At 44.0% G+C, this 209159-nt stretch overlaps 2 protein-coding genes and 1 long non-coding RNA gene across 5 annotated transcripts in view; 1 reads left to right on the forward strand and 2 right to left on the reverse strand.

Moving 5' to 3' along the window:
- Positions 1-18828, reverse strand: part of oxr1 (oxidation resistance 1) — a 420907-nt gene extending 402079 nt beyond the window's left edge. The window contains exon 1 of one of the 2 annotated variants that reach the window (XM_033020271.1): positions 18710-18828. The gene's annotated coding sequence lies outside the window, so the exon portion shown is untranslated. Of the gene's footprint in view, positions 1-18616 lie in introns of both variants that reach the window. The other variant, XM_033020272.1, reaches the window with a different exon arrangement.
- A 41146-nt stretch (positions 18829-59974) lies between these two features.
- LOC116972495 lies at positions 59975-200420 on the forward strand. Of its 2 annotated transcripts, none has more exons than XM_033020276.1 (11): positions 59975-60119; positions 69289-69463; positions 78665-78736; positions 91749-91825; positions 97196-97296; positions 101110-101226; positions 117480-117554; positions 147998-148136; positions 173476-173558; positions 188046-188142; positions 200175-200420. In XM_033020276.1, the coding sequence occupies exons 1-11, from the start codon at positions 60039-60041 to the stop codon at positions 200340-200342; spliced, it is 1185 nt and encodes a 394-aa protein (XP_032876167.1). In that variant the 5' UTR covers positions 59975-60038; the 3' UTR covers positions 200343-200420. The 2 variants fall into 2 exon arrangements, with proteins under 2 accessions (XP_032876167.1, XP_032876168.1); XM_033020277.1 differs by having other exon boundaries at positions 91752-91825.
- On the reverse strand, positions 158656-174304 carry LOC116972496. Its single transcript, XR_004411818.1, has 3 exons — positions 174295-174304; positions 168273-168281; positions 158656-158738 (listed from the first exon to the last, which is right to left on the reverse strand). It is a non-coding gene; the product is annotated as an uncharacterized LOC116972496 (long non-coding RNA).
- Positions 200421-209159: the final 8739 nt, after the last annotated feature.

Consider the following 209159-nt stretch of genomic DNA (forward strand, 5'->3'; position numbering starts at 1 on the left):
AGAAAAAACGCTGCTACTTACGGCTGTGATTTTTGGCCATCTTACTCAGAGTCCCCCTCCACTGTGCAGGACAAGTGGATTTTATTAGTTATTAGTGTTTAAAAAATGTTGAGATTCTCTCTCCTGAAGGCTACGCCCCTTCCGGAGGGACTATAAAACCTGGAAGTGTTGAGTGCTTCAGTCAGTCTCTGCAAGATGGGGGAAGCGAGAGGGTCACGTCTCTCTGAGCTGTGAATAACACTGAACACATGTTTACTAAACTGTTGGTACACACAATTGCTGGGGAAACTCAGCGGGTGCAGCAGCATCTATGGAGCGAAGGAAATAGGCGACGTTTCGGGCCGAAACCCTTCTTCAGACTGATGGGGGGTGGGGAAAGAAAGAAGGAAAAGGAAACTGTTTGTGGTTTCACTGACCTTGAGTGCCCTTAATGTGGTTTGAAAGTGAAAATGTGGTTGGTTTGAAGTGAAGCACTGCAAATGGCTGTTGGTGGTCGTTGGTTTGAAGTGAAGCACTGCAAATGGATGTTCGTGGTGGTTGGTTTGAAGTGAAGCACTGCAAATAGCTGTTGCTGGTGGAAACTTGACAACTTCCTGTTTGCACTGTATATTGATTTTAGATAAAACGCTACCACTTATGGCTGTGATTTTTGGCCATCTTACTCAGTCCCCCTCCACTCATCAGGTGCAGAAGATTCTTCCCATCAATGAAAAATAAGTGTTATTAGTGTTTAAAAACTGTTGAGAATCTCTCTCCTGTCAATCACGCCATGAAGGTCACGCCCCTTCCGGTGGGAGGGGAGGGATTATAAAACCCGGAAGTGTGGGTGTGGCTCAGTCTCTGCAAGATGGGGGGGAGGGAGAAGTCACGACTGAGCTGTGAATCAACTGAACACACTCATCCATACCCCGCAACACTGCTCTCTCTCCCCATCCCCGCACACGCAACAAGGGCAGAGTCCCTCTGGTCCTCACCTTTCACCCCACCAGCCGGCAAATACAACACATAATCCTCCGCCATTTCCGCCACCTCCAACGTGACCCCACCACTCGCCACATCTTCCCATCTCCCCCCATGTCTGCCTTCCGCAAAGACCGCTCCCTCCGCAACTCCCTCGTCAATTCTTCCCTTCCCTCCCGCACCACCCCCTCCCCGGGCACTTTCCGTTGCAACCGCAAGAAATGCAACACCTGTCCCTTCACCTCCCCCCTCGACTCCATTCAAGGTCCCAAGCAGTCGTTCCAGGTGCGACAAAGGTTCACCTGTATCTCCTCCAACCTCATCTACTGCATCCGCTGCTCTAGATGTCAGCTAATTTACATCGGTGAGACCAAGCGTAGGTTGGGCGACCGTTTCGCCGAACACCTCCGCTCAGTCCGCCTTAACCTACATGACCTCCCGGTGGCTCAGCACTTCAACTCCCCCTCCCATTCCCAATCCGACCTCTCTGTCCTGGGTCTCCTCCATTGCCAGAGTGAGCAACAGCGGAAATTGGAGGAACAGCACCTCATATTCCGTCTGGGGTCCTTGCGCCCTTATGGCATCAACATTGAATTCCCCCAATTTGGCTAGCCTGTGCTGTCCCCTCCCCTTCCTTCACCCTCTAGCTGTCTCCTCCCACCCTCCCATCCGCCCGCCCTCGGGCTCCTCCTCCTCCCTTTTTCCTTCTTTCTTTCCCCACCCCCCATCAGTCTGAAGAAGGGTTTCGGCCCGAAACGTCGCCTATTTCCTTCGCTCCATAGATGCTGCTGCATCCGCTGAGTTCCTCCAGCAATTTTGTGTACCTTTGAACACACTGATTGTCTGCTGAACTATTAGTGTGGTGTTTATATGGTGTTTGGTGTGGTTTTATGGTGGTTTCACCCTGCTTGAAATGGCATGAAACTGCACTTGAATTTAGTGGCCTTTCACCCTGCTTGAAATGGAATTTCGAATAATAGCCGTGAGGCAACTGCCAGTCCACCAGCCGTGAGTGAGCTGCCAGCACATGAGGCTTGAGTGACTGAGCTGCCACCCAAGAATCCATTTGGCCCACAATGTCCATACTAGCCCAGTCCCTTCAGCCCAACACACCCATACTAGATCTCCAGAAAGCCCCCCCCCCCCCCCCCCCAGGCCATCATTGGAATTGGTGGAGAGGTGGAATATTGCGTTGGGTGACAAGCCCCCCCCAACAGGTCCCACTTAGTCTAGTAATGTATATATTCTCTGCCCAACATTAGAAGGCAAATATGCCAAATGCCTTCTACATCACCATTCAAATAAACAAATCACAAGAAGTCATGGCACAATAAGAGATGCTGCAGTAGATTTGTCCCTTGCTCCTTTAATCATTTTGTATTCACTTCACAGGGCTAGATAATTGCTTTCTGCACTTTTAATGGCTTCAAAATAGAATTGTGAGTCACCATAATGCTGCTTGCAATCTTCAATTACATGGGTCACAGAGCAGCACCTTTCAAGTATGATGCTATATTAAAACTATGACCAGACCATTAGGATCAGAGGAATCGGGACAGGACAGCAAAGAACCTACAAGAAGCATTATATTTACACACGGGGTCCATGGAAACTCTCCAGGGCAATCCTGTTAGAACATTCCCATTGAGATCATGGCAAGGCAAGGATGCTGACTATGAATCCTTACATTTTGGAGAAATCTACAGTATGATCAACTGCTTCTAGTTGCCTGCTCTTTTGGTAAAATGGATGAAGTCTCCTCTCCATGGCTACCACCATGGTGCAGGTAAACTTTGATCAGGGGCGGCATAGTGGTGCAGCGGTAGAGTTGCAATTTGAGAGGGAGAAGATGAAATTAGATATGTCCATATTTCTGTTGAGCAAGGGTGACTAAAGAGGCATGACGGGGGAGCTGGCTAAAGTTAATTGGAAAGGGACCCTAGCATGAATGACAGTGGAACAGAAATGGCAGAATTTTTTGGGATTAATCTGGAAGATGCTGGATCTTTTCATTCCAAAGAGGAAGAAAGATTCTAATCTTTATAAGGTATAAGGTATAAGGTGACCGTGGCTGAAAAGGGAAGTCAAAGACAGCATAAAACTAAAAGAAAAGGCATATAACATTGCAAAGATTAGTGGGAGGATTGGGAAACTTAAAAAAAAAACAACAAAAGATAACTAAAAAGACAATACGGGGAGAAAATATGAAATACAAAATTTAGCCAATAATATAAAAGAGGATAACATAAAGACATATAAATAGTAAGAAAGAGGCAAGAGTGGATATTGAACTGCTGAAAAATGATGCTGGAGAAGGGACAATGGGGAATAAAGAAATGGCAGAGGAATTCAATATGTTTTTGGCATCAGTCTTCATATTGGAAGACACCAAAACTTGATGGACATTCAAGAGAATTAGGGGTGTGGAGGTTGGTGGAGTGCCTATCACTCAGGAGAAGGTGCTTGGGAAGCTGAAAGGTCTGAAGGTCGATAAGTCACCTGGACCGGATGGATTGCACACCAGGGTCCTCAAAGAGGTGGCTTTAGGGATTGTAGAGGCAATAGTTGTGATCAGTGGAAAATTAAAAATATTACTCACTGTTTAAGAAGGGAGTGAGGCGGAAGAATATAGTTACATAGAAACATAGAAAATAGGTGCAGGAGTACGCCATTCGGCCCTTCGAGCCTGCACCACCATTCAATATGATCATGGCTGATCATCCAACTCAGTATCCTGTACCTGCCTTCTCTCCATACCCCCTGATCCCTTTAGCCACAAGGGACACATCTAACTCCCTCTTAAATATAGCCAATGAACTGGCCTCAACCACCTTCTGTGGCAGAGAATTCCACAGATTCACCACTCTGTGTGAAAAAAAAAATTCTCATCTCGGTCCTAAAAGATTTCCCCCTTATCCTTAAACTGTGACCCCTTGTTCTGGACTTTCCCAACATCGGGAACAATCTTCCTGCATCTAGCCTGTCCAACCCCTTAAGAATTTTGTACGTTTCTATAAGATCCCCCCTCAATCTTCTAAATTCTAGCAAGTACAAGCCGAGTCTATCCAGTCTTTCATCATATGAAAGTCCTGCCATCCCAGGAATCAGTCTGGTGAACCTTCTCTGTACAAGAATGGCAAGAATGTCTTTCCTCAGATTAGGAGACCAAAACTGTACACAATACTCCAGGTGTGGTCTCACCAACTGCAGTAGAACCTCCCTGCTCCTATACTCATCCTTTTGCTCTGAATGCTAACATACCATTCACTTTCTTACTGCCTGCTGCACCTGCATGCCTACTTTCAATGACTGGTGTACCATGACACCCAGGTCTCGTTGCATCTCCCCTTTTCCTAATCGGCCGCCATTCAGATAATACAATACGCCGGTTAGCCTGACTTCATGAGTACGTAAGATTTAGAGTCCATTATAAAGGATGATGTTTCTGAGTACTCAGAAGCACACGATAAAATAGGCCAAAGGATGCCAAAGGGTGATCTGGAATGACAAACCTGTTGGAATTCTTTGAGGACGTAAATGGCAGATAGACAAAGGAAAGTCAGTAGATGTTGTTTACCTGGATTTTCAGAAGGTCTTTGATAAGGTGCCACACGTGAGGCTGCTAAAGAAGATGAGGACCCATGGTATCAGAGGAATGATACTAGCATGAATAGCAGGTTGGCTGGATGGCAGAAGGCAGCGACTGGCAAACAAGGGGGCTTTTTGTGGTTGGCTACTAATGACTAGTGATGTTCCACAGGGGTTGGTGCTGAGGTCACTACTCTTCACGATGTATATTAATGATTTAGATGAGGGAATGAAGGCTTTGTGGCCATGTTTGCAGATGATATAAAGATAAGTGGAGGTGCAGGTAATATAGCGAAAACCGAAGCTCTGCAGAAGGACTTGTACAGGTTGGGAGAATGGAGTGAGAAGTGGTAGGTGGATTACAGCGTAGCAAAGTGTGGAGTCATGCATTTTCGTAGGTGGAATAAAGGCATAGACTATTATCTAAATGGGGAGGGAAATGGGGAGAGGTGCAAAGGGAATTGGGATCCCAAAATGTTAATTTAGGTCAAGAGTCAAGAGTGTTTTATTGTCATGTGTCCCAGATAGAACAATGAAATTCATAAGGGCCTGTCCCACTTGGGCATCATTTGCGCATCAATGCACGCTTGGCGTGCATTACGCGCGCATGGTGTGTGGTGACGTAGGCAGTGACGCACGGTGCCCCAGGATTTTGGAATTCACAACATCTTCACATGCCACCTGCGTGACGTGCAGATGACGCCCAAGTGGGACAGGCCCATTACTTGCTGCAGCACAACAGAATGTGTAAACATAGTACATTGTAAACATGATAAACAAGAGAAAAAGTTCAGTGTGTACACAAACCCACAAGTACACACATACAGTGTATATATATGGACTGGACCGGAGGATTTTTCCCATCGATGAAAAATCAGAGAGATATTAATGGATTTTTTTAAATCGCCATTTTCTCTGCTGGTGGGAGGGACTATAAAACCCGGAAGTGGTGTGCCTCACTCAGTCTCTGCAAGATGGAGGAAGCGAGAGGGTCGCGTCTCTCTGAGCAACACTGAACACATGTCTACTCTACTGTGAGTGCCCTTAATGTGGTTTGAAAATTAAAATATGGTTGCTTTGAAATGCTGCACTGCAAAAAAATGGCAGTTGTTTATCTTTAATTGGGGTTCTATATTATATCTTGCACTAAATTGATCAGCCATGATCATATTGAATGGTGGTGCTGGTTCGAAGGGCTGAATGGTCTACTCCTGCACCTACTTTCTATGTTTCTATGTAAATGTTGTACCCTTTATCCTGTATCTGTACACTGTGAACAGCTTGATTGTATTCATGCATAGTCTTTTCTTTGATTGGATAGCATGTCAACAAAAGCCTTTCATGGTACCTTACAACATGTGGCACTAATAAACTAAACTGAATAGAAGCAAGCAAAAATATTGCAAGTAGAAATGTTCTACAAAACAATTATATTTGTAATATCAATAGGCATTTCAAAAAGCAATGATTCATTAGGTCATTTTGTGCATTTTGCAAATAAATGTCAAACACTTCCACAGAATAATTCCAGCTCCTCCAACTGCAGAAACCCCTCACCAGATTGATCTGGTACTTTGATGACTGTTTGAAGAGCCCTAAGTTTACACACCCCAGGTTGAAAAGTGGGAATAATTTAATATGTTTTCTCATATAAATTTCTATGAATCTTCGCTGCGAAAAAAGAACATTTTCCATTTTCAGTCATTCGATACCAATATGTGGGATTTTAATCTCAAATAAATAGCAGGTTGAATGCAGATTAAAGCTCCATTGACTCAATGTCGCTATGGTTTAACTACTGTATCAGTATCAACTTGCGACTACTTAAAATTAATTAATAAGTAGGTCATATCTATTATGGGAAACTTGTATGTTCAGTAGTTCCTTGCTAGTATATTTACCTGGTATAAAATTTGCTTTGTTCTTAAAGGACATCACAATAACCCACTACACTATGAAATTAGCCTCAAAGGCGATTTAAAATAACTATAACCCAACAATTTTGAAAGGGAAAGATTGAAAAGCCATGCCCATGTGGAAAAGAAATAGATAAGAAACAACAGAAATCAAACATGGTTCACTAAACTGTAATGTTCTTTATTATTTCTTCTAATAAACTTATAATCAAATTTCCACTAAACACATTGGAAATCCCACGAGACTGTTCATACCATATGATGATATGATGATATGATATATATGACGATCAATATATGGTCATTTCTGTAAGAAATGTAAATTGGTCAAGTGCATGTAATTAATTGAACATAATTGGTCATAGTTATCCTTTAACAAGTTCTCAGTACAAATATATAAAATTAGAATCTCAAAGAACTAATGGCATGGATGTCATGTGGAGCAATTGAGGAACAGGGAACTATCTGCAGGCGATCAGAAGATCGGAATTCACTGCAAATAAGGTGCGTAGATCAGCTAATCATATTGATAAATTCTCACACCCCAAACATGAAGGCAAAATGCAAGGACTACAGTTCATCTTTTACATTTTTAGTAGAGAAACTAAAGAAGGTACAATGTGCACAGGACTAAAGCAGTTGCTAAAATATCATTAAAAAAAACTTTAATAGGATGCAATTTTAAATCATCCACTTGGAACATAGAATACAACACATTTGGCCAACAATGTCTCTGCCAAACAGGTCACCAGGTTAAATTGATCTCCCGCCTGCATGTGATCCATATTCATCCATTCCTTGCATATCCATGCACTTATCTAAAAGCCTTTTGGTCAAAAATGATTGGAGCAGAAATAGGCCATTGACCTATCAAGTCTACTCTACCATTGGCTGACCCATCTCTCCCTCCTAACCCCCATTCTCCTGCCTTCTCCCCATAACCCCCGACATCTGTACTAATCAAGAATCTATCTATCTCTGCCTTAAAAATATCCATTGGCCTCCACAACCTTCTGTGGCAAAGAATTCCAGATTCACTATCCTCTGATTAAAGTCTTGTCAATTATTTTTGAGTGAAACACTGGAGATGTTCTGCAATAACAATGGCTTGTAATGCCACACAAAGCTCAGCTATTTCTGCTAAACAAATGACAACGTTTTGTTAAAGCAAAAGTGGTGCATGTCAAGTCACTGATTCTGTCTGATTGCAAAGTAATGCCAGGGAGCTCCCACAATTTTGTTGTCATTATAATTTAAATTCTGAAACAATAAGTTGTTCTACGCAGTATTTTATTCCATTTCACTATTTAATCAACAGATTACACATAAACCACAAGTACGTCCATCTAACAAGTCCATCAAACTTAGTCCGAACTTCTAAAATTTTGTGGAAAATAATTTTGCTAATTGTGTTCCATGCAGTAAAGTTTCAGAACCGAATTGAACAGAATTATGTGAGGTAAGGGAAACTAGTAGAGTAGCTATGGATACTATGAGTTTCAAAGTAAAAGAAGTACTGACACTTTTGAAAAATATAAAAGTGGATAAGTCTCCAGGTCCTGACAGGATATTCCCTAGGATATTGCGGGAAGTTAGTGTAGAAATAGCCGGGGCTATGACAGAAATATTTCAAATGTCATTAGAAATGGGAATAGTCCCCGAGGATTGGCGTACTGCGCATGTTGTTCCATTGTTTAAAAAGGGTTCTAAGAGTAAACCTAGCAATTATAGGCCTGTTAGTTTGACTTCAGTGGTGGGAAAATTAATGGAAAATATACTTAGAGATAATATATATAAGCATCTGGATAAACAGGGTCTGATTAGGTTATGGTATGAGTGCAGGCAGGTGGGACTAAGGGAAAAAAGTTGTTCGGCACTGACTTGTAGGGCCGAGATGGCCTGTTTCCGTGCTGTAATTGTTATTATTATTATTGTAGAATTCCATAACTTAATATCTGCAAATTTTGACTTCTTTGGTTTTACCACTCACATAACTCAAATATTTTTACATATTTTGTTTAAATTCGGGCAGAAAAAAAGCACTTTGTGAAGTTATTAAGTTTCACGCCTTCCGAGAGAAGTGAATTTATTCTGATTATCTCTGGAGCCAGGAACATTTGGGAAAGGAGTAGTTGAACAAATATTTTTTTTTCTGTAACATTCAATAATCGAAACAGTTTGTTAACATTGATAGCCTTAGTTTACATGCCAGTTATGGTCATTATAAAGTCACAGGAGGTTTACCAGCAGGCAAGCAGGATTCAAACCTGTCAGGAATTGAATGGAGAAAATGCGGTAGAACAAACCCAACATAGGAGGGGAGTTACCACAAACAAGAAAGGTATTTTTTCCTTCCTCTCCCTTCACCCACCCAAATGAATAAATGATTGGGCAATCAAATAAAAAGTCACTTTGTCAATTTTAATGATAATTAACATTTATAATGACAGGTATATACGTGTGCGTGTGTGTGAATGAATGAATACGTTTATTGGCCAAGTATTCACATACAAGGAATTTGCCTTTGTGCTCCACCCGCAAATGACAATGACATACAGTGACAGTTATGAATGACACATAAAACATTAAACATTAATAATAACATTTTTGATTAAACATGTGAATTAAATAAAATACCAGAGCAAAAGGAGGCTACAGATTTTTGGTTATTGAGTAGAGCTACTACTCGTGGAAAAAAAGCTGTTTTTATGTCTGGCTGTGGCTATTTTTATTTTTAATCAAAATCTTTTTAATTTAATTTTCAGGACATGACAAAGTGCAAAGTTGTCCATCTGTTACCGACAGAGTGTACGAAAAGAATAAATAAAAAACAACTTATGCCAACATATAACAAGACAACAACAATAAAAGAAAAACGAGATACCAAAAATAATCCCTCCCCAGTCACTGCCAGTGAGCATATACAAATATCAGCCTGTCCCAACAATAATCCACGATAAGTGAATGGGTAGACAGTTAAGCTGTTAAACTGTGCTTGATGATCAAGCATTTACAAAGCCTAGAATGCATTTAAAAAAGGTTCCCACGCTTTCTGAAACCTTCCATCTGAATGTTGAAGTGAGTACCTGATTTGTTGAATGTTGAATGTTGAATGTTGAAGTGAGGACCTGATTTGTTGAATGTTGAATGTTGAAGTGAGTACCTGATTTGTTGAATGTTGAATGTTGAAGTGAGTACCTGATTTTCCCGAGCTTTAGGCAGGACATAATATCTGTCAGCCATTGAGTATGAGTGGGCGGGGTAGGTTCCGTCCACCTGAGCAGGATTGTTCGCCGAGCCAGAAGAGAAGCAAAAGATATAGTGCGGCGTTTATCTGCAGTTAATCTAACCTCCTCACCAGTGACCCCAAAAAGAGCGATTAGAGACTTTGGTTCCAATTTGATGTTTAACACCTGGGATAATGTATGAAAGACCTCTAGCCAGAACTTGTTAAGGCTGGGGCATGACTAATACATATGGATAAGAGAGGCTTCAGAAATTTTACATTTAACACAGAATGGACTAACCTCAGGGTAAAAAGTAGATAATTTGGCTTTTGAGATATGAGCCCTATGTACCACTTTGAATTGGATCAGACAGTGACGAGCACATGGAGAGGTGGAATTAACCAGTTTAAGAATGGAACTCCATGTATCTTCCGAGAGAGAGAAGCCCACGTCTTCCTCCCATGCTGCCTTAAGCTTGTCCACGGGGGCGCGCCTTAGATCCAACATCCTGCCATATAAAGCTGAGACAAGTCTATTCTGAGATGGGTTTAAAGAAAGAACTGTATCAACAAGGGTTGTGTCTGTTGGTATAGAAGAGCTGGGCAGTTTATATAACACATAATGTCTTGTTTGCAGGTATCGGAAAAAATCTGACTTTGGAAGATTGAATTTGTTGCTTAATTGTTCAAATGATGCTACAGTGTTACCCATTAACAGGTCCTTGAAGCGCACAATACCCTTCCTATGCCATTCTTTAAAGCCAGGGTCCTGAGTTGATGGTTTAAAAAGGTGGTTTGATGCAATAGGGCTCAGGAGAGAAAAGTTATGCAACCCAAAACATTTCCTGAATTGAACCCATATCCTCAAAGAGTGTTTAAACACTGGATTTAATTGAGGGGAGTGGAAGTGAGGAACCAAGTAGTGCAGGTATGGACATATTATCATCTGTGTGGATGGCTACCCAGTCAGGGCAATCAGGCTGGCTCTGGAAGAAAGACCAAAATGCAAGGCAGCTCAGGTTAGCAGCCCAATAATAATAGCGAAAGTTTGGGAGAGCCAGGCCACCAGCAGCCTTGGTTTATTGAAGGTGGGCCTTATTAAGACGAGGCCGCTTACCTCTCCCTTTATAGGAGGAAATAACTGAGTCAAGATGGTCAAAGAAGGACCTGGGGATAGAAACCGGTAAGGCCTGAAAAAGGTACAAATAATTTGGTAGAATGGTCATTTTGATTGAATTTATCCGGCCGACAAGTGACATTGACAAGGGTGACCACTGTGTTAGCGTCTGTTTGATCTAGTTTAAAGAATGATAAAATTCTCTTTGAAAAGATCCTTGTATTTCCTCGTAACTGAAATGCCCAAATATGAGAGCTTGTTTTTTTCAATTTTGAATGGCAAGTTGGTAAAATCCGACGGTTGTACTTCATAGTTAATGGGAAACAGTTCACTTTTTCCAAGATTTATCTGAGAACCTGAAAATTGACCCAAATTATTGAGCAGTGAAATAGCAGAATGCAGAGAGGTGCCTGGGTTTGAGACAAAGCAAAAGGTTGTCAGCATATAGTGAGACCTTATGCTGTGTACTGCCCCTCCAAATACCGGCTATATCCTCAAAGCTGCGAAAGGCCATGGCAAGTGGTTCGAAGGTCAAGTCAAAAAGCATGGGACTCAGAGGACACCCTGGCGGGTTCCACGATGCAAGTCGGATGACTTGGACAACTGGGAATTAGTCCGAACTGAGGTTGTGGGATGAGAGTATAGTAACCTGATCCATGAAATAAAGTCCATTCCAAAACCAAATTTGTCCAGAACAGCCCATAGGTAGACCCACTCAACACGATCAAATGCTTTTTCTGCATCAATAGCTACTACACACTCAGGGACATCCTCAGAAGCAGAGCAGACAATATCTAATAATCAACATATGTTTAAGGAATGTCTGCTCTTAACGAAGCCAGTTTGGTCCTCAGGTAGGAATGACATTCTCTAGTCTGCGAGCTAGAAATGTAGCTAAAATTTTAGCATCCGTGTTTAGAAGGGAGATGGGTCTGTGGGAGGCGCATTCAGTTGGATCTTTACCTTTTTTGGCGTTAAGAGTAATACAGGTTTCGGCAAAGGATGGTGGAAGAGAATCTTGTCTGTAGGATTCAGATAGAACAGAACACAACATAGAAACATAGAACATAGAAAAATAGGTGCAGGAGTAGGCCATTCGGCCCTTCGAGCCTGCACCACTATTCAATATGATCATGGCTGATCATCCAACTCAGTATCCCGTACCTGCCTTCTCTCCATACCCCCTGATCCCATTAGCCACAAGGGCCACATCTAACTCCCTCTTAAATATAGCCAATGAACTGGCCTCAACTATCTTATGTGGCAGAGAGTTCCAGAGATTCACCACTTTGCGTGAAAAATGTTTTACTCATCTCGGTCCTAAAGGATTTCCCCTCTATCCTTAAGCTGTGACCCCTTGTCCTGGACTTCCCCAACATCGGGAACAATCTTCTTGCATCTAGCCTGTCCAACCCCTTAAGAATTTTGTAAGTTTCTATAAGATCCCCCCTCAATCTCCTAAATTCTAGCGAGTACAAGCCGAGTCTATCCAGTCTTTCTTCATATGAAAGTCCTGACATCCCAGGAATCAGTCTGGTGAACCTACTCTGCGCTCCCTCTATGGCAATAATGTCCTTCCTCAGATTTGGAGACCAAAACTGTACGCAATACTTCAGGTGTGGTCTCGCCAAGACCCTGTACAACTGCAGTAGAACCTCCCTGCTCCTATACTCAAATCCTTTTGCTATGAGTGCTAACATACCATTCGCTTTCTTCACTGCCTGCTGCACCTGCATGCCTACTTTCAATGACTGGTGTACCATGACACCCAGGTCTCGTTGCATCTCCCCTTTTCCTAATCGGCCACCATTTAGATAATAGTCTACTTTCCTGTTTTTGCCACCAAAGTGGATAACCTCACATTTATCCACATTATACTGCATCTGCCATGCATTTACCCACTCACCCAGCCTATCCAAGTCACATTGCAGCCTCCTAGTATCCTCCTCACACCTAACACTGCCCCCCAGCTTCGTGTCATCCACAAACTTGGAGATGTTGCATTCAATTCCCTCGTCCAAATCATTAATATATATTGTAAATAGCTGGGGTCCCAGCACTGAGCCTTGCGGTACCCCACTAGTCACTGCCTGCCATTGTGAAAAGGACCCGTTTACTCCTACTCTTTGCTTCCTGTTTGCCAGCCAGTTCTCTATCCACATAAATACTGAACCCCCAATACCGTGTGCTTTAAGTTTGTATACTAATCTCTTATGTGGGACCTTTTATCGAAAGTCCAGATATAACACATCCACTGGTTCTCCCCTACTAGTTACATCCTCAAAAACCGTGGGGAAAGGAGTAGAGAGAACCTTTTAAAAAACTCTGCCGGGAAGCCGTCAGGGCCAGGACATTTGCCTGATTGCATTGAGGAAATGGCTGAAGCTATTTTTGCCTGTTATATAGGTTCATCCAATCTTTCCCTAAAATCTAATGAGAGTTTGGGAATATTTAGACTGCTCAGAAAATCCTGCATTACCTTATGGTCCGGTTGAGATTCTGAAGTATAAAGCTGGGAATTAAAGTCTCGGAAAGCGTCATTAATTTGCAAGTGATCCAAAGTGAACTGGCCATTAAACATGCGAATTTTAGAAATATTCTGTCTCGCTTTTTAGCACCTTTAATTTGATTTGCAAGTAATTTGTCAGTTTTATCTCCATATGTATAAAACATGGCCTTATTTTTTTAAAGTATGTGTTCAATTGAGTGAGTAGTGAGTGAGTAGTGAGCAGTGAGCGAGTAGTGAGCGAGCAGTGAGCGAGTAGCGAGCGAGTAGTGAGCGAGTAGTGAGCGAGTAGCGAGCGAGTAGCGAGCGAGTAGCGAGCGAGTAGCGAGCGAGTAGCGAGCGAGTAGCGAGCGAGTAGAGAGCGAGTAGCGAGCGAGTAGCGAGCGAGTAGCGAGCGAGTAGCGAGCGAGTAGCGAGCGAGTAGCGAGCGAGTAGTGAGTGAGTAGTGAGTGAGTTGGTCAAATTTGGTTTTGAGTTCCAATCATCTTTTATAAAGAGTTGGATTTTGAGTTTGCGCATATTGCTTGTCAATTTCTCCAATTTGATGAGCAAGATCCAAACGCTCTTTATTGGATTTCCGCTTCATTTGAGTGTAAGATATGATCTGCCCCCTAAGGTAAGCCTTATTAGTGGAAAGAAAAAAGGCTATCTCTCTTTCCATAAACTCTACAAACTTATCATCAGAGAGCAAAGTTGAATTGAATCGCCACTGCCTACTCTTTTGAGGGAGATCTGGAAGGGACAAGGCCAGAGCAATAGCGGCATGGTCAGAAATGACAATACTCTCATAGTCACAGGAATAAACCTGATCACAAGTTGGTTATCAAGAAAGAAATAGTCAATTCTAGATGGACATGTGAGAAAAATGAGTATTCCTTATCTTGTGGATGTAAAGAGCGTCACACATCGCAGAAACTGTAATAGGAGAGAAAGGCTTGGATAAAACAAGCTGATTTACTTACTGTACGGGGGTTAGTAGAGGATCGGTCTAAAAGAGGATCTAAACAACAATTGAAATCACCACCGAGTATAAGAGAGTACGTGTTCAGGTCTGGAAATAATGAAAATAACTGCTCGAAAAAACCTACATCGTCTACATTAGGGGCATACACGTTGACAAATATTGCCAGTGTAGTGTATAATTTTCCAGTCACAATTACATACCGACCAAACTTGTCCGAGATCACATTATGTGGCTCGAAGGAAATGCTCTGGCTGATAAGGATTGAAACTCCTCTGGCTTTAGCCTGAAAGGAAGAGTGGAACCCCTGCCCCACCCAACCTGACAAGAGACGGCCATTGTCTGAGCAATGGATATGAGTTGTTTAAGATGCGAAAAAACCTTTCTTCTTTTAACAGGATGGTTTAAACCTTTGACATTCCAGTTCACTAGCTTTATGTGTCTATCCATGCATAATAAAGAAAAACATTAAGTTGTAATGTAAATACAATGAACCAAATGACCGGCTGAATACAAAGCAACGGGTCAGTGCAGGTTGAAAATGACTAGTGTGTAATGATGTGTTTATATAAATTGCTAAAATGTTCCTGGCAGTGACATAACCCCCCTCCCCACCCAAGAAAGCTGCTATAGAAAGAAGCAGCAAGCTCTTCCAAACAAACATTTTACAAATCAAATCTTCCTGTCTAACGTTAAACTATTTCTCCAGTATTATGTACTAAAAAATACATTCAATGCATTTAAGCACCTCTATAGTAACATTTTGGCTTATCCAAATAGCCCCCCCAAAAAAAAAGAAAATATGGCTATGAAAACTGAATATCAACTTTGGACTAACTGAACAGTGCAAACACTGAACTGTGTCAACAGTGAACTAAATGGTTATATGTAACCGACAACTCACATGGGTTAACATGTCCTTAAAAATATGATTACATCTTGAAAGTTACTTACTGGCCCATAAAAGCTTTTTAAAGAGCCGAAGTTAGAATGCAACAGCACACAAATATAGGGCCAGGCCATTTGTGGTAACAGCACACAAAAATCCAGCTGGAAATCGTTTCTAGTTTACAGTACACATATAGTGATATTTGGCTGAAGCCATCTTATATAAGATTTTATAAAAGTATCTTAGTAAATAAGCAGCACACCCGGCTGAATAAGCACGTTCAACAATGTAAACGAACCACAGACGTTAGCCGACATGCTGCACGTTGTGCCAATAGGTAGAGCTGTACAGTGTTACCTCTCATCCAGTGGGTTCAAAGTCCCTATACAGAATCTTTAGGTGACCTAGGGAGGCTGTCGATGTATTTCTGCGCCTCCTCGGTTGAGTTTATCCACCTTGTGGTTCCATCGGACAGTGTGAGGGAGTCGAGCTGGATATAGCAGAGCAGGCTTTAGTCCCAGTTTGTAAAGTTCTGCCATGACGTCTCTGTACTCTGCCCACTAGCTCTGAACTTCAGGGCTGTAATCCTCCACAATCCGAATTGGTTTGCCGCAAAATTCGAGTTTCCCTCTCCGCTGTGCCTCTCTGATGAGGAGATTCTTCGTCTGGTACCGATGCAGGCGGAGAATGACTGGCCGCGGTCTCTGGCCGGGGGCCGGTTTAGCGTTTTGGGAGCGATGGGCTCTGTCGACTTCTGGAGAGGATGTCAGCGTCTCGCTCCCGAAAATCTCACGCAGCAAATTTGAGAATAACTCAGTGGGCCGTCCGCTTTCAGAGGATTCCGGTAGACCGAGGATACGTATGTTTTGTCGCCGACTTCGGCCCTCCAAGTTGGCCACTTTAGCCTTTAGCTTAGTATTGTCACCACTCAGAGTGGAACAAATGTTCTCAAGATCGACGACTCGCTAGTCAAGGTCCTCTGCAGAAAGTTCCAGGAACGAGACACGTTGATCGTGATCCTCCACTGTAAGCTTTATTTGGTCTAGCTTTGAGTCGAGCCGACCAAACAAAGTTCTAAAATCGGTGGCTAGTGCCTCTCGGTGTTGCTCGAGCAGCGTGGTAATGGCCTCCAAGCTAACGTCAGCGTCCTTTTTTTTGCTCGACCTTATACCCTTTGAAGCCACCCAGAGGGACGGCCACGCTTACTCTAAAAAAAATGTCAGACGAGCAAAAAAGCTGACCTCGCCCCGGTGTAAACGTTAGAGGGCGAAATGTTGCGAAACGTTTACCGGAGTTATGTAAAGTTTACCGGAGCACTCGCTTAGTGCGTCTACCCCATCTACCTCTCAAACCGGAAGTCTGGCTGTGGCAGCTTTGACAGTCCTGGGGTCGCCTTCCAGAGGGAAGTGATTCAAAGATTTTGTGGCCAGGCTGAGAGAGGTCAGAGATGATCTTACCCGCTCGCTTCCTGGCCCTTGCAGTGTACAGTTCATCAATGGAGGGAAGGTTGCAGCCAATAACCTTCTCAGCTGATTGGACGATTCGCTGCAACCTCCAGGTGTCGTGCTTGGTGGCTGAGCCAAACCAGACCATGATGGAGAAGGTGAGGACAGACTCTACGATGGCCGTATAGAATTGGACCATCATTGCCTGTGGCAGATTGTGCTTCCTCCGCTGCCGCAGGAAGCACATCCTCTGTTGTGCCTTTTTGACTGTGGAGTTGATGGTAGCACCCCATTTAAGGTCCCTGGAGATGATGGTTCCTAGGAACTTAAATTACTCCACAATGTGACTGTGGTGTTGTTGATGGTGAGTGGGTTGAGGGGAGGGGAGGGGAAGCTCTCCTTATGTCTACAATCAATTCCACTGTCTTAAGTGCATTGAGCTCCAGGTTGTTGCGATGGCAACAGGCCGCCAGCTGCGTCACTTCATGTCTGTAGCCCCATCCTGGATCAGTCCAATCAGGGTTGTGTGGTCTGAAAACTTGAGAAGCTTGACAGAGTAGTCAGTGGAGGTGCAGTCATTGGTGTAGAGAGAGTAGAGGAGAGGGGAGAGTACGCAGCCTTGCAGTGCTCCTATGCTGAGGGTTTGCGGGTCCGAGATGTGCTTTCCCAGCCTCACATGCTGCTTCCTGTCTGTCTGTCTGGCACAATGGTGTTGAATGCAGAGCTAAAATCAACAAACAAAATCTTCGCATAGGTGGTCTAGGTGCTGGAAGTGCAGCCCACTTGGCCCAATATGCAAACTGCAGAGGGTCCAGTAGGGGGTTTGTGATATTTTTCAGCATAGCCAGCACAAGCCTTTCAAGGGTCTTCATGACTACAGAGGTCAGTGCGACAGGCCTGTAGTCATTAAGACCAGTAATCCTTGTATAGTGGAGACTTTGAAGCAGGCAGGGACAGTACAGGTTTGCAGGGACTGGTTGAAAATGTCTGTGTAGACCAGTGGCAGTTGTTCACCACAGAGCTTGAGAGGGGGAAACATTGTCTGGTCCTGGACATTTCCATCTTCTGAACAGGTGGTGGTGGTGGTGGTGGTGGTGGTGGTGGTGGTGGTGGTGGTGGTGGTGGGTGGTGAGTGGGTGGTGAGTGGGTGTGTGTGTGGGTGTGTGTGTGTTATATATATATCTATACCTATAGTTAAAAATAAAGTCAAGATTGTACCAGTAAGATTTACTCAAATTTAACTGCATATCAGATTTTCATTTCATTTTTAAATGACAATTTCATCAGTTATCTTACCACTGTTTGGACTGATCATCCTTGACATATAAATTGTGATTACCTTCAAAAATTACAGGATCTATTATCTAAAGCAAATTTTGGGAGCAAACTAAATATTGTTTTTTAATTTAATAAACAGCTTCATTGCTGTTTAGTATTCTAATGGTGCTGGATTCAATCTCAAGGACAATTTCTTTAGTTGGTTCTCAATATCTTAATGGCTAAACTTGGTATAAGTTACAATGCTAACATTTTGGAAATCATTGTTTCAATTACAGTCTTCATTTATGTATCAAATAAATAAAACAATGAAATAGATCCTGTCAAGAAATTCTGCTTTGATGTTCAGAGCTAATTTTTGAATAAAGCGTACTTTATCCAATGGGTTCACATAAAATGTTGTTGAAACAAAGTAACATCATTTTCACTGCATCCAGGAGCTTTGAAATGCCGGTGGCTATGCATCTCATTCAATTATTGCTATCTAATTAAAACAGTCAATTCTAATCACTCAGAATTAGTTGTCATCGACAGCAGCTTACACACCTAACAGCGGACATACTATTGTACTGCAGCAATGCAATGGATTACCTGGAACACAATGAGTTCACCATCCATTGCACTGCACTGTTCACAATCCCAGAGCACAAATATTCCTGCCAGATCCATGTCATTGCTTTTACGCGACCTCTTAATATCATTTGCCACACAATTGTTAACAATCACTTACACATCAATAATGCATTAACCCGGTGCGTGATCCACAGTGGAAGATAGCGACTACATGTTTTCCAATCATACATCAACGTTGGCTGCCACTTACTTGTAATGCTGATGCACTCGTTACTCCACCTCGCATTTCACTAACTTGCTCAAGGCCTGGACATTCACCACTTCACCAACTGCATCGCAGCTCAGCTCTGCACCAGACATGCTCAGTGATGTGACTGTCTCATTCTGGAGTCTACCAAACGGCAAACAGTGAAGGGGGAAATTGGATTAACCCACAGCCAGGATAGGTACCTGCTTGTTGAAGCACAGGCAAAAAGCAAAAAAATAAAAAAATTGGACCTGAAGTATTATTCATAAAGCAGATGATAGAACTGATGAATATTTGATTATATGCAGCATTTTGGAATGTAAAATTGCACTGTAGCAGAAATGACAAAACAGATTGCCGAATTTAATTAAAACTGCATGAATACAAGTCTCCCTTTCTTTATATACAATTACAAATTTGCAAGTTACTGAGTAAGCAAGAGCATTATCAAGTTACCACTTCTTTCTCTGTCTTTTAGGCTTAGGTTGAAACCAAGAAGGAATGATAGCACATTTTCTGTTGTTGATGAGTGGGGAGCATTGTAAGTTCAAACTACTTAGTCAGCAAAATTAAAGCTAACTTCCATAGCCAGATATCCTCTTGGCCTTTGAATTTCAACCCTAAAATATAAATTCCATGTGGGCTAAATATAATAGCCAATGAAAATACACATGGGGATCGTGATGCTGTGACTGCACTGCAGGCACCACATCGACTTTGTATTTGTCCACTCAGTAAATCAGCTAATCATGGGCCACCACCAGAAGACCGATGATGTGCTTGACAGGCCTGAGTTAAAGAAGAAAGGAAAAATAATGCAGATGCTGGAAATCTGAAATAAAAACAAAATATTTTAAAACTAAATAGGTCATTTGGCAACTGATGAATGATCAATAGGTCATTGTTTCAGGTCCTGGACCTTTCTTCAGACCTTGTGAAAATTAAATGTAAAATTATATTTAGGGAACAGAGAGATGGGGGTAGGAGATGGGTGGAGCGAAGTGAATATTTCCGATATGGTGAGACCGTAATTGGTAGTTAAGAGGTATTTAGATTAATTTTTTAGCTTATTTGTCTGTGTAATGTGTTGCTAATGATAAAGCAATGGGACATGTTAGCAAAATATATAAGAACAAAGCTGATCAAAAATAATAATGACAAGCAGAAATAGCCAAGGTACACAAAAATGCTGGAGAAACTCAGCTGGTGCAGCAGCATTTATGGAGCGAAGGAAATAGGCAAAGTTTCGGGCCGAAACCCTTCTTCAGACTGATAGGGAGTGGCGGGGAGAAGGAAGGAAAAAGGAGGAGAAGGAGCCCGAGGGCTGAAGGATGGGAGGAGACAGCCCAAGGGCTGAGGAAGGGGAGGAGACAGCAAGGGCTAACAAAATTGGGAGAATTCAATGTTCATGCCCGCAGGATGCAGACTCCCCATATGAGGTGCAGTTCCTCCAATTTCCGGTGTTGCTCACTCTGGCCATGGAGGAGACCCAGGACAGAGAGGTCGGACGGCGATGGGAGTGGGAGTTGAAGTGCTGAGTCACCGGGAGGTCAGGTAGGTTCTTGCGGACCGAGCGGAGGTGTTCGGCGAAACGATCGCCCAACCTCCGCTTAGTCTCACCGATGTAGATCAGCTGACATCTAGAGCAGCGGATGCAGTAGATGAGGTTGGAGGAGATACAGGTGAACCTCTGTCGCACCTGGACCGACTGCTTGGGTCCTTGAATGGAGTCGAGGGGGGACGTAAAGGGACATGTGTTGCATTTCTTGCGGTTGCAACGGAAAGTGCCCGGGGAGGGAGTGGTACGGGAGGGAAGGGAAGAATTGACAGGGTAGTTGCGGAGGGAGCGGTCTTTGCGGAAGGCAGACATGGGGGGAGATGGGTAGATGTGGCGAGTGGTGGGGTCACGTTGGAGGTGGCGAAACTGACGGAGGATTACTTGTTGTATGTGATGGCTGGTGGGGTGAAATGTGAGGACTAGGGGGACTCTGCCCTTGTTGCGAGTGCGGGGATGGGGGGAGAGAGAGAGCAGTGTTGTGGGGTATGGAAGAGACCCTGGTGCGAGCCTCATCTATGGTGGACGAGGGGAATCCCCGTTCCCTGAAGAATGAGGACATTTCAGATGCCCTGGTGTGGAACGCCTCATCCTGGGAGCAGATGCGGCGTAGATGGAGGAATTGGGAGTAGGGGATGGAGTCCTTACAGGAAGCAGGGTGGGAAGAAGTGTAGTCCAGATAGCCATGGGAGTCAGTGGGTTTATAGTGGATGTCGGTCAGAAGTCTATCACCTGCGATGGAGATAGTGAGGTCAAGGAATGGCAGGGAAGTGTCAGAAATAGTCCAGGTGTATTTGAGTGCCGGATGGAAGTTGGTGGTGAAGTGGATGAAGTCAGTCAGTTGTGTGTGGGTGCAGGAGGTGGCACCAAAGCAGTCGTCGATGTAGCGGAGGTAGATGTCGGGGATGGGGCCCTGGTATGTATTGAACAAGGATTGTTTGACGTACCCGACAAAGAGGCAGGCGTAGCTGGGGCCCATGCGTGTGCCCATAGCTACGCCATGTATTTGGAGGAAATGGGAGGAGTCAAACGTGAAGTTATTGAGGGTAAGGACCAGCTCCGCTAGGCGGAGGAGAGTGTCAGTGGCTGGGTATAGGTTGCTTATCTGGTCGAGGAAGAACCGGAGGGCTTTGAGACCATCCTGGTGGGGGATGGAGGTGTAGAGTGACTGGACGTCCATGGTGAAGATGAGGGGGTGAGGGCCTAGAGAATGGAATGCGCGGAGGCGGCGGAGAGTGTCTGAGGTGTTTTGAACATAGGTAGGAAGGGATTTGACCAAGGGGGATAGGATGGAGTCAAGGTATGTGGAGATGAGTTCGGTGGGGCACGAACAGGCAGAGACAATGGGTCTACCGTGCCAGTCAGGTTTGTGGATTTTGGGGAGAAGGTAAAATCGGGCCGTGCGGGGCTGGGGAACGATGAGGTTGGAGGCTCGGTCGGGCAGGGCGTGGGAGTTGATGAAGTCGGTGATGGTGCTAGAGATGGTGGCCTGGTGCACGTCAGTGGGGTCATGGTCCAGGGGTAAGTAGGAGGAGGTGTCCGAGAGTTGGCGCGTGGCCTCAGCTTTGTAGAGATCGACGCGCCAGACTACCAGGGCACCTCCCTTGTCGGCTGGTTTGATAACCCAATCTGGGTTGTTGCGGAGTGATTCAATGGCAGTGCGTTCAGGGGGGGAGAGATTGGAGTGAGACAGGGGAGTGGAGAGGTTGAGGCGGTTGACGTCGCGACGGCAGTTTTGGATAAAGAGTTCCAAAGCCGGGAGGCCACGAGGGGTGTTCCACGAGGAGGGGGTGCGTTGGAGACAGGAAAAGGGGTCATCAATGGGGGGCGTGGGCTCCTTCCCATGGAAGTGCGCTGTGAGGCGGAGGCGAAGGTAGAAGAGCTCCAAGTCGTGGTGGGCGCGGAACTCATTGAGGTGGGGACGGAGGGGGACAAAGGTAAGACCTCTGCTGAGGACAGACTGTTCGGTGTGGGAGAGGGGGAGGTCGGGGGGGATAGTGAACACCCGGCAGGAATGGGGGTTGGGGCCGGAGGAAGGCAGGTGGGTGGACTGGGGACGAGGCGATATGTGGTGGGGGGGTGGTAGGTGGTCAGGGGGTGGGGGGGTGAGAGGGCTGTAATGAGGGTGGGGAAGAGCAGGGGTCACATGGTTAGAGGGGGATGGGGAAGAGTCAGTGGAACAGCCACTGAGGTTAACCAGGCTGGGCAGACTGGCACTAGGACCCAGTGGAGTCAACCCCAGGAGAGTGGGAGTGAGCAGTGTGGAGGCATCAGGCCCAGTGCAGGGTCCAGGTAAGGCGACGGCTGTGGGTTGTTGGAGGGAGGTGGAGTGGCGAGGGTCAACGGAGCCGATGGTGGGAGTCCAGTGGCGCGGGTCAACGGACCCGATGGTGGGAGTCCATGGGCGGTTGAGTCGGGGTCCGCGGGCGATGTGTGGGAGGTCCCGGTGGGCGGATGGTCGGTGAGCCGGCGCGGGTCGGCCAAAGCGGTGGGGCGGCGAGATGAGTCGGGCGCGTTGCGGCGGCCATGTTGGGTAGGCCGGGTGCGGCGGGGATGTTGGGTAGGCCGGGTCCGGCGGGGATGTTGGGTAGGCCGGGTCCGGCGGGGATGTTGGGTAGGCCGGGTGCGTTGCGGCGGCGATGTTGGGTAGGTCCGGTCCGGCGGCGATGTTGGGTAGGCCGGGTGCGGCGGCGATGTTGGGTAGGCCGGGTGGGGGCGGCGATGTTGGGTAGGCCGGGTGCGGCGGCCATGTTGGGTAGGCCGGTACGGCGGCCATGTTGGGTAGGCTGGGTCGGGCGGCGATGTTGGGTAGGTCCGGTCCGGCGGCGATGTTGGGTAGGCTGGGTCGGGCGGCGATGTTGGGTAGGCCGGGTACGGCGGCGATGTTGGGTAGGCCGGGTACGGCGGCGATGTTGGGTAGGCCGGGTCCGGCGGGGATGTTGGGTAGGCCGGGTCCGGCGGGGATGTTGGGTAGGCCGGGTGCGTTGCGGCGGCGATGTTGGGTAGGTCCGGTCCGGCGGCGATGTTGGGTAGGCCGGGTGCGGCGGCGATGTTGGGTAGGCCGGGTGGGGGCGGCGATGTTGGGTAGGCCGGGTGCGGCGGCCATGTTGGGTAGGCCGGTACGGCGGCGATGTTGGGTAGGCCGGGTGGGGCGGCGATGTTGGGTAGGCCTGGTAAGGCGGCCATGTTGGGTAGGCCGGGTACGGCGGCGATGTTGGGTAGGCCGGGTACGGCGGCGATGTTGGGTAGGTCCGGTCCGGCGGCGATGTCGGGTAGGCCGGGTACGGCGGCGATGTTGGGTAGGCCGTGTGCGGCGGCCATGTTGGGTAGGCCGGGTACGGCGGCCATGTTGGGTAGGCCGGGTACGGCGGCGATGTTGGGTAGGTCCGGTCCGGCGGCGATGTTGGGTAGGCCGGGTACGGCGGCGATGTTGGGTAGGCTGGGTCGGGCGGCGATGTTGGGTAGGCCGGGTACGGCGGCGATGTTAGGTAGGCCGGGTACGGCGGCGATGTTGGGTAGGCCGGGTCCGGCGGCGATGTTGGGTAGGCCGGGTCGGGCGGCGATGTTGGGTAGGCCGGGTCCGGCGGCGATGTTGGGTAGGCCGGGTCGGGCGGCGATGTTGGGTAGGCCGGGTACGGCGGCGATGTTGGGTAGGCCGGGTCGGGCGGCGATGTTGGGTAGGCCGGGTACGGCGGCGATGTTGGGTAGGCCGGGTCGGGCGGCGATGTTGGGTAGGCCAGGTACGGCGGCGATGTTGGGTAGGCCGGGTACGGCGGCGATGTTGGGTAGGCCGGGTACGGCGGCGATGTTGGGTAGGCCGGGTGCGGCGGCGATGTTGGGTAGGCCGGGTACGGCGGCGATGTTGGGTAGGCCGGGTCCGGCGGCGATGTTGGGTAGGCCGGGTGCGGCGGCGATGTTGGGTAGGCCGGGTCCGGCGGCGATGTTGGGTAGGCCGGGTGCGGCGGCGATATTAGGCGGGCCCAGTGCGACGGCGATGTTCAGTGGGCCCGGTCTGTTCTGATTTGAAGAAGGTGCAAGGTATCTGCAATTACTAATCAGAACTGACCATTTCTGCCTGTTGTTATTATTTTAGCTTAGTATTCCTTGGTGAAGAAACATCAGCCTCGATAAGATCGTTAGGTATTAAGCTTGTTACAACATACCGTCTTTAAGTTGCATTTCCTGCCTCCATCTCTAAATGATGCTGCACATTGAATGTTGTTTATACTGATGAATATTTCAAGTATTTACTTCAGCATTTTAGTAAATACTTCAGCATTCTACTGAAAACTAGCAGTATGTGCATCGCTTGAAAAACTAATATAATTTATAAATGCCCCATGCAGCTCACTGACTTAAATTTACACAAAAATGTATTTCTCTTTGTAACGAATCTCAACATTACCCATGCTTTCAAAATACACGATGGAAAAATTGCAGGGAAGTCTAGTATATTTAAATTAGTTTGGCAGAATTATGCTGTGACGATGAAGTTGGAGCATAAGATTGAACAGATAGCAACACTTTTAACATGATGGACCCGAAGCCCTTAAAGTTTATTCTATTTGAACAAACTGAGTTGAAGAGGGAAATAAATACAAGATAAGAATACAAAGATGGTATCTATGTCAAATAAATTTCCTGTATATTGTGAAGCGATCTAGAAACAGTCAGAGCAATAAATGTGATAGTGGAAGATAGGATGCGCGTGAATCATATAACCAACGCAACACAGAATTGTGAAAGGACATCAAACGTTGTGAATTTCATACAATTACACTGAAAGAAACACTCAAGAGACAGGCTCAAGTTTGTAATTACTCACATGGGCGAGGAAGTTTACTTTGAGCACCTAACCTCACCTTAGAAAAATATAAGATTTGTCAATAGACAATAGGTGCAGGAGTAGGCCATTCGGCCCTTCGAGCCAGCATCGCCATTCAATGTGATCATGGCTGATCATCCACAATCAGTATCCCGTTTTAGCCTTTCCCCCATATACCCATGACTCCGCTATCTCCGCACCAGCGATCATAGAGACACAACTTAAAATAATTGGCGAGTCAATAGAGCAATATGTAATTAATTGATTGAAAGATAGTGCGTGGACACAGGCCATTTGGCCCATCAGTTCAATGTTGGAGAGGGAAGGAAAGAAGGGGGCAGAGGGTTTTGGTTAGTTAATTGGAGAATTCAATGTTTACACCATTTGGTTGTATGATTTGGTGAAATGGTCGCTGCGTCTACCCTTGGTCTCACCGATGAAAAAGAGAACACTCTTGCTGATGTACGTAAGTTTCACCAAACACTTGCAGTTAGTCTGCCAAGGCCTATTGGATCTCCCAATTGCTAACCGGCCCCACCCCCATGGACTGTCTCCCTCGGATGGTCACGTCGCACAGACACATCTGCACTTTAGTCTGTTTTGACTGTTTTACTGTTTAATGTTCTTTTTACAAACCATGTTCTCGGGGTATTTAAATCTAAATTTTATTAGTTATTTAAGTTATGACATCGGATGGAAGCTGCATACCAAATCTCGTTGCACTTATGTGCAATGACAATAAAATATATTATTATTATTATTATTATTATTATTATTATTATTATTATTATTATTATTATTATTATTATTATTATTATTATTATTATTATTATTATTATTATTATTATTTTAACTCTTCTTCCAATTCTCATACTGACCTTTCTATCCAGGGCCTCCTCCATTGCCAGAGTGAGGCTACTTGCAAACTGGATGAACTGCACCTCATATTCCACTTGAATAGTTTACAACCCAACAATATAACATTGAATTCTCCAAATGTAGGTAACTAACCTAACCTTCTCATCCCTCTCCGCCCCTTTGTTTTCCCCTCTCCCTTCCCTGTGCCCCACCTGGACTTGCACCCTTTTCTCCCCTTTCCCTCCCCTTCCACCTACATTCCTTCCACTGGCTTCACAATTCACAACTCTTCAATACTTAGCTTTTCATTTCTGGTCTTTGTCCAACCATTTGCCTACCTAATCCCACCTCACCTGTATCCACCTATCACTTGCCAAACTTTGTCGTGCCCCCATCTCATGTTCAGCTTTCTCCTGCACCGCACCGCACCCAGCCCCCCACCCCCCACCCCCTCACCAGCACAATCAGTCTGAAGATGGGTCCTGACTCGAAAAGTCACCTATCAATGTTCACCAAAGATGTTGCCTGACCTGCTGGTCTCTGGTGGGATGTGTGAATATGAATATTAACATGTAAAGTTATAATGATGCAATTAATCAATCTACAGTAGCATATGTTGGAGTAATGATAGAAATGTTAAACAGTAATCAAGGAATGTTTAATGCAGAAATATGCTCAGACATTCAGTGATGGAATGGACAACTTTATCATAGTACTAGACTAAGTGGGACCCATTGGGTCCCATGTTCACATGGGAGGGTTGGTCCCAAAAGGCAATATTCCACCTCTCCACTAATTCCTATATTGGTGGCCAGTGGGGGGGGGGGGGGCTTCTGGAGCGCTAGTATGGGTGTTGTGGGCTGAAGGGACTGGTTTCCCGAGGGTTAGTATAGACATTGTGGGCCTAATGGATTCTTGGGGTGGCAGCTCAGTCACTCAAGCCTGTGGCGCTGGCAGCTCACTCACGGCTGGTGGGCTGGCAGTTGACAAGGCTATTCCTTGAAATTCCATTTCAAGCAGGATGCAAGGCCACCAAATTCAAATGCAGTTTCTTACCACTTCAAGCAGGGTGTAAGGCCACCAAATTCAGGTACAATTTCCTACCACTTCAAGCAGGGTGCAAGGCCACCAAACTCAAGTGCAGTTTCCAACCACTTCAAGCAGGGTGCAAGGCCACCAAACTCAAGTGCAGTTTCAAACCACTTCAAGCAGGGTGCAAGGCCACCAAACTCAAGTGCAGTTTCAAACCACTTCAAGCAGGGTGCAAGGCCACCAAATTTATGTGCAGTACATGCCACTTCAAGCAGGGTGCAAGGCCACCAAATTCAAGTGCAGTTTCCAACCATTTCAAGCAGGGTGCAAGGCCACCAAATTTATGTGCAGTTCATGCCACTTCAAGCAGGGTGCAAGGCCACCAAATTCAAGTGCAGTTTCCAACCATTTCAAGCAGGGTGCAAGGCCACCAAATTTATGTGCAGTTCATGCCACTTCAAGCAGGGTGCAAAGCCACCAAATTCAAATGCAGTTTCATACCATTTCATGCAGGGTGCAAGGCCACCACATTGAAATGCAGTTTCATACCATTTCAAGCAGGGTGAAACCACCATAAAACCACACAAAACCCCACAAAACAGCACATAAACACCACACTCACAGTTCAGTAGACATTCAGTGTGTTTGGTTGATTCACAGCTCAGACAGTCGTGACCTCTCCCTCCCCCATCTTGCAGAGACTGAGTCACACTCACACTTCCTGGTTTTATAATCCCTCCCCCCTCCCACCGGAAAGAGCGTGGCCTTCATGATCGACAGGAGAGAGATTCTCAACATTTTTAAAACACTAATAACATTTATTTTTATTGATGGGAAATTTTACGCGGTGGTTTTGAAGGAACTTTAAGCTTTGTGTGCGGTTTTGCTTGGATTATATAATGATCGCTAATTCCAGCACACGACGAAACTTCCGAAATTAAATCTGGATGCGAAGTGAACAATAAATCTAAAGTATTTTCGGTGCCACTTGTCTCATCATGCCTGGTAGGGAAAGTTACTTTTTGGGGCAGGTGATTTTCCAGAGTAAGGTCAGCTAGGGCTTCCTGGAGAGCCCCTTTTGCTTCGCTTTGTATGCCGTCAGACCAATCTACACCTGGGACATTGAAATCGCCCCCCAGTGGAGAGTGTGACGAGGCGTTAATTTTGGAGATGTTTGATCCAAGATCTAAAAGAGGCTCCGTTTTCATGTCAGGTGGTTGGTAAAAACTTCCGATCTGTAACGACTGACCCTCGAGTGTAGCTTGACACCAGATTTGCTCAGAGTCGCTGTCTAAGTCATTCTTTCAAACCAACCACCACCACCAACCATTTGCTGTGCTTTATTTCAAACCAACCACCACCACCAACCATTTGCTGTGTTTTATTTCAATCCAAACACCACCACCACCAACCATTTGCCGTGCTTTATTTCAAACCACTCACCACCACCAACCATTTGCTGTGCTTTATTTCAAACCAACTAACACCACCAACCCTTTGCTGTGCTTTATTTCAAACCAACCACATTTTCATTTTCAAACCACATTAAGGGCACTCAAGGTCAATTAAACCACACTCACAGTTTAGTAGACATGTGTTCAGTGTTATTCACCGCTCAGACTGAGAGACGTGACCCTCTCGCTCCCCCATCTTGCAGAGACTGACTGAGGCACTCAACACGTCCGGGTTTTATAGTCCCTCCGGAAGGGGCGTGGCCTTCAGGAGAGAGAATCTCAACATTTTTTAAACACTAATAACTCTTTTATTTTTCATCGATGGGGACAAATCCTCTTGTCATGTGCAGCGGAGAGGGACTCTGAGTAAGATGGCCAAAAATCACAGCCATAAGTGGCAGCATTTTTTCTAAAATCAATATACAGAACAACAGGGTCAAGATCAGACTTTTAGTAATATAGATAGATAACAAGAGGCTTGATTAAATAGTAGTTCAATGCAACATGTACCTTATCTGGTCAAAGTGACTTCAAGAGTTAAGATGAAAGGCAATCAGATGAATGGTCAAAGAAGATATTCTTGATCACTGACATCATAAAGAGATGCACCACCTGCCTTTTGACCTCTTTACTTCCCTACTATCCAGGGACCCAAACACTCGTTCCAGCTGAAGGAGCAATTCACTTGCACTTTTCCAAACTAATATACTGCACTGTGTACTTATGATGTGGTCTCCTTTGCACTGAAGTAACCAAACACAGAGTTCGTGACTTTACCTTTGATAGGTCCACAAGGGTGGACAATACCTTTGATATATCCAAAAGGGTGAGCCCGAGCTTCCAATTGCTTGTTCCTTCAATTTTTCACCCAACTCCCACTCCAAACTCTCCTTCATGGACCACCAACAAAGAGGTCATTTTATCTTTCACATAAGCGTACCACAGCCCTTGGAGCTCAACAATGAATACAATAATTTCAGAAAATCAATCTTCGTGCCAGAACTGATCATGAACTGTATGCTGCTGGTGTTGAGAAGGTCAGGGGTCAGATTTGGCATTTTTGTTTAAGGACCTTTAACATTGTTGGGTGGTAGGTGGATAGGATGTTGTTGACCTGTGACATTGCCTATTTCTCTCGGTGTGGATGTTGCCCGAGTTATTTTATTTTCTGCTTATGTTTCAGATTTCCAGCATCTGCCGTGTTTTGCTTTTCAACCCATGGCTAGTTACTTCATGTTTCTTTCTCCATGTGTAAACGTGCTGACTTTTCTCAGTAATCTTTTTAGTTCCGGTTTCCAGTAACTGCTGTGTTGTTCTCTCCACGCATCCCCTCACTCTGCAACTTAAAACATGCCTAATTTCTAAATTTCCCAGTTCAGATAAAGCCACCAAACTGAATCTTTAAGACTGTTTTTCTCTACACAGATGTTGCTTGTCTGCAAAGTATTTTCAATATTTTCTGATTTGTTATTTTAGATTTACAACAAATGCAGTTTTCTTCACTTTTCAACAACGCCAACTGCCTGGACTAGTTCAATAGTAACAATATCTACAAAATGGATTACAGATATATGTGTTTAGAATCTAAGGACTTGAAAAATGCTGTTAAAAACTACCAACAAACGAAGTCAGTCACATGCTAAAGATAATACATATCAAACTAGTTTTGCCACCTGAGTTTAGATGTGTAAACATCATAATTTAAATAATTCTCATACACATTTGCAAAGTGCTCTGTTTAGTTTTTGATGTTTGCAAAACTACTAATCAGCAGACCTGCATTTTCATCCAAAGCATTCATATATACCACGAATAATGGAGGACAGAGCACTGATCCCTGTGGAATACCAATAGTCACATGCCTCCATTTAGACTAAGACAGCTCCACTACTACCCTCTTCAATGGACAATATTTAGTATCCAATCTACCGTCACTATGGATCCCGATTGCATTAATCGTCTGGATCAGCCTATCGTGAGGGACCTTGTCGAATGCTTTATGAAAATTCATGTATATACATCCACTGCACTACCTTCATCTTTGTCATATGCTCAAAAAATGCAATCAAGTTTGTTAGACATAACCTCCCTTGCACAAAGCAATGCTGACTATCACTATTCCAGATGTGAGTGCATACTACTTTTAAGATTCTTCTCCGATAATTCCCCTACCACAGATGTAAGGCTCACCAGGTTCTACTTTCCTTGTTTATCCCTATTCCTCTTCTTAAACATAGGAGCAACATTTTCTATTTAGAGTATAGAGATACAGCGTGGAAACATGTTTTTCGACTCACTGAGCCCACACCATCCAACCATCATCTGTCCACCAGTTCTATCCTACACACTAGGGACAATTTATGTCAATTTATAGCCAGTTCATTGGCTATTAGACCAGTTCATTGGCTATATTTAAGAGGGAGTTAGATGTGGCCCTTGTGGCTAAAAGGGATCAGGGGATATGGAGAGAAGGCAGGTAGGGGATACTGAGTTGGATGATCAGCCATGATCATATTGAACGATCATATTCGGCTCGAAGGTCCGAATGGCCTACTCCTGCATCTATTTTCTATGTTTCTATTTATAGAAACCAATTAACCTACAAACCTGCATGTCTTTGGACTGTGGGAAGAAACTGGAGCAACAGCGAAACACAGTCACAGGAAGAACGTACAAACTCCGTACTGACAGCATGAACAGTTAGGACCGAACCTGGGTTTCTGGCACTGTTAGGGAAATTAAAGTCACCCACTGGAATTACCCTGTTGCTTTTTATCTTTTACATCTTTACATAATCTGTCTGCACATCTGTTCCTCTATCTCCTGCTGTCTATTGGGTGGATTCATAGTGATTGCACCTCTCTTATTTCTAAAGTGCTCTGGAACCCTGCCTGTGGCTAAAGAGGATACAAAGATGTCTGTCATCTCTTTTCTCTCTCAACAAATTGGCATAGATTGGCATTATCAGGTTCTGAGGACCAATCCACCTTAATGTTCTTTAAGAGACTCAACACCTGTTATTTCTTGATGTCAACAAGCTTTAAAAAATCAACATACCACTTCCTGACCTCAGCATCCTTTATGTTTTTCTCATGGTCTTGTCGAATACCAATGCGAATTAATTAATACCTTGCCCATTTCCTCTGGCTCCAGGCATAAATTTGTCCTTGAGTGGTCATATCTTCTCTGATGCTGCTCTCTCGTTTTTAACGTATGTGTGGAAAGCCTTCACATTCTCTTTAATCTTATTCACCAAGGACATTTCATGGCTCCTTTTAGGCCTCCTGTTACCATATTTAAGTTAATTCCTCCTTCCTTTATATTCTTCAAAGGCCATGTCTAATATCAACTTCCTGAACTTTACATATGCTTTATCTTTCTTTTTTACTAAATTTGCAATACCTTGCAACACCTTGTTTCATATAACATCTCTGAATGTCATCATCCATGCCTTTTTTCCTCACTGGAATAGGTCAGTCCTGAATTCTGACCAGCTGGTCTTTAAAAAATTCCCACATATTGGATTGGACTCAGCCAGTAACAGTTGCTCCCAATCTACTCTCCCCAGCTCCTACCTAATACTGTTGTAATAAACCTTGTCCAATTTAGCACTTTCCCTTGAGGTCCAGGCTTACTCTTGTCCATAACTTTCTGAAAACCTACACGCTGTTTCCAAAATATCCTCCCACTGGCGTACTGCGTATGTTGTTCCATTGTTTAAAAAGGGTTCTAAGAGTAAACCTAGCAATTATAGACCTGTTAGTTTGACTTCAGTGGTGGGCAAATTAATGGAAAAGATACTTAGAGATAATATATATAAGCATCTGGATAAACAGGGTCTGATTAGGAACAGTCAACATGGATTTGTGCCTGGAAGGTCATGTTTGACTAATCTTCTTGAATTTTTTGAAGAGGTTACTAGGGAAATTGACGAGGGTAAAGCAGTGGATGTTGTCTATATGGACTTTAGTAAGGCCTTTGACAAGGTTCCTCATGGAAGGTTGGTTAAGAAGGTTAAACTGTTGGGTATAAATGCAGGAATAGCAAGATGGATTCAGCAGTGGCTGAATGGGAGAAGCCAGAGGGTAATGGTGGATGGCTGTTTGTCGGGTTGGAGGCAGGTGACTAGTGGGGTGCCTCAGGGATCTGTGTTGGGTCCTTTGTTGTTTGTCATGTACATCAATGATCTGGATGAAGGGGTGGTAAATTGGATTAGTAAGTATGCAGATGATCCCAAGATAGGGGGTGTTGTGGATAATGAAGAGGACTTCCAAAGTCTACAGAGTGATTTAGGCCATTTGGAAAAATGGGCTGAAAGATGGCAGATGGAGTTTAATGCTGATAAATGTGAGGTGTTACACCTTGGCAGGACAAATCAAAATAGGACGTACATGATAAATGGTAGGGAATTGAAGAATACAGTTGAACAGAGGGATCTGGGAATAACCGTGCATAGTTCCTTGAAGGTGGAATCTCATATAGATAGGGTGGTAAAGAAAGCTTTTGGTATGCTAGCCTTTATAAATCAGAGCATTGAGTATAGAAGCTGGTATGTAATGTTAAAATTGTACAAGGCATTGGTGAGACCAAATCTGGAGTATGGTGTACAATTTTGGTCGCCCAATTATAGGAAGGATGTCAACAAAATAGAGAGAGTACAGAGGAGATTTACTAGAATGTTGCCTGGGTTTCAACAACTAAATTACAGAGATAGGTTGAATAAGTTAGGTCTTTATTCTCTGGAGCGCAGATCGTTAAGGGGGGACTTGATAGAGGTCTTTAAAATGATGAGAGGGATAGACAGAGTTGACGTGATCAAGCTTTTCCCTTTGAGAATAGGGAAGATTCAAACAAGAGGACATGACTTCAGAATTAAGGGACAGAAGTTTAGGGGTAACATGAGGGGGAACTTCTTTACTCAGAGAGTGGTAGCGGTGTGGAATGAGCTTCCAGTGGAAGTGGTGGCGGCAGGTTCGTTGGTATCATTTAAAAATAAATTGGATAGGCATATGGATGAGAAGGGAATGGAGGGTTATGGTATGAGTGCAGGCAGGTGGGACTAAGGGAAAAAAGTTGTTCGGCACGGACTTGTAGGGCCGAGATGGCCTGTTTCCGTGCTGTAATTGTTATATGGTTATATGATCACTTGGCCAGGCTAATTTCCAAATAGTGTACATGATTGTAATATGCCCATTCCCTGATTGAACTATATACATACTGTTTCAATAGATACAATCTATATTACTAAAACTCTGATCTTGATCGCTTTTGGCCCACTGTGCTGCGATTTCCGACAGAACGCGGCCACCTACGGCCGTCATTTTTGGCCACCTCGCCCAGAGCCCCCCTCTGCCTTAAAGGAGCAGAAGATTTTTCCCAACGATGACAAATCAGAGAGATATTAATGTTTTTTTTTAAATCACCATTCTCTCTGCTGCCCCTGCTGGAGGGAGAGGGAGGGACTATAAAACCAGGAAGTGGTGTGCCTCACTCAGTCTCTTCAATATGGATGAAGCCAAGGGTCACGTCTCTCTGAGCTCTGAATAACACGGAACAAATGTCTACATAACTGTGAGTCCCCTTAATGTGGTTTGAAAATGAAAATATGGTATGTTTGAAGTAAAAAGGCACTGCCTGCAAATGGTTGTTTGGGTGCTTTGGCTTGAAGTTAAAAGGCATTACTTACTGCAAATGGTGGCTTGGGTGCTTTGGCTTGAAATTGAAATGCACTACTTACTGCAAATGGTGGCTTGGGAGCTTTGGCTTGAAGTTGAAAGGCATTTCTTACTGCAAATGGTGGCTTGGGTGTGGCTTGAAATTGAAAGGCACTACTTACTGCAAATGGTGGCTTGGGTGTGGCTTGAAGTTGAAAGACACCACTTACTGCAAATGGTGGCTTGGTTGCTTTGGCTTGAAGTTGAAAGGCACTACTTACTGCAAATGGTGGCTTGGGTGCAATGGCTTGAAGTTAAAAGGCATTACTTACTGCAAATGGGGGCGTGGGTGCATTGGCTTGAAGTTGAAAGGCACTACTTATTGCAAATTGTGGCTTGAAGTTGAAAGGCACTACTTACTGCAAATTGTGGCTTGAAGTTGAAAGGCACTAATTACTGCAAATGGTGGCTTGGGTGCTTTGGCTTGCAGTAGGAAAGGCACTACTTACTGCAATTGGTGGCTTGGGTGCTTTGGCTTTAAGTTGAAAGGCACTACTTACTGCAAATTGTAGCTTGGGTGCTTTGGCATTATGTTGAAAGGCACTGCAAATGGTGGCATGAAGTTGAAAGGCACTACTTACTGCAAGTGGTGGCTTGGGAGCTTTGGTTTGAAGTTGAAAGGCACTACTTACTGCAAATGGTGGCTTGGGAGCTTTGGCTTGAAGTAGAAAAGGCACTACTTACTGCAAATGGTGGCTTGGGTGCATTGGCTTGAAGTTGAAAGGCACTATTTACTGCTAATTGTAGCATGAAGTTGAAAGGCACTATTACTGCAAATGGTGGCTTGTTGCTTTGGCTTGAAGTTGAAAGGCACTACTTACTGCAAATGGTGGCTTGGGAGCTTTGACTTGAAGTTGAAAGGCACCTCTTACTGCTAATGGTGGCTTGGGTGTGGCTTGGGTGTGACTTGAAGTTGAAAGGCACTACTTACTGCAAATGGTGGCTTGGATGCAATGGCTTGAAGTCAAAAGGCATTACTTACTGCAAATGGTGGCGTGGGTGCATTGGCTTGGTTGAAAGGCACCACTTACTGCAAATGGTGGCATGAGTTTGACAGGTACTACTTACTGCAAATGGTGGCTTGGATGCAATGGCTTGAAGTCAAAAGGCATTACTTACTGCAAATGGTGGCGTGGGTGCATTGGCTTGAAGTTGAAAGGCACCACTTACTGCAAATGGTGGCATGAAGTTGAAAGGCACTACTTACTGCAAATGGTGGCTTGGGTGCTTTGGCTTGAAGTTGAAAGGCACTACTTACTGCAAATGGTGGCATGAGGTTGACAGGCACTACTTACTGCAAATGGTGGCGGGTGCATTGGCTTGAAGTTGAAAGGCACTATTTACTGCTAATGGTAGCATGAAGTTGAAAGGCACTATTACTGCAAATGGTGGCTTGGTTGCTTTGGCTTGAATTTGAAAGCCACTACTTACTGCAAATGGTGGCTTGGGTGTGGCTTGAAGTTGAAAGGCACTACTTACTGCAAATGGTGACTTGGATGCAATGGGTTGAAGTCAAAAGGCATTACTTACTGCAAATGGTGGCGTGGGTGCATTGGCTTGAAGTTGAAAGGCACCACTTACTGCAAATGGTGGCATGAGGTTGAAAGGCACTACATACTGCAAATGGTGGCATGGGTGCTTTGGCTCGAAGTTAAAAGGCACTACTGCAAATGCACTTACTTCCTGTTTGCACTGTATATTGATTTTAGATAAACCGCTACCACTTACGGCTGTGACTTTTGGCCATCTTACTCAGTCCCCCTCCACTGAGCAGGTGCAGAGAATTCTTCCCATCAATAAAAAATAAAAGTGTTATTAGTTTTTTTTTTAAATGTTGAGAATCTCTCTCCTGTCAATCACTCCATGAAAGCCACACCTTTTCCGGTGGGGGAGGGGGGGGGGGTAGGGGTTATAAAACCCAGAAGTGTGGGTGTGGCTCAGTCTCTGCATGATGGGGGAGGGAGAGGTCACGACTCTGTCTGAGCTGTGAATCAACTGAACACACTGAATGTCTACTGAAGTGTGAGTTTGGGGTTTTGTGTGGTTTTATGGTGGTTTCACCCTGCATGAAGTGGTATGAAACTGCATTTGAATTTGGTGGCCTTGCACCCTGCTTGAAATGGAATAAAACTGCACTTGAATTTGGTGGCCTTGCACCCTGCTTGAAGTGGATTGAAACTGCACTTGAATTTGGCGGCATTGCATCCTGCTTGAAGTGGTATGAAACTGCACTGAATTTGGTGGCCTTGCATCCTGCTGAAAGTGGTATGAAACTGCACTTGAATTTGGTGGCCTTGGATCCAGCTTGAAGTGGTATGAAACTGCACTTGAATTCGGTGGCCTTGCACCCTGCTTGAAGTGGTTGGAAACTGCACTTGAATTTGGTGGCCTTGCACCCTGCTTGAAGTGGTAGATTAGATTAGATTAGATTAGATTAGATTCGTTTTATTGTCATTCAGACCTTTCGGTCTGAACGAAATTTTGTTTCCCTGCAGTCATACATATAATTTTTAAAAATGGCAAAAACACACAATCAACACAAATTTAACATCCACCACAGTGAGTTCACCAAACACCTCCTCACAGTGGTGGAAGGCAAAATCTTAAAGTCTCTGTCTCTTCCCCCTTTGTTCTCCCTCTGCGCCGAGGCGACGGTTCAAACTCCGCGGGTGGTTGCTGCCTCCGCCGCAACTCCAGGGCCGAGTCGGGTCTCCGCCGCTGCTGCTGCTGCTGCCGCCACCGCAGCTTCTGTGCCGAGCCGGGTCTCCGCTGCTGCTGCTGCCGCCGCTACACCTTCGGGGCCGAGTCAGGTCTCCGCTGCTGCCGCTGTTACTGCTACAGCCCCAGGGCCGAGCCGGGTCTCCGCTGCCGCTGCTGTTGCTGCTACAGCCCCAGGGCCGAGCCGGGTCTCCGCTGCCGCTGCTGCCGCCGCCACAGCTTCGGTGACGAGTCCGGTCTCCGCTGCCGCTGCTGCCGCCGCCACAGTTTCGGGGCCGAGTCAGGTCTCCGCTGCTGCCGCCGCCGCCGCCACAGTTTCGGGGCCGAGTCAGGTCTCCGCTGCCGCCGCTGTTGCTGCTACAGCTCCGATGTCGCCAGCTCCGCCATTAGGCCTCGGCGCAGACGGAGACGGGGAATACGACCGAAGAAAAAGTCGCATCCCCCGAAGGAAGAGACCAAAACATGTTTCTCCCACCCCACCCACACACATACACAACTTAATAAAACAAAATTAACTAAAACATGACAATGAACAAAACGAAAGAAAAAAAACAGACGGACTGCAGGTGGGCCGCAGCTGTTAAGCCAGCGCCGCCATCTTGAGCCCCAATTCCAGTAGCTTCCCAGCCAGTCTGGTAGGAAACTGCACTTGAATTTGGTGGCCTTGCATCCTGCTTGAAGTGGTAGGAAACTGCACTTAAATTTGGTAGCCTTGCACCCTGCTCAAAATGGTAAGAAATTGCACTTGAATTTGGTGGCCTTGCACCCTGCTTGAAATGGTAGGAACATGGATTTGAATTTGGTGGCCTTGCACCCTGCTTGAAAAGGAATTTCAAGGAATAGTCATGAGTCAACTGCCAGCCCACCAGCCGTGAGTGAGCTGCCAGCAGATCAGGCTTGAGGGACTGAGCTGCCACCCCAAGAACCCATACCAGCACTCCAGAAAGCCCCCCTACTGGCCACCAATATTGGAATTGGTGGAGAGGTGGAGTATTGCGTCGGGGGACCAGCCCTCCCGTGTGAACATGGGACCCAACGGGTCCCACTTAGTCTAGTAGATAATAGATGCATTCGGCCCTTCGAGCCAGCATCGCCATTCACTGTGATCATGGCTGATCATCCACACTCAGTACCCCGTTCCTGCCTTTTCCCCATATCCCCTGACTCCACTATCTTTAAGAGCTCTATCCAACTCACTCTTGAAAGCATACAGAGATTTGGCCGCCACTGCCTTCTGAGGCAGCGAATTCCACAGATTCCCAACCCTCTGTGTGAAAAAGTTTTTCCTCATCTCCATTCTAAATGTTTTACCCCTTATTAGATGTGTACAGGATGTGCTGAATGTTCAGAGATGGAAGAGGTGTTCTGAAATGCAGGTCTCCAGAGGTTCTATGAAGCGTGCACAATTTCCAAAGCAAATGGATAACGAAGTGAAATATAATAAAAAATAAACTACAGATGCTGGTTTATCAAGGATAGACACAAAATGCTGAAGTAATTCAGCAGGTCAGGCGGCATCTCTAGAGAAAATGGAATGGTGATGTTTTGGGTCAGGACCCTTCCTCAGACCAGCAGGTAAAAAAAATGTTATTTTTAGATACAGGTCTAATTGATCAGCAACTCCAGCCAAGATCCAATTTTGCCTACGTCACTTTCTACCATCACTCTGTCCCGACATTCATCGGTGGAACATCTGGATATCAAGGACATCTATGACTGACTCTTAGTATTGACTACAGATCTGCCTTCAATACCATAATCCCAACCAAACTCATCTCCAAATGCCTGGAATTCAATCTCAGCACCCCCTTTTGCAATTGGTTCCTTGATTTCCTAACCATTAGATCACAATCTGCAAGCATATGCAACAAAACAACCTCCATTTTTACAGTGATGCACTACGAGTTTGCATTCTTAGTCCCTTACTTTACTTATTATCATCTCATGACTGCGACTAAAATCTGCTCTAACTCTATTCACAGGTTTGTATTTGACACCACCACTGTGAGCCATATCTCGAACAAAGATGATGTGGAATACAGAAAGGTGATTGAGAGCTTAGCAATACTGTATCAAGCCAACAACCTCACCTTGATGTCAGCAAAAGTATGGGAATAGGAAGGGAAGTTGAAATGGTTGGCAACCGTGAGATTCCGTTGACCTTGGTGGATCAAGCAGTAGTGTTCAGCAAAATGGTCGCTGAGTCTACATTTAGTCTTGTCGATGTACAGGACCCCACATCTTGAACTCCAGATGCAGTGGATGAGATTAGAGGTGGTACATGTGAACCTCTGTCGCATCTGAAAGGACTGTCAGGGTCCCTGAATGAAGTCAAGGGAAGAGATATAAGGACAGTTGTGGCCTGTCCTGCGGTTGTCCACTGACTTCAGGTAGCGGGATGGAGTATACGCCACAGACTACATCAATGATGTTGATGTAGAGAGCTTCAAGATCCTAGATGTGAATTTGATCTGGTCCAACGACATCAACGATACAGCCAATAAAGCACACCACACCAATGCCTCATCTTCCTCAGAAGACTAGGGGAAGCTAGTGGACTGGATAGAGAATTGGCTTCATGGAGGAACCAGAGGGTAATGGTGGAAGGTTGTTTTTCGGATTGTGTTCTAGTGGTGTGCCTCAGAGATTGTTGATGAGCCCAGGTACATGGATAGGATGTCATGCAAGATGTCCCATACGCATTAGTCACATCTGCCTGTGTTTAGCCCATGTCCCTCAACCTTTCCTATCCACATACCTGTCCAAATTTAAATGTTGTTATATTACCTGCCTCAAAAGAAACAAAGAAATGCAGATGCTGGTTTACACCAAAGATAAACACAAAGTGCTGGAGTAACTCAGCACGTCAAGGATGGGTGGCGTTTAGGGTCTGGACCCTTCTTCAGACTATAAGTAGGGGATGGGGGGTAGTGGGGTTGGAGCTGGAGGCGAGAAAAAGACCAGGACCAATCAGGGCTGGCAACAAACGTGGGTTTCCCCCTTCTGTGATAGATGGGGCCCACACACGCATCTCCTCTGTGTCCCTTGCTTCTACTTCTGCTCCCCCTCAGCCTAGATGCAACAAGGACAGAGTTATCCTGGTCCTTACCTTTCACTCCACCAGCCTCTGCATCCAACACATCATCCTCTGACCTTTGTCACCTCCTACCGGATCCCACCACAAATCACATCTTTCCGTCTCCACCCCTTTCCATCTCCGTACAGATTGTTCCCGCCGCAACTCCTTGGTTCACTCATCCTTTCCCACCCAAACCACTGCGTCCCCAAGTACTTTTCCCTGCAATGGCAGGACATGCCACATCTGGCCTTGTACCTCCTCCCTTGACTCCATCCATGGACCCCAACAGGTGAGAGAGGTTCACATGTACCTCCCCTAATCTCATCCACTGCATCCGGTGTTCCTGATGTGGCTTCCTGTACATCAACGAAATCAAACTTAGACTCAGCGACCATTTTGCTGAACAATTATGCTTGGTTCACCAAGTCCAAGGAATCTCGCAGTTGCCAACCATTTCAACACCCCTCCCTATTCCCATACTCACCTTTCTGTCCTGGGCTTCCTCCATTGCCAAAGAGAGGCCACACACAAATTGAAGGAATGACGCCTCACATTTTGCTTGTGTTGTTTACAACCCAGCAGTATGAATGTTGAATTTTCAAATTTTCAGTAACTTCTAACTACACACGCCTCCCCTCTGCCTTGCCCCCTTCCATCAGCTTAGTTTAGCTTAGTTTTGAGATACAGCGGGGAAACGGGCCCTTCGGCTCACTGACCAACGATCCCTGCATATTAACCCTAGTGGCAATTTACACTAGGGACAATTTACACATACACCAAGCCAATTAACCTACATACCTGTACGTCTTTGGAGTGTGGGAGGAAACTGAAGATCCCGGAGAAAACCCACGCAATCACAATGAGAGTGTACAAACTCTGCACAGACAGCACCAGTAGTCGGGATCGAACGCGGGTCTCCGGCGCTGCAAGTGCTGTAAGGCAGCAACACCACCGCTGCACCACCATGCCGCCCTAGTCGTTTAACCAGTTTCACAGTTCACCACATTGATCACACCTTCCCGAGCCAACAATGTACCTAGCCTGATGTTATATGTGGACGGCCCTGATTGGTCCTGATCGCTTTTCGCCTCCAGCTCTTCCACCTCCCCAAACCCCCCCCCCCCCCCCCTTACTTTCAGACATAAATGTGGTCTCGACCTGATAAGTCACCCATCCTTTTCTTCAGAGATGCTGCCTGAACTGTTGAGTTACTCTGGCACTTTGGGTCCTTTTTCTGTCACTTTCGTGTCTTTTTTGATTCTCTACAATCAAAGGACTGGTTGTTCCAGCATCTTGTTGTTGAGTCTTTGTTAATGTTGTAGTATCTGTACATGGTTTTGCTGGTAACACGGTTTGATGCATAATGTGGATAAGTTGAGTAAGAGGGTGGAAACTTAGCAAATAATGTTTACTGTGAGAAAGTGCATGGTCATTCAATTTGTATGAGGAATCCAAAGGCAAACTATTATACAACGGAGAGAGATTTCAAATGAATGGAGAATAGAGGGATTTTTGTGTTCTTGTGCATGGATCACACTAAGTTAGCAGACTTTGCTTTTATTGCAAAGCGATTGGAGATTACAAATACGTAAGTGTTGTTACATTTATTAATAGACAATAGGTGCAGGAGTAGGCCATTCGGCCCTTCGACCCTTCAATGTGATCATGGCTGATCATCCCCAATCAGTACCCCGTTCCTGCCTTCTCCCCATATCCCCTGACTCCGCTATTTTTAAGAATACTATCTAGCTCTCTCTGAGAAAGCATCCAGAGAACTCGCCTCCACCGCCCTCTGAGGCAGAGAATTCCACAGACTCACCACTCTCTGTGAGAAAAAGTGTTTCCTCGTCTCCGTTCTAAATGGCTTACTCCTTATTCTTAAACTGTGGTCCCTGGTTCTGGACTCCCCCAACATCGGGAACATGTTTCCTGCCTCTAGCGTGTCCAAACCCATAACAATCTTATATGTTTCAATGAGATCCTCTCTCATCCTTCTAAACTCCAGAGTGTACAAGCCCAGCTGTTCCATTCTCTCAGCATATGACAATCCAGCCATCCCGGGAATTAACCTTGTAAACTTACGCTGTACTCCCACAATAGCAAGAATGTCCTTTTCTCAAATTAGGGGACCAAAACTGTACACAATACTCCAGGTGTGGTCTCACTAGGGCTCTGTACAACTGCAGAAGGACCTCTTTGCTCCTATATTAGATTCCTCTTGTTATAAATGCCAACATGCCATTCACTTTCTTCACTGCCTGCTGTACCTGCATGCTTACTTTCATAGATTGATGTACAGGGACCCCCAGATCCCGTTGTACTTCCCCTTTTCACAACTTGACACCATTTAGATAGTAATCTGCCTTCCTGTTTTTGCTACCAAAATGGATAACCTCACATTTATCCACATTAAACTTCATCTGCCATGCATCTGCCCACTCCCCCAACCTGTCCAAGTCACCCTGCACTCTCATAGCATCCTCCTCACAGTTCACACTGCCACCCAGCTTTGTGCCATCTGCAAATTTGCTAATGTTACTTTGAATCCCTTCATCCAAATCATTGATGTATATTGTAAATAGCTGCGGACCCAGCACCGAGCCTTGCGGTACCCCACTAGTCACTGCCTGCCATTCTGAAAGGGACCCGTTAATCCCTGCTCTTTGTTTCCTGTCTGCCAACCACTTCTCTATTCATGTCAGCACTCTTCCCGCAATATCATGTGCCCTAATTTTGCTCACTAATCTCCTATGTGGGACCTTATCAAATGCTTTCTGAAAGTCCAGGTACACTACATCTCCCTTGTCCATTTTCCTAGTTACATCTTCAAAAAATTCCAGTAGATTAGTCAAGCATGATTTCCCCTTTGTAAATCCATGCTGACTCGGACCGATCCTGTTATTGCTATCCAAATGTTCGGCTATCTCATCTTTTATAATTGACTCCAGCATCTTCCCCACCACTGATATCAGGCTAACTGGTCTATAATTCCCTATTTTCTCTCTCCCGCCTTTCTTAAAAAGTGGGATAACATTAGCTACCCTCCAATCTACAGGAACTGATCCTGCGTCTATAGAACTTTGGAAAATTATCACCAATGCATCCACGATTTCTAGAGCCACTTCCTTAAGTACGCTGGGATGCAGATCATCAGGCCCTGGGGATTTATCAGCCTTCAGTCCCATCAGTCTATCGAACACCATTTCCTGCCTAATGTGGATTTCCTTCAGTTCCTCCGTCACCCCAGATCCTCTGGCCACTACTATATCAGGAAGATTGTTTGTGTCCTCCTTAGTGAAGACAGATCCAAAGTACCTGTTCCACTCATCTGCCATTTCCTTATTCCCCACAATAAATTCACCTTCAATGGTCCAACTTTGGTCTTAACTAATTTTTTCCTCTTCACATACCTAAAGAAGCTTTTACTATCCTGCTTTTATATTCTTGGCTAGATTACCTTCGTACCTCATCTTTTCTCCCCGTATTGACTTTTTGGTTATCTTCTGTTGTTCTTAAAATATTACCCAATCCTCTTACTTCCCGCTCATCTTTGCTACGTTGTACTTCTTCGCTTTAATTTTTATACTGTCCCTGACGTCCCTTGTCAGCCATGGTCGTCCCTTTCTCCCCTTGGAATCTTTCTTCCTCCTAGGAATGAACTGATCCTGCACCTTCTGTATTATTCCCAAATACACCTGCCATTTTTGTTCCACTGTCATCCCTGCTAGTGTATCTTTCCAGTCAACTTTGGCCAGCTCCTCCCTCATGGCCCCATAGTCCCTGTTATTCAACTGCAACACTGAGACCTCCAATCTACCCTTTTCCCTCTCCAATTGTAGATTAAACCTGACCATGTTATGGTCACTGCCTACTAATGGCTCATTAACCTCGAGGTCCTTTATCAAATCCGGTTCATTACATAACACTAAATCCAGAATTGCCTTCTCCCTGGTAGGCTCCAATACAAGCTGTTCTAAGAATCCATCAGGAAGGCACTCTACAAAGTCCCTTTCTTGGGGTCCAGTACCAACCTGAATTTCCCAGTTTACCTGCATGTTGAAATCTCCCATAACAACCACAGCATTACTTTTGCTACATGCCAATTTTAACTCCTGATTCAATGTGCCAGGCTATGTCCAGGCTACTGTTTGGGGGCCTGTAGATTAGTCCCATTAGGATCTTTTTATCCTTACAATTCCTTAGTTCTATCCATACTGACTCCATATCTCATGCTTCTTGACAATGTCACCCCTTGCAAGGGACTGAATTTAATTCCTCACCAACAGGGCAACCCCACCCCCTCTGCACATCTGTCTGTCTTTTCAATAGGATGTATATCCTTGAATATTCAGTTCCCAGCCCTGGCCCTCTTGCAGCATGTCTCAGTAATTCCCACAACATCATACTTGCCATTTTCTAATTCAAGCTCATCCACTTTATTCCTTATACTTCACACATTCATATACAGCACTTTGACCTCCGAATTCACTTCCCCCCTCGCACCACTCGCAATTGGCCCTGAGCTTGTCCCTTCTCGAGCTTTCCTTCCCATTAATTCGAGAATCTTTTGTAATTTTTCCTGTAGTCACTTCCTCTTCAACTCCATCTTTATACTCCCAATTTGTCAATCCCTCCCCCCCACTATTTAGTTTAAACCTGCACGTGTAGCCCTAGCAAACCTGCCTGCCAGAATGTCAGTCCCCCTCCAGTTAAGGTGTAACCCGTCCCTTTTGTACAGGTCACCCGTACTCCAGAAGAGATCCCAGTGGTCTATAAATCTAAATCCCTGCTCCCTGCTCCAGCCCCTCAGCCACACATTCAGATCCCCTATCACCCTGTTCCTGTCCTCACTAGCATGAGGTGCTGGAAGCAATCCAGAGATAACCACCCTAAAAGTCCGGCATTTCAGTCTACTTCCCAACTCTCTGAACTCATGTTGGAGAACCTCCTTCCTCTTCCCAATGTCGTTTGTGCCTACGTGCACAACTATGCCGGCTGTTCACCTTCTTTCTCAAGGATGTTCCGAATTCGGCTCGTGACATCCTGAACCCTGGCACCAGGGAGGCAACAGACCATCCTCGCATCTCGTCTGCAGCCACAGAATCTCCTGTCCGCTCCTCGGACAATGGAGTCACCCACCACTGGGGCTCTGCCCGATGTTGGTTTCGCCGGTTGAGTCCCATCTCTAGGATTGGAGCCACCGACGTGTCCGCCACTGGGACTGGAAATATTGTCTCCCCTCCAGGTGTGGCCTGACAAACACAGGGTGTTTGTGAGGCCACACCTAGAATAAGCGAGTTCGGTATTCCGACTGTGCATGCCCAGGTCGGTAGTCACTAGCCTGCATACAACAGTCTTGGCAATGGTGGTGCTGCTCTATATGCAGGCTTGCGTTTCATCAGTAGTCGGGTCGTGGTCAGCTCTCCGTCCGCTGGGTGCTGTTGAGTTGCTGTTGGGGCGTCCCCGTCCCGTCCCTGTCCGGAGGTGTCCGTGGTGGCCCTGAGTTGGCGGGGCGGCCCTGGACTTGCAGCCGGCACTGCAGCCGCTGGCTCCAGCTCGGCTCTGCCTGTCCAGCCGGGTTGGTCCACCCCCCCCCCCCCCCTCCCCTCAGTCCGACACCGAGATCCTGCTGAAGATGGGCAGCCGCCAGCCCTGCTCGAAACCGGGCGACTCTGAGCCTCTACTGCTGGAGTCATCCTGGTCGGAGAGAGAGTCTGCGGACAGGCTCCTGCTGGCCATGGCGCAGGCCGGCACCTGCTGGAGCTGCGGGTACTGTTGGTGATGGTGGTGCTGGCAGCAGCAGCAACCTCTTCTCCCTCCCTTGCCCAGCCCTAAGTCCGGGCAAGCTTCAACTCCAGGTCGGGGCTGAAGGCAGCCTGCAGCGCAGGCCAGTCTAGCGCTGGGCTGGAGGAGGCTGAGCCCAGGCTGGGGCCCTCGCTCCTCCTCGGGGTTGTGGATGGAGTGGCAGCGGATACCGTAGGGGCAGAAGCCAGTGGTGTGCAAGGTACGGCTTGTACATGGTGTGGCGGCTGAGGCCGTGGGCGAACTCGCACTTGTTGCCGTAGCGGCCCATTGGGGAGCAGGTTCCTCCGGAGTTAGAGCTGGCTGTGGGTTCTGTTGGTCTGGGGCCTCTGGTGTTGGGGTTGGTGTTTCTCCAAGCTGGACCAGGGGGCCGGTGTCCTGTCGATCCCGATGTCTCGAGTTGGGGGGGGAGACACCGGGAAAATGGAGGGGTATGGATCACGTGCAGGCAGGTAATTAGTTTAACTTGGCATCATGTTCAGCAAGGACATTTTGGGCCAAAGGGCCTGTTTTTTTAAATCAATTCCAGCATCTGCAGTCTCGTATATCTCTCTTCATCTTCTGAAGGATGCATGCCAATGAAAATCACAGATTGGCTTAAAACCTACTGTGCACCCTCTCTCATTTCATCTTGCAAGTGCATACCCACACCCACTTAAATTTCAGCAGCATCCTTATATTTTAAAGATGCTGAAGATATTATTAAGATGCTTAAATCCCATTCCTCCATGCCTGATGGCTGGTGACCGTAGTCCTTTTCTAATAACACCAGAAGACACCGTTAATAATCTGCTCATATGTTCTTAGAATCCAGAGCATCCATTTGGTGGACACAAGTCTTAAAGCCTCTTTGCAGGAGAAAGGAGCCCAGAATGCCAGGAAAAAGAACTCATTGATGAATATGGACTCAGTTGATTGATTCCAGAATAGCCTGTGTAAAAAATCAAAGTCAGCAGCAGGGGGCTTGGATTCTCAATTTGTTCCAGAGTGAGCAACTGATTGAACCCTTGAGCTGTTCAAGCACTGTTGGCATCTCACACATATGTTATTTTATTCTGTGTCCCATATTACAATTATGATTTTTATGATTATGATTGTTCATCACTTTCTTTTCCATTTGAATCCTCATCAATTGAAGAATGTGATATAACTTGCAGTTCCTGCATCACAAGTCCTCACTCCTGTACAATGCAGCATTCTACAATCATGGTTATCTTCAAGATTTTTGCGTTTGACAAATGAACAGTTACCAACCTAGACTAGGCACCTGGAACATAACTCCAACTCGCTGAAGGATAGCTCATTGGCACCAATATAATGGCATCCATATATCCCTGTGTTTCACCGCTTCCACAGCCAACAATGGACCATTGTGGTCTCTAACTTTCCTTGGTCATTGGTGCCGGCTCTGGTTTGTTCTGAACCTTTTCATACCTCTGATTTCTCTCTCCCCGACTCTCTGTCTGAAGAAACGTCTTGACCCAAATTGTCACCTATTCCTTTTCTCCAGAGATGCTGCCTGACCTGCTGAGCTACTCCAGCGTTTTGTGTCTATGTTCATTCTCATATCTTGTTGACATATTAATTGTGTTAAATTGCTCCATATGTTCATGGTGGGATTCCTCAAGGATCTCATATCGTCTTTAGATCAGGTGGTATACTTGTCCCAGCAGCCAGTCTTAAGGCAGTAGCTGAACTAGACACATTGGAAATAGTGGACAATTGTTCTATGAAATATTTCATAACAGCTTCCATGGAATCTGGCATTACCTTGAATGAACTTTTTTTGGTGGTTTGGCTCCAGCAGCACATAGGTAGAAGAAAAACTCCTAGTTTCTGAAAAACATTGGCTGATTTTTGGGTGCTTTAATTACTATTAATATACAGTCAAAGCCACCCTACACTTGCAGAATGCTGATATCAGCTCACTGTCTTCCTTACAGCAGTTTTATACCCTTTTGTTATTTGCATGGACTGCAAACCACTCTGAGATACTTGATGTGTCCCCTGTAATATTCTTGAATGAACCAGAGACAAAACATGGAACAAGGTCTTCTATCACCTGACTCCAACTCTCTCCTTTTCCTCCAATTCCAGTGAACAGGTACAAGCCTGCTTTCGCTTCCTAGTCCACTCCACGGGCTCATCACTCCTCATTGAAATATTTAGCATGGAAAGAGGCCTTTAGGCCCAATTCATGCCAAATAAAGATTCCCCTCTCTACTATATTTACACCTGCCCAAGTTTGGCCCATATCCCTCTAAGCCATTCCTATCCATGCACAGTACTTGTCCAAATGTATTCTAAATGTTGTTATTGTATCTGGCTCAACTACCTCCTCTGACAGGTCATTCCATATACCCATCACCCTTTGTGTGGAAAAGCTGCCTCTCAGGTTCCTATTAAATCTCCCCCTCTCACCTTAAACTATGTTATCTGGTTCTTGATTCCCCTACTCTAGGTAAAAGACTCTTTGCATTCACTGTCTATTCCCCTCATTATTTTATATAGCTCTATAAATTCACCCCTCAGGCTCCCAACTTCTATAGCTCAGGTCCTCAAGTCCTGGCACCATCCTTGTAAGTATTCTTGAGCTTAATGACATCCTTCCAATAGCAGGGTGAGCAAAACTGAATATACTATTCCAAATGCGGCCTCACCTGTACGACTGTAAAGTTACATCCCAACTTCTATGCTCAAAACCCTGACTGATGAAGGCAAATCTATCAAACGTTTTTCTGACCACACTATCAACCTGTGACGCCACTTTCATGGAACTGTGTACCTGCACTCCTGCACAATAACACTTTCCAGGGCCTTGCCATTCACTATTGACTTCCCAAAATTCAACGCCTTGCACTTACCTGCATTAAACTTTATTAACCATTCCTCAGTCCTCTTGCCCAACTGATCAAGATCCTGCTGTAATTTTTGACAACCATCTTCTCCATCTACAATGCCACACACTTTAGTGTCATCTGCAAACTTACTAATCTGTATTGTACATTTTCATCTATTGCTCTCCTTTTCCAATAAATCATTAAAAATAAATCTGCCCTTAGTGCACACGCTTAGCAATGAGCACACACAAGCAAGATATGTCACATGGTCAGTCAGTCATAAATGGCTGAGTGAAGGAAATTCAGAATGCACAAGAAGTCTGAACTGGCAGTTATAGGACCAGAGAAGGTTACTTGGAAGTGGAACAAAGTGGAAATTTTAAACTATATTATTAAATGTTATTAAGGCAATTTTCATAGGATCATTCGAAATTAATAAAAGTGTTTTCCTTCAACTATACAAAAATATTTCTGTTTTATTACTGTTTACTAATATGATTAAATCATGATGAACTTGTGTATGTTTTTCTTGCATTATTGATATATTTTAATACATACTTATTGATTTACAGCCAAACATTTTAAGAATTGGAAGGAACGGTTTGAAAGCTTGAGTTACAGAGGTATTGGCAGGTACTTGTGAAGACATTCGAACTACTGACAATGCATGGCCAGCAGGGCTATGAAGGAGGAAGGAAGGAGCAGAAATTTGCAACAATTCAATGTGTTTATCTCACATTGTGGGAACACTGCTTTATTTGTGGTACATGGAGGCAAAATACTCCTGGATTCCACCAGCTGCATGGTTAACATTCCCTGTGACCCAGATTCCTCTGTTGTTTTCCTCACTTCTTGAGCTTTTCTCTGGTGTAACAGTGTGAATAATTTACCCTCTTTACCTCTCTCTATTAATCTACTACATCACATTAAGATCACTGTGGATAACAATCATCTTTATTTTCTGACATAACCTGGCTGCCAACCGTGCAAGAAATCTGAACACGACCATGCCCTCTCAATCTGTAAATCCTTTTAAATGTTTAGTGCAATCTGTGAGGTCTACTCCATTGTTGCTTCTTTCATTGTTAATGTTGATCCTCATTCACCTGTGCTCCTAAAGTCACATCAAACATGTCATGTTGTTTGGCTGAGTTTCATATAAATATTACCAAACTATCACCAAGTGGGAACATAGAAAGCAATGAATCTTTATTCAGGTAAGGCCTCCTTATGTTTAACTGCTCCAGTTGTGACTTAAAATAAATAAATTCAAGTTACTGATATATCCAGCTTCCGTGCCTCTCAATTTATGGATTGTGGAGGATTCTTGAATAAGCCAAAGGTACATACACAGTGTGCTTGACTTGCTTTGTGCATATTTTATTCTTCACCATCCCTAGCATTGTCCCTCTTATCATGGCAAGATGGCTTTCATTGCCTTGTGACAATCTTAAGTCCTTTATTTATGAAAGAACTGCAGATGCTGGAAAAATCGAAGGTAGACAGAAATGCTGGAAGAACTCAGTGGGTGAGGCAGCATCTATGGAGAGAAGGAAAAGGCGACGTTTCGGGTTGTGACCTTTCTTCTTCTCTTCTTCAGACTGAAAAAGGGTCTCTACCTGTAACAATGCCTTTTCCTTCTCTCCATAGATGCTGTATCACCCGCTGAGTTCCTCCAGCATTTTTGTCTATCTTATGTCCTCTGATTTTTTTTAGCTGAAAGTCCAACTTTTGCTAACTGATTCCCTAGAGCATTGTAGCTGAAATCTACAATGGGCAGTATTGAGGTATGGCCACCACCTTGTTGTACAATAATTCTTTCAGACTTCAATGACTAATACCACTGTCCTAACCACAGTCCATAGATTTGTGTTTCATTAACTCTTTACTTGGGATTTGAATTTATTGCCTAACATACTCCGAAAAATGCATTTACTGGAGTGCCTAATATTAAACTCTTTTCATTAAGCTGATGATAAATTAATAAAAATCTACTTCAAAGCCAATATATTATTTTGAATGTAAACAACATGTGATCTGCATTGCAGAATCTTGCATTAACCAATGATCCATGGGCTCGTGTTTGTCATTCCTGAAATTAGTTATTCTTCTGTATAATTGTTTAGAAGATTGACAATGCAGAGGCATGGAAGTGGTAATAATGCCAGTCATTGAGAGGAAACAATTACCATTATCATGTTCTATCAAAAAAATATAGACAGATAGGAAATAGAGTTTGCAACCAATCTAATCTTGGAAGCATATATGTTTGTACTCGTTAGACACCTATTTAGTTTATCACAAGGTCAGATTTATTTTGGTACTTGCAACATGTATTTTATTAAAATACTCAGAAATAGCTTGACTATCCTATCAATGGATACGTGTGCTGAATGGAAAACAAAAATCACTTGGCGTTGTGCCAGAGAAAGTCAAACTGTTTGATAGCGTTGATATCTGGTTCAGACTGGGGCAGAAATCCCGGGGGAGCCAGGGGGACACGTTCTCCCCCCCCCCCCCTTGTTTTAGGAGGTGGGGGACGATTCATCCGGATTAAAAAATCGGTGAAATCTCTGCTTTTTGCTAGACAGTGGAGGTGGGACTGCTGATTGAGGGCACCGATTGGATGAGAGAGACGTCGGTCAGCAGGCAATGGGGGCGGGACATGATAATTCAGCGCGATCATTGGAGGAGGGAGGTGTCGGTCAGAGGCGGGGGTGGGGTGGGTGGGACTGAGGATAGAGCACGGCAGCCCTGACACAGACCTGCGCCTCAACCGCAGCCAGGATCGATCCCGGTCTCCGGCGCTGCAATCGCTGCCGATCCGTCACTGGACCATCCCCGTCCTCACCCGAGTGCCCCCCTGGGGGTGGCCGGAGACATTGGGAATCAGACGGGAGCTGTTCCCCCAGGCCCACAGCCAGCGCAGAGAAGCAGCGCTAAACCCAGCTCAACTCTGCCTGTCCTGTCCGGTTAACCTCCAGCCCTGCCTGGACTTACGGGAAATATGGCCCAGTGTGAAGAAGCAGTGCTAGCTCCACAACTCCAGGCTGGTGTCCCGTCAATCCAGGCAGGGCTGTAGGTTAACCCAGCGAGACAGGCAGAGTTGAGCTGCATTTAGCGCTGGATTGAACCTCCGAAGCCTCAGGTGTGTAGGGGTGTGTGTGTGCGCACGCACTCATGCACGGGCGGCCACCAAGAAGTTGTGTGTCCCCCGGCCCCCCCATATTTTGAAAGTGATTTCCGTGCCCGGTTCAGTCTAAGGGCACAGTCTAACGGGCCTTCAAAGCATGCCGCTGAGATTCTTGATCAGAAAACCCTTCATTCCACCGAGCCTCATTGTTCAAGTTTAGTTTTTTAGTTGGAGTTGGATTTTGTATAAAGACCAGTTCCAGGTCAGTTTAGGCCCAATCATTAATGAAGATGTCAACATCTGCACCAATCAAGAACAGTACGATCTTCAAACTTACACTGATTTGCATCATGCAAGTGTCAACCAATGATTATATCCAACAAGAGAGATCTAAGCATTTAGAGTCATAAGGTCATAATTTATAGTAGCAGAACTAGGCCATTCGGCCCACCAAGTCTATTCCACCATTCAATCATGGCTAATCTATCTCTCCCTCCTTACCCCGTTCTCCTACCTTCTCCCCATAGCCCCTGACACTCGTACTAATCATAGACTCTAATGTCATAGAGTCATATAGCATGGAAACAGGACCTTTGGCCCAACTTATATCGATCAATATGACCCATCTACACTCATCAGCCTTTCTATTCCTTTCTGCACTCTTTCCAGCATAACAACATATTTCCTACAACAGGGTGATCAAAACTGAACATGATACTTTAAATGTGGCCTCACCAATATCTTGTGCAACTGTAACATGGCCTCCCAACCTCTATACTCAATACACTGACCTATGAAGGCTAATGTGCCAAAAGCCTTATTGACCACTCTATCTACTTGTGAAGGAAGGAACCGCAGATGCTGGTTTAAACCGAAGATAGACACAAAATGCTGGAGTAACTCAGCGGGACATGCAGCATTTCTGGAAAGAAAGAATAGGTGTCGTTTTGGGTCAAGACCCTTCTTCAGACTAGTCAGGGGAAAGGGAAAAGAGATATATCTATATATAGACTGATGTAGAGAGATATAGAACAAATAAATGAAAGATATGCAAAAAAGATAAAGGAAACAGGCCATTGTTAGCAGTTTGCTTGGTTGATCTAATTGTACCTGCACTAGATCCCTCTGCTCTACAACACTCCCCAGAGCCCTGCCATTCACTGTGTCGGTTCTGCCCTGGCTCGACTTCCCAAAATGCAACACTACACTTCTCTACCTTCAACTCCATTAACCATTCCTCTGGCCACCAGCCTAACCGATCAAAATCCTGCTGCAATTTTTGACCATATAACCATATAACAATTACAGCACGGAAACAGGCCATCTCGGCCCTACAAGTCCGTGCCGAACAATTATTTTCCCTTAGTCTCACCTTCCTGCACTCATACCATAACCCTCCATTCCCTTCTCATCCATATGCCTATCCAATTTATTTTTAAATGATACCATCGAACCTGCCTCCACCACTTCCACTGGAAGCTCATTCCACACCGCTACCACTCTCTGAGTAAAGAAGTTCCCCCTCATGTTACCCCTAAACTTCTGTCCCTTAATTCTGAAGTCATGTCCTCTTGTTTGAATCTTCCCTATTCTCAAAGGGAAAAGCTTGTCCACATCAACTCTGTCTATCCCTCTCATCATTTTAAAGACCTCTATCAAGTCCCCCCTTAACCTTCTGCGCTCCAGAGAATAAAGACCTAACTTATTCAACCTTTCTCTGTAACTTAGTTGTTGAAACCCAGACAACATTCTAGTAAATCTCCTCTGTACTCTCTCTATTTTGTTGACATCCTTCCTATAGTTGGGCGACCAAAATTGTACACCATACTCCAGATTTGGTCTCACCAATGCCTTGTACAGTTTTAACATTACATCCCAGCTTCTATACTCAATGCTCTGATTTATAAAGGCTAGCATACCAAAAGCTTTCTTTACCACCCTATCTATATGAGATTTCACCTTCAAGGAACTATGCACGGTTATTCCCAGATCCCTCTGTTCAACTGTATTCTTCAATTCCCTACCATTTACCATGTACGTCCTATTTTGATTTGTCCTGCCAAGGTGTAGCACCTCACATTTATCAGCATTAAACTCCATCTGCCATCTTTCAGCCCATTCTTCCAAATGGCCTAAATCACTCTGTAGACTTTGGAAATCCTCTTCATTATCCACAACACCCCCTATCTTGGTATCATCTGCATACTTACTAATCCAATTTACCACACCTTCATCCAGATCATTGATGTACATGACAAACAACAAAGGACCCAACACAGATCCCTGAGGCACCCCACTAGTCACCTGCCTCCAACCCGCAAACAGCCATCCACCATTACCCTCTGGCGTCTCCCATTCAGCCACTGTTGAATCCATCTTGCTACTCCTGCATTTATACTCAACAGTTGAACCTTCTTAACCAACCTTCCATGAGGAACTTTGTCAAAGGCCTTACAAAAGTCCATATAGACAACATCCACTGCTTTACCCTCGTCAATTTCCCTAGTAACCTCTTCAAAAAATTCAAGAAGATTAGTCAAACATGACCTTCCAGGCACAAATCCATGTTGACTGTTCCTAATCAGACCCTGTTTATCCAGATGCTTATATATATTATCTCTAAGTATCATTTCCATTAATTTGCCAACATCTTTACCATCTACAATATCATCCACATTAGTGTTATCACAGTAATTTCAGGGAAATTTGCATTCAGTATCTTTTCCAAAAACAACATCACACGTATGGGGATGGTTATTATTGACCAGCCAAATAAATAGCAGCTCACATCAAAATCTGACTATTTTGAGACAGTGTTTCATCATTGGATTCATGAAAATTGTTTCCCAACTACAATCATATTGGGAATGCAGTGGAATACGCTACCCTTGTTGTATGAATGGAAATGTCAAATCTCCAATAGCACTGATGAATCTGAAGCTATTCAGGACATCAGTCTGAAAAAGGTTCTCGTCCCGAAACGTCACCCATTCCTTCTCTCCAGAGATGCTGAGTTACTCCAGCATTTTGTGTCTATCTGCTATTCAGGACAAAGCAGCCCAATCAGAATCTTAATTTTGTTCATAACCAGTGTATACATCTAAAATATGTACATAAAAATAGGAGTAGAGTCTGTCACCAGGCCCCTCAAGTCTGTCCCCACCTTTAATGTGATCATGGTTGACCTATGTTGATATCAACGCCTCTCCTGTGCCAGTTCAACAGTCTTTCAAATATTTATCTACTTCTACCTTAAATGTAACTAATGATCTGGCCTCCATTGTCCTTGGGGACAGAGAATTGCAGAGATTAATATCTGGTTCAGTCTGAGGCCACAGTCTTACAAGTTGTCAAGGCATGTTGGTGGGATTATTGATCAGAAAATGATTCATTCCACAGGGACTCACTGTTCAAATTTAGCTTTATTAGTTTAGTCACCGAGTCCACGGGCAGAGAGAAGAAAAATGTCCATGTACCTTATTTTGAACAAGCATTCCCTTATCTTGTAGGCATGCCCTCTTGTTTGTGATTTCCCCACCGGTGAAAACATCACAGCATATTCCCTGTCATGCCCCGTTCGGATTTAAATTGAAGATAAAGGTTTCCAGCCATTTCTCATCTCTCTCTCTCCCCTTCCATCATTATTCAACCCTCTGGCTTCACAATTCACATTTCTTCTCTTCTTATATCACATCTTTTCTCTTTTCATCTCTGGGTTTTGGCCAACCATCTATATCAACCAGGCATTGTCCTGCCTCTCCTTCTCCAACATTCCTCCTCCCCCTCCCACCCTCCACCCCCACGAGAGGAGGGGAGAGGAGGGGAGAGGAGGGGAGAGGAGGGGAGAGGAGGGGAGAGGAGGGGAGAGGAGGGGAGAGGAGGGGAGAGGAGAGGAGAGGAGAGGAGAGGAGAGGAGAGGAGAGGAGAGGAGAGGAGAGGAGACGAGAGGAGAGGAGAGAAGAGAAGAGGAGAGGAGAGGAGAGGAGCAGCTCGGGTGGCTGTGAGCGGGCCGGACAGCGGAACCGGCCGCCACCTCAGCGCCTTCTGCCGGCCCCAGCTCACCTCTGGCAGCTCTCCGTCTAAAAACCTCTCTCCTCCCGCTCACTGGCCTCACTCATGTCCCGCAAATCCTTAAATTCTAACAGCGCGATTGAGGTTACTCGGCTGTGGGAATTTAAGGATTTGCAGGAAGCGGCTGACATGAGCGAGCGGCAGGTGAGAGGTGTTCACACGGAGAGCACTGCCAGAGGTGAGCGGGCCGGCAGAAGGCGCTGAGTGAAGTGGCGGCCAGTTCTGCTGTTGGGTCCCGGTGGCTGCTCGCAGCTCCCCGCAGTTGCGGCAGCGGTGAGTGAGTGAGTTACTGGCATTATCCCTGACCCCCTCCTTCTCAACGCTCCTGCCCTCCCCACATCTTTACTCCTGGCACAGACTCTCCACATGCTGTGAAAGGATCTCTCCCCCCCAATTGGTCCCTTGAACAAGTGTTGTCATTCAATAAGATGACAACTGATTCAACTTTTCCCTGTACTCTCGTTTTCCCCACCATCTCTCCACCTGCCATCACCCTTCACCCCCCACCCATTCAGTAATTAAGAATAAAGGAGTCTATGAAACCATGGGTAAATTGAATTGTTATTGTTTTTATTTTTTATTTTTATGGAGTGAACAATGCACATGCGCGGTTTAAATTTTTTTTAAAGCCGACTGTGCCTACTCACGGCACGTGCCTGGCTGAGTTACACCAGCACTTGTGTTCTCTGTTGTAATTGAGTTTGGTTTGATAGTAATTATATACAGTATTATCTGAATTGATAGGATAGCACACAAAACAAAGCTTTCACTGTACCTCAGTATCACTGATCTCAGACAACGATGAGAAGGCCTACCAGGGAGGAGGTGGCTGATCTAGCGCTCTGGTGCCAGGATAACAGCCTCCTCTTGAACATCAAAAAAACGAAGGAGCTGATCGTGGACTTTAGGAGGGCACATCATCCGAGGACGTACACACCATTGAGGATAAATGGGGATCCTGTGGATAGGGTGAGCTGTTTTAAATATCTGGGAGTCCACATCTCTGAGGATATGACATGGACATCACACGCCGCAGCACTCGTGAGTAAGGCAAGGCAGCGCCTTTACCACCTCAGGCAATTGAGGAAATTCAGAGTGTCTAACGTTCGGCCGAACGCACTATGGGAACTTCACTCGCCCCCCTGGAGGAACTATACATCAGGAGTTGCAACTCCAGAGCCAATAAAATCATGGGAGACCCCTTCCACCCATGCAACGGACTGTTCCAGCTGCTACGGTCAGGCAAACGCCTCCGTTGCCATGCTGTGAGAACGGAGAGGTTGAGAAGGAGTTTCTTCCCAGAGGCCATTCGGACTGTAAATCTCACCAGGGACTAACTTTACCGAACGTTTTTCCTTCCAATATTTAATATGTAAAAGAATATGTGTGTGTTTATGATTGTGTTTATAGTTTGGTTGTTTGTTTGTTTGTCTTTTTGCACAAAGTCCGCGAGCATTGCCACTTTTCATTTCACTGCACATCTCGTATGTGTATGTGACGAATAAACTTGACTTGACTTGACTACACATGACAATAATTAACCGAAACCTAAAGATCAGATGCTTAGTGTGCTGGTAATTTATTTATAAATTTTGTTCCACATTGCACATTCCCTTTGGGTTATGATCAACACCATGAACGGATATGATGGTCGACTCATTATTAAAGAGCAACTTAATTTGGTTCTAAAGAAGACATTTTCCAAAAGGATAATGGGTACTGTATTTTGGTACAACATGGTATTTTACATACATCTCCAATCATGAATAAACGATGAGGCTGGATATTAATATTTAAAGGTCTCCCCAATTCAAGTGGGAATGACTGAGGAGAAATCGGAATTGCCACTGAGGCATATTTCCCTGCTGTATTATCTTTTATACTAATCAATTCACTGTCTGCTTCTACACAAATCATGCAAGCCAAAATCAAACAAATTAACATGCTTGCCATTTTTATAGAGCCAATCAGATCAAAACAATTCAAATGTTAACTCATTACCTCTGTCCCAATCCCTTAATGCCTGCCTTCCGTATGTCTTTGGTAGTCGAATTACTTCTGCAGAGTTTCTCAGTAGCTACAACCAGGCTGGTGGATGGATGTTTTTTTTAAATCTTTGACCACCAGTATCCAAAGCCAAGGTGACAGTATAACAATAATAACAAGCTGAGATGGGGCAAGTGTGAAGAAAGCTGGAAGAGGGGAGGGGCAGAACAAAACCTGGCAAGTAATAGATGGATACGAGTGAGGGGCGGTAGGGGTTGATAGGCAGATGGTAAGCCACATACAAAGTTTGAGCTGGACTCCGCTGTGCTCCTTGACACTTTTAAGGCAAGTAAAGCAATGTCTCAAGCCCGTTGATATACATTCTCTTTACCTTCCATTTACAGGATTGCCCAACTGAACTATCTGACTCCTGGTGTGTTATGGTGACACAAGAAGCTGCAGATGCAGGAATCTTGAACAAAGTGTTGGAGGATCTCAGCAAGTCAGGCAGCATCTGCTGGGGGAATTGATAGATGCTATTTTAGGTCGGGATCCTTTTTCAGACTGGTGGTGTGGGGGAGGGGAGGAGAATCAGGAAAGGAGAGGAGGGGCGGGTAAAAACCTGGCAAGTGATAGGTGGATAGACAAAATGCTGGAGTAACTCTGTCAGGCAGCACCTCTGGTGAAAATGGATAGGTGACGTTTCGGGTTGGGATCTTTCTTGAGATTTTCTCCAGAAATGGTGCCTGACCCATTGAGTTACTCCAGCATTTTGTGCTTATCTCTGGTATAAACTGGCATCTTCAGTTCCTTTTTATTACATTTAAAAAATAGGCAATTTGGACTTTCGACATTGTACTGTCATAATGCAAGAACAGTCGTTAGTCACATTCTCCATTTTGTGTCTCCTCCTCTCATTTTTTTCAATAACTGAGCCAAAATTGTTAATACTGTCAACATTGAAAACACCACTGATCCTCCTTGGGGAATTACACTGCACCCATCACCCCTGTACAAAAGCAACATTTTACTGTTACTCCCTGTTTTTTTATTATTTAGTTTATTTACTCTGCTTTAGATCTTTTTATTCCATGGTCTCCCCTGCAGTGGCTTCTTATAAAATCCCTTTACGACGTCTGTACATGCTAGATCACCTGCATCCCCCCCCCCCCCCCCCCCCATCAACATTGTGTACTTCTGCAACAAAAAGCTCTCTCAATTTAATTAGTTAGCCTTTTAACATAGTGATATTGGATTTGACTAACCCAGCCGCTTTCCTGATCCTGACTACTAATTCCAGAAATGTTAACACAATTGAGTTTGTTCCCGCAATCTTTTTGAACGGGGTAGTAATAATTGCAGTGTTCCAGTTCACATTTTCTTAAGCACAGCATGATTTAACATGAGGTATTGCAAAGGTTAGAATATTTTGTGGGAAGACCTGATATCAATACTTCAGGTGCAGATACCAGTATTTCACAATGGTTATGTTCTGTAGGCCTTGTTCATAAGGTGTTGAATACAATCGGATAAATATAGATAAGTTTGTGCTTTTACTTCAAGTGTTTAGGGTAGCAATATTTGATCTTCACTCATATCGAATGGCATGAACGTGGATTGATACATACAAGCATGGGCCGATTACATTTTTTATACCAGTAAAATGGTCACAGAAATTTGTATGCACCACTATTATTTCGCAGAAATCTTTATCCAAATATCCAGATTTTTTCACACAAACGGTGGTGGGTGTACGGAACAAGCTGCCAGAGGAAGTAGATGAGGCAGGGACTATCCCAACATTTGAGAAACAGTTAGAGGTACATGGATAGGATAAATTTGGAGGGATATGGGCCAATCGCGGGCAGGTGGGATGAGTGTAGCTGGGACATGTTGGTCGGTGTGGGCAAGTTGGGCCGAAGTGCCAGTTTCCACACCGTATCACTCTTTGACCCTATCACAAGGGGAAAAGCTTTTGATTAACTGGAAGATATTTATTATTCATTTTTTTTCAATGGTCGTATCATGAATGAAATGCAGACAGTAAACGTTAAGTTAACATTGTATCTAATGATACACCGGCACAGGATTACAAGTTGGTATGTGAATGTATAATTTCCACCTCAGGTTTACAGTCCACTCAGCAAATGCTGCCGGCAGCACGTTGCAGCCGAGACGGTGGAGCTCCTAGCGTGGACGTGGTTTGGCACAGCCTCTCGTCGCTGACGCACGCAAGCGAGTGCGGAAGCGGCCGTGGACAGCGGAATGATGAGAGGAGTGTCGAAGAGGAGGCAGAATGTGCCATCGCCGCCGCCGCCAAGTCTAAAACCGAAACCCATAGAGCAGGTAATTGTGCTGGGCAGAATCTAAGCAAGGCCAGGCCCGGAAGAAGCAATGTGCGCGTCTCTGGTACTGATCTCCCCGTTGAAATATCTCGCTGTGGTGGACAAGCTCTGTTGCAGTGTAAGCAGCGTGCACCGGCGCTGAGGCAGCTGTTTTGCAAAAGTACAAGTATATTGGCGGGCACTGCATATTTCTATTGAAAACAATATTATTTCTATTGAAAACAATGTCACTTATTTCTTCGGAACTCACCAGCTGGAGTTGCTAAGTAACATTTCGGTAGTGTATGGAAACTGCCAAGAAATTGCATTAGTTCTGCCTTAATTGCGCCTGGATTTTGATCGCGTGAGATGACAACCCCCTCCATCTTCAGCTCCCAACTGTTGAAAAGCCCAAGGAGTTCATAGCTGAGCAGTGAAAAAAAAAAACACATTTCACGGGCCCAACAGAAGTTGCATTCTGCAGAATAGAAATAGTATTTCTCAACATAGCTTCGACACAACTGAGGTTTGACGATACACAGCAAATGTATATTTATGAATTTATAACATTAAATTTATACAATGAAAATTTAAATTCTTAAAGTGTCCGTCGGATTAAATGCAGGGAGGATGTTCCCCTGATGGAGGAGGCTTCGAGCAGGATCTAGTCTGGGACTGAGATGTGGAGAGGGCAGTGAGAATTTGGTGTTTTTGCTTCCGGAGGGCTGTGAAAGCTGGAGATATGGTTCATTCACGATAGTGATCAAGAGATTTCGGGACATTAAGGGAACAGTGCTGGAATACGGCAGTGAAGTGGAAGATTAATTGTGACCTTAATGAAAGGGCGGGTTTAAACGAGTCTGGCAGGGGATGAGAGCCAGAGCAATATTTTGGCTGATGGGGAAATAAAGCCTGATAAAGATGTTAATGTCAGATAGGAGATAGACTAAACTGTATTTATTTTAATGTAATACACCTCGACAAGAATAGTGAGGCAGATGAACTAATTACGTGGATGATGCAATAAAGATATTACAGTCCTAACATAAACAATGTTGGGAGAGAGGTTTGACAGGCAGCTCGAAGTTCCAGGGTATGGATGCTACAGGGTGAAATAGTTGCAGGTAAGAAATGAGGGTGAGTTGTATTTTTGATGAGGGAAGACATCACACCAGCACACACAGGATATTCTTGGTGGATTGTCTGTGAGGCTATATCCTGCCTTTTCCCATAACTATTTTAAAACTAACAGAATTATGGTCACTGGTCCCAAAGTGTTCCCCTACTATGGCTTTGGTTACCTGCCTTGTCTCATTCCTTAATAGTTGGTCCAGTGTTGCGCCCCCTCATATAGATCGCTCTATATATTGTTTAAGAAAACCTTCCTGGTTTTCACAACACAGACTTCTGAAATTTTATCCTGTCCAATCACTTTCCTAATCATCGTGAGGGAAGGTAAAATCACCTATTATTAGGACCCTATTATTCTTACACCCATCTGTGATCTCTTTACATATTTGCTCCTCTAACACCCACTGACTATTGGGGGGCCGATAATACAACCCCATCAAAGTGATCATCCCCTTCCAATTTCTAAGTTCCACCCATATAGCCTCACAGACAATCCACCAAGAATATCCTCTGTGTGTGCTGGTGTGATGTCTTCCCTCATCAAAAATACAACTCACCCTCATTTCTTACCTGCAACTATTTCACCCTGTAGCATCCATACCCTGGAACTTCGAGCTGCCTGTCAAACCTCTCTCCCAACATTGTTTATGTTAGGACTGTAATATCTTTATTGCATCATCCACGTAATTAGTTCATCTGCCTCACTATTCTTGTCGAGGTGTATTACATTAAAATAAATACAGTTTAGTCTATCTCCTATCTGACATTAACATCTTTATCAGGCTTTATTTCCCCATCAGCCAAAATATTGCTCTGGCTCTCATCCCCTGCCAGACTCGTTTAAACCCGCCCTTTCATTAAGATCACAACTAATCTTCCACTTCACTGCCGTATTCCAGCACTGTTCCCTTAATGTCCCGAAATCTCTTGATCACTATCGTGAATGAACCATATCTCCAGCTTTCACAGCCCTCCGGAAGCAAAAACACCAAATTCTCACTGCCCTCTCCACATCTCAGTCCCAGACTAGATCCTGCTCGAAGCCTCCTCCATCAGGGGAACATCCTCCCTGCATTTAATCCGACGGACACTTGATAACACTTCGGAGTCACGTGAGTGACTACGTGAAGATTTTAAAGCGTGTAACAGTTCATACTTCACTCGCTGCCGATGTCATTCAAGGGAGGAAGTATGTTATCGCAATCAACCATGAATCTGTTTGTAAAACAATAATGGTATTTATTAAACAATAACAAAAAGAAAATAATGCTCCCCCGGGCTTAAATTATATATTTGCAGATTCTAAAACTCTTTCTGCAAATAAAACAGGTTGGTAACGGCTTATCGTAGAACGTTTGGAATGTTTTCTCCATGGACCACCCCGCTGTAGTCAGGATGTGATCCAATGGCACGTCCATCCTTTTAGCCGCCGATGTGGATGCTGCCCTGGTGGAGTGAGATGAATATATGTCAGTATCTACTCCAGCAGCTCCCAGTACCTGCTTGAGCCATCTGGAGATGGGTTGGCTCGACACCCGACCATGAGGTTTCTTGTGGCTGACCCATAGGGCTTTTTCTCTCCCTCGGGAATCTCTTGTTGTGTTGATGTATACGAGTAAATGAGTCATGACACATAATTGTGGGTCAGGTGGGTATGCCCGGAAATCCATAACTAGGCCTGAAGTTCCTGGCCTGCTCTGCTTTACCAGCTCCAGAATAGTGAATGTGATATAGTCTGTTGTTATAACCATGTTGGCCAGTCGCAGTAAGTGGAGGGACTGGACCCTTTGTGCTGAGACTAGTGCGATCAGCATGACCGTTTTCAGGGTTAGCTGTTCCAGGGTGAGAGACCTGGCTGGTGACCATTCCCTTAGGTATGTCAGGACAACACTGACATCCCAGATTTGGGTGTACCTAGGTCTAGTTGGAGTTGGAGTTGAATATCCCTATCATTAGTTTGATCACCAGCGGGTGAGACCCTATGGCCTGTTGTCCTGGTGCCTGATTTAAGTAGGCTGACAGAGCACTTCTGGCGGTATTGATAGCGCTGTAGTGATGAAGGCCGGCCAGGAACTCCAGTACATTAGTTACGGTTGTAGATGAGTATGTTGTCCCAGTTTTCGAGCAGTATCTTTCCCACTTCCTTATGCTCGATAGGTATTGTTTCCTTGTGGACATACGGTGGGACGCTGTCATCGTGTTGATGGTCCTGTCAGATAATCCCAGGCCCAGCAGTGGTCTTTTCAGAATCTGCAACCCAGTAGGTTAATTCTGTCATGGCATGGACGACTTATGCCTGATACCAGGTGAGTCAATAGGTCTGGGCTACTGGGAATGGTCATTGGAGTTTCGATGACCATGTCGAGGACTACTGGGAACCATGGCTGTGTAGGCCAGTCGGGTACTATCAAAATACCTGCAGCAGAGTCAGTCCATCTGTATTTTGCGTAGTACCCGACTGATGAGGCAGAAGGGGGGAAAGGCATAAAATAAATAGTTCCCCCAGTCCAGCGTGAATGCATCTATCCCTGCTGCCTCGGGGTCTGGTTCCCAAGTGACATACAATGGTACACAAAATTGCTGGGGAAACTCAGCGGGTGCAGCAGCATCTATGGAGCGAAGGAAATAGGCGACGTTTCGGGCCGAAACCCTTCTTCAGACATACATTGGTACCTGGTGATTTAGTCTGGATGCAAAGAGATCGATATCTGGTGTGCCATATTGCTTTGTAATTTTAGCAAATGCTTTAGGATTTAACATTCATTCGGTGTTATCATTGAATTTGCGTGAGCTGGTGTCTGCCACTGTATTTAGCTTACCTGGTAGGTAAGTTGCTGATAGCCAAATATGTCTATCGACACACCATTGCCAGATTATGTTGACCAAATTGTCACATGATATCGATTTTATTCCGCCCATATGGTTAATATAGGCCACCACCGTGGTATCAATCTGTAAACGAACATGCAGGTGGTGCATATTCGTAGAATATGCTTTTAAACCATAAAACGCACCCAACATTTCCAAATAATTTATGCCCAGTGTCTAGTAAAGATGATTCTAGGTTAGTCCATCTACCACCTGTGCTGGATATGGTATTATTGCACCCCAGCCTTGAGCACTGGCATCTGTTTGTATAGTTAATGTTGGGTTATTGATGATGATAGGGCTAGAACTATGCCAAATGTTCTCTATCCACCATTGTAACTCTGATATTGCTTCAATGTGTAATTTCATGGTTCGGTCAAAGTGACCTGCATGTCGTTTTAACACCTGCACTTTTGCTCTTTGTACGTTTTGATAGTGCAGAGGTCCAAATTGTGTAGCTGGAAATGCTGCTACTATTTTGCCAATTACTCTTGCCACTTGTCGGATGGTTGGTCGTTCGCTAACCATTAAATTGTTACACGTCTGTGCCAATTCTGCTGCTTTATCTTTTGGCAACGTTACAGACATGTGGACTGAGTTAATTGTGAATCCCAGATAGTCCATAGTTGTGGATGGCGTCAACTTAGATTTATCTGGATGTAAGACAAATCCCAAGGTTTCAAACAATTGTTTGGAGCTAATACAGCTGATTTAGCCAATTCCATGGTTTTCATCAAGATATGCCATGACAATATGTCTCTGTTTTCTTAATATTGCCAAGGCTGGTTTTAATATCTTGGTAAATAGTCTTGGGGCTGATGTTAACACATTAGGCAACACTTTAAACTGCCATAGTTGCCCCATCCAGGTAAATTTCAGGTATCTGCGATGATCCTTTTGAATGGGTACTGAATAGTAGGCATCTTTTAAATCGATGCTTGCCATAAAGTATCCTTTGGAAATCAGTTGTTTGGCAGTTACAAATGTTTCCATTTTGAAATGTATATACTTAACAAAGGTATTTAGTGAGGTTAAGTCAATGATGATGCGACATCCACCATCTTTTTTGTTTTTGGTAAATATATTTGAGACAAATTCCAAAGGTTCATGTTTGGATTTCTCAAACATCCCTTTGTAAGTAACCTCACCAGTTCTGCTTGATCCTCTAGTTTTTCTTTGACTGAGAGGGTAAAGACCCTTTGGGGTGCATGCTGAACTGGTGGCATATTTTCTTGAATGAATTCTTTTTCATATCCACGAATACAGTTAAGTATATAACTATCATTTGTGATAGTCCTCCATGCCTCCATGAACAGGTGTAATCTCCCCCCTGTTAGTACAGTTCCCCCACTTTTTATATGCTGGTAGGAACCAGACCCACCTACCTCCATAGTTATGGGTGTGTTCCTTTCTTCTGTTTCCTCATCTGTCGTTGTACTGCTGGGTGGGGGTGGCGCATTTTCCATGGGGTCCGCTCTGGGCACTGGCCTAAAAAAGGCTTTCGGGGATGGTATGCAGACCCCGAGCTTTCACCAGTCTTATGAGGTTGACGCCGACTGGTGGACGCGGTGGGGTACTGCCGTCTGTGTTGTGTGGGTCTGCTCGTTCCGGGGCCTGCCCTCATGAGGCCGAATGCTTTGGACTCTACCTCTAGATCTTTTACTTGTTTGGACAAGTCCTTACCAAATAGCAGGATCTGTGGCTCTGAGGCCGGTGTTTTGCACAGTCCTGCAAATTTGGGATTGAGGGCAGGTCTTATTATCTCCTTGCGGAGGTTGTTGATTTCATAATGGGTATTACACAGCAGAGCCAGGGTGTCTTGCTGGTTGGTGGTCATGTCCACCCCATCCACGGAACGAGCATAGGATGTTATGGCTGACGTCAGCAGCTTGAGGATGCGCTGCAATTTTAGTTCCTGGTTTCAAATACTCTGCCCAACGTACCCCCAGATTTGGCTGTTAACGGCGGGTACGTTGAGCGAAATGCAGTTCTCCGGAGGCGAGTAGAGTTCTAGTGCCTCATTGACTACCTGTTCTTGTAGGGGTTTGGAGGACAGGTAGTCAATGCTGGCCGCCAGTTTTGGCTGCAACGGCCGCCCTGCTCGTGGTGTAGCCACGTAGCGATTCACCACACCCAGCAGCTCTTCCTGGTCCTGTACTCCCAACATATAACCATATAACCATATAACAATTACAGCACGGAAACAGGCCATCTTGACCCTTCTAGTCCGTGCCGAACACGTATTCTCCCCTAGTCCCATATACCTGCGCTCAGACCATAACCCTCCATTCCTTTCCCGTCCATATAACTATCCAATTTATTTTTAAATGATAAAAACAAACCTGCCTCCACCACCTTCACTGGAAGCTCATTCCACACAGCCACCACTCTCTGAGTAAAGAAGTTCCCCCTCATGTTACCCCTAAACTTCTGTCCCTTAATTCTCAAGTCATGTCCCCTTGTTTGAATCTTCCCTACTCTCAGTGGGAAAAGCTTATCCACGTCAACTCTGTCTATCCCTCTCATCATTTTAAAGACCTCTATCAAGTCCCCCCTTAACCTTCTGCGCTCCAAAGAATAAAGCCCTAACTTGTTCAACCTTTCTCTGTAACTTAGTTGCTGAAACCCAGGCAACATTCTAGTAAATCTCCTCTGTACTCTCTCTATTTTGTTGACATCCTTCCTATAATTAGGCGACCAAAATTGTACACCATACTCCAGAATTGGCCTCACCAATGCCTTGTACAATTTTAACATTACATCCCAACTTCTATACTCAATGCTCTGATTTATAAAGGCCAGCACACCAAAAGCTTTCTTTACCACCCTATCTACATCTTCGGCCAGTGACCCCTGTTCCTGACCAGCCCAGTCCTGGTCGCCAACGCTGCCCTCGGCTGAGGAGGAAGCGATGGCCAGTGCATTGTAAGGCACTGGTGCGGGAGTGCCTGAATTCCCTTGGCGAGACTGCTCCAGCTCCCGAAGCAAGTCTCGCTGGAGCATTTGCTCCATGAGCCTTTCCATGCGGCTCATGCGGCTGCCTCTGCCGCTCTCAGGCGGCGAGTCTTCCTCGTTGGAGTTATCAGAGATTACCGGCCGGTCTGATTTACTTTTTGATTTACCTCCAGTCCGCTGCTGTTGGTCAGGCTGCGCTAGCGGTACTGGGCTCAGCTTGGTATCAATGATTGTGGACCGCAGCGTGTGCGGTCCAGGTGCCGCCACTCGCCCCCCACTGATGGAATGCTCCTGTTCTGTTGGAGTCGAACGGGGGGCGGTCTTTTTTCCCTGTTTCGCTTTGCTCATTTTCCAGCTTTTCCTGATCTGGAGTGCACAAAGCAGAACAAAGTTTTGTAAATTACGACCTCAGAGTAAGTACTTACCTGACGTTCCGCCTTTTTAAGCTTGTAGCGGGAGCGCCTGTACTCCCGTTCGTCGCTGTTGCACTGCGTGAACGCTCATGTCGCGCATGCATGCTGGACGGGTTCTTCACGTAGTCACTCACGTGATTCCGAAGTAAAATGCCACCATTGAGCCTCTGATTAACTTTTGTAATCTTGTTGGCTTTAGTCCATTTGCTGGCCATAAGCAGGTTCGCTTGAGATAACACGGATGGGCACCCAGCGAGCCAACGGGCATCCACACTTCAGTAAAAATTGCGATCACTGTCGTACATAGCATTGTAAGGCACCGTGCGTTTTCAACAATGATGATGATGAATGAGATAGATTGTACACACACCTAAAAAAGAAATGAAACATTAACTAGTGTTGGGGTAATTTTCAATTACAGGCAGCAGTAAATAGGTGGTTTCAGATGAGTTGCTGATTGCTGATTTTTAACCCCCCAATAGTTATACAGCACGGAAACAGACACCTCGGACTAACTCATCCATGCTGACCATGGTGCAAATGAAACTAAGCTTGATTCATTTGCCTAGGTTTGGCACATATCCCTCTGATCTTTTCCTCTCCATGACCTGTCCAAGTGACTGTTAAATATTGTTATGGTACCTACCTTCGCTGATACCTCGTTCCATATACCCAGCACTGTGTGGAAAAAGTTGAAAATCTTTCCCCCCTCGCCTTAAACCTATGTCCTTTGGTTGTTGATTCGCTACTTTGGATAAAAGTCTCCATGCATTCACCCTATCTATTACTCTCATGATTTTGTACACCTCTACAAGATCACCCCTCAGCTTCCTGCGTTCTAAGTCCCAGCCTGCACAATCTTTCCCTATAACTTAGATCAGGGGTCGGCAACCTACGGCCCCCGGCCGAATGCAGCCTGTAACCCGAAATCATTCAGCCCGCAGGCGGATTTTTTCCCCCGTAATCATCCGGCCCGCAGAACACCCCGAGCAGTGGCCGGGCGCCCCAAGCAGCAGGGGCCGACGCCGAGTTCTAGTTGTACCGCATCCTGCGCTAAGCTGCCGGCACGTTTTAGAAAAAACTGCAGATGCTGGAAAAATCGAAGGTAGACAAAAATGCAGGAGAAACTCAGTGGGTGAGACATGCAAGGATTGCATGAGGCTGCCTCGCCGGCAGAGTTTCTCCAGCATTTTTGTCTACCATCTGTGAACACGTGATTTGATCCCTGCCATCCGGGGCGGGATGGGGGCCGGATGTGGCTGGCCATCCGCTCACAGACATGCGTCCTGGCCCCTATGCAGAACAAGGTTGTCGACCCCTGGCCTAGATCCTCGAGTCCTGGGAACAGCCTCGTTAATAGCTTCTGCCTAAACTAAAACGTAATAGTATTCCAGTATAGTCCCTGGTGGACTCTTCGGAAGTGGCGACCACAAGGTACAAGGTATAAGAATGCCATTCAGCTCCTCAAGTTTATTCTGTCTTCACGAATATCCATGAATCCATTATCACCTATTACAACTAAAGATTAAAAGAACAAATCAAAGAGTAATGTGGAAAGTTGTAGCCAAGATAGCACGATCAGTAAGTTCTGTTAAATATTTTAAGAATGAATCTCTGCATGGAAATTTCATTTCCTATTCTGCTTTGTACAAGTGTTTCACAGACAAGCACTGGAAGACTTGGTGGAGAGGAGGTAAAGCACCGTGTTTTGTATTCTGTGGTATTTTATTTTATCATTGCTTGTAGTTTCGCCTGGTGGTTTATACAGTATCAAATGTTGTTGTTTGCTAACCCTTTTGTTTTACTTATCTGTTCCTCCTTTAGAAACCCAGTACACCACAAGTTTGTTCCACAGAAACCAACACAGATTCATTTTCGCTGTGGAGAATCTGTTCTCGGCTCATCTCAATTTTAAAGTATCTTCTTCTAATCCTTGTGATTCCACCATTCCTAAATTATGCATCCCTCCAGCGTGAAGGACCACTACTTCAGCCTCAAGGTGAGATATTATGTATTCATCTACATAGAACCTCATCATATTTTAACACAGAATCAAAGTTTTTCACTGTATCTAGGTGCATGTGACAATAATAAATCAATACCATAATACAAAACAAATTGCACTGCAGTAATGAATTGTTGTCCCAGTTTACATGTTATAATCAATTGAATTTAGGCATGGTATATTGTGGCATAGGGTGGTAGCAATTTAATGCTCTGGAACACAGCATCATGCCAGAGTCGAGTCTGGGCCCTTCAGCCAAAGAAACCCCATCTAAGCTAGTCCCATTTACCCTCATTTGGCCCATAGCCCTCTAAATCTTTTCTATCTAGGTACCCGTCCGTGTCTTTTCAAAGTTGTTACTGTACCTGCCTCAACTACCTCCTCCGATTGTTCATTCCATATACCCACCATCCTCTGCGTGAAACTAGCCTTTGTGTTGCTATTAAATCTTTCCCCTCTCACCTTAAATCTATGTCCTCTTGTGCCTGAATCCCCTACTCTAAGCCTTAGCCTCCAGCACTCCAAGGAATACTCCTAACTGGCCCAACCTCTCCCTGTAGATCAAGACCTCGAGTCCTGGCAGCATCTTCGTAAATCTTCTCTGCACTCTTTCCAGCTTTGTGACATCTTTCCTTCAGCAGGACGACCATAACCAAACATAATACTCCAAAGGTAGACACAAATTGCTGGAGTAACTCAGCGGGACAGGCAGCATCTCTGGAGAGAAGGAATGGGAGCATAGAATCCTCCAACACTTTCGCCACCTCCAACGGGATCCCACTACTGGCCACATCTTCCCATCTTCACCCCTTTCTGCTTACCGCAGAGACCATTCCCTCCGCAACTCCCTGGTCAACTCGTCCTTTCCCACCCAAACCACGCCCTCCCCAGGTACTTTCCCCTGAAACCACAGGAGATGCAACACCTGTCCCTTTATCTCCCCCCTCGACCATTCAAAGACCCTGACAGTCTTTTCAGGTGAGGCAGAGGTTCACTTGCACCTCCTCCAACCTCATCAACTATAGGTCTGATTAGGAACAGTCAACATGGATTTGTGCCTGGAAGGTCATGCTTGACTAATCTTCTTGAATTTTTTGAAGAGGTTACTAGGGAAATTGATGAGGGTAAAGCAGTGGATGTTGTCTATATGGACTTTAGTAAGGCCTTTGACAAGGTTCCTCATGGAAGGTTGGTTAAGAAGGTTCAATTGTTGGGTATTAATGCAGGAGTAGCAAGATGGATTCAACAGTGGCAGAATGGGAGATGCCAGAGAGTAATGGTGGATGGCTGTTTGTCAGGTTGGAGGCCGGTGACTAGTGGGGTGCCTCGGGGATATGTGTTGGGTCCACTGTTGTTTGTCATGTACATCAATGATCTGGATGATGGTGTGGTAAATTGGATTAGGAAGTATGCAGATGATACTAAGATAGGTGGTGTTGTGGATAATGAAGTAGATTTCCAAAGTCTACAGAGCGATTTAGGCCATTTGGAAGAATGGGCTGAAAGATGGCAGATGGAGTTTAATGCTGATAAGTGTGAGGTGCTACATCTTGGCAGGACAAATCAAAATAGGACGTACATGGTAAATGGTAGCGAATTGAGGAATGCAGTTGAACAGAGGGATCTAGGAATAACTGTGCATAGTTCCCTGAAGGTGGAATCTAATGGAGATAGGGTGGTAAAGAAAGCTTTTGGTATGCTAGCCTTTAAAAATCAGAGCATTGAGTATAGAAGTTGGGATGTAATGTTAAAATTGTACAAGGCATTGGTGAGACCAATTCTGGAGTATGGTGTACAATTTTGGTCACCCAATTATAGGAAGGATGTCAACAAAATAGAGAGAGTACAGAGGAGATTTACTAGAGTGTTGCCTGGGTTTCAGCAACTAAGTTACAGAGTTGAATAAGTTAGGTCTTTATTCTTTGGAGTGCAGAAGGTTAAGGGGGGACTTGATAGAGGTATTTAAAATGATGAGAGGGATAGACAGAGTTGACATGGATAAGCTTTTCCCATTCAGAGTAGGGAAGATTCAAACGAGGACATGACTTCAGAATTAAGGGACAGAAGTTTAGGGGTAACATGAGGGGGAACTTCTTTACTCAGAGAGTGGTAGCTGTGTGGAATGAGCTTCCAGTGGAAATGGTGGAGGAAGGTTCGATTTTATCATTTAAAAATAAATTGGATAGGAAAATGGGTGGGAAAGGAATGGGGGGTTATGCTCTGAGTGCAGGTAGATGGGACTTGGGGAAAATAAGTGTTCGGCACGGACTTGTAGGGCCGAGATGGCCTGTTTCCGTGCTGTAATTGTTATATGGTTATATGGTTATTTGCAATTCTTTCCTACACATAATACTCCAAATGTGGCCTCACCAGGGACATGTAACTTGACGTCCCAACTTCAATACCCGATACTCGATTTGATGAAGGCCAATGTAACCAAAGCATTCTTTACCACCCTATCCATCGGTGATGCCACTTTCAGGGAACTGTGCAGCTTGCTCCCTCTGCTATACAACCCTATCATTCACTGTGAAGGTTCTGCCCTGATTTGACTTCCCACAATGCAACACCTCACACTTATCTGTATTGAACTCCATGAGCCATCCTTCAGTTCAAAATCATGCTGTAAAATTGATAACCATGTTCACTGTCTTTGATACCACCCAATTTAGTGTCATCTGCAAAGTTACTAATCATGGGGGGCAGTGTTAGCAGTGAGGAGGATGCTAGGAGGCTGCAAGGTGACTTGGATAGGCTGGGTGAGTGGGCAAATGCATGGCAGATGCAGTATAATGTGGATAAATGTGAGGTTATCCACTTTGGTGGCAAAAACAGGAAAGTAGACTATTATCTGAATGGTGGCCGATTAGGAAAAGGGGAGATGCAACGAGACCTGGGTGTCATGGTACACCAGTCATTGAAAGTAGACATGCAGGTGCAGCAGGCAGTGAAAAAAGTGAATGGTATGTTAGCATTCATAGCAAAAGGATTTGAGTATAGGAGCAGGGAGGTTCTACTGCAGTTGTACAGGGTCTTGGTGAGACCACACCTGGAGTATTGCGTACAGTTTTGGTCTCCAAATCTGAGGAAAGACATTCTTGCCATAGAGGAAGTACAGAGAAGGTTCACCAGACTGATTCCTGGGACGTCGGGACTTTCATATGAAGAAAGACTGGATAGACTCGGCTTGTACTCGCTAGAATTTAGAAGATTGAGGGGGGATCTTATAGAAACTTACAAAATTCTTAAGGGGTTGGACAGGCTAGATGCAGGAAGATTGTTCCCGATGTTGGGGAAGTCCAGAAAAGGGGTCACAGTTTAAGTATAAGGGGGAAATCTTATAGGACCGCGATGAGAAAAACTTTTTCACACAGAGAGTGGTGAATCTCTGGAATTCTCTACCACAGAAGGTAGTTGAGGCCAGTTAATTGGCTATATTTAAGAGGGAGTTAGATGTGGCCCTTGTGGCTAAAGGGATCAGGGGGTATGGAGAGAAGGCAGGTACGGGATACTGATCAGCCATGATCATTTTGAATGGCGGTGCAGGCTCGAAGGGCCGAATGGCCTACTCCTACACCTATTTTCTATGTTTCTATGTTACACACAAGAGAAGAGTTTTAGTAATGTATAAGATAAGATATTTAAAAGATCAAGGAATTGAAGGTAAGTGTCATCCGCAAACTTGGAGATGTTGCATTCAATTCCCTCGTCCAAATCATTAATATATATTGTAAATAGCTGGAGTCCCAGCACTGAGCCTTGCGCTACCCCACTAGTCACTGCCTGCCTTTCTGAAAAGGACCCGTTTACTCCTACTCTTTGCTTCCTGTTTGTCAGCCAGTTCTCTATCCACATCAATACTGAATCCCCAATACCGTGTGCTTTAAGTTTGTATACTAATCTCTTATGAGGGACCTTGTCGAAAGCCTTCTGAAAGTCAAAATATAACACATCCACTGGTTCTCCCCTATCCACTCTACCAGTTACATCCTCGACAAATTCTATAAGATTCGTCGGACATGATTTACCTTTCGTAAATCCAATGATTTCACCACTTTTCAAATGTGCTGCTATCCCATCTTTAATAACTGACTCTAGCAGTTTCCCCACTACTGATGTTAGACTAACTGTTCTGTAATTCCCCATTTTCCCTTTCCCTCCCTTTTTAAAAAGTGGGGTTACATTAGCTACCCTCCAATCCTCAGGAACGACTCCAGAATCTAAAGAGTTTTGAAAAATTATCACTAATGCATCCACTATTTCTGGAGCTACCTCCTTAAGTACTCTGGGATGCAGACTATCTGGCCCTGGGGATTTATCGGCCTTTAATCCATTCAATTTATCTAACACCACTTCCCGGCTCACCTGGATTTCACTCAGTTCCTCCATCTCCTTTGACCCGCGGTCCCCTGCTATTTCCGGCAGATTATTTATGTCTTTCTTAGTGAAGACGGAACCAAAGTAGTTATTCAACTGGTCCGCTATGTCCTTGTTCCCCATGATCAATTCACCTGTTTCTGACTGCAAGGGACCTACATTTGTTTTAACTAATCTCTTTCTCTTCACATATCTATAAAAACCTTTGCAGTCAGTTTTAATGTTCCCTGCCAGTTTTCTTTCATAATCTATTTTCCCTTTCCTAATTAAGCCCTTTGTCCTCCTCTGCTGGTCTCTGAATTTCTCCCAGTCTTCTGGTCGGCTGCTTTTTCTGGCTAATTTGTACGCTTCATCTTTTGCTTTGATACTATCCCTGATTTCCCTTGTTATCCACAGATGCACTACCTTCCCTGATTTATTCTTTTGCCAAACTGGGATGAACAATTGTTGTAGTTCATCCATGCACTCTTTAAATGCCTTCCATTGCATCTTGGCCAATTCACGTCTCATACCCTCAAAGTTACCTTTCTTTAAGTTCAGAACCATTGTTTCTGAATTAACCATGTCACTCTCCATCCTAATGAAGAACTCAACCATATTATGGTCACTCTTGCCCAAGGGGCCACACACAACAAGACTGTAACTAACCCTTCCTCATTACTCAATACCCAGTCTAGAATAGCCTGCTCTCTCGTTGGTTCCACTACATGTTGGTTTAGAAAACTATCCCGCATACATTCCAAGAAATCCTCTTCCTCAGCACCCCTGCCAATTTGATTCACCCAATCTATATGTAGATTGAAGTCACCCATTAAAACTGTTTTACCTTTGTTGCACGCATTTCTAATTTCCTGTTTGATGCCATCCCTAGCTTCACTACTACTGTTAGATGGCCTGTACACAACACCCACTAGCGTTTTCTGCCCCTTAGTGTTTCGCTGCTCTACCCATATCGATTCCACATCCTCCAAGCTAATGTCCTTCCTTTCCATTGCGTTAATCTCATCTCTAACTAGCAACGCTACCCCACCTCCTTTTCCTTTCTGTCTATCCCTCCTGAATATTGAATATCCCTGGATGTTCAGCTCCCAGCCTTGGTCACCCAGGAGCCATGTCTCCGTGATCCCAACTATATCATAATCATTAATAGCTATCTGCACATTCAACTCATCTACCTTATTACGAATGCTCCTTGCATTGAGACACAAAGCCTTCAGGCTTGTTTTTACAACGCTCTTACCCCATATACAATTATGTTGAAAAGTGGCCCTTTTTGATTTTTGCCCTGGATTTATCTGCCTGCCACTTTTACTTTTCACCTTGCTACCTATTGCTTTTACCCCCATTTTATACCCCTCTGTCTCTCTGCTCACACATTTAAGAACCCCACCACCTCTTATTATCTATTTATTATTGTTTTCTTCTTTCCCCACTACATGTTGGGTCTGAGTGCTTCCCTTCTCTGCCTCCTGCCTCACACACTGTCTACTAGCTTTCTCTATTTGAGTCCCTCCCCCCAACCGTGTATGTATATGTGTGTGTCATCTGGGCACAATCTGGTTATTTTCTTTCAAACGCTAGGCCACAGCCTTCCCATTTTCACACATCCTACTCACATTTTAACCCTGGAGTCGATAAACATCTTCCCATTGCATTTCCACCTATATTTCTGAACTTTTTGATCCTTGAAATTTAAAAAATAGCTCAAACTCACCCATTTTGAGAAAAAAAAATCCGACTGATGTCACAATGCACTCGCAAGGCAGGACGGGACACTCCGGGAGGGAGGGTCTCGTGGTGAACGTTGAGTGGCTCGGCCTGCGGCAGCAGCCTCCCCACCAGGCACGGGGCGGCCGGTAGCTGCCGCAGGCCGAGCCCGGCGACTGGGCCTGAGCTAGATCCGAGCCTGGAGCTGGAGTGAGGGCCGAGCCCAGGGCTTGGGATGGGGCCATGACCGGGGCCGATAAAAAAGCCGCTGGGAGAACCAAGGACGAGCCTGGGTCCAGGGTCAGAGACGTTAAAGTCGGAACCTCGCACTGGAACCCAGGCGGCGGCTGAGCTGATGGCTGGAGGCTGCCACTGGAACCAAGAACGAGCCTGGGTCTGCAGACAGGGCCAGGTGCCTAGGTCTGCAGCCCAGTTCCAGGCCCCGGTGCTGCTCTACGACTTATGTAGATCCTGGGGCAGGGAATGGGAGTGAGGGGACGAGGGTGAGGGAAATGAGGAGGAGGGAGATGGGGTGGGGAGTGGAGAATGGGGGGGGTGTGGTGAGCAGGAGAGAGATGGGGGGGTGGAGGAGGGAGATGCCCCCTCCCAGCTAACCCTCACTCCCACCCTCTCTACCCTCACTCCCACCCTCTCTAAACCCCCCCTCCCTCCTATCTAAACCCCCCCTCCCTCTCTATCCCCCTGTCCTCTCTACCCTCACTCCCTCCCTCTCTACCACCTCACAGTCCCACCCCATCTCCACCCCATTACCCACTACCCCCCCTCCCTCGGCTACCCCCCTCCCTCTCTACTACCCTCACTCCCACCCTCTCTTAAACCTCTACCACCCTCCTCTCTAATCTAACCTCACTCCCTCCCTCTCTAACCCTCACTCCCACCCTCTCTACCCTCACTCCCTCCTCTCTACCCTCACTCCCACCCTCTCTACCCTCACTCCCTCCCTCTTACCCCCCTCCCTCTCTACCCCCCTCTCTACCCCCCCCCCTCTACCCCTTCCCTCTCTCCCCTTCCCTCTTTACCCCCCTCCCTCTCTACCCCCCTGCATTGGGGGAACAGCTTGCATTGGGGGAACGGGTGAGTGGTGGAATCTTGCTTTGGGGGAGCAAACCCAACCGGTCTGCACTTGGTCTAGTCCACCTTAAATATATCAAATGGTCTGACATCCACCACCCTCAAAAGCAGTGAATTCCAGAGATACCTAACACTCTTGAGTGAAAGAAAATCCACCCGCATTATTTTAAATGGCCGGCTCCTTGTAACAATGTCCTCTTGTTCGTTTCTCTCCCATGCATGAAACCATGTCAAAATCTCCCGTCAAGCTCTCTTAGGATCTTGTATGCGTGAATAACATCATCCCCTCATTCCAATAAACTCTACGAAATATAGGCCCAAACTGCCTATCCTCTCTTGAAAGGATAACCCTCTCATCACTGAAATTATACTGATAAATCTCCTTGTGATGCCTCAGAACTTAGAACAGTGCAGTACAACAGGATCTTCGGTCCACAGTATCATGCTGAACATGATGTCAGGTTAAACTAATCACTTTGGCTTGCATGTGACCCATATCTCTTCAAAGCAACTGTATCCTATCTTGGGTAAGGACACATAAAATGTGCTCAGTAAACAAGACCTTTGCTATGCCAACTAAGATCGCCGTATAAACTTGTCCCATTTGCCTATATTTATTTGGCCCTTAACCGTCCAAATCTTCCCAATCTGTTTACCTGTCTAAATGTCTTTTAAATGCTGCTATTGCCCCACCTCTATGACCTCCTCTGGTGGCTTATTCCATATATGCACCACTCTGTCTGAAGAAATTGCCTCTCAGGTCACTTCTAAATCCTTTGCTCTCACCATAAACCTATTCCCTCTGGACCTGGACTCTTCTACCCTGTAAAAACAACTGACCTTATTTATGCCTCTCACGATTTTATGTACTCTGTAAGGTCATTCCTCAGCCTCCTATGTTCCAGTGAAAAAGTTGCAGCCTATCCAGCTTCTCTTTATAACTCAGCCCTTGAATCCTGGTAACATCTTGGTGAATCTTTTTTGCACCTGTTCTAGCTTAATGACATCCTTCCTATAGCAGGGTGACTAGAAATGCAAAATTCCAAATGTGGTTTGACAATGTGGTCTTGTACAACTAACATGATGTCCCAACTCTTGCGCTTAACACCATTACCGATGATAGGCTGCCAAACGCCGCCTTTACTGCCCTGTCCACCTGTGTCTCCATTTTCAGGGACTGTATGATCTGTGTGTGCCCCTTGGGTTCTTCCATTTACTGTGCAAGTCCTACTGTGGGTTAACTTGCCAAAATGCATCACATCACACTTTGGTCACAGTTAAATTCTATCAGCCATTCCTTGATCCTCGGTAACTTTTGTAAAATTAGATAGCCTTCCTCACTGTCCACTGTACGACCAATCTGCAAACTATTCAAGTGTTATTTAAAGTGTCATCCAAACCGTTAATACAGATATAAACAACAGTTGACCCAGATCTAATCTCAGTGGCGCATCACAGGCCTCCACCTGAATAACAGCTCTCCACTACCACCCACTGACTGCTAACAACAAGCCAATTTTGAATCCAGTTGGCTAGCTCAATCTGGGGAAACTGCGGGGAACGCAGTGAGAATGTGGAAATGATGGAACACTCGGGTGTGGATTAAATCCAGATCACTAAACTGTGAGACAATGGCACTACTAACTGCGCAGTGTGCTATTGTTTCCTCCTATTTTTTTTCCTTTTAATCCAATCTTTCCTTTCATCTCATTATTTCTCTTTCTGCACCTGATCTGACTTAGAATTCACCAATGATTATTAATACTTTGTGGTCCTTCCTTTTTGGAAACAGAACAGGAATAAAATGACCTGACTGCAGCAGAATCCAGGTCGAAATGCTTGTGTGCTTGCAGGAATTAAAAATTAGTTGAAAAAAAGAGTAATTAATTAATGCCGAATCACATGCATTAAAATTTCATGAAGAATAATATTCTTCCAACACTTTTGCGATATAAAATTAAAAAAAATGTTGAACAATATCATTGTCAAATTTTCAAGTATGATGTCATGTATCGACAGAAGGTCAGCTGATTGACATTGGACTGGGTCAAAAACTATATTTGTCCTGCATTGGGAAAGGACAACCTGTTGGTAAGTAAAACTTTGAGCTATATTTTGCTATTGTATAATTATGTATTTATTTGTCCCACTGTGTTAAGATGCTATTCTATGTTTAATGTTGCTGTGAGAGGGATTCAAGACTGGGAAACAATTGATGCTTATCTCATATTTATGGCTGCGTTTATTAGAAATTAAAATGAATCCCTGTGATTGACTGAAAGTAAAGTAAAGTAAAGTAGCCTTTATTGTCATTCAGACCTTGAACGAAATTGTGTTGCCTTGCAGTCCTACATACAGTAAAAAATGACAAAAACACACAAATTAACATCCACCACTGTGAGTTCACCAGGCACCTCCTCACCGTGATGGAAGGCAAAAGTCTTAAGTCTTTGTCTCTTCCCTTCTTATTCTCCCTCTGTGCCGAGGCGATCCAGGCTTCGGATGTTGTGACCCCGCCGGGTGATGGCAAGTAATGTCAGTCCCGCGGCTGAATCCAAGCTCCGCGAACGGGCCGGTTCAACTCCGCGGCCCGGGATGGTCGAAGCCACCGAAGCTGCCACCCTCCAGTCTAGCGGACGCAGCTGTTGTTGCGGGAGCTCCAGAGAACAGGTCACCAATCTGTGACCTGCGAGTTCCCGACGATGTCGTCCACTGTGCCCGCGGCCGAGTCCACCGGGCCTGCGGCCGATCCTCCGAGGTCGGGTCGCCGCTGCCTCTGCCCGCTCCAGGGTCGGGTCACCGCTGCCTCTGCCCGCTCCAGGGTCGGGTCGCCGCTGCCTCTGTCTCTGCCCGCTCCAGGGTCGGGTCGCTGCTGCCTCTGTCTCTGCCCGCTCCAGAGTCGGGTCGCCGCTGCCTCTGTCTCTGCCCGCTCCAGGGTCGGGTCGCTGCTGCCTCTGTCTCTGCCCGCTCCAGGGTCGGGTCGCCGCTGCCTCTGTCTCTGCCCGCTCCAGGGTCGGGTCGCTGCTGCCTCTGTCTCTGCCCGCTCCAGGGTCGGGTCGCCGCTGCCTCTGTCTCTGCCCGCTCCAGGGTCGGGTCGCTGCTGCCTCTGTCTCTGCCCGCTCCAGGGTCGGGTCACCGTTGCCTCTGCCTCTGCCCGCTCCAGGGTCGGGTCGCCGCTGCCTCTGTCTCTGCCCACTCCAGGGTCAGGTCGCCGCTGCCTCTGTCTCTGCCCGCTCCAGGGTCGGGTCGCTGCTGCCGCTGCCCGCTATAAGGTCGGGTTGCCGCTGCCCGCTCTAAGGTCGGGTCGCCGCTGCCGCTGCCCGCTCCAGGGTCGGGTCGCTGCTGCCGCTGCCCGCTATAAGGTCGGGTCGCCGCTGCCCGCTCTAAGGTCGGGTCGCCGCTGCCGCTGCCCGCTCTAGGTCGCTGCTGCTGCTGCCCGCTATAAGGTCGGGTCGCCGCTGCCTCTGCCCGCTCCAGGGTCGGGTCGCTGCTGCCGCTGCCCGTTATAAGGTCGGGTTGCCGCTGCCCGCTCCAGGGTCGAGTCGCCGCTGCCGCTGCCTCTGCCCGCTCCGAGGTCGGGTCGCCGCTGCCGCTGCCCCTGCCCCTGCCCCAGCTCCGAGGACGCCAGCTCCGCTATTAGGCCTCGGCGGAGACAGAGACGGGGATACGACAAGAAAAGTTGCATCTCCCCGAGGAAGAGACCAAAAACATGTTTCTCCGCCCCACCCACACACATACACAACCTAATAAACCAAACATTAACTAAAACAGGACAAAAGAACAACACAAAAAAGAAAAAAACAGACGGACTGCAGGCGAGCCGCTGCTGCTAAGGCAGCGCCGCCAAGGACCATATGCTAAGGGTTGTTGCTTGGGATCGAGTTAGGACCGGTGAGCAGTAAACAAGAGCGAACAAAGTGTTGTGTTGGAGTGCGATCTGTGTTGATGGCAGATGGAGATTGAGGCCTCCAATTGGGGGTAATTAAGCCATTTAGGAGACTGATGGGTGGGGCTGGTTGGTGGGTTAGGTTGAGGCCTATATAGACTGGGGGATATTGAAGGGTGCTGTCTGAACCTTGGGTATCTGGGAGAGGGAGGGGCACCAATTGGGACCCAGACCTTGCAGAATGATGGGAAATATATGATGAAGGTTTTTTTCAGCCTATTAGGTCTGTACTGGTCAAAATGTTACCCAATGTAATCCCTGCAATCAATGGTAGCACTGATATGGTTCTTTAAGAACATATTTGGGTTCTGTTCAAATGTAGTGAAGCCTTTTGACTCTACCACCATTTCATGCTGTGGATTCGGACTCCTGCCACTCCATGGGTAAGAGACAAAAAACACATCTCCCTTCAAATATTTTTATTCTATTTCACAGCTCTGACCCCCCTCTAAACGGAATTAGGTCAATTCTATCTACTGTCGCCTAGTGAGACCACACCTGGAGTATTGTGTGCAGTTTTGGTCACCTAATTTAGCAATGTTACAAAATTTTGAGATTTTAAAAATCAAGTCTGTAATTTATCCCATCAGATAAAGCATAAAAATAAGTTTAATTTGACACCTAATTCACTTTCATATCTCAAGTATTTAAAAAGTTATGGCCATTTTCATACTGGGAAATGAGCATCTTGTTCCCTATTGATTTTCTATGGACATAACAAAAAAGCTGTGATCGTGAACAGTCAAAAGCCCATAACTTTCTTAAAAATTAAGAGAACTGAATGAAATTTTCAGTTATCATAGATTGAAGCATTCTGAAACAAATATAAAATAATCTTACTTGGATGACCTGAAATTAAAGCATATAATTAGTTAGTTACCTAATTGTAGCTAATTTCAGACTTCAATTACTAGATCTAAACATCTATCCATTTCTTAATAAATGATTAACATTTTTAAATAGCCTAAATGTCCAAATAATATTCACAAATAATTCACAATAAAACATGATTTTTAAATCTCATTTACATTAATTTATAGGCCAAATGGAAGGAATTTAGTGTTTAATTGCTGTAAATAAATGCCCATTTAAATCAGCTTTCCAGTGGGTCCCTGTGGAACGCGCTGGTTTAGAACGTTCACATTGCGGTAGATTTGTGCCCCAAATGCCCAGAAAAATACTGCGGGATATAATGGGCCCAAATTGAGCTACTCGCAATATTAAACTTTGTATAAAGGGATCTTTAGAAGCCCTTTTTAATGTAAAAATATACAACCTAACTTCAGCTGTCTGCTTTATGAGACCCTGCGGTTGCTGGCGGTCGCGGGTTTAGAGATTGATTTTTAAACTACTATAACTATTATTCAAGGCCTTTAAACCTAATAATAGCTTTTGCGACGGGGTCTTCCAGCGATTTTTCGTTAATAATTAACTAGGCTGAACATTTTCGATTGGAACAGCTTAGAGAAAATCGCGTTTTAAACCCGCCCCCTCTAAACGGCGCCAAAATCGCGCACACCCGCAACGACAGATTTTCAACGACGCTTCAGGTAGGCTTTGCAACATACCTACCTAATTTGAGGAAGGACATTCTTGCTATTGAGGGAGTGCAGCGTAGGTTTACAAGGTTAATTCCCGGGATGACGGGACTGTCATATGCTGAGAGAATGGAGTGGCTGGGCTTGTATACTCTGGAGTTGAAAGGATGAAAGGGGATCTTATTGAAACATGTAAGATTATTAAGGGCTTGGTCACGCTAGAGGCAGGAAACATGTTCCCGATGTTGGGGGAGTCCAGAACCAGGGGCCACAGTTTAAGAATAAGGGGTAAGCCATTTAGAACGGAGAAGAGGAAACACTTTTTCACACAGAGAGTTGTGAGTTCTCTGGATACTTTCAAGAGAGAGCAAGATAGGGCTCTTAAAGATAGTGGAGTCAGGGAATATGGGGCGAAGGCAGGAACATGGTACTGATTGTGGATAATCAGCCATGATCACATTGAATGGTGGTGCTGGCTCGAAGGGCCGAATGGCCTACTCCTACAACTATTGTCTATTGTCTACTGTTGGTACTTCACATTCTCTTTTGCAAACTTTTGACTCTTTTCAATCCAACCTTTTTTCCGAGCCAATCCTTTTTGATCTTGGCAATGTCTTAATAAATCATTCCTCTCCATGTAATCATAGCATTGGTTTGGGATGGGTGGGGAAGGATTGGGGTACAGAATATAGAACATAGAAAATAGACTGAAAAAAGCTGGAGTAACTCAGCGGTTCAGGCAGCTTCTCTGGAGAAAAGGAATAGGTGACGTTTCGAGCCAAGACCCATCTTCAGACTGACGAATCTGAGTCTGAAGAATGGTCTCGACCCTAAATGTCACCTATTTTTCTCCAAAGATGCTGCCTGACCCGCTGAGTTACTCCAACATTTTGTCTCTCTCTTCGTTTTAAACCAGCATCTGCAGTTCCTTCCTACACATAGAAAGGTGCAGTGCAGGCCCTTCAGCCCGCTGTGTCTGTGCCAAACATGATGCTTAGATAACTAATCTTATTAGCCTGCACATGATCCATATCCCAACATTCCCTACATATCCATGCAGCAATCCTGAAATCTCAACGCAGAATGAAGTAACATTTCAATTGCAATCAAATGTCTAAGCGGAGATTTTTTCCCGTTTTAGTTCATCTGGTCTACCAGTCATTGCTATATTGTACTGAACCTTAATTTCCTAAAAAATAAATGTCATATTCAGAAAGTCGTAATAGCTATAAAAGAAATGTTGATTTAACATTGAGAATGCCCTCTGATACTGGTGCAATGAGGTCTAAGGTATGTTAATTTGCAGCATCTGTTTTAATTTGGACCTATGTCTGGTACCACTAACTAACTGTGAAGATGGTAATCTTGGCCTTGGGGACTTGAAAGTGAATTCTTTGTTTGGAGATTTGCCAGTTTTGAAATAGCAAGGGCTTTTTGTTTGCCCTTGAAAATAATTAGATATTCAGCAGTCACCATATGGTGAGATTGATTTAGAGTATATTAAATCACAGAATTGTAATGGCATAGGAGAAAGCATTTAACCCTTCAAGCCACTGTGCCCTGTGGAGAACAACTCTGTTGTTCCCATTACCCTGCTCTTTCCATATTTAGCCGTGCAAATTTATTTCCCTCCAGTGCCCATTCAATTTCCCACTCCTTTTGTCTGCTCCAGTTGACTACAGTCATTTTAAACCACGCTTACGGGCAATGAGTTTCAGATCAAAATAACTCTCAACCTTATGCATGAAATGTTTTCCTCGCATTCTCTAATGTGTGTGTGTGTACCCATCTCTTAGAACCTGTGTGTCTCACTTCTGGAAAATCTTCTAATATAAATAGCTCCTGCATTCAAGGCCATCATGTTCCTAACTTCTCAATAGATCTCCTTTCGATATTTTTGTTTCTCTTTGCTACCACCTGCCCAGTATGTTTGTACACCCTCTATATGATCCTCGCGTACTTCCTAAGGTGTACTAACTAGGAATTGGACGCATGGCACCAGTTATGATCGAACCACTGTTTCAGAAAGCTGAACATAATCACCTTGTTTTAGAATCCCAGGATCCTATATTCCTTACCTGCTGTTCTGTCAACATTTTTCTCTCAATCATTTATGGACATTTGTTCCTGCATATTTAGTTTATGTTGTCCCTTCTCTCAATAGAAATATATAACATTGCAAATCTTTGCATTTATTGTTTATTTATAACCTTTGTGCAGTCTATTACTACTCTCCTCACCAAGGTTGTATTTTCTGAAAATGTTGAACTTATGTTCTGTAATCCCATATCAAATTTAATATTAAACACCGGTGATTCTAGTACTGATTCTTGGGGAGTACCGCTGCCTACTAAACCTAGGTCTGAAAAAATACTACCTACTACAACTCTCTGTCAATTTGTTTTGATTGTAACCCCTTCAATTTTGCTAACCAATCTTTATTAAATAACATGAACATTTGTTTGGATGATTTCAATGTGGGCTTCATCAATTTTCTTATTACTCATCAAAGAATAGCGGATAGGTAGAAAATTGTGACTTCAATGAGGGAAAGAGCATTACCGGTTCTCACCTTCGGAAATGTACCTCGGCAAGTGGAGGGAGTATCAGTAGGAGAATGCTTTGGAGATAGTTACCATAACTCTCTTTAATTTAAAGTGGTTATGCAAAAAGATAGTGATGGGCCCGTAATTAAGGCCTTAAATTGTGGTAAGGCCAATTTCATTAGCATAACGGAAAACTTTGTAATGGCAGATTGGAAGCATTTACCTGCTTCTGCATTTGGTCCATATACTCTCTTCCTGCCCTTGTACAGTGAAATAAATACTTTTCACCACTACTCACAATGGAAACAGACTTTTGAACATAGTTAGGAAAGCCTACATTACCTGGACACTGAATACAGAAATAGGTAGATTGTGTTTCAACTTTATCAAACTTTGGTCAGGCCTCAGTTGGAATGTTGTGCACACTTTGGTCATCAAGGGAGAGGAATGATGAAAGTACTGGAGAAGATGCAGAGATTCAACAAGATATTGCTTGGGATGAAGTAATTCAAGTATAAGGAGAGACTGGAGAAACTAGATCTCTATGTCAAGTTCGGATATGATTGAGGTGTACAAAATTATGAAGGGCATAGATAGGGTAAACTGCAGGAAACTTTGCCTCATATCAGAGATAGATAAAGCCAGAGAACGTAGGTTTAGGATAAGAGGGAAGAGATTGAGAGGAGATATGAAGGAATCCTTTTTCGCCTGGAGAATGGTAAATATAAAAATGCACTGTCAGAGAGGGAGGTTGAAGCTGGGTTACTGACAACATTTAAGAAGTATCCAGATTAATCCTTGAATATTTAGGCATAGAGTCAACGGGAACAAGTGCTCGGTGATGGGGTTAGTAAAGAAGGGTACTCACTGCGAAGTTGATCCAAATGACTTGTTTCCATGTTTAACAATTCTATTTATACCTGTAGGTTATCAAGCCCAATCACACACTTTGTGCTTTCACAAAATGCATACTAAATGCTAAACTTGTCTCTGCCTTTCATTCGCTCTCACTTGTACTATTTCCTGCTGAGTGTTGTATCCACTCCCACTTTTTGATGTACTCTATCCCTTTTACAGCTGTTATATTAGAGAATGTCACAATTATTCAGTTCAATAAACCTACAAAACAGCCTGAGATTCACGAACAGGGTTTTAACAATTCATATTACCGCAGGAGCCATGTTAAGGAGGCCTTGATCTGAATGAGTATTTGGACTATATTTTGTGTTATACTAAAGGCACAGTAATTTTCTAAGCCAAACATTCTAGAACAATGTGCATGAAATGCTGCAAACGCGAATTAGTTTTGAATCGTATTTCAAACATTGAGGCAGCAGTGCATGTTTGAAGCAGAGTGTTAAGTAAGTATTTTCAGTGAGGTGGTTCTCCTAGAGCTAGGGTTTTGAAGGAGAGAGTGAATCAACAATTCCCAGAAAGACCTAGTGGTCCAGGTAATGCCCCCACCCACACCCCCACACTGCAGGCTATCGAACAATGCTTTCCTTTGACTACAGAGTACACAGCTGTGATTAGCTCCGTTGTATGAGTAGGGGTGGAAGAAACAAGACGGTGACAGGGAATTAAGCTATCTGGGGAAGATGGTGTTTCTTTGGCTTCAGACATGATTCCAGGATAGTGTGTTGCCTCCTATGTGTTAAGGTCAGGGATGTCACAGAACTGCAGCCAAAGGCTGGGTTGGGTGGATAAGGTAAACATCTAGTGGTGGTGGTCCATATCGTTACTATTGGCAGTCAAAAAATGATGATGGCCTGCTGCTCGATTAACGAGCTAGAGATGCCATTAAAGAGTAGGATTTAGTAGTTACCTGGAAATTACTGGTGTTACATGCCAGCCAGTATGGAAACGAGGATGGTGAAGAAGAGATGATGTTGGTGACAGGTGATGTTTCGGGTTGGATCCCTTCTTCAGACTGATTGTAGTAGGTGTTAGCAAGCTGGAAAAGATAGTGGGGTTACATGATAGGCCATGACCCGCCCACTCTTTTTCCGGCAGTAAGTTCCAGACCATTATCACCTCTGGATAAAATAAATCTTTCCTCATCTTCCCCCCCCCACCTTCTCCTAGTTACTTTAAAAAGACATGCCTGGTGTTCGATCTCTCTGCTGGGGGAATAAATCCCTCTTCCTCTATCCAATACATCTTTCATATTTTATACACAAAGATGAATTTTCACCCTCCGGCTGCCCTGCTCCAAAAATCGTACCCAATCTTTCATCATAGTTATAAATTTTGAAATTCTGGCAAGATCTTGTAAATGAAGTTTCACAAATATGTTCACATTATAGCAAAGGTTGAACTTTCCAATGTGAATGCCTACAGATGACATATTGACAGCTCAACCCTGCAGAAAGCCTGGAGTACTACTGAAGGGACAGGGTGTAAATTAAAAGGAATGTAAGCAGGAATAGATGTTATACCTGTTACATATGCGCGGAGCAAAGACGACCACGGTGTATGAAAACACGGGTTTATTCAGACACGGCAAACAGGAAGTGTCTGAACGAGATCCAGCAGGGACAAAGAGTGAGAGTGAGGGCGGATACCAAACAAGTACAGGATGCGCAGTCGACCCGCTCTGTTTAGACTCTAATATCGATGGACTGTGTGATATTCAAGCAAGCATGCGTGCACATTCACGGCTGGTGAGGGGTTGTGGAGCCAGCGTTCTCAATATGGTTCTTTATCCTTTATCGGTTTGATAAGAAAGTCGGTTAACGGCTTCATTGTATTCATGTATAGTCTTTTCTCTGACTGGATAGCACACAAACAAAAGTTTTTCTCTGTACTCGGTACACATGACAATAATAAATTAAACAAAAACACGTGTGATTAGAAATTAGAGGCTGGAAGATTGGGGGGGGGGATAGATGGGGGAGTGGGTGGGGGAGCAGGGGGGAGAGGGAAAGAATAGAGCTTTCAGCCAGTCTTCACAATGGGGGATGTGATGAATAGGGGCCTAATCTTGAATCAGCAGAAATGTAATGGTGAATCTGGTTTCAACCTTATGAATTAACTTTATGTGGGATAGTTTGATGACAGCTCAGATTGTAAGACAAATGTAGTGGGTTTTTGCAACATATTCCAAGTGTTGATTTAAATGTTTAAAGATAGATTTGGATTTTTAGAAGAGCAATACATGTCCCTGTAAGCAATTGAATTATATTTGCTGTCAATTTGGTTAAATGGCATCCACTTGAACAGTAGGGGATGAATTACAAAGACACTTTGGTGACCGTGGATTAAACATAGAACATAGATAAGTACAGCACAGGAACAGGCCCTTCAGCTCAGTGTCTGTGCCGAGCATGATGTTAGGTTAAACTAATTTTCTCTGTCTGGTCATGACCCATATCATAAGAGATAGGAATAGAATTAGGTCATTCAGCCCATCGTCTATTCGCCATTCAATAATAGCTGATCTTTCCCTCCCTCCTAACCCCATTCTCCTACCTTCTCCCCATAACCGCTGACACCCTTACTAATCAAGAATCTATCCATCTCTGCCTTAAATATATCCAAAGATAGACACACAAAGCTGAAGTAACTCAGCAGAACAGGCAGCATCTCCGGGTGACCTTTTCGGTCGAGATCGTTCTTCTGACTAGTTAGGAATCAGGGAAACGAGAGATATAGACAGTGATGTAGAGAGATAAAGAACAATGAATAAATGACAATGGACAATGACAATGGAGGAGACCTAGGACAGAAAGGTCTGTGTGAATGGGAAAGAGAATTAAAGTGTTTAGTAAACAGGAAGTCGGGTAGGTTCAGGCGGACTGAGCGAATATGTTCAGTGAAACGATCGCCCAGTCTATGTTTGATCTCGCCGTTGTATAAGATTTCACATCATCAACAGTGGATACAGCAGATGAGGTCGGAGGAGGTGCAAGTGAACCTCTGCTTAACCTGAGAGGACTGTCGGGTCCCTGGACAGAGTCAAGGGAGGAGGTATAGGGGGGACAGTTGGTGCATCTTCTGCGGTTGCAGGGGAAGGTACCTGGGGAGGGGGTGATTTGGGTGGGAAGGGATGAGTTAACCAGGGAGTTGGGAGGGAACGATCTCTACGCAAGGCGGAAAGGGGTGAAGATGGAAAGATATGACTCGTGTTGAGTTTGCCTCCACAGCCTTCTATGGCAAAGAATTCCACAGATTCACCACCCTCAGACTAAATAAATTCTTCGTCATCTTCTTCCTAAAAGAACGTCCTTTAATTCTGAGGCTATGATCTCTAGTCCTCGACTCTCCCACTAGTGGAAACATCCTCTCCACATCCGCTCTATCCAACCTTTCACTATTCTGTCTGTTTCAGTGACGTCCCATATAACCATATAACAACCATATAACAATTACAGCACAGAAACAGGCCATCTCGACCCTACAAGTCCATGCCGAACAATTATTTTCCCTTAGTCCCACCTGCCTGCACTCATTCCCTTCTCATCCATATGCCTATCCAATTTATTTTTTAAATGATACCAACGAACCTGCCTCCACCACTTCCACTGGAAGCTCATTCCACACCGCTACCACTCTCTGAGTAAAGAAGTTCCCCCTCATGTTACCCCTAAACTTCTGTCCCTTAATTCTGAAGTCATATCCTCTTTGAATCTTCCCTATTCTCAAAGGAAAAAGCTTGTCCACATCAACTCTGTCTATCCCTCTCATCATTTTAAAGACCTCTATCAAGTCCCCCCCTTAACCTTCTGCGCTCCAGAGAATAAAGACCTAACTTATTCAACCTTTCTCTGTAACTTAATTGTTGAAACCCAGGCAACATTCTAGTAAATCTCCTCTGTACTCTCTCTATTTTGTTGACATCCTTCCTATAATTGTGCGACCAAAATTGTACACCATACAATTGTCTATTGACTTTGTCTAACCATCTGCCCCTCATCGGTGTTCATGTGCCATGCTTTAACCTAACCATCCTCTCTTCCACCCACCACAACTTCTCCCAATCAGTCTGAAGAAGGGTCCCAGCATGAAACATCACATATCCATGTTCTCCGGAGACGCTGCCTGACCTGCTGAATTTAGTTTAGTTTAGTTTAGTTTAGTTAGAGACACATCGCGGAAACAGGCCCCTCAGCCCATCGAGTCCGCGCCGACGAGCAATCCCCGCACATCAACACTATCCTACGCAAACTGGGGACAATTTTTACCAAGCCAATTTGCCTACAAACCTGAACGCCTTTGTAGTGTGGGACAAAACCCAGGCAGGTCCCTATAGACAAAATTGTACACCATACTCCAGATTTGGTCTCACCAATGTCTTGTACAATTTTAACATTACATCCCAGCTTCTATACTCAATGCTCTGATTTATAAAGGCTAGCATACCAAAAGCTTTCTTTACCACCCTATCTATATGAGATTCCACCTTCAAGGAACTATGCACGGTTATTCCCAGATCCCTCTGTTCAACTGCATTCTTCAATTCCCTACCATTTACCATGTACGTCCTATTTTGATTTGTCCTGCCAAGGTGTAGCACCTCACATTTATCAACATTAAACTCCATCTGCCATCTTTCAGCCCATTCTTCCAAATGGCCTAAATCACTCTGTAGACTTTGGAAATCTTCTTCATTATCCACAACACCCCCTATCTTGGTATCATCTGCATACTTACTAATCCAATTTACCACACCTTCATCCAGATCATAGATGTACATGACAAACAACAAAGGACCCAACACAGATCCCTGAGGCACCCCACTAGTCCCCCCTCATTCTTCTAAACTCCAGCGAATATAGGCCCAGTATCGTCAAACGCTCAACATGTTAACCTACTTAGTCCTGGGATCATACTTGTAAACCTCCTCTGGACCCCCTCTAGAGTCAGCATATCCTTCCTCAGATATGGTGACCAGAATTGCTCACAATATTTCAAATTACGGCCTGATCAGCACCTCAGCATTACATCCCTGTTTTTGTTTACAAGCCTTCTCGAAATAAATGCTAGCATTACATTTGCTTTCTTTACTACTGATTCGACTTGCAGATTAACTTTTTGGGATTCCTGCACCAGCACTCCCAAGTCCCTTTGCACCTCCGATTTCTGGATTCTCTCCCCATTTAGAAAATAATAATCTACACCTTTATTCCTACTACTAAAATGCATGACTCTACACTTTACTACACTATATTCCATCTGCAATTTCTCTGCCCACTCTCCCAACCTATCCAAGTACTTCTGCAGAGTCCCTGCTGCTTTCTCTATATGGCCCCTCCAACTATTTTAATATCATCCGCAAACTCGGCCACATAGCCTTCCATCCCCCCATCCAAATCATTTATATACAATGTGAAGAGCAGCGGGCCCAGCACTGAGCCCTGCAGTCGCTGGCAGCCAACCAGAAAAAAGCACCCTTATTGCCACATTTTATCCTTCCATTCCCTGTGTTTAGATGCCTATCTAAAAACCTCTGAAATGCTATTATCGTAGCTGCTTCTACCACTACCTCTGGCAGGTGTTTCAGGCACCCACCACGCTTGGTGTAAACAGAAAACTGTCTCCGCACATCTTGTTTAAATTTTGCCCCTCTCACCTAAAAGTGTTTTTAAGAAGCAATTTCTAAGTAACAAAGTGCTTGAGGAACTCAGCTGGTCACATAGCAACAGTGGAGGGAATGAACAGACAGCATTTCGGGTCTGGACTCTTCTTCGGACTCTTACTCTCTGAAGAAGGGTCTCGATCCAAAATATTGTCTGTCTATTCTTTCCACAGTTCCTCCAGGATTTTTTCAAAAATCCAGCATCTGCAGTTTCTTGTGTCTCCAAATAAAGCCACAATTTATTTTGTTTATTTCCAACTATTCTTCTTTCTATCAATGAACATGGATAATGTAATACAGGTTTTAAAGTCCCAACATCCTGTTATTTGAACAACCTTTATTTCTGAAATGCATTGAAATCTTAAAAATAGATGTAAAAGAGATCATGTTATTTCAAGTGTATACTGTTCAGGAAAGCTCAAAACTAGATATTGGGTAAAAAAATTGTTTGAAATCCAAGCTGCTATTTAACTTAAGGTTTCTATCTATTCCCTAGTAGTATTTGATGCTCCCACTGGTATGTCTTCCGATGTGTGGCTCTCGATTCAAAAGGATGTGTCCTTGGTAACCCAGGTATGTTTGTTAGCGAGACCTTATGTGATGGTGAAGGGTTGGTGCATCATTCAGATCGCTGAGAGTGATCTGGTCATCAGTGGTTGGGAGAATGATGGAGCTAGTTGCAGTTGGCTGTTGGTGTTACAATTGATGGCTGAGCAGTGTTGGGACCCATTGGGTTGTAATGTGGGGGAGTGGTGGAAGGTGAGGCTAGAAGAAGAACCAGAATGGGATGAGAGTTTCTAAGCCAGTGAACTGGTCCAAATCCAGTTCCCAGCACCAGATATGTAGGAAGGAACTGCAGATGCTGGTTTAAACTGAAGATAGACACAAAAAGCTGTAGTTAATCAGTGGGACACAGTGGGAATCAGTGACATTTCGGGTTGGGACCCTTCTTCAGACCTTCTTCAGGCCAGCACCTAATTCCAGTTATGTCAAATCAGGTGTTGTTTCTTCATTTAATTTATTTCATACCCAGCACCTGATCCAGCAATTCCTTCTTTCACATTGGACAAATGTTTTACAAAAGTTCTCTTGAAGGACCCCATTACCCTCCAAACCACCTGCCACCCCTTTCTGTTCTGTCACTGTCCCAATAAACTCTTGCATTGATGATTTGTACAATGATTTGCATTGATGATTTGTACAAAATTGTACAAGGCATTGGTGAGGCCAATTCTGGAGTATGGTGTACAATTTTGGTCGCCTAATTATAGGAAGGATGTCAACAAAATTGAGAGAGTACAGAGGAGATTTACTAGAATGTTGCCTGGGTTTCAGCAACTAAGTTACAGAGAAAGGTTGAACAAGTTAGGTCTTTATTCTTTGGAGCGCAGAAGGTTAAGGGGGGACTTGATAGAGGTCTTTAAAATGATGAGAGGGATAGACAGAGTTTACGTGAATAAGCTTTTCCCACTGGGAGTAGGGAAGATTCAAACGAGGACATGACGAGAATTAAGGGACAGAAGTTTAGGGGTAACATGAGAGGGAACTTCTTTACTCAGAGAGTGGTAGCTGTGTGGAATGAGCTTCCAGTGGAAGTGGTGGAGGCAGGTTCGATTTTATCATTTAAAAATAAATTGGATAGCTATATGGATGGGAAAGGAATGGAGGGTTATGGTCTGAGTGCAGGTAGATGGGACTAGGGGAGAATACGTGTTCGGCACGGACTAGAAGGGCCGAGATGGCCTGTTTCTGTGCTGTAATTGTTATATGGTTATATTTGGTTTCTTGAGTTTGAATGATTAATTGACCTCCACTCAATACATCCAACTAGCTCCCCTCTTGGAAAGGTGCCGGCGGTTCATTCCATGCATTGGTTCAGGCAAGCTCTTGGCCTACCTCTGCAGCAACACTCCTTTTTTTTCCTTTTTTTTTCTTTTCTTTTTCTCAAGTCAAGTTTATTCGTCACATACACATACGAGATGTGCAGTGAAATGAAAAGTGGCAATTCTATCTCTATCTCACTCTATCTCTAAGGTGCGATCATTAATTCCATTTCATTCTCGACTACATTTGTTGCCACAACAGACTACTATTTCTTATATCAAATATTGCAAACTTCGACAACTGTTGGAGACCAACATAACTCCTGGCCCATCTTCCTGTCCTACCCTCTAACCCCATAGCTCCCCCAGTGCCATTTTGTTGAGTGTTTACATTTTTTTTTCTGACTGTCCACTCTGATCCCAAGCAATCAGTCCTCAGCAGAAGGCTGAAAGGATGGCACAGTGCCACAGATAGTTAAGCTGCTGCCTCACAACTGTACTCACCCAGATTCAATAGTAATTTTGTCCTGTCAATGTGGAGTTTTCCCTGTGACCATGTATTTTTCCTCCAGGTGCCTCCGGTTTTATCCTACAGCCCAATGTCATGAAGGTTTGTAGGTTAATTGGTTGCTGTAAATTGCCCCTAGTGTGTGTAGGAATGGAGGGGAAAGTGGTATAAAATAGAATTTGTATGAACGGGTGTTCAATGGTCAGCCTGAACACGGCATGATGTTGAATTATTTTCACTGCCTCTGCCATCGTGCCTATTTTTTTGTTCAGCAATTCACATCCCAGACAACAAACTATTTCTCCCATCCACTTGGAACTTCCATTCCACTGAAGTACTCATAACATTCTCTCATTCTTCTTATTGCATATTGCTGATGGAACATTGACATTGTTTATTTTTTATTCCACTCTCCTCACATCCCCCTAACCTACCCGACCTCCAAACTTGCAGCACTCTGCTCACTAAGAATAAAATTGAAATTGTTAGCAAATCTGCAGTCAAGGCTGGCACTATTGTTGTCTGAAGAACTGACCTCTATCTGGCAGGGCCAAACATCAGCTCTCAGACACATCCTCACTGCTCCCTCTGGACCATGACCCTAACATCGAACATCAGGCCATTGTCTCCTACACAGTCACGGATCTCATTTCTTGATGAGATATTATCTCCATAGCTTCCAACTTTGTGGTACTGCGAAGCCTGCTTGTGCCTTCTGCCCAAGACACCCAAGGCAGACCAATTTCCGGTGGGCGGCACGACCGACGTCGCAGCGGCCTCTGCAGTCCGTCCGTCTGTCTTTTTTGTTTTGTTTTTTGTTCTGTTGAGGGTATAGTTTGTAGTGGGTTTTTAACTGTGTATGTGTGAGGGGTGGGTGGGGGAAACTTTTAAATCTCTTCCCTGTACGGGGACCCGACCTTTTCCTTGTCGGGTCTCCGTCGTCGTTGGGTCCTAGCACCGTGGAGCGGCCTCCAGAACGGAACGACCTGGGGGCTCAAGTCACAGAGCCGGCGGAGCTGCGGACCTACCATCGTGGAGCTGGCCGGCTTCGGAGCGTGGACGGCTGTGGTGGCGCACTGCTGCAACCCGACTCCGGTGGATGGTGACACCAGGAGCTCGCAGTTCCCCGGTGGGAGACCGCTTTACGGAGCACCAGCAACAGCAACTTCTCCCGCCCGAATTGCGGGGTTGGAAGTGACCCGGTGCAGGGCCTTACATCGCCCGGTGCAGCTTAAACAGCCGTGGGACTTGCTAGCGCCCGCCGGGGGCTCCAACATCAAGACCCGGCGCAGGGCCTTACATCGCCCGGCGCGGCTTTAAGTGGCCGCGGGACTTGCTACCACCCGCCGGGGGCTTTGACTTTGATTTTGACATCGGGAGTAGAATGGAGAGCAGGGGAGAGACAATACTTTGCCTTCCATCACAGTGAGGAGGAGATTCGCTGTGATGGATGTTTGTGTAAATTGTGTTGGTTTGTGTCTTGGTTCTTTTCTTGTATGACTGCAGAAACCAAATTTCGTTTGAACTTCATGTGAGGTTCAAATGACAAATAAATGGTATTGTATTGTACGGTATTGTATTGTTTCAGCCTGCAGTTGCCTGACAAAACTTATTTCATTGTACTTTGTCTTCATTCTTTGTCTTCCTTGTTCATCCCTCCCCACATACATCCACAACAGTTCAGATGTGCTATGCCCCTTTCACAGTTTCCATTTCCCTGGTCATAACTGCTTCATCTTCATCAGACATATTAAAAAAAATCTATACTTCCATCTCACATGCAGAGCATCTCAGGGCTCTCTGGTTCTTTGAACAGAGGCAAATTGGTTTCCCTTCCCTAACACACACATTTGCATGGTGGTTCTTGTCCTATATTTGATGAAAGGTTGAATAAGTTAGGTCTTTATTCTCTGGAGCGCAGAAGGTTAAGGGGGGAATTGATAGAGGTCTTTAAAATGATGAGAGGGATAGACAGAGTTGATGTGGACCAGCTTTTCCCTTTGAGAATAGGCAAGATTCAAACAAGAGGACATGACTTCAGAATTAAGGGACAGAAGTTTAGGGGTAACATGAGAGGGAACTTCTTTACTCAGAGAGTGGTAGCGGTGTGGAATGAGCTTCCAGTGGAAGTGGTGGCGGCTGGTTCGTTGGTATCATTTAAAAATAAATTGGATAGGCATATGGATGAGAAGGGAATGGAGGGTTATAGTATGAGTGCAGGCAGGTGGGACTAAGGGGAAAAAGTTGTTCGGCACGGACTTGTAGGGCCGAGATGGCCTGTTTCCGTGCTGTAATTGTTATATGGTTATATGGTTATATTTAACAGCTTCTCCTGCAGCTCTGTTCACTGTCTCCAGTCCAAGGCACTGGCAAAGGGAGACTGAGACAGTAACATGGAATTGATTTCCTTCAGTGAGGAAGACTTAAAAGGGAGTGTGGATTAAAGTCAATTGTTGAATAAAATAAAAGTGGAATGGAGAATTAAAAAAAAAAAACCTGCTGCTGTGGGTTTTGTCAGGAGATTTGGAATGGACTATTTAAAAGCCACAACAGATTTACAAAATGCTACGATGAAATACTCTTTGGGCTAAGGGCCAAAGGGTGGAATGTATATTTGGTCTACATGGACACAATAGGTCCAAATGGCTGAGTCTTGTGTCTTAAATTTCTATGTTTTTGAGTCCCTCAACAATCTGTTCTCATTGCAGCATACTGGGCAAAAGGAGCTATAATTGCTTCAAGCAGAATGGGAAGAAAAAAATCAGCAATTAAAATAGGCCGATATTATTTCGTATTTTAATTGCATGTGGCCAATTGAGAACCTAGCTGCTACTATTTGCACTTTTGGTCTGTATCTAACAATAACGTTATGGTTGGTGTGCGATGCTGGCTTGAAGAGCCGAATGGCCTCCTCTTGCACCTATTTTCTATGTTAACGTATTAAACCCTGCCATCGAGCATTTGATGTCAACACTTGTGTTTGAAAGCAAAGTTGTGTCTGGGATTAATTACTATCCTGATAAATCAGACTTTGTCTACCAAGGACAATATACAGATTAATGATTGGCCAGGTGTTGCATTAACCCCAAGATTGCTGGTACGGAGGAAGCAGTTTCTTTCATTGTGGTCCCATGCAGTATTCCCCTGGAGGCTAGCCCCTAGCATGTGGTTGTGGTCTCATACAGTGTAATGCAACACTATGGTTCTTCCAACATAAATAACTACAGCTGGCCCTGGAAAGGCTTTGGAGACTGCTGATGTCTTCACTTGGGGAAAGTCTAATGAGCTGATACTTGACCAGCCATTTTGTTTGGATCTTTTAACAAAGTTGATTGAATTTAGGAAAATAGTTATTGAGGAAAGTAGTCTGCATTTTTTTTTTTTTTCACAGAATATCCATTTCAATTTGTATACATCTGGATTGTAAATGCATCTGTTCATTGTTATTATGACTCCAGTTGCAATGCTAATACTGTTATTTGCTAACTTCTGTTATTGTTACATGATAGAATACTTAATTCTTGTGCACACTGAAGAATGGCATTGTGCAGACAAAATAAAGTCAATGACATCATCCTTCGGAAATGTTATTTACTTTGTCTTTCTTTAAAGGCCTGCATATATGATAGAGCTGGATTAGGCTTCAGTAAGAAAGCATTCCAGAATGAAGAAACTAGACCGGATAAACCATGGGCACAGTCAACAACTGGAAGGTATTCTTGGTGAAATTTAGATTTTAATCTGGTAAAATTTAAATCAAAATAAAAAGTATCAGAAATTGTGATTTCTTTTTAGTATACTTTATATTTTGAGTCTTCCCTATTTTGTATCTATTTAAGTCTTATAGAAGTCATCATGACTTTATTACTCTTACTCAATGCCCCAATCAATGAAGGGAAGTATACTATTTACTTGCATTGCCACTTTCAGGAAGCTATGAACTAAGACCTGAACATCTCTTTGTACATCAATGCTGTCAAGGGTTTAGTTTGGTTTAATTTAGTTTGGAGATAGTGTGGAAACTGGCGCTTTGGCCTACTGAGTGCGCCAACCAGCGATCCCCACACATTAACAATATCCTACACACACTTGGGGACAATTAAGTACATTCCGATGAATGGGTACTGTTCCATGCAGCCAGATTGGGATTCCAGATTGTTTTCTACCGGCTACCAGAGATAACTATATTTTCTTGGGCCAGAGACGTCGTGTGACAATGGGTTAGGTATGTTTCTGATCATTGTAAGAACCAATGACATACTTCTTGCATAACAGAGGTGCCATTAACTCGAGATTAGAGGTTTAGAGAGGATCTGTGGATGTATTTTTTCATCTAGAATTTCAAGTGTTTGGATTCTGGACAGGTTCCACGAGTGGGTCATAGCAGTGGATCCTCTTACAACATTTATGGTGCCCAGACAAGCACTTGAAATGCCAAGGCATAAAATGGTAAGACCCAGTATTGATAAATTGGATAGTGTAGATGATTAATTGAAGGTCAGCATGTACATTATGGGCGGAAGGGCATGTTTCTGGGTTATATTGACTAAAAGTAGAAGTTAGAATTAATTTTTGTTGGGAGAATCTGAGACGCCATGAATGAAATTTAAAAAAAATACCAGCTCAAATGTAATCGTTTCTGATTTGTTACTGGAGTGTAGCACTACTTGACATACAAGGAAAGGCTATTACTGAGAAAATACATAGCCTAAAGGCTGGCATGTGAGGTACAGGCATCAATTTATCAGGCACTGGTACTATCATGGGATTAAAGGGAGCTGCTGTTTTGGGACAGGATCCATTCGAATCAAGCCAGAAAAGTGTCTCCATGAATACAAAATAAACAGACGATTAATCTATAAATAGAGATGAGGTGGAGAAGGGATATTGGGAGATTTTAGTTGCATAAATTAGAAAACTAAAAACCTGTTCAAAAACAAAAGCACAAAAATATCTTTATTCATAACAATATGGACAGGAAATACATTTGGTACATCTTTTTTTTACATTTGCTGTAAAATCAGATCAATACTCTTATTCTCTTACAAAGCATCAATGCCGCTCATCCTTCTTCCTTAAACAATCCACCCAGTAAGTGTTAATGAGGCTGGTAAACAGGACCCAGGTGTTTAGTGCCAACTGGCGACAGGTCCTTACACATTTTATTCCCCACAATACCTTTGTGGCAGTTTTACTGAGCTTCAGTTTGTTCCTCAGCATGTACCCCTGCATTTTTGAATGTACCAGATCGTGGTAAAAGCACAGAATAGTGAGGGGAAAAGAGAAGCAGATGGTGTCTCAATGGTCCCGACTACAGGATTTTCAATGAGCAAGGAAGCAATTATAAATGTGATGAAGGATAATATGCTGGAAAGATCATTAAGTAAAGCCATGTGGGTTGAACTGACGAAGAAAAACTTCAAAGTTTAGTTTTTCTCTCAGATAAAAGTTTTATTTACGTTTGCAGTTCTGGTTGCCACATTGTGCAAGATGTGAAAGCTTTGGAGAGGTTTGACAGAATGTTGCCTGTATTATAAAATTGTGATATTGACAGTGTTCTAGGAACGCAAACCCTCCCCATGACATGCCGGTCACCTGTAATTAATGTCTAGTATGACATTTTTTAAATTACTTTTCATTGCAACTTTTTTGCTTTTGCTCCCCTGTTTTTCTCTCAAGCTAACCTTTCTTTTCCTCACTATTTTATGTTCTATACCTGATTTGGTGATCCTTCATCCTGTTTCCTGCTGTTCTATTTTCTGTTCCTCAATTCTTAAATGTCATAATTTAAGGAAATACACCCATTTGATAAGGAGGGCCCAGATACCTTTTTACCTTGGCAGGATTATTACCAGGATGTCTTTAACCTGAAGAATGAGGTTAAATGTCTGAAATTTTGCTTCCATTTTCTGTACTCAACCAACTGAAATGCTCATTTACGAGAAGGAGCCATTCGGCCCAACACGTCCATGCAAATCAAGATGCCCTATCTAAGCTAGTTCCATTTGCCTGGCCCCCATCCTTCTAAATCTATCCTAACCATGTACCTGTCCAAATGTTTCTCAAATGTTGTATCTGTGTCAATGATTTTATACACCTCTGTATGGTCACCTCTCAGCCTCTTGCATTTCAAGAAATGAAGTCCATGTCTCCCAATCTCTCCCTTTAGCTCATCCTGGTAACAACCTCGTACATCTTCTCAGCACTCTTTCCAGTTTAGCGGCATCTTTCCTACAGCAGGGTGTCCAACACTGAACATAATACTCCAATTGTGGCCTCACCAATGTGTATAACTAACATAACATCCCAACTTCTATACTCGGAAACCGAGTATAGAACTCATACTTAGCAAGGCCAGTGTTTCAAAAGCTACCTTCATCAACCTATCTACCTCCGATTCCACTTTCACTGAACTATGTACTTGTACAACTAGCTTTTGGTGAACTCCCTGGTTCCCTCCACAACTCTCACAAACCACCCCCTCTCTGGGGACTTTCCTCTGCAACTGCTGGAGATGCAACACCAGTCCTTATACCTCCACCCTTGACTTCATCCAGGGGCCCCAACAGTTTTTTCAGGTGAGGCAGAGGTTTACTTGCACCTCCTCCAACCTCATCTCCTGTACCCGATGCTCCCGGCATGAGCTCCTCTATATCGGGGAGACCAAACGCAGACTTGACCATCATTTCTCAAAACATTTACACTCTGTCCGCCTGGGCCTATGCGATCCCCGGTTACCTAACATTTTAACTAACCTTCCCAATCCCTTACTGACCTTTCTGTCTTGATCCTCCCAACTCTCAGAGTGAGGCCACACACAAATTGGAGGAACAGCACAGCATATTTCACTTGGGCAGCCTACAAGTCAGCGGTATGAACGCTGATTTCTATAATTTCAAGTAACTCCTGCAATCCCTCCCCCATCTCTCTCTTTCCTCCCCACCCTGGACATCTTACTAGTTACACTGTTCCCATCCTTGTATCTTTCTCGTAGCACATCTTCCCCAGCCAACAATGGATCATTATGCACTCCACCTTTCCTGAGGTCATCTGTTGCTGGCACTGATTTAGTCTGGCCTTTTCTCACCTCCAGTCCTCCCCACCTCAATCTTTCAGTTTGAAGAAGGGTTCCAACCCGAAACGTCACCTATTCCTTTTCCCCAGTGTTGCTGCCTGATCCGCTGAGTCACTCCAGCATTTTGTGTCTATCTACTTGTACACCTGGATCACTCCGCTCTACAAGACTGCCCAAGGCACTGCCATTCACTGTGAAGGTCCTGACTTGGTTTGACTTGCCAAAACGCAACACCTCACACTTATCTGAATTAAACTCCATTTGCCATACCTTGCCCAGCTGATTCAAGATCCTGCTGTAATTCTTGATAACCCCCATCTTCATTGTTAAATACGATACCATCTATTTTAATGTACAATAGGCATGTCTTCAAAGACCTGCACTCCTGATAGCGAGCTTTATTGACCACTGTTAATTCTGGGGTGTATTAATTTGTATTTTTCTTTTAAAGAATGGTAGATGATCTGCACGGACTTGTCATGGAAGCTAAACTACAGAGCCCTCTTATTCTAGTAGGATCTGAGCTTGGAACACTCAATGCAAGATTTTATGCCCACATTCACAATTGGTAAGCTGAAACATTTTTGGTAGGCGAGAACAGCGGAAATTGAAGTCTTGAATTAATGCCAATTAGATATTTTTAATGAGCTGAATTAACCAATAAGTAATCTTTTCATATGAATTGCTGGTAGATAAGTATAACCAAATGTCTGGGAAATATTTTATTGTTTGCAATGAATCTACATTTCATGGGGAAAAATAAACTTCAGAACTCAATTAAGGTAGTTTTATTAGATTTAAGAAAATTAGATCAGATGGTAATAAAACTGAAGGCTGGCAGATCCTTTGGGGCCACTAATAATCAATCAATCAATCAATCAATCAATCAGTTTTATTCGTCACTTGCACATAAAGTGCAAGTGAAATGAATTTGCCAGCAACGGTACAATGATAAAGAACACACAAAAACACAATAAAAATTTAACACAAACATCCACCACAGCATTCATCACTGTGGTGGAAGGCACAACATTTGGCCAGTCCTCCTCCATTTTCCCCTGTGGTCGGGACCTCAACCCTCCGCAGCTGCCGCTGCGGGCGCCCAGATGAGTAAAAGTCAAGGTAAGTCCTGAATCGGTGCCTCCCCCACCGGAGACCGCGGCTTCAGATGGGTGTAGGCCGCAGGCCGGCGGTCGAAGATTTAAAGTTCCCGCTGCGCCGCAGCCGGAAGCACCGCAGACCGCAGGGCCAGCAGTCGAAGCTCCCCTCCAGGGGTCCCAGGCGAGGGACCCCGCTCCTGATGGTAAGTCCCCGCCGCGCCCACGGTAGAAGTAGGCCGCGGGCCGGCGGTGGGAGCTTCTTCTTCTCCCCGGTCCCCAACGAGGGATCCCAGGCTCCGGACGCCGCGCCAGCTGGAGCTCCGCAGACCGCAGCTTCAGGCTGCCGTGGGCCAGCGAAAGGAGCGCTCCCCTCCGGCGAGCCCCAGCGAGGGCTCTCCCGCTCCACGCTGAGAGTCCACTCTGCGCCCACAGCTGAAGCCCCGGGCGCGTCTCCGGGAAAGGCCGCACCGATCCTCGATGTTAGGCCACGGGGGAGGCGACATGGAAAAAGTCGCCTCTCCATGGAGGAGGCGACCAAAGCGGTTTCCCCCTTACCCCCCCCACACCACCCCCCACACAAAACACACAGAGAAACATTAAAAACATACATTAAAAACGCACACTAAAAAAATTAAAAAAGTAGAAAAAACTGACACGCTGCTAACAGGGCTGCCGGCTTGCAGCGCCACCACCTACCTAAAATGATAGAGGAGATGGAAAAGGAGAATACGTTAGCACAGAGGAAATAATTATGGGAAGTGAAGAATATAAAATATAAAATAACATTTTGCCTTCACTTTAGGAAACCAAATTAAAAACAGTAATACCTCAAACCAGCGGCAGACCTACATTTTTGGGGCCCTGAAGCTTGAACTGTTATGGGGGCCCCTTCGCAACCAGCAACAAGGTCTGGGTAACCTCTGTTATCTTCAATGGGGTTGTTCCACGACAGATCACCACACATTTTAATTTCTGTCATAAATGTTAATAGCATTTTAAATTATTTATAATTATTTTATATTAAATATATTTAGAATGATCCTTAATTTGAATGTTTTTTTGTTTACAGCTAGCCTACATGATACTTTAATAACCTTTTAATTTTTATTTTAACTATTATTTTGTATTGAAATGACACTATTATCAATATTATTATTATTTTTTAAACCCTTCTCATACAGTAAGTAGACCCAACATTTTTAACCAATGGGACATATTCAGAACAAAAGTAGGAAGTATTGGCCAAGGGTCCAGGAGGCTGACTAGGACCCCTGAAGCTCCTGCATTTTCAATACATTTAAAGTTATTCTCCTGCTTTCTGCTGGTAGTTTACATAACAGAAGCTTAGACCCTGTTCTTGAAACTGCAATGGAAATTAAATGAAAATGCAGTGAGCTGTTTGGCTTGGCCTGCCCTGTGCTTGAAACTGCAATGGAAATGAAATGAAAATGCAAAGAGCTGTTTGGCTTGGCCTACACTGTGCTTGAAACTGCAATGGCAATGGAAATGAAATGAAAATGCAATGGTACACAATAATGCTGGAGAAACTCAGCGGGTGCAGCAGCATCTATGGAGCGAAGGAGATAGGCAACGTTTCGGGCCAAAACCCTTCTTCAGACTGATAGGGGGTGGGGGGAGGCGGGGAGAAGAAAGTAAAAAGGAAGAGGAGGAGCCCGAGGGCTGAGGTAGGAAGGGGAGGAGACACCAAGGGTTAACAGAATTGTGAGAATTCAATGTTCATGCCACCAGGATGCAGACTCCCCAAGCGGAATATAAGGTGCTGTTCCTACAATTTCTGGTGTTGCTCACTCAGACTGTGGAGGAGGCCCAGGACAGAGGGGTCGTATACGGAATGGCAGGGGGAGTTGAAGTGCTGAGCAACCGGGAGGTCAGGTTGGTTAATGCGGTCCGAGCGGAGGTGTTCGACGAAACGATCGGCAAGCCTACGCTTGGTCTCACCGATATAAATCAGCTGACATCTAAAGCAGCGGATGCAATAGATGAGATTGGAGGAGGTGCAGGTGAACCTTTGTTGCAACTGGAATGACTGCTTGGGTCCTTGAATGGGGGAGGTAAAGCGACAAGTGTAGCATCTCTTGCGGTTGCAAGGCAAAGTGCCCGGGGAAGGAGTGGAGCGGGAGGGAAGGGAAGAATTGACAAGGGAGTTGCGGAGGGAGCGGTCTTTGCGGAAAGCAGACGGGGGGAGATGGGAAGATGTCACGTTGGAGGTGGCGAAACTGACGGAGGACTATTTGTTGTATGTGCCGGCTAGTGGGGTGAAAGGTGAGGACCAGGGGACTCTGCCCTTGTTGCAAGTGGGGGGATGGGGAGAGAGAGCAGTGTTACGGGGTATGGAGGAGACCCTGGTGCAAGCTCATCTATAGTAGGGGAGGGGAACCCCCATTCCCTGAATGAGGACATTTGCGATGCCCTGGTGTGGAACACCTCATCCTGGGAGCAGATGCGGCATAGATGGAGGAATTGGGAATAAGGGTTGGAGTCCTTACAGGAAGCAGGGTGGGAGGAAGAGTAGTCAAGATAGCCGTGGGAGTCAGTGGGTTTATAGTGGATGTCGGTCAGAAGTCTATCACCTGCGATGGAGATAGTGAGGTCAAGGAATGGTAGGGAAGTGTCGGAAATGGTCCAGAGTGCCGGATGGAAGTTAGTGGTGAAGCGGATTAAGTCAGTCAGTTGTGTGTGGGTGCAGGAGGTGGCACCAAAGCAATCGTCGATGTAGCGGAGGTAGAGGTTGGGGATGGGGCCATGGTACGCCTCGAACAAGGATTGTCCGACGTACCCGACAAAGAGGCAGGCATAGCTGAGGACCATAGCTACGCCTTGTATTTGGAGGAAATGGGAGGAGTCAAACGAGAAGTTATTGAGGGTAAGGACCAGCTCCGTTAGGCGGAGGAGAGTATCAGTGGACGGGTATAGGTTGCTCCTCCGGTCGAGGAAATGCAATGAGCTGTTTGGCTTGGCCTGCCCTGTGCTTGAAACTGCAATGGCAATGGTAATGAAATGAAAATGCAATGAGCTGTTTGGCTTGGCCTGCCCTGTGCTTGAAACTGCAATGGCAATGGAAGTGAAATGAAAATGCAATCAGCTGTTCGGCATGCCCTGTGCTTGACACTGCAATGGCAATGGAAGTGAAATGAAAATGCAATGAGCTGCTCGGCCTGTCCTGTGCTTGAAACTACAATGGCAATGGAAGTGAAATGAAAATGCAATGAGCCGAGAAACCAGTCCCTTTTGCCCAAAATGCCCATATTAGCCCACGAGGAGCAGTTTGGCCAAAAGGCCCGTGCCAGGCCAGGAAAAGTCCAGAAAAGCGCTTTTGACTGAGAATTCACTCTCTTTTTTTAAAAAGCCCCTTCGGCCCATCAGCTAGCTCAGGAGGAGGGGAGGGGCGCATGCGCGCTGACATTGACATCGAGGCCCAGCCCCGCCCACGGTGGCCGCAGCCCTTCCCCGCGGGAGCGGGAGAGAGAGACAATTAGTTGAGGTGGGGATTATGTGTGAGGTGGGAGGTATAGTTGAGGCGAGGTTTAGTGTGTTGAGGTTTAAGTGTGAGGTGAAGTTTAGTCAAGGCAAGAGTCGAGGTGAAAAATCAGATTCATTTACAGGAAAAGAAAAAAATCTGAATTTCGATTTAAATCGGAAAAATATCTGGACTAATGTCCCTTTAGGGCCCATCCGGGATTAGGGGCCCTGAAGCTTAAGCTTCATTAGTTTCATAGTAGATCCTCCCCTGCCAAAGGATATAATGACAGGAAAGGAATTGATTAAATTATTATCATTAAAAAGGAAGTACATAAAAAATCGGGGGGAATACAAACTAATATAATCCCCTGACCTGAGTTTTCAGATGTGGCTGCATAGATGGCCGATGCATTGGTAATAACGTTCAAAAATTCCTGAAATAGTCCAAGCAGATTAGAAAGTGCAACAGTGTTTTTCAAGTAAGGAGAGAGAAAATGGGGAATGGCAGATGTATTAATCTGATTCAGTTGTGTGAAAAATGCTGAAATCCATTAAAAAAGATATGGCAACAGAGTTACAGAAAACTACAGCATGAATAGGCAGAGACAACCAGTTTTTTTATAAATAGTTTCTGATACTAAGTGTTTTACAATGATTTAACTAGCAGGAATGATTAGAGGGAACTGGTGGAGAGTAAAAAGTGACACTTGTGCTATAACAGTATGGATAATGGAATTTTGCCCTTGCAGATTGCACAAATAATTTCTAAAAAAACTGACATATGGAATGAAGATTTGCTCTTATGAAGTTAATGTGAAAATAAAATAGTAAAATGTGCAGATTTTCAAATCTCATTTATTGATTATGCCTATACAGCTTTGATTTGTAGCGAATTGCGATAAGGACAATTTTCTAGGAATAGTATAGTATAGTATAGTATATCTTTATTGTCATTTTCCTGAGTACTCACATACCCAGAGGAAACAAAAAAACGTTGCTCTACCAGTGTCCATTCAGTGTGCAGTAAAAAGTAAATAGAAATAAAAATACATATATCATGAACAAATTAAACACTCTACTCTCTACTAAACATCAACAGGCGTTCCGATCGGCAGCGGCATGACAGTGGCTCTGCTGCAGTGTGTCCAGGTTGGTGGTTGGTGCGCGATACTTTGGCAGGGGACAAAGTCCGTTTATCAGTCTTATAGCCTGCGGGAAGAAGCTGAGGAGCATCCTGCTGGTTTTGCAACCCCTTCACAATGTGGTGATCACTGTATGGATTTTCAAGAAGCATTTGAGAAGTATCACGTAACAAGTTGTACAGCAGATGGATTTGGGTTTAAATTTTGACAGAGGTATTCTTCTTCTTGCGTATGGCGTGCACAGCCTGAAGTTGTTAGACAACTTGTTCTGTTTGATCTTCTGTTTGTGCACGCCAGCTTGATTGCATTCGTCGAAACAGGGTGGACCACATGAAGGTTGCAATCTCCCACCCCAAGGTAGAGAGATGGTTGCAAGGCTCAGAACAGGAATGATTAAATATTTATTAAAAGTTGACCAGCTGTTACGTGTGTGATGTCATCGTGATTTGTACCAGTCTCTCAGCTAGTAAAACAGTGTATAAATAACAGAGAAAAATGAGCCTTAATTTATCCAAGATTACTCTGGCGGAGTAGAAAGGTGAATGACCAGTGATTTGTGAGGAGGATGTTTGCAAAAGATTATGGATGGGTATTGAATGGCAAGAAGGGTGATGGCGCATCATGTGGGGTGTTATCTATTTAGGAAAAAACTGTTTTTTTTAGCCATGATATTATTAAACATGGGTACAAAGGTTGACACAAAATGTTGGAGTAACTCAGCAGGACAGGCAGCATCTCTGGAGAAAAGGAATGGGTGACATTTCGGATCGAGACCCTTCTTCAGACATAGGAGGTTCCTTGGTGCCTGTGCATGAGATGCAGAAAATAAAGAGCAATGAAGATGAATAGTATGTGCGAGAATCTGAGTATAACAGTGATATAGTCTTACTGCTGTTGCGCAGAACTTTGTTGCAAGAATACTTGCCTTGGAGTGAGTGTAGCATAGATTCATGTGCCTACAAATTAAGCTCCTCCTGTATTGCTAAACATGCTAAATAGGACCGACTATATACTGTGCTCCATCTCTGAAATTTAGGTCCAAGACTCCAAGCAACCAAATATTGGAAGTCAGAGGGAATACTGAATTCTTTTTGTATATAAGTTTATCACTACTGACCGAGGATGTAGGTGGAGGCTTGAATAACTCCTGGAATGAGAAGGTTTACGAAGGATCTGCAGAAACTGGAAAATCGAAGGTAGACAAAAATGCTGGAGAAATCAGCGGGTGAGGCAGCATCTATGGGGTGAAGGAAATAGGCGACGTTTCGGGTCGAGACCCTTCTTCAGACTGTCTCCTAGAATGAGAAGGTTGTCTTTGAAATGAGATTGAGGTTAGGAGGGAGCCAAAGTAAAGCCACTGTGAAGCCACGGTCGATCAGAATGACTGTTTTTATTATATTGTTAATTTTTAGGCCTACTTTTCTTTTTAAAAATGGTCATTTTAATTTGTTTTTAAAGCTCTATGTATTATCCTTTTTGTTTTTATTTTTACACTGAATGGAAACCGATTGAGCAACGTTTTTTCGTTTCCTCTGTGTATGCGAAGACTCAGTGAAATGATATTAAAGAAATACTGAATACTGAATACTGAGCCATAGATCAGCCATGATTGAATTGCAGGGTAGACTTGATGGGCCGAATGGCCTAATTCTGCCCCGATCACATGTGACCTTATGGACCAACCTGCAAGTGTTTTATTGTGATTTGGTACAAACCAGCACACAGCGAGCAGCGTTTTCAATTACCCTGATTTTACGTGGAAAAATGCAAATGTGACCAAGCAGGAATACATTGGAATAATCCAATCTAATGGTAACAAAGGCAGGTATTATGATTTTGGGATAAAATGAATTGATGCAGTGATGAAGTTAGGCATAGTTCACGTAGTTCACTCTGATTGTGTAGAGGAGTAATGCCCCTGTCCCACTTAGGAAACCTGAACGGAAACCTCTGGAGACTTTGCGCCCCTCCCAAGGTTTCCGTGCGGTTCCCTGAGGTTGCAGGTGGTTGCTGGAGGTTGCATGTAGTGCAAGCAGGTAGGGAGACTGACAAAACCCTCCGGGAACCTCTAGGAACTGCACGGAAACCTTGGGTGGGCGCAAAGTCTCCAGAGGTTTCCGTTCAGGTTTCCTAAGTGGGACAGGGGCATAACTATGTGATCAGAGCCTTATTGTGCACCTTATACAGTCAACAGGAATCTTGGGGGCAGGGCTGCAAATCTTTTATTATTGAGCTTTTATTTTTTTCTGAATGGCCTGAGGTGTTGCCTTTAGAGATTAATGGCCACACTTAAAGAACAAGGAGATACTGCATTTTTCATTCTCTGTTTCCTTTTACCTACTTAAGGACAGAAATGTACATGGTTACAGCAGATAGTTTGGTCCATTGTGTCTGTGCTATTCCTACAATCCTCTATTGTACAGTAGGGTTTGTTTTGGTCATGTACACAAAAGTGCTCTCCATAATTAGTCTTTTATCGCCAAATAGAGTGCTGACAACCACACACACCAACTGAATGATTGAGGAGAGTGTTCACAGGATGATGGTGTAGTTAATATAGTTGGAGGCTGCAGATGCGTGATCATGGCATTTTGCAGTGTTGGGATTGGTTTATAATGTCAGATAGATCAATGAAAAGGAAAATGCAGGTTTTGTGTTTGGGTGTTCACCGGCACCATATTTAAACATGAATCTTAGCATTTCATAATGCTTTCCATCTATTTTGTCATTAAGATGCATTCATATTTGGATAAATTTGATTATGCTATTCTGTCAATTAATTCAGTTAATGGGTGCAATAAATGTGAAGGGAAATAAGCATATATTTTATTTGCATCAATTTCCACCTTTGCTGGGGGAAAAAATGCGAGCATTTATACAGCGCACTCATCTATTTTGGATTTTGCAGGCCAGTCACCTGCTGATAACCCTGCCTATAACAGCAAATTCCCTCGGGGTCCTAATCATCTTAACTAAGGTTATGTGTTGTTTGAAAGTAAAACACGTTGAATTGCTGATTTCTTTAATTTAACCAAAAGGAAAATATGTTTGTTCATGTAACGTAAAAGAGGAGTGGGCAAAAATGGAGAGGTTATGGAGAAATAACAGGTTGAAAAGGAAGTGCGAGAGGTATGGAGGAAAATTAGTCTACTACGGGAAGAGAACTGCATAAAAATACACCACAGTTAAGGAGTCCAGATTAGACACCTGGACACAGTTCTTTTGGCTGACGTTCAATGTGGATTTGATTTATACAACTAAATTCCCCAGGTTTGGGGCAATTCTCCTTCCATTTCAATTGGAAGTAAGCAATTTCACTTTGGGTCTATGATTACCAGATCTGGTAGAACAAGTGGAGTAGGACTGGGTTTCAGATCCAGACTACTCGTATCTAATTCCACTGGCTGGTGATGGACATAAAATAATAAGTGTTTGTGACTTCACTGATCGCACCTGACCCCCTGAGTCATTCCAGCCATTTATGTTTTTTCCAGCAGGTGTTTTTTTTAATTTCCTTGCTCCTTTGGCTTTCAATTCTCTTCCCTTGTGCTATCTCAGTTTTTTTTTAAATCTTCATGTAGGAAGTACTCATAAGTAGTAAGTGCAATCAAGCTGTTTGATAATGTTGATCAAAGGTGGGGCAAACCATTCTGCCAAGACCAAAATTGGAGGATCCAGAGATGTGATAGTTGTCAACACTGGAGGAAAGGTATATTGGGAAGGGAAAACGCATGGAGGGATTTCAATAATGGAAACTGAGGAGTTTGTGAATTTTTTAGTAGTAGAAATGTATTGCACAGAAATGGGTTCTTCAGCACAACATTGTTTATGTCAACCCTTTTTTTGCCCATCCACACTAATCCCATTTACTTGCATTATTGTTTACGAAAGAACTGCAGGTGCTGGAAAAATGAAGGTAGACAAAAATGCTGGAGAAACTCAGCGGGTGAGGCAGCATCTATGGAGCGAAGGAATTGGTGACGTTTCTGGTCGAGACCCTTCTTCAGACTGATTTGGGGGCGGGGGCGGGAAGAAGAAAGGAAGAAGCATGGGAAGAAGCGTAGGCTGTGGGAGAGCTGGGAAGGGGAGGGAAAGGAGGGAGAAGGCAAGGATACCTGGAATTGGAGAAGCCAATGTTCATACCGCTGGGGTGTAAACTACCCAAGCAAAATATGAGGTGCTGCTCCTCAATTTGCGGTGGGTCTCACTCTGGCAATGAAGGAGGCCCAGGACAGAAAGGTTGGATTCGTCCCTTCCCACCCGAACCACCCCCTCCCCTGGTACTTTCCCTTGAAACCACAGGAAATGCCACACTTGTCGCTTTACCTCCCCCCCTCGACTCCATCCAAGGATCCAAGCAGTCTTTCCAGGTGAGGCAGAGGTTCACCTGCACCTCCTCCAACCTCATCTATTGCATCCGCTGTTCTAGTTGTTAACCGCTCTACATCAGTGAGACCAAGCGCAGGCTTGGCGATCGCTTCGCCGAACACCTCCGCACAGTTCGCAATAAACCAACCTGATCTCCCGGTGGCTCGGGCACTTCAACTCCCCTCCCATTCCTCCTCCACTCCCTTGGTATATGGGGTTCCACAGGGCTCAATTTTAGGGCCCCTGCTCTTCTCTCTATACCTACTTCCTCTGGGCTCAATTTTAAGAAGGCATGGCATCTCCTTTCACTTTTACGCAGATGATAGCCAGTTATATATGCCACTCAGGAAAGCAGACGACTATTCTCTAAAATCACTTCTGTCTTGTCTTGAGGACATTAAGTCCTGGATGGCCTTAAACTTTCTGGGACTTAATGAAAAAAAGACAGAGGTGATTTTGTTTGGCCCCAATGGCTGCCGTGAACCTCCCTTTGTTGACTTGGGTCTACTGGCATTGTCCGTAAAGCCAACAGTTTTAAACCTGGGTTTTAGGATGGACGGTGATTTTAAACTAGATAAACAAATAGGCGCGGTGGTTAAGTCCAGCTTCTTTCACCTAAGGAAGCTGGCAAAGGTGAAGCCCATCCTCGAGCGGCAGCATTTTGAAACAGTAATCCATGCCTTTATTACATCTAGGCTGGATTACTGTAACGCACTCTACCCTGGAGTCGCACGAGCTTCATTGGCTCGTCTCCAGCTGGTTCAAAATGCTGCCGCTCGCCTTTTGACCGGAACTCGAAAGAGGGAGCACATTACGCCAATTTTGGCCTCCCTTCACTGGCTCCCAGTGCACTTTCGAGTTCATTTTAAAATTCTTTTATTTGTTTTCAAATCGTTGAATGGGCTCGCCCCGCCTTACCTCTCTGAGCTGCTCCACCTATATGCTCCTGCCCGGTGCCTCAGGTCAGCTGATCAGCTGCTCCTTGAGGTACCACGGTCTAAGCGGAAGCTCAGAGGGGATAGAGCCTTTTTTGTTGCTGCTCCGGCACTTTGGAACACCTTGCCGTTGCACATCAGACAGGCCCCCTCACTGTCCATCTTCAAATCCTCCCTAAAAACTCATTTTTATTCTCTGGCTTTCGACACTGGCTGAGACATTGCTCCTGTTCTTAGTGCTTTTAATGTCTTTTAATTTTTACTGTTTTTAGTCCTTCGTTTTACGGTTTTTAATGGTTGTAATAACTTTTTGTCCATGAGTTCTCATGTACAGCACTTTGTGGCAACTGCGGTTGTTTAAAGCGCTTTATAAATAAAGTTTATTATTATTATTATATTATTCCGAATCCGATCTTTCTGTCCTGGGCCACCTCCATGGCCAGAGTAAGTCGCACTGCAAATTGGAGGAGCAGCACCTCATATTTCGCTTGAGTAGTTTACACCCCAGTGGTGTAAACATCGACCCGAAACATCACCTATTCCTTCGCTCCATAAATGCGTAGTCAATTGGCATCCGTGGTTGCAAAAGGTGCAAATCCACATTACAGGTTGAAAAAATGTTAACAGCTGAAAATCTGAAGTGTACCAAATGCTCAAAGTCTGAAAGAGATTAGCAGTTTGGGATCCTCAAAGTATTCCTATATGGATTATAAACTGCTACTTTTGTACTGTTTTGAAAATGAGATTGGAACGTGAAACATAAAACATGTTCCCGATGTTGGGGGAGTCCAGAAACAGGGGCCACAGTATAAGAATAAGGGGTAAGCCATTTAGAACGGAGAAGAGGAAACCATTTTTCTCACAGAGAGTTGTGATTCTGTGGAATTCTCTGCCCCAAAGGGGCAGAGGCCGGTTCTCTGGATACTTTCAAGAGAGAGCTAGATAGGGCTCTTAAAGATAGCGGAGTCAGGCGATATGGGGAGAAGGCTGGAACGGGGTACTGATTGTGGATGATGAGCCATGATCACATTGAATGGCGGTGCTGGCTCAAAGGGCCTACTCCTGCACCTATTGTCTAGTACTGGACAGGAAAAAGGCCCGCAATGCCAAACAAGATAAATAAATCTCATCCGTCTGGACATGATCCATACTCCTCCATTCCCTAAATATCAATGTGCCTATGTGAAAGCATCTTAAATGCCGTTATTGTACATGCCTTCACCACCCTCCTGGCAGCATGTCCTGGGAACCTATCATTCTCTGTAAAATAAACCTGCCTTGCACATCTCCTTTAAACTTTGTCCCTTCACCATAAAATATGGCCTCTAGTCTTTGACATTTCCATCCTGGGAGAAAAGGTTCTGTCTGTTTACCCTATCTATGCTTCTCATAATTTTATATATTTCCATCAGGTCTCCTCTGAACCATTCAAGAGAAAACAACCTAAGTCTAACCAACTTATCTTGCAAATATCCTGTAATTATTGCTGATTATGTATATACTCATGGAAAGGAACTTCATTTCTATCCAGTTTAATTATTCGTAGTAAAGTTGCCTTTGTCTTTAGGGCAAATGCTGTTTTTCAGGAATCATAATTACCAAATATTTATGCATCTTGTCTAATTTTAAGAAGTTCTTAAACAACATTTGGTCATAGAAACATAGAAAATAGGTGCAGGAGTAGGCCATTTGGCCCTTCGAGCCTGCACCGCCATTCAATATGATCATGGCTGATCATCCAACTCAGTATCCTGTACCTGCCTTCTCTCCATACACCATGATCCCTTTAGCCACAAGGGCTACATCTAACTCCCTCGTAAATATAGCCAATGAACTGGCCTCAACTACCTTCTGTGGCAGAGAATTCCAGCGATTCACCACTCTGTGTGAAAAATATTTTCCTCATCTCGGTCCTAAAAGATTTCCCCCTTATCCTTAAACTGTGACCCCTTGTTCTGGACTTCCCCAACATCGGGAACAATCTTCCTGCATCTAGCCTGTCCAACCCCTTAAGAATTTTGTAAGTTTCTATAATATCCCCTCAATCTTCTAAATTCTATCGAGGACGCCGAGACTATCCAGTCTTTCTTCATATGAAAGTCCTGACATCCCAGGAATCAGTCTGGTGAACCTTCTCTGTACTCCCTCTATGGCAAGAATGTCTTTCCTCAGATTAGGAGACCAAAACTGTACGCAATACTCCAGGTGTGGTCTCACCAAGACCCTGTACAACTGCAGTAGAACCTCCCTGCTCCTATGCTCAAATCCTTTTGCTATGAATGCTAACATACCATTCGCTTTCTTCACTGCCTGCTGCACCTGCATGCCTACTTTCAATGACTGGTGTGCCATGATACCCAGGTCTCGTTGCATCTCCCCTTTTCCTAATCGGCCACCATTCAGATAATAGTCTACTTTCCTGTTTTGCCACCAAAGTGGATAACCTCACATTTATCCACATTATACTGCATCTGCCATGCATTTGCCCACTCACCCAGCCTATCCAAGTCACCTTATAACCATATAACAATTACAGCACGGAAACAGGCCATCTCGACCCTTCTAGTCCGTGCCGAACATGTATTCTCCCCTAGTCCCATATACCTGCGCTCAGACCATAACCCTCCATTCCTTTCCCGTCCATATAACTATCCAATTTATTTTTAAATGATAAAAACGAACCTGCCTCCACCACCTTCACTGGAAGCTCATTCCACACAGCCACCACTCTCTGAGTAAAGAAGTTCCCCCTCATGTTACCTCTAAACTTCTGTCCCTTAATTCTCAAGTCATGTCCCCTTGTTTGAATCTTCCCTACTCTCAGTGGGAAAAGCTTATCCACGTCAACTCTGTTTATCCCTCTCATCATTTTAAAGACCTCTATCAAGTCCCCCCTTAACCTTCTGCGCTCCAAAGAATAAAGCCCTAACTTGTTCAACCTTTCTCTGTAACTTAGTTGCTGAAACCCAGGCAACATTCTAGTAAATCTCCTCTGTACTCTCTCTATTTTATTGACATCCTTCCTATAATTAGGCGACCAAAATTGTACCCCATACTCCAGAATTGGCCTCACCAATGCCTTGTACAATTTTAACATTACATCCCAACTTCTATACTCAATGCTCTGATTTATAAAGGCCAGCACACCAAAAGCCTTCTTTACCACCCTATCTACATGAGATTCCACTTTCAGGGAACTGTGCACAGTTATTCCCAGATCCCTCTGTTCACCTGAATTCTTCAATTCCCTACCATTTACCATGTACGTCCTATTTTGATTTGTCCTGCCAAGATGTAGCACCTCACACTTATCAGCATTAAACTCCATCTGCCATCTTTCAGTCCACTCTTCCAACTGGCATAAATCTCTCTGTAGACTTTGAAAATCTACTTCATTATCCACAACCCCACCTATCTTAGTATCATCTGCATACTTACTAATCCAATTTACCACACCATCATCCAGATCATTGATGTACATGACAAACAACAGTGGATCCAACACAGATCCCTGTGGCACCCCACTAGTCACTGGCGTCCAACCTGACAAACAACCATCCACCATTACTCTCTGGCATCTCCCATTCAGCCACTGTTGAATCCATCTTGCTACTCCACCATTAATACCCAACCATTGAACCTTCTTAACCAACCTTCCATGAGCAACCTTGTCAAAGGCCTTACTGAAGTCCATATATACAACATCCACTGCTTTACCCTCATCAATTTCCCGAGTAACCTCTTCAAAAAATTCAAGAAGATTAGTCAAACATGACCTTCCAGGCACAAATCCATGTTGACTGTTCCTAATCAGACCCTGTTCCTAATCAGACCCTATCCAGATGTTTATATATATTATCTCTAAGTATTCTTTCCATTAATTTGCCCACCACTGACGTCAAACTAACAGGTCTATAATTGCTAGGTTTACTCTTAGACCCCTTTTTAAACAATGGAACAACATGCGCAGTACGCCAATCCTCCAGTACTATTCCCGTTTCTAATGACATTTGAAATATTTCTGTCATAGCCCCTGCTATTTCTACACTAACTTCCCTCAATGTCCTAGGGAATATTCTGTCTGGACCTGGAGACTTATCCACTTTTATATTTCTCAAAAGTGTCAGTACTTCCTCTTCTTTGAATCTCATAGTTTCTATAGCTACTCTACTTGTTTCCCTTACCTCACATAATTCAATATCCTTCTCCTTGGTGAATACCGAAGAAAAGAAATTGTTCAATATCTCCCCCATCTCTTTTGGCTCTGCAGATAGCTGTCCACTCTGACTCTCTAATGGACCAATTTTATCCCTCGTTATCCTTTTGCTATTAATATAGCTGTAGAAACCCTTTGGATTTACTTTCACCTTACTTGCCAAAGCAACCTCATATCTTCTTTTAGCTTTTCTAATTTCTTTCTTAAGATTCTTTTTACATTCTTTATACTCCTCAAGCACCTCATTTACTCCATGCTGCCTATAATTATTGTAGATCTCCCTCTTTTTCCGAACCAAGTGTCCAATTTCCCTTGAAAACCATGGCTCTTTCCAATTTTTACTATTTCCTTTCAACCGAACAGGGACATAAAGATTCTGTACTCTTAAAATTTCACCTTTAAATGTACTCCATTTCTCTTCCACATCTTTCCCATAAAACAAAATGTCCCAATTTACTCCTTTTAAATCCTTTCGCATCTCCTCAAAGTTAGCTTTTCTCCAATCAAAAATCTCAACCCTAGGTCCGGTTCTGACCCTCTCCATAATTATATTGAAACTAATGGTATTGTGATCACTGGTCCCGAACTGTTCCCCAACGCATACCTCTGCCACCTGACCCGTCTCATTTCCTAACAGGAGGTCCAGCACCGCCCCTTCTCTAGTAGGTACTTCTATGTATTGCTGCAAAAAACTATCCTGCACACATTTTACAAACTCCAACCCATCCAGCCCATTTACAGAATGTGTTTCCCAATAACCTTGCAGCCTCCTAGCATCCTCCTCACAGCTAACACTGCCCCCAGCTTCGTGTCATCCGCAAACTTGGAGATGTTGCATTCAATTCCCTCGTCCAAATCATTAATATATATTGTAAATAGCTGGGGTCCCAGAACTGAGCCTTGCGGTACCCCACTAGTCACTGCCTGCCATTGTGAAAAGGACCCGTTTACTCCTATTCTTTGCTTCCTGTCTGCCAGCCAGTTCTCTATCCACATCAATACTGAACCCCCAATAACGTGATATTATTATAGTTGTCTGTAGAAGAATATATTCCCTATGAAAGTCCAAGCATTTATGGAAGACACCAACATTTCCTTCTCCAGAACGTAGGCAAAAGATCAGAAGAAAAACTTAGGGCATCTCTACTCATATGGATTGGCTCCTTTTTGAAGATGGTTAGCTATTGTAGCAGGAAGCAGAACCACACTCTAAAGATTGAGCACTAAATGAAATCTGCCTGCTTTCCTCTGCATTGGGAGAACAAAAGTTAATCTGCTGCTGTTTGTTTCAAGCGTTTTCTGTTTTTTAAATATCAGAATTAGTTTTTATTTTTTTTATTTACTCCTGCTTAATGTTCTGTGTGTGGTGATGTAAAGACTAATGTCATCCGTAGTCTTAAGAAAAATGAATGTTACAAATGCTATGCTCACAACAATTATCCAACAACTTCTAAATTGCCCCATATATTTTCAGTTGTGTCTGTTTGGTAGGGTTATTGCTGCGTCTTGAACTCTGCTGCAATACATTCTCAATTCGTGAGCTAACGTTAATTTTAACATTGCCTGTCTCCGTCCCACAGGGAGGTTTCTGATCTTGTTCTCATTGATCCAATCCCTGAAGAACTATTTATGGAAGATGTATGGTTGCAGTACTGGTAAGTAAATATACCAACAATTTCAATTAATGCACCCATGTGGAATTAAACACCAGCAAAACTGATGTTTATTTCTGACGTGCTTCTTTAATAAAACATGATTTAAAAAAATTTAGAGTACAGGCATAGAAAAAAAATCATGTAAGCTGTTATTTATTGACTTTCCTATGTCAGATTGTATCATAGAAACATAGAAACATAGAAAATAGGTGCAGGAGTAGGCCATTCGGCCATTCGGCCAATTCAATATGATCATGGCTGATCATGAGACGGATCAAATTAGTTAAATGGATAGTAAGGAATGTGGTAGGAAAGAAAGAATTAAATGCGATGGAATCGCTGACTTGAATATGAAAATACATTTAAAAATAAAACCAAACGGATGTGACAGGAGCAAGGAAAAATAAATTGAAAAAAATGATCAAAAATCATGCTTCTTAATTGAGGAATAAATATTTTTAGAAATTAAAAATTCTAGGAAAGTGATCTCTCCATATCTAATTGAAGGAGTTAGAGATTAAAGTGGTAGGAGTATAATATGGTTGACAAGATCAGTACACCAGCTAATGAGTAGAGTTTTTGAACTTAGCAAAGGATAATCTAAAACTTGATAAAGAGACAACTAAATACGAGTTCAAACTACCAAGAGATATGAAAACCAACTGCTGTGAGGAAAAGAGGAGTGAAAGTAATATTTCCAAAGTGGCATAAGGAGTGGAAGGTTTGCTAAATCTGTATATGTTTTCACAATGGAAGATACAAAGATTTGACAAATGTGGCCAGAAATGTTGATGGTTAAATAATGAATATACGTTGATGGAATTAAAACATCACATCAAGGACTTCTGAATTTAGAGCTCATTTCTCATAGAGATGGTTAGGATCTATTTGAGACAGTGATGTAGCAATGTTACAAAATTTTGAGATTTAAAAAATCAAGTCCATAAAAAGAAGTTTAATTTGACACCTAATTCACTTTCATATCTTCAGTATTAAAAAAGTTATGGCCATTTTCATACTCGGAAATTAGCATCTTGTTCCCTATTGCTTTTCCATTGACTTAACACAAAAGCTGTGATCGAGAACATTTAAAAGCGGATAACTTTCTTAAAATTTAAGAGAACTGAAATATATTTTCAGTTATTGTAGATTGAAGCATTCTGAAACAAATATGAAACAATCTTACTTAGATTACTTGAAATTAAAGCATATAATTAGTTAGTTACCTAATTGTAGCTAATTACAAAATTCAATTACTAGATCTAAACATCTATCCATTTCTTAAGAAAAGATTAACATTTTTAAATAGCCTAAGTGTCCAAATAACATTCACACAAGAATTCACAATATAACATGATTTTTAAATCCCATTGTCATGAATCTATAGGCCAAATGGAAGGAATTTAATGTTTAATTCCCGTATTTAATTCCCATTTAAATCATCTTGCGAGTGGGTTTTTGTGGAATGCGATCGATTGGAACGTTGTGGTTGCAGTGAATTTGAATCCCATATCGGCAGGAAAAACACTGCCGGTTCGTATGGGGCCATAATCGCATTTTCGCCAAGGAAATTTTGATTAAAGTCATCCTAAGAAGCAAGTGTATATGTAAAATAAACGACTTCACTTATGTTTTGTCCTCTACGTGAGATCCATCCCATTGTCGGCGTTGACGGCGTTAGAAGTCGCTTTTTTACTTTACTCCATCCATTAAATTGTCCCGCGATTTAAAAAAAAAACTTCCGAGAATGCAAGTCGGAACGATTTTTCAGCATCAGCTAGCCGCCCGAGAAAATATATCTCGGACAGGCAGGAGAAAACGGCATTTTAATCCGCCCTCCCCCTCAGAGGCACCAAAGTCGCGCACACGGCCAGTGGCAGAACTGCAGCGCCGCTGAAGGTAAGTATTGTAACATGGTTACAGTGATGGTGGAAACTTGTTAGCATTTTTCATGTCTTTCATTCTTTGTCCAGACACTGCTGTAGAGGAGTGCAGTGTGTAGGAAGGAACTGCAGATGAGGGTTTATATCAAAGATAGACACAAAGTGCTGGAGCGACTCAGCGGGTCAGGCAGTATCTTTGGAGAAAAAGGATGGATGACGATTTTGGTCGGTACCCTTCTTCAGACTTTCAGTATACTTCCAGTTTGGTCTTCACTGATGGGTTGTTGTTGATTGAAACCATTTTATTGTGTTTGGATATAACAGCTGTAATCTTTGCAATGGGCAAGTCAGCATTGTGACAGATTGCTGGTAATTAGGTTCAGAGACACAAAGTGATCAACAAACTCCAGTATCACATCATCAGTGTGAATTGATAGTGACAACGGTTCACATTTGTCTTCATGATTCTAATAATCAATAAAAATCCTCTACAGAGGTGAAAGAATATGTCCTTCAGCTGCCAGAGATGTTCCTCCAGAAACTGGACCAGATTCTTGTCAGAGAATTACTCCTGCTGATGATGCTGGCTTGGCTCTTGGGTGGGCAAGGGCAAAGAGCTTTCCATTAGTTCTCATGTATAAACGGTCAGCTGCAATGGATGGTCTGAGAGATGAGACAACGGCATGGGAAGAATATGCCAGAAAATGTGGGTGGCAGAACACAACCCTGCTTGACCCTCGTGTTGTCACAAATGGAACAGATCACACTGAGCAGCTTTGGCAGGCAGCCAACCATCTTTGACAATTTGTATTAGTAGCCTCTGATCACACAATTGAATGCCTTGTTCGGATTTAGTGAGGACAATGTGTACCGGTCGTCTTTGTTCACGGTACTTCTCTTGTACCTGCTGCATGGTAATGTCTTCCTGATTCCAAAGCTCTGGGAGATAAAGTATTTCAGTCACGATCTGCATGTGGCCCAGAGTATCAGAATCACACACTTAAACCTCAACAAAAAATGGAAAAGCTAAAAATACTCATCAAGGTAGATAATGTCTATGAAGAGAGAAAATCAGCTAACCTTTCAGATCAGTGAACTGAATTAGAAAAAATGACCAAAACACTGGTGTGACCACAGCTACAGTGTACAACTTTGGGCATCATGCTTCAGAAAAGGATGTTGTTTTCCAAATTCTGATGAAGGATCATTGACTTGAAATATGTATATATATTTCTCTCTCATTAGATACTGCTTAACATGAAGAGAATTTGAATATCTGTGGATATCTGATTTTATTTCAGATTTCCACCATTTGTAGTCTAGATTTTACTTTTTTAGCTCTTTTCTTTTTTGGTAGCCCGATTACCTTTTGACTATTTTATGTCATTATGGACAGGTTGTTTTTTTCCCCTGACTATCCTCAGCAGTCTACAGTGTTTTCTCTAGATTAGATGACTTATTCCACATGTAGAGCGGGCAACTAGGAGTTCCTCCTGTATTAGTTTGTTACTGCAAACTACCTGCATCTAGTTTTTCTGAGGCTCCAGCAGCATTATCTTTCTGGAGAAAGACCAAAGTAAAGTACCAATTTAGTTTGTAGAAATGAAGAAATACACCAAAGATTTATACCAAAGATAGACACAAAGTGCTGCAGTAACTCAGCAGATCAGGCAGCATCTCTGCAGAAAAAAGATAGGTGATGTTTCGGGTTGGGACCCTTCTTCAGACACCCTGGTAGGCCGATTGGTGGATAGGGAAGTTGTGATTTAAGAACGATACAAAGGGTGATGAGAGTGTTGGTAGAAATTACTAACAACCCAGCGGTATAAACGTTGATTCTTTCATTGTAAGTAACTTCTGCCAACATTCCCCTTCCCTCCCACCTTTCCCCTTGCCCCCTTTCTCCACCTGGCTCATTTAACCAGTTCCACAGTTCACCACGCTACATCCTTCTTGAGATCGCACCTTCCCTAGCCAACATTGGCCTACCAGGGCGCAATCCTATCTGAAGTCATTTGTGTTCAGCTCTGATTGGTCCTGGTGTCTTCTAGCCTCTAGCTCATCACCCCCCCCCCCCCCACCACCACACACACACCCTACTTTCAGTCTGAAGAAGGATCTTGTCCAGAAACATCATCTATCCTTTTTCTGTAGAGATACTGCAATTGGGTGCTTGAGGAGTATAAGGAATGTAAAAAGAATCTTAAGAAAGAAATTAGAAAAGCTAAAAGAAGATATGAGGTTGCAAGTAAGGTGAAAGTAAATCCAAAGGGTTTCTACAGCTATATTAATAGCAAAAGGATAACGAGATTAATTGGTCTATTGGAGAGATAGAGTGGACAGCTATCTGCAGAGCCAAAAGAGATGGGGGAGATATTGAACAATTTATTTTCTTTGGTATTCACCAAGGAGAAGGATATTGAATTATGTGAGGTAAGGGAAACTAGTAGAGTAGCTATGGATACTATGAGTTTCAAAGTAAAAGAAGTACTGACACTTTTGAAAAATATAAAAGTGGATAAGTCTCCAGGTCCTGACAGGATATTCCCTAGGACATTGAGGGAAGTTAGTGTAGAAATAGCCGGGGTTATGACAGAAGTATTTCAAATGTCATTAGAAACGGGAATAGTCCCCGAGGATTGGCGTACTGCGCATGTTGTTCCATTGTTTAAAAAGGGTTCTAAGAGTAAACCTAGCAATTATAGACCTGTTAGTTTGACTTCAGTGATGGGCAAATTAATGGAAAAGATACTTAGAGATAATATATATAAGCATCTGGATAAACAGGGTCTGATTAGGAACAGTCAATATGGATTTGTGCCTGGAAGGTCATGTTTGACTAATCTTGAATTTTTTGAAGAGGTCACTAGGGAAATTGATGAGGGTAAAGCAATGGATGTTGTCTATATGGACTTTAGTAAGGCCTTTGACAAGGTTCCTCATGGAAGGTTGGTTAAGAAGGTTCAACTGTTGGGTATAAATTACTAGAATGTTGCCTGGCTTTCAACAACTAAGTTACAGAGAAAGGTTGAATAAGTTAGGTCTTTATTCTCTGGAGCGCAGAAGGTTAAGGGGGGAATTGATAGAGGTCTTTAAAATGATGAGAGGGATAGACAGAGTTGATGTGGACCAGCTTTTCCCTTTGAGAATAGGGAAGATTCAAACAAGAGGACATGACTTCAGAATTAAGGGACAGAAGATTAGGGATAACATGAGGGGGAACTTCTTTACTCAGAGAGTGGTAGCGGTGTGGAATGAGCATCCAGTGGAAGTGGTGGAGGCAGGTTCGTTGGTATCATTTAAAAATAAATTGGATAGGCATATGGATGAGAAGGGAATGGAGGGTTATGGTATGAGTGCAGGCAGGTGGGACTAAGGGAAAAAAGTTGTTCGGCACGGACTTGTAGGGCCGAGATGGCCTGTTTCCGTGCTGTAATTATTATATGGTTTTATGGTTATAAATGCAGGAGTAGCAAGATGGATTCAACAGTGGCTGAATGGTGAGACGCCAGAGGGTAATGGTGGATGGCTGTTTGTCGGGTTGGAGGCAGGTGACTAGTGGGGTGCCTCAGGGATCTGTGTTGGGTCCTTTGTTGTTTGTCATGTACATCAATGATCTGGATGAAGGTGTGGTAAATTGGATAAGTAAGTATGCAGATGATACCAAGATAGGGTGTGTTGTGGATAATGAAGAGGATTTCCAAAGTCTACAGAGTGATTTAGGCCATTTGGAAGAATGGGCTGAAAGATGGCAGATGGAGTTTAATGCTGATAAATGTGAGGTGCTACACCTTGGCAGGACAAATCAAAATAGGACGTACATGGTAAATGGTAGGGAATTGAAGAATACAGTTGAACAGAGGGATCTGGGAATAACCGTGCATAGTTCCTTGAAGGTGGAATCTCATGTAGATAGGGTGGTAAAGAAATTTTTTGGTATGCTAGCCTTTATAAATCAGAGCATTGAGTATAGAAGCTGGGATGTAATGTTAAAATTGTACAAGGCATTGGTGAGACCAAATCTGGAGTATGGTGTACAATTTTGGTCGCCCAATTATAGGAAGGATGTCAACAAAATAGAGAGAGTACAGAGGAGATTTACTAGAATGTTGCCTGGGTTTCAACAACTAAGTTACAGAGAAAGGTTGAATAAGTTAGGTTTTTATTCTCTGGAGCGCAGAAGGTTAAGGGGGGACTTGATAGAGGTCTTTAAAATGATGAGAGGGATAGACAGAGTTGATGTGGACAAGCTTTTTCCTTTGAGAATAGGGAAGATTCAAACAAGAGGACATGACTTCAGAATTAAGGGACATAAGTTCAGGGGTAACATGAGGGGGAACTTCTTTACTCAGAGAGTGGTAGCTGTGTGGAATGAGTGGAATTAATACAATTCCATCACAGTGAAATTCCAAACACCTCCTCACTGTGATGGAAGTCTTATTTCTTCCCTGTCCTTTGTTCTTCTTCCACGGTCAGGCAGCCAAGCTGCAACGTTGAGGCGACCGGGGCTCCCAATGTTAAAGCCCCCGGTGGGCGATGGTAAGTCCCGCGACCGTTTAAGCCGCGCCGGGCGATTCAAACCCTCGATTCGGGCGGGAGAAGTTGCCATTGCAGGAGCTCCAAAAATCGGTCTCCCACCAGGGACCTGCAAGCTCCCGACTCCACTGTCCACAGGGCCCACGGCCGAAGCCCCTAAGCTCCGAAGTCGGGTCGCAGCCGCAACCGCAGCGCCGCCACAGCTCCGAAGTCAGCCGGCTCTACGGCTGGAGCCCTCAGGTCGATCTCGGTTGGAGGCCGCCAGCTCCACGATGTTAGGCCCAACGACAACGGGGACATGACAAGGGAAAAGTCGCGTCCCCTGTTCAAAGAGATTAAAACGTTTCTTCCACCCGCCTCCCACCCACCCACATATACACAGCTAAAATAAAATAAAAACCAAAAACATACTGTCTAACAAGACAAAAGAAAGAAAAAAAGACAGACGGACTGCAGATAGCCGCTGCCACAAGGCGCCGCCACTTCTGGAATGATGGTGTGGTTAACAAATTAAGCTGGTAGACACAAAGTGCTGGAGTAACTGGTCAGGCAGTATAACCATATAACAATTACAGCACGGAAACAGGCCATCTCAGCCCTACAAGTCCGTGCCGAACAATTATTTTCCCTTAGTCCCACCTTCCTGCACTCATACCATAACCCTCTATTCCCTTCTCATCCATATGCCTATCCAATTTATTTTTAAATGATACCATCGAACCTGGTGGAAACTATGAGGATCAAAGAAGAGGAAGTACTGACACTTTTGAGAAATATAAAAGTGGATAAGTCTCCAGGTCCGGACAGGATATTCCCTAGGACATTGAGGGAAGTTAGTGTAGAAATAGCAGGGGCTATGGCAGAAATATTTCAAATGTCATTAGAAACGGGAATAGTGCCGGAGGATTGGCGTACTGCGCATGTTGTTCCATTGTTTAAAAAGGGGTCTAAGAGTAAACCTAGCAATTATAGACCTGTTAGTTTGACGTCAGTGGTGGGCAAATTAATGGAAAGAATACTTAGAGATAATATATATAAGCATCTGGATAAACAGGGTCTGATTAGGAACAGTCAACATGGATTTGTGCCTGGAAGGTCATGTTTAACTAATCTTCTTGAATTTTTTGAAGATGTTACTCGGGATATTGATGAGGGTAAAGCAGTGGATGTTGTGTATATGGACTTCAGTAAGGCCTTTGACAAGGTTCCTCATGGAAGGTTGGTTAAGAAGGTTCAATGGTTGGGTATTAATGGTGGAGTAGCAAGATGGATTCAACAGTGGCTGAATGGGAGATGCCAGAGAGTAATGGTGGATGGTTGTTTGTCAGGTTGGAGGCCAGTGACGAGTGGGGTGCCACAGGGATCTGTGTTGGGTCCACTGTTGTTTGTCATGTACATCAATGATCTGGACGATGGCGTGGTAAATTGGATTAGTAAGTATGCAGATGATACTAAGATAGGTGGGGTTGCGGGTAATGAAGTAGAGTTTCAAAGTCTACAGAGAGATTTATGCCAGTTGGAAGAGTGGGCTGAAAGATGGCAGATGGAGTTTAATGCTGATAAGTGTGAGGTGCTACATATTGGCAGGACAAATCAAAATAGGACGTACATGGTAAATGGTAGGGAATTGAAGAATGTAGGTGAACAGAGGGATCTGGGAATAACTGTGCACAGTTCCCTGAAAGTGGAATCTCATGTAGATAGGGTGGTAAAGAAAGCTTTTGGTGTGCTGGCCTTTATAAATCAGAGCATTGAGTATAGAAGTTGGGATGTAATGTTAAAATTGTACAAGGCATTGGTGAGGCCAATTCTGGAGTATTGTGTACAATTTTGGTCGCCTAATTATAGGAAGGATGTCAACAAAATAGAGAGAGTACAGAGGAGATTTACTAGAATGTTGCCTGGGTTTCAGCAACTAAGTTACAGAGAAAGGTTGAACAAGTTAGGGCTTTATTCTTTGGAGCGCAGAAGGTTAAGGGGGGACTTGATAGAGGTTTTTAAAATGATGAGAGGGATAGACAGAGTTGACGTGGAAAAGCTTTTCCCACTGAGAGTAGGGAAGATTCAAACAAGGGGACATGACTTGAGAATTAAGGGACTGAAGTTTAGGGGTAACATGAGGGGGAACTTCTTTACTCAGAGAGTGGTAGCTGTGTGGAATGAGCTTCCAGTGAAGGTGGTGGAGGCAGGTTCGTTTTTATCATTTAAAAATAAATTGGATAGTTATATGGATGGGAAAGGAATGGAGGGTTATGGTCTGAGCGCAGGTATATGGGACTAGGGGAGATTATGTGTTCGGCACGGACTAGAAGGGTCGAGATGGCCTGTTTCCGTGCTGTAATTGTTATATGGTTATATGGTAATTGTGTGCTTTGGTCTTTTTTTGCTGTTATGACTGCAGGAACGTAATTTCGTTCAAACCTTGCTTGTTTGAATGACAATAAAGGGCAATTGAATTGAATTGAATTCTTCTGCGAATGGATTTCCTTTTGGGTTCCTGATCAGCTTTATTATTTTATATTGATATGCTTGAGAATATTTTTGGATGTTTTTGTTGTTTGCTGCAGAGCGATTGCTTCCACCAGCAGCTTATTACCAGAGATAATTATTTGGGCTAGGGTGAGCATGGCAGCCAAACGAAGAGTTGGGGACGCGATCTTTTTCCGTATCGTATCTCCGTCCGCACTACAGCCGAACATCGAGGAGTTGGCTGGAGACTGACTTCGGGAGCTCCAACCGAAGCCTGCAGGACTGAACATCGTGAGTTGGCGATCCCTTTGCCAGGGATCGACCTCTGAGCAACCGGGGGAGCCTGTGGACTTTAACATCACGGTGCTCGCTGTCCCTGGTTAGAGACCGACTTCGGGGGCTTCAAGCCGCTGGAGCTTCGACCGCCCCGACGCGGGAGCTATGATTAATGGCTGCGGGAGCTTCGATCGCCCCGACGGATGGTTCGACTGCCCCGACCGCGGGAGGAAATGAGGGAAGAAGATTCGACTTTAATGCCTTCCATCACAGTGAGGAATTTGGGGAATCCGCAGCGGTAGATGTTTCTTAACCTTTATTTAGTTGTGTCTTGTTGCTTTTTTAGTCTGGTAATTATGAATGTCATTGTACCTTAATTGGTACACGTGTCAATAAAGAACCTTTGAACACCTCTATAAGATCACCTCTCATCCGCCTACGCTCAAAGGAATACAGTCCTAGTCCGCTCAACCTCTCTCTACAGCTCAGGCGCTCAAGTCCTGGCAACATCCTCGTAAATCTTCTCTGCACTCTTTCCAACTTAACAAGATATTTCCTATAGCATGGTGACAAAAAAACAAACACAATATTCAACTGTGGCCTCACCTGCACCTTGTATAGCTATAACCACAACATTCCAACTTCTATAGACACAAAAAGCTAGAGTAACTCGACGGGTCAGGCAGCATCTCTGGAGAAAAGGAACAGATTAAGTTTTGGGTCGCGACCCGTCATCAGACTGAGAGTCAGGGGAAATGGAAACGAGAGGTATATAACCATATAACAATTACAGCACGGAAACAGGCCATCTCGGCCCTACAAGTCCGTGCCGAACACTTATTTTCCCCTAGTCCCATCTACCTGCACTCAAACCATAACCCTCCATTCCTTTCCCATCCATATAACTATCCAATTTATTTTTAAATGATAAAATCGAACCTGCCTCCACCACTTCCACTGGAAGCTCATTCCACACAGCTACCACTCTCCGAGTAAAGAAGATCCCCCTCATGTTACCCCTAAACTTCTGTCCCTTAATTCTGAAGTCGTGTCCTCTTGTTTGAATCCTCCCTACTCTCAATGGGAAAAGCTTATCCACGTCAACTCTGTTTATCCCTCTCATCATTTTAAAAACCTCTATCAAGTCCCCCCTTAACCTTCTGTGCTCCAAAGAATAAAGACCAAACTTGTTCAACCTTTCTCTGTAACTTAGTTGCTGAAACCCAGGCAACATTCTAGTAAATCTCCTCTGTACTCTATTTTGTTGACATCCTTCCTATAATTGGGCGACCAAAATTGTACACCATATTCCAGAATTGGTCTCACAAATGCCTTGTACAATTTTAACTTTACATCCCAACTTCTATAATCAATGCTCTGATTTATAAAGGCTTGCACACCAAAAGCTTTCTTTACCACCCTATCTACATGAGATTCCACCTTCAGGGAACTATGCACAGTTATTCCTAGTTCCCTCTGTTCAACTGCATTCCTCAATTCGCTACCATTACCATGTACGTCCTATTTTGATTTGTCCTGCCAAGATGTAGCACCTCATACTTATCAGCATTAAACTCCATCTACCATCTTTCAGCCCATTCTTCCAAATGGCCGAATGGCCTACTTCTGCACCTATTGTCTATTGTCTTTCCTACATTGTCACGGCCACTTGATTTCGTACTCTGGGATGTAGATTGTCAGGCCCTGGGCAATTGTCAGCCTTTGGCCCCACTAATTTCCCTAACTTTAGCGTTTGACTGCACTGGGCCTGTACTCGTTGGAGTTTAGAAGAATGAGGGGGGACCTCATTGAAACGTACAGAATAGTGAAAGGCTTGGATAGAGTGGATGTGGAGAGGATGTTTCTACTAGTGGGAGGGTCTAGGATTAGAGGTAATAGCTTCAGAGTTAAAGAATGTTCTTTTAGGAAAGAGATGATGAGGAATTTCTTTAGTCAGAAGGTAGTGAATCTGTGGAATTCTTTGCCACAGAAGGCAGTGGAGGCCAAGTCAGTGAATACATTGAAGGCAGAGATTCTTGATTAGTACGGGTGTCAGAGATTATGGGGAGAGGGCAGGAGAATGGGGTTAAGAGGGAGAGGTAGATCAGCCATGATTGAATGGCGGAGTAGGCTTGATGGGCTGATTGGCCTAATTCTGCTCCTATCACATGATCTTATGATAATTTATTATTAAAATTGACTTCCTTCAGTTCCTCCCTCTTTGTAGATCTTGGGTTCCTTTATCTATTTTGGAGGTGATTTGTGTCATCTGTGTGAAGGTGGATCCAAAGCCATTTCTTTATTCCCATTTATAACTTCCCACAACTTCTCAGGAGCAATATAATTGTTTTCATTAACCTTTTTTCTGTTTAAGTATAGAAAAATATCAGTATGACAATAGAGCTTGTGAAGAGGGTTGACTGTTGTGGTAAGATGGAGCTAGTTGTTTTCATTATACATGCAGAACCCATTCATGTGTTCTCAGATGACGTCTACCATGTTGATGGGAAATAGGTGGGTGCCATAATTAGATCCTTGAAGGCCTACAATTTTGGTTGAGAATGCAATTGTCTCTCTGGTTAATATTGCAGAATATTGTATGCAAACAAGAAAGCTGGACATTGTGGAGAGACATTGGAAAAAGTGACCTAGTCATTATGCTGATGGCGGTAGAAAGCTTGTAAACAGATCGTTATGTTTCCAATGGTCAGGTCAGGAAGGATGTCATTTATGATTTTAGTTAGAGCTAATTTAGTGTTGAAACTACAATCAATTAATTGGGGAAAAATCAGATATCAACCTTTATCATCTCTGCCTGATCCCTCCACCAATTAAGTGTGTTACCTTATTTATTTTATGTAAGATTGTCGCAAGAGAATTTCATAAACACAGTTGGTTTTGACAGTATGTGTTACCCACGAGTGCACATGCCAAAGTGCTGTGGGGTTAAGAGTTTTGTTAAATTTAGAATTGAAAGAATCACTAAATTGATTTTGCTGCCTAACCCATTATTGTTTCCTTTTTAATTGTAAGTGGAGTTTCATCTCCAATGTTTGCATTGTGTTTGAGGGTAACATTTTAAACCAACAGATGTCAAACATGACGAACACTCATGATTTATGTAACTCAAGCTGTAATAAAATAAATGATTCATTCTTAGGACTGAGTAAGTGATTCATCTGCTTCTCTGTATACATTCCTCTCCCTTGCAGTTCGTCCTTACTTATTTTGAATATGACTTCTGGAGGTGACCTAGATGACAGTTGACTTTATCTGGACCTGGTGACCTTACCTGATCTCAGTCTATGAAATTAAGTTGATCTCTTGATTTTCTCTACATGGAATTAGGTAAAAAAACAAGATAAATTCCTTTGGTTTATGGACACTCAATTATAGTGTATCTTTGACAATCCAAACTTAAAATATAGGAATTGCTATTGTTTCCCTAGAAACAGGCATGACTCAAATGATGCAATTCAATTAAAAAAAAATATATATAAATAATATTTTTATTAGAAGCAGTGTACAGTAGTATAAACCGTGGCATATGACAACATACATTTATTGTACGTCTTCCATTTTAATTTTGACAAAAATGAAGTAGAAAAAGAGAAAAAGAGCAAGAAAGAGAGAATGTGAAAAAGCTAGTGTAAACCCCTAAACTACCAAAGAGTGTAGTCACAGAGTGAATAAGTAAAAACTTTAAAAAATATAAAAAGACAAAAACGAAAAATTAATAAAAATTTAAAAAGACCATACCTGCTTCATTTCTCACCACACCATCACCCTGTCCGTAAATCGGTTTAATTCCAAAGTTGTGTTGCACCATACTATGCTTGTAATTAATCAATGAAAGGAGACCATATCTTTAAAAATTGCTCTGATTTTCCTGCTTTAAATGAGTCTCATATCTTCAAGATGTAGCGTCTCAGACATGCTTGTGATACACATTTTAAGAGTTGGGGTAGATGCATTTTTCCAGAATTTAAGTATACGTTTTTTTGCCATAATCGAGGAAACGTCTTTGAAATATTGATAGCTCCTGCTATTCCAAAAATAATCAATTCTGTATGGGGGTCCAGTTTTATTTTTAATAATTTTGAGAAGATTTCAAAGATTCTTTTCCAAAATTTATGGAGTTTTATGCAAGAGGCAAAGGAGTGTGTAATAGTTGCTTCTTGAGATAGACATTTGTCGCAGATAGGAGATACATTTGGAAAAATGTTGTTCAGTTTAGTTTTTGAGTAATATAGCCTGTGTAGTATTTTAAATTGGATTAGAGTATGTCTTACATTAATCGAACAATTATGTATATATAGGAGATATTTTTCCCATCTGTCTTTGGGGATTTTTAGGCTTAATTCCTGTTCCCACTCTCTTCTAATTACATCTGACGATGGAATTTCTATATTTAGAAGGATATTGTACAAGTATGATATTAAATTATTTGACTGCATTTCTATTCATACCTTCATCTAATATATCTGGCAACAGAGTTTGGTATTCGTGGGTATATGTTTTCAAATAATCTCGAATTTGAAGATATCTAAAATATTGATTACCTTTCAAATTGTATTTCGACTGTAATTTCTGGAATGATAAGCGGTTTCCCATTTCGTACAAATCTCCAACCTTTTTAATTCCTAGTCTTTCCCAATGAATAAACGTTTTATCTATAATAGATGGTTTGAACGACGGGTTATTAGCTATCGGAGAAAGAAGAGATCGATTTCTTAGTTTAAGAGTAAATTTTACTTGTCTCCAAATTCGTAAAGTGCTGTGAATAATCAGGTTTTTCGTGTATATTGTGTTCTTCAACTTTATTGGGTAGAGAAGGATCCTCTCTCTCCATTACTAACCAATCTACCTGTTGACATGAATTATCCAGCCAGTGAATTACATTTTTAATATTCGCTGCCCAATAATAGTACAAAAAATTGGGGAGCGCCAATCCACCGATTTCTTTGGGTTTACATAGATGTTGTTTATGAATTCTATGTGATTTATAATCCCAAATAAAATTTGTAATAGGGGTGTATTATAGACCGCCAAATGGGGATCGAGAATTGGAAGAGCAAATATGTAAGCAGATATTAGTAGTAAGCACAAGGTAGTGATTGTGGGATATTTCAACTTTCCACACATAGACTAGGAAACACATTCTGTAAATGGGCTGGATGGTTTCGAGTTTGTAAAATGTGTGCAGGATAGTTTTTTGCAGCAATACATAGAGGTACCTACTAGAGAAGGGGCAGTGCTGGACCTCCTGTTAGGAAATGAGACTGGACAGGTGGCGGAGGTATGCGTTGGGGAGCACTTCGGGTCCAGTGATCACAATACTATTAGTTTCAATATAATTATGGAGAGGGTCAGAACTGGACCTAGGGTTGAGATTTTTGATTGGAGAAAGGCTAACTTTGATGAGATGCGAAATGATTTAAAAGGAGTGAACTGGGACATTTTGTTTTATGTGAAGGATGTAGAAGAGAAATGGAGGACATTTAAAGGGGAAATTTTAAGAGTACAGAATCTTTATGTTCCTGTTCGGTTGAAAGGAAACAGTAAAAATTGGAAAGAGCCCTGGTTTTCAAGGGAAATTGGACATCTTGTTCGGAAAAAGAGGGAGATCTACAATAATTATAGGCAGCATGAAGTAAATGGGGTTCTTGAGGAGTATAAGGAATGTAAAAAGAATCTTAAGAAAGAAATTAGAAAAGCTAAAAGAAGATATGAGGTTGCGTTGGCAAGTAAGGTGAAAGTAAATCCAAAGGGTTTCTACAGCTATATTAATAGCAAAAGGATAACGAGGGATAAAATTGGCCCATTGGAGAGACAGAATGGACAGCTATCTGCAGAGCCAAAAGAGATGGGGGAGATATTGAACAATTTCTTTTCTTCGGTATTCACCAAGGAGAAGGATATTGAATTATGTGAGGTAAGGGAAACTAGTAGAGTAACTATGGATACTATGAGTTTCAAAGTAAAAGAAGTACTGACACTTTTGAAAAATATAAAAGTGGATAAGTCTCCAGGTCCTGACAGGATATTCCCTAGGACATTGAGGGAAGTTAGTGTAGAAATAGCCGGGGCTATGACAGAGGTATTTCAAATGTCATTAGAAACGGGAATAGTCCCCGAGGATTGGCGTACTACGCATGTTGTTCCATTGTTTAAAAAGGGTTCTAAGAGTAAACCTAGCAATTATAGACCTGTTAGTTTGACCATGTACATCAATGATCTGGATGAAGGTGTGGTAAATTGGATTAGTAAGTATGCAGATGATACCAAGATAGGGGGTGTTGTGGATAATGAAGAGGATTTCCAAAGTCTACAGAGTGATTTAGGCCATTTGGAAGAATGGGCTGAAAGATGGCAGATGGAGTTTAATGCTGATAAATGTGAGGTGCTACACCTTGGCAGGACAAATCAAAATAGGACGTACATGGTGAATGGTAGGGCATTGAAGAATACAGTTGAACAGAGGGATCTGGGAATAACCGTGCATAGTTCATTGAAGGTGGAATCTCATATAGATAGGGTGGTAAAGAAAGCTTTTGGTATGCTAGCCTTTATAAATCAGAGCATTGAGTATAGAAGCTGGGATGTAATGTTAAAATTGTACAAGGCATTGGTGAGACCAAATCTGGAGTATGGTGTACAATTTTGGTCGCCCAATTATAGGAAGGATGTCAACAAAATAGAGAGAGTACAGAGGAGATTTACTAGAATGTTGCCTGGGTTTCAAATACTAAGTAACAGAGAAAGGTTGAATAAGTTAGGTCTTTATTCTCTGGAGTGCAGAAGGTTAAGGGGGGACTTGATAGAGGTCTTTAAAATGATGAGAGGGATAGACAGATTTGACGTGGGCAAGCTTTTCCCTTTGAGAATAGGGAAGATTCAAACAAGAGAACATGACTTCAGAATTAAGGGACACAAGTTTAGGGGTAACATGAGGGGGAACATTTTTACTCAGAGTGGTAGCGGTGTGGAATGAGCTTCCAGTGGAAGTGGTGGAGGCAGGTTCGATGGTATCATTTAAAAATAAATTGGATAGGCATATGGATGAGAAGGGAATGGAGGGTTATGGTATGAGTGCAGGAAGGTGGGACTAAGGGAAAATAATTGTTCGGCACGGACTTGTAGGGCCGAGATGGCCTGTTTCCGTGCTGTAATTGTTATATGGTAATCCTGGAATCAAGTTAAAAAAAAATATTTAGGTGGATATATCAGTATTGATTGAAATAAATAGAGAATTTATGGGAGGAAAATCATTTTTATGGCATTTATTCTGCCTATTAGAGACATCGAAAGTGCTTTCCAGAATAGATTTATTGTTTAAACCGAAGAGAGACCCAAAAGGCTGGAGTAACTCAGCAGGACAAGCAGCATCTCTGGAGAGAAGGAATGGGTGACGTTTCGGGTCGAGACTGAAGAAGCATCTCGACTCGAAACGTCACCCATTCCTTCTCTTCAGAGTTGCTGCCTGTCCCTCTGCATTACTCCAGCTTTTTGTATCTACCTTGTGACTTATATTTGTGTTTCTCTATTCTGTGTATTTTAAATTATTGTGGGTTTTGCTGAGCTTTCACTTTATGTCTTGGTGTTAGTCGACTACCAGAGTGAGCCCATTGCCAGCAAGCAGCACATGCCTGTAGTTTTTACACCAGTTCGATGCACCTTATGTCCTCAGATGTGGATGGCAAGTATGCCTCAGGAACTTTACTACGATGATGAGTTAGTTGCGTAGGCTGGTGGTGTGAACGGTGGAGAGAACTATGGGGTAAAGTTCTGTTCTCTGTTTGCCATTGTTCTGCTTTTTGCAACTTCTGTCATTTCATCTCTAGTCTTTGTCCAACCATCTGCGTATCGAACAACTCTCCTCATCTGTGTCGACCTATTACCTGCCAGGCTTTGTCCCACACTTCCTCTCTTCCAGCTTTCATTCCTCCACTCCAACAATCAGTCTGAAAAAGGGCCCCGACCCGAAACGTTACCTATCCATGTTCTCCAGAGATGCTGCCTGATCCGCTGATTACTTATTTTGTAAATCAGCATCTGCATTTGCTTGTTTCTATGTTTCTATTAACACTTGTGCAATAATACTATGAAATAATGTAAAATAGAACCTTTAGTATTTTTAGCTTGTAACAAAAATAAACTTTTAGTTATTAAAAATGCCTTTATTTACAAAAATCCTGTATGGAAACATTACATTGTTACTGCGAGCCTGAAACTTTCTAGTCCCTAACACCAATTGTTTTAATAATGTAATTTGTTATAATACAAGGTTTCTTAGGACGTAACTGTTGCATTACAGCACAACTGCCTGCATTTGTTATCATATCAAGTTTTGTTTAATGAACAATATTAGAAAATAAAATGTTATTAAACTGAATTATGCAGTAGCTGGGTAAACTTCTGTACCAACCTGGCCAATCAAGTTGACCCTCTGTACCAGGGCCTTGGGCTATGAGATGTGGAAACGCTTCAGTGGCCCACAGATCTCAGGCAACATGCTGCTGAGACCCTGCTCCAGATCACCCTCACCAGCTTTGACAGAGCAGAGAGGAAAAACTGAAAGACGTTTAAAAATGAATGACTCTCCTGACAAAGGTAATTCTCTATTCCCAGCTTTACCTTTCGTCAGGGGATGTTGGGCTGTTGTATGGATTCAATCACTCATCCCATCCCACCCAAACTACCCACTCCCCAGGTACTTTCCCCAGCAACCACAGGAGATGTAACACCTGTCCCTATACTTCGTTCCTCACCTCCATCCAAGCACCCCATAAGTCCTTCCAGATATCCTTCTTTCAACATAATTGTATAAAGGGTAAGAGTTGTAAAAACAAGCCTGAAGGCTTTGTGCCCAATGCAAGGAGCATTCGTAATAAGGTGGATGGGTTGAATTTGCAGATAGTTATTAATGACTATGATATAGTTGGGATCACGGAGACATGGCTCCAGGGTGACCAAGGCTGGGAGCTGAACATCCAGAGATATTCAATATTCAGGAGGGATAGACAGAAAGGAAATGGAGGTGGGGTAGCGTTGCTGGTCAGAGAGGAATAGAAAGGAAGGACATTAGCTTGGAGGATGTGGAATCAATATGGGTAGAGCTGCGAAACACTATGGGGCAGAAAACGCTAGTGGGAGTTGTGTACAGGCCACCTAACAGTAGAAGTGGAGTTGCGGATGGCATCAAACAGGAAATTAGAAATGCGCGCAACAAAGGTAAAACAGTTATAATGGGTGACTTCAATCTACATATAGATTGGGTGAATTAAATTGGCAGGGGTGCTGAGGAAGAGGATTTCTTGGAATGTATGCGGGATAGTTTTCTAAACCAACATGTAGAGGAACCAATTAGAGAGCAGGGTATTGAGTAATGAGGAAGGGTTAGTTAGCAGTCTTGTTGTGCGTGGCCCCTTGGGCAAGAGTGACCATAATATGGTTGAGTTCTTCATTGGGATGGAGAGTGACATTGTTAATTCAGAAACAAGGGTTCTGAACTTAAAGAAAGGTAATGTGAATTGGCCAAGATAGACTGGCAATTGATTCTTAAAGGGTTGACGGCGGATATGCAATGGAAGGCATTTAAAGACCGCATGGATGAACTACAACAATTGTTCATCACAGTGGCAAAATAATAATTCAGGGAAGTTAGTGCATCCGTGGATAACAAGGGAAATCAGGGATAGTATCAAAACAAAAGATGAAGCATACAAATTAGCCAGAAAAAGCAGCCTACCAGAGGACTGGGAGAAATTCAGAGTCCAGCAGAGGAGGACAAAGGGCTTAATTAGGAAAGGGAAAATAGATTATGAAAGAAAACTGGCAGGGAACATAAAAACTGACCGCAAAAGCTTTTATAGATATATGAAGAGAAAAAGATTAGTTAAAACAAATGTAGGTCCCTTGCAGTCAGAAACAGGTGAATTGATCATGGGGAACATGGCAGAGCAATTGAATAACTACTTTGGTTCTGTCTTCACTATGCTAGGAGACTGCAAGGTGACTTGGATAGGTTGGGTGAGTGGGCAAAGGCATGGCAGATGCGGTGTAATGTGGATAAATGTGAGGCTATCCACTTTGAAGGCAAAAACAGGAAAGTAGACTATTATCTGAATGGTGGCCGATTAGGATGCAACGAAACCTGGGTGTCATGGTACACCAGTCATTGAAAGTAGGCATGCAGGTGCAGCAGGCAGTGAAGAAAGCGAATGGTATGTTAGCATTCATAGCAAAAGGATTTGAGTGTAGGAGCAGGCAGGTTCTACTGCAGTTGTACAGGGCCTTGGTGAGACCACACCTGGAGTATTGTGTACAGTTTTGGTCTCCAAATCTGAGGAAAGACATTCTTGCCATAGAGGGAGTACAGAGAAGGTTCACCAGACTGATTCCTGGGATGGCAGGACACGTGAAGAAAGACTGGATAGACTCGGCTTGTACTTGCTAGAATTTAGAAGATTCAGGGGGGATCTTATAGAAACTTACAAAATTCTTAAGGGGTTGGACAGGCTACATGCAAGAAAATTGTTCCCGATGTTGGGGAAGTCCAGAACAAGGGGTCACAGTTTAAGGATAAGGGGTAAGTCTTTTCGGACCGAGATGAGAAAAAAAAAATTCACACTGAGAGTGGTGAATCTGTGGACTTTTATGCCACAGAAAGTAGTTGAGGCCAGTTCATTTGCTATATTATAGAGGGAGTTGGATGTGGCCCTTGTGGCTAAAGAGATCAGGGGGTATGGAGAGAAGGCAGGTACAGGATACTGAGTTGGATGATCAGCCATGATCATATTGAATGGCGGTGCAGGCTCGAAGGGCCGAATGGCCTACTCCTGCACCTATTTTCTATGTTTCTATGAGACAGGTTTACATGTGCTTCATCTAACTTCATATAGTGCATCTGGTGTTCCTGATGCGGCCTCCTGTACATCGGCAACACCAAGCTCAGACTTGCCGACCTTTTCGCTGAACACTTATGCTCAGTCTGCCAAGGCTTGCAGGATACCCTGGTTGCTAATCATTTTAATTCCTCTTTCTATTCTGATACTGACTGGCCTTTCTGTTCTGGGCTATTGGCCATTGCCAAAGGGTTGCCACACAGAAACTAGAGAAACAACACGTCTTATGTATCTTACAACCCAACACAATGAGCATTTAATCCTCCAAATTTGGTTATCTACACAAACCTTCCCCTCTCCCTTATTCCCTCTATATAAACCCCTCCTTCTCCCTTCCCTACCACCCTCCCCTCCTCCCTGTGCCACACCTGGGCTCGCACTCCCCGTTAACCTACATTCCTTCTTCACAATTTTGCAACTCTGCAATGCTTTCGGCTCACACTTTCTGTTTTGTCATTTTTAACCTTTGTCCAACCATCTGCCCACCTAAAAACATGCCTTGCCTAAGTCGATCTATTACCTGCCAAGCTTTGTCCTGCCCCTCTTCTCTTTCAGGTCTCTTACCCCACCCACCCCCACAATTAGCCTCAAGATGGGAATGTCACCTATCCATATTCGATGATGATCCCTGACCTGCTTAGCTATTCCAGCACAGTGTCTTCTTTGATAATAGATGCAATTGCTTGCCAATTTGAAGTGGCAACCTTTAGAGACAATGGCGTCTCATTACTGTGGAAGGCTACATTTCTTTTCGGAGGGCAGCTTTTTTTCTGCTTGCCAATTTCCGAAGTAATTTTTAAATGGTCTCTTCTTCACCAACAAAATAGAATTATAACCAATTACGTCCACGTTTTCCCTCGTTCATTGATTGCGTTATATATATGGTTTGTAATGTGGAAAGGTGTTAGAGCAGACCTACTGTAATTTAAAAATTCGGCTAAAGCAAAATAATAAATTGTAATTCACCTTTCCCTTTTCCACCTTAGTCTGTGATTTGTAAATCCCTTTGTAATCAACAGGATCCTATGCTCTGCAGCAGGTCCTTGTGGAGTCCAGCAATTTAATTGCATTTTTGGTACTTACCTCAATTCAAATACAAGTTGATTGACAGACTTGTAATTTAGCCCAATTAATTTAAGCATCTGCTTTAACCCCTGCTGTAAAGGTAAGGGGCTGACCCATTGCGGCAACCTAATTGGCGAGTTTAGAAGAGTTTAGGAGAGTTTGAAAAAGTGTCATATTGAAGACCTCCTTCGACTATGTGGAAGACCTCCTTTGACTATGTTGAAGACTAGCTTCGGGAAAATTGGACACTGAATAGTGGAGAGTGAAGACAACCTCCTTCGACCTCCCTTTGACTAGGTTGAAGACTATCTACGACTACCTTTGACTACCTTTGATTACCTTCGACTACCCTCGATTACCTACGAATAACATGCCGACCTATCGACAAAAAATATCGATTTTTTTTCCATGGCAGCCTTTTTTTACACGTGGGCAGTGGGACAGCCCTTGTACAAGATGGAGCACTGACAAGAGTATATTAATTACAGTTGCTCATTTCAGCCTTGATGCTCTATCCCTGTCAATAATAGAATGGATTTAGTTCAGCCTGGTCAATAGAAATCCAATGGATGATAATCAATAATGAATAGAGTATGTGTCTAAAGCACGAGCTGATATCCACTCCCAATGTGGAAAAATATAGTGGTGCTTGAGGCCTCGGCTAATCAATACTGACATACCACTGCATCTACTAATCACAGCTCAACATAGGACATGACAGGGTAATGGTACCATGAACAAACTAATATTTCAGTGCTGAAATGTTGATATGCAGGCAGAAATAACATAGTGTGACTGCTGTGCATATTCTTAGCAATAATTGTGATATTTCAAAAGCTTTATCTCGGTTCCAACCTCTTTGTGTTGTACTCGTTCATTGAAGCAAACAGATCCATCTGTCTAATTTAAATAATTGGTGGAAATAATTATGTTTGCAATGTCTCATTGGAGGAGAGTGGGGGGGAGAGAGGAGGGGGGGGGAGAGGAGGGGGGGGGAGAGAGGAGGGGGGGGGAGAGAGGAGGGGGGGGAGAGAGGAGGGGGGGGGAGAGAGGAGGGGGGGGGAGAGAGGAGGGGGGGAGAGAGGAGGGGGGGGAGAGGGGGGGAGAGGGGAGGGGGGAGAGAGGGGGGGGGGAGAGGAGGGGGGGGGGGGGAGGGGGGGGGAGGGGGGGGGGGGGAGGGGGGGGGGGGGGGGGGGGGGGGAGGGAGAGAAGGAGAGAGGGATAGGCGGAGAGAGAGAGAGGTGGGGAGAGAGCGAGAGAGTGCCTTTTTATTTCAACCCAAACAACCATTTGCAGGCAGTGGTTTTTTACCTCTAACCATATTTTCATTTACAAACCAAATTAAGGGTACTCACAGTGCTGTAGACATTTGTTCAGTGTCATTCAGAGCTTAGAGTGACAGAGACTAATTGACAGAGCTCCATCTTGCAGAGATTAATTGAGGCACACCACTTCCTGGTTTTATAGTCCCTCCCCCCTGCCGCCAGCAGGGGCAGCAGAGAGAATGGGGAATTTTGTAAAAACATTAATATCTCTGTCATTATTCATCGACGGGAAAAATCCTCGGCACACACGTGGCGGAGGAGGGCTCTGAGCGAGGTGGCCAAAAATGACGCCGTAGGTGGCGGCGTTCTCTCGGAAATCGCAGCACAGAAGGCCAAAAGCGGTCAAGAACAGAGATTTAGTAATATAGATACTAGACCAAGTGCAGACCCGTTGGGTCTGTTCCCCCCACGTGCGGTTGTGGGGGGGGAGGCGGCATGCAGCGTCACACACTAACTATCCCCCCCCCCCCCCGCACTCACGCTAATTACCCCTCTTGATATTATATTAATATTATTTATTTGCTCCTTTTACCCCATAACCACCATATCTATTGACGCATAGCCCCCAACTTGCAGTCACATCTAGAGAGGGGGGGGGGGCGGCGGGAGTAGCTAGTGAGGGCAGAGAGAGAAGGGGCAGAGACAAAGAGAGAGACAGAGACACAGAGAGGGGCAAGAGGGATAGGGGGTGGAGAGGAGGAGAAGAGGGAGGGTGGGTGAGTGGGGAAAGGTGGGGGAGGAGGGGAGGAGAGAGAGAGGGTGAGAGTGAGGGGGAGAGAGAGGGGGTGCTGAGAGGGTGGTGAGGTGTGGATCAGGGAGGGTGGAGGGAAGAGGGTAGGGGGTGTGGAGGGGAGGGGGTTTAGGGGAGGGAGGGTGGGGGCGGGGCGGACACAGAGAGGGGGAGGGGGGAGGAGAGGGGGGGGGGAGGAGAGAGGGGGGAGAGGAGGAGAGAGAGGGTGTGCTGAGAGGGGGGTGAGATGAGGGGTGGGGGAGAGGTGGGAGCAGGGAGGGGGAAGGAGGGTGGATGGAACGGGGTAGGGGTGTGAGGAGGGGAGGGGGGTTTAGGGGAGGGACGGTGGGGGAGGGGAGGAGGGGAAGAAAAAGAGGGGAGAGAGGGAGAGGGGGGGGAAGAGGAGAGGGGGGGAAGAGGAGAGGGGGAAGAGGAGAGGGGGGGAGAGGAGAGGGAGGGGGGAGAGAGGAGAGGGGAGGAGAGGAGAGGGGGGAGGAGAGGAGAGGGGGGAGGAGGGGAGAGGGGGGAGGAGAGGAGAGGGGGGAGGGGAGGAGAGGGGGGAGAGGAGGAGAGGGGAGAGAGGAGGGGGAGGGGAGTGGAGGGGAGGGGGAGAGAGAGGGAGGGGGGAGAAGAAGGGAGAGGAGAGGGGGGAGAGAGGAGGGGGGGAGAGGAGAGGGGGGGAGAGGAGAGGGGGGGAAAGGAGAGGGGGGGAGAGGAGGGGGGGAGAGGAGAGGGGGGAGAGAGAGAAAGGGAGAGGGATAGGGAGAGGGATAGGGAGAGAGAGGTGGAGAGAGAGAGGAGGGGAGAGAGAGAGAGAAAGAGAGTGCCTTTTTACTTCAACCCAAGCAACCATTTGCAGGCAGTGCTTTTTTACCTCTAACCATATTTTCATTTTCAAACCAAATTAAGGGTACTCAGTGCTGTAGACATTTGTTCAGTGTCATTCAGAGCAGAGTGACAGACTAATTGACAGAGCTCTATCTTGCAGAGATTAATTGAGGCACACCACTTCCTGGTTTTATAGTCCCTCCCTCCCCCCTGCCGCCAGTGGGGGCAGCAGAGAGAATGGGAAATTTTGTAAAAACATTAATATCTCTGTCGTTATTCATCGACGGGAAAAATCCTCGGCACACATGCGGCGGAGGGGGCTCTGAGCGAGGTGGCCAAAAATGACGGCTGTAGGTGGCGGCGTTCTCTCAGAAATTGCAGCACAGGAGGCCAAAAGCGGTCAAGAACAGAGATTTAGTAATATAGATATATCTATATATATATAAGATGTTTAGCATGAAGAATTCACACAGAAATGCCCGACAACTGGATTATTTAAAAAATGGCGAAATCTGGGAGAAAAACCAATCGAGGCAATTTCCAGCTCTTGGCCAAATAAACCTTGCAACCTTACTATGTATGTAGGGGGCGCTGCACTGGCAGCGCCTGTCGGCAGCGTGTCCGTCTTTTTTCAACTTTTTTTATTTTTTTAGTATGTTTAAAAGTGTGTTTTTAATGTTTCTTTGTGTGTTATGTGTGGGGGGTGGTGAGGGGGGGTAAGGGGGAAACCGTTTTGGCCGCCTCTTCCATGGAGAGGCGACTTTTTCAGGCCGCCTCCCCCGTGGCCTAACAGCAAGGATCGGCGCCGACTTTCCCGGAGACGCGCCCGGAGCTTCAGCGGCGGGCACAGCGTGGACTCTCGGCGCGGAGCGGGTGAGACCTTGCTGGAGGGGAGCGCTCCGTTATGCTGGCCCGCGGCAGCCGGCAGCCTGAAGCAGCGGTCTGCAGAACTCCAGCTGGTGCGGCATCTACAGCCCGGGATCTCACGTTGGGGACCCGGGTGGAAGAAGCTTCCACCGCCGGCCCGCGGCCATCTTCTACCGCGGGCGTGGTATGGACTTAACATCACCCCTGGAGGGGAGCTTCGACCGCCGGCCCTGCAGACTGGTGCTTCCGGCTGCGGCACGGCAGGTACTTTAAAACTTTGACCGCCGGCCTGCGGCCTACACCAGCCTGAAGCCGCGGTCTCTGGTTGGGAAGAGCCGATCCTGGACTCACCTTGACTTTGACTTTGTCCCTTACCATCTGGACGCCCGCAGCAACGGCTGTGGAGGGTGGTGGTCCCGACCACGGGGGAAAATGGAGGAGGACTGGCCAAGCTCTGTGCCATCCACCACAGTGATGAATGCTGTGGTGGATGTTTGTGTAACATTTTTAATGTGGTTGTGTTCTTTATTATTGTACCGCTGCTGGCAACCCAAATACCACCGACCTTGGTTGTGTGGCAATAAAATTATTTCTAATTATTATTTCTATTTCCATCTTATCTCTTGTTTATAAACCTCCAGTTGAGCAATGGAGCTTGGAAGTGATTTGTGGGTCAAAAAGAACGTGCTGTTTTGCTGCACGGCATCATAAGTACAGAGTGTACAGCAATGAGGCTGTGATTGTGGTGGAAGAATGGATGTCACAGTTGGTGAATTTGCTAGTCCAGTTTAAAAAATTGTCATAACATTTTAGAAAATCTTACCATTATACGAAACAAGCCAAAAATAGTGTTTTAAGTGTGTAAATTTCATTTTCCAGGTCTTGGTCTACAGTGGATTACGGGTCTTCGAGTATTTATTCATACATTTTAAATGTGGTGACGTTTCCACCACTCTTTCAGGCAATGCATCCCAAACCCCATCTATTCTCTGGGTAAAAAAATGTTTTCTTCATCTCCCTGTAATCTTTTCACAAATATTCTAAGCCTCCTAGTTTTTAGCCACTCCACTAAAGGAATCAGGTCCTTCCAATTCACTCAACCTCGTAATTTCACACCTCAATTCAGACTGTCCTCTGTTTAACAGAAAACAACCTCAGTTTATCCAGTCTTCCCGAGTGACTGCAATCTTCCAATCCTGACGCCATCATTATAAATCTCCTCCACATCCTTTCCAATACAATTGCAATGTTCCTGATTTGGTGACGGGAATTGAATATTGAACACAGTTGTATGCAGTTTTAGCATGACTTCTTTTCTCTTACAAAAGAAATCATCTGAGTATACTTATTAATCTCTCCTTTATTCTACAGAATCTGTGGGGTGGCACACCAAGGTTTTTCTGTTTCTTCATATCTCTTAATATCTTCCTATTTATTGCATGTTTGGTGCCTTGTTACAATTTCACAACTGCCTTAACTTGCACATCATTGCATTATGTTCAGTTCCCCATCTCAGTCCAACTGACCAGACCTCTTAATTTGATCCTGTGGATTTTGATCTTGGGATCCAAGTCCATGGTTCCCTGAATGTGACACCACACATAGAGTGGAAAAGAAGGTGTATGGTATGCTTGCTTTCATCAGTCAAGGCATTAGGTATAAGTCATGTTGCATTTTTATAGAACTATGGTTTAGGTTCCATTTGGGGTATTGTAAAATTCTGGTCGCCCCTTCAAAAGAAGATTATGGAGGTGTTAGCTTTGGAGAGGGTGCAGAAGAATTTTACCAGGATGCCTTTTTGATTGGAGGGTATTATTTATAAAGTGAGATTGGACAAACATGGATTGTTTATTCGGGAACATGAGAGGTTGAGGGAAGACCTGATAGACGTGAATAAGATTGAGAGATACAGATAGTCAAAAGCTTTTCCCCGAGGGTGGAAATGTCAATGACATGGGCACAGAGGGGGAAAGTTCAAATGGGGCAAGTGTTTTTTACACAGTGTGGTGGATGTCTGGAACATACTGTCAAGGATGGTGGTGGAAGCAGATTTGATAATGGCATTAAAGAGCTGTTTAGATACTTATATGAATATTCACAGAGTGGAAGGATGTTAACTACACGCAGGCAAAAGGGATCAACTTGGCTTAATGTTTGGTACTCACATTGTGGGTCAAAAGGCATGTACCTGTGCTGCACTGTTTTATACTCAACAACCTCTCAGTCAAGGTCAACAAAACTAAGGAACTTAGACTTCAGTAAGGATAAGTTGGGAAACATTGTATCAGTTTTGTTTGTAGGTCGACAGTGGAGAGAATAAGTGAGTTTGGTATTCCGACTGCGCATGCCCAGGTCATAGGTCACTCGCTATAAACATTCTCGGCAACTGTGGTGCTGCTTTGTGTGCAGGCCTGCGTTTCATCCGTGGTCGGGCCCGGGTCTCCGGCAGGCGCTGTTGAGTTGCTGCTGGGCCGTCCCCGTCTCCCGGGTGTCCCGTCCCTGTCTGGGGTGGCCCTGGGCTGGTGGGGCAGTGGCGGTCCCAGACTTGCAGTCGGCGCGGAGGGGAGGTGCTGGTTCCAGCTCGGCTCTGCCTGTTGGCCGGCAGCCAGGGCGCAGGTCTGGAGCGGTGGCGGCCCCGGACTTGCAGCTGGCGTGAGGTGGAGGCGCTGGTTGTAAAATAAACGACTTACCTTGTGTTTTGTCCCGTACGGGAGATCCATCCCGAAGTCGCTTTTTTATTTTACTTCAGCGATTTAATTGTCCCGCGGTTTTTAAAAAGAAATTCACAGAACGGCAGTCGGAACGATTATTCAGCATTAGGTAGAAGCCCGCGGAGATATATATCGGACAGGCAGGAGAAAACGGCATTTTAACCCCGCCCCCCCCCCCCCTCAACGGCGCCAAAGTCGCACACATGGCCAGTGACAGAACTGCAGCACCGCTGAAAGTAAGTTTTGTAACATACCTACTTATTAGGAGTTTCAAAATGCTGAGACGATCTCTGAAGACTTGTCCTGGCGTAGCACATTAATGTAATCATGAAAAGAGGCGCGCCAACACTTCTACTTTCTCACAAGTTTAAAGAGTTTCAATATGTCCTCGAACAGGTGCACTGTAGAAAATATCTTGATTGGTTGGTGCGGTGGCGGCCCCGGACTTGCAGCTGGCGTGAGGTGGAGGCGCTGGTTCCAGCAGTTGTTTGGCCCAGCGGGGCAGGCGGAGTTGTGCTGGGGTTGCCGCTTCTCTGCGCTGGCTGTGGGCCTGGGGACCGCTGCTCTGGGCCGGCGTCCCGTTGGTCCGGACATCTCCAGCCGCCCCCTGGGCAGGAATGGGACACTCGGGAAGACGGGGGAACGGGTGGGGGGTCCAGTGGCGATTCGGCAGCGCTTGCGGCGCCACGGACCCGGGTTCAATTCTGGCCGCGGATGAGGCGCGGGTCTGTGTGTGTACAGCTGCTGAGAATGTCTCTCCGCCAGTCCAGTCTTCCTCCCCCATCCCCACCACACGCATCTCCCACTCGCATCTGCCCCTATCTTGCTGTTAAACCCCACTCTTCCGCTCCCTGACAACACCGTTCCTCAGATTAAATATATTTTTGCACATAAATCATGAATACAGATAAGAATTTAGAAATAGTTTATACAGCCAGCGAGTGACCTTTGACAAATCCCATAATTCCTTGCGTTTTTCAGAATACCAAACTTGCTTATTATAGCAATGTTACAACATTTTGAGATTTAAAAAATCAAGTCTGCAATTTATCCCATCAGATAAAGCATAAAAAGAAGTTTAATTTGACACCTAATTCACTTTCATATCTTCAGTATTAAAAACGATATGGCCATTTTCATACTCTGAAATTAGCATCTTGTTCCCTATTGCTTTTCCATTGACTTAACTCAAAAGCTGTGATCGAGGACAGTCAAAAGCCCATAACTTCCTTTAAAATTAAGAGAACTGAATGACATTTTCAGTTATTATAGATTGAAGCATTCTGAAACAAATATGAAACAATCTTACTTGGATGACCTGAAATTAAAGTATATAATTAGTTAGTTACCTAATTGTAGCTAATTACAAAATTCAATTACTAGATCTAAACATCTATCCATTTCTTAAGTTAAGAAAAGGTTAACATTTTTAAATAGCCTAAGTGTCCAAATAACATTCACACTCGAATTCACAATATAACATGATTTTTAAATCTCATTGTCATGAATTTATAGGCCAAATGGAAGGAATTTAGTATTTAATTCCAGTAAATGAATGGCCATTTTAATCATCTAGCGAGTGAGATTTTGTGGAACGCGATCGATTGGAACGTTGCGGTTTGCGGTGAATTTAAACCCCATATCGGCAGGAATAACACTGCCAGTTCGTATATTTACATAATCACATTTTCGTTTGATTAAAGTAATCCTAAGAAGCAAGTTTATATGTAAAATAAACGACTTACCTTGTGTTTTGTCCCGTACGGGAGATCCATCCCGAAGTCGCTTTTTTATTTTACTTCAGCGATTTAATTGTCCCGCGGTTTTTAAAAAGAAATTCACAGAACGGCAGTCGGAACGATTATTCAGCATTAGGTAGAAGCCCGCGAAGATATATATCGGACAGGCAGGAGAAAACGGCATTTTAACCCCGCCCCCCCCCCCTCAACGGCGCCAAAGTCGCACACACGGCCAGTGACAGAACTGCAGCACCGCTGAAAGTAAGTTTTGTAACATACCTACTTATTAGGAGTTTCAAAATGCTGAGACGATCTCTGAAGACTTGTCCTGGCGTAGCACATTAATGTAATCATGAAAAGAGGCGCGCCAACACTTCTACTTTCTCACAAGTTTAAAGAGTTTCAATATGTCCTCGAACAGGTGCACTGTAGAAAATATCTTGATTGGTTGCATCGTAGCCTGGCACTGCAGTTCCAACAAAGAGTAATGCTAAAGGTTGTTTAGAGAGTGCACTCAGCTCAGTCCATCACAGGCTCAGCCCTCCGTACCATGGGAAGCATCTATATGAGGTAGCTGCTTCAATACTCCACTATTTATCAGCAAGGAAAATAGCTATTATTGAACCTGATGGAGTGGAACATCAGGCTTCTGTATCTCCGTGCCCTCTTCTCGTTGTCAAGGTTGGGCTGGAGGCACAAAAGCCAAAAGTACAAAAGTCCCACTCCATTAGGTTCAGAAACAACTATTTGCCTGGAGCCACCAGGTTCTTGAACTGATCTGCACAATCGTCATTCTGCGATGGTAACTGAAAACTATGAGCCATCAATTGCACTACCATGGGCTTGTTTTCAAGTTGCACAAATTTGCACAAATTTTTTTCTTGTCCCACTGTCTTGTATAATTTGTGTGCACTGAAAGGCATGTTTCTGCACCGTATCTCTAAAGCCATATGTCTAAAGTCTGCTAAATGGAGAGAAGTTTGAGTTTCATTTAACCCATGTCATTGCTGTATTGGGAAAATAAATTGTTTTCTAGTTTTCATTGATGTTTTCACGATCTTCACTCAGAGTAAAATGCCCTTCTTATTTTGTATATCTCTTTTTCAGGTACAATGAACTGATCTTGCATCATCAGATTCGACAGTTCTCTGCTGCTATAGGTTTAAATAGAATGCTTTTAATCACAGGCCTGCTTCAACCAGCAATGACAGGGGAAAATATTTCAAAGGAGTTTGTGATGAGACAGGTAAGTTGTAGATTTTGCATGCTTCTGCGTATGCACACACACGTACACATTTATTTATTGCTCATTGTCCTGAATCCTTGAACATTATAAATTTGTTGCATAAGTATCTTTTTTTTTAATTAATAGTTTTTTATTGGAGGGGGAAAAAAAAAATCACAGTACATCTGACGTATGGCATTACATTTTCCTCCATTTTGTTTTTTATAAATAATAATAATAATAATAATATAAACAAAATAACCCTAACCCACCCTCCCTAAACACCCCTTGGCAGCTTATTTTTTCACAATCCAAATATATCACAAAATCAAATGCACTTTTTAACAATAATAAAGTAACAAAACAGAATAAAGGCGGATCCCCACTTACTGTCAAGTGCCCTCAGTCAATAGGTAGTTCCTTTAGACCCTCAAAGTATGATAAAAAGGGTTCCCATTTCAAATAAAACTTTTTCACAGACCCCCTCAATGTGAATTTAATCTTTTCTAGCCTTAAAAAACCCATAAGTATCTTAATGCAAGAATTATGTCATTTGATCTTTAAAGTTGCTGCCACAAAATGAATAATCATGACTAAAGATGATTTCTATATAAGCACGACGTGTGATGACAGCAGAAGCACAGAGTAAAATGTGAAGGTGGGGGTATAAAGGTGAATCGAGTATTCATGTTGAGAATTGATCTCATGATGAATCTTAGAGTCTTCCAATATAAATCTGGCATGTCTGTACTCTGGTAGGTTTGTGGGAACTAAGGAGTATAGTAATATCAATATAAGCTGTGCTGGGATTTTGTTTTTCTTCTATTTCTTAGGGAATAATTACTGTCTCAGGGAAAAATCTGTTCCAAAAATTGATTTTTAGTCAAATTATTATTCATGCATCGGATTCCACAGGAAGTGAATCTCATGTTACATGCAAAGCACTGACTTTATTGTAATGATTCCTTTTAATTTACCTCATAAATTGTAGCCTTATATGTAGGGCTAGTTGATCTTAAACGAGAGAACTAAAGTGAGTTTTTCTTCATAAATATATAACTAATGTGATTACTAAATTTTCCACCAACCCATTTCCCTTTAAATAATGATTTTCTCTTTCCGTTGGTGTATATAATTTTAAACGCAAATTACATTAGCTTTGAAAACGCTGCAAAATGCTGAACAAGCAACAACCAAACTAATGCAAAACAATTACAGATCTGACTGAGCTCTCATATACATTAACACAGGGTCTCGTTGCCTTTATTTCTTGAAATACAACATTTATTCTGTAATAATCCAATATTTATTATTGAGTTACTGAATATACATATTTCAAAGTAATTTCAGTACATTCACCGTTGTAAATAAAAGAGGAGTTAATTTACTGATGAAGAGAAAGTTAGCAATATATCAAAGGTAAATTTGATCAAAATGCATTATAAAAGAGATGACATCGACAAGATAAATTGAGGGGAGAAAATTTGGGAACCTAAATTGGGAAGTTAATGAAGACTGATCGAGAATGTTATGCATGAGACTTGTTTTAGTGCAAGATACACACAAAATTGATGTTGGGGCCTCATTATGCCAGTCATTGAAGTTTGTTGCATTAGTGTACAATCCCAGTGCCAGTATCACATCTCCCTGCTGTATCTGTTTACACCAATGTAAAACTGGCCGACAGAATTACAGCAGTGCCAATCAGTGTGTAACTCAACATAGCTAAGTCGCGGAGCTGGCCGAGTCCAGAGCGGGTGGAGCGGTGGTGGACGCTGCTGCGGCCCAACCTCCGGAGTTTCGGAGGCTGCAACTGCGGGTTTGGCGGACGGCGGCACCGGGAGCCTGCGGGTCCCTGGGGGGAGACCGCTTTTCAGGGCTCCCGCAACGGCGACTTCTCCCGCCCGAGTTGCGGGGTTGAAGAGCTCCTGGAGCGGGGCCTACATCACCGCCCCGCGCGGCTTGGAATGGCCGCGGGACTTTTCGAGCGCACGCCGGGGGCTCTAACATCAAGAACCCGGTGTGCGACCTTGCATCACCCGGCGTGGCTTTAATGGCCGCGGGACAATCGCCATCGCCAGCCGGGGGCTTTGACTTTGACTCTGACATGGGGGGGAGAGTGCAGTGGAGAGATAAGTTTTTTTGGCCTTCCATCACAGCAATGTGATGGATGTTTATGTAAATTATGTTGTGTCTTGGGTCTAGTTGTTTGTAATGTATGGCTGCAGAAACGACATTTCGTTTGGACCTCAAGGGGTCCAAATGACAATAAATGGTATTGTATTGTAAAAGAAGATTACAATATTCCTGGCTGAATGATCTGAAGAGGATAAGGTCCCACACTGAAGGGTTTGCATTCTAAACTTATGACGTTCCTCCTACTGAGCAATGAGAGAACCCTCTATGAACACACTATGAGGAAGGACATCATTGTTTATATCAGGCACGTGCCGTCAGGGTAGGCACTGCCTACCCTGACTAAAATTATAACATGGTAATTACTAAATATAAATAGTAAAGGCATGGGAGAATTATGCCCATCTAAGAGATCGATCTCTTAGGTAGGCATAATTCTCCGTGCCTTTCATCCGCAGCACTTGTAACCCTTGAAGGTCTGTGCAGCCCACGTGCCGTCAATTTCAAGCTCTGCTCTATAATCTTTGATTTAAAGTGGGGCTGAAGGCAGCTGAAACTCTGCCTGCAGCAGCCTACTGCGCATGCGCAGCGCTAGTTTCTTGGCGGGGTTTTCAAATATGGATTGGCATTATTTTAAGTGTATCTTAGGAAACAGGGAGAGAAGTATGGAGCTTGTGTACCAATGATGTGGTAAGTACATTTCTTGGTGATGTTTTCAAATACCGTATAGGGTGATTTCGGGGTGACCGCGAGGCACAGTTATCTTACTTTAGAGTCCAAAAGATAAAGAAAAACGAAGGTAAAGACAAGAGGGAGCTGAAGGGGCAACAACAGCCGAAGTGGTTAGCAAACATTGGCCGTGGAGATATAAAGATAGAAAATATCGGGATTTATCGCGTTTGCTCACTGCATTTCATCAAAAGTAAGGCATTATGTTTTATCTTTATTAATTTGTTATATAAAAAATTTTTAAAGTGAAAAATCCATCATTAAAATTGCAAAATCTTCCATGGTTCTCAGGTGGGTGCAAAAAGAAAATGCTTCTGAAGCTACATTTACCATTTAAATAATCGTAAACCATAAATGCGTTTTGAAATGAATTTTACTCAGATGCAAGCTAAGGAATGGGATAATTGTCAGCTGTTAATTGGATAATAATAATAAAATGTCCTGATTTTGTCCAATTAACAGCTGACAATTATCCCCTTCAGCTCCCTCTTGTCTTTACCTTCGTTTTTCTTTATCTTCTGGACTCTAAAGTAAGATAACTGTGCCTCGCGGTCACCCCGACTGGCACAGTTATTTACAGCTCAAAAACGGGCCGTATTCGCGGTTTTTAACGGGTTTGAAAGTTCGCGTTTCCAACATCAATAACATGTACCGGAAGTGATGTTTGTACCCCAGTTACATTTTGCGTCCATGTGGGTGAGGATCTATGACCCAGTGACCTTTCATGAAATCACCCTATTTCCCGGGGTGTGGGGGTGGGGGGAGAGAAGCAGCTCGGCCCGGCGGCTGTGAGCGGCCGCCACTTCAGCGCCTTCTGCCGGCCCCCGCTCACCTCTGGCAGCTCTCCGTCTAAACACCTCTGTCCTGCCGCTCGCTGGCCTCAGTCATGTCAGCCGCTTCCCGCAAATCCTTAAACTCTGACAGCCCGATTGAGGTTACTCGGCTGTGGGAATTTAAGGATTCGCGGGAAGCGGCTGACATGAGCAAGCGGCAGGTGAGAGGTGTTCAGACGGAGAGCACTGCCAGAGGTGAGCGGGCCGGCAGAAGGCGTTGACGTGGCGGCCGGTTCTGCTGTCGAGTTGGATGATCAGCCATGATCATATTGAATGGCGGTGCAGGCTCGAAGGGCCGAATGACCTACTCCTGCACCTTTTTTCTATGTTTCTATCACACCCCCCCACCCATTCAGTAATTCAGAATAAAGGAGACTAGGAAGCCTTGGGCAAATTGAATTGTTACTGTTTTTATTTTTTATTTTTACGGAGAGAACATTTAAAAATAAATTGGATAGGCATATGGATGAGAAGGGAATGGAGGGTTATGGTATGAGTGCAGGCAGGTGGGACTAAGGGAAAAATGTTGTTCGGCACGGACTTGTAGGGCCGAGATGGCCTGTTTCCGTGCTGTAATTGTTATATGGTTATATGGTTAATCTACTGACTGCCTACCCTGAGTAATTACTCACGGCACGTGCCTGGTTTATATTATTGTTCTATTTAAAGCCTCAGAAACGCAATGCCTCCTGACCAGCATGATCAATCCTCAACACCAACGATCAATCACTTAGCACAAATGGCTTGAGAAAGAATAGTAAGATTAAATGAGAACTTACCAGTTTGAAGTTTGATCTTTATTTTATGAGGAGTTACGGTGAGGGATTACGCGAAGAAGCCCCGCCAGTTCGCATGCGCATCAATCTTCAAAACAGCGGTGTAAAATCACAGATAACAATAATTGAAGTGACATAGTAAGATTAGAGAAGACTAGAACTACCAGATGACCTTTATGAAGGTTGGGAGCGGAGGGCACGTAATCCCTCATCGTAACTCCTCATAAAATAAAGATCAAACTTCAAACTGGTAAATTCTCGTTTAATCTTACAATTTTACTTCGGAGTCACATAGAATCATAGAATCATAGAAAGTAGGTGCGAGAGTAGACCATCAGGTCCGTCGAGCCCGCACCGCCATTCACTCATGGCTGAACACTAAACAGACACACTTACCCACAAACAGTAGACACAAGACACAGAACACAAGACACTACCCTCTCTTCTATACCGCTATCACCCCTCTCCACCCCAAGAACCGCGTGATCTCCTGGGGGAGGCAAAAAACCGGATAAAAACCCAGGTCCAATTCGTGAAAAAAATCCGGGAAATTCCTCTCCGACCCCAATCCAGGCGATCGACACTTGTCCAGGAGATCACTCAGGTCTACTATACTAACCATACCTAGGTCCATATCCCTGCCCTCTCCCCGTAGCCCCTTATCCCCTTGGCAGCTAAAAAACCATCTATTTTTGACTTAAATAAATTTAACGTTTCTGCTTCCACTGCTCCCTGGGGCAGTGAATTCCACAAACTAACCACCCTCTGGGTGAAGAAGTTCTTCCTCATCTCAGTTTTAAAAGAGCCCCCCCTCACTCTGCAACTATGTCCCCTAGTTCTAGCCTCCCCGATCATTGGGAACATCCTCGGTGCATCCACCCGATCAAGGCCCCTCACGATCTTATACGTTTCAATGAGATCGCCTCTCATTCTTCTAAACTCCAAAGAGTAGAGTCCCAGCTTACTTAACCTTTCCTCATATGTCAATCCCCTCATTGCAGGAATTAATCTTGTAAACCTTCGCTGCACTGCCTCCAGGGCTAGTACATCCTTTCTTAAGTATGGACCCCAGAACTGTACACAGTATTCCAAATGTGGTCTCACTAATACCGTGTACAGCTGCAGCAAGACCTCCGTGTTTTTATACTCAATCCCCCTAGCAATAAAGGCCAAAACTCCATTGGCCTTCCTGATTGCTTGCTGCACCTGCATACTGACTTTTAGTGATTCATGTACTAATACCCCTAGATCCCTTTGCGTTGCATTACAACGCAGCTCCTCCTCATTTAGAAAATAACTTGCCCTATCATTTTTTTCCCCAAAGTGAATGACTTCACATTTATTAGTATTAAATTTCATCTGCCAAGTTGTTGCCCACTCACCTAGCTTATCTATATCCTTTTGCAGACTCTTCCTATCCTCCTCATCCCCTACTTTCCCTCCCATTTTCGTATCGTCCGCAAATTTTGATATATTACACTTGGTTCCCTCCTCCAAATCATTTATATAAATTGTGAACAACTGTGGTCCCAGCACCGACCCTTGCGGAACCCCGCTAGTTACCGGTTGCCATCCCGAGTATGAACCATTTATCCCCACTCTCTGCTTCCTATTCGTTAGCCAATCCTCTACCCATGCTAATATATTACCCCCAATCCCACAATTTTTTATTTTTAGCAATAGTCTCTTATGTGGCACCTTGTCAAAAGCCTTTTGGAAGTCCAAGTATACCACATCCACCGGTTCCCCTTTATCCACTCGGCTTGTTACTTCCTCAAAGAATTCGAGCAGATTCGTTAAACACGACTTCCCCTTCACAAAACCATGCTGGTTCTGTCTGATGAATTCATGTTTATCCAAGTGGCCCGTTAGTGATTCTTTAATAATTGTCTCCAACATTTTACCCACCACCGATGTTAGACTAACCGGTCTATAGTTACCCGCCTTCTGTTTACTTCCTTTTTTAAATATAGGTGTTACATTGGCCATTTTCCAATCCACTGGGACCGTTCCTGCCTCCAGGGAGTTTTGGAAAATTATCACCAATGCATCCACAATCCCCACTGCTATCTCCCTCAAGACCCTTGGATGTAATCCATCAGGTCCAGGGGATTTATCCTCCTTCAGTCCCATTAATTTCCCTAATACCACCTCCTTGGTGATCTTAATAGTATTTAGCTCCTCCATTCCTACCGCCTCCTGTTTATCCAGCGTTGGAATATTTTTTGTGTCTTCTATGGTGAAGACTGATACAAAATACTCGTTTAATGCCTTTGCCATTTCCATGTTCCCCACCAACAACTCCCCAGTCTCACCCTCCAATGGACCAACGTTCACCTTAACCACCCTTTTTCTTCTTATATAGCTATAAAAACTCTTACTATTAGTTTTTATGTTGTTCGCTAAATCCCTTTCATAGCCTATTTTCCCCGTCTTAATTCACCCCTCTCCCCATCTCCTCCCTCTCTCCCTTGCCCTCCTCCTCCCTCCCCCTCTCTCCCCTTCCACCCCTCCCCCACCCATCTCTTCCCCCTCCCCTTCCTTCCCCCTATCCCTCTCCCCCTTCCCCATCTCTCCACCCCTCCCCCACCACTCTCACATCCCCTCCCCCAGCTCTCCCACACTCTCCCCTCCCCGCTCTCCTCCCCCTCCCCATCCCCCACTCTCCCTTCCCCCCCTCTCCCCTCACACCTCTCCTCACCCCTCACTCCATCCCCTCTCCTCACCTCTCTCCCCATCTCCTCCTGCTCCTCCCTCCCCTCTCCCATCCGCTCCTCCTTCCTCCTCCCTCTCTTCCCCTCCTCTTTCCTCCCTCCCCCTCTTCCTCCTTCCCCCCTCTCTCTGCCCCTCCCCCTCCCCGCTCCCCTCCCCCTCCCCACCCCCTTTTCTCCCTTTCCCCATCCCCCTCTCCCCCTTCCCCTCCCCACTCTACCCCCCCTTTCCGTCTCCCCCTCTCCTCCTCCCTCCCTCTCCCCTCTCTCCGCCCACACCCATCATCCCTCCTTCTCCCCGCCTCCAACCCCCCTCCCCCCACCAAGCCCCCCTCTCCCCTCCTCCAACCCCCACTCCCCTCTTCCAACCCCCTCTACTCCCCCTCCTCTCTCCCCTTCCTCTCTCCTCCACTCTTCGCACCTCCTCTCTCCCCTCTACTCTCTTGCCCCCCCCCCTGCAACAGCACGTTGAGGGAACAGGACCCAGCGGTCTCCCCTCTCCCCACCTCGTCTCCCCTCTACCCCCGTGTGTGGGGGTGGTTAGTGTGCGTGTGAAGCCGCAGCACCTCCTCCCACTGCGCGTTGGGGGGGGGGGGGGGGGAACAGACCCAGCGGGTCTGCACTTGGTCTAGTTATCTTTAAAAGCTCAGATATTCTACATTTCTAAAATTTTCTTTCAAATTTAGTTTGGTTTTTTGGACAAATGAAGAGAAAACATTGCCCTCTAGTGGTATTTCAAAATATGTAATTTAGCGTCACTGGTTTGTATCGTTTGCAACTGGAAATTGTAATTTCAAGGTATTGATATTTTACTCAGATATTCTCGGAAGTGCCAAAGCGCAATGTTTATTAAGCTCTCAAATGTGTGCCAGGGTTTAGAAAAATATTGTGACTTTCATTTAGGAAAGTAAAGGACCATTTGGTTCACTTTGTCATTAGACTGAAACTTTTGAAAAATGCTTTGGATGGTGAGGCTGTTTGCAGGGACAAGTGGGAGGCTTTTAAATGTGATGTAGTGAGAGTTCAGGGCCAGCTTGTCCAGCTTAGCATTAAGGACTTGGCCAGCAGGAGCAGAGAACCTTGAAGAGATATTGAGGCTCTGGTCAAGCCAAAAAAGGAGAAATATGTCTGGTATAGGTAGCTGGGACCATTTGGCCTTTCGCGCCAGCACCGCCATTCAATGTGATCATGGCTGATCATCCACAATTAGTACCCGGTTCCTGCCTTCTCCCCATATCCCTTAATGTCATGTGCACCTAGGTACAGTGAAAAACTTTTGTTGCGTGCTAACCAGTCATCGGTAACAATTCCCGGGATGGTGGGACTGTCATATGCTGAGAGAATGGAGCAGCTGGACGTATACTGTGGAATTTAGAAGGTTTAGAGGGGTGTAGAAGGGATTGGAGGGATCTGGAGGGGGGAGGGGTTTGGCGGGGTTTAGAGGGCCTTATGGGGGTTTCGAAGGGGCTTACAGGGGTTTACAGGGGGTTGGAGAGGTATAGAGGAGTTTGGAGGGGTTTGGAGGTGTTTAAAGGGGTTTAGAGAGGTTTGGATGGGTTTAGAGGGTTTTGCAGGGGATTAGAGGGGATTATATGGGTTTAGAGTGGTTTGCAGAGGTTTAGAGGGGTTTACATGGGTTTAGAACGATTTACAGGGGCATAGAGGGTTTTAGATGAGTTTACGGGGGTTTATGGGCGTTTACAAGGGCTTAGAGGGGTTTACAGGGGATTAGAGGGGTGTAGAAGGGTTGACATGGGTTTAGAGGGGATTAGAGTGCTTTAGAGGGATTTACTGTGGTTTAGAGGGGATTACAGGTGTTTAGAGTGGTTTAGAGGGTGGAGGGGTTGAGACGTTTACAAGGGTTTAGAGGGATTTACATGGTTTTAGACGGTTTACGGGGTTCTAGAAGATTTTAGAGAGGTTTACGTGGGTTTAGAGGGGTTTACAGGGGTATAGAGGGTTTTACATGGGGGTTAAAGGGGTTGGGAGGGCATTATAGGGGTTTAGATATGTTTACATGGGTTTAGAGGGGCTTACAGGTGTTCAGAGGGGTTTATAGGTGTTTAGACATATTTAGAGGTGATTAGAGGGGTTTAGATGGGTTCAGACAGTTTACAGGGGTTTACAGGTATTTAGAGAGGTTTACAAGGGGGTTTAGATGGTTTTATAGAGGGGTTTACGGGGGTTACTGGGGTTTACAGGGGTTCAGAGGGGTTTGGAGGTGTCTGGAGAGGTTTAAAGTGGTTTGGAGGGGTTTAAATGGGATTAGAGCCGTTTGGAGGGGTTTAGAGGGGATTAGAGGGGTTTACAGGAGTTTAGTGGGCTTAACAGAGGTTTAGAGGGATTTACAGAGTTTTAGACGGGTTTAGAGGGGTTTGGCGGAGTTTAGAGGGATTTAGAGGAGTTTGGAGGGGTTTAGAGGGGGTCGGCGGGGTTTGGAGGGGTTTAAAAGGGCTTAGAGAGGTCTGAATGGGTTTAGAGGCTTCAGAGGGCTTTAGAGGGGTTTTGCAGGGGTTACAGTAGTTTACAGGTGTTTAGATGGGTTTGGATGATTTTGGAGTGGTTTAGATGGTTTTACAGGGGTTTAGAGTGGTTTGGAGGGGTTTAGAGATGTGTCAAGAGGTTTACAGGGGGTTGTCAGTGGTTTAGAGGGGCTTACAGTGGTTTAGAGGAGTTTACAGGTGTTTAGAGAGGTTTACATGTGGTTTACAGGTGGGGTTTAGATGGGTTTAGATGGCTTTATAGGGGTTTAGAGGGTTTTAGATGGGTTTAGAGGTGTTTACGGGAGCTTAGAGAGGTTTACAGGGGTGTAGAGGGGTTTACATGGGTATAGAGGGGATTAGAGGGGTTTACTGTGGTTTAGAAGGGATTAAAGGTGTTTAGAGTGGTTTAGAGGGTAGAGGGATTTACAGGGTTTTAGAGGAGTTTACATGGTTTTAGAGGCGGTTACAGCTGTTTAAAGAGGTTTAGAGGGTTTTACAGGGGGTTAGAGGGTTTTGGAAGGTTTTAGAGAGGTTTACATGGGTTTAGAGGGGTTTACAGAGGTTTAGAGGGATTTACAGGGGTTTAGAGTGGTTTGGAGGGGTTTAGAGATGTTTCGAGAGGTTTGGAGGGGGTTGGCGGGGCTTAGAGAGGTTTGGATGGGTTTAGAGGCTTCAGAGGGCTTTAGAAGGGTTTTGCAAGGGTTACAGGAGTTTACAGGTGTTTAGATGGGTTTGGACGGGTTTAGAGTGGTTTAGATGGCTTTACAGGGGTTTAGAGTGGTTTGGAGGGTTTTAGAGATGTTTCGAGAGATATACAGGGATTGTCAGTTGTGTGATGTACCGGTGCAATCACGATGCCAGAGACAAAGTCGTGGAAAAAGAAATTTGTTTATTTACGAGTCTGCAGAGCCGGGTGCCTCTCCAAACCGAGACACACCGAGACAAAGAGAATCCCCTCTTTTCTACCTCACATTTTGCTGATGGTCCTCCCCTTCTGGCTCTTTCCAATTAGAGCACTGAGGTGCACAATCTTCCTGTGACGACCATGTACCTCCCAGATCATACATCGCATGTGCATGGTAATTAGCAGTTTCACGATCAGGGGCGTATATGTAATATTCATTCATTTCATTAAGCAAGCGCAGTAGCTATTTACACGACTCATTTAACCCTTTCCTGTCACGTAGGCAGCTTCTTGCAGTTGCAGATGGTATTAACATTGAATTCTCCCAATTTTGCTAGCCCTTGCTGTCTCCTCCCATTCCTTAACCCTCTAGCTGTCTCCTCCCACCCTCCCATCCGCCCGCCCTCGGGCTCCTCCTCCTCCCCTTTTCCTTCCTTCTCCCCCTTACCCCCCATCAGTCTGAAGAAGGGTTTCGGCCCGAAACGTCGCCTATTTCCTTCGCTCCATAGATGCTGCTGCACCCGCTGAGTTTCTCTAGCAATTTTCTGTACCTTCTTGCAGTTGCATCTGTTTTGTATCACTCAGCTCTCTGTTTGAGTACAATGTTATCAGTGCCTTAACAAGAGCGGTGGTGATTTAATCATCCTGTCCCTCATACAGTGGTTTAGAGGTGTTTACAGTGGTTTAGATGAGTTTACAGTTGTTTAGATGGGTTTAGAAGGTTTACATGGGGCTTACAGGTGTTTAGATGGGTTTAGAGGGTTTACATGGGGCTTACAGGGGTTTACAGGTGTTTAGAGAGTGGTTTACAGGGGTTTATAGGAATTTAGAGAGCTTAACAGAGGTTTACTGTGGTTTAGAGGGGTCTGGAGGGGGTTGGAGTGGTTTAGAGGGTTTTGGAGGGGTTTCGAGGGGTTTAAATTGGTTTAGGCGTTTGTCGTTGTATACTGGGGTTTAGAGGGGTTTAGAAGTGTTTTGATAGACTTACAGGTGGTTACAGGTGTTTTACAGATGTTTAGAGGGGTTTACAGGGGATTAGAGGGGTTTACAGGAGTTTAGTGGGCTTAACAGAGGTTTACAGGAGTTTTCTGGAGTAAGAGGGGTTTGGAAGGGGTTGGAGAGGTTTAGAGCGGTTTGGAGGGCTTTGAAGGTGTTTAGAGAGGTTTGGATGGGGTTTATAGGGGGTTTAGATGGGGTTGTCTGTGTTTACTGTGGGTTAGAGGGGTTTAGATGCGTTTTAAGAGGTTTACAAGTGGTTACATGGCTTTAGAGGGGTTTAGATGCGTTTACAGGGGGTTTAGAGGAGTTTAGAGTGATTTAGAGGGGTCCACGTGGGTTTAGAGAGGTTTACAGGGGTTTAGATGGGGTATAGGGGCATTTATAGTGGTTTAGAGGGGTTTACATGTGTTCAGAGGGGTGTAGATGGTTCTAGTATGGTTTAGAGTGCTTTAGAGTGGTTTAGAGGGTAGAGGGCTTGAGATGGGTTTAGAGGGATTTACATGGGGTTTGGAGGTGTCTGGAGAGGTTTAAAGCGGGTTGGAGGTGTTTAGATGGGGTTAGAGCGGTTTAGAGGGGATTAGATGATTTACAGGAGTTTAGTGGGCTTAACTGAGATTTACAAGAGTTTTCTGGGGTTTAGAGGGGTTTGATAGGGTTTGGAGGGGGTTTAGAGATATCTGTTGGCGGTGTTTGGAGGGCTTTGAAGGGGTTTAGGTAGGTTTGGAGGGGTTTATAGGAGGTTTAGAGGTGTTTGTCGGTGTTTACTGTGGTTTAGAGTTTAGAGGTGTTTTTGAGAGGTTTACAGGGGGTTACATGGCTTTAGAGGGGTTTCGAGGGGTTTAGATGCGTTTACAGGGGTTTACAGGGGTTTAAAATGATTTAGAGGGGTCCACACGGGCTTAGGTTTTCAAGGGTTTAGAGGGGGTTAGAGGGGTATAAGGGCATTTACAGTGGTTTAGAGAGGTTTACATGTGTTCAGAGGGGTGTAGATGGTTCTAGAGGGGTTTAGAGTGCTTTAGAGGGTGTTAGAGAGGTTTATAGGGTTTACAAGTGTTTAGAAACATAGAAATTAGGTGCAGGAGTAGGCCATTCGGCCCTTCGAGCCTGCACCACCATTCAATATGATCATGGCTGATCATCCAACTCAGTATCCCGTACCTGCCTTCTCTCCATACCCCCTGATCCCCTTAGCCACAAGGGCCACATCTAACTCCCTCTTAAATATAGCCAATGAACTGGCCTCAACTACCCTCTGTGGCAGAGAGTTCCAGAGATTCACCACTCTCTGTGTGAAAAAAGTTCTTCTCATCTCGGTTTTAAAGGATTTCCCCCTTATCCTTAAGCTGTGACCCCTTGTCCTGGACTTCCCTAACATCGGGAACAATCTTCCTGCATCTAGCCTGTCCAACCCCTTAAGAATTTTGTAAGTTTCTATAAGATCCCCTCTCAATCTCCTAAATTCTAGAGAGTATAAACCAAGTCTATCCAGTCTTTCTTCATAAGACAGTCCTGACATCCCAGGAATCAGTCTGGTGAACCGTCTCTGCACTCCCTCTATGGCAATAATGTCCTTCCTCAGATTTGGAGACCAAAACTGTACGCAATACTCCAGGTGAGGTCTCACCAAGACCCTGTACAACTGCAGTAGAACCTCCCTGCTCCTATACTCAAATCCTTTTGCAATGAAAGCTAACATACCATTCGCTTTCTTTACTGCCTGCTGCACCTGCATGCCTACCTTCAATGACTGGTGTACCATGACACCCAGGTCTCATTGCATCTCCCCCTTTCCCAATCGGGCATCATTTAGATAATAGTCTGCTTTCCCGTTTTTGCCACCAAAATGGATAACCTCACATTTATCCACATTATACTGCATCTGCCAAACATTTGCCCACTCACCCAGCCTATCCAAGTCACCTTGCAGTCTCCTAGCATCCTCCTCACAGCTAACACTGCCCCCCAGCTTAGTGTCATCCGCAAACTTGGAGATATTGCCTTCAATTCCCTCATCCAGATCATTAATATATATTGTAAATAGCTGGGGTCCCAGCACTGAGCCTTGCGGTACCCCACTAGTCACTGCCTGCCATTGTGAAAAGGACCCGTTTACTCCTACTCTTTGCTTCCTGTTTGCCAGCCAGTTCTCTATCCACATCAATACTGAACCCCCAATGCCTTGTGCTTTAAGTTTGTATACTAATCTCTTATGTGGGACCTTGTCGAAAGCCTTCTGGAAGTCCAGATACACCACATCCACTGGTTCTCCCCTATCCACGCTACTAGTTACATCCACGAAAAATTCTATAAGATTCGTCAGACATGATTTACCTTTCGTAAATCCATGCTGACTTTGTCCAATGATTTCACCACTTTCCAAATGTGCTGCTATCCCATCTTTAATAACTGACTCTAGCAGTTTCCCCACTACCGATGTTAGACTAACTGGTCTGTAATTCCCCATTTTCTCTCTCCCTCCCTTCTTAAAAAGTGGGGTTACGTTTGCTACCCGCCAATCCTCAGGAACTACTCCAGAATCTAAAGAGTTTTGAAAGATTATTACTAATGCATCCACTATTTCTGGAGCTACTTCCTTAAGTACTCTGGGATGCAGCCTATCTGGCCCTGGGGATTTATCGGCCTTTAATCCATTCAATTTACCCAACACCACTTCCCGGCTAACCTGGATTTCACTCAATTCCTCCAACTCCTTTGACCCCTGCTATTTCCGGCAAATTATTTATGTCTTCCTTAGTGAAGACGGAACCAAAGTAGTTATTCAATTGGTCCGCTATATCCTTGTTCCCCATGATCAACTCACCTGTTTCTGACTGCAAGGGACCTACATTTGTTTTAACTAATCTCTTTCTTTTCACATATCTATAAAAACTTTTGCAGTCAGTTTTTATGTTCCCTGCCAGTTTTCTTTCATAATCTATTTTCCCTTTCCTAATTAAGCCCTTTGTCCTCTGCTGGTCTTTGAATTTCTCCCAGTCCTCCGGTATGCTGCTTTTTCTGGCTAATTTGTACGCATCATCCTTCGCTTTGATACTATCCCTGATTTCCCTTGTTATCCATGGATGTACTACCTTCCCTGATTTATTCTTTTGCCAAACTGGTATGAACAATTTTTGTAGTTCATCCATGCAGCCTTTAAATGTCTTCCATTGCATATACACCGTCAACCCTCTTAGAATTAATTGCCAGTCAATCTTGGCCAATTCACGTCTCATACCCTCAAAGTTACCTTTCTTTAAGTTCAGAACCATTGTTTCTGAATTAACAATGTCACTCTCCATCCTAATGAAGAACTCAACCATATTATGGTCACTCTTGCCCAAGGGGGCACGTACAACAAGACTGCTAACTAACCCTTCCTCATTACTCAATACCCAGTCTAAAATAGCCTGCTCTCTCGTTGGTTCCTCTACATGTTGATTTAGATAACTATCCCGCATACATTCCAAGAAATCCTCTTCCTCAGCACCCCTGCCAATTTGATTCACCCAATCTATATGTAGATTGAAGTCACCCATTATAACTGTTTTGCCTTTGTCGCACGCATTTCTAATTTCCTGTTTGATACCATCTCCAACTTCACTACTACTGTTAGGTGGCCTGTACACAACACCCACCAGCGTTTTCTGCCCCTTAGTGTTTCGCAGCTCTACCCATACCGATTCCACATCCTCCAAACTAATGCCCTTCCTTTCCATTGCATTAATCCCCTCTCTAATCAGTAACGCTACCCCACCTCCTTTTCCTTTCTGTCTATCCCTCCTGAATATTGAATATCCCTGGATGTTCAGCTCCCAGCCTTGGTCACCCTGGAGCCATGTCTCCGTGATCCCAACTATATCATAGTCATTAATAGCTATCTGCACATTCAACTCATCCACCTTATTACGTATGCTCCTTGCATTGAGACACAAAGCCTTCAGGCTTGTTTTTACAACACTCTTACCCCTTATACAATTATGTTGAAAAGTGGCCCTTTTTGATTTTTGCCCTGGTTTTGTCTGCCTGCCACTTTTACTTTTTACCTTGCTACCCATTTCTTCTACCCTCATTTTACACCCCTCGGTCTCTACGCTCACACATTTAAGAAACCCTTTCCCTTTAACTCCATCCTCCACTATCCCATTCCACACCCCACCCCCCTTATTCAGTTTAAAGCCACCCGTGTAGCAGTGGCAAACTCCTTTAGAGGGGTTACAGGGGTTTAGTGGGGTTTAGAGTGTTTTAGGGAGGTTTACAGGGGGTTTAGATGTGTTTACAGGTGTTGAGAGGGGGTTTAGTGGGGTATAGCGGCGTCTATAGTGGTTTAGAGGGGTTTACATGGGATTATAGGGGTTTAGAGGATTTTAGAGAGATTTACAGGTGTTTAGAGGGGTTTACATGGGTTTAGAGAGGTTGACAGGGGGTTTAGAGGGGTTTAGGGGCGTTTAGGAGCAGTGAAGAAAGCAAATGGTATGTTAGCATTCATAGCAAAAGGATTTGAGTAGAAGAGCAAGGAGGTTCTACTGCAGTTGTGCAGGGTCTTGGTGAGACCACACCTGGAGTATTGCGTACAGTTTTGGTCTCCTAATCTGAGGAAAGACATTCTTGCCATAGAGGGAGTACAGAGAAGGTTCACCAGACTGATTCCTGGGATGGCAGGACTTTTATATGAAGAAAGACTGGATAGACTCGGATTGTACACGCTAGAATTTAGAAGATTGAGGGGATCTTATAGAAACTTACAAAATTCTTAAGGGGTTGGACAGGCTAGATGCAGGAGGATTATTCCCGATGTTGGGGTAGTCCAGAACTAGGGGTCACAGTTTAAGGATACGAGGGAAGTATTTTAGGACCGAGATGAGAAAATCATTTTTTACACAGAGAGTGGTGAATCTGTGGAATTCTCTGCCACAGAAGGTAGTTGAGGCCAGTTCATTGGCTATATTTAAGAGGGAGTTAGATGTGGCCCTCGTGGCTAAAGGGATCAGGGGGTATGGAGAGAAGGCAGGTATGGGATACTGAGTTGGATGATCAGCCATGATCATATCGAATGGCTAGAAGGGCCGAACGGCCTACTCCTGCACCTATTTTCTATGTTTCTACAGTCCTTTAGAGGGTTTTAGAGAGATTTACATGTGTTTAGAGGGGTTTACATGGGTTGAGAGTGGTTTGCCGTGGTTTAGAGGGGTTTACAGGGGTTTATAAGGATTTACAGGGGCATAGAGAGAAGATAGAGAGAGTACAGAGGAGATTTACTAGAATGTTGCCTCGGTTTCAGCAACTAAGTTACAGAGAAAGGTTGAACAAGTTATGTCTTTATTCTTTGGAGCGCAGAAGGTTAAGGGGGGACTTGATAGAGGTCTTTAAAATGATGAGAGGGATAGACAGAGTTGACGTGGATAAGCTTTTCCCATTGAGAGTAGGGAAGATTCAAACAAGAGGACACGACTTCAGAATCAAGGGGCAGAAGTTTAGGGGTAACATGAGGGGGAACTTCTTTAATCAGAGAGTGATAGCTGTGTGGAATGAGCTTCCAGCGGAAGTGGTGGAGGCAGGTTTGATTTTATCATTTAAAATTAAATTGGATAGGTATATGGACGGGAAAGGAATGGAGGGTTATGGTCTGAGTGCAGGTAGATGGGACTAGGGGAGAATAAGTGTTCGGCACGGACTAGAAGGGCCGAGATGGCCTGTTTCCGTGCTGTAATTGTTATATGGTTATAGAGGGGTTTATAGGGGGTTAGAAGGCTGTAGAGGAGTTTACATGGGTTTAGAGGGGATTAGAGTGGTTTACTGTGGTTTAGAGGGGATTAAAGGTGTTTAGAGTGGTTTAGAGGGTAGAGGGGTTGAGAGAGGTTTACAAGGGTTTAGAGGGTAGAGGGGTTGAGAGAGGTTTACAAGGGTTTAGAGGGATTTACAGGGATTTAGAGGGATTTACAGGGTTTTAGACGTGTTTAGAGGGGTTTACAGGGTTTTACATGGGGTTTACAGGGGTTTAGATGGGTTTATGTGGGTTGGGAGGGTTTTATAGGGGTTTAGAGGGGTTGTGAGGTGTTTAGAGCGGTTTACAGGGGTTTAGAAACATAGAAAATAGGTGCAGGAGGAGGCCATTCGGCCCTTCGAGCCAGCACCGCCATTCATTGTGATCATGGCTGATCGTTTAGAGGGGATTAGAGGGGTTTAGAGAAGTTTAGAGGGGCTCACAGGTGTTTAGAGGTGATTAAAGGGGTTTACAGGGGGTTTAGAGTGGTTTATAAAGGGGCTTGGAGGGGCCTGGAGTGGGTTTAGAGGGGCTTCGAGGGGTTTGGATGTGTTAGCAGCAGTTTAGAGGGGTTTTGAGGTGTTTATACGGGTTTAGAGCGCTTTGGAGGTGTTTGGAGGGGTTTTCGGGTGGTTTGAAGGGGTTTAGACGGGGTTAAAGGGGGTTACAAGGGTTTACTGGTGTTTAGATGGGTTTAGAGATGTTTACGGGGGTTTAGAGAGGTTTCGAGAGGATTACAGGGGTTTACAGATGTTTAGAGGGGTTTAGAGAGTTTTAGAGGGGTTTAGAGAGTTTTAGGGGGGTTGACAGGGGTTTACAAGGGCTTATAGGTGTTTAACCATATAACAATTACAGGTTAGAGTGCTTTAGAAGTGTTAAGAGGGGTTCAGATGGGTTTGGAGTGGTTTACATGGATTTAGAGGTGTTTTGAGGAGTTTAGAAAGGTTTACAGGCCTTTAATGGGGGTTGGAGTGGTTTAAGAGAGATTTGGAGGGGTTTAGAGGGGTTTGGAAGGATTTAGATGGGTTTGGAGGTGTTTAGAAGGGCTTGGAGGTGTTTACAGGGGTTTGGAGAGGTTTGGATGGGTTTAGAGGGGTTTAGCGGGGTTTGGATGTAAACCTCTTTACTGAAATCCTCTTGTTATGAAGGCCAACATTCCATTAGCTTTCTTCACTGCCTACTGTACCTGTAAGCCAACCTTCAGTACAAGGACACCCAGGTGTTGCTGCACCTCCCCCTTACCTAACCTAACCCCATTGAGATAATAATCTGCCCCCTTGTTTTTGCCGCCAAAGTGGATAACCTCACATTTATCTATTATACTGCATCTGCCACGCATCTGCCCACTCACTCAACCTGTCCAGGTCACCCTGCAACCTCCTAACATCCTCTTCACAGTTCACACTGCTACCCAGCTTTGTGTCATCCGCAAACTTGCTAGTGTTGCTCCTAATTCCCTCTTCCAAATCATTAATATATATGGTAAGCAGTTGCGGCCCCAACACCGAGCCTTGCGGCACTCCACTCGCCACAGCCTGTTCACTCGCTCACCCCTACTCTTTGCTGCCAACCAATTTTCTATCCACCCTACTCCCTAAAACACTCTAAACCCCACTAAACCCCTCTAAACCTCTAAACTCTTGTAAACCCTTCTAAACCCCTCAGAAGCACTCTAAACCCCTCTTGAACCATCTAAACCCCTCTGAACACATGTAAACACCTCTAAACCACTGTAAACGCCCATACACCACTCTAACCCCCTCTAAACCCTTCCAAACCCCTGCAAGCCCCTCTAACATCCTCTAAATGCCTCTAAACACCTCCAAACAGCTCTAAACCCCTCCACACATCCAAACCCATCTAAACCGTTACAAACACCTCTAAACTCCTCACAACCCCCTCCAAACCCCCTGTAAACTCCCTATAAAACCCATCTAAATCCATGTAAACCCTACACAAACCTCTCTAAAGACCTGTAAACCCCTGTAAACTCATCTAAACCACAGTAAACCCGTCCAAACCCCTCTAAACCGCTCTGAACCCCAGACAACCCCTGTAAACATCTCTAAACCCCTCCAAACCCCTGTAAACACTTGTAAACACATGTAAACTCATCTAAACACCTGTAAACCCATCTAAACCTCTCCAAACACCTGTAAACCCTCTAAATCCATCTAAACACCTGTACTCCTCTAAACCACTGTAAATCCCTCTAATCACCTCTAAACCCCTCTGAACACCTGTAAGTCCCTCTAAACCCATGTAAACATCTCTAAACCCCTGTAATCTCCTCTAAACATCTCACAAACCCTGTACGCCCCTATAAAGCTCTCCCAACCCCTCTAAACCCCATGATAAACTCTCTAAACCCATGTAAACCTCTCTAAAACCCTCTAAACTCCTGTAAACCCATCTAAAACCCTGTAAATCCCTCTAAACCCCTGTAAATCCCTCTAAACCCTTGTAAACCTCTCAACCCCTCTACCCTCTAAACCACTCTAAACACCTGTAATTCCCTCTAAACCACAGTAAACCCATCTAAACCACTCTAATCCCATGTAAACCCCTCTAGACCCCTTTACGCCCCTGTAAACACATCTAAACCCCTCCAAACCCATCTAAAACCCTCTAAACCCATCTATGCCCCTGTAAATCCTTCTAAACCCCTGCAACCCCCTCTAAACCTCTGCAAACCCCTCTAAACCCCTCTAAACCCAGGTAAATCTCTCTAAACCACTGTAAATGCCCCTAAACCCCTCTAAACACATGTAAACCCCTGTCAACCTCTCTAATCCCCTGTAAACCGCTCTAAACCCCTCCAGAACCCTTTAAACCTCTCTAAACCCATGTAAATCCCTTTAAACCACTGTAAACACCCCTAAACCCCTCTAAACCACTGTAAACCTCCCTAAAACAGATTTACCAGTTGTGATCCTTTTCTTTGTTGAAAAAAATTAACTTTTGCATTTCCATTTTACATTTCCATTTGAATATCTCTTTTTTGCTGGAAGATTTATTTACTTTCAAGAAACTGATAGAGGTCTATTTTTTACCAAAACATTTCTCATTGAGCATATCCAATGTAGAACATATGCTATTTTGTTGTTTTTTAAGAAGGGACTGCAGATGCTGGAAAATCGAAGGTAGACAAAAATGCTGGAGAAACTCAGCGGGTGAGGCAGCATCTATGGAGCGAAGGAAATAGGAGACGTTTCGGGTTGAGACCTTTCTTCTGAAGATATAGGCGACGTTTCGGGTTGAGACCCTTCTTCTGAAGACCCAAAACGTCGCCAATTTCCGTCGCTCCATAGATGCTGCCTCACCCGCTGAGTTTCTCCAGCATTTTTGTCTATCTTGTGTTTGTTCTTTTTCATAATTCATGTTAAAATTAACATGATTATTACAAACAAACATATGTTCTCTGCCACTGATACTCTTTCCATCTACCACTCTGTTTCCATCAAACTTCATGCTTGCAAAAGTTGATTGGAGTAGGTTATTGGAGTAGGTAATCGTGCGCACGCACGTAGATGCGTCATGCAGGTAGGACAACTGCATATGGGCGCCGCGCCGCATGTTTACGGACGTTGACGCACGGTGACGTAACCATACGTCACCACGTGATACAGCGTGCGTAGCCAATGCGTCCGCGTGCGTAGCCAATGCGTCAGCGTGCGCACGCGATACGTCATGCAGGTGGCGCGCGAGGATTTCGTTACACTACAAAATTCTGGAGCACCGCGCGATACTGCATGCGATTCCATGCCTCACCATGCGCAATGTATGCGTCACCCACTAGCACCCCACGTGTCACGACACGTCGACCTATTTTACATATGAGGCGGAAATGACGGCCAAGTGAGAGGCCCTTTCTTGTCTTTCTCTGCAGTAAAAACTGCAGTAAATGGACTTGGCCACTCAAGTATTGACAATTTTTTATCTTTGAAAATCTCCGTTGTTGCTTTAGCAGTTTGTTTGTAGAAAGTGAGCCAGTACCTTCAGCAGCCATACATGCCCATGCCATAACACCCCCACCACCGTGTTTCACAGATTCGGTGGTATGCTTTGGTTCTTGGGCAGTTCCTTCTCTCCTCCATACTTTGCTCTTGCCATCACTCTGATATAAATTAATCTTAGTCTCATCCACAAGACCTTTTTTTTTCCAGAACTGTGGTTACTCTTTTAAGTACTTCTTGGCAAATTGTAACCCGGCCATCCTATTTTTGCAGCTAACCAGTGGTTTGCATCTTACAGTGTAGCCTCTGTATTTCTGTTCATGAGGTCTCTGCGGATAGTGGTCACTGACAAATCCACACCTGACTCCTGAAGAGTATTTCTAATCTGTAGGACAGGTGTTTGGGGATTTTTGAGAAAATTCTTCTGTCATCAGGTGTGGAGGTCTTCCTTGGCCTGCCAGTCCCTTTGCGAATAGTAAGCTCACCAGTGCTCTCTTTCTTCTTAATGATGTTCCAAACAGTTGATTTTGGTAAGTCTGACTGATGTCTCTAACAGTTTTATTCTTGTTTCTCAGTCTCATAAAGGCTTATTTTACTTTCATTGGCACAACTTTGGTCCTCATGTTGATAACTAGCAATAAATGTTTCCAAAGGTGATGGATAAGACTGGCGGAAAGACTAGGCGCTGAGAGCTCTCTTATACCTGCATTAAGGAGGCAATTAAACACGTGAGCAATTACCTGTGAAGCCATGTGTCCCAATCATTATGGTGCCCTGAAATGGGGGGACTATGTATAAACACTGCTGTAATTTCTACATGGTGAAACCAAAATGTGTAAAAATACCCTTTAATAAAATCTGACAATGTACACTTTAACCATATGTGATTGTTTTCTATTACAAATCTCAAATTGTGGAGTACAGAGGCAAATAAATAAATGATGGGTCTTTGTCCCAAACATTATGGAGGGCACTATATATACTGTAGATAACCACTTTGGTTTCTCAAGGTGCTGTATTCTCTCTCTCGAGCTACTCTCTTTCTAGTAATTATTAAATCCCTTTGGATTCTCCTTCATCTTATCTGCATGTAACAGGTGCTATCCCATGCTTTTTTTTTGCCCTCTTGATTTCCTCCTTACCTCCTCAATCTCCTACACTCCACCAGGGATACATTTGTAGAACAGGGACCAAGGAGTATAGGCATATAGTTCCCTAAAAATGGCACTACCGTTAAACAGGATGGTGAATTGGGCTGTTGACATGCTGGCCTTCATCAGTAAGGGAAATGAGTAAATAATTTGGAATGTTATGTTGCAGTTGTACAAGACATTGGTGAGGCACCACTTGGAGGATTGTAGTCGGTTTTGGCCACCCTTTTGCAGGAAAGATGCCATTAAGCAGGAAAGAAGAAGGGTCTTGACCCAAAACGTCAGTCTGAAGAAGGGTCTCTACCGGAAACGTCATCCATTCCTTTTCTCCAGAGATGCTACCTGTCCCGCTGGGTCACTCCAGTATTTTGTGTCTATCTTCAGTTTAAACCAGCATCTGCAGTTTCTTCTTGCACAAGAATGCAGTGAAGATTTATGAAGAAGTTGCCAGGACTCGAGGGACCTGAGTTTTCGGGAGAGTTTGGGCAGGCTAGGGCTTTATTTCTTGCAGCGCGAGAGACTGAGATATAGAGATATATGGAGATATAACAATCATGATAATAGAGAGGGAGAATGCACAGTGCCTTTTTCCCAGGTCTGGGAATCAAGAACCAGAGGACATAAGTTTAAGATGAGAGGGGAATTATTTAATAAAAGCCTGAGGTGCAACCACAACCAGTAGGTGTTGGGTCTATAGAATGAGCTGCCAGAAGAAGTAGTTGTAACAGGTGCAATAACAACATTTAAAAGTTAAGACACAAAATGCTGCAGTAACTCAGTGGGTTAGGCCCTGGAGAACATGGATATGTTACGTTCAATGTCGGGACCTTTCAGTCGGCTTTCGTCAGATATTTGCCTGAAAATCTGCTTTTCTGACTCTGACGACAGTTTAGTGGTTGGGAGTACACTCTCCAATTGTGCCTTTTTTGCTCATTTGGCAAACCTGATCTTTCCAACATATTCCTTCTCACAATTGTGATTGTATCTGAACAATCATGCCATTTACCCTATTTTATACATCGGAGATGTTTGAGCTATCCTTAACCTGACTTTATCAGACTTTACCTTTTGTCTGTGCACTGTGGATGGCTGGATTGTAATCGTGTATAGTCTTCTTTGACTGAATACCACGCAAACAAAAGCTTTTCATGTGCCTTGGTACACGTGACAATAATAAATAAACTAAAGCAAAGATAGATCCTTATGAGCCATTGAAGGTTTAGTTTAGAGTTACAACACGGAAACAGGCACTTCGGCCCACCGAGCCTGCGCCGACCAGCGAACCCCGCCAATTAACACTATCCTACACACACTAGTGACAATCTTTAAATTTATCAAGCCAATTTTTGGAGTGTGGGGGGAAACCAAAGATCTCTGAGAAAACCCACACGGTCACGGGGAGAACGCACAAACTCTGCACAGACAGCACCCATAGTCAGGATCGAACCCGGGTAAGGCAGCAACTCTACTGCTGTGCCACGGTGAAGGTGATGCATAAGCATGAAAAGTTGTTGCCTATGTGCACTTGTGATTTTTGGATAATTATGCACCATGGTGGTCTCATTGACTGGAAATGTTTGGAAGATTCTTGTGTACGAATCAGCACAACCAAAAGCAGAAAAAGCTGGAAACACTCAGCACACCAGTTCTGTGTAATAATATCCATATTTATTGTTAACTACGTTTTCTCTCTACACAGATAGTGCCTACTTTTCTCGGCAATTCTCAGCCTTCTCCTTTGGTTTTGCTTTTCTACAACAGATGTTACCTGTAACAAATGAAACTTGTCCAAAGAAGGCTCTGGACCAAAAACATTGCCTTTCCATTTCCTTCAGAGGTGTTGCCTAACCGCGCTGGTGTTACTCCAGCATTTTGTGTTTACCAGATCTGAGATTCCTGGAGTTTCTAACCTGTATTTCACAGTAACATTTCCTTTTGTTTTCTCCCTGAATGCAGTGTCCTCATTAAACTATCAACTGGGGAGCTCTGTAATATTGGTGTTGCTTCAAGAACCTGAACTCACCTTTTCAGTGATATTCTGTTTGTCCTATCCATACTCCTCATGAAACTAACTTGATCTTTCGCACTCTCAGTTCTGAAGGAAGAATTGTGGAGTGAAACATTACATCTGTTTCCCTTTCCTCGGATGTTTCACAACCTGCTTTGTGTTTCGACCATTTTTCACATTTATTTCACATTTCCAGTTCCAGTGCTTATTGCTTTTCCAGTATAACAAAAAAATATAGTGACTATTTAGGCTACTAGGGAACTGATTAGTATTTTGAAATGCAGAGAAAATGAGGAAAATCTGAATTTTATGGTAAACCTCATTGACTGTGTGTAGAAAAATAAGTAGAAAACCTTTTTGCAAAGGCATTATATATTTGACGACGTCATTGTGCTTTATGTTTGTACATAAATAACATAACCAGCTTTAAAGATCTCAGTAACCCTCTTAATAACAGTAAAATGAAAACAAACCTGTGATTTCCTTCATAACCGATTAAGCCATTTGTGAACCAAGATACAAAGTAAATGCTAAAACCTCCTGAGGAACAGTGCAGGTGAAAGAGGTTTTTATCAATCTAAACAGATATAACAGGTTGTCAATGCCAATGCATAATTCTGTTGTGCTGAAGCAAAGCAAAGCAAGAATTTCATTGTCCTATCAGGGACACATGACAATAAACTCTCTTGACTCTTGATATTAAACAGGTGAATCTAAGGAGAGCAAAACAGACAAACAGCTTTCTTTAACACGATTTTAATATTGTTTGTGAGGTAAGAAATTGCACATTTTAGCAAGCCTGCACAAAACTGTCAAAGGGGAGGGGCCATAACTATGCTGTGGATTTTCGTGTTAATAACATTTTTCACCAAATGAACACCCTTGACATTACCAATTATGTTTTGGTCTTTAGAAATACTTGCTGAGCAATCCAGCCCACCTTAGTACAGCTGTGGATGAACACTTCTTTATCAATGAGAGCATCTCCCAGGTCAGGTATGTGAATCATTAACCATTAATTTTAAATCTGAAGTAACAAAATCTGATGTGTGTGGTGAGACTTCAATAGAGTGTCATTTAACAATAGTTCCTTTCCATTGATGGGACATACGTTGATGAAAATGTTATTTTTAAGAACAGTGTACTAATATTGTAACAGGGATTTACTAATACGATAGAGTTAGTGTGTCCCTTCAAGGTCACAGGCTTTATTGTCTGTTAACATGCAGTTGCTGAGGTCCGTGAGAGGATATGCTTTTATATTTGTTGTCAGATATGTATAAGTGCTATGCTCCCCCAAGAAAAGAAAGCCCAAGAAGAAATAGCATCTTGCTATTGACAGATGAAACTGTAACATCCAAATTAACAAACTGAACTAATGTACAACTTATAGTTAGTTGAACAATGTACTTCCATGACAGCAGAGCAGTTTGCCACATTGTATTCTGAAATTGTAAAATTAAGTTGTGTTTAACGTAGCCCATATGTGTTGCACAGCACGAGTCACTTGAGATGGCATGGAGAACATCTAATATGCAAAGGATTGCTTCCTGTTTTGTACTTTCCAGACCTGAAATTGGAAATGTGATATGGGACCATTTAGGATACTGGTCTTAGATAATGTTGTTATATAGCACATACCCGGTGATGTTTACAAAGTTATTGTTCTGCCATGACTCATGTTTTAGACTAAGCAAATGAAATATTGATCAGTCTGACAAAGGATCCTGACACAAAATATTGTCTGACCCTTTCCCTCCACATTAGTGTCGGGGATTATGGAGAGAAGGCAGGAGAATGGGGTTAGGAGGGAGAGATAGATCAACCGTGATTGAATGGCGGAGTAGACTTGATGGGCCGAATGGCCTACTTCTCCTATGACATGATCTTTAAACCTCACTGGGCCTCCAGCAGCATAATCTCCCTCATCTCCTACAATCCTCCAACTCAGGCCGCATTTGTTCTTCTCACTCAAACTCTTCCAATGCTTTCCCTCGCAGCTTTTATTTGTATTTGAGCATGTACGCACAAGGCTACAAAAAGGAAATCCTTCCGCTTTGTTTAAGAAGGAACTGCAGATGCTGGGGGAATCACCAGCTCTCACCACGTCTCTTCCATACCCCGTGCGCTCACCATGGTCTCTTCTATACCCTGTGACTCTGCTCTCACTCCCCATCCCTCCACTCGTAACAAGGGCAGAGTCCCCCTTGTCCTCACCTTCCACCCTACCAGCCGTCACATACAACAAATAATCCTCCGACATTTTTGCCACCTCCAACGTGATCCCACCACTTGCCACATCTTCCCATCTCCTCCCCTGTCCGCTTTCCGCAGAGACTGCTCCCTCCGTAACTCCTTGGTCAATTTGTCCCTTACCACCCTTCCCACCCCCTCTCCGGGCACTTTCCCTTGCGACCACAGGAAATGCTACACTTGTCACTTTACCTCTCCCCTTGACTCCATGCAAGGACCCAAGCAGTCTTTCCAGGTGCAGCGGAGGTTCACCTGCACCTCCTCCAACCTCATCAATTGCATCCGCTGCTCTAGATGTCAGCTGCTCAACGTCGGTGCGACCAAGCGTGGGCTTGGCGATCGCTTCGCCGAACACCTCCGCTCGATTCGCAATAACCAACCTGATCTCCCGGTGGCTCAACACTTCAACTCTCCCTCCCATTCCGAATCTGCCCTTTCTGTTCTGGGCCTCTTCCATGGCCAGAGTGAGGACCATCGTAAATTGGAGGAGCAGCACCTCATATTTCTCTTGGGCAGTTTGCACCCCAGCAGTATGAACATTGACTTCTCTAATTTCAAGTAGTTCCTACTTTCTCCTCCCCTTCTCAGCTATCCCTCAGCCCACTGGCTCCTCCTCTTCCTTTCTTCTTCCCGCCACCCCCCCCCCCACCCCACCCTTACATCAGTCTGAAGAAGGGTTTTGACCCGAAATGTTGCCTATTTCCTTCGCTCCATAGATGCTGCCTCACCCGCTGAGTTTCTCCAGCATTTTTGCCAATCCTTCCTCTTTTATGTTTTTGCACAAAACATTTCATGAAGTGGAAAAGAAACCACAGAACATCTTCAAGGATGGTATAATCTCCAGTTGAGATACCTCCAGTTGAGGTATGTAACATTCTCTCAAATAGTACCTTCTCCGATTAAACCCGTACCACTCATTCCACCCTCCTTGGTTAAAGGCAATGGTTTAAAGTTATGCTCCATGTGTAAAAGTGTCTTTCTTTTTAAACTCAAACATATTCAGATGCAGTGACTTGGGTTTAATGATATTTGTGGCTGTTATTGAATCTGCCAAAATCTCTTCTGTGTAATTGGCGCTTACATTAATGAGCCATATGGGAGTGAAGCTGGAGAGGATCTTCTTCAGTTGATGTCTGCAAATCATGATAAACTTGGATTTAAGGTTCAGCTTCAGAGTCCGTTTCAAATCAGAACCCTGGCAGCTGTATTTGGTTTATATTCCAATCATTTTTGTTTTGGTTGATGTGTCGTTAACCAGCTAATAGCCAGGACGTAATTGATGTCTGAGCCTGAATGTGGCGGTGCGACAAGAGAAAATAATAAGGTATAGGCCATTTAAGACTGAGATGAGGAAAAACTTTTTCACCCAGAGAGTTGTGAATCTGTGGAATTCTCTGCCGTGGAAGCCAATTCACTGGATGTATTTAAGAGAGAGTTAGATATAGCTCTTAGGGCTAACGGAATTAAGGGATATGGGGAGAAAGCAGGAACGGGGTACGGATTTTGGATGATCAGCCATGATCACATTGAATGGCAGTGCTGGCACGAAGGGCCGAATTCCTGCACCTATTTCCTATGTTTCTATGCCTGAGTATATGGCAATAAAACTCGACCATTTGATTTTGAAACATTCATGCATGGTGGAGGTTGAATGTAGTCATAAAGTGATACAGTGTGAAAACAGCCCCTAGAAATGTTTCTATTTCCTGATTTGACTGCAGATTCAGAGAGAGAAATCAGTTGGCCTTTATCTTGTTAGCTGTGAACCGTTGGCACTCAGCCATCAATAAAAGGCAGTTCCGGACTTGCACACACAAGCTGTGAATGACTATCTGAATGGCAGATGGTGCTGCACCTCTCACAACGCTCCATGTAATGACTTAGCATGGAGTGAAATTGTGAGGCAGTCCTGCTTAGATTTCTTAACACAGCTCTGGTGAGGCGCCACTCCGATTCTGCACCAGCCAGACAGTTTGGGTGGGAAGGGACGAATAGACCAGGGAGTTACAGAGGGAGCGGTCTCTGCGGAAAGCCGAAAGGGGAGGAGATGGGAAGATGTGGCCAGTGGTGGGATCCTGTTGGAGGTGGCGAAAATGTCGGAGGATTATATGTTGTATGTGACGGCTGGTAGGGTGGAAGGTGAGGACAAGGGGGACTCTGCCCTTGTTACGAGTGGGGGGATGGGGAGTGAGAGCAGAGTTACGGGGTATAGAAGAGACCCTGGTGAGAGCCTCATCTATAGTAGAAGAGGGGAACCTCCGTTCCCTAAAGAATGAGGACATCTACGATGCCCTGGTTTGGAACACCTCATCCTGGGTTTAGATGCGACGCAGACGGAGGAATTGGGAGGTGGGGTTGGAGTCCTTACAGGAAGCGGGTGGGAAGAAGTGTAGTCCAGATAGCCATGGGAGTCAGTGGGTTTATAGTGGATGTTGGTCAGTAGTCTGCGATGGAGATAGTGAGGTCTAGAAATGGTAGGGCGATGTCGGAAATGATCCAAATGTATTTGAGTGCCGGATGGAAGTTAGTGGTGAAATGGATTAAGTCAGTGAGTTCTGCATGGGTGCAGGTTGCACCAATGCAGTCGGCGATGTAGCGGAGGTAGAGTTCGGGGATAGGGCCATGGTATGCTTCCAACAAGAGTTGTTTGACGTACCCTACAAAGAGGCAGGCATAGCTTGGGCCCATGCGGGTGCCCATAGCTACACCTTGGACATGGGAGGAGTCAAATGAAAAGTTGTTATGGGTAAGGACCAGCTCCGCGAGGTGGAGGAGAGTATCAGTAGACAGAGATTGGTTGGTTCTGCGGTCGAGGAAGAAACAGAGGGCTTTAAGACCCTCCTGGTGGGGGATGGAGTTGTAGAGTGAAACTGTAGGTGTTGGCAGAACCAACCAATCCCCGACTTTTTTTTTGTTGTTAAAGTAATGATTCTACCAAATCTGGAGTATGGTGTACAATTTTGGTCGCCCAATTATAGGAAGTATGTCAACAAAATAGAGAGAGTACAGAGGAGATTTACTATAATGTTGCCTGGGTTTCAACAACTAAGTTACAGAGAAAGGTTGAATAAGTTAGGTCTTTATTCTCTGGAGCGCAGAAGGTTAAGGGGGGCTTGATAGAGGTCTTTAAAACGATGAGAGGGATAGACAGAGTTGATGTGGACCAGCTTTTCCCTTTGAGAATAGGGAAGATTCAAACAAGAGGACATGACTTCAGAATTAAGGGACAGAAGTTTAGGGGTAACATGAGGGGGAACTTCTTTACTCAGAGAGTGGTAGCGGTGTGGAATGAGCTTCCAGTGGAAGTGGTGGAGGCAGGTTCGTTGGTATCATTTAAAAATAAATTGGATAGGCATATGGATGAGAAGGGAATGGAGGGTTATGGTATGAGTGCAGGCAGGTGGGACTAAGGGAAAAAAGTTGTTCGGCACGGACTTGTAGGGCCGAGATGCCCTGTTTCCGTGCTGCAATTGTTATATGGTTATATTTCAAATTTATTGTCGAAGCAGGGTCCAGTCGCTGTTTTTTCAGAGACCTGCCATGACTATGACAGTCGCCGGCAGTCGGCCAAAAATAGCCTAAGTGGGACAGGCCCATTACAGTGCTTACCGCGCCAGAGACCTGTGTTCGGTCCTGGCTATGGGTGGTGGTTGGTAAGGAGTTTGTGTGTTCTCCCTGTGACATTTATGGGTTTTCTCAGAGAACTTTGGTTTCCTCCCACAATCCAAAGACATGCACGTTTGTAGGTTAATTGGCTCGGTATAAATGTAAAAATTGTCCCTAGCGTAGGATAGCATTAATGTGCAGGTCTGTGTGGACTCAGTGGGCCGAAGGGCCTGTTTCTGCGCGGTATCTCTAAACTAAACTAAAAAAAAATAAACTAAACTTCTGAGGAAGTAGATGACTCTTCTTTGTATTTACACTAAAGTGCTGGGCCCAGGACAGATTATCAGAGGAAATGTGTAAAAAGGAACTGCAGATGCTGGTTTAAACCAAAGATAGACACAAAAAGTTAGAGGAACTCAGCGGGACAGGCAGCATCTCTGGAGGGAAGGAATGGGTGACATTTCTGGTCCAGATCCTTCTTCAGGTAATGTGTTTGGTTTGCAGGTGTTTTCCATGTGTTATAAATTTTTTAAATACCTTTTTTTGTAATGTTTTAGCATTATTTTTCATTTTCTGACCATGAACGGCAGTCATAAAATTCAATACCTTGATAGCACTGTCAGCTGTGAACCTTGGCATAGGACCTCATTGGGTCTTGGAGCCATTCTGTGATTGGAGCAGGTCAATTTTTTGTGAGCCACACCTCCTGCAGAAATCAATGTCCAGAATAACACTGGAAGAAGCAGCATGACCCGAGGGCAGGTGGACAGCAGCTTCAAAGTGATGGTAGATACGACCCATTATGAATGGGAATAAGAGTAGTGAGTTCCTTTTGGGATCCATAGAAATTGAGTCCTTTTAAAATTCTTAAATGCGCTGGAAACTGAAATACAGTTTCAAATACTTTGAAATACAAAGTTAAAATTATTGCTGATAAATAACATTTCTCACATTTTAATTTTTCATAACATAGAGGTCATTCAGTCTATCAACTGATTGCTGGATTTTAGAACATTCACATTTGTCTTATGCCCCAACTTATCTCCTGTAAATTTATTCTCTCTGACATATGTATTAACTCATATCCTGCCCCCCTCTCTCCCCTAATGATTCTCCTGTTTCACACCTATGCCAGGGGAAATTTACAGTAGCCATCTATCTCCACATCTTTGGGATGTCGGAGGGGCACCCAGGAGAATCCCAGGTGGTCTCAGGTAAACTCCACCCAGTAGCTGGAGGTTGCTGGTGCCATACAGCTCTAATAGTAAGATTAAACGAGAACTTACCAGTTTGAAGTTTGATCTTTATTTTATGAGGAGTTACGATGAGGGATTACGTGAAGAGCCCGTCAGCCCGCATGCGCGTCAACCTTCAAAGCAGCGGTGTGGAGTCATTGACCTGAGAATAGGAAGATTCGAGAAACTAGAACTACCAGCTGATTTTTATGAGGAGGGGTTGGGAGCACGTAATCCCTCATCGTAACTCCTCATAAAATAAAGATCAAACTTCAAACTGGTAATTTCTCGTTTAATCTTACTATTTTACTTCGGAGTCACGTGAGTGACTACGTGAAGATTTTAAAGCTCTGTGACTCCATGCCGTGGAATGAATCCATGTGTCACACACTGTATAGTAAACCAATGAAGAGTGGACAAAAAACTCTTCAGTCATGACATAAATGAACAAATTGTCAATTTAATGTACAAAAGAAAACAACAAAAATAGTCACCTCTCTACCCGAGAGGGACTATGAACCCGAACTTAAAACTGAGTTCGCAAACACGCTCGGTCTGGCTAAAGGTTTGTTATAGAACGTATGAAACGTTCGTCCTGAGGACCATCCTGCGGCCGATAAAATCTGGTCTAGCGGGACGTCCATAACCCTCGCTGCGGACGTTGCTGCAGCCCTGGTGGAATGAGATTTAAACATTTTAGTATCAAACCCAGCATCTGCCAGAACCTGTTTCAGCCACCTGGAAATGGTCTGAGCTGAGACCCTCTTATGCGGTTTCTTGTGGCTGACCAATAATGCTAACTCAGACCCCCTAAGCCCCTTGGTGACCTTGAAGTATTGCTGGAGGTGAGCAACTACACTTAATTTGGGATCCAAAGGGTATGCCATGAACTGTAATTTGAGACCCGAGGTACCTGGTCTACTCTGATAGGGTCGTACACAAAAAAGGTGATACCACTGGCAGAGGTGAGCATTCTGTCCAGACGTAGCTTCTGCAAGGACTGAACCCGTTGAGCTGACACTAAAGCCATGAGCATGGCCACCTTGTGCGTATGCCGGAGTAGAGACAGGGATGTTGCTGGAGACCATGAGCAAAGTAGAGTTAGGACCACCCCTACATCCCAAATTTCAGTCTAGGGCCTAGGAGGGTTCGAATTGAAGACTCCCCTCATGAACACTAAAGGGTGAGACCCCACAGACTGGTGTTCTGAACTCGGCAGCAAGTATGATGACAGCGCACTTCTGGCACAATTTAGAGCACTGTAGCTTAATTTGTCATCGAAATGCAATTTCGAGAGGAACTCCAAAACATCCGTAAAGTGCGCTGCGTCATACGCGATATCGGACTGCGCACAGAACACTTCCCATTTCATTATGTATGAGGCATATTGTTTTTGGGTACTGTTTCTCCAGGCCACAGTTAGCACATCCACCAGCTAGTCCCAGTCTGAGGAAAGGTCTTCTCAAAACCTGCAAATCAATAAGTTCAGCCAATCATGCAGAAGATGTAATTCACCAGAAATGGAATTAGTTAGCAGAGACCTGCTTTTGGGAACCTTCATGACAGGTTCTACAACCATGCCCAGGATAAGTGGATGCCATGGCTGAGTGGGCCAGTCAGGGACTACCAGAATGCCGGAGGCAGAGTCCTGCTGAATTTTTTGCAGACATCGACTGACAAGGCAGAATGGGGGGAATACATAGAAAAACATTCCACCCCAATGTAGCGAGAATGCGTCTACCGCTACTGCCCCTGGGTCTGGTTCCCATGCAACATACTTCGGTAACTGATGATTTAATCTTGAAGCTCTGGAAGCTCATTCCACACAGGTAACCACTCTCTGAGTAAAGAAGTTCACCCTCATGTTACCCCTAAACTTCTGTCCCTTAATTCTCAATCATGTCCTCTTGTTTGAATCTTCCCTACTCTCAGTGGGAAAAGCTTATCCACGTCAACTCTGTCTATCCCTCTCATAATTTTAAAGACCTCTATCAAGTCCCCCCTTAACCTTCTGCGCTCCAAAGAATAAAGACCTAACTTGTTCAACCTTTCTCTGTAACTTAGTTGCTGAAACCCAGGCAACATTCTAGTAAATCTCCTCTGTACTCTCTCTATTTTGTTGACATCCTTCCTATAATTAGGCGACCAAAATTGTACACCATACTCCAGAATTGGCCTCACCAATGCCTTGTACAATTTTAACATTACATCCCAACTTCTCTACTCAATGCTCTTATTTATAAAGGCCAGCACACCAAAAGCTTTCTTTACCACCCTGTCTATATGAGATTCCACCTTCAGGGAACTGTGCACAGTTATTCCTAGATCCCTCTGTTCAACTGTATTCCTCAATTCACTACCATTTACCATGAACGTCCTATTTTGATTTGTCCTGCCAAGATGTAGCACCTCACACTTATCAGCATTAAACTCCATCTGCCATCTTTCAGCCCACTCTTCCAACTGGCCTAAATCTCTCTGTAGACTTTGAAAATCTACTTCATTATCCACAACACCACCTATCTTAGTATCATCTGCATACTTACTAATCCAATTTACCACACCATCATCCAGATCATTGATGTACATGACAAACAACAGTGGACCCAACACAGTTCCCTGTGGCACCCCACCAGTCACTGGCCTCCAACCTGACAAACAGCCATCCACCATTACTCTCTGGCATCTCCCATTCAGCCACTGTTGAATCCATCTTGCTACTCCTGCATTTATACCCAACAATTGAACCTTCTTAACCAATCTTCCATGAGGAACCTTGTCAAAGGCCTTGCTGAAGTCCATATATACAACATCCACTGCTTTACCCTCATCAATTTCCCGAGTAACCTCTTCAAAAAATTCAAGAAGATTAGTCAAACATGACCTTGCAGGCACAAATCCATGTTGACTGTTCCTAATCAGACCCTGTTTATCCAGATGCTTATATATAGTATCTCTAAGTATCCTTTCCATTAATTTGCCCACCACTGACGTCAAACTAACAGGTCTATAATTGCTAGGTTTACTCTTAGAACCCTTTTTAAACAATGGAACAACATGCGCAGTACGCCAATCCTCCGGCACTATTCCCGTTTCTAATGACATTTGAAATATTTCTGTCATAACTCCTGCTATTTCTACAATAACTTCCCTCAATGTCCTAGGGGATATCCTGTCCGGACCTGAAGACTTATCCACTTTTATATTTTTCAAAAGTGTCAGTACTTCCTCTTCTTTGAAAACAGATCTCCTTCGAAGAGGTGATATCTAATTTTAAACAGTGCTGTGTAGTTTAGTTAGAGCTGGCTGTGCTCACCATTGGCCCTATGCTGACGTGTCCACACAGTGAACACTGCTGCCCATTTGACGATGTTGTTACTAAAATGGATAAGCCTGCAATCAACTGGCATATAATAATCATATACTGTGATTAAAACCCCTGGATTTAGTGACTAATCCACATTGTTTTTACAATATACAATGCCAAAAGCAATTGATCTGCGGGGTCTGCACTATTATTATTATTATTATTATTATTATTATTATTAGTATTATTAAAATCTGTGACAATTTCTGAAGGAGGCTGAGGAAGATAGTGATTATAACCTCTGCCTTCAGTAATATGTTTCCATTATGTATGAGAATCAATTACCTTTGTTGGCCTTTGTACCATATTTGGAGACAAATATAGTAGAATTATACTTAGACAGCATTAACTACAAAAGTAAGAATCAGTAATAGAAGAATAGAGAGTCACAAATGAAACAGTAAATCAGCAGATAAGGCTAACGGTTACAAAAATAAGAAAAAGACAAAACTAAACATGACATAGATTGGGACCTGAATATTCAAATGTACATGATATTTAAGAAGGATAGGAAGTTGGAACAGGAAACTAGGGTGCAAAACAGTCTTGTGTTGAGTTGAGAATAATAAAGACAAGAAGCCAATTAGATGGGTGGTGTACAAACTTCTCTAACACTAACAATATGGTACAAAAATGCACCAGTGGAGCTTGTAAGAAAGGTGTAGTGATAATCTTGAGGGGCTTTAATCCACGGGCTGGACAAATTAGACAGGCAAATATTGCCAATTTGACAAGTTCAAGGAGTGTTTTAGGACCGTTTCTTCGAACAGCATTTTCTGGGGCCAACCAGAGTGCAGGCTATACCAGAAAATGCTCTTATAAACGATAATGTGAAATGGGATTAACGCCTCTTTAGAGTAGAGAAGGTACCTGTAGGTAGTAGCGACCATAATATGATTGTATTTTACAGACAGCTTGAGGGAAGAAAGAAAGGATACGCTAGTAGAGCAATTATGATAGCATCAAATCAGATATATACAGTGCCCTCCATAACGTTTGAGACAAAGACCCATCATTTATTTATTTTAATAAAGGCCATTTTTATACATTTTGGTTAATTCTACAGCAAGATAAAGCCGGCGACTCATTCTACAGCAAGACAATGACCCCAAACATACTGCTAAAGCAACAAATGAGTTTTTCAAAGCTAAAAAATTATCAATTCTTGAGTGGCCAAGTCAATCACCTGATCTGAACCCAATTGAGCATGCCTTTTAATTGCTGAAGAGAAAACTGAAGGGGACTAGCCCCCCCAAGCAAACATAAGCTGAAGATGGCTGCAAAACAGGCCTGGCCACCAATTTTTTTATATTTTGCATGCAATGACTGCTTGAAGTCTGCGATTCATGGACATCACCAGAGAAGACACCGAGCAACTGGTGATGTCCATGAATCGCAGACTTCAAGCAGTCATTGCATGCAAAATATTAAAAAATATATGCAACAAAATATTAAACATGACTACTTTCATTTACATGATATTGCTGTGTCCCAAACATTATGGGGGCCTAAAATGGGAGGACTATATATAAATACTGCTATAATTTCTACATGGTGAAACCAAAATGTATAAAAATGGCCTTTATTAAAATTTGACAATGTGCACTTTAGGCACGTGTGATTTTTTTTCTATTCAAATCTCAAATTGTGGAGTACAGAGGCAAATAAATAAATGATGGGTCTTTGTCCCAAATATTATGGAGGGCACTGTATGTGGGGACTTGGAAGGGAGAAACCCGGAATTGTTAAAACTTTTTATTGTTAACTTTTAAACTTTGTTAAATTTTGTTTAACTTTTAGGTCTTGTCAAATCGTTTAACCAATTTTGCTTAATTATGTTTCTTTTTCTTTAAGTTTGAATTTATATTTAACTTCATAAATTAACCACAGATGGTACTGAGAAATTTGTTGCAGCTATGCCTGATAGGTCACCAGGCACTGAAGGACTTGCTCCTATGGTCAAAAATGAAATGACCAGTGAGATAGTTGATGTGTTGGCTTTAATGTTTTAAAATTAACAATTGTAGGGGACTTACATAGATTGCTAGAATGTAAATCATATATTCAAAAGGGATCAAGACCGATTAGTTTAAAAATGTAATTTGGAAAATCTTAGAAACTATTATTTAAATTAGGTTACTTTGAAAAACTCGAGGTAATCAGGAAAAATCAGCATGGTTTTGTGCAAGGGAAATTGTGTCCAAACAATTTATTGGAGGTCTTTGAAGAAGTAATGTGTGCTGTGAATGCTGGGGAACCAGTGGGTGTGAATTACTTAGATTTACTTGAGGCATTTGACAAGGGGCCACATCAAAGGTTATTACAAAATATAGACGTGGATCAAAATGGTGTGAGTGGTGGGTCACAGGATTCAGCTCTGGAGCATCACAGTCACATAATTTATATTAATGAAGGGAGTGAAGGTATAATGCTAAAGGTTCTGATGACACAAAGATAAGGTAGGAAAGTAAATTATGAAGAGGACATACAAAGGCTACAAAGATATATAGATTGTGACTAAGCAAAAAACGACAATTGGAGCATTGTGAAGGACGTTTGTTCATTTTAGCAGGAAAAACAAAAAAACAAAACAATTGAGGAGTGATTGCAAGGGTATGAAATGCAGAGGGATCTGGGTGTCTGAGTGCATGAATGACAAAAGGCTTGTCTGTAAGTAATTAGGAAATGGAGTCATGGAGGCCCAATTTGCCCACAACGACCAACATGTCCCATCTACACTAGTCCTACTTGCCTGCATATATCCCTCTCAACCTGTCCTATCCATGTACCTGTCTAATTGCTTCTTAAACATTGCAATAGTCCCTGCATCAAAGAACTCATGCGGCACCCAACATCCTTTGAAAAAGTTACTCCTCAGATTCCTATAAAATCTTTCCCCCTTCACCTTAAACCTATGCCCTCTGGTTCTCGATTCCCCCACTCTGGGCAAGCGACCCTGTGCGTCCACCCAATCTATTCCTCTCATGATTTCATACCCCTTTATAAGATCACCCCTCATCCTCCTACGTTCCAAGGAGTAGAGTCCTAGCCTGCCCAACCTGTCCCTATAGCTGGGGGCATCAAATTCTGGCAACCTCCTTGAAAATCTCTGCAACCTTTCCTACTTGAACATCTTTCCTATAACATGGTGCCCAGAAGTGAACACTATAAATGCAGCTTCACCAACGTCTTATATAACATCAACATGATCTCCCAACTTCTATACTCAATACTCTGACTGATCAAGGCCATGTATAAAAGCCTTATTGACCACCTTCTGTGACGCCACCTTCAAGGAACTATGTACCTGTACTCTGCTCTACAACACTTCCCAAAGCCCTACAATTCACTGCCCATGTTACGCTTTCCAAAATGCAACACCTCACATTTCTCTGTATTAAATTCCATCAACCATTCCTCAGCCCACCTGAGCAACCGATCAAAATCCTGCTGCAGTTTTTGACAACCATCTTCACTATCTGCAATAACGGCCACTTTTGTATCATCTGCAAACTTGCTAATTTTGCCGTGTACATTCTCATCCAAATCATTGAAATAGAATCGAACATAATGTTATGTTTTTTTTGCTTCCGAGACTGTTCTTTGTATTGAGAATAATTTGGGTTTTGTGCATTCTGAAGTGACTGGTGAAGCCAGTTTTTTGACACTTTACTCAAGGCCAATGAGGGAGCCAGAAATGATTCTACCAAGGGGGCAGGATGCACAGTTTTTGAGATAGTAAGCTTCTTCCTCCCTTAATGCAGGGCATCTGTGTTCCCCTAATATAGAAACTTAAGATTCTTGTCTGAATGTTCCTCTTCTGCTTTGGGTGTTCAAAGGCCAGGGATTCTTCACAGTCAATACCTGTGTTGAAGTTTTCAAGGATGCTTTCACTGAACATGTGACAATAAATTAAACTAAACTAACTAACTTTTCCTGATATAAACTTTGAAATAACGTGTCTGTTTTGTGAGTTTGGTTTTGGTCATGCAACATGTGTGCGCGTTCCCCCACGCAGGGCCCTTCTTTGTTTCCCCCCCCCCCCACTCAAGGCAGTTCCCCCACGCAGGGTCCTCCTTTGTTCTTGCCCTTTCTTCACTGGCTTTGAAAGCTGGTGACCTTGGGAGTTGAATCTCACTTACTTCAAAATCAATGTGTGAGTGCTGTTGGATTACTGGTGCAGTTCAATCGGTCCAGAAAACAGTGACAAATAATACAAGATACATTTGAACAAGGGGATAGTTCCATTGTTTAGCTTGTTGTATTTTAGTTTAGTTTAGCTTAGAGATACAGCGCAGAAACAGACCATTCGGCCCACCGAGTCCGTACCGATCAGCGATCACCCCTTACACTAATACTATCCTACCCACCAGCGACAATTTACAATTTTACCAAAGCCAAGTAACCTACAAATCTGTACATCTTTGGAGTGTGGGAGGAAACCGGAGCCCCAAAAGTTTAAAGGAAATGTGCAGACAAGTTTTTTTACAGTGTTGCCTGAAACGAGCTGCCAGGAGTCATGGTGGAAGCAGATATACGATGGTCGCATTTAAGGCTTTTTTGATAGGCCAAGGGATATGCAAGGGATGGACGGATATTGATTGTGTGTAGGCAGAGGAGATTAGTTTATCTTGGCATCATGTTCAGCGCAGACATTGTGGGCCAAAGGACATTGTGGACTGTACTGTTCTATGTTAATTAAAGCTTAATTATTTTAATTATGTTAATTAAATTGAAGATTAATTATTCTTGTTTGCTGTAATTCTTAATGAAAACAAATTATTTGCAAACAAAGCAAAGTGATAATTTCCTGGGAAATCTGGTAACCAGACTTTCATTCTGCCCAGCAAATGTGGTAATTGCAAAAAATAGTTGCAACGTTCAACAAAACTTGCAATTTGAGGGATAAGGCAAAAAGTTCTGAATTTATTCCTTTTTTGCATTGTCATGGTTGAGATGATGAATTCTGCATGTATTCTCATGTAAAGTATTGCCTCTTATGTTAATTTATTTTTATTACAGAGATATTTCACACTTTAAACCTCTATCCAGTACAACTTCTGTTACGGTGATCACTGGAGATCATTATGATGAACAGCTTCCTGATTCTTTGAACAAGGCAAGTACTGAATCTGGATCAATGGGGACATAGAATTTTCTTCCTAGTCTGCAGAAAATTCCAACTTCAATTTGGAGCCTCAATTACTTAATGTGCAGTAGTTAAAACATTGCAAGGTCATCTCCCAAAGGATGTGAATGGCATCTAGCCCTCAAAATGAGATGGTATTTTTGAATTCCATTGGTTGTTCTTCCATATGCTGGGGCACTCTGTATCTCCCCCACTGCTCTACCTATTGCACTCGAGTTTGACTTGATTGTTTTAATGTATGGTATTTGAACTGATTGGATAGGATACAAAACAAAGCTTTCACTATACCTTGGTCCATGTGACAATATTAAACCTAAAACCAAACCATGCAATAGTGAACTTTGAAATATCTGAAATGGTTCAATTTGGTTTTGAACTTTGCTTTGCAAATAATGAAAATTAACAAATTGTGTTATTACTCATGTATACGTGATGGCCATCACACATAGATGGCAGTCATCTACAGAAATGGGTTTGGTGCCAGAGGACTGAAGACTTGCAAATGTTTTACATGCTGTAATTGTTATATGGTTATATGGTTTTGCCCTTGTTCAGTTATGTGATCAAGGAAACGCAGCAACCCAGGCCAATCAGTTCAATCTCAGTGATGGCGAAGCTTTCAATAATAATAATCCAGAACTAAATTAACCGTAAAGTGAATGAGTATGGATTTAGAAATGGTGAATCAATTAGCTTAATTGAGATTATTGATAATGTGGCCAAGTGTGTTAATGAAAGGACTTCCAAAATCATTTAATCAAGTGCTAGGTTATCAAAGTTGAAACCCATGGATTAAACAAGTCAGTGGCACCATGGATACCAAAAATTGTCTTATTAACAACACAGAGTCTTACTGAATAGCTTTTATTTGGACGAGGGAAAGTATTCATTTATGTTCTCCAGAGTTGGAACAAGGATCACGGTTTATTCTAATTTATTAATGAATTGGACTGTCAGGGACAATTTCATTCTTTGCAGATCTTGAAAAGTGAGAGGGATTGTTATTTCATCAGGAGGTCATATACATGCTGGTGATGGGTCTAAATGCAGAACTCCTTATCCAGCAGCATTGTGAGAATGCCTTCATCTGAAGGTCCACAGTAGTTCAAAAAGGTGGCTAAGCATCAAGAGCATTTGGGGTAGGCAATAGATGCTGGCTTTATCACTGACTCCCATGTCCCGCACATTAATTAACAGAGGTCCCCTGCACTGTTAAGCGGCCTTTTCACGGGGCGAGTTGACGCAAGATGTCACCAGAGTGAAGAGGTCGTGGTCCAGCACGAGTCTCGCACGATATAACGGCAGTAGATAAAGAGTTCCCACGGTACTCGGCATTTATGTTATTCGTGCGAGTGACTTGGCCGTTTCCCGAGCTGTCACGTTAAATCTTGAATGAACATCGTGAACTACACGTGACACAAATGATGTAACTTTTTTTTTCACACACTATATATATCCTCCCTTGGTTGAATCGGCTCATTTGGAGACATGCCTTTACGAAATAATTTCGAGTACAGGATGTTGGTTTTTTTCATTGACGCGCTGCATGCAGCTGCCCACTATGTGCATCGAAAACGCTTGCTTGAAGGCAGAAGGGAGAGATTAATTAAAAAGAGAATTAAGAGGAAGTCTCACTGGGTGAAGCCCATCTTTCAACGGAGAGCTCAATTTGGACAATATGAGCAACTGCTTAATGTGCTGTGCGAAGAGGATACAAGTGCATTCAAAAACTTTGTCAGAATTTCACCCGAGCTCTTTAATGAGTTAAAGAATAATTTGGGACCTCTGCTGAAGAAGACTGACACTGTAATGAGAAAAGCACTGGAACCAGGGTTGCGCATAGCAATCACCCTCCGCTACTTGGCCTCAGGCGATTCTTATACAAGTCTATCTTACAACTTTCTGGTCGCCACCAGCACCATCTGTGTTATTGTCCGAGAAACCTGTGAGGCGATCATCAAATTTTATTCAGCTGAAGTGATGGAATGCCCCACTACACCAGATGCGTGGAAGAGAGTGGCGCTGGGGTTTGAAAACAGGTGGAACTTTGTTCACACATGTGGGGCTTTGGATGGCAAGCATGTGGCAATTCGTAAACCACCCGGAGGTGGGTCAAATTATTTCAATTACAAGAAATTCCACTCAATTGTACTCATGGCGGTGGTTGATCATAACTACAACTTCCTGTATGTGGATGTGGGCACACCTGGAAGTGTTGGTGATGGCCGGATTTGGAAAGAAACCTGGCTTAGAAAGAAAATGGAAGGTGGAACAGCAGGCATGCCTGATCCAGAACCTCTGCCAGGAGAAGACAGCCCGGACATCCCATATGCGATGGTTGCTGACGAAGCATTTGCACTACGGCCCTGGATTATGAAGCCATATCCACAGCGGAATCTAACTAGGGAACAGAGGATCTTCAATTACAGGCTGTCAAGGGCCAGGAGGGTTGTAGAAAATTATTTTGGCATCTTGGCAAACAGATTTAGATGCTTGCTCAAGAAAATGGAGCAGAAGCCCAAGAATGTGGAGAGTATAGTATATGCAGCATGTGTTCTGCACAACCTGATCCGAATGAGAGGTGCAGCTGCAGGATCAGCAACATCCATCCAGGACGGTGACATAGTGGACAGTGACACAGGGGAAGTAACACCAGGGACATGGAGAAGTGGTGCGACCAAGTCGGAAATGGTCCCACTGCAGCGTTTCAAAGGTAACTCGGGCACATACTGTGTGAAAGAGCAAAGAGGCCATCTCTGCGCTTACTACAATTCACAATTGGGGAGTGTGCCGTGGCAGGACAGCTATATTGATGGGTAGCCGACCACAGGAACACTACTGCATGTTACCAGAAATGCATCGCAAATAAGCTGACTTTCTAGTGTTGTCCTCTGAAAAGTGCTTCCTATAAGATGTTCGTCCGCAAAACCTGCCATTTAGCACATTGCATTGTCCCTTTTAATGCCTGAGTTTAGGCTTGTTGCGGAGGTTAATGAATATAATGTGTTTAAAATAATCTTGCGTGCCTCATTTGTTGATTTTCGTGTTTGCGAGGCCCTTTTATAGACAAAAGTTTGGTGTGATGCACCTTCTCTCAATATGTGCAAGAAGTCGTGTTTTTAGATTGTCAAATAGGAATAAAGATTGTGTCTCACATTTACCGTGCTGATTTGGTTATTTTATTTTCTACCGAGAGGTGAAACTTTCGAACGTTTAAATAGCTCGACAATTGATGGACCAGAACACTCAAAACTGATAATTAATGAAAATGTGATTATATCACCTCCCTTCAACTATTTTGTGTTTCAGCATGAGAGGGATTATAACATTAGAGAGATCCATCTTGTAGTGATGTGTTAATGAAGAATTGCAGACATCAAGCTGATAGTAAAACTGATATTTATTTAACAATGAGGTAAACAAGCACTGACAATCAAACTGCTGAGGTAAAAGCTTTATCACACTTCAGGCTATCATAAAATGTGTAGCCACCGACAGAAACTAAGTAATGTCCAAGAGTAAAAGACACACTTATTAACATTCAGACATTTATACAGGACTCCAGATGTCACACCAAATTCCGAGTGGCCAAAAACTTAAATAAACTGAAACTCAAACGGTGAATTAAACACCACATAAATAGTTCTCAACGTCCGACGGTTATACTGGACTAATTGACGTCAGCGAAACCATCTGCCCCTTCTTGAAATGGTGTTTGTACACGGCCCTCTCCGTAAACGAAAGGCAAAGGTGAATTTCTAGCAGGCTGCTGCTCTGTAAACATCAGTGGCGATGGTGAGTGTCTCTAGAAGGAAATTAAGAAGTACATGTGAAAATTTTCTCACGGACCATATAATTGCGGGACCTTTCATTAAAGTCACTTTTAAAGATTAGAGTTATTTTCTTGAATCTCATTAACATAACTCATGAATACGTTGTTGTTCATATGCGGATGCAAATCTTTATTTTTTTAATTCTATCACACAAAACACAATTGTTTACCTGCTCAGCACGGAATGGTGGGTGTGCTCCCATTGCACGCGGCAATCCATATGTTGTGTCTGTATACTTTCGAATCACAGAGTGATGTATTAGTCAATGCATATAAAGAAGACAGATTAATAATTAAGTTTGGGAAGCGCACATATAGTTGTTAATACCTGGTCATAGAAGTGAGGCTGGCGAGGCTGAGGAACATATAACATATAACATATAACATATAACAATTACTGCACGGAAACAGGCCATCTCGACCCCTCTAGTCCGTGCCGAACACATAATCTCCCCTAGTCCCATATACCTGCGCTCAGACCATAACCCTCCATTCCTTTCCCATCCAGTGGACGCTGCGCCTCAGGTGCACGTGCTTCCATTAACTGCACAGACAACACCAGACATTAAAACTATGTTACTTTATGATGTGAGAAATAAAGAGTTTTAACAGAAACGCTGAATGAAGAGAAGAAGATTAAGAATAGATCTATACCTTTTTATTTCGCCTAGTGATTGCCCCAGTGATCATATTACAAACAAATTCCCAATCTCCCTCATTGATTCCTTCTTCCGTCATAGCTTGACAGAAGTCGAATGCACTCTGCGTAAAGCTGGTTGGTCTCATGCGTCCTTCCTCCAACAATTTTATACCATCTCGAAAAGCATTATCGAGCTGAAAATTCACAGCGCAAATATAAAGAACAGCAAAATGCTGGGTGGGTGCATTGTCCAATAAGCATCAAGTTTATATACTCACATTTTTCATGATGTTTCCATCTGTCCCTTCTTCAGCACCTCTGGGTGTGGTGAGGTCGATGCTGGGAATGTGCCTACTGCGGTGCTGTTGGCTGGTGGATGGGCTCGGCGTGGAAGTCCCTTCCAGAGGATCATCCAACGCATGGTCAATGATGTGTTGTTCCTGTAGGAATCACATAAAACCATTTAGACATAGTGTCCAGAGCCTCATGACCTCAAAAATTTGTTGTCATAAAAGTACCTTGGGTGCGCTAGTCCTGGTCACTACACGCACAATATGCCCTGATAGGAACCGCCACCTCTCCTCGATCCACCTATTCCTCTCTGTCAGTGTGCTGCCAGCTGACCCTGTTCTGGTCCCAAGTGCGGTGACCTTTCCATAGATGGTCCTCTGATTAGTGAACCATTGCATGAGTTGGTCATCTGCATTACAGTAGAGTGGTGGAATTAAATAGAACTTCAAGCATTGGATGTATTCCGTTATATTAAAAGTTCTGGACAGTAAATAGAGCCTGCCCTCCGCATTTAATGTGCTATTTCTTGTGCTTCTTGGATACCTGAGCACAAGTTGGTAAATACAGATGGCCTTTTTAAAGGCAAGCATTACAAGTGAGAATTGCCTGCCCTCATGCATAATTATTTTTATGGCTCTTAGAGACATGATTCAAACTTCAAACACAGAGGGTGTAAAAGCTGTCTGCGACTTTTTTACTTTGCAGCTGCAGGGCAGACAGACAGACTTATAAGAGAAGTTTAAGTTAACTGCAAACACAGCACTTTTACATCAATAGCAATGTATGTTTTTAAATCTTGGATAACATTAAATGGTTCTCCTCTTGATGAACATATATCGTTATATAAACTCACATGAGCACTCGGGAAACTCGGCAGCCTTCGTCTCCAGCAGGTTCCTTTTTCTCTCCCTGTTTCTATAATCCTCTCTGGATTTATCGTAGAGAATCTCGTTAAATTGGAACCATTCTACAAGTTCCCCCTCTTGTTCCCTGGTGAAGTTATATGACTTTACCTTCTGCCATCTTCCCTTTACATAAGCGTCTGTAGAGGCTATTCCTACAACGGCTACTGGGGAGGTAATCTGAATTGCACCTTGCTCACCCTCTCCCTGCTCCAAGGAGCCACAGGCAGTGTTACCTGTTGCCTCTCCACCTGTCTCTCTTGCTGCGTCTCCTCCTCATTCTCCTGCATGGCAAAAACATCTCTGACCCGCTTTACCCCCTTCCTTTGAGATTTTCTGGGAGCCATCTCTGCAAGTGTTCCTGTTAAAAAGATTATCCAACAATGACAATTAGGTGGGACGTTCTCGAAGGACACATGTTCCCATGTGTCCTTTTGAGACCACCTTTTTTAGTCACCCTCTGTCCCCTCTGTCCAGCTTCCGGGTTTACCGTTCGCAGGAGTTCCCACGCGCTATATCTCTAAAATCTGAAGTTATGTAATGTCTAAAGGAACTGCAGACGCTGGTTAATGCTGGTTAATATGCACAGAAGGACACAAAATGTTGGTGTAACTCAGCAGGTAAGTCAGATCTGGGAAGAAAAGCATAAAAAGCTGGAGTAAGTCAGCGGGTCGCATCATCTCTGGAGAAAAAGAATAGGTGACGATTCGAATCGGAGCCCTTCTTCAGACATCCTAATCGGAATTGAGTCTGAAGATGTGTCTCGTCCCGAAACATCAGCTTTTTTTCTCCAGAGATGCTGCTTGACTCGCTGAGTTACTCCAGCTTTTTGTGTCTGTCTTCGGTTTAAACCAGCATGTGCAGTTCACTCCTTACACGGGTCTCTGCACAACATTGATTGGTAGCGTTCCGGACCCCTGGACCCGAGGACTCCGACCTGTATCTCTCAAAGAAGTACATGTGAAAAATATCTCACGGACCATAAAAATGCGTAACCTTTCAGTAAAGTCCCTTTTAAAGCCTTTAAGATAGTTATTTTCTTGAATCTCATTAACATAACTCATGAATAAGTTGATGTATGCGGATGTAAATCTTTATTTTTATTTATTTTTTAAATTCAATCCCACTGAAGATAATTTTTAATCACCTTCTGTCCCCTCTGTCCAGCTTCCGGGTTCACCGTTCGCAGGAGTTCCCACGGTACCCGCAAGAGTTATTACGGATATCGCACGGATATCGCACTGGCCACTACGTTCATATAATGTTGCAATACTCAACCACAAGTGTACAAGTCACTCTTGGAGAAATTCAAACTTTCTTGAATTTTCTCCCGAGTGACCAAGTTACACGATGACCTGCCGTTAGCGCTACGGTGGTCCACGGTGGTCCACGAATGCCGTACTGTTATCGCACGAGGTTCCCACGATGTTAAACTCCGGTTAACTCTTGCGTCAAGTCGCCCCGTGAAAAAGCCCCATTACTATGTTTCTATGATTCTTTGGTCTAATATTCTCATGTTTCTATTTAAAAGCCTAAGTAACCTATCTGATTTATTTTAATCACTAATCAGCTTGCAAAGCAGCCTAGGGGATTTATTATGTGGTGTCTTTGCTCATCTACAATTTTTAGTATTGTGCAATTTATATACCATTATGCCATCCTTTCATGTCCATCCTCTCATTGTGTGTAATTTCACATTTTTCCACATTGAACTCCATCTCTTTTCTTTACACTATCCGAGGCGATCCTCTGCACCACTTACAGTTTTGCCACATTTAGTATCATTGCTAAATGTCATACATTGTTTCCTACACCAAAGCCTAGGTTGTTCATGAAATATAAAGAGAAATGGAGCAAATGAAGATTCATGCAAATGATTAACGCCTGAAAATAAAATTACACTTCCAGACTTTAAATTGCTTTGCCATTCACTTTTGTAGTGTAGCTAGCATTACTACTAAATAATACATGCAGATTCTTGACATTTTGCTATGACAGGTACGTTTTTAGCTCTAGGGTTCGCAAGCAATGTCTTTTGTGTTGATTAGTTACCTGCCTGCAGGAAATCTTTATTTGAACTGCCATTTGATTTTTTTTTAAATGTTTACACCAAACAAATGCAGCTCTGTTTCAGCTGCATGATTCTCCTAATCCAAAGAAGGAGTGCATTCTCCATCTGATATGTCACACAAACAGCTTCTCACAATGTTATGAAAGTTAGAATTTATTGTCTGTAATTATTTTCTATACATGTTCTGGATAAATACTCCTCTTGGGAGTAGAATTCATGAAAAAATTATGATAATTTATACATAGAACAAAGGCATTAGGCCAATTCTGTCTATGCACAATGGCAAAGAGCTCCTCAGATTAATTCCCTGTCTAGTGCCAGATCCATAGCACTGAAGGTCAATCAATGATTGACATGTGATTATAGGTTCTGCCTCCAACGCTTTTACAAACATATTTCCAGACCCCTACCATTCTCTGAGTGAAAAAATATTTATTCCTCTCTAATTTGTCTCTGTATTTACTTCAAATTTAGCCCCACTGATTTTGAACCTCCTTTTATGAGTGATGAGTCAGAGTATAGAAGTGAGATCGACCGATTGACCAAATGGTGCCAGCACAACAACCTGGCTCTCAACACCAGCAAAACCAAGGAACTGATTGTGGACTGTTGAAAGGGGTAGGATAAGGACCCACAATCCCGTTTATATCAACGGGAGGATGGTGGAAAGGGTCATGAACTTCAAATTCCTGGGTGTGCATATTTCTGAAGATCTCTCCTGGTCCCAGCACACTGATGCAATTATAAAGAAGGCACATCAGCACCTCTACTTCCTGAGAAGTTTACGGAGAGTCGGTTTGTCAAGGAGGACTCTCTCAAACTTCTACAGGTGCACAGTAGAGAGCATGCTGACCGGTTGCATCGTGGCTTGGTTCGGTAACTTGAACGTCCAGGAGCGGAAAAGAATGCAGAAAGATGTGACCACTGCCCAGTCCATCATCGGCTCTGACCTCCCCACCATTGAAGGGATCTATCGCAGTCGCTGCCTCAAAAAGGCTGCCAACATCATCAAAGAGCCACACCATCTTGGCCACACATTCATCTTTCCATTGCCATCGGGAAGAAGGTACAGGAGCTTGAAATCTGGAACATCCAGGTTCAGGAGCAGCTTCTTCCCCACAGCCATCAGGCTATTAAACTCACCATAATAATAATAATATATTTTATTGTCATTGCACGTCAGTGCAACGGGATTTAGTATGCAGCTTCCAGGTTCGGGCGTAGAAGGCCTTGCAACGTCTGCCGGAGGGAAGTAGTTCAAACAGTCCGTTACAAGGGTGTGAGGAGTCTTTATGGATGCTGACGGCCTTCCTGTGTGGTAGATGCCCTCCAAGGCTGGTAGCTGTGTCCCAATGATCCTCTGCGCTCTGTGGACGACGCGCTGAAGAGCTCTCCTCTCCGCCTCCGTGCAGCTGAGATACCACACAGAGATGCCATACATTAATATGCTCTCTGTGGTGCAGCGGTAGAACGTTGTCAGCAGCTGTTGGGGCAGACCAGTCTTTTTTAATGTCCTCAGGAAGAACAGTCGTTGCTGTGCCTTCCTGACCAGCGCAGCGGTGTTGGTGGACCATGTGAGGTTCTCAGAAATGTGAGTGCCCAGAAACTTAAAGCTGGACACTCTCTCCACACTTTCCCCGTAAATGGAGATTGGGGCGTATTCTCCATTATGGGACCTCCTGAAGTCAATAATCAGCTCCTTGGTCTTGGAGGTGTTTAGTGACAAGTTGTTACGTGCGCACCAGTCCGCCAGGTTCTGCACCTCCGCTCTGTATCAAACAAACTGAACAATAACAGCCTATTGCACATTATCTGTTCATTTATTGCGTGTATATATAGTCTATGGTATGTAGACACACTGAACTTGTATCTCCTGTTCTGTATTATGTTTACATATTCTGTTGTGCTGCAGCAAGCAAGAATTTCATTGTCCTATCTGGGACACATGACAATAAAACTCTCTTGACTCTTAAGAGAAACAGATCCTTTCACTATATACTGAGCAGGCTCTTCATAAACGTATACACATTATTTTATCTTTGGACTCCTCTGTTCCAAAGCAAAGAACCTTAGTTAATGCAATCTTGTTCTCAATGTTGCAAAACCCTCCTTCCTGTAATGTGATGGCCTGATTGGAACACCACACACAGGTTGTGCTCCAACTAATATTGTACAGTTCTTGTATAACCTTCCTGCATTTGTATCCTATGCTTTGGTTAATTATTTGCCCTTCCTGCTCTTTTGAAGATATGTGGGAATACAATCGAAACCCACCCTGTTCTTCCCCAGCATTCCACATCCATTAGCAATGTTACAAAAATTTGAGATTTAAAAAATCAAGTCTGCAATTTATCCCATCAAATAAAGCATAGAAAGAAGTTTAATTTGACACCTAATTCACTTTCATATCTTCAGTATTAAAAAAGTTATGGCCATTTTCATACTCTGAAATTAGCATCTTGTTCCCTATTGCTTTTCCATTGACTTAACTCACAAGCTGTGACCGAGCTCATAACTTTCTTAAAAATTAAGAGAACTGAATGAAAGTTTCAGTTATTATAGATTGAAGCATTCTGAAACAAATATGAAACAATCTTACTTGGATGACCTGAAATTAAAGCATATAATTAGTTAGTTACCTAATTGTAGCTAATTACAATATTCAATTACTACATCTAAACATGTATCCATTTCTTAAGAAAAGGTTAACATTTTTAAATAGCCTTAGTGTCCAAATAACATTCATACAAGAATTCACAATATAACATGATTTTTAAATCTCATTGTCATGTTTAATTCCTGTAAATTAATGACCATCTAAAGACCTTCCACTATCTGCAACCTCCGGCAACCACCTTCAACTAGCATCACAACCAGCTTCGACTAAAAAATTACCGATTTTAAAAACGGTAACCTATTTTTAGTCGCGGCCGGTTTTGAATTTTTTGAAATAATCGCCGAACATAGAAGCGGAAACCACTTTTGACTATTAGGGAGACTGACAGAAACCTCTGGGAACCGCACGGAAACCTTGGGTGGGGCGCAAAGTCTCCAGAGGTTTCCGTTCAGGTTTCCTAAGTGGGACAGGGGCATAAGAAGCAAGTTTATATGTAAAATACACGACTTACCTTATGTTTTGTCCCATAAGTGAGATCCGTTCCGTTGACGACGTTAGAAGTAGCTTTTTAATTTACTCCAGCACTGAAATTGTCCCGCGGTTTGTTTTGTTTTTATTCCGAGAACGGCAGTCGGAACGAATATTCAGCATTATAGAATCATCCAGGTATAGAAGCCAAGAGACTTTTCAGTGTTGCTGATTACAGTGGACTCCATAGCAGTCCGTGTGCAGTGGACGTTCATGAGATCATAAGTGATAGGAGCAGAATTAGGCCATTTGGCCCATCAAATATCCGCCATTCAATCATAGTTGATCTATCCCTCCTAACCCCATTCTCCTGCCTTCTACCCATAACCTCTGATATTCTGCAGCTACATCTGTTTGGGAGTCAACATGTTGTCTGTGAGGCACTGCCTGAGACAAACTAGCTTTTTGCTTTCCCTTGAGAACTGTAACATTGATTTTACGGCAATATCTCTGTTGCATTTGATAATGTTTTTACGGAGGTGCAGAATATCTACTGGACATTCCTTATTCCAACAATAATCCACTATGGAGTGATGTGGCAGGAAAAAACTATTTTGAAGTCTATATGCAAAGATTCGTAGCCACATCAATCAGGTAACGGAATGGACATACAATTGGTTTGCTTTATTTACCAAGGCATAGAATGCAAGACCAGAGAAAATTATGCTAGAAATGTCTACAACTCCAATTAAACAACATTAAATGAAAAATGTACTGAAAGGTGCAGATGTACTAGAGAAAAATTAGATGAGCTTGGGCTGGTTTTTTTTGCATAGGAGGAGGTGAAGAGGTAACTTTATTGAGGGGCCGAGATAGGGTGAATAGATCACAATATCACATACAAGTGGGATTTAAAGGAATGTGTACATTGATTTGAAGTAAATTGTAGAAGGGAGATAGTTTCACCTAACTTCATATATGTTACAGCAATGTGGAAAATGTTGAAAATGAATGGAAAGAGTCTCTGCTATGTCCCCCACCGAACTGGAAACACATCACAATTACGTATCAATTTAAGTTTTAACCTTATTTCTGTTATGATCCAATCCATCTCTGCATCTTTTGAGCATTGATGTTAGAAACACCATGTTCATTTGATCTCCTTTTACTATTTTCTACAGGTTGTGTTCCAGTTTCAGCAGCAATTCATTGCACAAAATTATCCCTCAGTCAAATGGATCAGAATAAAAGAAACAGACAGACGGATGATCTACAGAAAGCCCAGTGATGTTGCAAAACATTTAAAGAAACTTATAAACAAAAAGAGAGTCAAACAAGAGAGTCAGTAACTCAGCATGTTCAATGGTCTCCAGCATTGGAAGAAGTTTATAATTCAGAATCAATAAACGTTTACATTTGTTGATGAAGATGGCAGTTTCAAATTAGTAAATAAAAAGAGGTAACAAAAGTAACAAAGTAAGGTAACAAAAGGCAAAAATCTTGGAGATGGGAGATATAAGCAAATGAGGAACTGTTTAAGCTGTGGGCCGAGGCGATTTATTCCAGTGTTTCGTGACCCAAGTCACAGAACTTCATGAAATGTTCACATATTGTGTAAAAAAATTATATAAATCACCCCTGAAACTTGTCATGAACAAGACTTGCACATTTTTTATTAAATTTGAGAAAAAACTGAAAGATTTTGGGCATTTTTAGTCCAATCAAAGCATGTTTAACATTGAGTTGTCTGCCAGTTGGCCAATCACGCGCTTTGTTTCAGTCTAGCACACATCATAGCTGAGAGGGCTTCACTGATGCCTGTTTTACTGGCGATTCCGATGAAGGTTCTTTGTCGTGGAAACTTGCAGCAGGGTAATTGAATTTAGTGAGAAAAGCATTAAGAAGTCTGGAAAATGTGCAGCTAAGTGGATAGAAGTGGAAGAAAGTCTTGAAAGCAAAGTCCCTGCTGAGCACAAAGTTGTGAAACTTTGTGAATTAACTCAAACTGAAAGGTAAGATCTAAAGTAAGTCAAACCCCTCTAAAGCCCTCTAAACCCCTCCACACCCTTCCCAAACACCTCTAAACCTCTCTAATCCATTCTAAACCCCTCTAAACCTTTCTACACCCCTATAAACACCTGTAACCCCTGTAAACGCCCGTAAACCCAACTAAACACCTCTAAACCTCTGTAAGCCTCTTTAAGCCCCTATAAACTTTGGTAGTAAATGGTGGTAAATGGTAGTAAGTTGAGGAATGCAGTTGAACATAGGGATCTGGGAATAACTGTGCACAGTTCCTTGAAGGTGGAATCTCATGTAGATAGGGTGGTAAAGAAAGCTTTTGGTGTGCTGGCCTTTATAAATCAGAGCATTAAGTATAGAAGTTGGGATGTAATGTTAAAATTGTACAAGGCATTGGTGAGGCCAATTCTGGAGTATGGTGTACAATTTTGGTCGCCTAATTATAGGAAGGATGTCAACAAAATAGAGAGAGTACAGAAGAGAATTACTAGAATGTTGCCTGGGTTTCAGCAACTAAGTTACAGAGAAAGGTTGAACAAGTTAGGTCTTTATTCTTTGGAGCGCAGAAGGTTAAGGGGGGACTTGATAGAGGTCTTTAAAATGATGAGAGGGATAGACAGAGTTGACGTGGACAAGCTTTTCCCATTGAGTGTAGGGAAGATTCAAACAAAAGGACATGACTTGAGAATTAAGGGACAGAAGTTTAGGGGTAACATGAGGGGGAACTTCTTTACTCAGATAGTGGTAGCTGTGTGGAATGAGCTTCCAGTGGAAGTGGTGGAGGCAGGTTCGATTTTATCATTTAAAAATAAATTGGATAGGTATATGGACAGGAAATGAATGGAGGGTTATGGTCTTAGTGCAGGTATATGGGACTAGGGGAGAATAAGTGTTTGGCACGGACTAGAAGGGCCGAGTTGGCCTGTTTCCGTGCTGTAATTGTTATATGGTTAACATCTTTAAACCACTAAACATCTCTAAGCCCATCTAAACTTTTCTAAACCCCTCTAAACCACTGTAAAGCCCTGTAGACACCTGCAAACCAATGTAAACCCCTCTAAACCCAGTAAAAGTTGTTTAGAGGAGTTTAAAAGGATTTAGATGGCTTTAGAGGGGTAGGGAACAATTTAGAGGTGTTTAGAGGGGTTTAAATAGTTATAGACGGGGTTAGAGGAGTTTTGAGGGGTTCCGAGTTCAGTTTAGGCTTTAGTGGGGTTTGGAAGGGTTCAGAGGGGTTCGGAAGAATTTAGAGGAGTTTAGGGGTAGTTGTTTGGAGGGTTTTGCAGAGGTTTAGAGGGGTTCAGAGGGATTTACGGGTTTATAGTGGTTTGAAGGTGTTTAGAGGGGTTTAAAGAGGGTTTAAATAGGTTTCCAGGGGTTTAGAAGCGTTTAGTTTGGTTTACGGGCGTTTACAGGTGTTTATATGGGTTTAGAGGGGATTAGAGGGGTTTTGAGGATTTAGAGTGGTTTCCGGAGGATTAGCTTGTTTTAGAGTGGTTTTAGAGTGTTTTAACATGGGTTTAGGATTTAGAGGGGTTTGGAGGTGTTTTGAGGGGTTCAGTGGGGTTCCGAGGGCTTGGAGGTCTTTAAAGAGGTTTAGAGGGGGGTTAGAGGGATTCGGAGTGATTCAGAGGCGTTTCGAGTGGTTGAGAGGGATTAACATGGGGTTCGGAGGGATTGAGAGGGGTTTAGATGGGTTCAGAGGTGTTCCAAGGGAGTTGGAGGGATTCAGAGGGGCTTAGAGTAGTTCAGAGGTGTTTAGAGGGGTTTGCAGGGGATTAGAGTGGTTTAGATTGGTTTAGAGGTGTTCAAAAGGGTCCAGGTGTTTTGAGGGGTTTCTGAAGGTTTATAGGTGTTTCGAGGGGTTTAGAGGGAGTCAGAGAGGTTCAGAGTGTAAAGGTGTTTAGGAGGCTTTAGAGGGGTTTAGGGATTCAGGGGGGTTTGGAAGGATTTAGAGGGATTTAAACGGGTTTAGAGGGTTTCCGAGGTGTTCAGTTTGGCGGGGTTCCAAGGGGTTATGTAGTGTTTAACGGTGTTTAGAGGGGTTTAGAGGCTTTCAGGGGGTTTTAAAGTATTTAGAGGGGTTTAGAGTTTGGAGGGGTTTACATGTATTTAGAGGGGTTTACAGAAGTTTAGAGGGCTTTGGAGGGGTTTAGAGGGGTCTGCATTGGTTTGCAGGTGTCTACAGGGGTTTACAGTGATTTAGAGGGGTTTAGACGGGCTTAGAGATGTTTAGAGTGGTTTAGAGGAGTTTAAATATGTTTACAGGGGTTTAGAAGTGTTTAGTTGGGTTTATGGGGGGTTGCAGGTGTTTACTGGTTGATAGGGATTTACAGATGTTTAGAGGGTTTAAACCCTCTCTAGAACCCCAGTAAACTCAAACAGCCGGAAACCACTAAACCTCTAAACACCTCTCAACCATTCTAAACCCCTCTAATCTCCTATAACCCCTGCAAAGCCCTCTAAACCCCTGTAAACCCCAGTAAATCCCATCTCAACCCCTCTAATCCCCTGTAAACTCTTGCAAACCTCTATAAACCCCTCTAAACCCTAAACGCCTGTAACCGCATGTGAACACTTTAACCCCGTAAGCCCCGTAAACAACCTCTAACCCCCAGTAAACCCATCGAAACCCCTGTAAACCTCTCTAAACACCTTTAAAACCTTCTAAACACATCTACTCTAACCCCACTAAACGCCTCTAACCCCTTCTAAACCCTTTTAAACCACTAAATTCCTCGAAATCCTTCACACACCTTAAACCCCTCTAAAGCCCTCTAAACCCCTCCCAAACACCTCTAAACCCCTCTAATCCATTCTAAACCCACCTAAACCCCCTGTAAACCTATCTAAACACCTTTAAAACCCTCTAAACGCATCTACTCTAACCCCACTAAACGCCTCTAAACCCTTTTAAACCACTAAATTCCTCGAAAGCCTTCACACACCTCACACCTTGGAAGGATTCAGAGGGGGTTAGAGGGGCTTAGAGGAGTTCAGAGGTGTTAGAGGTGTTTAGAGATGTTTCGAAGGCTTCAGAGGGGTTCAGACGTGTTTAGAGGGGTTTGCAGGGGATTAGAGGGGTTTAGAGCGGTTTAGATTGGTTTAGAGGGGTTCGAAGGGGTCCAGGTGTTTTGAGGGGTTTCGGAAGGTTTATAGGTGTTTCGAGGTGTTTAGAGGGGTTTAGAGGGAGTCAGAGAGGTTCTGAGGGTAGAGGGTTTAGAAGGCTATAGATACGTTTAGAGGGGTTTAGGGTTTCAGTGGGGTTCGGAAGGATTTAGAGGGGTTTAGAGTGGTGTTCGGTTTGGCGGGGTTCCGAGGGGTTTTGTGGTGTTTAACGGTGTTTAGAGGGGTTTAGAGGCTTTCAGGGGGGTTTAAAAGTATTTAGAGGGGTTTAGAGTTTGGAGGGGTTTACATGTATTTAGAGGGGTTCACAGACGTTTAGTATTTGGAGGGGTTTAGTTTTTAGTTGGTTTACGGGGGCTATGCAGGGTTTACATAGCAATGTTACAAAATTTCGAGATTTTAAAAATCGTCGTTAATTTATCCCATCAGATAAAGCACAAAAATAAGTTTAATTTGACACCTAATTCACTTTTATATCTTCAGTATTAAAATAGTTATGTCCATTTTCATACTCGGAAATTGGCATCTTGTTCCCTATTGCTTTTTCATTGACTTAACACAAAAGCTGTGATCGAGAACATTTAAAAGCGGATAACTTTCTTAAAATTTAAGAGAACTGAAAGAAATTTTCAGTTATTATAGTTTGAAGCATTCTGAAACAAATATGAAACAATCTTACTTAGATGACTTGAAATTAAAGCATATAATTAGTTAGTTACCTAATTGTAGCTAATTACAAAATTCAATTATTAGATCTAAACATCTATCCATTTCTTAAGAATAGATTAACATTTTTAAATAGCCTAAGTGTCCAAATAACATTTACACAAGAATTCAGAATATAACATAATTTTTAAATCTCATTGTCATGGGTTTATAGGCCAAATGGAAGGAATTTAATGGTTAATAACTGTAAATTAATGGCCATTTAAATCAGCTTGCGAGTGGGATTTTCTGGAACGTGACCATTTAGAACGTTCAGGTTGCGGTGAATTTAGTCCCCCATATCGTCAGCAAATACATTGCCGGTTCTTCGGGGGGGGGGGGGGGAATCACCGTTTCGCAAATAAAATGTGAATTAAATACATCTTAAGAAACACTTTTATACATAATAATAAACTACTTTCTTTTACCTGGTCATCCATAAAATCCGTCCCAGTTGTTGGCATTGACGGCTTCAGAAGCTGATTTTAAAATCATTCCAGCGATTAACTTGTCGGGTGAATTTTTTTTTAAAACACACAGAACGGCCGTAGCAACTATTCTTTAGCAACATCTTGCACTCCAACAAATATAATTCAGGACCAGCTCGGGAAAAAAAACCCGTTTTAACCCCGCCCCCCTCCCCTCCCCCTCCCTCAAACGCGCCAAAATCGCGCACACGGCCAGTGGCAGAATTGCAGCGCCGCTGAAGGTAAGTTTTGTAACATACCTAGTTTACATGTGTTTACAGGTGATTATATGGGTTTAGAGGGGTTTCGAGGGGTATACTGCAGGGGTTTAGGGGGATTTAGAGGGGGTTTGTTTTCAAGTGATTTAGAGGGGTATACACGGGTTTAGAGGGGTTTAGGTGGGTATTTGGAGGGGTATTGAATAATTTAGAGGTGTTTGGAGGGATTTAGAGTAATTTAGAGGGGTGTGGAGTGGTTTAGAGGGGTCTACATTGGTTTGCAGGTGTCTACAGTGGTTTAGAGGGGTTTAGAAAAGTTTAGACAGGCTTAGAGATGTTTAGACATGTTTAAATAGGTTTACAGGGGTTTAGAAGTGGGTTTACGGGCGTTTACAGGGGTTACATGTGTTTACTGGTTGATAGGGGTTTACAGATGTTTAGAGGGTTTAAACCCCCTCTAACCCCTCTAAACTGCCGGAAACCACTAAACCTCTAAACACCTCTCAACCATTCTAAACCCCTCTAATCTCCTATAACCCCTGCAAAGCCCTCTAAACCCCTGTAAACCCCAATAAATCCCATCTCAACCCCTCTAATCCCCTGCAATCCTCTTGCAAACCTCTATAAACCCCTCTAAACCCTAAACGCCTGTAACCGCATGTGAACACTTTAACCCCCTCTAAGCCCCGTAAACAACCCTGTAAACCTCTCTAAACACCTTTAAAACCCTCTAAATGCATCTACTCTAACCCCACTAAACGCCTCTAAACCCATTTAAACCACTAAATTCCTTGAAAGCCTTCACACACCTCAAACCCCTCTAAACCCCTCCCAAACACCTCTAAACCCCTCTAATCCATTCTAAACCCCTCTAATCCATTCTAAACCCCTCTAAACCCACCTAAACCCCTATAAACACATGTAAACACCAGTAACCCCTGTAAACGCCCGTAAACCACTTCTAAACTCCTCTAAACTTTCTTAACATCTTTAAACCACTAAACATCTCTAAGCCCGTCTAAACGTTTCTAAACCCCTCTAAACCACTGTAAAGCCCTGTAGACACCTGCAAACCAATGTAAACCCCTCTAAACCCAGTAAAAGTTGTTTAGAGGAGTTTAAAATGTTTTAGATGCGTTTAGAGGGAGTGAGAAGAATTTAGAGGGGTTTACATAGTTTTAGACGGGGTTAGAGGGGTTCCGAGCGGTTTAGAGGAGTTTTGAGCGGTTCAGAGTTTAGTTTAGAAGGCTTTAGTGGGGTTTGGAAGGGTTCAGAGGGGTTCGGAAGGATTAGAGAGGTTTAGAGGGGTAGTTTGGAGGGTTTTGCAGAGGTTTGGAGGGCTTCAGTGGGGTTCAGAGGGATTTACGGGTTTATAGTGGTTTGAAGGGGTTTAAAGAGGGTTTAAATAGGTTTCCAGGAGTTTAGAAGCGTTTAGTTTGGTTTACGGGCGTTTACAGGTGTTTATATGGGTTTAGGGTTAGAGGGGATTAGAGTTGTTTAGAAGGGTTGATAGGGGTTTTGAGGGTTTAGAGTGGTTTCCGGAGGATTAGCTTGTTTTAGAGGGGTTTTAGAGTGTTTTAACATGGGTTTAGGATTTAGGATTTAGAGGGGTTTGGAGGTGTTTCGAGGGGTTCAGTGGGGTTCCGAGGGCTTGGAGGTCTTTAAAGAGGTTTAGAGGGGGTTAGAGGGATTCAGAGTGATTCAGAGGCGTTTGGAGTGGTTGAGAGGGGTTAACATGGGGTTCGGAGGGATTGAGAGGGGTTTAGATGGGTTCAGAGGTGTTCCAAGGGAGTTAGAGGGATTCAGAGGGGCTTAGAGGAGTTCAAAGGTGGTTAGAGGTGTTTAGAGATGTTTCGAAGGCTTCAGAGGGGTTCAGACGTGTTTAGAGGGGTTTGCAGGGGATTAGAGAGGTTTAACCATATAACCCTATAACAATTACAGCACGGAAACAGGCCATCTCGACCCTTCTAGTCCGTGCCGAACACGTATTCTCCCCTAGTCCCATATACCTGCGCTCAGACTATAACCCTCCATTCCTTTCCTGTCCATATAACTATCCAATTTATTTTTAAATGATAAAAACGAACCTGCCTCCACCACCTTCACTGGAAGCTCATTCCACACAGCCACCACTCTCTGAGTAAAGAAGTTCCCCCTCATGTTACCCCTAAACTTCTGTCCCTTAATTCTCAAGTCATGTCCCCTTGTTTGAATCTTCCCTACTCTCAGTGGCCGCCCGCTCTTCGGCGTGACGTCACCCCACCCGGCACCGTGACGTCACCCCGTCCGCTTTTCACCGTGACGTCACCCCGCCTGCTCTTCACCGTGACATCACCCCGCCCGCTCTTCACCGTGACGTCACCCCGCCCGCTCTTCACCGTGACATCACACCGCCCGCTCTTCACCGTGACGTCACCCCGCCCGCTCTTCACCGTGATGTCACCCCGCCCGCTCTTCACCGTGACGTCACCCCACCCGGCACAGTGATGTCACCCCGCCCGCTCTTCATCGTGACGTCGCCCCGCCCGCTCTTCACAGTGACGTCACCCCGCCCGCTCTTCACCGTGACGTCACCTCGCCCGCCCGGCACCGTGACATCACCCCGCCCGCTCTTCACCGTGACATCACCCCGCCCGCCCGGCACCGTGACGTCACCCCACCCGCTCTTCACCGTGACGTCACCCCGCCCGCTCGGCACCGTGACGTCACCACGCCCACACCTCATCCGTCCGGCACCGTGACGTCACCCCACGCGCTCTTCACCATGACGTCACCCTGTTCGCTCTTCACCGTGACGTCACTCCGCCCCCCCGGCACCGTGACGTCACTCCGCCCGCTCTTCAGCGTGACGTCACCTCGCCCGCCCGCCCGGCACCGTGACGTCACCCCGCCCGCTCTTCACCGTTACGTCACCACGCCCGCCCGGCACCGTGACGTCATCCCGCCTGCTCTTCACTGTGACATCACCCCGCCTTCTCTTCACCGTGACATCAACCCGCCCGCCCGACACCGTGACGTCTCCCCGCCAGCTCTTCACTGTGACGTCACCCCACCCGGCACCGTGAAGTCACCCCGCCCGCTCTTCACCGTGACGTCACCCCGCCCGTTCTTCACCGTGACGTCACCCCATCCGGCACCGTGACGTCACCCCGCCCGCTATTCACCGTGACGTCACCCCGCCCGCTCTTCGGCGTGACGTCACCCCACCCGGCACCGTGACGTCACCCCGTCCGCTTTTCACCGTGACGTCACTCCGCCTGCTCTTCACCGTGACATCACCCCGCCCGCTCTTCACCGTGACGTCACCCCGCCCGCTCTTCACCGTGACGTCACCCCGCCCGCTCTTCACCGTTACGTCACCCCGCCCGCTCTTCACCGTGACGTCACCTCGCCCGCTCTTCACCGTGACGTCACCTCGCCTGCTCTTCACCGTGATGTCACCCCGCCCGCTCTTCACCGTGACGTCACCCCGCCCGGCACAGTGATGTCACCCCGCCTGCTCTTCATCGTGACGTCGCCCCGCCCGCTCTTCACAGTGACGTCACCCCGCCCGCTCTCCACCGTGACGTCACGTCGCCCGCCCGGCACCGTGACATCACCCCGCCCGCTCTTCACCGTGACATCACCC

Source organism: Amblyraja radiata, chromosome 4 (assembly GCF_010909765.2).
Source record: "Amblyraja radiata isolate CabotCenter1 chromosome 4, sAmbRad1.1.pri, whole genome shotgun sequence".
NCBI lineage: Eukaryota > Metazoa > Chordata > Chondrichthyes > Rajiformes > Rajidae > Amblyraja > Amblyraja radiata.

Coding starts and splice junctions, on each gene's coding strand:
- LOC116972495 (XM_033020276.1), top strand. CDS start 60,039: ATGATGAGAGGAGTGTCGAAGAGGAGGCAGAATGTGCCATCGCCGCCG. Junction 78,737..91,748: donor TGGGAAAGGACAACCTGTTG/GTAAGTAAAACT, acceptor TCTATTCCCTAG/TAGTATTTGATGCTCCCACT. Junction 91,826..97,195: donor ATGTGTCCTTGGTAACCCAG/GTATGTTTGTTA, acceptor CTTTCTTTAAAG/GCCTGCATATATGATAGAGC.